Genomic DNA, 288,358 nt, shown 5'->3' with positions numbered 1-288,358 from the left:
TAGTGAAACAAAATGAAATCAACATTGCTTTCAAAGGACACATTCTCCAATGTCTTGATCAGCAGTGCCCAGTTTAGGTTGCAGCAAGTCCATTCAACTGCAGACCTCTTGGTCCAAACCTGCACTAAAGAATTAAATGTCAGAGATAAGTAAGAATGACTGCCCATGACATCACAAATGCATTGAGCTATGTATGGTACCAGGGAGCCCTGGGAAAAGTGAAGTTAATGCACATCAAGTGGAATACACTCTAATGGTTGGAGTCATACATAAACAAAGGAAGATGGAGATGGTTGTTGGAGATGCCAGCCCAAGACAATACTGCAATAGTTCCCAAGGTCAGTGTCATAGAATCATACAGTGTGGAAACAGGCTCTTCAGCCCAACTGGTCCATGCCAGCCAAGATTCCCAGCTAGGTTAGTCCCATTTTCCTGCATTTGGCCCATATCCTTCTAAATCTTTCCTATCCATGTACCTGTCCAAGTACCTTTTAAATATTGGTAATGTATCTGCGTCAACCACTACCTCTGGCAGTTCATTCCATATACGGACCACCCTCTAGGTGAAGAAGTTGCCCCTCAGGTTCCTATTAAATTGCTCCCCTCTCATTTTAAATCTATGCCCTCTAGTTCTTAATACCCAACCCTGGGAAAAAGACTGAGTGTATTCAACCTGTCTATGCCCCTCATAGTTTTATACATCTCTATAAGATCACCCTTCGTTCTCCAATGCTCCAACGGAAAAAGTCCCAACCTGCTCAACCTCTCTCCATAACCCAGTCCCTTGAGTCCCAGCAACGTCCTTGTAAATATCCTCTGCACTCTTTCCAGCTTAATGGCATCTTTCCTATAGCAGAGGTACCAACACTGAACACAGTAATCCAAATGTGGCCTGACCAATATCTTGTACAACTGCAACATAACATCCCTACTTCTATGCTCAGTGTCCTGGGTCTAACCATCTTCAGTTATTTCATCAATGACTTCCTTCCATCATGAGGTAAGAAGTAAGGTAAGAAGTGGAAACATTCACTCACATTCTACCATTTTCCATATTTTGGGATAAAACTCTAAAGGTGGCCCACAGGACAAACTGGTAGAAAAGGACAGATGTTGAACCACATTGAAGGCTACAAAGTAGTGAAGGAAGTGAAAGAGAAATAAGGAGCTTTGGTTACATCATTAGGGATAATTTTGACCAGGGTAATCTTGGCACTTTAACACAGCTGGAATCCAGAATGATGGTGAAGTTAGGGCATAGTTGAGCAGCAATCTACATTCAAAGACCTTAGGGATTGGAAGAGTTGACTTAACAGTCAGAGAGGCCAGAGAGATTACGGGTATTTTTTTTTGAGGAAATAATCATGCAGGGATGGTGATAGCAAGAGTTTTGACTGGAACTAGCATAGTGCTTCTGCATAGGCACAACTTCAATGGGACACAACTTTTCCCAGGCCCACTCCTAAACCACATGACCTTGGAAGGGGCTGACTCTATTTCTAACCTTCACAATATCAGTGATAACAAAAGAGAAAATGTTTCCAGCATTGTGATTTTACACATCTACAGTCCTCCAAACAAGCCCTACATAGCATGGTGCTGGTAAATTTCTTTAGCCAGATCTCCAATGGGCATTATAGTGCACAAAGAATACTTTCTTTAAATTCTAAAAGCAGCCTGCAGATTTTCTGTTGGGACTCTTAATAGTTCCCCTTTGTGGACTATGGTGACTAGGCTCCTTCCACAGCCCTCAGTTACGGTACAATTTACCTCATTATGTGTGCCTGTGGTAAAACAGGTGCTGGGATTGCACCCTTAAAGGCTAAAACTTTTTATGGATGCCTACATTCATCCTTGAAGTTCTGCCAGGTCAATGCTGGTGATTCCAGATGGGGGCAAACCTGTTGTAATTGCTAAATTTCAGGCCCATGTGTTCCTGGGGCACTGCTATTATTTTCTTAACACTTGAATTGCATACACTGGTTAATAAACAATTGGCAGGTTACACGTTTTTTAAATATAGGGTTGGCAAAAGTCAAACTTTTGGATATTTTTATACCATGGCAGATTTTGTTTGGAGTTTGTAGTGCATAAAGATCAGCTGACCTCTTACATAAAAGTGAAGATGGAAAACTGCAAAACAACTTACACAAACGGGGGCTAGGCAGATATCTCTAAATATGTATAGAGTCTAATGTAAAATCTAAGGGGAAGGTGATGCCAGGAATTCAGACTGGAAAGCGAATAGTGCCATATGTAGGTAGCCATTATAGTCTCTAGAGGCTCTTTAATGTTGCTGCTTGCAAAGGCAAATAACACAAGGTATTCTTTACTAAAGTCAGCAACTCCCAGCTAACAATGATGTCAGATACAACAATGCATCAAAAATCTTATCGTTTGGTGTGCTCAGATGCACTCACACTTATTTATATGGCAGTACTTCCCCTTTAAAAAACAGAAATAACCCCATACAAACCATTACTATTTTCATACAATTATATAATCAGTTAGCTATTTTACAACAATATACAGTTGTAAATTCAGCTAACTATAAATCCACTTGATCACTGATTCCCTACTTACTGAACTCTTCATGATGAGCTGTACTTTACGTCTCTGAAATATCCGTGCCAGACCCAGGCACTGATAATTCCACTCCGTCACTTCTCCAACTAGGCAACACAAACAGTTGGTCTCACGTTCTGTCTTGCATTTCTTGTTTCAACATAACTGTCGTTATAACGGTGCACACATTGGGTTACATAATTTTGTGGGCCATCTCAGTCACAACAATTTCTACTTGAATTGCTTCTTAAGGCTCCCTATTTTTGTGCCTGTATTTTCATTCCAACTTGTATCCTGACTCCAACTCTGAGTACCTGCAGCCACCAGGCCTTTTCTCTTTCCTGCCATCTCCTTTGAAGTCACAAAGTCATTTCCTTTGACTCTTCCTTTCTGGGTCATCTTCAAGGTTTTCAACTCTGCCATGACTGTTTTCAATCTATCTTACAACAGTCTGTTGGACTGACCTGTAAGGTCATACCTGCTGTGGAATCTACATCAAATGCAATCTTACCATAAAGCAACTGACTCAAGTCTGCACTTGATTCCGGCCATTTAACAATTCTGTGAACATCAAGAATCTTTAGACACTTCTCCAGAATGTGTGCAGTCTCAGCTTTCCTTACATTATTGTCTGTGGCAAACTCAGTCAATATCATTTTGAGCCTATTGCTCCTCACCTTTTTAGTAACCACTTGTATTGTCATTGTCCATTGTCCTGAAATTCCCATCAACTGGCCCATTCCACACTATAATTGATTCCTTCCACATTGTTTTGTGGTGCTGTTGTGGTGCATTTCCTGCTTGAATTGTTGGCCAATGGTGAGGGAGACATATGCCCAGCCCTTACGAGCAGATACCTGAACATTCAACACAGCAAATCCATGACTCTTGGAGCACACTCTCTTTCTGCCTCTGATGGAACTTTGATATTTCCCACTCCAGCATAAACCCAGTTATACAGCTATTACCTTCCCATTCACTGCCATGCTGCTTCACCACAGTCCTTGGCTTATGGCTCAATATTCCATGGCCAAACTACTGGCAGTCTTATCTTCTGCCAGGAAGGTCTTGGATTCAACTGCTCAGACCAAGGTTCACATTCATAGTTGAATGGGTTGTTGTCAAATCAGTACTTGTTTGTTGATGGGTAGGCACGGTAGTGTAGCGGTTAGCATAATGCAATTGCAGTGCCAGTGACGCGGGTTCAATTCCGGCCACTGTCTATAAGGAGTTTGTACATTCTCCCCGTGTCTGCGTGGGTTTCCTCCGGATGCTCCGGTTTCCTCCCACATTCCAAAGACGTACAGGTTAGGAAGTTGTGGGCATGCTATGTTGGCGCCGGAAGTGTGGCGATACTTGCGGGCTGCCCTTAGAACACTCTACACAAAAGATGCATTTCACTGTGTGTTTCGATGTACATGTGACTAATAAAGATGTCTTATCTTATCACACTTGCTCTTGTGGAGACAACTATTTACATTTGAGTTGTCTTCTCTCAATATCTAGCTAGTTGTATTGAAGCCATTCAACTGTTTCCTATAACTATTTCCTTGGAAATGCAGCTTGTAATACTGGTCTACTTGTTTCTGCCAACTGGATGCCTCTTGGTGATTCTCAAGCCCACTTGACCAGCTGTCGTTTTGGGCACAGCGGGACTACCACAAAGCACGAAAGGGTCCTGGAACTCTGCCCGGTGCTCTGATTCTTTCAAAACACAGCCGCTCAATCCAAGTGAATCGACCCAATCCATGTCCATGATCATTACTGGACGTGACACCCATAACTGTAATAATTAACTGAGCTCATCTGTATCCACTCAAACCAATAGTTCAGCTTTCCTCCCCACCCCAAAAATCAGAGGGCTCATCCTGCATATGTCCCCAAAACCACGTTTCTCTGTCTCAATGGAAAGGATATCGCGATATTTCCAATACATGTCTTTGTCCCACTTCCTGCAGCATCAAAAAACATACTTTGGTTTGATTCATCAATCAGTAAGGTGGTCTTAAATGTATTGTCCACTTTGCAATAGACACCATTCAGCATAGCATTCTGCTTCTTGATTGTCCAACTCTGCCATGTGTACGGCATTTCTTCTACACTTTGTTCACCTGCATCTGAGGTAAAAAGAGACCATTGTATTTATAGGCAGGGAGTTGGACACCTTGAAAATGCCCTACTTTGTAAAACATATTGCATCAGGCCTTTTTGAGTAGGGATTCTGGGTGGCTTCCATAATATCCATGTCAACCACACTCATTTCACAACCACATGGCTTGTAGCCTTTCCTCCTTTAGCTCTCATGTGAGCTTCCAGTTTCCAGCTAAACCTTCTTGTAGCATCCACGTGACTCAGCCATGAAGAAGACCATGTCACCATTATCATTTCTATGGCTTTTGCCCTGCTTGCACCTAAGAACTGTGCCCTGAACCAGAGTCTCACAATTTTAAACACTATTACCGTACAGGTGGCTAGTCCACATGCCTCCTCATTCAAGTCCAGCACATCAAATGGTTTGACCTGAATCCTCTCATTTGCCAGCTTGTAAACTGAGCCATCTTGCGAAAGCAAACCTAAAAAAGTCTGAAAATTTCACCTTTTTGCCAATGTCTTCAGCCAGATCTCATTTCACCAACTGTTTTCTTGATTGAATGAGCAAAACCTATAGCTCCTGAAAATACCTACTGGCATTAGAGTAACATGAAGGGCTTCACTGTGGCCTCATCTGTTCCTCATGGCAGAAGTAAACTTACCAATGCCTCATATGTCTCTGGCTGTATCATCACCAACAAAATTAACATCCTCGCCTTATGTATGGCTGTGTCTTACCATTCCAAGTCCTTCCTGGGTCTTGACAATATGATTCACACTCAGGAACATTCCTTTCTTCACTCATTCCTTCTCCAGTTCAGCTCTTCGTCACTCCCATCTCAGTTCAGCTGCGTGATGTTCCTTTCCCAGCTCTTCCCCTTATCACTGTCTTCTCAGGTTAGCCCCTAGTTACTCCTTTCACAGCTCAGTCCTTCTCACTTCAGCCTCTTGTCTCTTCCTTCCAGGCGCAACATCTTGTCAGTACCTTTTCGGCTCAGCCCCAAGACTTTCCCTTCCTGCACAGTTGCTGAACATTCATAGAACATAGAACATAGAACACTATAGCACAGTACAGGCCCTTCGGCCCACAATGTTGTGCTGACATTTTGTCCTGCTATAAGGTCTATGTAACCCTTCCCTCCCACATCGCCCCCCATTTCTCTATCATTCATATATCTATCTAAGAGTCTCTTAAATGTCCCTAATGTATCTGCCCCCACAACCTCTGCTGGCAGTGCGTTCCATGCACCCACCGCTCTCTGTGTAAAAAAACTTACTTCTGACATCCCCCTTATACCTTCCTCCAATCACCTTAAAATTATGTACCCTCATGTTAGCCATTGTCGCCCTGGGAAAAAGCCTTTGACTGTCCACTCGATCTATGCCTCTTATCATCTTGTACACCTCTATCAAGTCATCTCTCATCCTCCTTCTCTCCAAAGAGAAAAAAACCCTAGCTCACTCAACCTGTCCTCACAAGACATGCTCTCCAATCCAGGCAACATCCTGGTAAATCTCTTCTGCACCCTCTCTAAAGCTTCCACATCCTTCCTACAGGAAGGTGACCAGAACTGAACACAATACTCCAAGTGTGGTCTAACCAGAGTTCTATAGAGCTGCAACATCATCTTGTGGCTCTTGAACCCCAACTAATGAAGGCCAGCCCTCCATACGCCTTCTTAACAACCCTATCGACCTGTGCAGCAACCTTGAGGGATCTATGGACGGATCCCTCCTATTGAGGGATCACTTCCCAGTTCAGCTCATTGACATTCCTTTCTACACTCAGCCCTGTCATTCCTTTCCCAGACCAGGTGCCTGCAACTCCCTTCCCACTCAGCCCCTTTACAGCCATTGTCTGGTGGAGTTCCTTCTCATTCCCCTCCCCTCTTGATATTCCCATCTCAGCTGAGTCCTTTTTCTCTGTCTTCCAGGTCCAGCATGTTGGCCTTTCCATCATGGCTCATCCCGTTGACATTCCCATCCCAGCTCAGCCCCCTGACAGTCCCATCCCAGCTCAGCCCCTTGACAGTCCCTTCCTGATTCATTCCCTTGACATTCAGAATCAGAATCAGAATCAGAATCAGGTTTATTATCACTGACTTACATGAAGTGAAATTTGTTGTTTTGCGGCAACAGTACAGTGCAAAAACATAATTTACTATAAATTACAAAATTAAATAATTAATGCAGGAAAAAGAAGTAACGAAGTAGTGTTCATAGGTTTCGTGGACTGTTCAGAAATCTGATAGTGGAGGGGAAGAAGCTGTTTCTGAATCATCGAGTCTAGGTCTTCAGGCTCCTATACCTCCTCCCTGATGGTAGCAATGAGAAGAGGCCATGTCCTGGATGGTGAGGGTCCTTAGTGATGGATGCCACCTTCTTAAGGCACCACTTCTTGGAGATGTCCTTGATTCTGGGGAGAGCTGTGCCCGTGATGGAGTTGGCTGAGTCTACAACCACCCTCTGCAACCTCTTGCAATCCTGTTCATTGGAGCCTCCACACCAGGCTGTGATGCATCCAGTCAGACTGCTCTCCACTGTACATCTATAGAAATTTGTAAGAGTCTTTGGTGACATACTGAATCTCCTCAAATACCTAACGAAGTAGAGCCACTGGTGTGCCTTCTTCATGATCGCATCAATGTGTTGGGCCCAGGATACATCCTCTGAGATGTTGATGCCCGGGAACTTGAGGCTGCTCACCCTTTGCACCGCTGACTCCTCAATGAGGACTGGTGTGTGTTCTCCTGACTTCCCCTTCCTGAGGTCCCTGAAGTGCCAACATTCCCTTCAAGGCTCAGTTCTTGATGTTCACATCTTGGTTCAGCCCTCTATCTCTCTCTGTACCTGGCTTGGCTCCTGACATTCCGTTCTTACTCAGCCCATCGACATTCCCAACCCAGGACATCCCACTGATATTCCCTTCCTACCTCGCTATGTTGACATTCCCGTCCCAGGACATCCCACGGACATTCTCTTCCCAAAGTCACCTGACATTCTCTACTGACCTGAGCCCCTTGTCAGACCCTCCCTGCTCATCCCCTTGAGAGTCTCTTCCCTGCTCAATCCCTCAACATTTCCTTCTTGCCTTAGCCTGTTAGCATTCCCTTCCTGGGACATCCCCACCATAATCCTGTCCTGGCCCATCACCTGGTCAGTCCCATTCCTGCGCACCTTCTTGTCATTCTCTTCCCAACTCAGCTCCTAGACAATTCCTTCCAGGCCGAACCTCCTGATATTCCCTTCTCAGCTTAATCCCTTGCCAGCCGCTTTTCAGCTCTGACCCTTGATATTCCCTTCTTGCTTCTGCCTGTTGTTGCTCCCTTCCCAGTTCAGCCCTGTGACATTCCTTGTCCAACAAGGTGTCTTGTCTCTTCCCAGCTCAGTTCCCAGACACTTCCTTCCATCTTAGCCCCTTGCTACTCCTTTGCTGTCTCAGACCCTCACTCCTTTTACTCCTCAGTACCTTCCTCATCGTCAGTCCCTTCCTGGTTTTATCATCCTTCATGTTATGCATTATTGTAAAACAACCAGGAAATATTTTTACACCAAAGATGTTATATAAATGCAGGCTGTCACTGAGCCAGTTGAATGTTCAATATTCAGGATGATATATTAACTAGGAGTAGGTGATCATTCCACAGTATTGTGGCTGGACTTTGAGAAACAGCTGGCATGTGGTGATGGGATGGATTGAGTTTTTTTTTTCTGTTCTGGTGGAAACATCTCATTCCATATAGGAAGAAATGAGTTAATGCACAAGGTAAGCACTTATGCTACCGACTGGAAAAACAGAAGCTAAACATTTTATGTATTCTTTGTAGTGGCATTTTTGATTTTACTAAAACTATTGAGGGAAGAAAACTTTCCTCCAAAACCATGGAATACATCTGTCGTTTAACGTATTTGGAGGAAGGATGGCTAAATGTGATTGCCTCACACTGAGAGAAACCAAAATAAGCCCCTTTATTTCTATCGTTGTTTTTTCAAATGGTCTGTAACAATAATTATATTTGTCATGCAGAAATGTGTGGGGTCTTTGCCTGTGGACCTTTACAAAATTTGGTGTCAATAAGTGGAATCCTCCACACATATGAAATTTAAAGTTGCTAATGGGTTCCAGAACAATTGTTATAATTTAGCAGTATATTTTCTCTTTATTTTTCCATGACTTTGGTGTCTAGTGCTGTAGTCAGCTGTTAGTATGGCACACAGTTTGTGCAAGTGGAATATAAGTGCTGCATCGGTAATTGAGTTATGATCTGGAAAAACAATGAATTTAGTAAAAGTCTGCTTCAGCTTCACATTCCCTTTCTCTTTTTCACAGTCAGCTAGTTTGACATCATTAAAACAACTCTGCTGCAGATGTGTTCCAAAATACTGGACTATTATATATGAGACCTCACTTTTTACGTGCCAAGAACCCTTACTTTTTTTTTCAAGCCTATATAGTTTGCTTCTCTGTTAATGACACAAGCCCTAGTCAACTGTGGAGAATGATAAGATTTGTATGTTGGTGGCAATTTTGAATTTCTGCCTCTTATCTCATTTCCTGATTGATGGGAACTAACTGTACAGAACTTGTCAGACTTCCAGACCTCACAAACTCATTACTGCCACTGGCAGCATGAATCATTTGACCTAACAAATGAGACAGGTCCTTTGGTTCTATTTAATTAATGTCCAGTTATTTGTATTTCAGCACAGTAGTGGAGACCTTTCATTAAGAATCATTTGAATTGTTCCAGTTTGCTTTGGATTCATTTATATTATGTTTACTAGACTGAACCAAAATCCAGACTGCAGCTGGCTTAATATGCTGTATGTGCTGTATGTAAAGTGGGCAATGTATACAATTTTATGAAGAGTTGAATCTATTATACAACTGCAATACTATAAAATAAAATTCTATTCACTCATTGTGGAAATTAAAAGGCAAAATTCCAGTGGTTTTACTCAACCAGTTCTCCGGGGTTTTTTTTGTTTTCCTTTTTCCTGTATTCTGATAGAAATGACAGGAGGCGGCTGTGTATGTGGCTTGCCTGCAAACTTCTTGTGTGGTCTGGAAACTTTATGATTTATTCAACTAATGGGAGAAGAGCACAACCCCCTACGACCACAGAAAGAAAACTGCACGTGGGTTTAATGCTTTCACCACAAAAATGTCTGCTATGGCCAAGCCGTGGCCGAAAACATTGCTTGTGTGAGGAGTAAATAGGAACCCAGGGATTATTTACTAGAGATCAGTCCCTAAGATGTTTCAGATTGCACTTCACATAATGATAGGCATCGCCAGAACAAGACTATCATCACTCAATACTCAACACTGTCATTAAAAATGAAACAAATTTGAGAGACCATACTTCTGAGTTGATATGTTGATATATTCATTTTTTTAAAGCTTTGTTGAAGACATGAATGGAGGTATTCAGTTTTAGCTTGCAGGAACAATCAGTAGCAGGTACTGGCCAAAGGTAACGGTCGGGATTCAAAATGTGCACTGTGCTTGAATTTCTCCCATATTAGTACTGAATTAACCCATTACTTTTTAGGCAGTTCCTGTACAAGCTATCTGTTTACTGGGGTAGTCTTAAAGATGCATAGAGTCATGGAATTGTGCAATCATTACCACACAAGAAGGAGGCCAGTTGGCCCATTGAGTCTGGGGTAGCTCTTTGTGGAACAGTACACCCTGTCCTATTCCTTGTGGATCCATAATATTTTCTCCATGGTTACCGAACCTTGATGCCTTTTTGGGCAAAAGTTAAGTCGGACTTATTACTTTTGAAAGCTATTTGATGTAAATATATACTGTTTTATTTTTTTCTGCCCTGAAAATTGATAGCATTTCAATAAGATTAATACTTTCTGATCAATAAGGAACATGTCTCTCATTTGCTCTGTTCTTTGGTCCTAAAGGAAAAATTCTTTAAAAATTCTCCAGTGTACCTGGCTTGATTTAACACCGTTGGTCTTATATAAGAAACAATCCCAGGTGAATGATGAGGAAAAGTTAGTAGAGTAACTAATCTGAGAAAGATTAATCAATGTTCAGATGTGCAAAGTGTGAATTAATAATGTAACTGAACTTACAAGACTGTATCTGAGTTGGCTTAATTTTGGCAACTAATAAACATTGACGAGCATTCAAAATTGTGCAGCAATTTTTACCTTTCTCAGTGGCAGCATTGCATAATTTGAACAATAAATATGAAAAATTAAAATTTTTCACAAAGTTTTAATGCTTAGGAATAATGGGACTGAAAGTCTGCAAATGCAACAAATGATAATCAGAAGTAGCCCTTTTAGCACTTGGGATGCCACAGCTGGATCCAAAGTTACTGGAGGAAAATATTACCATCTGAGGATGATACTGCATACAATTTTGGACCCCATGAATGACCTGGAGACAGTGCAACAAATGTTTGCTAGTTTTATTTCAGGCATTTGAGACCTTTTCTGGGAAGAACAACTGACCGATATGGACCTGTATTCTGTGCTTAGAAGGACAGGATCTAATTGAAACACATAACATTCTGAGAGGACCTTAACGAAGGCAGGAGCTGAGAGGTTGTTTCCCTAGTCTAGAGAATGTAGAACCCTCAGGCATAGTCTCGAGATCAGTCGTTTATGCCTGAGGTTGAAGGAATTTTACTCAAAGGACAGGGAATCTTTGGAATTATCCACCCAGCTATAGTAGATGCTAAGCTATTGAGTATTTTCAAGGCTGAGATCAATAGATACCCAGAAACTAAGGGAATCGATAGACGTGGGAATCAGAGGGAAAAGTGGATTTCATATAGAAGATCAACCATGAATTGTCAAATGGCAGTGCAGTGATGGATTTTAGGACCATGTGGCCTTCCCTTGTTTCTTGAATAACCCTTGCTGGAATGAGAATTAGTTATGCTCACATTGACCATTCTTCAGAGGCAACAAACTATCCTTCATGTTTAGATATTTAATTATTTAAAATGTATGTGTACAATGTGTACATTTATGCACATTACTCATGAGTTATTGTACAGTTGACTGAAAAAAAATCAATCTTCAGAGTTTATTCTCTAACTCAGATGGTCTTTCCAATGCAACTAGATTATTTGTTAATGCAGCTTCAGAAATAACATGAGGAAATGTAGCTTTAGAGAAAATTAAACAGCAGACGTATTAAAGTAGGCGCTCCTGGCTCTCAAAAATCATTAATATAATTATTAAAGAATGCCAAAATGGGGAAGAAGAGATAAAGAGCTTAAAAGAAGGTACAAGTTGATGTAAAGTGGCTCTGGGTTTTATATTTAAGATATTTTATGATTTATTTAAATATGAAGATTTATTACCATAATGTTTGCATCAAGAAACTTTTGAATTCTGCATATGACTTTATATTTAAGGGTTAATAGGGATGTTTTTCTTGTTAGCCTTTATTCTGCTGTGGTTTATGGAATGAAGTGTTCTGTGTTATATTTATTCTTTAAACAAAATGTGATGGGTCTTGTTTTTATTAGTCCTATCAGCCTTAAATAATATCTGCAATTAGATTAGTCAAGTTGGGTAAATTTTGGAGAGATGATAAAGAGTAAAAGAACAAAATGCAATTGCTTGTCTTTTCTCTCAATGTATACTGAATTACCAAATGCGAATTTCTGTCATTTATGATTTTTTATTTTTGCCTGGTAGCATTGTTTTCTTTTCATTCATTATTCCTGCATTCATTTGCCTCACTCTCTCCCCTCAGACTAACACAAAATTGTGCCTTGCATTGTAACATCACGTTTACTCCTTTGTGGCATCTTCTCTTCCCCATATCTTATCTACTGTTGGAACCCTTGTGCAGGACTTTGACATCTTTTGAATATACTATTGCAAGAGATTCCTACCTTGCTTTGAAATTTTCCTTCTCCATAAATGAACATGGAAAACTCAGCCTTCTACATGCTCACTTGCATCGTCTTGTTCATCTAGCTCCCCTGTCCTTGTTAGCTCCTAGTAAAGCTATGTCTTAATATTAAATTTGCCTTTGAGTTGCCCTCAATCTTTGTGATCCTCTTTAACCCTGCAACCCTCTGAGATCTCTGTACTCCTCCAGTTTTGTCCTTCGGCATCCTTGATTTTAATGAATCCACCATTGCTGGCTGTGCCTTCTGCTGGTGGAAATCCTGAACTTACACACTGCCAATTGCAAGTAGTTTCCCAATTGTTTTCCACCGCTAGACTTTTCTACTGGGAGATCACCTCACAAAGTTCTCCTACACAAAATATTTGTTCAAAGTTTACATAATCAAACTTGGTGCTCTCACTGAAGGTCTTCTCAGGTGAATCTTACATGTGCTTCCTTCGTGCCATGGTCAGTATCTAGTGAAACGCCCATGCTTATTGCAATATCTGGTGCTTTAATGTCTGAACTCCACATTAAACTCTGTAAATGTTGACTATTTCTATTTTTCCAGTAATGCAGTAGTGGAAAGTATAAACTAAGGAAAGTGCATCCATAATATAACCCTATCCCTAGATTATTATGTGGTCAGTGAAATTTATGAACAATGGATAAAATTTATATGGTTTGAAATGAAACAGAGATTCACTTGCACCTCCCTTAATAGGTGCATTTGGTCCCCCAAGTGTAGCCTCCTCTACACTGGTGAGACCAAATGGAGACTAGGTGACCATTTCACAGAAGACCTGCGCTCTGTCCGTAACTGCAATCTGCATCTCCTCCTTGCCAGTCACTTCAATTCCCCATCCCACACTATCACTGATATGTTAGTCCTCGGCTTCCTCCACTGCCAGGAGAATTCCAAGCGCAAACTGGAGGAACAGCACCTCATTTTCCATCTTGGAACCTTGCAGCCTAATGACATGAACATTGAATTCTCCCACTTTAAGTAATCCCCACCCCCTCCCCCACAATCCCCCCCCACCATGCTTCTTCTCTCCTTCCCTCTCCTAGCCTCTTTTTTTTCCTTTCTCTTCTTACCTTTGACCCATCCCCCAGTGGATCTGCTCTCCCCTCCTCCTCCACACCTGCCTATCACTATCTCTTACCTGCATCTACCTATCACCTCCCTGTGCCCACCCCGCCTCCCCTATCACTGCCCTACTTTTCCCTCCTATGTATTGTGCTTCCCCTTTTCCTATCTTCAGTCCTGAAGAAGGGTCCTGACCCAAAACGTTGACTGCCTGCTTTTCTCCATGGATGCTGCCTGGCCAGCTGAGTTCCTCCAGCATCATTGTGTTTTTCATCTAGATTCTAGCATCTGCAATCCTTTGTTTCTCCCTATATTTATACCTGCATTGAAAGGATCCCCCAAAAAACCCTCCCAATTGTATCAATTTCCGGTTCTCTTTTCTGTATGGCTGCACAGAAAGACGATTTGGTTCCACCTTATTCACAGGGATGTACCCCCTAGTGTCTGGGTACTTGCTAGTCCTCCAGCCATCTCTGATCCACTTCATCAGATTCTGAAACTTACAACTTTTTGTTGGTATGAAATCACATGGCATACCTCATGCCTCACTTTCCCAATCTTTGTGAAGCTTCAATCCTACATGGACTTTGGATAGTTGGCTGTAACAGAAGTTTCCTGGTTAGAGATTGGACATAAATTTCATCCATTGGGTGGACATAAATTTCATTCCATTGGGTGGAATTGCTATATAAAAAAGGACAAGGAATTTCTTTGGGATTTTCTTGCTGAGCAAAGTTTTACCCAGGGAAATTTACCTCCGTTTTAAACACTGTATAACTTGTAGGGATATGTTAGCCTTCCATGTAGGACTCCATGAATTAATATGATGTATGATTTGTTTAATTGGACATAACTGATGTGCATAATTGCATATGACCATGAGCAGACATTGTGTATGATTTCTATCTTCCCTGAATGCTAAGAAGATTGCATAGACTAACTGAAAAGTAAATAAAATATTACTTCATCCTTTCAGCTTGAATTACACCAAACAGAGTTTATTTCCATAGTTTTAGGATGAACAAAAATCATACAGTAAAATAATTGACCACTCTGATAACAACCATGGTATCTATATAATAATTAGGAATGTCACAGCATCATCTTTTACATTGCATTGATGAAATCATTACTTAGTAGAAATCTAAAATTATTCTCCATGAGGAATAATCTTATATGGATTGTACCAATAGTTGGACATAGATCTCATCAAGTTGAATAATGACTCCCATCTTCAGATGCAAAGGCCTAGAAACTGGAAGGTGCCTGTTTCGGGATGTTAAACACCTTGTTTTGTGTGCAACTGTAAACAAACCTTTCACCAGGAAAGTCCTTTCATTCAAGTCCTCATCATCAGTTATGTCCAAGGCTCAGGTCAAGGGATTGAGGGGAAGGGTCAGGTGTCATAAGGGTAGGAGTTGTCAATTATCAAGCATAGAGGTCAAGGCAAGGGTTGGCTGTGGGTTATCAGTGGGGCTGGAGATCCATAATAAAAAGGGGTTTGGTGGGCAAGGGTTGGGTTGTGTACTTGACAACGACAGTCAGAAGTTGAAAAGGGGTATTTGTAGTCTGGTGGGGAACAGTTGTAGGGAGTAACTGGCAACTGTTGAGGGTTAGGGATTGGCACTTTGGGGGTGTCAATAGTTGAGGGAATCATTCAGATGGTTCTTGTCTGCAGATCAATGGCCAGCAAGGGTTGTGAGCTGGAGTGGGGGAGGGGGTGAGGCTCACTTCCATGGGAGTAGGAGATGTGTTGTGTGGTGAGCTGGATAAGTATGTTACTTCATGAGGACCTACCTGTGGTGGGTTCCCACTACCAGGTTATCCCTTTAAAGTCACACTGATCTGGGGATTACATGTGCCAATGAAGATTCTGCTGATGACATCCAGTCATGTTTTGTACGTCATTTGATCCCATTGGGTACATCTGGGCACCTCTGTGTGTTGAAGGTCCAGAAGACCAAGAGGGAAAATTGATAATTACCAATGCACACCACTAATCCCTAATCTTTCATTACATTTTATTTTTCATTGAAATTGAATTGGGTAGCACGCAAAAATGTGTTTTTACAATCCATTTTATTGGCAACTGAGTTTTAAGATACTGTTGCAATTGAATTAAGCCACCAAATCAGGAGTAGCTTTAGTAAAAGCAAAATTCTGTAGATGGTTTCCAGCTGAAATAAAAGCACAGAATTTTGGAAATATTTAACAGGTCAGGCAGCATCTATGAAGGGAGGAATAGAGTAAGTGTATCAAGGTAATTGAAAATTGTTTAACACTGATGAACAGAGATTATAAATCTGAAATGTCCAACATTCTTATTGGCCTGGTGATAGAAAATTGTGGCACAGAAAATTCTGTGAGACCATTGTGTGGTGAAATTGCAATTACTTATGTTGGTTGAATAGTCCAATTAACAGAGAAGCAGCTTTTCATGTGGAAATGTCTTCATTAATCCTGAAAATGTCAAAAACCATGTGCTATCATTATAAAAAATGTCAAACATCCTAAAGATCCCAGAATGGTTCATTATTTAATAGGAGGATAGCTCAACAGTCTGACCTCTAAAGTAACTACATTACGTCATCACCACAGAGCTCCCCATCAACTCATTCTGGTGATATAAATAATGTCTGGTGCCTGCTTAATTTAGGAATAAATTATATCAGCACAGTAATGTCAACAAAACCTTCTCTAATGTGCATGCCAAAATACTTAGTAAAGTTTTGTAATTCCTCAAATAAGACAGCCAGTATAATTGTTTGCAGTGTCTGAAGTAAATTAATTAATAAATCTCTCTTTGTTTTCCCACATTCTTTTTGTAAAAGCATTTATGTGTCTGGATGGTTCATAAACCAATATCAAGCACTCATGATGAAGAGCAGCATGATGTGCATAGCCCATTGATAGAGGTACCCACTGAAGGAATGGAGACAGAGGACCAGGCTTGCTAATATAAGAGAATTTGGACTGAATTTGTGACCCTTAGCTTATGGAGTACTTTGGTATTTAGTGAGGTTGTGACTCCGTGATCTTTTTATGCGTGTGGACTAATGGTTAATTAGATAATGTATTTTCATGGCTAAATTAATATGCAAACTGCACAAACTTTTGCTCCAGTTGGTTCAAAGCACTTGTTTATAAAAAAAGCACATTTCTCCAAATCTATATCATGCCTTTGTTACCCAAAACCCTTGTGTTCAACCTGGGATACACATCCGTTGCTCTTCTGGGACTGAATACATTGTTTTCATCTTTGTGATCCCTCTGAATCTGTTTTACTGCCTCCATTCTGGACCACATCAGATTCCATGACACAATGCAAAGAAAGTCTATGGTTTCCGGATACTCTGACCACGTGCCTTTCTTTACAACAGTACAAAAGACTAAGTGGTCATTTTCACTGTTGTTTGAGGGAACATCCTGTGTTCAAAACAGCTGTAATGCCCATCTTTCTGAGAATTGCTGCAGTATAAAAACAAATTTATTGGTTGAAATATTTCTTAGGTGCATACTGTAGGATATGCAATATTGATTGTGAACAATAAAGGCTTGTCTACCCGTGTAAAGGTTGCATTATGGAACTAACTGCTCTCAGGGCTGGAATAATGCGTACAGGAATTTCCAGAGGTGATCTGCGAGCAGTTCTTGATTAAGCTACACATGCCTTGTTTGAGTTCCTTGAATCTCAAGTCATTGAATTTATAGTGGACTTACTCAGGGTTTAGGAACTCACTGACTTACACGTGCTTTATACTGGCAATGAGGATGTGATGGTAAAGAATCACAGCCAGTAAAAGTGCTAAAGTCATTGAGGACATGAGTGACTACATGACTTCATCAGTATGGTGAGTCTGCGAGGCTCACAATTAATCATGGCAATTGTGAGGTGCAGACTTGAATCCAAGCATGAAAACAACTCTGCAAAATTTGTGTGAATAAAAAGGGGAAGTCTGGTAACTGTGCAAAATGGCTGTCATAGACTGGTTATGGTGCAAGTCTCATTAGGTACCACAAAGAATGGGAGCCCTTTTATTCACACATCAAATGGATGGAGATGTCATTTGGGGCAATACATGGTTGAAGTAGAATGATTCATAAAGGAATGAAAAGGAGTTATCCTGTCCATAGCAATAGAGTCTAATACTTATGCTGAGTTGGTGACCCTACTTGTGCATCGTAGGGCAACTGATATACCATTTAACAATGTAATAAAGAGGCTGCAGACCCACTTCAATCCACTTCAACCATCCCCATTGGAGACTGTAGAAAGTTATAAATTTGGAACCCAGTCAGAGGTCAGGAGGGATAATTAGCAATTACATAGGGATTCTAAAAAATCTATTGCAGCATTGCAACTAGGGTGTGTTCTTGGATTTTGTGCTACCAGATAAGTTTGGACTAACTGTTGAGTACATCTGGCCTAGGTTATTAATCACACTGGATCTAACTTCTAAATGGCCAAGCAAATATGGAAATGGCCTCTAAAAATGCAATGGATTATCAGTAGACATTGAATGTTAGTGGAAATGTGGTATGTGGACCAATGGTGGGATCTCCAATATCAGGTCCAGTTCATGTGAGCTGGAGTAGTGCAAATCAAAAGTGGATCTGTCGATAATCCATGCCACCTTTGCAATGGGAACCGTTCATTTCAGATGAGTCAGTTCAGAGCAGCAAATGTACAAAGTATGGTCATATAGCCTCTGCAAGCTGGGCTAAGCACAGTAGTAGCAGCAAATCAAAGTAATGGCAGTCAAGTGGTATCCAAATGGAAGGGAAACAGTTGCAGCAGAAAACCACACAACATTGAGGAGGATGAACAATACAAAGAGCACATTTTAAATAGCATGCACATCACGAATAGTGAAAAATAGAAAGAGCAATTTCAAAATTAAAGATTAATAATCAAGACATTATTATGAATATTGACACCACCCGCCATGACTGTTCCATCAAGATCAGAAGTTTAGTATGATGCCATTGGCAAGAAGAGGATTAAAGCGGAGAAAATATTCTGTCAGCCCAAAGGAATTTGTGTATAAATGAAATATCAAATTCTCTATAATGGACAAAACACAAGGCCATCAATTAAAGAGGTGATAATGTGAACAAAATCAACTCTGCTAGGGAGGGATTGGGTGGAAAATTTTGAAAATGGACTGAAAAAACGTAACATGAATACATCAAGACCATAATTAAAGAAGCATCTGGAATGATACAAGTAATATGAAGGTATGTTTAAGAGTTCGTATGGACTTTATATGATACCAAGACCATATAGTGTACATACCAAAATCAAATGCCAACCCGATCTATTGTAAACCCAGGCCTGTACTATATGCACTAAAAGCTCAGGGTGAAGAGGTGCTTAACAACCAGGAATGATTCAGGGTATTTGTGGAAGTGCCATGATGTTCTGACAGTTTCTTTTTCTGCAGGTACTGATTCACCTGCTGAGTGTTTCCAGCATTTTCTGTTTTTATTATAGTTTAGATCATTGCAGTTTGAATAATTTATGAAGAGCAACGAATCACTATTTCACTGCCTAACCCTCCCCCCTCTCCAGCTTCACATAGGGAAGAGGAAAGGTCTGTTTGCATGGTAAAGGAGGCATTAAAGAAATATGCCAAGGAAGTTCAGTCAAAGAAGTCATAATGAAACATTGACTTGCTGCATTTCTTCTAATTATACAATAGCACCACACTTTACAACCAGGACACACTCCTGTGGAAATGCTAATATACAGACTCAGAGTGCGGATTAGTCTTGTTCAGCCCAATTTGGAATGCAAAGTGGAGGAAAAGCATTTAAAGCAGACTAAATATCATGACACAAGCAGCAAGGGGAAGCGGTTCATTCTGCATGGTAGTGTTTATGTGCTAAGACCTCCCAGCAGGTTGGAGATAAGGAGTTAGGATAGAAAGTTCCAGAGGCATTCTAAGAAAAATGGAAAGAGAAACCGGGGTAGGACTTTTACAGTAAATGGTAGGGCTCTGGGGAGTGTCGTAGGACAGAGGGACTTAGGAGTACAAGTACATGGCTCCCTGAAAATGGTGTCGCAGGTAGGTTGGATGGTGAAGAAGGCTTTTGGCACGCTGGCCTTCATCAGTCAGGGCACTGAGTACAGAAGTTGGGATGTAATGTTGCACTTGTACAAGAAATTTTTGAGGCTGCATTTGGAAAATTACATAGAACATAGAACACTACAGCACAGTACAGGCCCTTCGGCACACAATGTTGTGCCGACGTTTTATCCTGCTCTAGTAACTATCTAACCCTTCCCTCCTAAATGTTAACCCTTACCGCCCATTTCTCTACCATTTATATGGCTATCTAAGAGTCTCTTAAATGTCCCTAATGTATCTGCCCCCACAACCTCTGACGGCAGTGAGTTCCACGCACCCACCACTCTCTGTGTAAAAAAACTTACCTGTGACATCCCCCCTACACCTTCCTCCAATCGCCTTAAAATTATGCCCCCTTGTGTTAGCCATTTTCACCCTGGGAAAAAGTCTGTCCACTCGATCTATGCCTCTTATCATCTTGTACACCTCTATCAAGTCACCTCTCATCCTCCTTCTCTCCAAAGAGAAAAGCCCTAACTCACTCAACCTATCCTCATAAGACATGCTCTCCAACCCAGGCGGCATCCTGGTAAACCTCCTCTGCACCCTCTCTAAAACTTCCACATCCTTCCTATAATGAGGCGACCAGAATGGAACAGAATACTCCAAGTGTGGTCTAATCAGAGGTCTGCAAATCTGCAACACTACCTTGTGGCTCTTGAACTCAGTACCCCAACTAATGAAGGTCAACACACCATATGCCTTCTTAACAACCCTATCTACCTGCATGGCAACTTTGAAGGATCTATGGACGTGGACCCCAAGATCCGTCTGTTCCTCCACATTGCTAAGAATCAGGCCATTAACCTTGTATTCTGCCTTCAAATTCGATCTTCCAAAGTGTATCACTTTTCCGGGTTGAACTCCATCTGCAATTGTATTTGGTTTTGGTCATCCTCTTGGAGGAAAGATGCCATTAAGCTGGAAAGAGTGCAGAGGAGACTTATAAGGATGTTGCTGGGACTTGAGGGACTGAGTTATGGAGGAAGGTTGAGCAGGTTGGGACTTTTTGCATTGGAGCATAGGAGAATGAGGGGTGATCTTATAGAGATGTATAAAATTACGAGGGGCATGGATAGGGTGAATGCACACAGTCTTTTTCCAAAGGTTGGGGAATCAAGAACTAGAAAGTAAAGGTTTAAGGTGAGAGGGGAGAGATGTAATAAGATAAGTTATCTTTATTAGTCACATGTACATCGAAACACTCAGTGAAATGCATCTTTTGCGTAGAATATTCTGGGGGCAGCCCGCAAGTGTCGCCACGCTTCTGGCGCCAACATAGCATGCCCACAACTTCCCAACCTGTATGTCTTTGGAATCTGGGAGGAAACCGGAGTGCCTGGAGGAAACCCACGCAGACATGGGGAGAATGTACAAACTCTTTACAGACAGCAGCCGGAATTGAACCCAGGTCACTGGTGCTGTAATAGCGTTATGCTAACCGCTACACTACCGTGCCTGAGGGGCAACTTTTTCACCCGGAAGGTGGTCCACACATGGAATAAGCTGCCTGATGTAGTGGTTGAGGCAGGTACATTAACAACATTTAAAAGACAATTGGACAGGTACATGGATCGGAAAGCTTTAGAGGGATATGGGCCATCTGCAGGCAAATGGGACTAGCTTACATAGGAATCTTGATCGGCAAGGACAAGTTGGGTTGAGGGGCCTGCTTCTGTGCTGTATGATGAATTTATGACTCAGATAAATTGCAGGTACCTTGTTTGAGCTCCATTTCCCATGTGCATCCATCTGCACACTCAATAACAGGCTTCATTAGAAATTAGGAACTCACGAAACATACTTATTTTACATTTATGTTATTTCTTCTTTGATTTTTGCTATCAAAATCTGCTGATCTAATCCTTGCCCTAATTATCTCTCCTCTCTCCCAATGCCGCAGGGTTCAATCTTATTTCGGTAAGATATGTAGTATTGTGTATTCCATTGTTTGCTCTATTGGACCCATTGCTACATGTCTACACATAGCAACCCCAACAGTCATATTGACATTCTGACTTTGGTTAAAACCTGGCACACATTAGAGCAAACACTTTGCTACTTTCCAAGCTTGCCTAATTAATTGAACTTTCTTCTCTGAACCCTGGCACTTATCACGAAGCAACAGCTTTGCCTCTCTCCTTGTTCCTCGAGCACCTTTGTCTCCCTCTGAACCTTGTTCTGCACTCATGTTTCTCTTTATAATCTTCATTACCTACCAGTATCAATAATCCTCCATATTTCTCCCAGAGCTATTTTCTTCCTTTCCTCCCCCAGCTGCTGCACTGAACCATCCTTCAATCTCCATCTCATCTTATCCAGCTAAAGCTCTCCCATCGTATAAACTCTCCTATCTACCTCTCTGCCTTGCCACCAACCAAGCTACATAATTTCCATGGCCTTGTTCACTTACAGGAGCATACCTGACCATTTCCTCCATTTCCTTGACTACTGCAGTCACCTTATGCACTTTAAACTCCAGTTTTTTACATGGCAACTGGAAAAAAACCCTTACCCAAGTCACTTAAAACAACATTTTCAAACTCATAATTGCCTAGCCTTTATTTTCAAAAATCCTTCTGCGGCTTATGATATGTTCATCCGTTACTCAGTATCTGTCTTTGAATCCCCTGTCCCCCAACACAATTGTTACTCTCAGGTATTATAGTTTTCCTTCACCTGTAAGGTTTTCTTTCTCACTCCCTCAAGTCCAATGGCTGCACACTGATGTACAATTAATTTGGCCATCCACCATCAAATCCAGCTGGACCATGTCTAATGACCTCAGGATCTTCTGCCAAAATCATTCATTACTATAGGATTTTCAGCAGGATTGGAAAGATAAGTACTCAACTCCTACCTTAAATTCCCTTCTCCTGCCCATTCCAATAACATGAGGAGCATCTGGACAGAGATTGAGACTTTCCAATCAGCTATCTCTACTGCTTGTGCCTATTCTTCTTCATCATCAGATAACCACTCTTAGGGTCCTCTCCTCTCCCCACCTCCCAACCTTGGGCTGGAACCTGTGTCTTGCTCTGGTTTCTTTCTCATTTTTCCTCATGCCCTCTCAAAGTTTTCTCTTCCATGGGATACACCTTCTGCTCCTATGGCCCCCATTTGCACTAATCTGCTTAGAGCTATATTAATCCAGTGATCTGCTGGGAGAAAATGTGTGTGAGGGTTGTGGGGGGGGGGGGGGTGGGGGCAGTAGGGCATTTTTTTTTCACGAGCCTCCTGCACGTCCAAAAGCCATGTGTGCAATAAATTGGGCCTTGCACAACTGAAGATGCCAAATGCTAGCTCCACTTCCACTGCTGTGGGAGGTTTAATGACATCATTAGGTCAGTGTCCAGTAGTGGGAGACACAAAGAAGACCCAGAACAAGAAGGATTGGGAGCAGTTAGTTAATAAAAAATAATTGGAGGACCCACAAACTCAATTCAATAGTCACAAACTTGCTCACGCTGCTGTCCTTTATGTTGTGCTGAAGCAGGCCTCATCTGTCCTGTGAAAGCCTGCTTCTGAATGAATGGCTCACATGATTCATGGGCCATGCATGTGCAAGTATATTTTAAATAAGTGATATTAATACATGTATTGAATGGCACTTGACACTGCAATGCATTTCCATATGTAAGGATGCTATGCACAAAGACGTCCCAAGAACTAATTAAGAGTTCCAGGAGAACACTGTGTAGCGAGTACCTGGTTGCATTTACCAATCACATTTTAAATTCCTTTGCTCTGCTCATTAAAAACAAATTGAACTGCATGTAAGAATTTCTAGCCCTTGATTTCCTCACCTTTGTTGACAGTGTAAGTGCTTTCCTTTCCTGAACTATTCTTCTCCTTATTAAAGCTGCTACCATGCTTGATCCTTCTTACGACCAGTATCCCAGCTTCAACTTCTCCAATATCCTTGAATCTATCAATTCCTGAATCAGTGCTATTTCCCACAGTTTCTTGTTGAGCGCATTTGAGCTTCCATCCCACCACATCACAGGAATAGTTTTAACCAAAGTTACAAATTATATCCCCAGCACCTTCGCTCCATCCACCGCAACAGCCAGGGCCTCCCGGTGGCCACACACTCCAATTCCCCACCCCACTCCCATACTGACCTGTCTATCCATGGCCTCCTCTACTGCCACGTTGAGGCCAGATGCAGTTTGGAGGAATAACACCTCATACTCCACCTTGGGAGTCTCCAACCTGACGGCGTCAACACTGATGTCTCTAACTTTGGGTAACCCCACCCCTTCTTTTTCTTCCCCCTACTTCTTTGTCTTTACTTATTCCTGTGGCTTCCTTTCCCCACCTTGATGACCTGCCCATCTCCTCTCCTCCCTTCCTCCATCCTTTATTCCATTATCTACTGTCCTCTCCTACAGTATTCTTTCTTCTTCAGCCCTTTGCATCTTCTACCTGTCACCTCTCAGCTTATTACATCTTCTCCCCCTCCCCCACCCACCTACCTTCCCCCCCTCACCTGGACTCGCCTATCACCTGAACTCACCTTTCCCCTGTCTGTATGTACTCCTCCTCCTCCCCCCACCTTATTTTGGCTTCTGCCCTCTTCCTTTCCAGTCCTGATGAAGGGTCTCGGCCCGAAATGTCGACTGTCTATTTCCCTCCATGTATGCTGCCTGACCTGCTGAGTTCCTCCAGCACTTTTTGTGCATTGCTCCACAGTGACCAGAAATGTTTGGATTATCATACTCTTTCGAATGTCGCTGAAACAGTTCTTCCTAGAAATTCATCCCTAGTCTGTAGCACTAAACTAACTCAAAGCATTGTACTCTGCCTCTGACATCAATTAAATGAATTTTGGAAGCAAAGTACAAGCTTTTGTGACAATAGGCCAACCACACATTACTGATGGGATGAATCTGCAGGTAAGAACTTTCTCACTGCTATTTGAGCAACCTTGCTATGCACAAGCTGATTTTTTGTGTTTCCTTCACTGTAACAGTGATTATTTCAAAACTACTTCATTGGCTGTAATGTACTTTAAGGATGTCATAAGACTGTGAAGATGCAACATAAATGGAAAAAATTCTCTCTGTATGTCATTGTTGAGGGAGCCCAGCTCAACTTCCAGAGAATTCGCACTGTAAGACTGATTTCCTAACATTCAGTTTTGGATGAAAATCGACTCTGCCATTTAGATATTAAAAAAAAGTACATCTTGCACTTTTTTACTTCAAGACAAACCTCTAATCCGATGACCAATTTATCATAGAAAGCTTCTGCTTCCAGCTTCCAAATTTTAACCAGTTTTGCTTTTATCTCTGATAATTTTCTGGTCATCAGACATGATTATACCAGACGTTATATTCTTGTATCTTCTTCTCATCCTACTATTTCCATAAGCTCTGACTCATCTAAAACTCTAGAGCCTACATCTCACAAGTCCTTTATCAAATATTCCTTGTTGACCTGCATTCCACTATATCTTTATCACCCTCTCTCACCTGGCACCACCAGGCGTCATTCATTCTTTCCTGTTGCCACTTTACTACAGATCTTCCCTTTTGTTCACTTTCTCTTCAACTTGAAACTTGTTGCATTTTAAACCTTATCCAGTTCTGATGAAAGATCATCAACTTCAAATGTTAGGCCAGTTTATCTCTTCACAGATGCTGGCTGATGTATTGAGTATTTCCAGCATTTTGTGTTTTTATTTTATATTGCTAGTTGTTTCAAGTTTGCTAGCTTCCATGTTTATGGAACCACCTCATTCTCTGATGCAGCATTTCTACTCCTCTGATTCTGAGCTCATGCATATCCCCTCCCTCTTCCAGTTTCAATTGGGCCACATGTTCTGCAGTTCTTCCTAAACCCCTCCATCCTCTCAAACTTAGCCTTCTCCTTCAACACTCTCCTGGAAACCCACCTATTAAAACAAGTTTTTAATTTCTACTTTCAATATCTATATGGTCTCCTTTGCATCCATTTTGCCACTGACATCTTTGTGAAACATCTTAGAATGTTTTATCACCTTAAAAGAGATCTACAAATGCATGTAGCCCTTGATTTTCTAATCCTTCAGAAATCCAGTGCTGTGCACCTGATACTTGGTGATGTCCAAACAGAGTTGCTCAAAGGGCTCCACTGAGACTGTCAAACTACACTCTCGCCCTTCTGAAATTCCAAGCAGCAGAAGTTTCATTAGCTGAATTCTAATGAGATTGATACTATTTTAGACCACATAACAGGAATAACCAATAATTTGGCAGAGCATTAATTACATGCTGTAGTTGAAGTATGGATTTGCTAGAGATGTTTCAATGAACACACTGGCATATCCCTGAAATCAGATATTTACAAATGACCTGCTACATCACTGAAGCTTTTTGACAGAGTTTTAATTACCATGTCTCCTCCGTCCTGGTCTGTGAGACTGGGTCATGTGTTTTAATCCTTATATGTGATAATCATTTGTTGAATCTTTTCAAGGCTGAGAGAGTTTCATAGTTTGAACTGTTTAAAAACCAACTTAACTCCCTTGTGACCTTAGCTTTTCTCACAAGTAGTTCCTGTACTTATTAAAAAATTGTTTTTGGACTCTCTCAGAATACACATTGGACTCCTGCATGTGACTTTGGGTAAAATAAGACAGGTGGTTTGTTCTTTAAGTAAAGCATTTAAACTTAAGAAAGATTGATAAATCTGAAATTAAATATTATCTAGCATTGTGTATATCCTTTGAATGTGGAGTTTAAATGAGAATATGTGAAAAACATTTGATATCTTTTAAGGTCTATATATAGCTATAGTCTTGCAAGCTTATGACATTTTTCACAAATTTAGAATTTACTTTATTTGCTGGACATTATTAATTTGTGAATAATAAATCTTCATATGAAGATAAATAAATCTAGAGAAAGAGAAGAACTCAATGAAAGTAATATCCGGTAGAAAGCTTTCAATGGATGTTCCAACAGATTTGCAACATGAAAAATTACCAAATAATCTCTTTAAAAGAGATGCTGTGGATTCTTTGAGGAGAGATTTGCTGCTTTCAAAAATCCACATGTGCCCTCAAAGAGCAGTTTTCTGTTTAAACATTCTTGTGGTTGCAACTTTATCTTCTGCAAAATTGTATTCTTATAATCTGGAGAAGGAAACTCACTGCCTTACAATGGGGCCTGCCTACTTGAGCTGAGGTAGTTCCTGGTCTCTAAGTTTGCTGTATCTGAATACCATGCTTGGTTACTTCTCATATTCAGTGCCATGAAAAATGATTAATTTACCTTTGTCTTGAAATAAATGAACATATTGATTTTTATTATTTTACATATGTTTTTAATGGGATCTCTGCTGCTCCAGTCTATTTTTGTAAGTAATAGCAGTCCATAAGCAGGGCTGGTTTGGCATCCCTGCCAGTTCCTAACCATCAACTGCCCTGACTTATACTCGCAATGACCCAGAACCCCACCAGAATAACCTGCTCCAACTACTGATCACCCCCCATCTGACTACTGGTTCCTCTGACCACAGATCCCCTCCTGATTATTGATCCCACCTCCCACCTGATCACTCTTCCCACCAGTATCCAGTACCTCATCTCCCCTATCCATTATACTTCTTGCATCTGAGTTATTATTGTCAAGGCCAACCAGACACCTTTTTGAGCATGTTTCGTTTTATTTGTTCAGCCTTCTGAATTCTGTCTCTCATATGTACCATCGTTTAAAAAAAGTGGAAAGGATAAACCAAGTCATTACTAGCTGGTTAGCGTAACTTCAGTGATGGGCAAATTATTCAAATCGATTCTGAAGGACAGTATAAATTACAAAAAGACACAGATAATCAAAGACAGCTTGAAGTTGTTTGGGGAATCTTGTGTCTGATTAATGATTGAATTTTGTGAGGGGGTAAAAAGAGGATTGATGAGGATTGTATGTTTGATGTAGTCTACATGAGTTTTAGAAGGCTTTTGACTGGTGTATGGTCAAACAAATAAAACCCTGTGGTATCCCAAGGAGAGTGGAAAATTGGATCCAAAATTGGCACAGTGGCAGGAAGTATAGGGTAATTGTGAATGGATGATTTTGTGGCTGGAAGGCTGTTTCCAAAGAGATCTAACAGGGATCAGTACTCAGTATTGTTCTTTTTAAATTACTTATTAATGCATTGGAATTTAGTGTGAGGATCATGATAACAAGATTATTGGATGTTACCAAAATTGACAATGAGGAGAAAAGCTTTAGTCTGCAGGAAAATACAGATGATGCAGATTGATGAGCTGATTGGCAAATGGAATTCAATTGAGGGAGTTAATGCAAAGTGAGAATTGCAATGTATTATGTTTTGTGGGATGTATGAGGAAGAGGCAATATAAACTGGAGGGTACAACTGTAAAAGAGAAATCTGGTATATATGTGTATAGCTTGTTGAAAGTGGCAGGGCAGTTGAGAAAGTGGTTCATAAGGTCTTGGGATCCAGAATTGTATTTATAGAGGCATAGAGTATCAGAGCAAAGAACTCATGATGAACATATACAAAACACTTGTTTGGGCATAGCTGGTGTACTGTGTCCAATTCTACATGGTAGACATTAGGATATATACTGTATAAAGACTGTAGAGAGGGTGCGGAAGAGATTTTCCAGAATGATTCCAGAGATGAAGTACTTTAGTTATGTGGACAGAATGGAGAAGCTGGTGTTGTTCTCTTTAGAGTAGAGCAGGATTTGAGAGGATGTGATAAAGGTACTTACAACTATGAAGGATATAGACATAGAGAGAAACTGTTTCCAGTGGTGGAGGGTTTGGGAACCGGGGATATAGAATGAGGATGATTGGCAAAAGAATCAGAAGTGACATGAGCATATTTTTTGCATTGTTTGTATTTAAGGTCTGGAATACACAGCCAAGGGTATTAGTGGAGGCAGTTTCAAGAGTAGTGTTCAAAGTGAGCTGTACTTTTAAGTATTTCCTTTGGTTTGCCAGCCCTACTACCTTTATATTTTGTATCACTTCTATAAAGTGCTCCTCCCACTAACCCATTCTACCCTCTCTGTGGCTGCAGCCGAGCTGGTGAAGGTTGCTTTCTTTCAGTTGTACCTGTGATGGATAACCATGGGCATGGAGGGGCTGGGCAGCCAACGCAGGGTCTTGTACTGAGGACTGCAGGCTGGAGAAGCTGTCGGTTGGACATATGTGTGTGAGCTGTGGCAGCGAACCGCTGGCGAGGGCAGAGGAACGTTGACAACACAAGAAAGGGTAAGCTTTCAAGCTCCACAACATCAATGGAAAATTCCTGGGCTTTGGCAATACAGTGAGCTGGCTATCTGCTCTGAGCTGACACTGAGATGCCTGGATATGTGCTTCTTACTCTGCATTAAGTTCTGCATGAGATTGGAGATGAACTCTTGTATGCTCCTTAATATTTCCTGTACAATGTCAGGCAGAACAGATAATATGCCAAGTACTATACATCCACATTTGTCATTGCATATATACTTCCTATCGTCATCCCCATATGAGTCAGTCAGAGTATGTCTGATATCAGCCAATACCTGAGCTGGTGTTTTGTGGTGCTGGGTGCAATGCAATGCATTCGTCCTTCATCACCTCCTTCTATTCCTCACCTTCCTCATCCTGCTTCTCTGGTGTGGGTGGTGATGCGATAGGTGGGTTGCTGCTTGGCGGTAAATCCTGAGATTGTACACTGGTATGGCAATTGTGAGTTCTTGGCACTGATGGGTAGTGTGCCCAGCATACATGCATCTATGCAAAGGAGGAATCTTTTTAACTGTGAGGGAAGAGGCATGTTAAAGCTCCTGTAGAGACTGACACACCTTATACGACAGTCACATCCTTGGCTCCAGCAAAGTTTGTGAACTGTGTGCCTATAAGGAGGAGGACTTGGGGCTGAAAGTGTCCTTTCCTGTACTTTGGGACTGGCACCAGTTGCTGACAATCTTTTCCTGCAAGAATAAGGGGAAGGTGCCAAAGCGCTGTTGGGATATAATTATCATAGCTCAACTGTTGTGACAGGTTTTGATGTAAGCATGACGTGTGTGAGTTGCCAAGAAGGGCCAAGGCTTGCGGGAGTGTATTTGTGTGTGTGTGTGCGTGTGCGTGTGTGTGTGTGTGTATTTCTGGGTGTGTGCGTATGTGTACATTTCTGTATGTGTATGTGTGTGTGTGTAATTCTGTGTGTGTGTGTTTGTGTGTCTGTCTATTAACGCAAATGTATTTCTGAGTGTGTATGGGTGTGTGTGAGTGAATTGACGTGTGAGATGTATGGGTATATGCTGCGTACGTTCAAGGCAGCACTTGTAAGGTACAGTTCTTAGTGTAAGAGCACTAACCTTGACTTACCTCCTGAGGTCATGGAGTTTCTTCCAGCACTGTTCCCAGGTGTGGGCTGGATCACTGCAGGCAGAAATCTCTGTGGCCATTTCTTGCCATCTCTGTGGCATTTCAGCTTTGAGGACTTTCCTTGACCCCTGCTGCAGAGGATATGTCTCCTCCACTCTAGCACAAGCAACAAGGATATGTGTCTATATAGCAGGGTCATGCTCCCTCCAGTGCATACCCTCCCTTATAGACATTTCAGCATACTTTCCAGTGGCTAAGTGAAGAGTCTGTTACAAAAGTTGAAGTCTTCGCTTCAGTTATCGCTGGAACATGTTGGCAGGTGTGTGGTATTGAATCACTAATAGCTGCGAACTGTGTATTAATAACAAATAGGCTGTGCAGCATACTCAAAATTGGCACAGATGTTATTTTGGGGATTGCAATGAAAAGCTGCTTCAACCTGTACCGGCTTGAACATGTTGAGGTCTAGTATGCAAAAAAGGTTAGGGAGCGATCTGAAAGATTTTTTAACGCACTTCCCAATAATAGAAGGCACTGTGGAAACAAACTGCAGAGTGGATCTGAAGAATCTCCCCACAGGGAGAATGGGAGAATTCAGAGAGAATCATCATGAGCCTTTTCTAAGTGTCTTAGTTACAAAATGAGGAATGGTATTGACAAAAACATTGCCTTCTCTCAGTTAAGGAATGGAATGCATTGACTGGAAGACCTGTTTTGAAGAAAATACTTCATTGTTAGTGAATTGGGAGAAAGAAACTTTTCCTATACCTCACAAGTTGACTTTAAGCTAATTGTTTATTTGTACTTCTTTCCTTTTTAATTGGCATGACTTTCCAAATGGTAAGGTTTTGCTCTGAATCAATTGACAGATGCATACGCTGGCACGTCATCACAAACAATGACGCCAGTCTTTCAACCACTGCATGCTCAGGATAAACAAATAATACAATCACACAAATCTGTTTCTCATCACCATAGCAACACAAAGCCAGAAACAACGAAAATATCACAGCCCTGTTGCAATGCAAACAGAGAATGGGTCAATCTCCTGTGATTAGTAAACTAACAATGCAATATGGTGTTTCCACAGGCTTATCTACAGGCAAGGTGTATAATGGGATTCGGCCGGAACAGCATTATTTCACAATTGATCTTTTTAAACACATTCCAATTTGAGGGAAATTGGTGGCTGTGTGTTGCCTGTTCAAGGCCCTTCATGGTCTCCTAAACATTGAAAATAGAGTCCAAAATTCACCTACACATTTTGCAGCATGTTCTAGATGGAATCATGGTTAAGGGGTTTGGAGAATGGCTAATGGCTTCCAGCACCTTGCCATGCAGACACATCATGACATAAATCAGTCCTGATTGCTGACTTGACACTAGTCCTACCATTCTGTACTTCAGCCAACCCCTCAGCACAAGCATGTTAAATGAAATGAAAGCCAACTCGGCCCCAGTCCCCACAGCAGTGCATTGTGACTCCTTGCAAGTTCTTTGCTAGGTTATTATTTCTGCCTGTCGTGCAGTTGTATGTGTTTTGGAGCTTTCTTATATTTGGCTAAAACTTGCATAGTCTAGCATGGCCAATGACTATGGCCTCAGTGATGGAGCTTCCCATTGTAGCCGCAACCATCCATGGAGTTAAATCTCACATTTTCCCGGCTCCCATTCACTCTTGTTGCCTCCTTCTCCCTTCTCCCACAAGTTTGTATAACATGTAACAGTGAGAATCCCATGAGCTGAGCTGATTGGGGTGACATTGCCACTTTGGTGAAATTATTAATTTTCTCTGTGTGTGTGTGTGTGTGTGCGCGTGAGTGAGTGAGAGAAAGAGAGAGAGAGAAAGCTTCAATATGGGGGTTGTAGTGCTTAGAGTGTGAGGGTAAGGTGAAACATATGAGCTGGCTTGAAGCCTAGTTGATAGACTTTAAATTTTGTTTGTAATGCAGGGAGTAGAGCTGAGGATAAGGCTAACAATGAGGCAGGTAGGATATGGCATTTTGAGATAAACTCATTTAGCTTGACAAATCAATTCAGATGGTTAAACTTCTGCAAAAGCAGCAACAGCAACTGACTTTTAGTGGAGTTAAATATCCAAAGTAGTTCACAGGAAAGTTATCAAACAAAATCTCGCACATAATTACATTAGGACTATGAGCACAGTTGAACCATCGTGAAGGTGAAGAAGAGTCAGAGAACCAGAGAGGTTTGGGGAGGGAATTCTGAAGTTTAGTGCCATGGAAGTTGAAAGCATAGTCACCAGTGGTGGAACGATTACATTCAGGGATGATTAAAAGACCATGACTGGATGAGCCTAGAGGCTCTGTAGGTCTGGAGCTCCATAGATCTAGAGATTATAGAGTGAGTGAAGGGTAAGAATGGAAGGATTTCAAAGAAATTAGAATTTTAAAACCAGGACTTTGCTTGAAGCCAATTGAGGTCAGCACTCCCAGTGGAGGTCAGCAAGCCCAGTGGACGTCAGCAGGCCAAATGAATGTTAGCAAGTCCAAACAGAAGTTAGGATGTGCACAGCAGAGCTTTGAATGACTCAAGTCCATGTATAATAGACCAAGAAAGGCTGGTCAGGAGAGCACTGGAATAGTCAAATTCAGAGGTGTGAAAGGTATGGCTGAGGACTTCAGGAGCCCATCCACTGTAGCAGTGATGGAGAGAGTCAATATTCCCATGGTTAAAACTGCACAGTCTTACAGATGAAGTGAATATGTGGTCAGAGCTCACCTTGGGCTTAGAATTAACACCAAGGTTGTAGAGAGTTAGGAGAGTATATAGGAGCAGGAGTAGGCCATTCAGTTCCTCGAGTCTGTCCTGCATTCAATATGATGATGGTGATCTGTCCCAGGCCTGCTCTCCTTTTCTGTGCCATTTCCCAATGGACTGCAATTCCATGATCTTTCAAAAATTTGTTCACTTCCTTTTTAAATACCTCCAATGATCTCACCTTCACACTGCTCTGGGGCAGAGAATTCCAGAGATTCATCGCCCTCTGTGAGAAGGGGTTCCTGCACAGCTAAGCTTTAAATGATTGCTCCCTTATCTTGTAACTATGTCCCTTCCTTTAAGATTCACCCACCAGTAGAAACTCCTCAACATCTACTCTGCCCTGACCCCCAAGGATCTTTTTCATTTCAATACCATCACTCATCATTCCTCTAAATTCCAAAGAACATAAAGAAGTTTGGATTTCATGGCTAGGGAACTGGTTTCATTGTGAGGACTGAAGATGATGTTTCATTGTGAGGAGAGAAGATGATGACTTTGGTCCTCCCAACATTTAGTAAGAGGGAATTTCTGTCTGTAACGTACTGAATATTAGACACATAGTCTTGAAAATTTATTGGAATGGAGGTGCCAAAAGAGATGGTGGTGTGGTAGAGCTGACTGTTGTCATTGTATAGTTGGAAATGTATACGGTGCATGGATTAGGGCAGGCACGGTAGTGTAGCGGTTAGTGTAATGCTTTACAGCACCAGTGACCCGGGTTCAAATCTAGCCACTGTCTGTAAGGAGTTTGTACGTTCTGCATGGGTTTCCTCCGGGTGCTCCGGTTTCCTCCCCTGCTGACCTCCACTAGGCTTGCTGACTTCAAAGACGTACAGGTTAGGAAGTTGTGGGCATGCTATGTTGGCACTGGAAGTGTGGCGACACTTGTGGGCTGCCCCCAGAACATTCTACGCAAAAGATGTATTTCACTGTGTGTTTCGATGTACATGTGACTAATAAAGATATCTCTCTTATCTTTCTTATATTGCTGAGGGCAGTATATAGGCAAGAAATAGTGACATAGATCCTTATAATGGCATCACACAGGAAGCAAAGGATTGGAAATAATTCTCCAGATATAATGTCTTGCTGAACTGAACTCCTTTTTCTGGCACAACCTGCCTCCTGAGTACCTTTCTGGAGAGCCTCCCTCCAGTGCAGAACATCTCTCCTTTGTGCTCATTCACATAAGGCTTTTAGTCTCTGAAAAGCTTAACATTTACTCTTTGGTATGTCTGAACATTTTTCAGCGTCACAATGCAGACCGGCTTTAGTTAAGTAGAGCATTACCATTTCTTGCAGCCATAATGTACCTCCCTTTTAAGAAATACAGGTTGACTATAGGTAGTGCTTGCGTTTCCTGTTGATGTATGCAACTCACAAACAGCACAGGTTGTTTTGGCTACACTCAGCAAGCACGTGACACAGCAGGCGACAACTATTTAATGTGTTGCATGCAGCAAAATGGCTAGGCATGGATTAATAACGGACCACAATCCCTGCTTCCCTCTTTAGGGAGTTGCCCATTAGTTGGGTGTTTAGAGATTGGGTCTCATGCATTTCTCTGATGCCTACTCAGACTCACAGGCATGGTTTTTCCTCTGGTTTTAATCTCTTATTGTTCTGCTTTCACTCCTCAGTCTCTTTCATTTGCTGTCTTGGTTTCTCACCTTTTGTTCTTGTGCGTCCTCAGTTTCTCAAACTTGTGCTTTCTTCTAACTACTCACCTGCAGTTTCTAATCCTAGTCTATTCTTTGCTGGTTTGCTTCTCCAGATTTGAATTCAGATCAGTTTATCTGCCTGCAATTTAGTACTATGTTAAATTTTGATTGATAATTATTTCTGCGAAGTGTGTTGGTATGTTTTACTACTGTCAAAGTGCTTTATAAATGCAAGTTCTATTGATAATTTTTTTTAAAGAAAACTGCCTATATTTTAGTCCATGAAGCTTCTGCTTGAGATTTTTGTCCAATTTCACAATTTCTTTGGGAGGTAAATTCGGTGTTGGCACTATACGCAGCACTTGATTAGTATGTTAAAAGAAGGTGAAATTCAATTTCCAGGAAGTTATATTTTGCAGCTGACAAAGCTCCGCCCCCAACTTTGCTGGCTGTCAAAGCCTTTCAGGGTGTTTTTGGGGCAGGGACTCCTCATTGTACCACCAGAGACTATTGCCATTCAGACCATAGTGGTGGACTGCATGATATGGAAGACCAGCCAGTTAAGTCTTCTGCACCCTGACAGGTAGGTACAGGTGTATGAAAATTCCTGAAGTGAAACTGAGCAGGCAAGATCTGGCCCATCTCTGGTAAAGGTGAATGTGTTAGTCAGGAATACAGGAATATGCTCCTTAGCTTCCTCAAATGTGGGTGGGTGTAATGTGATTCTCAGGGCCAGTGGCAGTCTGCTCCTCCTGTGCTGAAGGGTCACCCTGAAGGGTCATCCTCAAACTCACTGTGGGACAGATGTATCAGTGCTGATGCTTGAATAACGGGGGCTTGCTGCTAACTGTTTGATTACTTGTTATTTGCCCTTGTTTCTGTTTCTTCTGTTACTAAAACAGAAAGTGAAACAGTATTACCAACACCTCTACGATACAAGTTGATAACCACTGCTTTTTGCCAACCGTAATAGAATGAACCCATTTTCTGTGCATGCTGTGGTTTTAGCAAGTGTTTCACAGAATACAATAGAGAGCAGCACAAAAAGGATGTGTGTAGTACAAGTTCTGAGCAAGGCCTGGGACTTCCCTATATTTTCTTTAATATCTGAAATGTCTTCTCTGCAAAAAAGGGAGGATACAATCTGTCTGATGTTCATCCACTCTTGTCCTTTCCTTCTTGTTAAGCGCATTTTACCTGACAGAATCAAAGACAAATATGGAGCAGATACCACTAGTGGCATGAAATGAACTAAAATCCACAAATCCATGGATAGTGCAAAGACAGACCCTCAGGTGCCAAACATGGAGAGTGGTTGTATAGCTCGGTAGGTGGTGTTGGACAAAAGAGGAACATGAAGGGTAGCTGTGGAAATGTAAAAATAAACCAAGGAAGGTTACAATTTACCATTGTCCTGTTGGTGATGATGGTGACCATTATTGATGCCAATGACTTTTCACAGCACTTCCCAAAGCTCTAAGTTCTACCAAGAGAGCAGTTGCAAAGACATGATTTCCAATTTCCTTTCCCTGTGAGTCACAAACCTGTTGCAAACTTTTTCATTGCTATGTCAAATTCCTGGAATTTTACACCTAGCAACACTGTGGAAGTATTCTTCCTGCTTCTGAATCCAGACAGAAAATGACTCCAATAATTCCAGCTCAGGTTGGGAGCAATGATACCTGTGGAGAATTTATTCCACCAAGTGAAAAAGCAATCAACGTAACAATCTATAGCCCTCAATTGACATAATTGACAATGGCTGAAGTTTAGATTTTAAAGAACTAAAATAACTACGAAATGTTAAGATTAATGTGTTAATATTTCACAAGACACAATTCAGCCTAGTAATAAAAGCATCATCTTAAACTCTCAGTGTTGCTTCCTGGGTTACTATCTCATTTAATGAAAAGCTCGATTGGCAGAATCACAGAAAATTTATGATATATCATGTCCATGCGAGTTGCAAAAGAGCCTAATTCCATCTTCCAGTAATTGATCCATAGTTTTGCAGGTCACAGCTTTTCAAGTATGCATCCAGGCACTTTTTAAATGTGGTGAGAGCTCCTGCCTCTACCAACCTTTCTGGCAGTGAATTCCAGACTCCTATCATCTCTGGGTGAAAAAAAAATCTTTCCTTCTCTTCACTCTAATCCGTTTATCAATTACTTTAATTTTGTGCCTCCAGTTTTTGAACTGTCAACAATGGGAAATAGTTTCTTTCCAATTATTCTGTTTAAGCCCTTCATTGTATAATGCTTCAGAAAATACAAAGCACACAGTAGAAGCAGCAGAATCCAATGTAGATAAAATTAAAGAAAATGTACAAAAAATGTTGTATGAAAATGAGAAAAAAAAGCAGACCAAAATATCATAAATTGTAAGATAACAATCAAACAGCACCTTCAGGATTATAAAAAAAGTCAACAAGCAAAACTAAGAAGAAAAAACACACAAGAAATCATGGAAGGGAAATAAATTATCCCCTTAGAAACAGGGAATTAAGACACATACATATGTAAACATAATGTGAGGTAGCATGCCACAACAAAATGTTTACAAGGTTTGTTGTTAAGTAATCCAGATCAATTGATGAAATAGTAGATATAATTAAGCAAAATAATTAAATAACCAGAGGAGAATTTCATCTTTAGATAATGCAGCTAAATGCATATGAGAGTAACTACCACCGGTAGGTGCATTTGGTGCATTGGAGCTGAATCTACAGAGGTGAATACAATTGGCTGCCAGAATATAAATGACACCAGCAAACAAAGATGAATTTTCCAGCCTGTGTGTTGGTAAGTGAAAATAACATATACCAAAGCGACTTCAGTGGACACAGTTATTCCAGATGTAAGTGATCCAGAGAAAGCATTTTGGTAGATTTAGCTGGCAATTTCTGTAATCTGTGATTTCTGTGAAATCTGCAAAGTATTCTGCTGTGAAGACTGGAATTTGTTGGTGATTTCTGCACGGAAAAATGGAATTATCTGATGATTTCTTTAACTAAGACTGTGATTTATTGGGGGATTCTGTGGTGAAGACTGTAATCGATTGACAATGCTGAAATTAGCTGATTAATTCAGCAATGAAGACTAAAATCCATTGATGATTCCTGAGCTGAAGACTGGAAGCTATTGGTGATTTCAGTGGTGAAGACTGATGACATGTTAGGTGAAGACTGGAATTAGCCAGTGAAGAGTGGAATTTGCAGGTGATTTCTACATATGGACAAACATGTAAATTAGGATTATTTGACTCCTCAAGCCTGCTCTGCCTTTTAATAAGATCATGGCTGATCTCATTATAACTTGAACTCCATATCCCTGTCTATCCCCTGCAACCTTTCTCGCCCTGGCTTATCAAGTATCTATCTACCTCTATCTTAGACTCAAAGACTCCGCTTCCATTACTCTTTGCGGAAGAGAGTTCCAAAGACTCACGCACTTACTTTTGTCTCTTTTGTGTCTAAAATGGGTAATTCCTTATTATTATATTGCAACCCCTAGTTCTAGATTCTCGCAATAAACCTGGTGCAGTTGACAGAGGCTGGGAAGCTTTCAATCAGGAGCTTATAGATGGTCTTGTCACTCAGGCAGAAAAGTGCCAAATGGAATTTAATCAGAAAGAAATGAGATAGTGCATTTTTTGAGTTGCAGGAGGGGAATCTGCAAAATTTGGGGGGATATTGAGAAGTGTGGAGAAATAGCAGAGCCTTGGAATGTACGTCCACAGATCTTTAAAGGTAGCAAGGCAGGTGGATAAAGTGATAAAGTGGCATGCTAGCCAACCTAGAAAATATAAGAACAGGGAGGTTACAATGGTTGTTTGACTACAGCTTGATTTACTCTGAGTTTTGTCACGACTTTACAGGAAAGGTGGAGGAGGTGCAATGAGATTTACAAAGATGATGCCAGGTCTGGCGTATTGCAGCCAATAGGAAAGATTGGATAGTCTAGGGATGTTTTCTTCGTAATAGATGAAGCTGAGAGGACACTTAATTGGGTAAGAATTATGAGGGGCCCTGAAGGAGTAAGTAGTATTGCCCTTAACAACAGGGTAAAAAAAAAGGGCGAAAAAGTTAGTAGTAAAAAAATTTTAAAGGAAATAAAGTAAGAAAAAAATCAGCAGGGCTGCTGGAACTCAGTACCTAAATGGATGTAGAGTCAGCAACCTTCAGTGTATTTAACAAGTGGCAGGACGTGTACTTGAAGGGTCATGACCTATGAGACTATGGAACAACGTACTGGAAGGAGGAGTTAGGCTGGGTAGTCTTAATTGACTAGTATGAATACGATGGGCCAATGTCTTCCTTCTGTGTCATAGGTTCTCCATGATTTTATGAAGTCAATCCTGCAATAAGCCAGATCTAGCATCATCTTTGTAAATCACCTCTGCAGCTTTTGATCTTGATCACCTCAGGCTCAGGTCTGCAAGAAACCAGCATGAATGACTGTTGCACAACTTATTTGTTTCTGTATTTTTGATATCTGGTTGATAAACTTGCATTTGGACAACACACTCAAGTGAACTGCAGGGGGTCATTGACTTAGGTTTAAAGAGGATTCCTTACATGTTGTCCCATTATATCACTGTTAGAACTCTTAAGATCGAACATCCTTTCCAGTATTCAGTACAGCAAAGATGTAGCAATTGTGATCATGTCACGCCTCTCCTTTCAGGAACCGCATAAGTCCTGTTTTAACACATCAATGTTTGTGTAAACCTCCATTACTATTTTTTCAACAGATTTTTGGCCAATTTCATGAATTTTTTTCAGGGAATCTGATGGGATGTCAGTAGTGTGCTAGAAAAAAGGTGAGATCCATTTTCTAGGCAAATTTATTTTTTGGCAGCATGTGGCTTGTATTTTGAAAACAAAAATGATTTAATCCACCGATTTGAACCTTGAAGTGTTAATAAGAAATAAAGTTCAGGTAGCAATGAGGTAGAACAAGTAGGAAATAACTTTTGCGGTTATCTTGTCAAATCTGTCACCATCAATATTCTGGAGTTACCATTGACTAGAAACTTAACTGGACCAGCCACATATAAACCATGGCTACAAGGGCAGCTTAAGTGCTGGATATTCTGGTGAATGACTCACTTCCTGATCCTCATAAGCCTTTCCGCTCTATCCAAAGGACAAGGAAGGAAAATGATAGAACACGCACCAGTCTACATTGAGGGGTCAGCAGCAGAAAGGGTGAGCAGCTTCAAGTTCCTCAGCGTCAACATCTCAGAGGATTTATCCTGGGCCCAACACATTGAAGCAATCACAAAGAAGGCATACCAGCGGCTCTACTTCGTTAGGAGTTTGAGGAGATTTGGTATGTCACCAAAGACCCTTGCAAATTTCTACATTTGTACAGTGGAGAACATTCTGACTGGTTGCATCACCACCTGGTATGGAGGCTCCAATTCACAGGATTGCAAGAAGCTGCAGAGGGTTGTAGACTCAGCAGAACCTTCCCCACCATTGAGGACATCTTCAAGAGGTGTTGCCTCAAGAAGGGGGCATCCATTAGTAAGGACCCTCACCACCTGGGACATGCCCTATTCTCGTCATTACCATCAGGGAAGAGGTACAGGAGTCTGAAGTCCCAGATCCAATGATTTAGGAACAGCTTCTTCCCCTCCACTATCAGATTTCTGAATGGTCCATGAACCCATGAACACTACCTCATTATTCCTTTTTTTGCACTATTTATTTATTTTGTAATTCATAGTAATTTTATGCCTTTGCACTGTACTGCTGCAGCAACACAATAAATTTCACATAAGATAGAGATAATAAACCTTATTCTGATTCCATTCTGCCTGAATGAGTCAATTTCTGATTGGTAAACATACAGGACTCAGGATCCTTGTGAGAAGGGTGCCATGAAGATTATCTATTAGCTGCAGGGGTATTTAAAATGCTCACATTGCTTCAGATAAGTATTTCAGCCCATTTCTGGGATGATTTTTATACTTGGGTTTTGACCAGCCATTTATCTTTAGTAGTATTAATAGTCTTGTAAAAATACCATCAGAATGGACTTTCTTGTTGGAGCTGGATGGGTTATAGAGAGATGGCAGGCTAGTGTAAAAGTTTATGGGGAGTTCCATGCCCTCTTGCCAGTGCTGTGCTTGATCAACTTTTCCCGTGTGTTTTAGCCCACATGCTCCTGTGATGTGCAATCTGTGTAGCACTGAGCATGATCAACATTTCCCAGCATTTTAGATCATATGCTCTGCTACCTCCTCTGAGAGTGCAGCTGACACTGTGCACAATCAACATTTCTGAACATATTAGATAACATTCTCTGCCATACCAGTTCAGAGTGCCTGGGTGATATTGCACGTGGTCAACATCTCCTGGGTGGTTTAAGCTAAGTATTTGGCTATCTCCAGTGATAAATTCCAAGTGGGATAGCTCAGGAACAATATTTACATTGCAGATTGGGTGACTGTTTCGCAGAACAAGTCTGCTCAGTCTGCAAGGGTTTCTAGTTGCCTTTAATTTGCCATCGCATCTCACTCTGACTTTTCTTTCTTTGGCCTCCAACTCTGTTCCACATAAGCTAAACATAACCTCAAGGAACTGCACCCCATCTTCTGACTTGCGTGTTACAGCCTTCAAGACTCAACATTTGAATTCAGCAATTTCAGATATCGGTTGTTCTAAACTTGTGTTTCATATTTCCAGTATTCTCTGTGCTGTTTCAGAGTCCATTCCTCTCTTCCTAGTTGCATCTTCTGCAGGCCTATCATTACCAGCCTCTTCCAGCTGGCACCACCATGCCATCTTCTGTCCCATTCAACATCTCTACCCTGTCACAGATAGTCTTTTTGCTCCTGGACCCTGCTGGGCCCAATATAGGTGACGTGAAATTCAACATCCATTGATTGAATCTGGCAGAATTTTGAAACAGAAGCAATTATTCTAGATCGTGAGGAAACAACATTAATCAGAGCAGATCGGGTCTGCAGTTAAATTTAATGGGAATTTATAATCTGCAAAAATATTGGAAAGTTGACAGTACCCACAGTTTTAAGAATGAGCACATGATGTGTCAGGGTAGCATTTCCCAAGCTCTTTGCACCAGTTGTTCTGCTCCCTACTGTGCCGGAGTCTAGGTAGCACTGCATCTGATCAACTTTTCCTCAACATTTTATACAATGTGTTCCACGATCCCCTTTGGTAGGATCCAGCTGGTACTGTGCATGATCAATGTTTCCCATAAATGCACCACAACCACAAATGAATCCAGTAGGAAATCAAGAGAAACCACTTCACCCAAAGAGTGGTCAGAAAGGCAAAGTTCCTGCAGGAATAACATTGGTGCACTTAAAGGGAAGGGAAAGTATATGAGGGAAAACTGAAGAGGATAAGTAAGCAGTTTTGAGCGTACCTCCTGTGATAGAGTGCAAGCAGCACTGTGCATCATCAATCATTTGTGTCGGGCTGTGAACCTAGGTCATGTGGTGTGGCGCTTGCAGGGTCTGGTGTGCGTAGCCCCAGGGAGAGTTCAAATCCTGTGGCCCAAATGCAAACAACAACAATCCCCTTACACATCAAATCCCTATGCATCCTGAGCAGCTGTAATCTAGTAAAGCAAGCCTTTTTAAAAATGTCTCGTATTGCGATGGTTCATGGCATTATGTTGCTCCACTGTTGAGCGATGGATTTCACCTCCCATTCCCAAGTCTACGTTATTGTAATCAGTATGGTCAGTCTTAAAACCGGGGTACTGTTAGCTTTCCAATATTTTTGCAGATTATAGATTCCTGTTAAGTTTAACTGCAAACCTGATCTGAATTGATTTATTTCTTCGTTGTTGCCTCGTAATGTAGGATAACAGTTTCTATTTCAAAGGTGGTTTATACTGTTGTTTATGATCTAAGTTTAAAGTGTTTGAGAAGAAGAAGAAGAAGAAGAAGAAGAAGGAGAGAGAGAGAAGGGAGAGAGACACCAGCCTGCTTGTTTTCTCTATCGATGGATGAGAAACAATAACTGTGTTTGCCACTGAAATCCATGTATGGAAGTTGGAAGTAATCCGGTGGAGTTCACTTTGTTGCTGACCTGTAGAAGGAAACAGGTATTTGTATGTGGACGACCACGGTTCGGATGCTTTTCGGGGTGAGCAAGTCACTACTTTGTTCCTGAATGGTTCTTAAAGTTCAGTTCCGCAAGCCATAAGGTGAAACATGAGCAAGGGCTTCTTCAACAACCACCGTTGTCTGAAGATAAGTGTAGATGTAGAAAAACATAGAGAGAGTACATACGAAATCCAAATGTTGGATCCAAATGGAGGTCCTGTCTGACCAACCTATTGGAGTTTTTTGAAGAAATCACAGGTAGGGTGGATAAGGGAGAGGCGGTAGATGTTGTGTATTTAGACTTTCAAAAGGCCTTTGATAAGGTGCCTCACAAGAGACTGATTAATAAGATGAGAGGTCATGGAATTATGGGCAGGGTAGCAAAATGGGTGGAGAATTGGCTGGTTGGCAGGAAGCAAAGGGTGGAAATAAAAGGATCTCGTTCTGGTTGGTTACCGGTTACTAGTGGTGTGCCGCAAGGGTCGGTGTTGGGGCCTCTCCTTTTTACCTTGTACATCAATGATTTGGATGATGGAATAAATGGTTGTGTGGCTAAGTTTGCGGATGACACCAAGATAAGTGGAGGAGTAGGGAGCATAGAGGAAATAGAAAGAATGCAGAGGGACCTAGACAGTTTAGGAGAATGGGCAAGAAAATGGCAGATGAGATTCAATGTTGAGAAATGTGCAGTTGTACACTTTGGAAGTAGAAATAAGCGGGTAGATTATTATCTAGAAGGAGAGAAGATTGATAGTGCGGTAGTACAAAGGGACTTGGGGGTACTTATACAAGATACCTTAAAAGTTAACCACCAGGTTGGATCGGTGGTTAAGAAAGCGAATGCTATGTTGGCATTCATCTCGAGAGGTATAGTGTATAAAAGTAAGGAAGTGTTGATGAGGCTCTACGGGGCGCTAGTGAGGCCTCATTTGGAATACTGTGCGCAGTTTTGGGCCCCGCATCTTAGGAAGGATGTGCTGACGTTGGAGAGGGTTCAGAGGAGATTTACGAGAATGATTCCAGGAATGAAAGGGCTTAAGTACGATGAGCGTTTGTCGGCTCTTGGACTGTACTCGCTGGAGTACAGAAGGATGAGAGGGGACCTCGTAGCGACATTTAAAATGTTGACAGGTAAGGATAGAGTAGATGTGGCTAGGCTGTTTCCCTTGGTGGGCGTGTCCAGGACCAGAGGGCACAATCTTAGAATTAGAGGGTACAGTTTCAAGACAGAGATGAGGAGAAGTTTCTTTACCCAGAGGGTGGTGAAATTGTGGAACTCCTTGCCACGCACAGCAGTGGAGGCCAGATCAGTGGGGGTGTTCAAGGAGGAGATAGACAGATATCTAAATAGTCAGGGTATCAAGGGATATGGGGATAAGGCTGGCAAATGGGATTAGAATAGTTTTTTTTTTCTCTCTTTTTTCCCACCCCATTTCTTTTTCCCTTTTCCTTGGAGCAGACTCGATGGGCCGAATGGCCTGCTTCTGCTCCCTTATCTTGTGATCTTGTGATCTTGTGATCTTGTAAATAGGAGTTCAATGAAACTCTGACAATCTAGCATCCGACATTTGCTCAGAACAAATCCTCATTTGTTCTGAGCAACTCCGTGTAGTAAATTTTTCCCTCTAAACACTCCTCAGGTACACTCCTGAACTTCCTAGTTGTTTTATTGTTGACTGTCTTTATTAACGGCCCATGGTTTTGGTTTTCTTCGCAAAGGCAAACATGCCCTTTAGAACTACCCTAAGGAATCATTTTGTAACTTTTAAGTGCTCTCACTAGTTGCCGCTCAGTTTATTTCACAGAAGGAAGGTCAAGCCTTTCCACATAAGCATATCCCCACAATATCATGCTTCTGAATGCTGCCCTCTGGCTCTTTTTATACTCTGGAGCTTATTAGTTTGGATGTGTTCCACCTTTGAGGTTCTGGGGTTTGAGTGACAAGACAAAGTGCTCTTAATATTGAACTTTAAGCTTCATTTCCTTGAAGATTGTATCATAAGGGTGCTAATGGGTGACTATTGAGTGACAGCAAAGATCTTCAGGCAGTGAGCAACTGAGTCAGCTGTGAATTGTTAGGTATTTTGTTGAGAGTGGTGGGTATGGTTCAGTCAGGTCGTGAGGACATACTGAGATTGGATGGTTCCCATAGCAGCTGTGGCCAGGCCTCCCACCTCTTCTACCCATGTGACCCACAGCCTCTTGCCTATGTCACTCATGTGACCTACTGGATTTCTGCCAAACTCACTTCAAAGGTCCACATGACCAGCCTTGATTGGGAAGACTGCACCGCCAATACCCTCTTTATGGGTCTACTTGCACCTGAGAATCATGCTCCATAAAAACCTGTCTCACATTCTCAAGTGCTGCCTCCTACCACTGCAAATACTGCAATGGGGCTCTCAATATTAAATTGCTCAGCTGGAATTCTTTCTGACAGTATTGGATTGAATTGTCCCTTTGAGGTCTGCACTATATCCTCTTGTGATGCCTCAGCAGTAATTTGTGGTTTCAATAGACTCACCAACTTTTCTTATGTCTCCAACCCAACTGTGAGTAGCAGTATCACTTACCTTTTATTATTTATCATCCATTCCACATCCTTTCCTAGGATCTCAAAAATGCCACACTTTCCAAATATAAAGTGAATGGCTGAGTCCACTTGTACATATCAAGTACCTCAATGTATCTGAGCTCTCCCCTGTCTTTAATCTTCACTGCTCTGTGATTGCTTGGAGAAACCTATTAGAATCCTAGAGTCTTGCAACATAGAATCAGGCCCTTCTGCCCATTGAGTCCATGCCAACCATCGAGCACCCAGTTACACTAATCCTACACTGATCCCATTTTTTTCTCCTCACATTCTCATTAACTTCCCCCAGGTTCAACCACTCACCAATTGCCCTACCAAGCTGCACGTCTTTGGGATGTGGGAGTAAACTAGAGGAAACCCACTCGACTATGGGGAGAAAGTGCAAGTTTCACATGGACAGATGCAGAGGTCAGGATTGAACCTCGGTCGCTGGAACTGTGAGGCGGCAGCTCTATCATCTGTGCCATTGTGCCGTCTGTTCTCTATTTTCCTTACAATAGGTCACTGTCCTTCTACTCAATCAGCAACATTTCAAATTCCATGTTGAGGTTGTGTCTGTGGGTTTCTTTTTGCTTTTACCATGTTTTTCCAAGGTTTAAATGAGAAAAAAATTTGATGTCTTACCTCAATAGTTGCTGAAAATGAGATTCATTGTAAAATGCTGTAGACTTAAACTGATTGCTGGTATCTTACTACCAAGCAGGGCAATGGTTTTTCGATCTTACAAATGCTCTGTAATGGATGGTTAGAATGGAAGGTTGCTGTGACTTGTTCACATATGATGAATTTATTTTGGAAAGGCAAAGTGAACACGTCAAGTGTTTCCCACAGTAAGGAAGATCACAGGGGTAAGTTACCCCAGGATACTCCTGTGCAGCCTCCAGTAGCTGCCTACAGAATGGGATTGGCAGAGGCCAAGGGAGAGGCCTCCTGCTGTGGAGAGCGCCAGCGTGGTAAGAATTTGAAGCAGAAAGAGAGAGAAAATAAAACAAAAGCTTGCATGGTCCAAATGTTTGTCCCTGGGATGTTCTCGCTTGCAAGCAATAGATTCCTAGTAACCCCAAGGCTTTAAATTCTGGTCCCAAAGGACTCTCTTTGCCATTATCTTAGATTTTCTTAAGATGTCAGCAACATGTGAAATATGGTATGTGTTAGTATGCTCACTTTTGGATTATTTTAGTGTGTATTGCAGAGTAAATCTGTGTATTTTTCTTCTTCCCCGTGGATCATTTCCTAGCCATGTGAATAAACAGTATAATGAAGTAACACTCAACAGCCTTAACCCTCGGAGAGCAGTAGTTTGATGGAAGCCTTAGCATTGTACTTGTAAAAGATTGAATAATATTAATTTAAAAATGGCTACATGAAATTTTAATTTTGAAATTTCAGGCAATCATTTGAGAAGTGAACAAGTACAATATTCCATTTAGGAAACAAAACACTTTTTATATTTGCTTCCATAAATTATTTTTGTCAGAATATTATTTTTGTCGGAATGGTTAACTGCTAGTAGCCAGTTTTCCCCTTTGAAATTGCAATATGTTTGTATTGTTTATGTTTATGAGATCAATCTAAAGGAAAAATGTTTGAGGGTGTATCAGTAAATGCAATTGGTTTTGATAATGGGATCGTACCTCTCTCACTCATTCACAAATTTTTTTTTTGGCATTTTTAGTTCATTTTATGTTAAGTCTTTTACATCATTGTGTCATCTGCCAGAAAGGAAAAGTATGGTGTGTTAATTTCACATGCTTAATCGGAAAGGGATACTTTAATATTATGACATTCAGTTATCAAGCTTTATAATAATAGATACTTGCTTATACAGGGAATGCATACTTAATACTTGCAGACTGCTAATGAGCTGCCTTCCTGCAGAACAGACAATAAATTAAACACAAATTGACCCTCTTGTTTATGAGTCAACTGCTTTATTCCTTCCAGCCTTCTCTTTATTTTGTTGGCCTCCTTACTTAAATACTAATGATCACAGTCAATCTTGTGGTTGTCTCTATATCCCTCTAAGAGTTTTTTACAACAATTTTTCCATCTATAAGACCCAACTGTTTTCCTCGCGTTTGTGCCACTCTCTATATATGGATCTCACAAACTCACACATTAGTTTAAGGTTCTGAGTCTGATTCTCTTTGTAATTCCTTCTGCATTCCTCTCCATGTACAACTTCTTTTTCTCTACCCATGACTTGTATGTACTAACATTGTGAAGTGCCTGTGATTCTGCTTCATACTTTCTCCTTTTCCCTGGAAGAATCTCCTTTTTTTTCCCTACTGAGGTCCCAGGATGTGCATCAAGCATCCAGACTGACATTTATTGTTCATCACTATTTGCCCAATTATTTTGCTACAACTGAGTAGGTTTCACTAGAATAATTTAGCCTATGGTTATAAGTCTATTTCATCATAACACTCTGTTCACTCTGTTCTACTCTTGTGCACCCCATTTGTCTACTTCTTCTGTGACGCCACCTGCCCAGTATTCCCCATGCACTACAGAGGGGCTGCATTCCTAGAAAACCATCCGTATCACAATATTCCATAGTGCGAAACCCTATTTCCCTTTGAAACCCATTTAATAAGTGAAGATGTATCTCCACAGGATGCTTTTCTCTCAACGGTAATGATAACAGTACCAACAGTAACTGCTGGTTCACGGCAGGGGACACTTAAGAAATTGCCTTGTCAGTTTCCAAAATAAATCTCTTAAGTAGCTAGCGGCTGCATTTGTAGACACAAACAACTATAGATGCTCATCACCTTGCAGCCTTCACTTTTCATGGAGACGTATACTCCTAAATGCTTATCAAATATATAGGTTAGATAGTTTAGTGATATAACTAACAATAAATAACTGGTCATTTATATTTACAACACACTTAAATTTGCTGGCCCTGTTTCAGACTTCTTAGAAGTAAATAATATGGAAAACTCTTGAAAAAAAACACTGCTGGACAGCAATATGAACCTAACACGCTAAAAACCTACCACAGTATCTGTGTATGCAACAAGAAATGACTGAAAAAATAAAAATAGACAAGATTTGTTGTTTCTTTTGCATTTTGTATTTAATTATTTATATTTTCTCTACATAAATTCCACAAGAGCAAATTTTATTCTGTGTCTCAGATTTTTGAGTCATTTGTGAATTCCATAAGGGTGAATATTTGTAACTCTAATGGCTATAATGCAGGGGACTCACCTGTATTTCATATTTACAGTCACTCTTAGATAACTTATTTATTTCACCTTTATACTCCATCAGTCAGGCAATTATTTCTCTCTTAGATAATAGTTTATTCTTAATGTTCTTCGCAGTTAAAGAATGGTTAATTCCGCATTTCCAGTTCATCAGCTGAGTGACTCATTCTTCCACAGCTACAGGCCATTGTAAATTTGTAGCTCTATTTTGCATTCATCTGAGGGTTGGGTTTTCCATGCATTCAAGTGGCCTTCTAATCCCTACTATGCAGTAGACAGGTTAGCATATATTACAATTTGAATGAAAATGGAGACCCTGACTCACTCAATTGAACTAAATTTTAGTAAAGATGAATTTCAGATCTTGGAGAGAGTCAGTGCTGGAGGGACATGGAATTCAGGCCTGGTGTAAGACCCAGAGTCACTCGTACATGGAGTAACCAGCTTGGCGGAAGGAAGACCCAAAGCACCTGAAGCAACAGCCACAGAGTTCAGGACTTCAGTCACTTCACAGGGAGGATTGCGAGGGTTTAAGAAGCATGGGTGTTGACTGTTCATGTGGTTACAATGGGCTAACAAGATACAAAGTGAGCATTCAAGGTCAGCAGAACACACAAGACAGGCAACTCAGCTTTCCTCTCCACTGCTCAGCTATTTTACAGAGCCAAAGTAAAACCATATCTGAATAATATAGTCTTTGTTTGCAAAGTGTCACAGTGACACTCATGTTGGAGCACAAACACACAGTGTTGGAGCGTAAATAACGACTGAATTGGTCTTTGTGCTGCACTCCCAATCTCAGCCACCCTCGGCTTGGAAAGGCGAAGTAGAGGTCTGGCATCTTACAGCGAAAGGGCAGAAAAATTGGAAACTACTTCTGGTGGAGTGGTCGTGCATGGCTTGTGGTGGCTAAGAGTGGCTTTGTCAATAGCTGAAGAACAAGTTATTTTTCTTTGCTTGCTATTGGAGACATGGCAAAAAAAGGGAGGCAGCTGCATGAGATGGAAACCAATCTAAAAGTTGGTGTGTGGCCTCATAAGAAGGCAGCAAGGCCTCATTGACTTTGAAGCCAGGGATGACTGTGTGAAATTTGTAAAATCACTGTTTTAATGGGAAGAATAAGACAAATGTATTCTTGCTGCAATAAGATGGTAGAGAAAACAATATATCAAAAGTCACTAAATGTCCATGTGCTAATGACACCAGGCAATTTATAGGTTTATATGTGCAGTGGCTTATATTACGTTCACCTTTCCAGTTGAAATAAACAAATACAAAATGTCAGGGGTAATTGATACATTTTGGAGAGTGAGATATATTACGTAATGAAAATACCTCGTTTGTAGTGACAGTAACAAAATCTGTTATTCTTTTATCTACAAGCACTGTATGCTTCTTTCCTCAGCACAGGCTACTGTATACTTAACCATATGTGTGTCAAAGACACAGCGTCCAAAATAATCAGCAGCATCAGATGTTTGGAAGCAGTTGGAAAAAGGACCCAGAGGGCAAAAAACAACCAAGCAGAAAGGACTTGGTCTACCGCAGTGGAGTAAATATGGTATGTAATCACTTAGCTGCCAACCTCAGCTAATCACAGTCAGGCTCACTAGCAAGCAACAACATAAACAGCTTTAATGCCTATCCCATACATACAAAATTGACAACATTTGGTGTTTTATTTGATGCATGAAACTACTTTGTGAGTTTCAGGATCATATAAACCTATTACAAGCACCCTGTGACAGTGACACACAAAACTATGATTTGGCTGTACCCTTTCTTTCCCCCACCAAAACCACCAGCATTTCTACCTCCATGGTGCCTTTGGTTTTCAGCCTGTAACTAGATAATGCTATAGCTGACAACATAAAAAGCGCAGTTCCATACATCATCAAACTTTAAGCCTCAACCTCTAATTGTATAGCTTGAAACCTTACTCTAGATAATAACATTGCCACATGGCTTGGATGGAGAATCTGGTTTTATGAATCCTAGGCGCAGAGATTGGACTTACGCCGTTTTTTGGTGTGGTAAACTTGTACTGCGTATACACCAATGCTGATTCAGATCTCCCACACAAGAGCCCAAACTTGGCCAAAAAGGTATTAGGGATAGCATTATGGTGATATATATGCAGAATTGTGAGCTAAAACAGGGCTTGCACCATTCCCAAGGGGACCAAGCTTAATTGAATGTAAGTTCTGACAATTTCCTGCATTTCTATCTGAGAAGGGCATTAGCCCTTCGAGGCACACCCACCATGGAAGTCAGACATGTTAAAGCTGCTATGAGAAGAGAGCAGCTTCTCATAGAGGATGAGGGAAAGAGCCCATAGATTTAGTACCTTATTGCCCATGCTGTTACTGTTGAACTTCTCCACTTTTCTGGTAAATGAAGCTGGCAGTGTCCTGTCAGGGCTTTTCCCAGTAGCCTTCCTCGTCCTGCTCCTCTATTCATCAGCCTCATGTCCTTCACTCTCCAGAGTGCATAGTCTCCTTCCTCTGGCACCAGCTTACTCAGTTATGCAGAATGCAACACACAATGGTGAAGCCTCTGCAGCTGTTGGAACCTACTGCAGGGTGCCCTCAGAATGATGAGTTCGATTTTCACTGAACTAGCGGCATTTTCAATGACAATTCCAATAGCTGCATAAGTCATTTTATCTGCACTCAGCAGCTGTGCTAGCTGTGTGATTTGGTTGAGCAGTAGGGGAGTTAAGAGTTGGCCCTTGCCCCTCAGGATCAATCCCTCCAAGCTGTGCTGGCCACAGAAAATGTCTGGTAGTTTGGTATCCCCGTGAATCAACATGCCATGTGTACTTATAGTGTGATCAATAAAATCTACCGACAATCCACAACCACCTGATCACTGAGGGAGTAGAAACTTTTCCTGCTGAGGAAAAGATATGGGTTATTAATAGGAATCATTAGGAGCACATACATGCTATCAATTACTTGCACCATTTGTAGGAAACCTACTATGCTGGCAAATGTCAGTACCTATTTGGTTTTTACTGAAATCAAAGTATTTGAACTCATCTCTGCCTGAGTATAATCTCCAGGTGACCACTCCAATGCAGCAGTGAGCAAAAAATTGTGAAACATAACAAAGGTCTGTTCTCCCCACTTGGAAAGATTCTGTGAGGATGTTGAGAGTCAGTGTGATTTTGACTTCCATAGAAACAGCAGTTGACGCATGATACTGGGATGAAGGTCTTCCTGCAACACTTTAGATATCTGAACTTTGGAAAACCTGAGCCTGCAAATACATTGTTCATCAGAGAGGTCTCCCAATGCCAGCAGCATTTTCCTTTTAAACAATGTAGTGTGATGTACCCTCAGTTGTAAGGATGATCCAACAATGGTTGTACGTTGCACCCAAACATTCCAATTAATGTTGCTAAGGGAGGAATCATGGAGAGTGTGACTACTGATGTCAGTTAGTGCGTGACTGACACCAGATAAACATCAAATGCACTAACACAATTTGTGCATAAAAACTAACACTAATTGATCCAAGTTCTAGGCCTTACTTTCTTGTTCAGCATCCATTTGCTGCAATTCATATTTCAATAGCACTGGAAAGAAATTTGTGAAATTTGTCAATAATCATGAAAAATGAGTGATAATAAATAATTAGGCTTCTTTATATCTGCTAAAGATTCTATTCCATTTCAGTCTACAGTAAATGAAGGGCCAGATCTTACAAAACAATACCTGCCCGCCACTCACAGACTAGTTGTGTCTGCAATGTTCACTGCTCAGTGATGATTGATAAACCTGCTGAGCTCCAGAGTGAGTTTGGCTGGATAACCCCACAGTGAGCTCTGCAGCACTTGCTGATCATTGGCCCACGGTGGAAGTCATGTGACTGGCCCTCACGTGTGCTGATACTGTCAGCATGGAAATTGTGGTCCACCCATCTCCACACTCCTGACACCAAAATTTCGACTTCATAGATAAGAGCTGTTACCTGAATTCTCATTATAAAGATAATTGGGAATAAAAATTTGTCAGAGTTAGTCAAGAATTTATTTAAGTTGAATGGATAGTACAAAGGACATCTCTGCAATTTATACTTCTAAATAGAGCAACATTGATTCCAAGTTTTGCTTTTATGTTTAAGTTCCTCAGATGCATCTAATTATTCCATAATATTTGAAACATTCTCACAGACTTTGGCAATACTAGGAGTTGCTACAGAATGAAGTGGAAATACAGAGCTCTTGCCATTAGCACTGTAAAACTGATCAGGAATTGTACAAAGCTAAATTCCTATTTGTTCTTTTTACCAAGAAGACAGAAATAAGAATATTATGTTAACTGCTTGGCTGCTGTTCAGTCTGATGGCAGAGATTTTTGCCGATATTTATCCTGGTGATTTCCAAATGCCAAACTCCCATGATAAGCAGTAAGATTAAGATAGAAGTGGTCAGATAATATGAAGGCACCATGGGGAGATGAGCACATCCCTCTTAACTGACAGGAGGAAAGATCCAACTAAACAATTATTTTAAGTCATAGCACCTGAATTAGTATAATCTTATTAAATTGTCCAGCCATCAGTGCAGAAGGGAAAAGCTGCATATTGGCCTTCATGACAAGAGGATTTGAGTACAAGAGTAGCAATATTTTACTTCAATTATTTTGGGCCCTGGTGAGATCTCGCTTAGATATACTTGCTGATAGAGGGAATGCAATGAAGGTTCACCAGTTTGATCCCTGGAATGGGCTTTAAGCAGAGATTAAGCAGGCTGGGTTGATGGAGTTTTGCAGAATGAGGTGATCTCATTGAAACAGACAAAATTCTTCCAGGTCTTGACAGTTTAGATGCGGAGATGTTTCTCCTGACTGGCTTACCTAAAACCTTGGAGCGTCAGTTTCAAAATAAGCGGCTGGCCATGTGGGACTGAGGTGAGATTACTCCACGTACAGGGTGTGAATCTCCACCAATGCCAGCTGTGGAGGTTCAGTTATTGAGTCTATTCAAGGAAGAACTCAATAGAGTTTTAGTTATTAAGAAAATCGAGGGATATAAGGTTAGTTCAGGAAAGTGGTGCTATGGTAAATGATCACTCATCATCTTGTTGATTGGCACAGCACATCCAAAGGGCTGAATGGCCTATTTCAACTTCTATTTTTTATGTCCTTATATAGTGCTGGGCAGGATTTGTAAATAATTTACAGTGTAGGGCATGTATCGGTGATAAGAGCTGAAATAATCTATAACAGTATGAATTGAATTAGAAGTTTCAATCAAGATGGAATGGACAGAATATAGAGTGGTCATTAACAGTACAGAGAATATGGTCTAGATAAATTAATAAAATAAAAGTATTGTAGTTGAAAAATAATTTATCTACAAAAACATTTAACTGCAATAAACCAATGATATGCAGATTTTTATGAAGGATTTCACAAGGATTATTAAAAGAAGGATGGGCTGGTTTGTGTTATCTCACCCACAAGTGAAACCATCAAACCTGCAAGATAAGACAGTTATATCGGTCCTTGTGGTATAGATTGGCAGCTCCCACCCACACCCTACCCAACCGCCCCCTTTTCTGCTCCATACACAAAATGGCCGAGGTGGTTTTCAAATGCTAACAAAAGGTAACAATATTTTGTGATATTTGGACAAACAGTATCAATCCCAGTGTGTTAAAGACCTATTGCTCAGGCCACTTTTATAAAGTTGGTGTGATTTCACTATCCTTTTCAAATGTCATTAAAAGTAATCTTTTTGCTCAACTTCACTCTGTCCCCATCATCCTCCACTTACCCCACCCCCCGCCCCACCACCGCCACCCAAGCACTGCCAAAGGTTTTCCTCCAGGTCACGTTCAGTCTGGAATCTCGTGCCACTCAGCAGTTTAAGTGCCCCAAAAATTCTTGGAGAAACTTAGATTGGTGATATAGAGGGCTGCCCATCCATGCAAGGACTGAGAAACAGTACCTGCAGCATGGTGAGGAATGAGTGAGGTACCAGCTTCAGTGATGAGCAGAAGGTCAACAGTTCCATGATCATTGGGATTCCACCTATCTACCCACCTTCCAACTAGGAACAGTGCTATGTAAAAGCAGTCAAGGCATACTAGACAAAAGACTATAGGAAAAAGGAACAGAAGTCAATTCTGCTATTCAATGAGATCATGGCTGTTCCAATTTTCCTCATGCCTACTTTCCCACCCTCCTCCATAACCCTTGATTCCTTTACTGATTAAAATCTATTCAAGCATTCAGCATCCACAGATTTCTGGGGCGAGGAATTCCAAAGATTCACAATCATTTAAGAGAAGAAATTCTTCATCATCTCAGTGTTAAGTGGGCTCAGTCCTTATTTTGAGACCATATAGTTTGGTCCTGGACACTAATGAAATGAATCAACCTCTCAGCATTTATCCTGTCTAGCTCCTTAAGAATCTTACATATTTCATTAAGATTGCTCTTCATTCTTCTAAACTCCAATGAATACAGACCCAGCTGTTCAACCTCTCCTCATAAGACAATCCCTCCATACCTAGAAACATCCTTGTGATCCTTTTCTGATCTGTCTCTGATATCTTTCCTTAAATATTGGAACCAAAACGGTATGCAGTACTCTCGATGTGCTCTCGCCAGTGCCTTATACAGTTGCAGTAAGACTTCACTATTTTTATGTAGTATCATAGTTAGCACAGATATCATGAGCTGAAGGACATGTTCCTGTACTATGTTCTATGTTAAAAGCCATTTACCTTTCCAACTACCTGCTAAATCTGTGTGCTTGCTTTACTTATTTAAAGTTGGAGGCACTCAAATCCCCTTTAAATAATAATCTGTTTCATCAGTCTTTCCAAAGTGAACAACTTTACATTTTCCCCTATTATCCTCCATTTGCCAACTTACTTAGATTATCAATATCTCTCTGTAAACTGTGTCTTTGCAGCTGGCCTTTCCTCAATATTTGTATCATCTGCAAATTTAATCACAATACTTTTGTTCCTTTCTCTGCATCATTAATATATACTGACAACATCTTTTGTCTCAAAACTGATTCCTACAGCACCTCCCTCGTTACAGGTTGCCAACCTGAAAATTAAATTGGTAAATTGGTTTATTATTGTCACATGTACTGAGGTACAGTGAAAAACTTTGTTTTGCATGCCATCCATACAGATCTTTTCATCACATTAGAAATCGAGGTAGTACAAGGGAAAAGCAATAACAGAATATAGAATAAGGTGTTACAGTTACAGAGAAAATGCAGTGCAGGCAAACAATAAGGTTCAAGGCCATGACAAGGTAAATTGTGAGGTCAAGAGTCTGTCTTACATCTTTACCTGCGCTCACTGCTTCTTGCTTGTTATCCAGTCCTCTATTCATGCTGATATATTACCTCCAACTCTGTGAGCTCTTACCTTGTGAAATAACATTTTGTGTGGTACCTTGTCAAACATCTCTTGAAAATTCAAGTACATTACTTCTACTGGCCCCTCTCTATCCACGCTGGCAGATACTTCAAAGAACTTGCATACCTTTGTGAGATGTGACTTTCCTCATCATGAAACCATACTGACTCTGTATGATCAGATTATGACTTCCCAAATGTTCTGCTATTATATCCTTAATAATTGATTTTTAACATTTTTTCCAATATAAGGTATTAGCCTAACTGACCTATAGATACCTGCATTTTGCCTCTCACTTTTTTTGAATAGGGGTATCATATTGGCATTGATATCCTCCAGAATCTAATAATTTTTGAAATATTGCAATTAATGCATGCACTCCATGTCTAAGAATTCACTATCTCTGTAGCCAGCTCTTTTTGGGTCCTAGGATGCAAACTATCAGGTCCAGGGGTCTTATCCAGTCATAAGCCACATTAACATAGAATGAACATAGAAGAGAGAAAAATACAGCACAATACAGGCCCTTCAGCCCACCATGTTGTGCTGACCTTCAAACCACACTTAAGACTACCTAACCCCTTCCTCCCACATATCCCACTATTTTAAATTCCTCCATATGCTTATCTAACAATTTCTTGAACTTGACCAACGTATCAGCCTCCACCACCACCCCAGGCAGCGCATTCCATGCACCAACCACTCTCTGGGTGAAAAACCTCCCTCTGATATCTCCCTTGAACTTCCCACCCATTACCTTAAAGCCATGCCCTCTTGTATTGAGCATTGGTGCCCTGGGAAAGAGGCGCTGGCTGTCCACTCTGTCTATTCCTCTTAATATTTTGTATACCTCTATCATGTCTCCCCTCATCCTCCTTCTCTCTACTGAGTAAAGCCCTAGCTCCTTTAGTCTCTCCTCATAATCCATATTCTCTAATCCAGGCAGCATCCTGGTAAATTTCCTCTGAACCCTTTCCATCACCTCCACATCCTTCCTATAACGAGGCAACCAGAATTGGACACAATACTCCAGGTGTGGTCTAACCCGAGTTTTGTAAAGCTGCATCATTACTTCACAGCTCTTAAGCTTGATCCCACAACTTACGAAAGCTAACATCCCATAAGCTTTCTTAACTACCCTATGCACCTGTGAGGCAACTTTCAGTGATCTGTGGATAGGAACCCCCAGATCCGTCTGCTCCTCTACACTACCCAGAATCTTGCCATTAACCTTGTACTCTGCCTTGGAGTTTGTCCTTCCAAAGTGTACCACCTCACACTTCTCTGGATTGCACTCCATCTGCCACTTGTTAGCCCAGCTCTGCATCCTATCAATATCCCTCTGTAAGCTTCGACAGCCCTCCACACTATCCACACCACCACCGATCTTTGGGTCGTCTGCAAACTTGCTAACCCACCCTTCCACCCCCTCATCTACATCATTAATAAATATCCCAAAAAGTAGAGGTCCCAGAACCGATCCCTGTGGGACACCACTAGTCACAACCCTCCAATCCGAATGCACTCCTTCCACCACAACCCTCGGCTTTCTATAGGCAAGCCAATTCTGAATCCACACGGCCAAGCATCCCTGGATCCCTTGCCCTCTGACCTTCTGAAGAAGCCTACCATGTGGAACCTTGTCAAACACCTTACTAAAATCCATGTAGACCACATCTACTACACTACCCTCATCAATCTTCCTGGTCACCTCCTCAAAGAACCCTATCAGGCTTGTGAGGCAAGATCTACCCTTCACAAAGCCATGCTGGCTGTCCCTAATTAGACCATGATTCTCTAAATGCTCATAGATCCTATCTCTAAGAGTCCTTTTCTAACAGCTTGCCCACCACAGACGTAAGGCTCACTGGTCTGTAATTCCCTGGACTATCCCTACTACTTTTTTTGAATAAGGGGACAACATTTGCCACCCTCCAATCCTCCAGTACCATTCCCATGGGCAACGAGGACTCAAAGATCCTAACCAACGGTTCAGCAATCTCCTCCCTCACCCCCTTGGAGCAGCCTGGGGAATATTCTGTCAGGCCCCGGGGACTTATCTGTTCTAATATTTTCTAACAGCTCCAACACATCCTCTCTCTTGATATCTACATGTTCTAGAACATTAACCTTACCAACACTGTCCTCAGTATCATCAAGACCCCTCTCCTTGGTGAATACTGAAGAGAAGTATTCATTGAGAACCTCACCCACTTCCACAGCTTCCAGACACATCTTCCCACCTTTGTCTCTATTCCGACCTACCTTTACTCTCGTCATCCTTCTGCTCTTCACGTACAAGAAAAAAGCCTTGGGATTCTCCTTAACCCTACTTGCCAAATCCTTTTCATGTCCCCTTCTCGCTCTCCTCAGCCCTTTCTTAAGTTCCTTCCTTGCTACTCTATATTCCTCACAAGCCCTATCTGATTCTTGCTGCTTACACCTTATGTATGCTGCCGCCTTCTTCCTAATTAGTTGTTCCACCTCTCTTGTCACCCATGGTTCCTTCACCTTGCCATTCTTTCTCTGCCTCACTGGGACAAATTTATCCCCAACATCCTGCAAGAAATCCCTGAACATCAACCACATCTCCATAGTACATTTCCTTTCAAAAATGTCATCCCAATTTACACTCTCAAGTTCTAGCCTTAAAGCCTCATAATTCGCCTTTCCCCAATCAAATATCTTCCCGTCCTCTTTGCTCCTATCCTTGTCCATGACAATGCTAAAGGTTATGGAGCAGTGGTCACTGTCCCCCAAATGCTCACCCACCGAGAGATCTGTCACTTGACCCGGTTCATTGCCTAAAACTAGATCTAATATGGCATTCCCTCTAGTCGGCCTGTCAACATACTGTGACGGGAATCTGTCCTGGACACACTTAATAAACTCTGCCCTGTCTAAACCTTTGGCACTGAGCAGGTGCCAATCAATATTTGGGAAGTTGAAGTCTCCCATTATAATAACCCTGTTATTTTTACATCTTTCCAAAATTTGCCTCCCAGTCTGTTCCTCAGTATCCCTGCTGCTACCGGGGGGCCTATAGAATACTCCCAGTAGAGTGATTGCTCCTTTCTTGTTCCTAACTTCCACCCATACTGACTCTAGAGAGGATCCTTCTACATTATCCACCCTTTCTGCAGCTGTAATAGTATCCCTGACCAGTATCGCCACCCCTCCTCCTCTTCTCCCCTCCCATCCCTTTTAAAACTCTGAAAACCAGGAATATTCAATATCCATTCCTGCCCTGGTGTCAGCCAAGTCTCCGTAAGAGCCACAATATCGTAGTCCCATGTACTAATCCAAGTTCTCAGTTCATCACCCTTATTCCTGATACTTCTTGCATTTAAGTAAATGCACTTTAGTATATCCACCTTTCTACTTTTATAGCCTGTACTCTGCTTCTCCTTCCTCAAAGCCTCTCTGCCTTTTAGATTTGACTTTTCCCCATCCCCTTCTTCCTCTGACCTACCACTCTGGTTCCCATCCCCCTTAATACTAATTTGCTTAATACTAATTCTCTAATGATGTTGATGTCATTTGATTCCTCTCTGTATTTTTTAGTATTAATAGGATGTTCATAGTATCTTCTGCGGAGGAGACTGACGCAAAATATTTGTTTAATACCTCTGCCATTTCCTCGCTCCACACAAATATTTGCCCAGATTCATTTAGCACAGGGCGTATGTTCACTTTGACTGCTCTTATCCATTCTATGTTCTTCATGTACTATTTAATGCCAATTCACTATTGTACATTTTTTGCCTACACCAGTGTCAAATTTCAGCCCGCAACTTTGATGGATCAACCATGTTTCTGCACCTGGAAGAAATGTTCTTCAATGAGTGGGTTTACATGCTGGTTTAGGTAAAGAAATGCTAAGAGAATGTCGTCAAGCTATTTGAGCCCTTAGGGAGTCTTTAATTTGTGGTAAATTATAAAATAATGCCATATTTCTAATCACCAGCTCGCTGCTAAATTTCCAAAAAAAGCCAATACAGCATAGTGAGAAATCTTTCCACCATGTACTTCCTTAAACTGCCAGGAAAGAATGAAAGAAAGAATTGTATTTATAAAGTGCCTTTCATGGCCTCAGGAGTGCTCTCAAGTGTGTTTCCAGTCAATGAGGTACTCTGGCTGTGTAGTCAATATTGCAATGCATTGCAAGGGAACAGCCAAATTGCTTACAATAAGGTTCTACAAACAGTGATGTGATAAAGACCAGATGATCTGTTTCAGTGATGCCAGGAGAGGGGTTAAGACTGGCGAGAACATTGGGGGAGACTTCTATGCTCCTTTTCAAAATCAAACTATGGGATTTCTTACATTATTCTGAGAAGTCAGCCTGAAATTTTGGCACCATTTCATCCAGGCTGGGACAGAGAGAAGTTTGCAACACTTTTTTGTTATATAAGGGAAATTGTACTCATTCAGTATTCTAAGAGAGATGAATTCATTTCATCCTCTTTATTAGAAAACAATCAATGAAGTGAGCAAGAGGCCTTGCAAGGACTGCAGGCATCCCAATGGGGCAGCATGCCATTGACTGCACACAATACATTGAGAGTGTCACATGCCAGTTCAGAGATGTCTCTAATCTGAAGGGATACCTCTCCTTCAGTGTCCACTTGGTCACTCAGCATGCTAACCACCACCCAAGATGCTGGCAGCAGTCATAATACCTTCTTTCTGCAGGGCCATTACTTATTCATTACTTGTGCTTTCCTATCAAATAACATAGTGCCTACTGGGCAATGAGCATGTACCAAATGTCATGCTACCACTCCTGATGGACTTCCATTCACCTGAATGGCTCTGGAGGAGGACTGCAGTACTCAGGACTTATGGAGGTCTGCTGTATACTTCACAGTCTCTTAATCATGAGGGCTCGGCCTTTGTGGTCAGTTAAGTGGTGACTGGCCACATTTCTGGACAAGAACAAGGATTGTAGAAGGCGACAAACAATCTGCTGGAGGAACTCAGCAGCTCGAGCAGCATCTGTGAGAGGAAAGGAATTGTTGACATTTTGGTGCAAAACCCTGCATCAGTCCCAGTGCAGGGTTTCGACCCGAAATGTCAACAATTCCTTTCCTCCCACGATGCTGCTCGACCCGCTGAGTTCCTCCAGCAGATTGTTGCTCCAGATTCAAGCATCTGCAGTCTCTTGTGTCTCCAGTGGAGGAGACAACTTTGACTGCCCATCTGTGGTCTTGGTGTCACTGACCAACTCATCAGACCATCATCCTATTAATTTCTCATTCATTTCCATTTCACCTTCTCTTTATTATCTATCACAGCAAAAGATCAACAATACTGGCAAAATGAAAAGCAAAAAAAAAAGATAAAAGATCCAAGCCACATTTATATATCATATTATGGTAAATACCAATTAACTGTTAATTCATTGTCCCCAACAATGCAAAACTCTTACTGCGCTGACTTCCAGTTAGTCCACATTATGTGCTAAACTCTCATTGGATTGAAAATTCTGCTGGTGTACTAGTCCATCCATAAAACTAAATGTCTCATAAGAAGAACTGATTCTTAACAACTGCCATTCCTTTTGCCATCTTCAGATACACTTGTTAGCATCAGATTAAATAAACTGTTTCATGATAAAATGGGTTGATTTAAACCAGAAAAAGTGAGGTAAGTTTCCCTTGAAAGATAGAATTATTAGACATCTACCTTTAAAGATATCTGTGGCATCAAATAAATGTGTAGAGCCAGCACTACAAAGCTAAAGGGCTAAACTTCCACTGGGATTCTCTTGCTTGCCTGCTGTTAACTCAGCAGGGGCCTTGGAGAAATAGCATCAACACTGCTAATGCCATTAAAGTACAGAGACGAGCTCTGGTGCCTGCTGTTATCTTTAATTGTTGAAGCCAGTTAACTTCCAAGCAGTAAGTATTAACTTTGTTGAGGTGGGATGCCAGGAAGCTGTGCTCTGTGAGTGCATGTGGAATTATGTTGACATGGCTTAGACCTCCAAAAACATACAATGGAAATCTTGCTCACTGATTTTATGATGGAAATAAAACCAATACTGCTTCCTACAGGATAATAATGGCATTAATATGTCCCTTTTTCTTATTTCTTTATTCCTCTTCTCCCTTCTCTCTTCATTATTTTTGTTCTCTCTTTTTCTTCAGTGATATTCTACCTATGTTTACTCATACAGATATTTCCTACCTGGTCCATAAAGAGAAAGTACCAAACTTGCAGAGGAAAATGAATCTAAATTGCAAAACATGAACGAAAGGGATCTGCTGTTGTATTAAGCAATGACCTCAAGGAAACTCAAAGCTTGAAACTAGATGTACCACAATGAAGAAATCCACATGAATTTGACAGCTACATTTTAGTATTCTTGACATTGAGGTTTAATTATAATAAATACAGTTGATTAAGATGTCTGGGGCATTGCCTTTCTTTTGGTAAATCTGCTGTTATGTTCTCCAATTAGGAAGCATTTATAGTCAGCTTGTTAGTAAATGTTGCTGTGGCTCCAGGAATAGGTCTTGCTAATACTGCCCTATTAGTTGTGCCCTTAAGGTTATGGGAAATTCCCATCAATAGATGGGAAACAAAATTCTCCAAATCTCCATACACTGAGCATTGCTACATCTCACATGGTTTCAGGCTTTTGTAAATCATCCACTCACTTACTTCCCTAAGAGTTCTTACAGACTTTTCAACACCAGCAACTAGACACGAGGATTAACATTAGAAACTCACACAGATCCAATCATCTAAATTTATCCCCAAAGGCAAAGACATTTTGAAGAGGAATGTACCTAAATCTCGTAACTTCTCTTATTGAGGGTAGAATTTTGTTACACAACATTTTGCCCATTCTTGGGCAAACTATCTTCTGTTTATCATCTGTGTATGTTAAGACTGTTGGATGGGTCTACTTGCAACTTCAAAGATGACAATATGTGATAACTTTAGCCACAACATTGTTGAAAGAGTTGACGTAACACCACTTCCTATATTAAATCTTTATCCTGTATGTTTTCATTTTGCTGCTCGTTTTCTTGCTAATTCCTATTTTCTTTTCCAAATTCAGTTAACGATTTTCTGTACAACTGAAAATTGCACAATCACATCTTTCAGGCCTTCAGAAACTGGAAAAGGCCACTCAGTCCCTCGAGACTTTTCTACTGTCCAAGTAGATCATGGCTGATTTGAATGTAATTTCAATTTCACATTTCCGCCTACACCAAGTAACTTTCAGCCCTTTTTCTTCTCAAGCATCTATCTAATGCTGGCTAAAATTATTCAAAGACTCTGCTTCCACTGCATTCTGTTGGCCTGAATCCTCCTGTTCATCCCTCCCTCTCCCAGGGGCAGCTGTGGGCTAGCTTGGCTTTGAGACCAGGCAGAACTTCCCAAGTCCTGAGCATAAAGCTGCACTGGGTCATCTGTTTGGTGTCTGCAGCTTACTAGTTTTACAGACATGAGGACACCAGACCAATTTCCAGACAGTCTCAGGTCAAAGTCACCAGACATGTGATTCAGGCATAATTTCATGGCAGCTATCAATAAGGCAAAAAGAGAGAAACTTGGGTGAAAATAATAGAACCGTTGCCAACGAATTTCATCAGCTGCAAGAACAGGCAACTGCCAAAACTGCCCACAGGAACATCTGGTTTCCACAGGCACATTGATAAAATGGCTTAATCCTTGGGTTAGAACATAAAACATAGAAGAATACAGCACAGGAACAGGCCTTTCAGCCCACAACGTCTGTGCCAACCATGATGCCAATTTAGACCAATCCCATCTGCCTGCACAAGGTCTATATCCCTTCATTCCCTGCCTGTAAATTTGCCTGTCTAAATGCCTTTTAAATGTTGCTATCGTATCTGCTTCCATCACCTCCTTGACAGAACGTTCCAGGCACCTACCACCTATTGTGTATAAAAACTTGCCTTGTAAATCTCATTAATATTTCCCCCCCTCACCTAAATTCTATACCCTTTAGTATTTGACATGGGAAAAAGACACTGATTATCTACCCTAGCTATGCCTCTCATACTATTATATACTTCTACCAGGTCACCCTTCAGCCTCCACTGCCTCAGACAAAACATTCCAAGTCTGTCCAAAGTCCCTTCCTTATACCTAATACTCTCTAATCCAGAAAACACCTTGGTGAACCTCTTCTGCACTCGTTCCAATGCCTCCACATCCTTCCTGTAATGCAGCGGCAAGGAACACACACAATACTCCAAATGTGGAGGCTGAAACATGACTTCCCAACTTTCATACTTAATGCCCCAACCGATGAAGACAAGTGTGCCATATACCTTCTTTACCAGCCTATCTACATGTGTTGGCACTTCCTGGGAGCTATGAACTTGCACCCCATGATTCCTCTGTATCTCAAAGCTCCTAACAGCCCTGCCATTTATTGTATACTTTCCTCTTGAATTTGACCTACAAAAGTGCAACACCTCACACTTGTTTAGATTAAACACCATCAGCCATTTCTCTGCCCGCATTTTCAACTGATCTATATCCTGCTGTGTCCTTCGACAACCTTCCTCACTATCAACAACTCTGCCAATTTTTGTGTCATCTGCAAACTTACTGATAAACTCACCTATATTTTCATACAAATCATTTACATATATCATAAACAAATTGTTTAAATGAAAGGAAGTTCTTTGTTTCCGTTGCAGTCAGTAAGGTTCTGTTTCTACACAAAAGAAGCATCTCACTGCAGCCCAGATTGACCTTATCACCACCTGTTTTCATAAACTCCAATCATTTGATTCAGCACTGGATCGACAGAAATATCCTCCCACTAAATATTAGGAAGACCTCCGAGATTGTCTGTTGTTCCTATTACAGACTTTGTTTCCTGATTAATGATTCTCTCCTTCACTCCAGACTGAAACCCTGAGATGACCTTTGAGTCACATATCCAAGTCATGATTGAAACTATCTATTTCCATCTCACTAACATTGGCTGATCCTACCCTGCTTCAACTCACCTGCTGCTGAAACCCCCATTGCCTTTTGTTTTAATCTCTCAATTTGCTTTTCCTGATGCACTCCAGGCTAATCTCTATTGTTTATTCTGTTGTCAAGTTAAGATCGTCCAAGATCTGCTGCCACGTTGTAACACATCCTGTTTGCCTGTCCCCCCATGTAGAATGAACTAATGATTAAGAAATGCCTGGAATTTAAAATTCTCACAGAATTTACCCTTGACTCTATCGGCTTTTCTTCTCCATTCAAATGAGTGGGCTCACAATTCCTGTGCTAGGTCTAACCTGGTGCAGGATCAGCAAGTAGATTCCCCAGCATAAATAAGGGGGGGAGATGCAGCAAGTTACTGCTTTGCTGCCAACTCAGAGTGCAGGCAAGTAATCACAGGCAGAGCTTATACAGCAAGTCTGCAGCTTGCATAGAAGTCCCAAGCCTACCGTTGTTATTGGGAGTAGCAGGTGAGGAAGTAATACTCGCAGTTCCATTCAGAATTGCTGACATTGTCAAGCAAGTTCCAATCCATTGTTTTTCATTGTTCCTTAATAAATTTCGCCTCTTGATATGAAAATGTTGCATCATTCACTCAATTTCTTCCTTCCTTATCATGGTGTTTTAGCATTATCCAGTTCTGTGTATTAGGTATCAAGATTCATCCAAAAACTCCTGGTCCTGTCAGTATATTCCCTAGCAAGCTTTAAGGATTTTGATAGTCAGAATGAAATATGGAACCAGTCAAAAACTGAGAGCTGAATGCCCTGATAGATAAAGATATCTAGATATACTGGGCAGAGGACCTTGCATACATATTTATATAAACACAGAATTGTGCAGAGCAGACAGAAGCCATCTAGCCCATTCTGTCTGCATCAGCTCTCTTGAAAAGCAACCCAGTTAGTTCCACTTCCCCCTACCTCACCCTTCCTTATATCTGCAACTCTTTTCTTCTTCCAAGTATTTATCCTGTCCTTTTAAAGCTAATATTACATTCAGACCAATATCCAAATCAGCAAGTTCATTCCCAAATTCTAGCCAAAGCAAACTGAAGATTTTTTTTCCCTAATCATCCATCTGTGCCTTTTGATCATCAAACTTTCAGCTACCAGGAAGTGTTTCTCCTGATTTACTATATCTGGACTCTTCACAACTTTAGACATTTTTATCAAATCGCTCAACTTTCTCTGCTCCAAGGAGAACAACCCCAACTTCTCCAGATAATTCATTCCACTATAATCCATCATCCTTGGAGCCATCTGGTAAATCCTTTCTGAGTCCTCTCCAATTTCTTCACCTTTCCTAAAAGTGTGGTTGTTTTCCAGAACTGGATTCAATAACCAGCTTTAAAATTTCAGGTGAAGTTTCAATAATTTCAGTCTCATTCCAATAGAGTTCCTCTTTGGATGACCCACTTCCTGCTAAGTAATTCATCAGTAAACTGATGCCATGAACATGCTGTGTTACAGGTGGTTTTGTGACAAACCTATCACATCCTGCAGACTGAACAATATTTCTGGTTAAGCAGCACCTCAAATCTGCCTGCAATCTTGCAGCTCCTTTCTGCTCTAGTGCTAAAATTCTAATTTTTGGACGATCCCTAATTTTAACCATTCTGCCATTGGCAACAGTTGCCATGACTCAGAGCTGCAGAATTCTCTTCCTAAATCTTTCCATCTCTACCTTTTTAAACATGTTTAAGACACTCCATCCACTTTGACCAAACATTGGTATCTATCCTCACGTCTCCTAATTTGGTTCTGTATCACTCTGTGAAATGGCTCAATTTTATTAAAGGTAAAACATTGCTGATGTTGTTTGGGCAACTTTTACAAACGGAGATATTGAGAACATCAATGCTCATTCAGTTCCATGGGAAGAGGAGGGAAGTCTTCCCATGGAAATCACCATAAATTGAGGAGGGGTAGTGCAGGGGAAGAAATGATAAGCATAAATCAGCAAATTAACTCCTCAGTATTCAGTACCTTATTGAGTCAATGTACACACCACATGGCTTCTGAACACAATCCTTCATACATAGCTTGCATCTTGGTAAACAAAGTGTCCTTGCCTCCTTAAGCTTCTTAGGAAGAATATTTTTCAAGTGCTCTGTGCAGCCCAGCTGTTTTCTGCTGTCTTTGCAAGTTTTTCACAAATTCAAATCATTACAGATTTATGAGTGCCTTGATTCATTTATAATTTGAAGATTCAAGTGTTACCAAATGTGCTCATCTGTTAAATTGCTATTGAGAGCAGCTTGACCCTTTCCAGCTTATGTTATATCTCATCAAACTTATTTATTTTTTCATTCTGTAAGAAATTGACAATTGGTTCTGAGCAGTCATTCAAAGTTTTCCAAAGCTCATTCCTGGCAATTGACGTAGTTCTGTCGTTACCTTTCTCTAAGCCTTTTCTAAAATATGAAGTTCTAATTGAAAGTTTCTTTTATCATACAGTTCTTAGGATCCGGGCTTTAATCCAGCATTTATTGCCCGTCCCTATTTTCCACTGAGAAGGTGGTGGTGAGTCACCTTCTTGAACTGCTGCAGTCCTTCTATTTAAGTTACTCCCAGTAAAGAAATTCTAGACCTTACACCAAGTGAAAATGAAGGAAGAGTGATATATTTCCAAGTCAGGATGGTGGGCAACTTGCAGTAGAACATGAAGTTGGTGGTGTTCCCACACACCTGAAGTCCTTATCCTTCTTGGTAGTAGTGATCACGGGCTTGGGAGGGGCTGTCAAAATAGTCCAGGTTAGTAAGAGCAACGTATCATAGAGGAGACAAGAGGCGACAGGGGAGAGGGAGAGACTTCGTAGATTTAATGAAACCTGACCCGACCATGAAAACTGACCTTTTTCATTCTGATCTGGATGGTTGAAGTGTAACTTCCTGAGATCAAAGCAAATTTACAATTTTCTGATGTTCCTTGTGACAACATTCTGAACCATTTTGATGCTTGATCTGTTTTCTTTATGGTTTTTAAATCACCCGTCTCTTTTGAGAATCTATACGAACTATAAACCTCTTTTGATAGTTGCAGAAGATCTCACATTTTTTCTTTAATTCCTTATTAATTAACCCTCATAATCTATCCTCCCTCCTTATCAACTTTTTGATCATTTATTGCTCACTAAAACTTCCATTCTTCAGGATTACTGCTCATTTTGGCAAAATCAATCCTGTCTGAAATTGCATGAAACAGCAGATGCTGGAAATCTGAAATATAACCTCTAGAAAGGAAAATGTTTTAGGTCAGAAGCCCTTTTTCAACAGAGATTTGAAATGCAAATTCTGTTTCACTTTGCACATATGCATCCTGACCTGTTGTAAAATGAAACAGAAAATGCTGGAAATATTCCAAAATTCAGGCCACATCTGTGGGAAGAGAAATAGAGTCAATGTTCCAAGTTGAAGATCCTTCATCAGATGGGTTTGACGAAGGTCCTCGACTTGAAATGTTAGCTCTGATTTCTCTTTCCACAGATGTGGCCTGACTTTTGGAACATTTCCAGCATTTTCTGTTTTATTTCAGATTTCCAGCATCTGTAGTTTTTTTTTTCTTTTCCACTATCCTGGCCTGCTTACGATATTTTCTGCTTCTTATTCCAACCTGAAACTTATTAGAGAGAGAGAGAGATACATCATGGATACAGGCCCTTTGGCCCACCGAGCCCATACCAACCATCAACCACTCATTTACACTAATCATACACTAATTCCAGTTTATTCTCCCCACATTCTCATCAACTCCCCCCAGATTCTACCACTCACCTACATACTAGAGGGAATTTACAGCGACCAACATGTCTTTGGGATGTGGGAGGAAACCAGAGCACCCTAGGGAAACACAAGCAGCCATAGGGAGAACGTACAACCTCCACACAGATGGCAGCTGAGGTCAGGATTGAACCCGTGTGTCTGGAGCTTTGAGACAGCAGCTCTACCAGCTGTGTCACTGTGCAGTCGGGTTAAGGGTTGTGTCGCTTCATTAGCTGTGGGTGGATCACTTCCCTTATTAGAATGTATATGTTAAGAATTTTGAAATATTTCTCAAAATGCTTGCCATTGTTTATCTATCGGCAAATCTTTTCAGCTGATTTCCAAACTATTTTACTTTTTGATATGATCTAATACAACCTATTCCCTAGATGGTTCCTGGATGTATTTTTCGAGGAAACTGTCATTAATTCATCCTCCGATTTGACTTGCCCGGTATTAGAAAAATTAAAGTCCCACATACAAGCCTTCCTTGTTTCTTGTTTAATCTCTCTCTAATTGTGTTGTTGCAGATGGGTGTAACTACTCCTTGTTATCCTTTATCTCCACCAATACAGATATTACTCCTGATTATTCTTCATATCTGCCCTTACATCATCCTTGATTAATACCCCATTACTCCCATCCAATTACTTGCCATTTTTCCGTACTTTCTAAACATTGAGTACGTTGATAATTAATTCCTAACATGGGCCACCATGAAACCATGTTTCTCTAATACCTATTCAGCAAAACACATTTTTCTGTTTGTGCTATGAGTCAGTGTATTTTGTTATGATTTGCCAGGATACTGATCTCAGCTAGGTTTAAATATGGCCTGTCCAAATCTATTAGCTATCTCTTTCCTCTGGTATCAGCTTAACATGTACTGAACATTCTTAGTTCCACACCATTCCTACATTTATCTCTTCAATCTGTTCAAAATTATGTAAGCAATGGTTTGTGAGTCGGACAGGTATGGGGACCCAGGATGTAGTGATGCAGAATCCTCAGCCTTTGAATTTGTCCAACAGGTATGAGTTACTTGCGGTCTGTAAGAAGGTGAACAATGGCTGTAGGGACAACAGGAGATTTGACCATGGCACTGCAGAACAGAGGATTATTCAAATCGGAGAAATAAAAAGAAATACACCAATGGTAGGGGACATCGTGGGGTACATCTTCATGGGCGGTGGGGTCTGGGGAGTTGGGGGCAGGCAAAATTATCCAACTTGTGCTTGACTCAAGTAACAATGCCAAGATGATTATCCTTGAGGTCTTGCATTTTAATGAGATTCTAGCTTGCCTCTGTAGAATCTTGTTCATAGTTGAACACATGTTGTTGGTTCTTGTGTAGACCACAAGTACTGGATCCTTCCCATTCCCACTCCTAGTTCCTCCCCGATCCCGAGGAATAATCCATAATTCTTGCACTGGGTCGGATACAGCTTTTGGAACACCCAGTCAGAGTTGCAGAAAAAGGTGGTTGTCGACTGTGGCTATGCAAATCCCACTTTTGTTGGATTCCTTTTCATTTCTTTGACTTGAACGTCCTCTGAACCACAGTGCCACACTCAGGGCACCCCATCCTCCTTACAGCCATTGTTCACTACAAGTAACTCATACTTGTTGGACAAGTTCAAAGGCTGAGGATTCTGCAACATTACATCTTGGATCCCCATAGCTGTGCCATTGTGTTCTCTCTCCCTGTTCTGTTCTGCAGGTTCCTCACCATAACCTCCTCACAGACACATCATCCTGTCCCAAACCACTGTCTAAATCTAGGAAGTGTCTGAGCCATGGGTCATGACTGCTCCTTGTATCAAATTTTCCAGGTAACTCTCTCCCTGCTCATGCTCTTTAACATCTGCAACTCAGACTACAGCTCAACAACCCTGTACCGAAGATATGGAATGGGTCAAGTTTAGATGGCTGACAGCTGAAGGCATTGACTGTGGTGGTGTGGGCAATGCACAAGGTCAGAGTCAGACACAGGGCAGTTGGATTGCTGTAGATGGAGGAGGTTACAAAGTTACGGAGATCTCAGAGGAAGAGAGCGATAATGCCATGGAGGGATCTGATCTCAAGTACGAGAATTTTAAAACTGATTTGTTGGTGGACTGGGCACCAACATTCATTGATAAGCATGGAGCTAAACAGAACTTACTGCAATACTGATATGAGAAGCAGAATTTTGGGTCAGTGAATTTATGGCAGATGGAAAATGAAAACTGGCCTGGAGAGCTATTGAAAACCAGGAGTCTGAAGTACCAAAAGCGCAGGTGAAGATTTCAGCAGTGGTTGGGGTAAAGTAGAGCTGAGAAATGAATTAGGCAGTCATGGTGATAGAGAGAATAGGGAGCTGGAAAATCATTTTGACACAGATTGTTAAGTTTGGGGCCAGTCTGGTTCATGCAGAGACAGTGGTCAGAAAGGGCCACAGTACTGGAACCTACAGGAGCTAAACATACAAGGTTGTTCTCTCATAAATGAGTTGGTGTTAGGGATCACTTTGAATGACTTGCTATTGATTGCTATAAAACATTTTCTGAGCATAGAATTATAATATCAGAAATTAAGGCACAGGAAAGGGCTGTCTGACTGATTATGTCCACGTCAGCTAAAAATTGAGCTATGTAGGTAACTCCCACTTCTTATTGTTGACCCCTTCCATGTCATTTACAGCTTTTCAAGTGCTCATCCAGGTGCCTTTCAAATGTGATGAAGATATCTGCCTCCACTACCCTTTCACGGAGTGAGTTCCAGATCCCCATTACCCTTTGGGTGAGGACAATTCTTGACTCCCTTATGACCCTTCCAGCAATTAACTTTAAACTATGCCCCTTAGTTTCAGCCTCTCTGCCAAGGGAAGTTGGTCCTTCTCATTCACCCTGCCTCTCACAATTTTTGTACATCTCAATTAGATTTTTATTTTGGCTCCTTTGTTTCAAAGGAAAGAACCCCAGCTAATCTTTATATAATTCTATTTTTTATATATTTTTTATAAATAATTTATATTTATAGATATAATTCTTCAGTCCTGGCCACATCCTCATAAATCTTCTCTATACTCTCTCTCGAATGCTATCATATCCTTCCTGTAGGGTGGTGACCAGAGCTATACATAGTACTTGATCTAGCTGTGGTGTAGCATACAGTTTAGCATGACGTCTTTGTTCACATTTCAAATGCCTCGGCTGATAAAATGAGTGTCCTCATTGCCTTCTTAACCATCTCCTCTAAAGACTCTTTTAAAGACCTCATCTGAGTCCTCTGCAGCAGAATTTGTGAGCAACTCTACCTTCAGGAGAGCTGTGCCGTCTGTGTCCTCTCGCCCAGTTCTGTTCTGCAGGCTTTTCTTGCTCGGTTCCTCACCACTTGTATACCCACCCTTTACTGTGTCCTTTCAATCAAATGCTGTGTCAGCATCGGAGTGAGTTGCTGTTGAAAAATCAAGGGCACTATGCCTTTTTTCTCATTGTCTACTTATTTCTCCAATGATTAGTCATAATTTTTGGATATTTGAAAGGAAAGAAACAGAGCCAATGGTAAGGTTTGCTGAGAAGGGAGGTGAAAGTAAGAAATATTTGCTTATCCTCTGTTAGATCAGATTGAAGTTGAGAAAGAAGTGGGTTAATAAAGGAAAATTATGATGACACCCTCATCTTTAGTGGCTTCATCCCCACCAATCACTATGGCTTGAGCATGATCCTATCCAGTTGGTGTTATCTGCCTTCAGTTGTTAGCTCCTGTTGCATTCAGTTGCAAATCATCTCCTGCATGGGACAGGAAGCATGTTATTGAGTGGTGTGTAATCACCTTGGGTGATTTGGCTGTGTGTTTGAGATCTACAATAGTATCCTGAAACTGTGAATCAGAATCAGTGGTAAATTTCTAAGGATGAAGTCAAGCTGAAGGGCCTCAACTTGAAGCATCAACTGTCCATTTCCCTCCACAGATACTGCCTGACCCTCTGAGTTCCTCTAGCCATTTGTTTGTTACTCCAGATTCCAGCATTTGCAGTCTCTTGTGTCTTTCAAGAATAAGATTTGAGCCCTGATAGTGAACACTGGTAGGTGAGCAATAAGATGACTGTAAACTGAACAGTGTCTGAGGCTAATGGTGAAGTTAGAAGCAAATGACGTTTCAAAATGCATGGTGTAATTTTAACCAGTGTGGAGAACATGAAACATTTTAGAAACATAGAAACATAGAAAACCTACAGCACAATTCAGGCCCTTCGGCCCACAAAGCTGTGCCGAACATGTCCCTACCTTAGAAATTACTAGGCTTACCCATAGCCCTCTATTTTTCTCAGCTCCATGTAACTATCCAAAAGTCTCTTAAAAGACCCTATCATATCCGCTTCCACCACCGTTGCTGGCAGCCCATTCCACGCACTCACCACTCTCTGAGTAAAAAACCTACCCCTGACATCTCCCCTATACCTGCTCCCCAGCACCTTAAGCCTATGTCCTCTTGTGGCCACCATTTCAGCCCTGGGGAAAAGCCTCTGACTATCTACCCAATCAATGCCTCTCATCATCTTATATACCTCTATCAGGTCCCCCCTCATCCTCCGTCACTCCAAGGAGAAAAGGCTGAGTTCCCTCAACTTGCTTTCATAAGGCATGCTCCGCATTCCAGGCAGCATTCTTGTAACTCTCCTCTGCACCCTTTCTATGGCTTCCACATCCTTCCTGTAGTGAGGTGACCAGAACTGAGCACAGTACTCCAAGTGGCGTCTGACCAGGGTCCTATATAGCTGCAACAATACCTCTCAGCTCCTAAATTCAGTTCCACGATTGATGAAGGACAATACACCATATGCCTTCTTAACCACAGAGTCAACCTGTGCAGCCGCTTTAAGCGTCCTATGGACTCAGACCCCAAGATCCCTCTGATCCTCCACACTGCCAAGAGTCCTACCATTAATACTATATTCTGCCATCATATTTGACCTACCAAAATGAACCACTTCACACTTATCTGGGTTGAACTGCATCTGCCACTTCTCAGCCTAACTTTGCATCCTATATATGTCCCGCTGTAACCTCTGACAGCCCTCTATACTATCCACAGCACCTCCAACCTTTGTGTCATCCGCAAACTTACTAACCCATCCCTCCACTTCCTCATCCAGGTCGTTTATAAAATCACAAAGAGTAAGGGTCCCAGAACAGATCCCTGAGGTACACCACTGGTCACCGACCTCCATGCAGAATACCCTTCAACAACCACTCTTTGCCTTCTGTGGGCCAGCCAGTTCTGGATCCACATTGCAATGTCCCCTTGGATCCCATGCCTCCTTACTTTCTCAATAAGCCTTGCATGGGGTACCTTATCAAATGCCTTGCTGAAATCCATATACACTACATCTACTGCTCTCCCTTCATCGATGTGTTTAGTCACATCCTCAAAAAATTCAATCAGGCTCGTAAAGCAGGACCTGCCCTTGACAAAGCCATGCTGACAGTTCCTAATCATATTATACCTCTCCATAATGAATACTGATGTAAAGTACTCATTAAGGACCTCTGCTATTTCTTCCGGATCCATACACACTTTCCCACTGCTGCACCTGATAGGTCCTATTCTTTCGCATCTTATCCTCTTGTTCTTCACATACTTGTAGAATGCCTTGGGGTTTTCCTTAATCCTGCCCACCAAGGCCTTCTCATGTCCCCTTCTGGCTCTCCTAATTTCCTTCTTAAGCTCCTTCCTGTGAGCCTTATACTCTTCCAGATCTCTAACATTACCTAGCTCTCTGTACCTTTTGTAAGCTTTTCTTTTCCTTTTGACTGTATTTATTATAGCCTTTGTACATCACAGTTCCTGTATCCTCTCATACTCCCCTGTCTCATTGGAACATGCCTATGCAGAACTCCACACAAAGATCCCCTGAATATTTGCCACATTTCTTCCGTACTTTTCTCTGAGAACATCTGTTCCCAATTTAAGCGTCCAATTTCCTGCCTGAGAGCCTCATAGTTCCCTTTACTCCAACTAAACGCCTTTCTAGTCTGTCTGTTCCTATCTCTCTCCAATGCTATTGTAAAGGAGATAGAATAATGACAGTGATCTCCAAAATGCTCTCCCACTGAGAGATTTGACACCTGACCAGGTTCATTTCCCAATACCAAATCAAGCACAGCCTCTCCTCTTGTAGACTTATCTACATATTGTGTCAAGAATCCTTCCTGAACACACTTAACAAATTCCACCCCATCTAAACCCCTCACTGTATGAAGATGCCAATCGATGTTTGGGAAATTAAAATCCCCCATCACAACAACTCTGTTATTATCACACCTTTCTAGGATCTGCTTCCCTATCTGCTCCTCAATATCCCTGTTACTATTGGGCGGCCTATAAAAAAACACCCAGTAAAGTTATTGAGCCCTTCCTGTTCTTAACCTCCACCCACAGAGACTCCGTAGACAGTCCCTCCACGACGTCCACCTTTTCTGCAGCCGTGACACTATCTCTGATCAACAGTGCCACTCCCCCACTTCTTTTGCCTCCCTCCATGTCCTTTCTGAAACATCTAAAACCCGGCACTTGAAGCAACCATTCCAGTCCCTGAGCCATCCAAGTCTCTGTAACGGCCACTACATCGTAGCTCCAAGTACAATTTTACAATGAATTCATGTTATTCTAACTATACACCTGAGACTAGTCTCCTCTGCCATCACCTGCCAACACCAATCACATCTCTTTCCTCGGCCGTTCCTCATGCAACCACAGAAGGAGCTCTTTTATCTTGCCCCTTCCCACCATCCAGGCACCTGAATGCTCCTTCAGGGTGAAACAGTAATTCAAGCTTTTCCAATCTAGTGTGTTGCATTTGGTGCTCATGATGTGGTCTTCTCTATATCAGAGAAACCAAACACAGATTGGGTGACTGCTTTGAAACGCACGTACATTCAGTCCATAGGGCAACCCTGAGTTTCCAGTTGCATATCACTTTAATTTTCCATTTCAGTCCCACTCTGACCAATTCTCTGACCGCTAAAAGCTCCTTGGCACTTCATAAAGGAAAGGAGCACTCTGGCTGCTGAAGATGGATTACAGATGTTATCCATCTGTAATATTAACTCAATTCTTTTCTCTCCACAGAATGTGCCTAAAGAACCTTGTGTCCCCATGGGGGTAGGGGACATCATTTCTGCTTTGCCAATAAGTTTTCCAATGCAACCACAAAACGATTTTGAAGCAGATCATTTCCCTTAGTTAGCCATCGTTGTTCACCCACAGAACTCTCCCCACAATGAGTTCAGCATCTTCAAGGAGCTTCTTCTGTGGTTGCATGAAGAACGGCCAAGAAAAGAGGTGTGATTGGTGGAGAAGGAAGAGCAGCCCAGGGAGCGACAAAATGAATGGTCCCTTTGAGAATGCTGAAAGTGGAGGGAAAGTGGGCTGGGGAGGCAGTGAAGGGTTGATGTGTCTGGTGATGGAATCTCATTGAAGGTGACAAGAACTGGGAAGGCTGATCCATTGGATATGGAAGCTGCTGAGGTGGGAAGTCAGGACGAGGTGAACCCCAGGAGTCACTCCCACTCTTATATAGCTGTCTGTGTCCTCTTGCTTTGTTCCAAAAAGTATAACTGAAGCCTGGGGAATGGCACCTCATCTTCCATCTGAGCACATTGCAGCCTTCAAGACTCAAAATCAAGTTCAACAATTTCAGATAATGGGCTTTCTCTATTTGTATCAGAACTGGCCAATTCCCCTGCAACATTATCCATCTGTAATATTAACTTAGTTCTTTTCTCTCCACATACACTTTAATTCTCCATCTCAGTCCCACTCTGACCAATTCTCTGACCGCTTAAAGCTCCCTGGCACTTCATAAAGGAAAGGAGCACTCTGGCTGCTGAAGATCAGCAGGGCAATTCCAACATTCACCTTTTTGGTTTCAGTTCTCTGCAGCAGCTCTGACCTGCATTTCACAGCTTTTACATGTCCCTTTGTTAGCTTTCTCTTTAACCTCCCTCAATAATCTATCACCCAGACTGCTTTGGAAACAGCATATCACTACGGCAACACTGGGCTCGCTCAATTTGTCCTACTCTCTTCATCCTATCCAAACTTCCTCCACCCATTCTGCAAGTTAAAACTAACTTGCTTCCTCACTTTTCCAGTCCTGATGAAAGTTCTTTGACCTAAAATATTAACTCTCTTATTCCACAGATGCTGCCTAACCTACCAAGAGTTTTCAGCAACTTTTTTTTAAATTTCAGACTTCCAGCATCTGCCATTTTATTTTGATTTTCAGTTAACACCAATTCATCCTCCCAGACACCAGCATCATGTATTACCACTTCAAGGACACCCTCACCACATCCTAACTCAACCATGTTAACGGCGGGTATCAGCAGCTCCCCACCTCCACGGCATCAGCATTATGGTTCCCTCCAGAACCATCATCCATCTGCCCGTTGTTGCATCGTCCCACAACTTTTTCTGCCTTGCTGTCATTTCCTGCTGTCGCGAGCGGTGAATACAGCGATTTCTGAGATGGTGAGGACACCAGGAAGAAGCTGAGATGCTGCCTCCACTTGGGGCTGTCGGCTGATGTTGGCGGCAAATGATCCAGCCTAGCCTTAGGCAATTACTGCTGGAATCTGCCATCATTGAGAATATGAACGTATTTGTATCTTCCACCTCGCTTTAGCTGCTGATCCATTGATTGTAGGATCACTTACTGCGTGCAGGTTTTGCTGCTTAGCATGCTTGTAGTCCTGTGCTGCAGTTGTACCAAGTGGCCACTCCTTTATATGCATTATGGTAATTTTCCAGCTATACCTATCTCCATTCCATTGGACCATTTTTGGATACCTGGCCTGACTGTCAGGAGTCATGAAGTCATAAGAGTTATACAGCATGGAAACAGGCCCTTCAGCCCAACTAGTCCATACTGACCAAGGTGCCTTCCTGAGCTATTCCCAATTGTTTGCATTTGGCCCATATCCCTCTAAACTTTTACTGTCCATGTACCTGTCCAAATGTCTTTCAAACATTGTAGTTGTACCTGCCTCTACTACTTCCTCCTGCAGCTCGTTCCATATACCTACCACGCTATGTATGAACAACTTGTGCCTCAGGTCCCTCTAAATCTTTCCTCTCTCACCTTAAACCTATGCCCTTTAGTTTTAGACTCCTGACCCTGGGAAAAAGATTGTGACCACCTATCTTGTCTTTGCCTATCTGTTTTATAAACCTCTACAAGATCACCCCTCAACCTCCTTCACTCCAAACTATCCAATTTCTCTTTATAACTCAAGCCCTCCAGTCCTGGCAACATCCTCATGAATCTTTTCTGCAGCCTCTCCAGCTTAAGCATGTCCTTCCTATCGGATCAAGGTTGAGTGAGGGATATGTCAGAACATGTGGTTACTCAATGTGGCAGTGTGTGACTCTCCTGCTGCTGATGGCCCTCATGGATGTCCAGTTTTGACCTGCTAGATGTGTTCTTTATTGATGCCATTCAGCACAATGATAGTGCCTTGCAATAGGTGATTTCGGTGTAAGAATATGACTTGGACTTGAGAAAGGTTGTACAGTAGACCCTTCTACCAATATTATCGTTGACAGAGGCATCTGCAACATTCAGAGTGTGGAATTACAATGGATGGCAACTACTCCTTCTACATACCTGGGTGGGACTGAAGTCCATTTTTGACACAACTTTGTCCATACATTGATTATGTCCAAATGGGTGTAAAGTATGTGGTTTCAGTGACTTCTCAACTTCTAATGCAGTCAATTACAAAGTCTACAAACTGATACTTGTGAGATATGAGGACTTTGAACAAGGGGTCAGCAGTTTAATCAAGGACTTCTCACGGACTCCTTCTAGAACTTGCTATGCACATTGTTGCAGCCCAGACAACACCTATGACACAATCTTTTAAAGGGGTGATAGCCTTCAAGCAATTATTATCACACACAATCAATATTACATTCACTGGTACTTTGCTTAGTGCTCAGGGGTGTGATCCTTGGAACAAAAGCGTGAATGGAACCAGCAAAAGATTACCACAGCTTCCAACAGAGTTAATAACTAAAAATGATGTGAGAAGAAGCTTACCTGTGAGTGTTCACACTGGAAGACAAGAACATTATAACAAATCAGTGCTCTGTGGAGTAGGGCTATGTTGGGAACCACAGTATTCTAAAATGAACTTCTACTAAATTTAGCTAGTAAATCAAAAAAGTCTTAAAATAAGCCAAGGTCAGTAATTTCTAATTGTAAAATTGGGTTGAGTTTAGTTGATATGCATGAGTTGCCATAAGCACCTCATTCACTTTAAATAGATAAATATCTGTCCCATAACATCACCAACAGTCCTAAGGCATGTTCCAGAATCAGGCCCGGAGGAGCTGATTACCAATGCATTGGAATTGGGCAATGGGTTGGGGAGTAGGGGAGGACGTTGATGCAAGGAGTACACCTGCACCTCCTGGCTGCACAAGCAACTTTGTTCTGGGAAAAAGAACATTGCAAAGCAAAATAAACTTATATTGGTGGTTGGAGCATTCTCTAAAAAAATCCTGAGCAGAATAGAACTAGTTATCTGGTCCATTCACCAAGTCTTGTAATGTAAGATGCCTAACAAATGTCATTGGTAGGCTGAGAGATGGTTCAACTCAGTATCAAATAATTGTCTGGGAATTTAGCCCTTGAGTCCATTTCAAAAGATGTATAAAGATCTTCATTTTCTACCTATGGATGTTTCCTGATATTCAAGCCTTGGATCCGTACACCCTATCCTGCAGCTATCCATCATGCTCCTAGATACAGCTGTCACCTACTCTCATTCTCACTGAAATGACAAACACAAACATAAATCTGTAGATGTTAAATCAACCTGTGTTCCTTGAAGTCAACGACATTTGTACATGTTTATCTCTTTGTAGTGTCTTGGTGAGACCACACCTGGAGTGTTGTGTGTAGTTCTGATACTCGCCATAGAATGAGTGAAAATGATTCCTGATTTGGTAGGGCTATCATATGAGGGAATTCATTCACTAGAGTTTAAAAGAATGAAAGGGGATTTTATTGAAATATCTAAATTCTGACCGGGCTAGACATACTGGATGTGAGGTGGATGCTTCCCCTGACTGGATGGTTTAGGGTCACAGACTCTTGCAAATTTCTATAGATGTATGGTGGAGAGCATTCTTACTGGTTGCATCACAGCCTGGTATCGAGGCTCCAATGCACAGGATTGCAAGAGGTTGCAGACGGACATAAACTCAGCCAGCTCCATCATGGGCACAACCCTCTCCACCATCAAGGACATCTTCAAGAGGAGGTACCTCAAGAAGGTGGCATCTATCACTGAGGACCCACATCATCCGGGACATGCCCTCTTCTCATTACTACCATCAGGAAGGAGGTACAGGAGCCTGAAGACCCACACGCAATGATTTAGGAACAACTTCTTCCCCTCCGCCATCAGATTTCTGAACGGTCCATGAATCCATGAACACTGCTTTGTTATTCCTTTTTTTGCATTATTTATTTATTTTGTAATTTATGGTAATTTTTATGTCTTTGCACTTTACTGCTGCCACAAAACAACAAATTTCACGACATACAAGTCAGTGATAATAAACTGATTCTGATTCTGATTCACAGTTTCAGGATACTGGGTAAAATATTTGGGACTGAGATAGGAGAAGGATGGTGAACCTGGGGATGTATCTCCACAAAAGATGGTGGAGGCCAAGTCACTGAACATATTTAAGAAAGAGACAGATAGATTTCTACACAAAAAAGGCATCGAGAGAGTGGTTTTGAGATAGATGATGAGGCATGATCATACCGAATGATAGAGCAAGCTCAAAGGACCGAATAACTACTCCTACTATTTTCTATCTTATTTTTCTATGTTCAAATAATAGTGAATAACAGTGTTACACAGCAGGTCAAAGATGTTGCTTACTGTAGTGCATTTGAATTAACATTAAACAACTGCTGGAATTTTCAGTTAAAAGCATTGTATTTTATTTTATTGGTCTAGTGTTGAGCCATACCAGCTTTGTGCCTGTGACATTTGGATTAATCATTTCAGGCAGATATGTATTTACTTTTTCTTTCCTTCATTACAAGTGAGGGAGAGCTTGCTGCATAGATAACCTCAGGTACAAATTCCAAGCAATGGCTTCTTTTCTCATTATTTTTAGTTACGAACTTTGTTGGCAGCTGTGATCATCTCTTGCTAGCTATTTAAGTTGGCTTATATTCTTGTTTAACTCATAATACAGCAGAACATTATTTATGCATTGATTTCCCCAGATTCTACATTATTGAAAATAATTATTTTATTTAGATTTGCAATGAAGTGACCGCTTTTGCATATTTAACACCATGTGAGTTCCCCACTCTGTGGTTCAGGTCTCATTCTTCCCATTTATACTAGTTTCTGATCACCTGTAAACAAGAATTTGTCTTTTGTATCAACTCTCCTTCACAAATTACCATGTAAGGGGAAAGGTAAGATCTGCATGATATGGCCTATCATAAAATGATATCAGAGTATCATTGTTACAATGCTGGAAACTGAAAAAAGCATCTGGTTTTGCTAATAACATTCTAACAGGGTTTGATTTAGTTCAAAGACCAAAGACAGTGTTCTGTAAATTGTGTTTATAAATTGCATTTTGTTTAAACATTGAACTTTCAGATTTAAGAAAGATATAAACACAAAAATAAATCTGTTTCAGTTAAATCAATGTTTGTTACTTGCAGTTATCAATATTTATAATGGATTCGCTCTTTACTGTAAATAATTATGTTGCAAAACAGATCTAAAATATTGTTTTGCTGTAACTGCATGCTCATTAACATTAAAAAAGTTTGAATATTCAATTAAAACTATTTAATTTTATTAAACTAATGCCAAGTCATTTCAATCTTTTTAAGAGCTTACTAAGTAAAGTTGTAACAATAACGCATTTTATGTTGACAAAGTCAAATGATCAAACCTTAATGTGGCACATAAATTTGTAAACTAACAGTAAGCTGAATTTGAGATTTTTAATATATTCATTGAACTCCATTGATTATAATTTGTTGAGCAGCGGAGGACCAGACATCTTTCCACTTCATATCCAGAAACAATCCTTACCCAAACATGAAGTGGCTCCAGTAAAGCTAAACATAATGATTTATTTAACGGCAACTAACTCATCACAAATATATTCCTTTTGATTGAGTAAGTTTGTGTTTATGTTGTCAGAGAAATTATATGTAGTAAATTAAATGTGCTTTGTATTTGTATCTTTTTCCCCAGATTGCTTGGAAATTCTTAATTTTTATTTTAAAATTAAAAGCAGAAGTAGAAACGTGAATGTTGCATTTTATGGCTGAACATCTGAGGTTAAGTTAAATTTTCATTCTTTTAAATCATGCTTGACAGATATCAATTTAAGGGTGCATAAGATTTTCATTCAGTACTTATATTGAACAAAAATAGACACCTGTAAGCAGTAGAGTAAGGCCAAAATAAAAACAGTAGCTTGAACAGGAATGGAAAAGGCCAATGGAATCCAAGGGAAAGCAGCGCGCTGATTTTAAAAATTGGCTCAGCAAGTGCAAGCAAAGGGTAATGTTTTAGGGACTCTCGTCCTATTGAAGTACAATGGGACTTCCCAGGGCTCAGTACTAGTTTCTTTTCTTTTTGTGATATACCATTAGGATTGGAACTAAATGCAAGAGCATTGATTTTGTTGATGATACCAATGTTGGTAGAGTAGTTGGTGATGGGAAAGAAAGTTAAAAGCTGCAGGAAGGCATGAATGGACTGGTCAAGTAGGCACAGAAGTGACAAATGGAAAGTAACTGAGAATTAAACACAATGGGAAGAGAGGCCCCTTGACTGTAACCACTGTGGGAACAGAGGCCCTGTGAGTGTAAACACAATGGGAACAGAGGCCCCTTGAGTGTAAACACACCAGAAACAGAGGCCTTGGGAATTTAAGTACAATGGGAATAGAGACCCCAAGAGTATAAACACAGTGACCTTGAGAGTGGAAGTACAGTGGGAACAGAGGTCTTGTGAGTGTAAACAGAGGGGAACCAAAGCTCTGAGAGTGTAAATCCAGGGGGACAGAAGCCTTGATGGTGTAAACACCGTGGAAATGGAGACACGGAGTGTCTGAACCTGGCAGGAACACAGGCCCTTGGTTTCTTTTAGTGGCCCGGGAAGAAAGGCCGAGGATCAGAGTTCCCGCAAGGGAGCAAACCCACCTTGGAGGTAGAGTTGGTGCTGATGTTGTGATTCAGAAAGAGTTTTCTGGTGAGGAAGGCAATTTTTTGTTAAGTGGAAACGTGTGCATTCCCATTACTTTTAAAGTGTACTCGATAATTCAAAGTAAAACTAAGGTCCTTTGTTCATGTCAAGAATGTTGATCATATTAGCTCAGATGACATGGAATCTGTTTGGGCAGAGCTAAGGAATTCCAAGGAGTAGAAAACGTTAGTGACAGTTATATACAGTCTCTCAAACAGTAATGGTTGTGATAGGGATGGCATTAAACAGGAAAATGAAGGCCATGCAATAAAGTCATAACAGTAATTGTTGATGGCTTTAATCTTTAAGTTAACCAAATTATAGCAATATTGTGGAAGAGGAATTCTGGGAGTGTGTACAGGATAGTTTTCTGGATCAATACATTGAGGAATCAGCTAGAGAGCAAGTCATCCTAGACTGTGTATTGTCTAATGAGAAAGAATTAATTAACAGGTTTGTTGTACGAGGCCCCTTGGGGAGGAAAGACCAGAATATGGAGGAATTCTTCATTGAGATGGAGAACGACATATTTGATTCCGAGACTAGGGTCATGAATGTAAATAAAGGAAATTATGAAGGCAGGAGGACAACATTGGCTCAGATAGATTGGCTAAGATAAAATGTGGCTGATAGTGTATTGGCAATGGCAAAGATTTAAGAAGTGCATGGAGGAACTACAAGGATTGTTCATTCCTGTCTAAGAGAAAAATAAAATGGAAAGGATGACTAACAAGGGAAATTAGGGAGTATTTTAGACTCAAAGAGCAAATATATAAATTGTACCTGAGGATCGGGGACAGTTTTGAACTCAGAAAAGGAGGACCTGAGGATTAATTAAAAGGAGAAAAATGGAATATGAAAGTAAATTTGCAGGGAACATAAAAAAAACTGAAGTAAAAGCTTCTCTAGATCAGTGAAGACAAACATAGGGACAAACACAGTCAGAAACAATGGAATTCATAATGAGGAGCAAAGAAGTAGCAGACCAATTGAACAAAAACATTGATTCCGCCTTCACAAAGGAAGACACAAATAATCTCCCAGAAGTGCCAGAAAACCTAAGGTTTAGTGTGGAGGAACTGATCAGTATTAGTAGGGAAATAGTGTTAGGGTGATTGATGGGTTTGAAGACCAATAAGTCCCCAGGGGCCCTGTAGTCTTCAACCTTGAGTACTGAAGGAAGTGGCCTTAGGAATGGTGGATACATTGGTAGTCATTTTTCAACATTCTATGGGCCCTGGATCAGCTCCAGTGGATTGGAGAGTTGCTTATTTGACCAGACTAGTTAAAAAAGCAGAGAGTGAGAAAACAAAATTATTGACTGGTTAGCTTGACATCATTGGTGGAAAAATGCTAGACTTCATTATTAAAGAGTTAGTAGCAAAGGCATATTGAATAACGGGCAGATTCAGGAGGCAGGTGACCTACAGCTTCTAGTTTCACGTATTCTTGTGTTCAATATGAGATTTAGATAAGCAGAGATTCAATGAGACCCAGGTGTCCTTTCACACCAGTTGATGAAAGTAAGCATTCAGGTGCAGCAGGCAGATATGAAGGCAAATGGTATGTCAACCTTCATAATGAGAGGTTTTGAGTAGGGATGCCTTATTGCAATGATAGGACTTCAGTGAGACCCACCTTGAGTACTGTGTGCAGCTTTGGTCTTCTTATCTGAGGAAGGCTATTATGGAAGGAGTGTAACAAAGATTCATCAGATTCATTCCTGGGATGCACGATTGATGTATGAAGAGAGACTGGGATGACTGAGCCTACATTTGCTAGAGTTTAGAAGAATGAATAGGGACCTTATTCAAAATCCCAATGGGACTGGACAGACTTGATGTGGGAAGGATGTCTCCCACATTGGAGAAGTTCAGAATCAGGGGTTATAGCCTAAGGATAAGGAGTAAGCCATTTAGGACTGAGATGAAGAGAAGCTTCTTCACCCCAAGAGTGGTGAACTTCTGGAATTCTCTGCCACAGAGGGCAGCTGAGGGTCAAACATTAAATGTATTCATGAAGGAGTTAGATGTTATTCTTATGGTTAAAGGGATCAAGGGATATGGGAAGATAGGAGGAACAGGGTACTGAATTTGGATGATCAGCCATGATCATACTGGGTTGAGTAGGCTCGAAGGGCCAAATAGCCTGTTCCTACTCCTATTTTTTATGCTTCTCAGAGGGAGGGTAGCAGATAATATTAATGGGTACATGAAAACCTTTACAAAAATATAATTAGTAAGAAAAAAAAATCAGAGGAATGATTGGGCTGATAAAGAATCCAAAAGGAAATCTTTTTGTGGAGACACAGAAAGCTAAGGTACTGAATGCTTTATATCTCTCTTCACCAATGCACTGCTACCAACAGTAAAGGGGATAGAAAAGTAAAGAGAAATTGGATAGATTATAAGTAGATAAATAGGAGATGATTAAGGCAGACAGTGTTTAGATTAGAAAAGTCATGCACGCGAGTGCTGGGAAACTGAGTTAAGAACTTACAGAAATTCTGGTCATCATTTTCCAATCCTTTTAAGTAGGAGGAATGCCAGAAAAATGTTGCAAATATTACAACTTCTATTCAGAAAAGAAGAGAGCAATATACCTGGGAAAACCAGTCAGTCAGGTTGCTGGTCATGAAACATTAAGCGACAATTCTCCAGGATAAAATTAACGGAGACTTGAAAAAAATATGGCTTAATAAATAAACACCTGCACTGATTTCTGAAAGGCTAACCATGTTTGACTGACTTGATTGATTTTTTGATGAAAAGATTTGATGAAGCTGGCACAGTGTCTGTTGCGTGTGTAGATGTTTAAAAGCTGTTTAAGTACTGCATAATATATTATTTTGCAAAATTGAAGTCTATACAGTTAAAGGGTCAGTGACTGCATGGATATAAAATCAGCAGAGAAAGCAGAGTTATGGTGAATGTTTTTTTTCTGATTGGAAGGAAGTGTACAGTAGTGTCTTCCAAGGGTTGAAGTTGAGACCACTGCTCTTATTGATGGCCTGAATGATTATTCAGGGTACCATTTCAAAAGTCTTCAACTGTCTTAGAAATATAGCAAACTTTGATCAGGATATAATTGAGTTCAGGAGGACGTGGGCAGATATAAGAAACAAGCATAAGACAATCGGAGCAAGAACCAGAAGGGTCATTAGATTTTATTTATGCAGTAACTTACTATGACATGGATTATACTGCCTGCAAGAGCATTGAAATAGGTTCAATGATAATTTTGCAGAGGGAATTGGATATAGAAGGAGAAAATGCCGGTTGAAACCGACATAAGAAATAGGAACAGCTGTGGTGATATAAAATGTATTCACAGCTAATCCTGTACCTTGAGTCTACTTTCTCACTAGATCCTCATACCTCATGATTTCCATAATGTACTCAAATTTATTGAGGTTATATAGAATGAAAGGGAATTCATAATTATCTGGTGCAGAGAATTCCAAAGGTTTTCAGTACTCTGCTTAAAGAAATTTAAGAGGGGCACATACAGTATTTAGAATTTCATTCCGAAATAATTGACCCCTTTAAACTTATGATATTCTGACAATTTCTAGGTTTTCTAGCAACCTTTCACATCTACACCATCAATTCCTCTCAGTGTCTAATATTTCTCAATGAGATTGCTTCTTATCCTTCAAAGCTCCATGCCATGCTTACTTATTTGTTTCTTACAGGACAGCCCACTCAGCTTGGGATTAGCAACTAAGTCTATGCTGCACTGCCACCAAGGTAAACACACTCAGTGTGGAGAACAAAACTGCACACAATGCTCTTGGTGTTGTCTCACCAAAGCCCTGTGTACTTGCAGCAAAATTTCCTAACTTCCAGTCATCTTGCAATAAGGTCAACATGCCAATTGCCTTCTTAATTGTGCCGTATCCACATGTCTACCTTTAAGGAACAGCACATCAAGATCCCCTCCCCTTCTTCCCCTCCACAGCACAACTACATTTACCAACTTGTCAGTGTTACTTTTTAATTCTCTTTTTGATTTTTTTGTCTTCAACTGCATAACCTCATATTTTCCCACTTTATCCTCCACCTTAACCTCCTGCTTATATCCTTTGCAAACTCTTTACATCCTCCACATAGCTCTTTCCCACTAGGTTTTATATCATCAATACACTTGTGCATGTTCCACTCTGTCCTTTACATTTAAGTCATTGTAGTAAATTATAAATAAATGAGCATTCAAAACTGATCCCTGTGGCACTCAACATAATATCCTGGCAGCCTGAAAAGACTGGTTTATTCCTATTCTCGGCGAACAGTCTTTCCATCATTTTCTCTCCTCTATCTACTCCTCTATCCATCAGGAAGAAACAGAGGAGATTACCTTTCAAAGCCCTTACAAAGCATTAGTACAGCAATGATGGATGAAATAACCTCCTTCTGTGCTGTATGTTTTTATGAATGTGTAATACATGATGCAGCTTTTGTTTACCTCCATGACCAAACACTGTTAAACTTGGTACTCCAATATCTTAGAATAGTGTAGCAGCTGGAATAACTTTCAAACTGGACAGGAAAATGAATCTTTCTTTTCCTACCTAGAGACCTTCAGATGTCCAACTATGGAAGATGACTAAGTTATATAATCTGTTCCTTTCTATATTATGGCCTGGATTTTGTTTAATTTATAACAATGAGGTGATCATTGTTATATGAAGTTACTCTAAGAGCAACTTCTGGTATTTGTGTATATATAATTAAATGTGATTACCCATAAAATACATTTGGACGTACCCTCAATTCTGACAAATCAATGCAATGATGTGAAGTTGAGGTCCTTACCTACTGGTTACGCTCTAAATGTGCAAGGCTGCTGCTTCCCGGAGTGACTGAATCTTTAACTACTGATAACTGATAAATATGAGAAGACAACATCACTGGTTCTGAAAATGTAATTTTACACACACAAAGTCTCATTCCTTCAGAATTTAATCAGGGTTGGAAATTTACAAAAAAGTACTTCTTTGTTTCATTTCTGTCTGTTTTATCTCTATAATCCATTTTCATTTTAGAGCCATATTTTGCTTATTGTCTTGCTTTATACTTTCTGCATCAGAATCAGCGGGGTTAAACATTTATCTTTGTCTAGCAATTCATGCATTCACAGGTATTGGCCACTGGTATGTTCACCTTCTGCACATCTGGAATTAAATATGTGGTGGTGAGTACACTGACAGGAAATATTTGTGCACGTGTTAGCTTCAGTGACCAAAGACAAATTTCTCCTGTGTTTCTGTCAGGATTGTTCAATCTCAGTTAAAGAATCTGGGAGTATCTTGGCACAGGTGCTACAAATGCCCTGTAGAGGGCACAGTGCTGGATCAGACCACCATGTACAGCCAAGTATCTTCAAAGAGGCTGACAAAAACTCTCCAGGAAGCTGTCAACAAGATAAGCAGCAAGTGACAAAACAGTCTCATACATCTGTTGGCTTGTGGATATACTGTTTATGAAATTTTGGAAATTCCCTCAAAAGCCCACCAGAAAACACAGCAGCACATTTAGGAATTCAAACTTCAGATTCCTGGTTCAAACTTATTGTGGCATAATCATTGTACTTTGTTCATTCTCTCACATTATATGGGGATCCTTGACAAAGATATGTCCAAGTCAGGAAGAAGTACAACTTGGTGGGATATTTGTAGCAGCTGGCAGCCCCACATGTCTCTGGCCCTTCTCTTTTGAGGTGGCAAGTGCTATCAAAGAAGCCTTACCAATTTGCTGCAGTGCATTTTGTAGCTGGCACAGCCTACAGCTATGTTACATTGGTGATGGAGGAAATGAACATATAAGACTTCAGGTGGGTTGCTAATGAAGCATCCTACTTATCTAGGATGCTACTTCATCCTAGATAGTGACACATTTCAAGTGTTGGAGCTGTAGTTAACTTGGGAAGTCAAGATTGTTCCATCATGCTCCCTAAATGTATTGGAGATAGTCGAAGCTCTTTGGGAAATAGGATGGTGCATCACTTGCTACAAAATACTCAGCCTTTGAACTTCTCTTTTAGTTATATTATTTATCTGGCTGATCCTGTTATGTTTTTGATCAGTGGTGAATTCCAGAGTACACCACTCTCCCTGTGATGATGGTAGATATGGTGTTAAATGTCAGAGGAAGCTGGTTGGGCTTTCCATGACATTTAAATATATATTTACCTCAACCTTATCAAAGTTACACTAAGTTTGTAAATCAATATAAAATACGATTCCAGTTGCAATAACCAAGTAACAGCACAAGAAAAGACACTAAGTCTACTGGAAATAAATGTAACATCCTGCAGAGTTTAAATAGTTATTGAAAGCTGGCAGGAAGATCTCAGTTCTATCTGAAGTATTGAACAATAATTCATTGACTGAAATGTTTACTTTATATTCCAAGGTAGCAATTTGAGCTTCCTCTTTTTCGACTTCAAGTGACAAAATACAGCAGATACTGGAAATCTGAAATACAGCAGGTAATACCTGAAATACTCAGCAGGTTAGGCAGCATGGGTGCAGAGAGAAGGAGAGTTAATATTCTGGGTAGATGACTTTTCAGAGGGAGCTCTTGCAACCAAAATGTTGAGACTGGCATTGTACCATACCATACCCAGTTATCATAAAAGTGTGCTTATGTGCTATTTTAAGAACCAAAGATTAGTCTACAAAGATAAATATCCCCATGTGATTAAGTGATTAAGATCTTTATTAGTCACATGTACATCGAAACACACAGTGAAATGTATCTTTTGCGTAGTGTTCTGGGGGGCAGCCCACAAGTGTCACCACGCTTCCAGCGCCAACATAGCATGCCCACAACTTCTTAACCTGTACATCTTTGGAATGTGGGAGGAAACCGGAGCACCTGGAAGAAACCCACGCAGACACGGAGAGAACGTACAAACTCCTTACAGACAGCGGCGGGAATTGAACCCAGGTCACTGGCACTGTAAAGCGTTACGCTAACCGCTACACTACCATGCCTGTTAGTGCACCTCAGGGCACAAGGCAGAAAGTAGATTCTTGTGGGATGGTTCCTTGAATTTTCTAAACTTTTGAGGGGAACACTAATGTGAAAAGAAGTGAGTTTAGTGTTGCATGTAGAAGATGGAGGATTTGAAGAAAAGCTGATGAAAGAAATTCATGTGGAATTTTAATCTAAGAATTTTTAAGGTGGTCATACATTAACAGTATTGTAATATACAAATTGGAATATATGAGTTAATAAAATGTGGGTAAGTTGCATAATGTCAGGGCTCTGTTAAAAAATATTTCAGTGCTTATTTTCAGATTGTTTTGAAAAAATCCTCTCCATGAAAGACAAGTTGTCTCTTGTGTTGCCTGATTTGGTAGCAAGCAGGATATACAGATGAGAAAGACAACAGTGCTATGGAAGCAATTTCTTTGGTATTTTGGGCTATATTGAATTTCAAAGCTGCAGAGAATCTGTTTCAGTTTGAATCTTATCTCATCATTGATGGTTAATTCATTTGGCACACCGAAGTATGGGTTCAGTGATCAGTTTGATCCATTTACAACATATGAGGGCTGTAAGCCTCTAAAAACTTGGATAAAGCATTCATTGCAATAAATAAACCTTATTTATTATGATATGTCGTACGTTTAGTGGAAAAGCGTGTTAGGGTTTGTTTGTCAGCCAATCAGTCACTGGATACTGCTTCATGAACTCTACTCATGCTGAAGTGAAACCCTACTGTTTCACACACACGACGGTTTGTGGTTATGGCACAACTCAAACTAGTTTTCAATGGAAAGCCACACACATGGTGGTCCACAGAGTCATCAGTGGTGCTAGATTTCAATGTGTATGCCACTTTGTGGCTTGGTGATTTATAGTGCTGTTGACATAGAGTTACGTGTTTTTATTTTAACCCTTTCACCAACTGATTCAAGAATCTGCTATAGTGGTGATGTCTGTACTACATTGGCAGAGCTGTATTTTACATGACTGCCTATTTAGTTCAAAACTTATATTACATAGGTGTTACATAGTCTTCCTCTTCGGCTCACCTTGCAAAGTGCAAACCAAGTTGTAATAATCTAGCAGTTAAATAGTTCAAATTTAGAAAACACCTACAACCTCATTAAGTTGAATTTAATACATTTATTTCAAAATATATATCATGCAAAAGGTATCTTCAATTATTCTTCATTGGATGTGGGCATCACTGGCAAGGTGAGCACTTATTTGCTATGCCGATAATCCCTAAGCGAATGGTTTGCCAGACAGTCCAGAGAACATCTAAAAGTCAGCTACGTGTACAATAAAAGTTGTGAACAGAATTGAATCATCGATTGATTACAGCATTGAAAAAGGCCATTTGGCCCAACATATCCGTGTTGGCTCTCTACCCATACCAACTCTCTAGTTATGCCTATTGTCCCTTTCTCAATAGCCTTACACATCTTTTCTTATTATTCATAAATCTTGAAGTTCAAACGGAATCTGACTGACTACATCTGCAAGTAACATGCACTGCTTCTCTTATTTCAGAATCCATCCCTTGGTGAAGACAGACATTAATGATGAACTTCACCACCACCTTTAGTGTGCCAGAACAGCCTTCAGCTAATTGAGGAAAAGGGTATTTGAAGATCAAGACCTCAGACTTGGCACAAAACTCATAGTCCACTGGATGGCATGATCTCTAGCCTCCTATTTGTTTCTGAGACTTGATCACCAACAGTAGGCATCTCAAGATACTGGAAAAATTCCACCAGTGCTGTCTCTTCAAAATCCTCAAAAATCACTGGGACGATCAGTAAATCAACATCAGATTCTTTGCCCAGGCCTAAATCTCCATCACTGAGGCCCCAGTTACACTCAGTCAGCTGTGTTGGGCAGGTCATGTCGTTCACATGCCAAACACTAGATTCCCAAAACATGGGAGTTCTATTCTACTCCGAGCTCTGTCATGGGAAGAGATTATCAAGCAGACAGACAGCGTCCAAAGCTTCCTTGAAGAAGTGTAATTGCTTGACTAACTCCTGTGAAACTCAGGCATGTGACCACTGAAAGGGGCGTGGGAGCATTCTGGATGGTGTTATGAGCTTTGAGGTATTGGTACTTCACAGAAGCTCTGCACAGACAATGGAAGGGGTGTACCACCTCACAAACTACCTACACCCTATTCCACCCAGTCAACCCATCTGCAGAAGAGTCTGAGATTCCTACCTTGATGTCATATACCACCTCAGAACCCACAAAACACTGTGTAAGCAAATCATCCTCAATCCTAAGGATTACCTAAGAAGAGAAACAATATTTGACTGAATATAACATCAAGGAGCCCTGGTAAAACTGAAAAAAGCGTCTATCAAGGGAAAAGCATTCTAATGATTTGAGTCATATTTCACTCAAAGGAAAGTGGTTCTGACAGTTTAAGGTCAATCATCCCAATCTCAGACATCACTGCAGGAGTGCCTCAGGGCAGTGTCCTGGGCTTAACCATCTTCATCTGTTTCATTAATGACCTTCCCTCTCTCATAATGTCAGAAGTGAGAACATTGAATTCCATTCGCAACTCCTCAGTAAATGAGGGTGCCCTTACTTGCATGCAGCAAGACCTAGACAACATTGAGGCATGGGCTGCTAAGTGGTAAGTAAGATTCACACCACACAACAAAAGTGCTATTTCCAGCAACAGAATCTCACCACCTGCCCTTAATATACAGTAATGTTATCATCAAAGAGTGTGCCACCAATATACTGGGGGTCAACATTGACCAGAAATTCATCTGGACCAGCCAAAGAAAGACAGTAGTTGCAAGCACAGGTCAGAGGCTCATCTCTTGAAACCTCAAAGCCCATCCATCATCTACAAGACAGAAGTCAGCCATGATAAGATACTCCTCATCTACCTGGATGAGCTAACAACTCTCAAGAACCTCGCTCCCCATCTACGCACCTTAAGCATTCACAGTGACTGGAGTGCTTATCATCTACAAAATGCACTGTATTTAGTTTGCTCACTCAAGCCCTCGGACAGTCCATGCCAAACCTGTGACCTCTACCATTAAAAAGGACAAGGGCTTCAGTCGCATGGGAACACCACTACCTGCAGATTCCTCTACAAGTCACACACCATCCTAGCTTAGATATATATTGTTTCTCGCCTTCACTGGATCTAAATCAAGGATCCCCCTCTCCAAAAGCACTGTGGAAGTACCTTCATCAGAAGAACTGCAGCAGTCCAAGAAGGTGGCTCACCACCAACTTCTTAAGGATAATTAAACATGGGCAATTAATCCTGGCCTTGCCATCGATGACTAGTTCCTGAAAAAGGAATGAATTACAACAAATGTTATCATGGGTCAGGAGTCACATATAGACCAGATCAGGTACGAATGATGAATATTTTTCCCTGATGGTCTCTCATCAACCAGTCGGGCTTTTATTTCAACCCTGTAGTTTAATTATTACCATTACAGATTCACTGAATTTAAAACCCTGGTTGCTGCAGTGATCATTAGTCTTGGTTTCTGAATTTCTAGACCAGTAATTTAACTGTTAAGACATTATACCTGCTATATCTTGGATTCACTTGCTTTATAAAAACTAATTTCTCCTCGTAGCACTAGAAGAACTGGATTATATAAACAGTAAGTGAGAAGGCCGCATGAACATCCTGCTGAACCTCATTGGACATAGCAATTATAATGTTAAGACATTGAGCACTTGAGTCCCTCACAGAAAGGAATCTTGTGTTCAGGTTCCATGGTTTTCCCGCACAGATGATCACTCAAGTGGATGGAGTCAATGTGAAAATAGAAGACAAAATAATTGCCAAGCAAATTATCTGCAAATAACTTTGTAGCCTGAGTGATACAAAATTGGCTTCACTTTTCATTACTTCTTTTTACACCAATAACAATTGGCACAAAGTAGTATTTACATATTTGGAAACATTTTTCATGTGAAGGTTGTGCAGATTGTTACTGGCAAACACAGTAGACGTCATGAAGCCAATTGGTCTTCTACCAGATGATTAATAGTCTCATTCATACAGCTGAAGGCTAATTGTAAGGGCAACAATGAAGCCTGGTTTTGGGTGAGTGCTGCTGTTCTTAACTGTGGAGAGGGTTCCAAGGAGATACAAACTGGCTCAAAGTTCTGACAACATGCTGACTGCTAGATTTTTAAACAGCACCATTAGTGCATATGTAATAAACAGTGATAATTCAGAGTACCTAGAGTTGGGATTTCCAACTGCTATTAAAAATTTTGGCGACTAGCAAAAATGTATCTATTGGGGAATCTTCTGCCCCCAGCTTCTAACCTGATTCCATACATGTCATGAACTGGCATACCTGGAAAAACATTTGGCCTGGTATCTCTGGTAATTTATGAAAATTATCAAGGCTTTCAAATGAACACTGAATTACAGTGGGCAGGCAAGTCCATTTAAATTTCCTCTCAATCAGAGTGCACTCCTGATGATGGGGCTGAACATACAACTATGGCCTGAATTGTCTCAGGTTCAGTTAAACTCCAAAGTTCTCAGGTACATTAATTGAATGACCTGCATTCCAGGTTTACAACAGGTGGAACATATTTAAGTATGAACATTGGTGTGCAACTCCTGTTATAGGATCTGGTTTGGAAGCAAAGCATATTCCAGTTCTACTTCCTGAAAGTTTAGAGAAAACAAACCAGAAATTATTGACTTCACTGGAATAGTAAACTGGACTGTGTTTAAGGGGCAGTTAAAATGCTACACAACCTGTTCTTCACCCACTCCAGAAGTGATAATCTCCCCTGAGGTGTGAAAACAAAATCTAAATTTAAATCTAAGCAGAGATAGTGTCTGCAGAGTGACGTTCACTGTCGCATTTTAGTATCTCCAGGACAGATCTATACGCGACACACAGGGTATAGGATGGACAAATACATTCAATATGCAATGCAGTTCTTTCTGAACCAGTTATTTTTCAACACTTACAGACTGTAGAAATCATTTCATATCGGTTAACTCGATAACCTTTGAATATCATTTTAAAAATCTAGTTTTCTAAAATGACAAAAAGAAAGATAAATGGACAACACTCTGTCCAAATGACATTTATATGGATCTATCTGAGCTTCTATAATGCTTCAAGAAGGCACATGTGCCTATCAATTGGATTGTGTAACATCACATTATTAAATGGTATACAAATCAACTTTTATGAAAAATGTTTAAAAAATGAATACTCTGGGCTTACCACTGTTTGCAAAGTCGATGATTCCATCTGTGACTTCCATATCTGTGATGTGGCTTTCCACAAAGCAACCTGGATATGCACAGTGAGAGTCCAACATCATGCACTCCCACTTCTGTAATTTTCATTGACACGTGCGTGGTCCATGCCAACAGAGGGCCAATGATGCGGAAGCAGATCTTCAGAGTATCTGTGAAGCCCACTTCAGTGTTACATAAGGGTACCTGCATGAGTAGATCCTAGTCCATTAAAAGGAACCCATCTTAGCTCAGCCCTCTGCAGGTAATTTAATCATTCACCTATGCCTTCCCACCCTACCCCCACTGTCATGATAGAGACTCCCAGTCTCCCACCAAGCCTTGACCCAAGACCACTGATCTCCTAAGCCATGTTCTCCACCATCTACCAGTCTGTTCACCTGATCTAACCTCCTGAACACTGATCCCTCTCCAACCACCAACCAAAGCCATATCATTTACTTATTACAATTACAACGCAGAAGGAGGCCTTTCGTCTCAGCAGGCCCATGCTAGCTCTGAGAAGAGTATTCCCATCAGTCTCTAACCCTGCAATTACTTGCTCATCATCCCCCTTTTTGATTCTTTTGCCACATATCTGCACTGGAGATAATTTTTGAGATGTAGGAGGAAATTGGACCACCCAGGGAAACTCACGCAGTCAAAGGGAAAACACCCAAGCTCCACACAGACAGATTCTGTGGTCAGGATGGAATCCGAGTCGCTGGCACAGATAATCCCCCCACTGCTAACTACTGATCACTTGTGCTGACTACTCACAGGATCCTCCCTTTGACCTTAGCATCCAACACACATCCTCAACCACCCCCCCACCAACCATCTTATCAATGCCTCAACCCTGCTGCTTATGAGAATCTACTCCTATCCTGTCCATCAGCGAGTCTCCTTCTACTCAAACACAATTCCCATGAAGCCCACACACTGCCCAGCCCTGAACTTACTGAAATCTATTGGGTGCTGTGCAATGATGGAATGCACAAAGCAAGATTGACTGAGAAATCTATAAAGGCTGAAGCCTTCTGCATTACAGAATTTCTCTGTAATGCCATGCCTCTGCAATGGAGGCCAGTACATAAAAAATCCAAACCACGAAGACAGACGAAACCAAATAATAGACAAGCTAAGTAAAGCAGTTACGACTTAATGTGGAAAAGTTTACTAATACATGAGAAACCCCTCTTTAATGGAAATTTTATATATTTTCCCTCCACCTTCCCTTTTCATCATCTGGTAGCTTTATGGAGGAAAGGAAGGTGGTCTGACTGGAGAATGTTGTTAAGTGCATTTTGATATGTTAGCAGTAGACATTGTAGAAGCTCATGAGCTACAGTTCAGGTCCGACTTAAAACTGGAGATGCAAAAGTACTCTGCTCTTTTTGACAATTATTTGTGGAAAATATCCAGATGCCGTAAGGCCACTGACAATAATTGAAATCAAATAGAGGGATCATTAAAATGGACTGGAACTTGTTGGGAATTGTGCGCAGTTCCACATCGACCTACCAGCATTAACTTCTCCATGAGCGTCAGGAAGTTCAGAACTCCTGTAGGAATGCAGAAGTCCAGAACTTGCTGGCTGAGCTTCACCAGAAATGTCATGATTGTGCTCTGAAATTGGACTCCCCATGGAATATAGCAGCAGGGGAGGGGAACTGCAATCTTCTAGTTAATCTAGGGACTCTGCCCACAGAGCCCCTCTCCCCTTAGATCTGGTGCAGCAACAGTGAGTTTATTTATTTGAATGGAAAGGAATGGATCTAATGCAGAGGGTTTTTTGTTGAATTAATTAAGCTGTTTTTCTGCATTAGATTGTACATGTGACTTAAAGTGATTTAATTTTTTGATGTAAAATAATTATTTTCAATGTTTAAATGATTCTTTAATTGTTTTTGAATGTTTCTGAATATCTGGGGCATTAATGTACATTCCTTGGCAACTTTGTGAGCCAACAAAACCTGGAGCATTGATTAGCTGGATGTTAATGGGTCTCTCAGATTTTTCAGTGCAGACCTCATTCTGCCACCATTATTCCATTTCCCCCATCCTAATTGTGATGGTATCATGTTGAGCAAGGTCTACCACCGAGCTCTATCTCCCCATTTTGAATAATACATCAGCTGTGAGCTAGGCTTGCCTAGTCCGGTGGGATTTTTACTGCAATATAAAGCAGATTTTAGCTTTCTAACACACAATGAAAGTTTTACTAACACATTTAAGCTTGTGCTCTTCAGCTGTGTAGCAATTGTCCTCAATACAAATCAAGGATTGACTGCAATTAGTAGCATACAGTACCTTCAGCATAAATCTGGTAGAGTGTGCAGACGTGAGGTCCATCCATATACAAGGCTGAACTGCTGGCTACCCTGTGAAAGTGAATCATATTAATATTATTCATGCTCTGTGCTGAAGGTGCATTAAAAAAAAAGCATGTTTAAGCGGTTGGAACTTGCCCTGCATTTGTGCTATTTCAAAGGATCATCATTTAGCACAAGGCTCACTTAGAAGTCATGTCAAAAGTCTTAGTGAGCACTGAGCTCAAGTTTCCCTTATATAAATGTTTTAGTAATTGTCCCAGTTATTATGTGGAACAGGAAGAGAAAGTCTAATGGCAAGGTTAACTTGCCTGAAGCTATCAAAGGAGGAGAGGGAAAAGGGCCTTGGGCAGGAGAGCATATACCCCCAGATTCTTCAAATGTCTGAGGAGATCATATCAAATGGACAAGGCTTCCTGAGGTAATCTTGGCACAGATTTGTCAGCCTCCACAGGAAAATCTCCAGGCATGCATCCATCTTGAGAGAGGGGAAAAGAGGAGGAAAGGGGAAAGGAAAGAGGGGAAATGGGGGGAGGTGAAACAAGGGCGAAGAGAGATTTAGAGAGAGTGAAGGATTGGAAAGAGGGTGAGGGACAGTGATGAAGGGAATGGTGATGGATGAGAAAGGCCAGGGGCTAGGGTGCATGAGGAGGGTGGAGAGTGAGGAGACAGTTCAAAATAAGAGATACTTATGGTTAGATGGAGTATAGGAAAGTGGAGAGAGAGGAGGGGAGAGGGATTGAGAATGAGAATGTACTGGAGAGTTAAATGAGGGCGAATAGGAGAACATAGAGGGAGGGAGAGCTGGATAGACAGATAGCTAGCTAGCTGGCTAGGTAGGTAGATAGATCGATAGAATGATAGATAGATAGATAGATAGATAGATAGATAGATAGATAGATAGATAGATAGATAGATAGATAGATAGATAGATAGATAGATAGATAGATAGATAGATAGATAGATAGATAGATAGATAGAGAAAGAGATAGATAGAGAAAGAGATAGATAGAGAAAGAGATAGACAGAGGAGGCTTAGATGTAGCAAAGAGTTGACCTTTCCTGAGTATGGAGCTTGGATCAGGTGCCTGAACTGGTCTTTTGATTAAAAGCCAGGATTCACTTTGATTTGTGTGACACTCTCTGGGGGCAGCAGTTGGCTTGGCACCAGGATTAGTGGAAACCACTCTGGGCCAGCAGCTCTAGATCCAGATCCAGGTTAAAATCCAGGTGCAGATCCAGTTGCAATCCCCACCAATCCAGTTCTGATCCAATGCTGAATCATGTCCTGTGAAACTGACTCCAGTTCACCCAAACTCAGCTTGGTCACCAGCACCTAGGACACGTGAACCAGACCCATAGCCACCTACCTAGGCTCCATGCTCTTCTCCCGATGGTCCTCACTTCCCTCCAATGGCTTTGAGTTTCAGAACCCTTTCTCCTACAATATTTCATCTAAAGTACCTCTTCTTAGTATGTAGGCCGAGCAGTAAATGTAACCAAGCCACGCACAACATTCAGGATGTGCTGAAATTGGAAGAAAGCATAGAGTCATAGAGAGATACATCAGAGAACCAGACCCTTTGGACCACTGTGTCCACTCCGACTATCAACCATCCATTGACACTAATCCCATTTTTTTTCTCCCCACATTCTCATCAATTCCCTCCAGATTCTACATGAGGGGCAATTGTCCTTCCTACCTGCATGTCTTTGAGATCTGGGGAGGAAACCAGAACACTCAAAGGAAACCAGCATGAACGCAAAGAGAATGTGCAAACCCCATTCAGGTAGCATTTGAGGTCAGGATTGAACCGAGGTCAAAGTTTCAAAGAAGAGTTTATTGTCATATAAGGTAAGATATGCACAAGTACACGTATGCACAGGCGTAATGAAAAACTTAGTTGCAACAGCATCACAGGCACAAAGCATCAGACACAACATTCACAAGAAAAACATGTTAAACATCAGTTATACAAAATTATACAAGAAAGAACACAATTAAAACTAAAAAAAAGTCTATTGTAGTGCAAAGTGGCCAAAGTGGTCATAGTGTTGCTATACTGAGGTAGCGCTGAAAGGCAATGACTCTATTAGCTGCACCACTGTGCTACCCATCTGGGGTCTGAGATTTGTAGGATTGGAGGAGGTACAAGGTCACAAAGGAATTTCAACAAGATGAGAATTCTAAATTATATCACAGTGAAAAATGGCAGCATTTTCCACTGGTTCATCCACAAATATTGGATTTCTATTGTATTTTTTAACCCATGATTAAAACTGTGACTGATAATGAGCTACCCTTTCCTCTTGACCAGGCTGCAGTCCACCCATCAGCACATGCAGATCCCACTCAGATGGGAGTGATAGACATGGTACAGGTCCTCCCTGGGTTACGGATGCCTGCCTTATGGACACCCCATACATATGAATGAGCATTTGGAAGAAAGGCAGGATGGATGGGGATGGATTTGCCAGATGCTGTGGGGCTGCAGGCATCTTCTGCTGGGTGGGAATGGGCCATTTCAGTGTGTCTTCTCTCCCCACACCTCAAGCTGCAACAATTGAGTGCTGGGTTGAGCCAAGCAGATCTGAGAGCACTGAGCAGTCTCACTCACTCACTCACTGGCGGCTGCTTTTCCCACGCCTGCTCACTCTCCCATTGCAGCTGTTTCTGTGACCCTCTCTCGCACACTGTTTTTGTTCTTTTCTGAATTATGAACAGTTCAGGTCACGAACAGTTCCCAGGAACAGAACCTTGTCATAACCTGGTGACTGCCTGTAATAGTATTCATCTTCTTGCACCTCTGCAAATCTGGTACTTATGTCCACGGAGAGAGAAGCAATGATAATATTTCAGGTTGATGACTTAAGTCACCTCTTCCAATGAGATTTTGAGGTCTGCATCAATGAATCTGCTCCTGTGCCTGTGTTGCTTTAGCTGCTCCGAGTGCTCCCATAGCTGCATAATGCTCCGGTTAGATTGGCTGCCCCCACCTCCATTCTTTAAGAGATGTACTGTATGTATGGCATCATTCATTGCTAGTTACTTTCAGCAGGCAGTGTGTCACTCATGTTATTCTAATGCCCATTATGCACTAATGGAGAAAACATTTCAATTCACACTTCCAAAAGGCACTATCACTTGTACAAGGAGCTTGCACAAAAATTATGCATGACCTAACTGGCATGACACCATTTAGTGCATGCTCTTATGGGCATACAAATTTCAAGTCCTGTGTCTTCAAGCACACATCTTTTCATTAGAATTGCGTTGGAATGTTGGCCTAGATTTTGTTCTCAAATCTCCAGTGTGGGACATAAACCCACTGCCTTACTGTCTGGCGGGAGAGATTGCCATCGGCACATTAAGTATAAGAAACTTAAGGTCACATGAGTTCAAATGCTTCATTGGTTTATGTAAAAGTATTTCAAATTTTAGGGAGGAGTGAATGATGCTATTTTTACCAAAGACAGGTAATAAGCAGTGATTTCATTAGCTGTTAGCAGCAAAGCCACAATTGTAGAAAATATATTTGCTACAAACTTGCACTGTTTTGCGTTAAGATTTTGCTTTTCCAGTCGATAGATGTATCTGTTCTAGATTCAGTCATTTAATTATTCCTGTCAATGTTTCTGGGTACAGGAAACATTGACACCACTGGTTGTTGTCAGCTGCACTCCAGCTCTGCTAATATTTTTCTGTCATTCAAAAACACATCTGAATGAAGTTCAGACTGTTGAAAGGGTTTTAAGCTATTTTCTAGGGCTTGGGGTGCGTTGAGGTAAGTGAAAACTTAGGAAATAAAATAGAAAGGACAAGGTGATAGCTCCTTGTAGTGATATGGCTATTGATAAATGGATCGAGACTGGAAGAGACACTAGCACATAGGGTTAAAGTAGGGAAAATAGTAAAAAAGTAAGGGCTCTTTATCTGAATGCATGACACATTTATAACAAAATAGATTAGTCAATCGAACAATTAGCAATAAGTAGGTATTATCTAATAGCCATTACAGCTGTGGTAAGCAACAATATAGCCAGTGGATCACATCTTACCTGAGGGAAGGATTCCTCCAGCTCACCTGCACTCACCAGACTCACCACCCTGAGGTCTGGTTCCATCCCATCTGCCTGCTTGCTCATGTTCGCCATATTAGCTGCCCTGGCAAACTGGTGAGGTTTGCTTAACTTCACTGAGATTTGCTGTTGTCCTAGTCCCACTTGGGTCCTGTGGCCAGTGGTAGAAACTCCTGACCCTGACTTGTTGATGAGTGGATTGTCATTTGAACAGTCTAATCAGGAGACAGCTCCAGTGCACGGTACAGTGCCTTTAGACAAGGAACAAGGATAACGCAACCAACTGAACATGTTTTATTGAAGGTTGTCAACATTCAGCTAACAGCAGTGGCTGGTAAAACTCCATATCACAAAGCATAGTACGCATAGTTTTTATAGGTTCACTCACCCTCATATATAGAACAAGCAGCACATGACCTGCCTTTAGGGGCTTCATGGTGTCCAAGTGATGGTTAATTTTAACGTGATTTTGGTACTAGTTTATTGTCACATGCACTGACATACAGTGAAAAGCTTTTCTTTGTGTGCCATCCAGGCAGATCATGCCATACATAAGTATATCGAGATAGGAAGATGAAAAACAGAATGCAGAATATAGTGTTGCAGTTATTGAGAAAGTGTAGTGCAGGTAAAAAAAAATGAAGTGCAAAGGCCATGATGAGGTAGATTCGGAGATCATCTTTAGAATAAGAGAAACTTGTTCAGTCAAATTAAAACCCTTTTCTCCTCACAATCAGAGGGAAGCACAAGTGGTTTTAGAAGGAGCAAGGGAGATGTTGAGCTCACAGGCAAGATGGAGCTTTGGAGATGAGCAGAGTGTGACAGCAAGGAGGCAGTGAAGGGGTGGTGGGTAAATCAGTGAGGAAGCAGTACAAAAAGGAGTAACAATAACTATGGAGTATTTATGTCATTGAACATGAGAAAAGGCATCAGTTTCTGGTCATGTATTGTGAATATTTCTGCAAGAAGAATGTGGCTAACTGTACTTACATTAACAGTGTTGAATGGCAAAGACAACTGTAACCTATCTTTCCAGAAATTGGCCAGAACATAATGTCCCAACGTGGCACAAGAAAACCAAGAAGGCTCTGCGGTGGACAAGCTCTGAGATGAAAGAAACACAAGAAAGCTGACATGTATTTGCTGAAGTTTATCTTTTCCTCTGTGTCCCTGTGGCTTTGACTATTCTCTAAAGTTCACAACACAGTAACAACCTCCACTCCAAAAGACCTGGAATTATCCTCAAATTCTTTTAGAATGCTAATAGTCAGTTGCTGAGATAAAACCTATTAATTAGTTGAGATGAACCCAGAGCTAGTTCAATCAAAACACCATTTGCAACATAAGAATCAGTTTGTTTATGGAATGACATTTCATCACTAACAGTAGAATAGTAAACTCAGACTATTACAGCAATCAAATAAAATAAAGACTGTGCATTCAAAAAAGCGAAAGGTGTTAGAGTGCAGAGCTGGCTATATGGAAATTGTATTTTTCTGCTTGTGAGTGTAACTCAATTACAACCATGTAATGTATTGAGATTACATATTCCTAATTGAAATATAACTCAATTTGTGAGTATTTAATGTATTGAATTTGGATCACAGGCACTGCAGGCCTGAACCAAGATATCAAGGCAGACAAAAGATGTGGTTCAGGTAGATAAAGTTGAATTTCTATATGCTCATGCCAAGGGAGGGAGTACTTTGAACAGTGAAAGATTAAAGGGGAAACTCCAATTACAGCTGATAATAACTAATGAGATTTTATCTTAGAAGTAAGACCTCTCAGACACATGGAACTGTAGTCAGGGAAAAGTGGCCTTGTTAGTCACCAACAAATGCTGGCGGCTCAATCACCATGACAGAGATTGCAGCCAGGATGTGCAACCTGATCAGTCAAGGGAAGTTGTACCTCAATGGATTGTCAGTAGACTGACCAAAGAGGCAGTTGCGAGGTTAGGGTATTCAATCTCTAACATAGAGCAGAGAGAAGGTCAACTTCTATATTAAGTACAGATGCATCACTATTGTTGTTTATTAAATCCCTGCGTCAGACCATTGAACAACTGACGGTAGTTCACTTTGATCTTTTGTTAACTTGGGTAGGCAAGGGAAAAACCATACAATGCTTAAAATAATGGAGATAAAATAAAATGTTTTTCTTGTGAGGGGCCCTTAGAGTGACTTGAATTGTAATTTTGGCCCTCACTGAGAAAACATGGTGTACCACTGCATTAGAGTGTTGTGACTACCAAAGACCTAAGTAGGAAACTGAACTTTTCAGGTTACTTGACATTTTAGAAGAATAGACAGTATGGAAAAGGAGGTAGAGCAGCTCTGATAATAAACGATAACGTTAGTGCAGCAGTGAGAAATGATCTTGGTTCAGAAAATTAAAGAATATAATCAGATTGGATGGATACAAGAAATAACAAAGAAATTATTGGTGCAAGTAGTACATAGGCCCCCCTAACAGTGGCTATATTATTGTATAGATATGGACAAAATTAAGAACTATAAAAAGCTTGTAACAATGGTCAAGTTATTATTGTGGGTAATTTTAATCTTCACACAGATTTAGCAAACTAATTGTAAAAGGTAGCCTTGAGGATGAGTTCATGAAACGCATTTGAAATACTTTCTCAGAACAGTACATGTGGACCCCACCAAGAAACAAGATACTTTTGATCTAATTGTGTGTTAAGGAAAGAGTTAATTAGAAATCTCATAATAAAATAGCCTTTGGGAAGATGGAATGACATAATTCATTTGAAAGTGACAAATGTAGATCCAAAATTAGAGTTGTCAACTTAAGTAAGTAAAATTACAACTTTTGAAGGAGAATTGGTTAAAATGGATTAAGATCTTAGATTAAAAATCATGACAGTAGGTAGTTAGTAGCCAATATTTAAAGAAATGTTTTGCTATTCTCAACAATGATATACACCATTGAGGAATAAAGACTCCAATGTGGAAGGATCCATTTGTGCCTAACTAAAGGAGTTAATGATGGTATCAAACTGAAAGAAAAAGATGATAATTCTGACTAGGACTGTTGTAGGCCTGAGGATTGGGAGAACATTAGAAACTAGTAATGGAATTAACAAAAATGTCAAGACACAAAAATTGTCAATTGTTACTAAATGGATTGCATGGTTATAAGTGTTAATGCCATGAATACCAGCATCCGGTTTAGTACCTGCACTGCCAGCGCTCATAATTCACTGTATAAACATGAAATGTTTGAAATAAAATAATTAAAATTCCATTTTGTTGTGGAACTTTTGTTTGGGGCCTCTGCGATCAACAAGGCATTTACCTGATTTTTGGGATGATTAGAACCTAAATTATTTGACCTATAGAGCATGAGGTAAAGGAATACTCACAATGGCAATAGGAAATAGGTGGGGCAAGTATCTATATGCCGGTAACTCTAAGCATGACTTGTGTATGGCATAAGGTATTTACAAAATCTTGTTTGATAGCAGAGAGCACCACAGCCAGTTTTTGATCTGGAGACACAAGATACTGCATATGCTGTAATCTGGAGCAACAAACAATCTGCTGAAGGATATCAGCAGGTTCAGCAAGCATCTGTGGGGAGAAGGAATTGTTGGCATTTCGGGTTGAAATCCTGCAACAGGACTAAGAGTGGAGAAGGAAGATAGCCAGTCTAAAGAGGAGAGGGGGAGTGCTGAGAGAGGGGCCAGTAGGTGGTTGGTGGATCGAGGAGGAGTCAAGGATGATGGGCAGATCGAGCCAGGTAAGTGAGAGAGAGGGGTAGAGTTGGGAGGCAGAGGCAGGTGGACAATAGATGAAGGCAGACATGAAAAAGGTAGCTGGAGCTAGGTGGGGGAATGGGAGGGTGAAGGTGGAGACAGCTAGGAGAGCGATAAGCAGGAATACTAAGACTACCAGTGCTATGGTTCCCATTATCATCTTCCTTACTTAACAGATTCCAGCAATGGCAGCCTTTGTGTTCCTGTTTATCACTCTATCTCACAGCTCTACCCTTCCCCCTCCCCAGCCCTGACCTGGCTTGATCTGCCCATCATCCTTCATCCCTCCTTGGTCCACCAATCAACTACTGACCCCTACTCACCTACTCACCACTCCCCCTCTCCTCATTTTACTGGCTATCTTCCCTCTCCACTCTTAGTCCTGATGCAGAGTTTGGACCTGAAATGTTGACAATTCCTTTTCTCTCACGGATGCTGCTCGACCTGTTGAGTTCCATCAGCAGATTGTTTATTGCTCCAGTTTTTGGTCTATTAGATAAGGTTTCATACCAAGAGTCTTAGCTTGCAGAAGCCACCTTATAATGTTATATTTGGAAGTTTGAGAGTAATGTTGGGAATTAATGTCAAGTTTCGTATTAGTTTCCTAAGTCTATGCTCTAAGGAGACGTCTGTGCTCCAGTGGGGTGAGAATCAGGCCTGATGTCTTTGTGCCCTTTCTCCAGACTCTGTTCTTTATATATTTTGGAACAGTGGCTTGGTTACTCTGGGCTGGACCATGCTGAATGAGGTCTAAGCATCCCCCCCAGTCGCAGTTTTCCTGTGCCTGCATTTACCTTTTGTTGTTCCCAGGAATTGAACTGGCTTGAAGATCTGAATACTGTAGACATCCTATGAGGCTGAGTGATTCTGAACAACAACTAGGTCTCAGATGATGGAATCTGAGGCCCTGCCCCAAGACATTGGCCTGTTGGCAGCATGCCAGTTTCAAAGGCCTTTTAACAGTCATTAAATGTCTTTACTGGTAAAAGTCATGTAAAAACAGGTCAAATAGAGTTAAATAATTGGAAAACAATAAAAATAAATACCTTAGGTTACCAAAAACAAATTAAAAATATAAAAAAAAGGTAAAATAAAAGCATAAATAATCCACTTACTTCCATTTATCTTTTTCATCAAGGTTGGTGACCCCATTCAAATGAATACAACCATGACTGGCATGAAGCTGAGGGGTTGGATGTGAATTGCATCCTGCCCCTCAGCTTAGCACATCAGTGCTCACTGATGGACTCACTGTGGTGAGTCCAGTGCTGGAGTGGAAGGTCGGATGCACCTACAGCTGATCTCTGATGTTTATGTTTCAATGGGCAGGTGTTTAAGTCAGTGATGAGCTGAACCATCAGGAAGAGATAGTTGGCAGTTCCCTGTGGAACACTTGGCCAGTTTTAAGTACAATTCAGCTCATTATCTTGTAACTAGAGTAGGAACATTACTTTCATTGACTGTAGTTCTCCAAAGTAATTGGCTCAATTTATAATTTTTAGACCATCGACAGTAAATGCTCACAGCTGGGTTAACCTAATGATGGAAAATGTGACTTGCCCTTAACTCATCAAAGTGAAGATTAACGGGAAGTCTTTTTTTTCTTCAATTACTATTAAGATGGGGTAAAACCTGGAAACTATTTCACCATATCCTCCCAACATATTTGAAAACTGAAAACTGTTTGGGTGAAAAATGCTTTCAATCTCAATTTGGGAAAAAAATGACAATTTTGAGGCTGAGTCTGTAAGTTTTTGTGCCAGTAGTCAGGTTTGGAAGGCAATGAATTATTTGATCAGCACATCGTTCAATCAGTTAACTGAAGAACATTTTTGATCATGTTGTGATGGTAGTCTGATGGCAAACCAGATTTCATCTCCTCTTTATAAATAGTTAAGTATCAGAAAATCTGATTTACAATCTGAATGTGCACTGGAAGCACACACCAAAAAATCATGCACTTCCCGTCATTAAGTTAAAAGATGGGAAATTATGGGTTTTGCATTTAATATTAAGAGAAACAAAGTGGAAATTTTGCCCTTAAGAAATTAACAGGTGTATGGAGATTTGTTTCTGTGCTTTGCTCGCAGAATATATTGATAGAGGAGTTTAATTTTTAATTTGCTTGGAGCCACAAATGGTCATCTTCCCCAGTAATTATAAAAGACAAAGCAAAAATATAAAAGCTACCATAGACTGAAGGAATCTTCAATATGGAGTACATATGGAATTCTGTTAGTGTGAATTTATGCTGAAAAATTGGCAGACTTAATCTCATAGAATTTCCTTGCGCCATCCCAACTGTTAAGTTTCCAAGAAAATTCCTACCTAAAATTGTCATGATTGCTTACTTCGCACTTGCCGTATCTTAGACCACATTGATGTCAAAAACGTTTACTCATTCAGGTCACAAGTAGATGTAATTTAATCATGATTCCATAATGGTCCCAGATTGTTCCCTGAAAGTTGCAGCAACATGCTCAGATTCTTTGCTAAATGATGTTGAATTTATAACATTTCAACACAAAAATATTGATTATTTTTAGAAACAGAGTAATGTTATGAATCATATCCTGAGATCCAGCCAGCACATACCATTGGAACCCAATACGTTAGAATTAAACTTGCTGTGAAAATAGTAGTAAGACTAGCAGTCCCATTAATGTGGGGCAATCTTTAGGTTAACCTGTGGTTAAAAGTGGAAATCTGGAAGATGCTTTTCAAAATGTAAGGCTCCTCCATGAGGTTTCTATAAGTGATGTATGTCCATCTGCTTCACCACTGAAGTGTATATAGCTGTATGAATTTCTTTTACTTCCTTTGTAGATACAAACCATAATGCAATAAAAAAAAGTCAGGCTGAAAAGGGAAATGAAAGACCGTAGGTGATGTTGCATGTGAGCAGATCACTCCTACATAAGCAGATATATGGCACATGGGGCCTCAGCTCTCAACTGCAGGCAAGACAACATCTCCCAATGCATATACTTTTTCACCTTAAACAGAGTCGTACTCAGATTGTGATCCCATGGAGAAAAGTTAAAGCAGTAGGGATCAGCCATTTGTGATTCTGGATTCTTCATCTGTCTCACTTTCAGGACTGGAAGTTAAAGCAGTGGTGGAAAGGTCAGAGTGCCAGCAGATCATAGAATCCTTGTCTACTCAGTGTCCTGAGAAGTTGCCTGACATTCAGGTTCAGATTGCCGATTCCCTCCTCATAAGAGCACCAAGCCACCTCCCACCACACCCCCTCAGGCAGATGTTGGACTTCCCCTATATTTGGCCGCAACTTTGTTGCCTAAATTGGCCCTGGGCAATAGTCTGAAGCCAGCGTATCTAAGGGAAGAGATCCTTGTGGATCATCAACATCTGTGTGGACTCAAATTGAAAGGGAGCAGCCTTCCAGCAGTTAAAGTGCAACCACACAGGGGACACTGCAATGCAGCAGTATACTATTGTAAGCCAAATGTAAGTTAATGAAATGTGTGTGTAATTTTTCTGAAAAAATGTTATGATTTACTACTTCAATATTATTTAATGTTTTTCTTGTTATAAATGATTCTGAACACAATAGCACTGTTGAAATGGGTTCCTATTTAAGAAAAATAATATCCTTCATTATGCAGAGAAGGTTGACACTGGTGTTGCTGCAGACTTTGCAATACCCCAGCTAGGAAAGGTTGCTGATGAAGTGCTGCCACCATTGTAGCTACTGATTCACCGGTGGATCAAGTAGGTCGGCAGCTAAGTGTTAAAGAAAATCTCTCCTTGTTAGAGCATGCACTGTAAGCTTTGAAAGGTGTTGGAGGAGCAGGCAATGCGTTCTAAAGCAGCTCTGTCAGGTCTCTCAGTGTCTGAAGCATTCCCTTAAATAGATACAAAAGCAACAATCAATGTGTGACCAGTTCTTTTACAGGAGTTATACAAAGGCTGTAGGTTACACCCAAATGATCCATTTTTCTGCCATCGATGGAGGAAACACATGTTGCATGACAAATGATGTCATTAAGTGTACATGATAGGAAAGCATCACCAGGTCAATTTCCTGTTGAACATGACTTCACCTGGAAGTGATCAATAAAGCAACCTAACCTGCTTAAAATTGCTTTTATGTGTGAATTGCACATAAAAATGTGTACATGTAGATTTAAGTTCTACCTTTCCATGCTTGTATTGCTTTAAATATCATTATGACACTGCAAAGCTAAATTAATGGATCTTGGAATCTTTAACATGAAATAATAAAGTTTTAATTATTTTTGCCAGATTCACGAGAAACACAACATTCACCAGATGCATTCTTTTCCCAGTGACCTTGAATAAGGCTATGTCTGACAAGATTTTGGATTCCACCCTGGAACACAGAAGGATCTGCTTAATCTGCAGAACAATCTGAGTGGACAGGACATCACTGTAGGGGAGGCATTTAATTTCAAGCAGACAAGTAGATTTTGAAGAGTCCTTTTAAAGATGTGCAGGCAAATCATCTTTCTGTTATCAATCATAATAATAATACAAGTTCAATTTGACAATATGGGCCTTGTCAACATCAAGGAGGACTTGAGCAGTCAACTCACATCAATAGCATTTTTTTGACTCACATGCATCATAGTGCAACAATGTTAGGTACTTCTGACCAAGAACAGAGGGATATTACTTGGTGCCAGGAATCCTGCCTGGATCCTGGCTTGCATAAGGAATTGACCCCGACCCTGGAACTCCTGCCCCATCATGATCCTGCTCAAAAGCAAGAACTTAGCCCAGGAGGTTACAGTCATACTCCATATTATTTTCAGTACATACGTCAAAGATAAGTAATTTCATTATTGCCCTATGACCTGTGCGTCATGTGTACAGATGTTTTGTTTTACATGCAGTGCATGCTAGCCTGTGGATGTGGACCTTTGTTTTGGACTCAAGAAAATTCTCCAGAGTGCCATCAAGCTATAACTGACATGCAAAATGTTATCATATGTTCATCTAGACAGAAAGGTTTTGAGGTCAAAAAGCTTAAGTCAAATGTAGACGCCACACTTACAAGAGTGCCAGAACTGAGAAATTCAAAAGATTTGACTTTTTTTATTGGGAGCGTGCTAGTCGCTGAAACACAAACCAGTCCTTTGATGTCAACGCACATCAAGTTTTAATTTGCAAATATCGACCATTTTGCTTAAATAAATAAACCAATATCAGTTTAGTACAAGTATTTGGGGTAGAAATATGTATGCTGTTAGTCATGCAACACAGTAACATATGCATGTTGAACTCCGATTCTGAAATCAACATAATGGAATTTCAGATGGTGAATTCAATGCCCATTATCACTAGCAGCAGAGGATGAATTTCTACCTCCTGCCTTTAACTTCACGCAAACAGTAACCTGCTATATCCCCAGAGTCCTGGAAGTTGGCTGCAATTTAAATCTGAATATTAAGTGAAGATTCAGGTTCAGTTGTTTACCGATCCGGGTTATTATTGGTATTGGTATTGGTTGATTATTGACACTTATACCAAGGTACAGTGAAAAACTTGTCTTGCATACCATTCATACAGATCAATTCATTACACAGTGCAGATACATTGAGTTAGTACAGAGTGCAGGGTAAAAACAATAACAGAATACAGAGTAAAGTGTCACAGCTACAGGGAAGTGCAGTGCAGGTCGGAAGATCGCCAGCCCTGTAAGAAGATTTAAAAGAACATTATTAGTAATAGTAAGTGACATAGGATTTAAATTTCAAAGTGTAGAACGATTATAGTAAGAGTAATGAGTAGATCTGCAGAGAGCAGCTTGCAATGAGTCGCCATGTTCCTGCGCCATCTTGCAATATTTGATACTTGTTACAATTTTTGGAGAATTACAATGAGGCCTGAAACAATGATGCCCTTTTACTTCAGAGACTAGCTTATGAAAATTAAATTATTGTTAAATTTAAGTTTCAAGCATTTAAGATGATTGTATAACATTGTAAAATTATTAAATATATAATTTAAATTAATTAGTTAATGAAGATACAAAATGAAGTTGATCGTTGGTGATAAAAATTGAAAATTTTGGAAATATCCAATAAGTCAGGCAGCATCTATGGAGAGAAAAATAATGTTAATATTTCAGGTCAACAACCTTTCATCAGGGAAGTTCTGATATCAGGTCACTGACCTCAAACATTAACTCTGGTTCTTTATTTCCATGGATGTTATCTGACCTGCTGGGCTATTCTAGCACTTGCAGCATCTGCAGTTTCTTGTCTTTCGATTAGTAACGATGGACTTCATAAACAATGCATCATTTTAGAAATAAAAATCATGCAATGATAGGAGGATTAGAGATTTGAGCCTAAATGTAGCACTTCACAGACAGCACCGATATATAGAAATAACATTATGGGACAACAGGAACAGATGGAGGCAAATCAGGCCATTTTTCCTGTTCTGCATCATAACTATGTATCTTCACTTGCTTCTGTAGTGCTTAATACAATGCATAACAAAAATCTATCAATATCTAATATAAAACATTCAAATAACTGAGTTACAATAGCTTTTCAAGGAAGAATTCCTGATTCTACTTTTGTGTGAATGAAGTGTTTTTTCACACACCCTGAATGGTCATTTTTTTATGATTATGCCTCCTTGTTCTGGATTCCACCCCTACACAACATCCCCCATTCTCCCCAAACCACTAAAAGAAAATATTTTTGGAGATAAGTTGGATTGCTTCCAGAAAGGGGCACAGAGATTGCAACAGAAGATGAATCTGTGCCTAATGATTGCAGTGCACCTGACTCTCAGCTTTACGCTGGGAGCACTGACGTATAAATGTTATTCCTGTTCATCACCATTCTATGGAGAAAAAAAAATGCAGGTGAATGTCTGAGCATTTTACTCCATTTTACTTTGTATTAATATTTCAAATAATTTGTTAGTACTTATAGAGTTTAATTAACTTTATAAATTGTTTTATATGGTGCTGATCATTTAAATTGATTAGAATTATTTTTAAATATCTCAGACAGTCAGAGACATTTAAAAAAAACAATTCAATAGTGTGTACCGGTCATGCAGGTGGTAAATGTGATCTGGTGGAAGAGATGTAAAATTGGAGAGCTGTCCTCCGTCTCACTCAAAGGGTAGACAGCCCTGGATTCTGTTCAATCACCTCAAAAGAGTGGTGAAGACCAGTTAGTCCATCTTTAATTGCTACATCCCATCCATGGCCTTAGAAACTGCCCACATCACCAGCAGATCCCACCATTCATGCAGCAACATGGTGAAACAAAACGTGGTTGGGACTTCCAGGTCTGAGCTAATAGACGTCATTCTCCAAAGACATTTACAGCCCCTCTACTGCAAGTCAGCAGCCTTCCACCAGTCATACGGCAACCACTTGATTAGCTCTGCTCAGGCACATTCACACAAAGAGGCAGGGGAATTAACCACTTAGAGAATGCACAAGGATGATTTCTTTTGTCTGCAAAATGGAACAATTTTATTGATAAACCCATTTTGGGAATGTTTATTTTTTTCATGGTGGCTTTCACTTTTGCAAAGGAAGAAGGAAAAGGACTGTGGTTACTAGTATCACACTCAGCTGAATTCTTTATGCACTGCCTGAGCAAACAGGTGCTTGGGTTTCCTCCTTCCTTACTGTGCCTCATGCACCTGCTCCTCATCTTTTTTTCTGGCTTGTGGTGGGGCTGTTCTCTCAGCAATGAGAGTTTCTATAATATGCTGCAGACCAGTTGGATCTTGATACTTAATCACCTAAAGACTATAAAGCTTCTCCAGTGTGAACTAGGCAATGGGACTATTGTGTAAACACATCAGTAGCCTGGTCTGTAACATTTTGCAAGGCAGCATGCATGTAGCACATATATGCCTAGCCATGGAGTCATCTGCCATGTTGTCAGAGAGTAGCTTAATTTGCCACAACCACCCTGTAGGTTGCCAAAATGACTCAATTGTTGCTGCCAGAGTAGACTGCTACAGAATGAACGCTTCACGTCAGCTGCCAAGTCTGGACTATATAATTCATTGCACACAAATTGGGAGTTGAAGTAGTGGAATCCCTTTCAGTTTTGGAATAGAGTAGAATCGAAGTGTGGCACCAGCAGTGTGTGTGTTTAGTCTGTGGCACTGTGCTCCATGGAGAAGACCCAAGTCCTGGAAAAGCTCCATGCTCTGTCCATCTGGTCTCAGGCAATAGAGAATGAAATAATGTCAGCTCTCTTTGAATGGAGAGCCCCAGTGACCTTGCTCAAGCAACAATGAGGGGAAGGCTGGGCCAGAAGCATAAAAGATCATTTCCGTGGTCACTATAACAGCCACTGGCAATGTGTTTCTTGAACTGTCTAGGGTTGCTGTTCTTATTAGTGTATTCCAATGAGAATTGTTTTATTCTATCTTTTATTCCCATAAAAATGTTGACCATTCGGTAGTGTAGTGGTTAGCGTAATGTTATTTACAGCGCCAGCGACCCAGGTTCAATTCCGGCCGCTATCTGTAAGGAGTTTGTACGGTCTTCCCGTGTCTGCGTGGGTTTCCTCCAGGTACTCCGGTTTCCTCCCACATTCCAAAGACGTACAGGTTAGGAAGTTGTGGGCACGCTATGTTGGCGCCAAAAGCATGGCGACACTTGCAGGCTGCCCCCGGAACACTCTATGCAAAAGTTGCATTTCACTGTATGTGTCAATGCACATGTGACTAATAAAGATATCTTATCTTATCTTATCTTATCTTGCTTCCTGGACCTTGTCAAATGATATTGTCAATGATTATCATTCCTTAGTGACTGCCCCTCCTTTAAATTTGCTGTCATTATTCCTCTGCTGAAAACAAAAAGAACTTTTAACTTCATCCATCCTTTCAAATCCTGCCCTATTTGCATTATCCCTTTTCTTTCAAGCCTCTGAATTTGTTGCATTCCCCCAACCTTATGCTTAGCTAACCTAGATGTCTATGTTTAAATTTCCCCAGTCAAGTTTCCGCCAATTTCCTCAATCTAGTTCCCACAAGGTGATTGGTGGACTGAGGAGGGGTGAAAGATGATGCCCCTCCTCAGTCCACCAATCACCTCTGGCCCCTGCCTCACCACTCCCCTTCTCCTCTTTGCACTGGCTATCTCTGCTCTCCACTCTCAGTCCTGATGCAGGGTTTCAACACAAAACATCAACTATTCCTTCCCCACCAGCCCTCACTCCACCTGCTGCTTAACCCTCTGAGTTCTGCAGCAGATTATGTGTTGCTCCAGATTCTAGCATCTGCAGTCTGTTGTGTCTCCGAAACTTAAATTTTGATTCCTCTCACTTCCTACAAACCAAAGGGGGTATCTATCGCAGTCACATGGGCCCTAATTACACCTGACTTTTCGTTGGCTACATGGAGCAGTCTTTGTTCAAAACCTGCTCCCCAATCTGGCACCGCTCCCCAACTCTTTTTCCAACACATCGATGACTGCATTGATGCTGCTTCCTGCACCCATGTGGAACTCATCAACTTGATTAACTTTGCTACTAACATCCACCCCACCCTCAAATTCGCCCGGACTATTTCTGACACCTCTCTCCCCTTTCCTTTCCTCCATCTCCATCTCGGGAGACAAACTATCCACTGCCATTTATGGCAAACCCACTGACTCCCACAGCTACCTCGACAACACCTCTTCCCATCCTGTCTCTCAGTTTCTCCCTCTCTGCCTCATCTGTTCTTGAGATGAGGCCTTCCACTCCAGGACATCTGAGTTCCTCATTTTTTTCAGGAACCGTGGCTTCCCCCAACTGTGGTTGATGGAGCCCTCACCTCCATCTCCTCCATTTCCTGTACTTCTGCTCTCACTCTGCCTCCCCTTAGAACAGGGATAGAGTTCCCTTGGTCCCTACCTTTCACGCCACCAGCCTCTGCATCATTCTTCAAAAGTTCCGCCAGCCACAACGTGATCCCACCACCAGTCACATCTTCCCCTCCCCACCCCTTTCTGTTTTCTGCAGGGACCACTCTCTTCATAACTCCCTGATTCGCTTATTCCTCCCCATGAATCCTTTTCTCTTTCCAGGCACTTTTCCCTGCAACCGTAGGAGGTGTAACACCTGTCCCTACACCTCCTCCCTCACCACCATCCAGGGCCCCAAGCAGCCCTTCCAGGTCAGGCAGAGATTCACATGTACCTCCTCTAACCTGGTCTATTGCTTTCGGTGCTCTCAATGTGGCCTTCTCTATATCAGTAAGACCAAGTGCAGAATAGGCGACTGGTTCACAGAACACCTGCACTCTGTCTGCAGTAGCCATCTGGAGCTCCTATTTGCTAGCCATTTTAATTCCCCTTCCCAATCCCATACCAACCTGTCTGACCTCAGCCTCCTCTACTGCCGGGGCGAGGCCAAACACAAACCACAAGAACCTCACCTCATATTCCACCTGAGTAGTCTACAACCCAAAGGCATGAACATTGTATTCTCCATTATAAGGTAACCTATCACCCTATGATGAACTTTAAACCACATATCCAAGAACCCATGGTTCACTCCCTAATAGTTGCCCTACCTCATTTTGTTGTCTCACGGCTTTTGCAAATGCACATGAAATTCCCATAAAGTTGATGCTTTCTAGAACTGTTGTATCTGGGTTCCAAAGGAAAATCACTCCACTCATGTATCCCTGTGCTTGATGACCTCTGTTGATTAAGGAAGGCTTCAATTTGAAATTATTTGTAAATTCTTCCATGGGTCCCCCCCCCACCCACCCCCGTCCCCCACTCCCCTCCCCCTATCACTAATCCCTTCAGTTCTACACCTCTCTAAAATATCTGCACTCGTCCAATTCTGGCCTCTTAATTATTTCTGAATTTAGTGATTCCAAAATTGGTGGCCTGGCCTTCAGTTGTCAGGCTCTAACACCAGTATTTCCTTCCAAACCCCTCTATCCCTCTAGATCTCTTTTGGCTTTAAGATATTCTTTATAACCTAATTTATCTGTCCTAAATTCTCCTGAGGCGGCATCTGTTTTTTTTTTGGTTTATTACCTTAAGGATGCTATATTAATGGATGTTGTTCTTGTTGTTAAGTACTGTATGTGATCTTATTGACAGATTCTGAAACTTAGCAGCATCCAAATGAGCTGCCAGAGTAATTTATGTCTGTCTCAAAAACAGGATGCCAAAATTTGGTGTCATTCTAACTTATCATACAAGGGCTGACACCTTGAATGGATGCTCTGGGAACTCTGTAATTATTGAAATGCTCGCCAGCAGTGAAGTTCATTTAAAATCTTAGAAATCAAGGTGTAGGATATATATCTGACTGGTAGGATTTTGAGTTAAAAGCCAGTGTCGACCTAGCATTTAACATCCTGTTGTGGTTTTTCAGCATACAATAGCTCAAAATTAATGTCATCATTTTTGTCGTTGCATCATCCTAACTTACAGCAGTGCACTGGTTGGCTATTTTGAAAAAGAAGGATGTGATGTCAGCAGGAGTAAAGAGGGTTGGATGAAGTGACTTTATTTGTCTGAGGAGTCTTAAGTGTTCTTGAAAACCACAGTCTTCATTGTGTGATTTAGGTGTCTTTCTAAACCAGAAACCATTGGAGGAAATAACAATGGCGTATTTGGCTGTTTCTTTTAAACTGCTCATCATTGGTGGTAAGCTTAGATCTCTGTCTTGTAGTTTTATTTAATGTAATATTCTTTTCTTTAATGTTCTGTAAAGGATGTTGCAACTGCATTAACGTGTATTTTTGGCTATTTGCCCGTGTTCTCTTTTAACTTTAAATTTCACATTTTCTATTGCTCCATATGTAAGTGATTGCCATCACATGGCCTCCTCTAGCACAGGGGTGACTTTGACTCCCCTTTCTGGATCTGATTGTGTTATCAAACGTTATACAAGGACTGGCTGGAATCAGCTATGATTCACAGTCCTGGGCTTTTTACATGTGCGATTTCTCAGCTAGTATGTTTGGTGGAAAAATGAAAAAAATTAAAGGCATCTGAAGGATGCACCTGGACAACTCATTGAACCCATCAAAAGAACTTGAGCAGCGGCTGTATTGTAATCATTTTGTTCCACCTTAATGGCCTGTTCCTGATTTAAGGTGATAAGGACCTCGTGCGTAATTCAGTGGCATATGCAAGTCTAGAGAAAATTATACTGTGAAACAAGAACAAGAATATTTTTCTGGACTATTACATCAGAAATTATGGCAAGTTTGGCAGGCATAGGTTGTCTATCACATAAATTGAATTTGCATTGTGGTTCTCATCCTCTGAAGCAGACTATCTTCAAAAGCATGCTGGAGAGACTTAGTGGCAGACAATGATTATTGTCTCCCCCTGGATTTAAATCACTAGTTGCTAGTTTTCTCTTCAGTGATCACCAGCGGGCTTAAGGTTCTCACTGGTCAGTGAGAGGTGGGTGGGTGCCACACACTAACAATGCAATATTATGTTATATATCTGCATACCTGTGACCATTTCAGTAAATGACCAGTGATGTTTAGTTCAATAATTGATTATCATTTTGCTGAACCTGTGAAAGGAGTTGATCCTAAGGTGCAGCTAGTACTGGAGGGAAGTTGCTGAAAAGTCATAAAGACACAGGTTGCTTTTCAACTGTAAATGTGTAGAATGCTATTGTGGAAATAGATATTTAATAGGCAACGCCCTTAGTAGGTAAGGACAGGCCTTAGATGGACAAAGCTATCTACAATAAGAAAAATTCGGAAAAGCATCATTCTGACCTTGTTGCAACAAAGATGATTTTACAAAAAGGTACGTCTACTTTTTGAAACAACAAACTGGATGAAAACATTCTTAACCTTTTAGCTATAGCAACCTCCCAGACTCTCATGGGTATTAACTTGAGATTAACCGAGAAGACCTGACCAGTAACACCACTCAATAATGCTTGTCCACTTGTATATTATTAAAGCAACAATAGCCAAAATGTATAACTTAATTTCAGTTGTTTTCAAATTAAGATTAAAATAAATTAAGAACTAGAAAATCCAGTTTCAAAACCCATCTTCTTGTATTAGGCAAACTTTCCATTAAAGAAGCTTAATTATTTAAACTTTTTGAACTGGAACATAATTTAGATGTTGAAATTTTTTTCAGAATTTCTCTTGAAATGTTTCAAAAAAGATTTCCAGATATACAACATCAAATTAACATATATATGAGCAAATATTTGATCTGTAGATATAAAATGCTATTGAAATATAATTAAATGGAAATTATTTGATCTTAAAGGAAATATTTGTGTTAAAATAGCTGAGAGAAGCACCAATTAACATCACAACAACATTTATCATTAGACAAGACTGACAGGCAAATGTAGAAATGACTCTTTTGTAACATGTCGGAGTGGCGTCTGAGTAGGTTGAGGTTTCTTTTGAATTACACATCCTGTTTGATTTCTTTTTTAAAAGAAAACCCTGTTCTGATACTGGATATTTATTGTGTAGGAAAGGAAGGAGAACAATGAATTATCAAGGATTGTACTGCCAAAGAAACTCTGTGTGGAGGTTAAAGTAAAAGGGTGGGTCTCTCTTTTAGCATCCAGTGGTTGAAACTGGGCTTTCAAATGGCTTGTATTAGCTGGGATAATGAAGTTATCCATGTTGTTTCCATGGTGAGTAGAAAGTCGACAAGATTTAAGTATTGCTTTGTCAGCAGTGTTCTGCTAAAAGATGGCTGTGTTGAGGTCAGGTGCGCCAGAGTTGTATTCCCTGGAACTTAGAAATTTCAGGAATGATTTGATTGAAGCTTTACAGATATTAGGGAAACACTATTTCTGCTTCTTGAGAAATTTAATATGAGGGTCCTAAGATTAGGCAGGTCTTTTAGTGGTGAAGTTAAGGAACACTTCTGCATGTAAAGGTAAGTAAAGTAATTTTTTTCAGTCTTGTAAGGGAGGTCAATGGATTTGATTTTCTTTTTAAAGTTACAGTTTTGAAACGAGCAGATAGATGGAAAACTCCTTCCCAACTGAGCACCCAATGGCATACTTTCCCACTCATTGCACATAACTTCTGTGATCTGTACCATGGTTAGGAATGGAGATCACCTGCAATTGAGCAGAGGAGAGGACTTTTAATCCAAACAGGTGTGGTGGGCATCACCAGGGCATTGTGTGCATGGGTGCAGCATTATCAGTTCATACATACTAGTACTGATTACATCTACAGAGAAGCGTGTGGAGATATAAGGCCTTCTAGATGACTTGGGTCATAAGGTAACAAAAGACTGGAAAAATATGATAAAGTAAAACAAGCAAAAAAATCAACTTTTGCTACCAAAGAAATATACACACTGAACTTGCATTGTAATCATTGTTATAAATGATTACATGTGGTACTACATTTCCTAATATCCATGTTTTATGCTTGGTCAGCAATGGCCTTGAACTGTGAAACTGTGGAACTCGTTGCCGCAGAGGCCTGTGGAAGCCAAGTCACTGGGTACATTTAAGTCAGAGACTGATAGGTCCTTGATTGGTAAAAGGGTTAAGAGTTACGGGGAGAAGGCAGGAGAATGGGGTTGAAAAAAAATCAGCCATGATTGAATGGCAGTGCTGACACAATGTGCTTAATGGCCTAATTCTACTCCTATATTGTATGATCTTAACACTAATCTTGAACTATAAATTTATCTTAAACATAAATTGTGTAGATTTGTTTCATGTGTGATCCTCTACTGGAGATACTGTATTGGAAGCAATGCTTGGATTACTGACTTAGGACCTGTAATGATACTGTACCATAAATACTACATCCACATCTATCTTCCAATTTTAAAGGAAGACAATTCATTTATGGAAATCTTTCAAAATTTATCCCTAAAGTCAGAAGTCTAAATATAAAAAAGGAATAGTCACATCTGAAATCAGGAAAAGTGAGGCACTAAATTAGCATACAAAATTATGCTAATCAACAACGTAAAAAGGAAAAACGAGGGATAATACTAACATTGTAGGATTTCAAGGGATGACACAAAGGTTCAATAATAGAAGGACAGTTGGCCTGATATTTTTATGTTCTTAATGCAAATTATCATTAGCAAATGGATTGGATTCCTGAGGAAGACAATAGTACAAAGTCCCAGAATTGTTTTAGAATGATTCTGGGACTTTGTGGAGATAAACTTTTTATCCTACGCTCTCATTCATCTGTGTACATCAGCCACTAGAAAGTCTACACAAATCATCTACGCAATTCCTGCCTCCCGCAATCTCACCAGCTCACAAACTCTTATCAAATCGCATAGTGCCCACCCTTCCTCACCCTATGTCTCTCCAAGCTTCCCGTGTCCCAACAAGACACTCATCGCTGCTTTCAAGACTGTCTTTGATCTTTTCCATCCTCCAGAGTGATCACTTTCTGTCTCTGATCCACTTAAATGGGGCTAATATTTGCATTCAGGTCTCTCTGTTTTGCTATGTTTTCTCTTTAGTATAAGGCACTTTCAGAACTCCCTTACTCATTCTGCAAGTGAAGCAATGCAAACTATTATTATTACTGTGTGAAATGCTTCAGGGATTTTAGGGTCTTTATGGATGGATGAGCTAAACTGGGATGAATATCCTTCATTTGTTCTTTATGATGTGAGATCTGATCTTTCTATTCATTCATCCATTCATGGGATGTAGCATCACTGGCAAGATCAGCATTTAATGGACATCCTTCATGGATCCTGAGAAAAAAGTATGGTTTATGTGGTGAAACTATTCTCACAATTCTGTCGGATAAGTTCTAGAACAATGAAGGAACCGCTATATATTTCCTAAATTAAAACTGATAGAGATCTGAGAAAACATGGTAAACATCGGTAAGGCAGCAGGAAATGGGTGAAGAATCCAACAAACCTGCAGGTGCTGAAAACCTGAAACAAAAACCGAAAATGCTAGAAAACTCAGCAGGTCAGGCAGCATCTGTGGAATGAGAAACAGAGATAAGGTTTCAGGGTGGAGACCCTCCATCAGCACTGGGAAAGAGAAATAATAAAAAAGTAATTTTAAGTTGTATAGAAGTTGGTGGGAGGGATGGATAAGACAAAGGGAAATCCGGATTTGGTGAGACTAAGTAAAAACAGTTGGTGGGGCAGTTCGAGGGTGATTATACTTCTTTGTTGATATTATGTGAAGCTGTGGGACATGCACAGCATGTTAGGTCATACTAATGGAGAGAGAAGAACTGAGCTGATATCACACTTGGAGAATTCGATATTAAACCTGGAAGGCTGCCGTGTGCCCAGACAGAAGATGAGGTGTTGGTCCTCAAGCTTGCATTGGGCCTCATTGTAACAGTGCAAGAGGTGACAGGCAGATAGGGCAGAGTGGGAGTGGGATGGTGAGCATCAAGTTCACTTCTGCAGACTGAACGCAGATGCTCTGCAAAGTGATCACCAAGTTGCATTTGGTTTCTCCAATATAGAAGCGACCACATTGTGTACACTAAATGCAGGACACTGGAAAGACTATTTGGAACATGGATGGTGGGAAGAGAAGGTGTTACAACTTCTGTGGTTGCATGGGAAAGTATCATAAGATGGGATGTAGAGAAGCAGACCAGAGTGTTGCCAAGGGAATGGTCCATTTGAACTGTTGAAAAGAGATGGGAATATGAGTCTGGTGGGAGAACCTTGTTGGAGCCAGTGAAAGTTAGGGAGGATGACCTGTTGGATGTGAAAGCTGGTGGGACAGGATGTGAAGATCAAGAGAATTCTGTTGTTGCTCAATCCAGGAAGAACGGTGGTGAGTAGATAGCAGAGGGGAATAGATGAGAAGCAATCAAGGCTCTGCCTACAATGATAGAGAGGAAACCACGGCTCAGGAAGAAGGAAGACATTTCAGAGGCACATGTGTTACTGGGCTGGGTGTTGATTTGGCGTGACTGGTGCCTGGGTTCATACTGCATAATCCATTCATTTTTATTCTTAATACACAAGAGGCAAATGTCTCATCATCAGAGCAAATGTGATAGAGACGGGTGAACTGGGAGAATGGAATGGAGTCCTTACAAGGGGCATGGCTGGGGGAAATACAGTCAAGATAGCAGTGGGAGTCTGTGGGCTTGTAATAGATGTTTGTGGCTAACGTATCTGCTGAGATGGAGAGAGATTCAGAAAGGGAAGGAAAGAGTTAGAAATGGTCTGTGTCAAGGTGACAGCAGGGTGGAAATTGGCAGCATATGTAGTGACATTTTTGAATCCTTTATGAGTGCAGGAAGCAGCACAAATGCAGTCATCAATCTTGCAGAAAAATAGTTCAAAGTGTGGGCCTGGGTAGGACTGAAACAAAGATTGTTTCACATATCCCACAAATAGACAGGTCTAGTTTGGGCCCAAGTGAGTGCCCATAGCTACACTATTGGTCTGGAGGAAGTTGAAGGAGAAAGTTGTTTTATGTGAGGATGAGTTCAGCCAGGCAAATGAACGTGTTGGTGGGGGTGAGCTGATTGGGTCTCTGTTCAAGAGAGAGGAGTGGACCCTCCTGATGTGGGATGGAGGTGCAGCGGGATTGGATAACCCTGGTAAAGATGAACTGATTGCAACCAAGAAATTGGAAACTGTTGAAGTGGCGAATGTTGTCTGAAATGTCACAGATGGAAATGACAAAAGACTGGAACAAGGGAGAAAGTTAAGGTGGAAGAACTAAGTTCAACAAGGCAAGAGTCAGCTGAAACAATCAGCTAGACAGTCCTGCATGTGAATCTTGGGCAGAGGGCTGAAATGGATCAGGACACAAACTTTCAGCCCTACAGTGGCTACACGATCATGGCCAACAGCCCTCCTGTACCTAGTCCTCTCAGCTCTTACTTCATCCAGAGTGAATCCTATTGACAGGATTTTTTTTATTGTGATTGTGGGACCTCAGTGAAAGGCCAAAATAGATTACCCACTCAGTACTTCTGGGTGAAAGTGGTTGAAGACGCTTCAACCTTGTCTTTTGCACTCACATGTTGTGGTTTGCCATCTTTGAAGGTGGGTGTTTTTGCAGTTTCCTCCTTCTATGACTGAGTTTGGCAGGACTGCAGCGCACTGACCTGATTGGTTAGTTGTGGAATCGATTAGCTCTGACTATAGCGTCCTGGTTCCACTATTTAGAGTGCATGTAGTCCTGCACTGTGTCTTCACCGGATGGGCCTCTTAGCTTTAGGCATTCCTTACAGCATCCACATTGACATTCCTTACTATACCCCAGGTTTGGTAGTTATGGTAGAGTGAGGCTATAAAGTTACATCTTAGGATGAAACACAATGTTTCTGCAGCGAATGGCTCACAGCATCTCAGGGATGCCCAGCTTTCAGTTGTCTTTCAGATGGATAGACGTATAGGTGGATAGATAGATAGATAGATAGATAGATAGATAGATAGATAGATAGATAGATAGATAGATAGATAGATAGATAGATAGATAGATAAATAGATAGATAGATAGATAGACAGACAGACAGACAGACAGACAGACAGACAGACATAGACAGGCAGGTAGACAGACAGGTAGACAAACAGATAGATAGATAGACAGACAGACAGATAGATAGATAGATAGATAGATAGATAGATAGATAGATAGATAGATAGATAGATAGATAGATAGATAGATAGATAGATAGATAGATAGATAGATAGATAGATAGATACCAGGTAGATTGGTGAGGATGAAGTTATAGACTTTTCCCTCACATTGGTCCTCCAGCTTTATTTCTTCACTGCTAGGTCAGTGGTTTGGAATTCTGTACACAAGATGGTTGTGGAAGTTCAGATGCTGACAATGTTCAATACAGTGATCAACAGATTTTAGATATTAGGGAATTAGATGACGTAGGATTAGTGCAGGAACACTGCACTAAGAAGAAAGGTCAATCAGGATCTTATTAATAGTGGAGCAGGCACACTAAATGGCTTACTCCCACTTTCTTTATCTATGTCCAAGTGCAGCAGATCTGTTACTGCCATACCAGTCTTGATGATGGACATAGGTTTCCCACCTAACATGGATTTTGCATTATTTCTACCTCCATATTACTTCTCAGAGATTTTCAACAGTATGACTGCATGTGGTGAGAGAGAACAGTGAGTTGGAAATCAAGAAAAATCTCCTTATTTATGTTTTGTCTGATGTCATGAGACTTCATGGTTTCCAAAGGCCAGTACTCTTGGACCCCTCCTTCCCACCTTGAGCCATTGCACCACCAGCTGTAACAGGTCTGGCTTGCCATGAATTTGGGACATACTCAAGCAAGGTAAAGGGGAATCTGAGGGTGAAATATGGGTGAGACTATATCACCTTGTGGCTTGACCAGGCTCTGGGGACACCTGCCCCAACTTTGACTCACATGGCCAAACATTTGCTTAGAGAACTTTTCTGGATCACTGGATGGGTGTTGATTTGGCATCTCTGGTGCCTAGTTTCGTACTGCATAATCCATTCTTGAATGGATTGGAAGAATGGTTGGGAGAATGGGCAAAGAAGTGGCAGACGGAATACAGCATAGAGAAGTGTATGGTCATGCACTTTGATTGAAGGAATAAAGGCATAGACTATTTTCTAAATGGGGAGCAAATTTAGAAATCAGAGGTGCAAAGGGACTTGGGAGTCCTAGTGCAGGATTCCCTAAAGGTTAACTTACAGGTTGAGTCGGTAGTAAGGAAGGCAAATACAATGTTAGCATTCATTTCGAGAGGACTAGAATATAAAAGCAAGGATGAGGCTTTATAAGGCGTTGGTCAGACCACAATTGAAGTATTGTGAGCAGTTTTGTGCCCCATATCTAATGAAATATGTGATGGCATTGGAGAGGGTCCAAAGGAGGTTTATAAGAATGATCCCAGGAATCAAAGGGTTAACGTATGAGAAGTATTTGGTGACTCTGAGCCTGTACTTGCTGGAGTTTAGAAGGATGAGGGGGGATCTCATTGAAACCTATTGAATATTGAAAGGCCTGGTAGCGTGGATGTGGAGAGGATGTTTCCAGTAGTGGGAGAGTCCAGAACCAGAGGGCACAGCATCAGAATAGAAGGATGTCCCTTTAGACTGGAGATGAAGAGGAATTTCTTTAGCCAGAGGGTGGTGAATCTGTGGAATTCATTGCCACAGATGGCTATGGAGGGCAAGTCATTGGGTATATTTAAAGCAGAGGTTGATAGGTTCTTGATTAGTAAGGACATCAAAGGCTACGGGGAGAAGGCAGGAGAATGGAGTTGAGAGGAAAAAATAAATTAACCATGATCTAATGGCAGAGCAGACTCAAAGGGCCAAATGGCCTAATTCTGTTCCTATGTCTTATGGTCTTATGGTCCATTCATTTTTATCCTTAATATTGTTTTTCACCTCAGTTTGATCCAATAAAATGGTTTGTCCAGAAATTTTAGTCACTAGTATGTAATAAATCCAAATAGAAGGCTATTATTTCTGTGACACTGAAGCCACATGTAGGTTAGACTGTATAAGGGTAGCCAGTTTCCTTCCCTTATGCAGATTATTGAGTGATTGAGTGTCAGACATGGAACTTACGCACTTCTACTATAGTAACACTGAGATAGTTAATAGTAACATCATCTTTCAGCTTATGAATCGATACTGTTCCATTAATTTGGATTTCCATAGAGACTTGGAAGGATACATGCAAAATCCTATTCTATGCTCGGAAGACATAAATGAATCCAATATTTCAGTGCAGATCTGAGGGAGTACTACTTTATCAGAAGTCCTGTCTTTCAAATGAGACATGCAAGAAAGAATAGTGTCTTTCCCAGTGTCCTGTCCAAACATTCATACCACAAACTCCCGCTCACAAAAAACAACCACCTTTCCATTGACTCTGTCGATACTTCCTGCTGCCTCGGGAAAGCAGCCAACATAATCAAGGACCCCTCCCACCCTAGTCATTCTCCCTTCTCCCCCCTCCCACCAGGCAAAATATACAAAAGCTTGAGAACACGTACCACCAGGTTCAAGGATGGCTTCTATCCCGCTGTTATGAGACTCTTGAATGGATCTCTTGTACAATAAAGATGAACTCTTGGTCTCTCAATTTACCTCGTCATGGCCCTTGTACTTTATTTGTCTACATGCACTGCACGTTCTCTGTAACTGTAACACTATATTCTGCATTCTGTTTCTTTTTTTTCCTTTTGTACTACCTTGATGCACTTACGTATGGAATGATCAGTCTGGATGGATGCAAAAGCTCTTCTCAGTACATGTGACAATAATAAACCAATTACCAATTATTGGTCTTTCATTGACTAGTTTTTTTGCGGAGCTTGTTATTTGTAAATTAAATGCTGCATATAACTAATGTTTGATAGAGATTGTGCTTCAAGGTAATCCATTAATAGTAAAGTCTGTTGGAATGTCCTGATGACATTGTAAGGCACTGAAAAATGTCATCTTTTGCTTTCCGTCTTGCTACTTACTACATGCTATTCAATAAACTTCTATTTGCATTTCTTATTTACTGAATAATGGATCAGTAACTTAGTTTTAATATGCAGTCTACATCTGCTGATTACAGTGAGATCTGGCACACACCTGTTCAGGGCTATGATTGTACGTTTGATTTCCCATGGTTGCTGACATGTGAACTAGAATGTAAGTAATGTGTTTTATCAATGATCAGTTGTGTTGGCTAACTCACCAGTGTGCAGCTGCACTGTGTGATAAAGTACTGAACTATTGCATAAATGAATGTTGAAGATCTAATGCCCGAGGGAGCAGACAAAAACTGCAATTAATTGCTGTGCTTCTGGACTAAGAAAGGGAAACAAATTAGCAAATATTACTACTCCTTCAATCTCTCCAGTGCTTCCTGATGGGGAAGGTAGGATCAAGCTGAGCTGTGGGTCCAGTCTCTGCCGGAATGATGTTCACTATTACGTGTGAAGATTAGCTAGATGGACAAGTTACTGAGAAATTGGTGAATGGATAAAATTGCAACAAAATGACACCTTCAGGTGCAGAGGGGAAGGAAGGAGAGTCAAAAGGGAAGGTAATCTATTACATTCTATAGGCCATGCATGCAGTATAACGAAAAGAAACTGTAGCATCTTTAACATCAAACCATCTCAAGGCACTTCACAGGAATATTATCAAGTGTAGTTGACACTAGGACATGGAAGATGTTTGGACAAGTTAAAGAGACGCAACAAACATTCTGCCGGAGGAAGTTAAAGAGGTAGCTTTTAAGGAAGAGAGGGTAGAGAGGATAAAGTTGAAATTCCACAGTTTGGTCCCTGAGCAGCTGAAGATATAGCCATCAGCGGTGAAGTGATTAAGGATGCACAAGAGTTGAGAACTGGAAGATTGCAAATACTTTGGAAGATTGTCAAGATGTATTAGGTTACAGAGATAGGAAGGGGTGAGACTGGAGAAAAATTTGAAAACATGGCTGAGATTTTTAAAATCAAACCCAGAAAAAATATGTGCTTAATTGTACAGCAATCTTTTTTATACAAATATCTCTCTGGACAAAGAAGTATTTATCTGAAAATAACACTAGCACCACTGTAGTGCAGCTAGTACAGCCACTACCTCATAGTGCCAGTGATGAAGGTTCAGTCCTGATCTTGGGAGCTCTCTGCGTGGAGTTTGCATGTTCTCCCTGTGATTATGTGGCTTTCCTCCAGGTACTCTAGTTTCCTCTCATATCCCAGAGACATGTGGTCTGGTAGGTTGATTGGCCACAGTAAATTGCCCTTAGTATGTAGGTGAATGGTAGAATCTGGGGGCAGTTGATAAGAATGTGGGGAGACAAGAAATGGGATTAATGTGGGATTAGTGGTGGCAGATGGTTGGTGTGGACTCAATGGGTCAAAGGGCCTGTTTTGTGCTGTACTTCTCTATGACATTGACTTTCTGAAAAAACTAGAAGAAATCAGAGCAAATGATACAGGTCATTTGTTTGTTTCTCCCAAAGTGGTCATTCTTCTATGAAATGTGAGAGTGAATGTTGGCAAGCTGTTCCACCACAGAAGGCATCTTAAACTAATGCAGTCAGTCCTTACCCAGTGTCAATGTACATATGTATTCTGCTACAAATCACTCAGCCTTCAGGTCATCCTGATATTTCCTCTTCCTCATCCAAGACCAATTCTGGTTACCCAATTCAGGTCCTAACAGAAAGCTGCTTTTGCAGTATGGACTAGAAAGAGAAACTGGGCTGTGTGGTTTAGTATCATAGTCCCAAGGTAAAGGCAAGCACTGAGTAAGTGAGGCAACTCACTGTCGAAAATGATTTGTTTGGAATTCTAGATATGAAGCGTAATCTCAATAGATGGCATGCTAATCACTTTTCTTTTTATTATAGGTACCTTGGCAGTGGTGACTGACAGTGAAACTACACTTACTTATCAAGTAAGTAACACAAGTAACATAGAGCAATCTACTTCAATGCCAGTTCTTGAGAATACATTCAATTCCACTGCAACTCATGAGGAGAATCTATCTCCAACAATGGATGGTGAAACTGCCACCAGTTCCCAATCACCTGATAACTACAGTTCTGAAACCACAGATACATATAGCAATGTCAGTACTGGTCTAAGTGACAATTCAAGTTTTAGCCATATTCAGAGAGAGTATGGCATTCCAGATAATACCTCCAGCTCCAACACCACGGATGAAACTATCTCCACTGAGCTACAAGTACTGACAAATCAGACATCAGACCCACAAGAATCTTCAGCTGCCACTACCACTTCAGTGAGTTTTGCTGGGACTTCAAGTTCTAAAGTGAGCAGCACTCAGGAATTTCTCACCGTTTCAACTCCTAACAGCTCACCAGTTCTTCATCATGTGGAAAAATATTCAGGTAAGGCATTCTTACGCTGGATCTCATTAAAAATCTTGTCTTACTCATAGAATACCTGAGAATAATAATAAAAAAATGAAACTAAACCATAACTAATGCGTCCATGAAAGGAATTTTGCATTGTGATTTGAGGGAAATTGTTATATTTGGCTGTCAGCTGGATAGAACTGAATGTTGTTCAGCCAAATATGCCTAAAACTTCGATTGTGTAGTGGCGTTTGTTCAGGGATGTGCAATTGTAACAGGATATTTCCTGAGTAAAACCAATAATAGCCATTTCCAAGTCATTTTGAGCCACTGCAGATATTCAATAGTGCAGTACTCAGCTGATATACCTGAAGTGGTTTCTGTGTCAGATGTCAGTCCCAGCTGGAGAATTGGAGGGGAAATATTACCACATTATTCTGAGGAGTGACCATCATTGCTCACTCTTGGGATGACTAGGTTTTAATATTGCTCGGTTGGACTGGGACCCATCTAAAGTAAGTACTAATATCTACCTTCTAACCTTGGGATCACCAACCAAATGTTTCCCCACAAGGAGCCAATTTCCATCTGGCTGAAATCTCTGCTCTGACCAATTTTAATTCCGCACCCCAGATTCCAATTTTCCTTTACCAGATATGAACTGTGCTATCTCTAGATTGATCCTCTAACAGCCTCACCACTCCAGTCCCCTTACTCTCATCCACTTCTAAGCCCATAGTCTGATGCTTGAAACCCAACTCTGTCCCATCCTAGACAGTGAGAAAAGCAAACAAGTGTGTGCATTGCAAGTCCAACATTGTACAATATATCGGTGGCACACACTTAATTAGTCATCTGCATAGGACCAATGTAACAGGGATTACACATGTTCTGTCCAATAAAACATTGCTGAACATAACCAGACCCAATGTGTTTCAATGGGATCTCAGGAGGAAGCTGAACAATCTAGCTTGGTGGAACCTGTTAAACTGAATCCCAACCATCAAAACAGTTTAGCTGTTTCTGGTAATACTGGGTGGCAGCTTTTCAGCTTTTCTGCTTGCAGCTTGCCTCATGTATGACTCCAATCAAACTCACATCCTGTCAGAGAGCCATTTGTCTGGCCAATCTTTCAAGCATTGCATGCTGTAATTGCCATCACGTTCAAACTCTTCTGCCTGCGTGTTGCCACCAAGACAATCCTACGGCAAGTTTCTTATGCACTGGCAATCGATTCAATCACCCTCTTGGGCTGCAAGAAAATATCTTAGAACAATTTTACATTATTTTAAGTGGTAACAGGCTGTCATTGTCTGGACAGCACAGTGGCATAGCTAAAGGAGATGTTTCCTCACAGCTCCAATGACCCAAGTTCAATCCTGGCTTCCAGTGGAGTTTGTATGTTCTCCCTGTGACTGTGTGGGCTCCAGTTTCTTCCCATGTTCTAAAGACATGCAGGTTGGTTGATTAATTTGACAGTGTAAATTTCTCCAATGTGTAGGTGAGTGCTGGAATCTAGGAGCTGATGAGAGTCTGGGGAAAATAAAATAGGATTAATGTAGGACATAGTGCTTGATGGTTGGTACAGTCTCAATGGGCTGATGGGCCTGTTCTCAGGCTGTATGACTCTATGATTATAATTGTTTGCTGGGCACATAGAACATTACAGCACAATACAGGCCCTCGGCCCATGATGTTGTGCCGACGTTTTATCCTGCTCTAAGATCTATCTAACCCTTCCCTCCCACAGAGCCCTCCATTTTTCTATCATTCATATGCCGATCTAAGAGTCTCTTAAATGTCCCTGATGTATTTGCCTCCTCCACCTATGCCGGCAGTGCGTTCCACGCACCCACCACCCTCTGTGTTAAAAAACTTACCTCTGACATCCCCCCCATACCTTCTTCCAATCACCTTAAAATTATGCCCCCTCGTGTTAGCCATTTTCACCCGAGGAAAAAGTCTCTGACTGTCCACTCGATCTATGCCTCTTATCACCGTGCACAAGCAATGCATGATGTCACAGTTGTTCAGTTAATTTGGTGGCAGTGCAGGAAGATCTTCTGCAAAACACTGGCACTCAATATAAGTATAGTACTACTTCATTCAGAAAATATATACTGACATTGTTTCATTACTCGACCAATAATCCATAGGTTTATACTAATGATTTGAAGATATGTACTTAAATACCATTGTGGCAGCTGAGGAATTTACATTCAAATAATTTAAAGAAACTGGTTTTAAAAGAAAGATAGTATCGATGTCAGTGACTGTGAAGAACTAGATTACTGTAAAAACTAATATCCTTTAGGGAAGGAATTTGCAGTTCTAACCTGGTCTGGCCCATATGTGAATCCAGAATCTAATCAATGTGGTTAACTGTCTGCTGAAATAATGAAATAAGCGTTGAGTTCAAGGACAATCAGGGACAGGCAATGAATGCAGCGACATCCCATAATTAATTTTTAAAAATTCTTGCTGCTGGCAAAGAATTCCCAGGAAAACAAAGAACTGTTTTAGAAACAAATTTCAGATGACTGAACAGAGGTGTTTTTACTATCAACTCATCAACTTTTCCAAGTTTCCTCACAGCACAAGGTGTAAACCAATATTGTCTGTGGAGACTGAGTACACATGTATGGTGCTCTGCTTTCTCTCACTCAGCACCCATGCAACAATGATTTCCCACTCAAACTTTTATTAAAAATTGCAATTGGTCAAGAGTGTTTAGGAAATCAGAACTTAATAAATAAGTATAAATTGGAGCTGTTTCTCTTACCATTTTAGGAACAAATCCAGTTTTGTTTTTATTGTTTTAAAGTACTGGACACAATATGCAACCTAATCTACTGGATACAGTCTTGCAGTGTGATTAAATACATACATTAATACTCTCATTATAGTAGCAGGGAAAGGATTTTCATATGAATACATCAATATGTTTGTATTATGCAGTATGATTCATAATCACATCTTATTCTGTGTAAATTGATGAGTGTTTAGGGACTTAAACCCAGAAGAACAAAATAAAGTACAAAGAAAATGACAAACACAAAATAAATACAGTAGAGTGCAACCTCAAATTTATTGAGTTAAATTTTGAACAAGAATGCAAAGAGAAATATGATTTAAATGAAAAGAATGCCCATGCTGTGTATTGAATATTTTACTTCATGTTTATTTTGATTTAGTATCCAGTACCTCATCAGTTACACATCATCAGTGGGATGACATCCAGATTGGCAGAAATTTCTCACACTCATTCTAATTGACTCCAGTTCCAGCCAGCATTAAAATGTACTATACTACCTGCAGTATGATATACACATGCTTGAATACTGATCTCACACTCAGTTGCCCAGACTGCTGCCCAGTATGATCTCATCTCCTTTCTGACTATAGGTCTGCTTCTTTCTGGAAACCTGGGCTTTGCATTCTTTCTGTTGTGATCTCATTAACCACAGAGCATAATGTGGTTCAGCGGAGGCATCAGAGTGTCGTGCCATGACTCATATCTTTAATTGTGCTTGTCAAAATGTGCACAAACCATCTTCTGCCACTATCTCTGCCTAGTTTTTTTTTGCTTCCTTTGCGAAATTGAAGTACAAGCCTCTCTACTGCATCTGATGGTGGAAATGTTCCAGATGCTGGTAAAATTAAAGGCAAAATAAACAAAATAGAAAAGTCATGATTAATGTCTACCAATTTGTGTTTGCATTAATACATTTTTCCACAGACTAGACCTATATAATGAATGCGTTGAGGGAGCAATCATTCTACTCGGCTGCTGAATTATATACTTTATGAATAAATATATTCAAGTATATTTAAGCATTACCCAATCTTAACATTGAGTTAAAAATAGTTTCTATATATTCTCCATAGCATATAGGAGATAGTGACAATATTTATTCTTTAAAGAATGGATTGAATTACATAGAATGGCAGGCAGTACCTATGAGCAGGGAAGCAGAGACAATATGTTAGACCAGTGGACTGTCATTAATTGGATTGTAGATCATTGACCATATAACTGTTTTTGTACACATAGATGCCAACTGACCTCCTAAATATTTTCAGCATTTTCTCTTATTATTTCACTCAATAAGTCATTTTAAGCATGGTTTATTAAAATGGCTTGATCCTGTGGATTAATCCAAAAGAAACAGAAGTTGACATTATTGATTGAACTTTGTGCTGAACTACACTGAGTCATAGCCAATTTTTTCTTTACAGTAAAAATCAAAATGATTGCAGATGCCGGAAGCCTGAAACAAAAACAGAAAATGCTAGAAACACTCAGCAGGTCAGGCACCATCTGTGGATAGAGAATCAAAGTTAACATTTCATGTTCAAGAATCTTTGTTAGAACAGTAGGACGAGATAAGTTCAAAGAGGCAAGCGCAGATTGAAACAATAGGTCTGCCCAGAGAGTCCTGCTTGTGGATCTTGGGCAGGAGATAGAAATGGGAGTGCAGTGTTGGGGTGCTACAAAGGTGAAAGCTGTGGAGGAAGATATCTTGAATAAATTAGGTCTTTGACTGTGTTGGAGACAATGGCTTGATGTCCAGAGGGAGGTCTGAGGATGTGTATGAAAGTTGGTGTTTGGCCTTTGCAAGATAGTGGTGAGAGTGACATAAAAACAGCGCCACTTTTTTCCGTTGATTTGATGACAAGATCTTGACTGATTCATTGTAAACAGAGCACTGCAAACTCAGACGGGGATAGGGTAAAGTGAGTGCAGGCAATGGAAACATCAAGGCAATCAATGTCCCTTCTGTAGTTAGCAATAAACAGATCCAGAGAGGATAAAAGGTCAGAGGGAGAGGTCCAGGTGAACTGAAAATTCCAGAAAGGGTCTGCAATCTGGTAAAGATTCCTGGACAAAGAAATGGGCAGAGACGTGGAAGAAGAGTTCAATGTCATTTCAGGTGCAGAATTCATTGAGACGAGGATGTAGGGGGATGAAGACAAGGCTTCTGCTGAAGACTGATAGTTTGGAATCAGAAATGGGAAGATTGGAAAGGATTGTGGAAACACGGCAGAGGGTGGAATTGGGGGGAGAGGAAAGTGAAGGGAGAGAAGGGTCAGGAGGAGTACTGGAGTTCAAGTTTGTGATCTTTGACATCAGAAAGGAAAGGAAGAAGTTACCTTTTGCAGAACCAAACAAGGCAAAGGATAAAGTGGAAACATGATAGCTTTCAGATCTTGTAATCCGGTGTTCTGCAGAGAAAGGTCCAGAGCATGCATGAGTCATGCATGACATTGAGCATGGATTTCAAGATGCGATGAGAACACTGGCTGGTTTGAACACATCTGTGATGCTGGGAGGGTTCCACCCCTCCCAACCCTCCAGATCCATAGAATATAGAACAGTACAGCACTGGACAGGCCATTTGGCCCATGATGTGTGCCAATCTTGAAGCCAATTTACACTAACTGTCCTCTTCCTGTGTATCATCCATATCCCTTCATTCCCTTCACATTCATATGTCTATCTAAAAGCTTCTTAAACTCCACCAAACTGCCTGCTTCAACTACTACCCCTGGTAACCCATTCCAGGCACGTACCGCTCTCTGCGTAAAAAACTTGCCCCTCACGTCACTTTTAAACTTCCCCCCTTAAAAGCATGTCCTCTGGTGTTTGACATTTCTACCCTGGGGAACAGATTCTGATTTCCACCCTATCTATGCCTCTCATAATTTTAAAAACTTCTGTCAGGTCTCCCCTCAGCCTCTGATGCTCTAGGAGAACAACCCAAGTTTGTTCAACCTTTCCTGATAGTTCAAGCCCTCTCATCCAGGCAGCATCCTGGTGAACCTCTTCTGTACTCTCTCCACGGTCTCCATATCCTTCCCATAATGGGACAAACAGAACTGCACGCAATACTCCAAGTGCAGTCTGACTAAAGTTTTATATAGCTGCAACATGACTTCCTTACTCTTATACTCAACATCCCTACCAATGAACAATGCCATACACCTTCGTTAGCACCTTATCCACTTGCATAGTCACTTTCAGTGAACTATAGACCTGGACCCCAAGATCCCTATGTACCTCAATGCTATTAAGGGGCTGACCATTAACTGTATACTTTCTCCTTTCATTTGATTTCCCAAAGTGAAATACCTCACACTTGCCCAGATTAAATTCCATCTGCCACTTCTCTGCCCATATCTCTAACTGATCTAAATCCCGCTGTATTCTTTGATAGTCCTTTACACTGTCCACAATTCCACCAATTTTGGTGTCATCCACAAACTTGCTAATCCGCCCATCTACATTTTCATCCAAGTCATTGATATATATCACAAACAACAGAGGTCCCAGCACTGATCCCTGTGGAACACTACTGGTCATGGACCTTCAGCCAAAATAACAACCTTCCACCCCTACTCTCTGTCTTTTATGGGCAAGCCAGTTCCGAATCCAAGCTTACAATTCACCCTGGATCGCATGCGTCTTTATCTCCTGAATCAACCTACCATGAGGAACCTTATCAAATGCCTTACTAAAATCCACGTAGATAATGTCCACTGCCTTACCCTCATCAAGCTCCTTTGTCACCTCCTCAAAAAACTCGATCAAGTGTATTAGACATGGCTTGCCTGCACTAAGCCATGCTGACTGTCCCTAAGTGGGCCATGCCTTTCCAAGTGCACATAAATCCTATCCTTCAGTATCCTCTCCAATAGCTTCCCTACCACTGATGTGAGGCTCACTGGCTGATAATTATATGGATTATCCCTATTTCCCTTCTTGAACAAAGGCACAACATTTGGTACTCTCCAGTCCAGGACCTCACCTGATGCTAGTAAGGACACAAAGATCTTTGTCAAAGCCCCAGCAATCTCCTCACTTGCTTAATTCAATATTCTGGGATATATGCCATCAGGCCCTGGGGACTTATCCACCTTAATGCTTTTCAGAAGACCCAGCACCACTTCCTCCTTAATCTCAAAATCTCTCAGCACATTAGCATGCCCCACTCTGCCTTCACTATCCTCCAAATCCTTCTTCTCAGTAAATACCAACACAAAATAGTCATTTAGTACCTCACCCACACACTCTGACTCCAAGCACAAATTCCCTCCCTTATCCTTGAGTGGACCTATCTTCTCCTTATTTATCCTCTTCTTCTTAATATAAGTATCAAATGCCTTGGGATGCTCCTTGACCCTGCTCACCAAGGACATTTTGTGGCCCCTTTTGGCCTTCCTAATTACCTGCTTGAGCACTTTCCTGCTGCCCAGTAGGAAGCTAAAATCAAAAGGCCCAGTTTGATTTTAGCTTCCTAAACCTTGCGTATGCTTTCTTTTTCTTTCTGACTAAATTTAGGACCTCTCAGGTCATTCAAGGTTCCCTTACCTTACCATCCTTGTCCTTACTCCTCACCGGAACATGCCGATCCTGAACTCTGATCAGCTGGCCTTTAAGTAACTCCCACATGTCAGATGTGAACTTGCCCAACAGCAACCGATCCCAATCAGTGCCCCTTAGCTCCTGTCTTATCCTGTCGTAATTTGCCATCCCCCAATTTAGTACCTTCTCGCAAGGTCCAATTTTATCTTTACTCATAACTATCTTAAAACATAATGAGTTGTGGTCACTATTCCCAAAATGTTCACCCACTATTAGGTCTGTCACCTCTCCTGGCTCATTTCCCAAAACCAGGTCCAATATGTTTTCTCCTTTAGTTGGACTCTCCACATACTGATTCAAGAACCCCTCTTAGATGCACTGAAGAAATCCTGCCCTATCTAAGCTTTTTGTATTAAGGAAGTTCCAATCAATACTGGGGAAGTTAAAGTCCCCCACTATGACAACCTATTGTTTCCGCACCTTTCCATAATCTGTCTGCATATCTGTTTCTCCATCTCTCAGTGGCCATTGGGGGGCCTATAGTATATAATCCCATCAGCATAATTGCATCTTTCTTATTTTGGAGCTCCACCCAAATTGCATCTGTGGATGAGCCCTCCAGTGTGTCCTCTCTGATTACTGCTGTGACATTCTCCCTTATCAGTGGTTCATCCCCCCCACCTCTTTTACACCCCTCCCCCCATCATGTCCAAAACAACAAAACCCAGGAACATTGAGTTTCAAGTCCTGTCCCTCATGCAACCAGGTCTCTATAATGGCAACAACATCGTAATTCCATATACTGATCCAGGCTCTAACTTCATCCTCCTTACCCATAATACTCCTAGCGTTGAAATAAGCACATTCCAGCCCATCAGTCCCAACATGTTTTTTAGCCTGTCCCTTGCTGCCTTCTTTTCAGTCTTACTTTTCATACCATCTTTCTTGCCCTCAACCCTACCACCTGTTGCTGTGGTTCCCATACCCTTGCCACTTTAGTTTATACCCTCCTGAGTAGCACTAGCAAACCTCCCAGCGAGGATATTGGTTCCCCTCTAATTTATTGGTTCCCATCCTTCTGCATGACACTCCAACCAACAGCCCAGAGCCCATACATTGATTCTTATTGGGTCAGAGACCTACTTCTGCCAATGACTGTTCTTCACAGATCAGACAAAGCAGCAGGTAAATTGAACTTTCGGAACAATCTCACCTCTAACTCATTTTAACAGGTGGACACTCTCCAAATGTTGCCACTGACTAGAAACTGTCTTTATCCATCATTGGAGACAGAAGAGATTGAAGATGCTGGAGTCTGGAGCAACAAACAACAGCAGTACCAGATGAAGGGTCTTGACCCAAAATGTCAACTGCCCATTTCTGCCCATAGATGCTGCCTGACCCGCTGAGTTCCTCCAGCCCTTTGTGTGTTTATCCATCATTGGCCCTGGGTTCCAAAGGCTGCCACAGTTAGTTGATTCAGAACAGATCAGAGATTGAAGTTGAAACGTTCCCTTATGTACAGTAGGTTTAACTGCTAAAAAGCACTAATTACTCACTGAATTCGTTGTTTTAAATCATCACATTTAATTCTCTTGAATCTCTCAGAGGGGAGAAAGAATAATCAACGTATCTTGGGCGGCACAGTAGTGTAGCGGTTAGCGTAATGCCATTACAGCACCAGCGACCCAGGTTCAATTCCGGCCACTGTCTGTAAGGAGTTTGTACATTCTCCCCGTATCTGCGTGGGTTTCCTCTGGGTGCTACAGTTTCCTCCCACATTCCAAAAGATGTACAGGTTAGGAAGTTGTGGGCATGCTATTTTGGCACCGGAAGAGTGGCGACACTTGCGGGCTGCCCGCAGCACATTCTCAGTAACGCAAAAAGATTCATTTCTCTGTGTGTTTCTTAAATCTTAAATATCTTATTATAATCAAGGGTTGCTCTTTCAAACTTCAGAACACTGGGATACAGTGGGTCGCTTAATTTCACAAAGTAGAGAGGAAGATTCTGATGTCAAAATACACAAGATTCTCATGATAGAATTTGCAGATTTAAATGCATTCAAAGTTATAGTGGCTCTCTCCATCTAAGCTGCTTGAAGGATTCCCATCTAATGCCTCAGTAAAGGAAAGCGTCCCCAGATTTGCTTAAATGGCAGACCAGAAGAAAGTTGTAGAGAAAATGTATGCACTGTTCTAGAGAGTCAGCAAGAAAGAACTAGCAAAAGCCAGCAAATGTCACTCTCAGACAAAGAAGCTTTAAAGAAGAAAACATTTTCAGTGGAACACCATGACTGTAAAAGGAAAGGAAATAGAAAAGGAATACTGTAGGCAGGAGCAGAGGCTGAATTTTAGCCCACGGAGTGGGAATGTGGTCATCTGAGGACAGCTTGTTGAGAAAATATAGGAAGGCTGACATTATGAGTGGCAGCTCTTGAAAGTAGTTATTTGAAAGACAACTTCTAGGATCAATGTTCTGAGACATTGCATCAGGGCTGTTCTTCAAGAAGATATTAAGAAGGGCTGTTATAATCAGCTAGGCTTTGTAAGTTATTATAGCAAAACCAGTGTTCAGAGAGACAACATATTGCCTCCTCATTTTTAACCTTAGTAGGTTGTTATAAGAGTTGGACTTAAAACTAGCACTGATGATTTTTGTGTTTTTATTTAAAGAAATAAGATGGTACCTGATTTGGCTTGTGCCTGCTGGCTATGAATGAAATACTTTTGACATTACATCATTACTGCTGCATTTCCTTTGGGATAGTCTCTCGCCTCTTGCTCATTTTTCAGATGTTGTGTGAGTTATTTAAGATATGCCTGCGTGTAAACATAAATCTTAGTGATGAGGCCACATTTATTCTCCGTAATGGATTTTTATTTGACATTGATAATGGTCATGAAGATGATGGTATTCTCTTGTTACAACGATAATTGCACACTCTGTGATTCACAGTTGTGAACTTGACAGGCCATAGACTGTGACATGATTGCCTGCACAGCTCACTCTCAAGTGAAAATAATGGCCATAGTCAGACACTGCTATATTTATTCAAACTGTTGACATACAGATCTGCCACCAATAAACCACAGTCTGATCTGACTCACAGAGAAAACAAAACTTGTTTGTGGATTTATATCTGTTAAGGGGATGATACTGCAGTCCAGTGGACCTCTGCCTAAAATAAGATGTACAGTAATAAAAATGAGAAAAAAAAGGAAAAAAAAAATTTACCACCTTGAGAATCTACTTAGATTGAGGGAAAAAAGGTCCTGCACCAATGATCGGATTTCTGTAACTTCCAAACTACAGAATAGTTTCCCTATATTTTTCCTTCAATAAATATTATTCTTTTACTTTCAAATTTAGACACACTAAGCTCTTCAAGTTATCACACACAGCTGTTACAAATAATAAAAAAATCTTATCACTTTATTTGTCCCTGGAGATTAGATTCTTACCCCAGGACAAATAAAACTGAACAGTTGCATCACAATCTTCTTGCTATGTGTTTATCATTCCAGTTACAGATAGAAATCTTCTGTCCTACTGTTCATTGCTCAATAACAACATGACCATTTTGAAAAATGTAGCGCAATATTCTTATGCATTAAGTCACAGGACATCATCAGAAACCCAGTCATACTCCTGTGTCCTCTTAACCTCCTCAGTGATAGACCTTACACTCCTCCTTCCTCCACTCTATAAAGTGCTTCTATACCTCCATCCACCTCAGGATGGTCTGAAGGTCTTGCACTGCCTTGAACAGAGGCCCAACCAGATTTCCTCCATCAACATTCATTTGGCTGAACTTGTCCTCACACCAAGCAACTTCTTGAGTTCCACTCACTTTCTCCACATCTAAGGAGTAACTACGGGCACTCACATGAGCCCAAGCTACACCTGTCTTTTTGTGGGATCAGTGGGACAGTCTTTGTTACAGTCCTACGCAGGTCCCCTAACTCGGATTTTTTTCTGGTACATGAATAACTGTATTGGTGCTGCTTCCAGCATTCATATGGAGCTCAAAAATCCCATTACTTCTGCTGCCAATTTCTAACCTGCTCTCACTTTTATATGGTCCAGTTCTGACTCACCCCTTTCTTTTCTGGATCTCTTTGTCTCCATCTCAGGGCATAGGCTACCGACAAACAACCATAACAAGCCTACAGACTCCCATAATTATCTTGACCATACTTCCACCCACTGTAAAAGGTTCCTGTATTTGCTCCAGTAATGAGACTTTCCACGTAGGTGCCTATGAAATATCTCCCTTATTTCTGAACCGTGGCTTCCCCTATGCCATAGTGGACAGAGTCCTTGACTGTATCTCATTTATTACCCACAGCTCTGCTCTCCACTTCTCTTCCCCTGGATAGAGCAAGGACAGAGTTCCCCTGGTCCTTGGATGGTGCTGGAGGAACTCTCCTGGCCTGCTGATGCTGGAATCTAGATAAAAAACACTGTGATGCTGGAGGAACTCAGCAGGCCAGGAGAGTTCCTCCAGCATCATAGTGTTTTTCATCAGAGTTCCCTGATCCTCACCAGCCTCCACATTCAATAGATCATACTTTGCAATTTCTGCCAGCTCCAATGCAGTTCCACCACCAAACACATCTTCCTCTTCCTTTCAGCATTTTGAAGGAATCATTCCCTCTACAACTCCTCAGTTTGGCTCCTCCACCTCCTTCAACCATCCCCCATCATAAAACACTTTCTCATGCAACAGCAGGAGATGCAGCATCTTCTCTCCCCACCATCCAAGGACGAAAACACTCTTTCCAGGTGAAGCAGTGATTCACTTGCACTTCTTCCCATCCAGTGTAGTGTTTCACAATGTGATCTCTACATTTCAGAAATCAAACACGGATTGGGTAATCGCTTTACAGAGAATCTGTATTCAGTTTGTAGGGCAACACTGACCTTCCATTTCCCTGCCACTTTTAATTCCCCATCCCACTCCCAGTCTGACCTGTTTCTCCATGACCCTGTTATAACAAGGGTCAACACAAGCCTGAGGAACAGCACATCATGTTCCATCTGGGCACGCTGAAGCCACACGGACTCAATATCAAATTCTCCAATTATAGGTACCTCACTTTCTCTGTCTGTATCAGATCTGGCTACTTCTGCTGTAAGTCAGTGATATGGGGTCAGAAGTTTTATCCCTCTCCGTTAGTACACCCTATTTGCCACACTTCTTTGTCACTCTCTTACTCCTCTATCAACTACCCATCCTCACAGCAACGCTGCTCCCAACCTGTCACAAATTCTGTTTGTCCTATCCATCCCTAAACCCACCTTCTCTGTAACTTAAAACTAATTTGTTTTCTCTCTTTCCCAGTTCTGAAGAAAGGTTTTCAGTCTGAAACCTTTACTCTGCTTCTCTTTCCACCACTGCTGCCTAACCTGTGAGGGTTTTTTGTTTTGTTTCAGATCTCCAGCATCTGCAGATTTGTTTGATTTTCCGTCCACTTCTTGCTGATTTCCTGATGTACTCCATGTTTTCCCCGATCTCTGTCTGTGCTCCTACTCATTGTCCATCTGCCCCAACACTCTTACCTGCCCCCTACAACCTTCTCCCTGTTACTCCTGATCTTCCTTTAACTATTTGATATCTGTCCATATCACCACGCACCACCCCCCCCTCCCCCCCCCCCCCCCCCCCCCCATGCATTCTGACCTCCTCCTGGCCTATACAATCTTATTCCAGTTTGTCTAATCTATTCCCCATCCCTCCCACTTTCTCACCACAGACTCGGAATCTTCTCCATGTTTATATCTCCCTTCTGTCCCCTCCTTGCCTCTTGACCTTCCAAACGATCATAGCCCCGGCCTTAAACATCTCCTTTTGATCTTCTCCCCTCAACAACTTGAATGCATTTGTGGAAGAGCCAGGCAACTCAGATATCCGCTTTCTGCACCCTTTATTTAACTGTATGCTGTTGCTGAATGCTGATATCTGATTTCCACCACAATGAAAATCTTGTTTTTTCCTCCACAGGATCTTGCCTGTTATATTTTTAAGCTTTCAATCTGATGTTGTCTTCATACATTGAGCCAAAGGCCACTCCTGCCTTTGAGCTCCAACTCCCCTGGAGTCAATGTATGACTTCACAAGTACTGTGATGTTTGAACAGCACACCCAGTGATTGAGCAGAGATCTCTGTCTCTATTTTGAGTTCAAGAGAGATGTCATAAACCATTCTATGATTTCCTAGATCTTGGAAGATAATAAGCACTAAGTTCGCAGAGTAAGCTATAAACTGTGGAATAGATTAATTAACAATTACAGATAAGCAACAGCAAAGACAATTCTGCAGCTTCTAATCTTTTACAGATCTTTTAATGTGCTCATTCCTTGGATACAGAAAAAATAATGCTAAATACTGAATTACAGATTTCAGACTTGGAGGTATCTCTGAGTGCAGGCCATCCCCAGGTTACAAATGGATCTGTTTTTATAGATGTTCATAAGTTGATTTTGTCCATAAGTCAGAAAATACACAGAAGAAGTCACTCAGTATGGTAACCATACAGTATTGTAATGAATGACATCAAATGCACATAATACTGATAAGTGGAGAGAGAGAGGAAACTAGTTCTGCCATTCATAGTAATGAATGTATGTACATACATTGGAATTTTCAACTTAATGATATTATGGGAGCTTGTTCATATGTAGGGGTGTCCATAAGTCGGGCGTACGTAACCCAGGTATGGCCTGGTAATTCTGTATGTGAAGGTTTGTGAGCCAGTTAGTCTTATTTTTCCTAGATGTAATTGCAATCTTCATCAGGGCTAGTCTCAGGAATGAGTAGAATGGCCTTGGTGCATTTTAAGTTCCCCATCTTAAAGAAAATGTGCATTTATTTCACGGAAGTTGAAGACACACATGCAAAGGTATGTAATCATTCAATTATAAGGAATTGGATAGTTCTGTAGAATTACAGTTTTTAATATAAATTCAATAACCACAAACTGGATGCAAAATTATACCAGTATTATTAGTGAAATCATAGTCCATATTTCCACAGAATGATTGTATCATCAGAAAGTGTGTGTGTGTGTGTGTGTGTGTGTTAGGTGGTGTGGAGTTTAAGGCAATTCTGAGGAAGCTAGGCTGTTAAAATGAAATGAAGTCTGGAAGTCTGAGTCCTGATGACACAAGATTCATTGAAGATTGTTCCTGACATGGTTTTCATAATGGGCCATTCTTTGCCCTTTATTCCCCAAAAAGCATTTCTAGAACTATCTTATACAAAACCTTCATGTCAAGGCCTTTTTGAATAGTAAAGATAAAGTAAGATTCATGCATGTGAGTTGTTCTCTAGGGCTATTGCAGAATCCCTATCTGATATATCAAGGGCATGGAATCATTCTTCTAAGGGTTCCACAAGTCTCTTAATAACAACACTGCAAGAGGTATGTACACTGATCAGCAGCTATTGTTGCTACTCTTACTGGAATCCTGGCAGTAAACGGCACACCATCACCCACAAGCCTTCTGCTTGCTTAACTAACTTTCAGTAGAAATTCTGGGAGGTCAGAATTCCTAAGTACATCATGGCAACTTTCAGTAAATCTGGTATCCCTGTGAAAGACTTCAAACATTTGATCACCAGTAATCTGGATTTTTAGGAAGTCGGAGATCATTCTATGGATTAATAATGTCCTGTGATAGGTTTTAGATTGAGAGTTTGCAATTTATTTGATGTATATTATAGTTCTGACAAAGTTAAGCTGTTAAACACTGACGGTGGATACAGAAGTTTTATATTCATTGCTGCCTGCATTTTGGTACTATTAATGACCTTATCATATTGCTGCCTTGTTGCCCTGGGAAGTGAGACGCTTTCCCCAACTTTTAAAAATATGTCAGCAACCTGATGAATGAATGCCCAAATAACACACTGGGTGCTTTTATACAAATCTCAGTAGCACTGAAAAAGCCACAGGCAGAGCCGTCTGCATGACAGCACGTCAGGCAGTTGGCACAGCTCCCTTATTACCCATTTGATGGAGTACAATCTTCACATGTATAACGTGTTACTGCATTCTTCATTCGTTTTGCATCACTTGTAAATTCTTTGGAGGGAGAGTAATACCTTGGAAACCTCATCCAAAAACTACCTTTCCTCAATATCACTTTTTCCCTTCTATTAAAATTACAGTCAGGTTAACACCCAATGCGAACATGCTCCCCTGTGTAAAAAATCTTAATATGGTGGTCGTTAAAAACGAAAGTGATGATATTAAAGGCCTTCAGGACATCAGTGCCATGCACAGTTTTAATGAAGTGAAAAGCATTTTGACCTAGAACTTCCTTTGATTACAAGATAAGATTTTTTATTAGTTATGAAGTTATTCCCCCTTCTTCATCAGAGGGGCTCTGTCAGATTTCAAACGTAACACTTAAGATTGATGACATTTTACCAGCAAAGTTAAAAAAAATCATGTTTTAAGTAGCAGTGAAAGAGAGGGATGGAGAAAACCAAGGAAACAACCGTGATAGGGTGAGAGATTGAATGTCACAAGGCATGCGGTGCCAGCTGAGAGAGGGTGGTGAAGGCTCATTAAAAGGTGCTGGGACTCTGAAGGTACAAGCTGGAGAAACAAACCCGCAGATGCTGAAAATCTGAAATCTGAAACAGGAGTGCTGGAAATACTCGACTCGTCAGGCAGCACCTGGAGAGGGAGAAAAGAGAGTTTACCTTTCAAGTTGAGAGGTAACAGTGTAAGAAGCCTGTCAGACCACCGTTGGAGTCTTCTATGTATTTAAAGATAATAATGGGTATTTAAATGTGTTTAAAAACAACAGACAGAAAAAAACCTTCAATATTTCTACAGTTCTGAAATGCAGACAAGATGAGGACAACAGAATATTGTTCCAGCAATATATAAATATGAAACATTTACGTTGTTATTACATGACTTCTGGACATGCCAAAGTTAGTTGACACTGTATTACTTTTGAAGTGTAGTTATTGTGGAAATGTAGGAAAAAGCAGCAATCATCTTACACACGGCTATATCCCATAAACAGCACAAGATACATTTCCAGACAATCTGCTGGAGTGTTCTGGATTGAAGGATAAATATTGACCAAGATACGATTTACAAATAAGATGTTTGATCTGAAAACCTTACAGGTTTGAGAAATTGGAGATTGTCAGAGTCACAGATGCATGATAAATTGAATCCAATAAATGGAATGCATATCTGGAAAGAACAGAATCAGGAGCAAATGTGCAAGTAAATATAAACCCAGTATTCAAGTTAAAGTGGGAGAGGATATAAAAGATAAAGGACAGAGATGCAAACAGTTTGAGCCAAATCAATTAGTGCATCTGAAAACAAGAAGGATTTGCTTTCATATAGTATATTTTACTGCTTCAGATCATTCCAAGGCACTTATCACCAATAAAGTACTTTGGAGAGTAGGCACCATTATAATGTAGGGAACACAGCTACAATTTTGTGCGCAGTAAGCTCCCATGCACAAGCGTGCAATAATTACCACATAATCTACTTTATGATATTGATTAAGGGATACTGTAAATATTGGCCAGCATACCATGGAAAACTTCTTATCAACCCAATGGCTTGGAACTACAAAAGAAGATAGAGTGTATACAAAATGCCAGAAATACTCAGCAGGTGTCTTATTCAAGGAACAACACTTCTGATCATAGAACATTCTGGCAGTTCTGCATAAGTATAGAACATAGGTTTCTGTGCTCAAGTTATTGGAGCGGGACCCAGAGCCTTGAGCCAGAGGTGAGAGTGATATTAACTGAACCACATAGCTGCAGTGTAAGCTAATACTGGAGGAATTCTATCCAGCACTAAGCCAAAGTAAAAGACTTCATTTGGAACTGTGGGCAGGATAAGGATGGTGACTGGTTAGGAATCAACCTTAATACTGGAAATTTCATGTTACCAGAAAGTGACTGGAGAGTAACATCTCTGCTGGAAAGCCAGGAGGGATTTCTCGTTAATGGAAAACTGTTTTATGACTCAGTTTTTAATAGAATCAACAAGCAGAAAGACATTCAGTGTTTGAATATGAGTAATAGGGATGATCAAATCACCAACATAGAGTTAGGTAAGGCTATATGCATCAGTGATCATTGTTCAGTCACTCCTTGTGGTATGCCTGTGGCTCAGCAGTTACATTTATTCCCTGGAGGATTTGTCCAGGAACAATAAATCTGTGTTGTCTTTCTCAGTGCAGAGCCACACAATATTGAAGGAGTTGGTACTGCCATCTTCACGTGAGATACCAAACCAATGACATTTCAGCTGAGGAGATAATATGGTGCAGTATCATTTTGAAAAAGAACAGGGAGATCTCTGCTGGATCCTGGACAACATTTACTACATTGCTAACACCATTAGAAGTACATTATTTAGCTGTTAACTCAATTCTGTTTGTGGGATCTTACCTTCAGCAACATGGCTGCCTGTTTTTTTGCATTACAAGAAATATTTAGTGAAAGCAGAGGCTGGGTAAATGTACGTATGTATTTTCATTATTGTTGATATACAAAGAAATTCAGAAAATTGCCAAATTGGGGCAGCACGGTAGCATAGCGGTTACCGCAACACTATTACAGCGCCAGCGATCAGGGTTCAATTCCCATCGCTGTCTGTAAGGAGCTTGTACGTTCTCCCCATGTCTGTGTGGGTTTCCTGAAGGTGCTCTAGTTTCCTCCCACATTCCAAAGATGCACAGATAGGTTAACATGTGTTTAAATGGGCGACACAGACTCGTTGGGCTGGAAGGGCCTGTTATCATGCTGTAAATAAAGTTTTATAGTTTAAGTTTTAAAATTGAGAAATCCCTGTACAGAAGCCACAAAGTAACTATGGAAATGACTCTAAATCCAATGGAACAGTGTGGGCCAATGCAGAGGAAAGGTACCAAATTTAAAGGTATTCTAGCTGGATTGAATGGGATTACCAAGCATCTCAAAAAAGGGAGAAAAATGTATTTGCAGCCTCAAAGGATAAAGGCATAGAATTAATATGGAAGTTGTATCAAAATCTAGGTCTCCAGTGTAAGAGAAGCATTGAAATTCATTGCAGTTACAGTATGCCAAAGTTACTGTAATTGTTTTTTCTTGAGCACACAAGTCCTTGCGGAGATGTGTGTTTGAAAATCTTTTGTGTAGTATTTGTTGATAAACCTGAATGCAAGTGAGCGGTGGCAAGCCCTTAGTGCATTGAGACATGTATTACCTTCCTATTTGTGTTAATGGATGGAATTCTCTTCTCAACCTCAGGAGAATGAGGTACATCCTGATGGTGCATCCTCCTCCTTCTCTGCCCCGTCTTCTCCATTCTGCTGCTGCACAGGCAACAGCCTCCTGTACATTAGTCCTGCTGGATTGATCACACAATCAAAATCTCAGCCCATGTCTCCTAGGTAGTGGCACTTACCCTCTCCAATCCAATCTCACTGGTTGGCTGAATCCAAGAACCGAATTACCTAGTCTCAATGCAATAAGGCTTTCAGCAGTGCAGAGAAGACTCCGCCTGCAATATACCCTTGATAGCCTTTGACATCAGGCTTAGCTGGGGCAAGGATTTGCCAGCCATAAAAGTTTTAAGTGATTTTATCAGCTTTAAAATCTCTGATGTTTAAAAATGATAAACATTGATAAATACTACAAAAATAAGATTATTAAAAATGTAAAAAAGTAGTTCACTAAAACCATTGAAAAGACATAAATAAATTTAAAAATAAAGCTGCACAATTAATATAAGTAACTTTACCTTTGCCTCATATTCTTTGTCCCTCAATCCCATAGTGACCTATGGGGTCTCAGATCCAAGTATGATCTTGCACAGGATCCGTAAGTCAGTTCCCAAATCCATGTTCAGTCTAATGACAGAGCAAAATGATGGATTTGGTCTTCTGAATCTGTCAGTAAGGTTTGGATTTCTGCAATTGGAGCCACTGGCTCCTTGAATTAAATATAGCAAGAGAAGTAAAATTTATTTTTTCAAAGTGGAAAAAGATAAATGAGTTGGAATGGTACCACTGAAAGAAGAATTGTAAGAGAGCATGACAGCCGATGTTTAGCAGGCCGTGAAATTGCTCCGTAAGTTTATTGCCTCAGTTTTTAATCAAAGAAAAGACAGGTAACTTATGTGAGTTTAAAAGGGAACTAGTGGGTGTTGCAGAGATATGTTATGACACTATTCGCATTTAGACCAGCATGGTTGTTGAACAGCTGTGCAAACTTAAGGTGAATTAACCTCAAGGGCCGGATAAAATCTATCCAAGAATTCGTAAAAAATAAGGAAGGAAACTGCACAAAAACACTGACATAAATCTTGCAGAGAGCACTGACAGCTGGAGAGATGCCTGGAGACTGGGAAAGGCAGATGTTACTCCTGTTTTTAAAGAGACACCATGAAGACCCAACATGCCAATGGGTTTGGCATCCATTCTTTAAAGTGATGGAATCCTTTTATTAACAACAACAAAAGTTTACATTGTGGCTTTAACGTAATAAAACATCTTGGCCTAGAAATCCTACTGCACCTCCAAAGGTGATGTGTGGTAGGCCAAGCATATTTTCTGCTAAGGCCACATTAGTAAATTTTCTGCTGTACACAGGGCCCAAGACACATGTATAAAGGGGCAGCCATTGCACAGGTTCTGTGCAGAAAGGCCTTTCCCCTGCTAGCTTTATAATGGCAGAGCTGGTGGAAGAATCTGGATGGGTATCGGATTGGGAATGGCTAGGGTGAATTTCCAGGGCCAAGAAGGTGGTGGTGGGGGAGTTACTTTTCTCTATAAAGGGACTCTTTGATCAGGGTATTGAAGAGGGTTGAGGTTTGTGATCACCAGTCCCTGAGGCTCCCATTGATTATGGAGACCTGTTTCTGGATGAGTAACCTGTGCCATTTCCTATTCTCACATGCACCACTCTGTTTCGAAAATGTGCCATCCAAACTAGTACATTATGCTTTTCACTGCCCATCTCCAGGCACCGTTGTGCATTGGCCAACCATTCTCATGAAGGATCCAGAATCTATTAGCTGTCATTCGGGAACTGTACAGTAAGTACTCATTCACTTTTAAGGATAGGTTTCCTGATAAAATTGTCTTGCATATTGCACATAAACATCCCACATGATTGCATTTCTCAGCCTTGAAGGCTTTACACAAGAGCATTAAAAACTAAATTCCTCCATACCAATTCATGTCTCCACTAGTTAGCTGTTTAATTGGATGGATCTGGCTAGACTGAAGAGCTTTGATTATATCTAGTTAGGTACCTATTTCTTTGATAACTCTGATGTTTGTTCATGTTCTTCTCCATTCTCTTTGAGCCAGAATTCATTACTTAGCCTATCATATCTTCATTCCATCATTTCCAATCAGACATAAGATTATAGACCATAGTAGAACACAATTCTTTTGTTGCAGGCAACTAACAGTATCACAGAGACCAGTTCTAAATCAATCAACAGGTTCATTTCTAGACCATTCTCATTTAGCACAGATGTGATTCCACACAGCATGATGGAGGGGCTCCTCAGTGTGAAGACAGGACTTTGTCTCCACTCAGACTATGTCATAGTCATTCCTATCAACAAATCCAGAAAGTGACTGTTACATCAAAAGGAAACAACCTACATGTAGAAAAAGAGATCTGAGGATCCCGATTGACAACAAAACAAAGCTTTGCTCAGTGGTTATGAGTGAAATAAATCAGACACAGAGATGTGTTGAACAATCAAGATTAAGTCAAAATAGTGAATTCAACCTGCACACTGTACAAAATACTACTATAGCTGTTGCATGAATGCTGAAGAGAACAACCAGAATGATTGAGAAGATGAAGGGTTTGGATTATGACAAAGGATTATGTGATTTGCCATGTCTTACTGGAATGAAGGCTGAGGTGTATTATGATTGTTTTTTTTGGACTTCCAAAGGCACTAGATAAATTAGATAAGTTATTTCATAACGTCCAGACCAGCAGAACCAGAGAACACAGGCTGTACCAGAAGGGGGAAAATTCAAAACAAAACCGTAGTAAATGTGGGCAATAAGTAAGTGCTGGGTTTGTGATATAAAGGCAGGAATTCTAGGAATGGCCATCAGGTCAGAGAAACAGAATGTTTCATGTGGCTGGCCCTCAGGGTTAGGGTCAACAGTCTGAAAAGTTCACTGTTTCTCTCTCACAGATGCTGCCTGACCTGTTGAGGATTCCCAGCCTCGTGTTTTTATCTCAGATTTCTAGCATCTGCAGTGTTCTTGCTTTTTGACAGGGCTAATAATGTCTTATTAATCTGTGTTTGTTGACTACAATGAAAGCAACAGGCAAACTTTGTGTTGCCTTCTAATTTAAATTAATATAATGCGTATTCAGCGTTAACCATGCTAATAAGCAGTTCAAGCCTCATTGGGGTCCCCTGTATCATTGAGTGGTTAGCATCACTCAATCTGTTAACATTATTAATAGAAAGATGCATCTTGGATGTAGGAGCTGGGAGAAGAAAATGTAGAGGTGAATTCTGACACAAGAGACTCCTCAATTCTCAGACTTCCCACTTTCCATGAGACATTTCATATCTGCATGATATTTAGAAGCCCTCCAAACAACAGTCTAAATGTAGTTGGTGCAGACTCCTGACAGACCAGAACAAGGACCACTGACCCAAAGACTGGATACTATGCTTATTGCACTACTAGGCTGAAACACAAAGATATAAAATTTTGCCAAGAGGCTGAAGATGAGAAAGAAAGTTGCACACAACAGGAGGATATCAATGAACTGGTCAGCTGAGCTGAAAAGTTCAATTTAGAGAAGTGCAAAGTAATGCACTTGGAAGGTCAAGCAAAGCAAGAAGATGCACAGTAAATTGTAGGATCCTGACGAGTCTAGAGATATAGAGGAATCTTGGTCTGCATCGTGTCAGGAGAACACACACCAGTCTTCATTGAGGGGTCAGTGGTGGAAAGGGTGAGCAGCTTCAAGTTCCTCAGTGTCAACATCTCAGAGGATCTATCTTGGGCCCAACACATTGATGCAATCACAACGAAGTCATGCTAGCAGTTTTACTTCATTAGGAGTTTGAGGCGATTTGGTATCTCACCAAAGACTCTCGCAAATTTCCAGGGCCAGATGTATGGTGGAGAGCATTCTGACTGGTTGCACCACCACCTGGTACGGAGGCTGCAATGTGCAGGATCGAAAGAGGCTGCAGAGGATTACAGACTCAGACAGCTCCATCACAGGCACAACACTCCCCACCATCGAGGACACCTTCAAGAGGTGGTGCCTCAAGAAGGTGGCATCCATCATAAGGGCCCTCACCACACAGGACATGCCCTCTTCATGTTACTACCATCAGGGAGGAGGTATGGGAGCCTGAAGACCTACACTCAATGATTCAGGAACAGCTTCTTCCCTTCCATCATCAGATTTCTGAATGGTCCATGAATCCCTGAACACTACCTCATTATACCTCTTTCACATTATTTATTTATTTTTGTAATTTACAGTAGTTTTTATGTCTTTATGTCTTGCACTGTACTGCTGCAGCAAAGCAACAAATTTCACGGCATATGTCAGTGATAATAAACCTGAGTCTGATTCTGATTCTCCATGCCCACAAGTTCCTGAAGCTAATACAACAGGGTAAATAAAATAGTTCAGATGGCGCAAAGGGTACTTTCCTTCATAATCCAAGATATCGAATATAAGAGCAAGAAGATTATTCTTGAACTGTTTAAAACACTAACTAGGCAGAGTAAGGTGACAACACTAGACAGCTTATGGAGACTTACATAGAGTCACAGAATCATAGAGTCATACAACCACAGAAACAGGTCCTTCAGCCCAACTGGTCCATGCCGACCAAGATTCCCATCCAGGCTAGTCCTATTTGCCTGTGCTTGGCCCTGACATAGTTGAGAATGGAGAATTTTACCAGTGATGAAATTTTTTTCTTTGGAACAATGGTGGCTGAGGGAAGATTTAACTGAGGTGCATAAAATTATGGGAGGCCTAGAAAGAGGAGAAAGGAAGGAACTCTCCCAGTAGAAAGGTCAATAATCCATGGGTATGAATTTACAGTAATTGGTAGAAGGATTAGAGAGGAGTTAAGGAAGAAAAAAATCATTGGAAGTGATAAGAGGATGGGAGATGGAGGTGGGGGAGGCAGAAAACCAATACACTTGCATGCACACTTGAAGTGTTGTAGCTTTGAAGGTTTCAATTTACAAGTGAGTTTAGGCTGGACAGCTTCTTATTGGTTGATTGAGACACAGTGAGTCGAATGACAACCTTTTGTGTCGTAAACTGTCTGATTCTACACTGTTCCATGCAGTGGATGTCCACCCCTCACTGGCCATGAATATCCACCACGTATCTTCCATATTCTTCATCTCGCCCTCAGCCGCCAGCATTTCTACAAACCTCACGGTCACATCTCACAGCCTAAACACACCACCTGGTGTTCACATGATTTTCATTACCACACCTCAGGACAAGGTAATACATAACTAGTGGTAGCAGAAGCCCAAGATCCACATCCATCACATTACTCTGATGGTGGGAGTGGTGCTCAGAATCATGACAATGCAATGACTGTTTACTGAGTTCATGGCTGGTGGGACTGACATAAAAAAAGATGATGGTATCCTCAAATTAATGCATCTTTTCAAATCTGACATCCCCCTCCTCTTGTGCTTTCTCTTCTAATTTATAAGCTGCATGCTGCAAGAGTACCCATCTCTTCGTCTCTCTCAATGCAGTCTTATCGCATGCCTTTTTCCTTTCAGACTGCCAAGACTTGGCCTAAGATGGTGACAGTGATGAGGAAGGAAACAGTCTCCCACTCACTGCTGCCAACTCAAATTTAGAGGATAGCTTAGATGCAGAATCGAAACCTGATGGGACATCAAACGTAAATGTCTCGCATCCAGGGCAGAGGGAAAGAGTAGAGAAGATGCCAGTCTTTCAATGGGCAGATCATTCACAGGCTCCTGCAGAGGATTTACACGAGGACTTTAATGTGGCAGTCTTTGTACAATAGCAGGCCTGTCATACGTAATGTGTATTCTAAATGGTGAGAGATTCAGAGCACTGAGATGCAAAGGGAATCAGGTGCCCTCATGTACGATTCGCAAAAGGCTGGTACGCAGATATAGTGAGTAATAAGGAAAGTCATCACAATGTTATTTTTGCCATGTGAATTGAATACAGAAGTGTTTCAGGTATGTAGGGCATTGGTGAGACCACATCTGGAGTACTCTGTACAATAGCGGTCTCCTTATTTAAGAATTCTAATTTATTGGAAGGAGCGCAGACTAGACTTATTAGACTATTGTGTGAATGTGTGGATGGTCCTATGAGGAAAGGTTGGACATGCTAAACTAGAGTTTTGAAGAGTGTGAGGGGTTTGACTGAAACATCTAATATCCTGAGGAACATTGATGGAGTGGGTATGGAGAAGATATTTCACCTTGTGTGAGAACCTAGCATTATGATATATAATTACGCTCTTTGAAAATAAGGTGTCTCTCATTTAAGGGAGAGATGAGGTAAAAAAAATCTCTCAGCTGGTCATGAGTCCTTTGAACTCCCTTCCACAAATACCAGTGGACACGGAGTCTTTCAATATTTTTAAGGCAGAGGTAGACAGATTCTTGAAAAGCAAGGGGGTGAAAAGTGGCCATTGATAGAAGCAAATGCAAAGTTGAGGTTATATTCAGATCAGCTATTATTAAATATCTCCAATCTCTCAACCATGGGGTATTTCCACGTCTGGGTCCGTTGTAAACAAATGGAAAGGAAGTGATTAAGAATGTTTGTCAAGACTGCCATTCATCATTGTACCACGCAACATTCAAGAAGATAGAAGGTGAACAAATGGAAATAAGAATACATAATACCTACTGTGCGAAGAGAGCTTGTAAAGCTCCTGTGCTCGTAACCTAGAACCACACAATGCACATGGATCTATGTTCCTGTGGACAGAAGTATTGGAGTTTAGGACGTAATTCAGTTCTACTGAGCTGGTCACCATGTATGAACTGTTTCCTGGACAGACACCCACAGGAATTCCATTTACCTCCCTTTGGTAATATTTTCCAACCAGCTGGGGAAATCAATCATGCAAACCCTTGATTAACTCCTGTTAACAGCTATACTCAGGAAATTTAGCAGCAGAGTTGTTATTTATGTCTATACAGTGGGCAGAGGTAAGATGAATTGATCTTAATATCGTGAATAGACAAGCTTGTGGTTTTTTAATTTTTTTACCAACCATCAGAAACAGGAAATCCAGCATGTTCAGTGTTCATACTAGCCTGCTCTTCATTGCAAATTTTTAAACAAGTAAAACACAAAGGCACATCTAATATCAAACTAAAAAAATGAAAAAACATTTGTGAAATGCTTTCATTATTAAGTGACAAAGCACATAAAAAAAAAGCCCTTTTAAAAAGTATTTCATTTTGTCCTCATTTTGTGTTTATTTAACCTCCCTCTTGAGGTTTTCCTGCTTAACATTTCACCTGGGGGTGTGAAAGCTGCTTCAGACTTCTTCCTGAACTCAGCCATTTGCAAGAGACCTGTTGGCAGGAGGAGGATTCTCTTCCGCTCTCCCCAGTGGGAATGTCCTTGTTTTAACTGAGTTGCTGATAATGATGGAAGAATATCATTTTGGAAATTGTTTAACGGCATTTGCTTGTCCAGAATTCTGTGACATTACACAACGGAGCACAAAAATATTGCAGATTGATAACAGCAACAATGATGTAATGGGGTAAAACCCATGTTGTACTTCAGCAGTAGTAATACTGTAAAATTAGCACTGGAGCTAGAAATGAGAGCAGTGGCAGATGAGAACAGTTGTCCATCCATTGACATTTGACCACATGTGGGTGATTCACAGTCTTGCTGAAACTGAGAAAAATATACTCCAAAGGAAATATGGATGTTCAATAGATTATCTAGACCATAAATATCTACAAAAGTACCTCAAATTATTTCTTACACATCCAAATCCCCACCCTTCTGCAGAGACTCCTCTGCCAACCTATTTGTCAGTACATTTCTCCCCCTCTCCCTTAATAAATGTTCCACCTTCAATACAGTCCGGCACTATCCCACTGTTCATGTTGAAACTCAGTTCAACCCGTCACTATCCTGCCCTCCAGTCCAGTTCATCCTCTCCTTCCCCCACCATCCCCCCTTCAAAACGGTATTATTTTCTCTCACAATGGTTGACTGACTCACCCACTGCTTTCGTTAATACTGAGAATCTCCTCCCCCATCTATTTCAGTCGAAAGTATCCAAAAACCTATGTGGGGTGAAAAATATACCATATTGAATCTCTGATGAGAAATGAAAATCAGGTAGAGTGTAAAATCATTTACTTCCCAACCCACTTTCAGTTCCCTGGTTTTTCCAGCTGCTCCCACAACTGATTCCATGTTATGAATCGCCTTACTATAAAATGTTACAAGACTCATCATCAGAAATTTCAAACAGATCCAGGATACGTCTGCAGGAGTTCCTCAGGGTGGTATCTTAGGCCCAACCATCTTCAGCTGCTTCACCAATGACCATGTTTCCAGCATAAGGTCAGAAGAGGGGACAGTCACTGAAGGATGTACAATATTCCATTCCATTTGCAGCTCCTCAGATATTGAAGGAGCCCACATCTCTATGCAGCGAGACACAGGCAACATCCTGGCATGAGCTCAGGAGTAACTAGTATCTTCTGTGTCACACAGTTGCTTGACAATGACCATTTCTAACTAGAGACAATCTGACCACATACCTTTGACATTCATTAACAGAACCATTGCCGAGCCCAATGCTAACAACCAGAACTTCAGTCGGATCAACCACGTAAATACTGTGGCTAACTCAGTAGGTAAGATTGTGGGCACTCTGCGACTCACCTCCCAACATCCCAAAGTTTTTCCATCTTCAGTAAAACACAGATCAAGATCATGGTGGAAAACTCCCCACTTGCCTGGATGAGTACAAATCCAATAACATTCAAGAATCTATACACCAACAAGGATTTTGAGTGATGTTAGGGATAAGTGGGGTAATAGGACTGATGGGATTGCTCTGTGAACTGGCATTGGACCAAATGGACTCCTCTTATATCATAAGAAAACATGAGAAATATGAGGTTTCAGTAGCCTACTTGACCAGCTCGCAATCCGCCGACCTACTCATTCATTCCCTCAAGCGTTGCTGCACAGTAACTGAAAACACAACAACATGTGCTGAGTTACTAGCCAAATCTTCTTTGACAGGATCTCCCAAGCCTGTAAACTCAACCTTCTAGAGGGCTAAGGATAGACGATATAATGCCAGCAGCTACAGGTTCCTCTCCAAGTTGCACATCATCCAGAACTGTACTGTTCTTCCTTCATTGTTGCCAAGTCTAAATTCTGGATCCCTCTACCCACCAGCATTGTGGGAATACCTTCATCAGCAGAGGTTTAAGAAGGCGGGTTATCATCACCCTCTCAAAGGCAGTTAGAAAGAGCAATAAAGGCTGACCTTGCCATAGACACCAAGTCCAAAAAACAAGCATAAATTAAACCCTTTAAAAACTGGCACCTGGGCTCTGAGTGGAGACAGATGTTGCCTATGCAGCAGAAGCCAGGAAGTTAGTCTTCCTCTCCACTGGCAGAGGTTGGAGGGCCTTCTCACCAGCTCGTCATCCACCCACATGATTCCGATTAATAATGATCTTTCCTCCTCTCTGGCATTACTGCTGTAGTAAAATTTCCAGCTCCCACCAATATATCAGAAGAATTTTGCTTGGAATGATGCTAAGCTGATGAGAAATCCACCACAAATAGGGAAAATTCTTGTTTATGTGGAAACTCTGAATAGTTATTCATACCCTGCCATCTTACTGCTTCAAGTGAAAAAAGAGTCAAGTTGATGCTTGAGACCATCAATGGATTGAATCTTCCAAGGCTGAGTTCCGAGTCTGTTTTGTGGATTTTTTAAAAAATTCTCATTATATCTGGAGAATGAAATTTAGGCAAAAGACAGACAGTCCTTCAGTGAGGGAACAGGCACCCAACCCTGCACTCTACCACCAGAGGGCACTCATGGTCTGATGGGAGTGAAAGACGGGTGAAATAATTTCAGGAGTTGCTTCAGTTGTGCAAGATCTACACCTATTTTATGAAGGGATGATAAAGTGGAAGTGAACATATGGTATACATCCTCAAGAAATGCTGGCTATAAGTCTCCTACATTAGAACAAAGAACTACTTTTTAACAAGAAGTACTTCCTTGGTTGTAATTGAAATTCTCGAATTACCTTGATGGGATTTGAATCCACATTAATTTGGATTTTGGTTTGGACTTCCAGATTCCTGGTCCATTACACTGGGTGTAGTAAGCAGGCATTTAATAAAGTTGTACAATGTTCCATTCTCCACAAATTTAACACAGAACTTACACAAGGTGTTTTAAACAGACAAGCTTTTTTTTCCCTTGAAAGTGTGGAGAAGGGAAACTGCTAAAACAGGTTGGTCCACACCCATTGCCTGGAATTACTATCAAGGACTTATCCCCTCTCCAATACTGTACCTCTCATCCAGCAGGTCCAAAGCAGCCCAGATCGTAGTGGCATGATCTGGGTCTCCAAAACCCAAGGCCCTGATTACATGAAAAGCTGGGAGTAGTGTTCTTCTAGTGTCAAAGTTCTGATTGCTGTTTAAGAGTTTTTACACTGTTTTTCAGCAATACTTAATACCTATTAGAATTGAAGTTAACAATTAAAACAAATTAACTTTTTAAGTACCAAACTAAAGTTAACTGAAATGCCTGAAAGCGTTAATGATTGAATATTAATCTAAAGTGAAATAATGAAAAGAAAAGAAACTTATTTTACATTTCACTTCCAAATCTGCAACCTCCATTGAAATCAAAGTTCAGGTCATACACCAGGTTCTCCTTGGCACAGGATGTGAGTGGCAGCTCCCCAGTGTAAAGCTGGGAAATCTCAGCAAGACTGGGCTCCTTGCTAATTAACAGCTTTGGCACTCCAAATTTGTCAATAGGTCCAGCCCTTCCACATTTGACAGCACTTGTGTGGAAGTTTCAAACTTACTGCTGTTTAAATGGCTGAATGCCTCAGACGCTAGTAAAATCCAGCCTGTCGTGTGGATATTCAAGTTCCCACCAGGGATATTAAACTGGCATTTGAGATTGGCTGTCAGATTACCATTTCTGATTAGACCATATGCAGGAGGTTTGATCACATGATGCATGATCAGGAAGTGCTGGATCGTTGTAGCTGAACATCTTTTGCTGGCAGTTTCTTCCTTATTCAATATGTATTTAATTAGGCTTCTACAACTTTAGAGACCTCCCCAAACTAACCTTCCTTGGAATGCAAGGATGTCCAAGCCAACCTAGATGGGAATGGACCAAAATCAGTGGAAATGTTCAGAAGAAAGATCCCAGGAATGTCAGAATCTTTCTCCCAGGGTAGAAATGTCAAGTACTAGAGGATGTGCATTTAAGGTGAGAGGGGGAAAGGTTAAAGGAGATGTGTAGGGCACTGAGAGTGGTAGGTGCCTGGAATGGGCTGCCAGGGACAGTGGTGGGAACAGATAGGAGAGTGGCATTTAAAGAGGCTGTTAGGTAATCACATGAATATGCAGGGAATGGAGGGATATTGATCATGTACACACAGAAGAGATTTAGTTTAATTCAGCACAGTGTTCAGCACAGACGTTGTGGGCCAAAGGGCCTGTTCCTGTGCTGTACTGTTCCATATTCTATGAGTGGTTAAAGAGAAAGGTTTTGAAGTTGGGAGCCGAGAGCCATACTGAGGCGCTTGAGGAGGAATTATATTTAAAAAAATATTCAAAACATTTTAAAAGTTACTAGAACTCACAGTATTTGTCATACTCTATGCTGCTAACCTACCTAGAGGATAATTTATAAACTCATTAAGCCCAAGCTAACTGGCAAGACTTTCTGTTTATCTGATGTTCTATCTGGATAACATCAGATAATAATCATTCACTGAGTAAAAAGCTGCTCTGTCCTTTAACCTAAGCTGTCATATCTGAGGAGTGGGTGGGCAGGAAGAATGCCCAGGAATTCAGTTATCATCATGACATCAACTACAGCAGGTAATAAACAGGCTGATGGAATGAACAGACAAAAGGCAGAGAAATTTTAATGCAGAGGAACATGAGGTGATCTATTTTGGTTGGAAGAATGAGGAGAGACAATATAGAATAAGGGATATTTTTTAAAATAGGGGCACAGGAGCAGAGCAATCTGGAGATATGTGCACACAAATCACAGGTTGAGAAAGGCATACATAACCCTTGGCTTTATCAGTGGAAGCATGGAATATAACTGCATGTCATTATGCTGAATCTTTATAAAACAAGGTCTGACCTCAGCTGGATTATTGTGCACAATTCTGCTCTCTAAATCGAGGATAAAACTGAAATCATCAGAGGGCCCAGAGTAGATTTATGAGAATTTTTCCTCATATAAGAAACTACAGTTCTTATATTCTTAAAGACTTCAGAACTATCTGGCAGGGTGGAAAATCTTTTTGGCCAATGTTAATTTCCATTAAAGTCAAAGAAAATTATGCGGTTTTGATGTCAGAGGCTAATCCAGTGCTAGTTTTATTGTCAAGCTGTAAAGTGAATAGGTTATAAGTAGTAATTACTGAGGTTCAGACAGCATGTATCATTAGTATCAAAGAAAAATAAATTGATTACATGTTAGAATTTTAATCATCATCATTAAAACATGGCATTCATGTTGTCTTGAGGTTTTGTGATTTACTCTCTTGTTCTTTGGTGTATTCTTTGAGTCAAACATATATTAAAAAAACAGCTTTACACACTACATACATTATCCGGTATTCTCCAATGTGCTGCTGGAATTGGCTGGCATTATCCTGAGAAGTGGTGGAAGTATTTTACTGATCAAGAGCTAGAGAAAAGTCCATCAGGATTCTTAGTCTGAATTTCTATCCAATAATTCCCACAGGGCAACATAATGTGTAGATATTAGCTGTGGGTAGGGTTGAGGTTTGTTAGGATGGCTTCAACTTTGGAGTGGCCCATCCTGGTATCAGCAGAAAGTGTGTCTTCACACCACTGGGAAGTGGCAAAGCAATACAAGTTTTACTTTTACCAGACCCATTTCTGGCAGCAATTTTGAGAAACGTTTAGAAGTGTGATATCCAAAGTTCAGGAGCAGCAATTTCCTGTTAGGGTGAGGGGCAAGGCTGGCAAGTTTAGGAAACCTTGGGTGATGAGAGATCTTGAGGCTCTGGTCAGGAAAAAGGAGGTATACATCAGGTTTAGGCAGTCGGTATCAAGTGAATCCCTTAATGGGTTTCAGATGTGTAGGAGTACACTTAAGAGGGAAATCGGTAAGGCAAAGAGTGGGCAAAGAGCGGGCATGAGCTGGATCTGGCAGGCAAGGTTAAGGAAAATCACAAGAGATTATACAGGTATATTAAGAGTAAAAAGGTGGCTAGGGAGGGAATAGGTCCCCTTAAAGATCAGCATGATGTGTGAAACCAGAGAAGATAGATGAGATTTTTAATGAGTATTTCTCATCAGTTTTTAGTTTGGAGGAGAGCATAGAAGCTAAGGAATTGAGGCAAATGAGTTATGATATTTTTGACCATATATGGATTACAAAAGAGGAAGTATTGGTGGCCTTAAATCACATAAGAGTGGATAAATCCCCAGGGCCTGACCAATTGCATCCTCAGTCATAAAGTCATAGAATCATAGAGTCATAGAGCAATACAGCACGGATACAGGGCTTTCGGCCCAACCAGTCCATGCCGAACATGGTGCCCACCCAGCTAGTCCCAATTTCCTGCGTTTGGCCTGTATCCCACTCCTCCATGTACCTATCCAAGTGCTTCTTAAATGATACTATTGTACCTGCCTCAGCCACTTCCTCTGGTAGCTCATTCCATATACTCACCACCCTCTGCGTGAAAAAGTAACCCCAGGTCCTTTTTAAATCTTTTCCCTCTCACCCTAATCCTATGCCCCCTAGATTTGGAATCCCCTACCCTGGGGAAAAGACTGTTACCATCCACCTTATCTATGCCTCTCATTTTAAACACTTCTATAAGGTCACCCTCATTCTCCTACATTCTAATTGGTCCTTGTGGGAAACTAGTGAAGAGATTGCAGAGGCCTTTGCAAAGATATTTACATCAACTTTAACCACAGGTGAAGTTCCAGAAGACTGGACAGTGGTTGATGTTGTACTGTTATTTAAGAAGAGCAGACAAGGCAAGCCAGGGAACTACAGGCTGGTGAGCCTGACATCAGTGGTGGGTAAGTTACTGGAGGCGCAGGATCTACCAGCATTTGGAAAGACAAGGACCGATTATGGATAGACAGCACAGCTTTGTGTGTGGGAAATCATGTTTCATAAGTCTGTTAGTATATTTTGGAAGAGGTAGCCAATAGGATTAATGAAGGCAGGTGCATTGACATTGTCTATATAGACTTTAGCAAAGCCTTTGACAAAGTCCTGCATGGAAGGCTATTCTGGAAGGTTAGGTTGCATAGTATCCAGCGAGCGATAGCTAACAGGATACATAATTCGCTTAATGGTAGGAAGCAGAGAGTGAGGGTGGAAGGTTGTTTTTCGGACTGGAGTCCTGTGACTAGTGGTGAGCCACAGAGGTCAGTGCTGGGCCCAATGCTGTTCATCATATATATAAATGATTTACATAAGAACGTACAAGGCATGGTTATTAAGTTTGCAGATAACACTAAAATAGGTGGTACCATAGACAGTGAAAAAGGTTATTAAAAATTGCAAGGGGATCTTGATCAGCTAGATAGGTGGGCTGAGGAATGGCAAATGGTATTCAACCCAGATAAGTGCAAGCTATTGCATTTTGGGAAGACAAATGAGGGTAGGACTTTCACAGTGAATGGGAGGGCCCTGGGGAGCATTGTAAAACAGAGGCACCAGAGGCACCATGATTCCCTGAAAACGGGTTCACAGGCAGACAGGGTAGTGAAGAAGGTGTTTCGCACATCGACCTTCATCAGTCAGGGCATTGAGAAAAGGAGTTGGGACATTATGCTGCAGTTGTACAAGATGTTGGTGAGGCTGCACGTGGAATATTGTGCACAGTTTTGGTTACCCTGTTAAAGGAAAGACGTCATTAAGTTGGAAAGAGTGCAAAGGAGATTTACGAGAATGTTGCCAGGACTCGATGGACTGAGTTATAAGGAGAGGTTGGGCAGGCTAGGACTTTATTCCTTGGAATGTTAGAGACTGAGTGGTGACCTTATAGGGGTGTATAAAATCATCAAGGGCATAGATAGGGTGAACGCACTCAGTCTTTTTCTCAGGGAAAGGGAACCAAAAACTAGAGGTCATAGGTTTAAGGTAAGAGGGGAAAGATTTAAAAGGGACCTGAGGGGCAACTTCTTCACATGGAAGGTAGTGGGTATATAGAACGACCTGCCAGAGGACGTGGTTGAGGCAGGTACAATAGTAAAATTTAAGACATTTGTGTTCAGGTACATGGATAGGAAATGTTTAGAGGGATATGGACCAAAGCAGGCAAATGGGACTAGCTTAGATAGGTATCTTGGTCGGCATGGACCAGTTGGGCCAAAGGACCTGTGTCCCTGCTGCAGAACTTTTTGACTCTAATCATCATGAAAGCAGATAGTGCCAAACTGAACCCTGAGCAATTGAACTCCAGAACATGACTTTTCCACGTCTCTGCACTGCTGGACTTGTTTTCTATTTCTTTTTCCCCAGTGTGCAATCCCTTTAATGCTACTTAGCCTGCTTCTCATTTTTCAAATACTTATTTTGATTTTTGTCCTTTTATTGTTGCTGTGTTTGTGGTGCCAGGGAACATCTCAATCACCTTCACTGTGCTGCTAACCTGAGTTGTGTTTGATGCTGTAAACAAGATAAAACCTTCTTGTGATTTACTCCAACAACCTACACAATGTTCAGTCTCAGATACACAACCTTTCCTGCTGCAATGTCCTAAATGTCACATCAGCCATCCTTTTTTTTTCTGAATAAGATTGTTGCTCTGTACTGAATGAGGTCAATTCTAATTTCAGGGCTGTGTCCATTATTTCTGATTTATCATTAATCTCTTTGCTTTTCTTTTGTTTTAGTGACTGCCATAATAATTGCAGTGATCGTCATACTGATACTGATTATTTCGTGTTGCCTGCTGAGTTTTTTCCTATACAGAAGGAAACACGTAAGTGAATTTGCTATTCAAATTATAAATCATTGTGTGTTGAAAGACCTTGTTCAATAAATCATTGTAAAATGCTCATAACTATTGTTAGCATGTCATAAGATTAACTGTACTACATTTGTTATTTGGTTTGTGTCAGGTGAGAATAATGGATGATAACAAGGTAAATATATAACAAGATGTCCTCTATCACCTTGTCCCAGTGCATTGTTTCATGCCCATGACTTGACAATGAATGTCAGTTGGCTGGTTAGCTACTAGGAAGCTAAGCTGAGGTCAGTTGAGTCCTCACCCAGTGTCCACACTTACACTTTCAGCAAAGGTAGTTGTCAATGGGCAGAAGAGTAGAAGCTTCTATGAAAATCCCACTCCAAACACCAGGCATTGATAATTCTGCTCATGTGAGATTAACCATGTTAGCACAGACTAGGGAATCAAAACCACCATGTGTCTAATTCTTTCTCACCAGTGGATGTGAGAATAGCTTTATTATTGTAACTATAGTGCAGTTCCTTCAGAACTCTGGAAGATGAGCTGTAGCTCAAAGAAATGGTGGAAATGATGGAAAGTTCACCCACATGGATATCTATTCTCTGCACGTGCACTACACAATACAAGCAGCTGTAGGAAGAAGGGGACTTCTCTCATAACGCTAGCCATTTTCAAATGAAAGCAACCATGGCGGTAGTAAGCTATCAGTGAGGTGAGAAAAGATGGCCTGAATTTTGTGGTTGTAATGACAGAAAAAACTGCCAGTGGTTGCTGTCATTACACCTCGAAGCAGACAGCAACATCTGGAAGGCAGACACATGGCATTACATGAAGAAATCTGGAAGCCACTGTCAGGGGCTCCCTGCCCCTCCACAGAGTAGGTCGCTGTTTGCAGCCATCTATGGCATAATCTTCAGCAATCAGTGGTTCCTAGCAACCTCAGGAATTTACGAACTATTTAAAGAAATATAGAAACTGAAGGATACTCTTTTAGCCCACAGAATCTACACTGGCATTTTGTAAGAGCAATTGAGTCAGTCCCATTCCCCAACTCTTCCTTTATACCACTGCAATTTTATTTTCCTTCAAGTACTTCCCCATGATGGAATCTCCATCTATTATGCTTTCTGGCAGTACATTCATGACAACTCATAGAAACATATAGAAGAAGACTAACCACTGTATGTGGCTTTTATTGACCTCAAAACCTATTGTCTCTCTCAACAACAAAAAAAACTATGGAGAGTCCTTCTCAAGTTTGGGTGGCCCCTGAAATTGCTAACCATTTTACATCTGCTAAATAATGACATTCTTTCCATGATCCCAACCAATGGGTGAACTGCAATGCTAGGTCGTCACATCAACTTGCTTCTCAACCTTCCTTGCTTCAATGTTGCACCTAACCTCCAATGAGCTTGCCACTGATCGGAGTTAATCCACAGATTGAAAAGGAAAGTATTCAACCTTCTTCATTCCACCCTAGAACCAAGATCATTCCAATCTCAGTTATCAATTTAGAGAACTGAGATGAAGTTAAGTTATGTGAATATTCAGAGGCTGAACTCCAAGACATCAATGATGTGAGAGGTTGGGCCTCACACTAAGCATCTGGAAAACAAATGTCCTCCACTAACCTTCTGTCATTACACAACACTGCACCCTGACAACCAAGATCCACCATGAGACTCTAGAAAACTTTGATCATTTTCCATATCTTGGTAGCCACTTCATGGTGAAGGCATACTTCAAGTCAAGTCACTTATTGTCATGTGCACAAATACAGTGAGGTACAGGCAAAATGAAACTTGCTTGCAGCAGCATCACAGGCACGTAGTTTCAGACAACATCAATGACAACATTAACCGTTTCCTCCAGCAGCCAGCGCAGCCTTTAACCGACTACAGGAAAGTGCATTCATAGACCAAGCCTGTAAACCTGATACCTGGCTTTGAACCACCAAGCAATGGTGACCCTGCACGCTTTAGAGACATACACATCCTAGAGTAGGCACCTGAAAGCATTGCTGAAACAACGTTGGCAGTATTTCTCCAAAGTCTTCCAAATCCAAGGGTAGGATAGAGACGACAATGTCAGTATCTTCTTTCAGGGCCACAACTGCAAAATGGAGGCTATGAGCACACTCAACCACTGCTGGTGGTTGGGCCAGATTGTCCTCACACCTGACACCAGATTGGAATTGGAATTGGTTTATTATTGTCACATATACCAAGGTACATTGAAAAACTTACCTAGCATACCGTTCATACAGATCATTTCATTACACAGTGCATTGGGGTAGTACAGGGTAAAGCAATAACAGAATGTAGAATAAAATGTAACAGCTACAGAGAAAGTGCAGTGCAGGTACACAATAAGGTGCAAGGTCATAATGAGGTAAATTGTGAGGTCAAGAGTCCATCTTATCATACTAGTAAGCATTCAATAGTCTTATAGTGGGATAGAAGATGTCCTTGAGCCTGGTGGTAAGTGCATTCAAGCTTTTGTATCTTCAACCCGATGGGAAAGGGGAGAAGAAAGAATGTCCAGGATGGGTGGGCATTCTGCCCTGAATACTGTTGGTTGAGATTTCCAGGAGGACATAGAAAAAGCTTCAAAGATGTTCTCATATGTTCCCTTTGACACTCACCAACTTTTATTGATGCACCATAGAAAGCATCCTATCTGGATGCATCACGGCTTGGTTTGGCAACTGCTCTGCCCAGGGCCACAAGAAACTGCAGGGAGTTATGGACACAGCCCAGCGCATCACAGACACCAGCCTCCCCTCCTTGGACTCTGTCTTTACCTCTCGCTGCCTTGGTGAAGCAACCAGCATAATCAAAGACCCAACCCACCTGGGTCATTCTCTCTTCTCTCCTCTTCCATCAGGTAGAAGATACAGGAGCCTGAGGGCACGTACCAATAGGCTTAAGGACAGCTTCTATCCCACTGTGATAAGACTATTGAATGGTTCCCTTATACGATGAGATGGACTCTGACCTCATGATCTACCTTGTTGTGACCTTGCACCTTATTGTCTACCTGCAATGCACTTCCTCTTTAGCTGTGACACTTTACTCTGTACTGTTATTGTTTTACCATGTACTACCTCAATGCACTCTGTACTAACTCAATATAACTGCACTGTGTAATGAATTGACCTGTATGAACGGTATGCAAGACAAGTTTTTCACTGTACCTCGGTACAAGTGACAATAATAAACCAATACCAATACCAATAATGTCTCTGAAAACATGAAACATCTGCGGTTACTCATGGGAATCTCTGGCCTGGGAAGACTGAAAAGGGAGAAGCAACATTTGGGACGCTATTGGGAACTTCAAATCCATTTGTTTGGAGCACACAGAAGCCCGGTGTAAATGGTGGAATGAGCATACCATCTACCAGACCCTGCTGAGTCATTAAGCGACATCTGGGAGAGTCTGAGGATCCACATTGACTTCATCAGCCACCTCAGGACCTGCAAAACTGGAGAGGAAGCAAGTGATCCTCAACCCTTAGAGAATGCCTTTTAAAAAAATTATTCCAGATTGTAACCACTTGCTTTGCAAAATATAGAATTCTTCATTTTTAATTTAATGCTTTATCAATCACTTTAATGCTGGTTCTGTCTATGCAAAATGGTTCAATTCTAGACACTGTCTAGAACCTTGTTGACTCTGAACACTCCTATCAAATCTCTCTTCAATTTGCTTTACACTAAGATAAAAAGAAACAGTTTCTCATATCTATCCATGTAACCGAAGTCCCTTTTCCCTGGAACAATGTGAATAAATCTTTCCTGCCCCTGACTAAGGCATACTTCCCAAAGTGCAGAGCTCAGAATCAGACTCAACCTTCCAGCATTAGTTCAGCCACCCTCTGAGGTCTCTGAGAATACTTCAATGTGATTGGCCACTCACCCTGCAGGGCACCAGGGATCCCTTAGAATTGATGCAAGAGAAAGGGAAGCCCATGTTTCAGAGATCGGTGAATCATTGAAGGCACATCATTAAAATCCAGACAAAAATTACTACATGCTTTTTAAAAAAGACAAAATCATCAAAATTGGAATGTGAAGTGTGAACCATTGAGCTTTTATGAAATCTATTGTGCGAATACTCTCAAGGTTTAGACTGTAGAGAGGTATGAATGGGTTACCTAATATCATGATAAACTGTGCTTTGGCCTCATCAAAAACACTGTGAAATGAATAGTTTCCTAAATATTTGCTCATTCACAACATTTATAATTGGGATGATAACACATGGCCCAGCCACCAACATCCAGAACAGGATGACTTCCTTTTAAAGAGGCAAGTCATGTCAATTGAAGATATTCCAGGCCTCTGTCCCTGCTGCAGATCTGGTTCAAGACAATGGCTGGCACAAGGTCAGGAGCAGACCTGTCCACCTTCATTCCCTCTCAACAGGGGCTTGCTGTGGTGCCAGAGCAGCTGAAAGAGAAGGATGCTGTTGAAAGTTATATTCTGAAGTGGATGAGTTGAAGAGGTTCCTGGTGCAGATCTCTTTGTAGAATCATTTTTACAGAATTCAGAGACCAGGGCACTTGCCACGGAAAATCAGACAAAGTGCAAATCAGACTTGCTGACCAGGGTAGCACTTTTCCGAATTTATCTGTCTGTTAGGCCAAGAGAGGGAAACCTTAGAACAGTTCAATGTCTGCGCGTTTCCCCCAGTTCAGTTCAGATCTCAGGTGACACCTTGTGGCCACAGAAGATAACTGCAGTTTGGGCAATCCGACAAGATGGTAAGTTTGCACAAACCATGCACAAACAATGGTTCGTGGGCAGTTTGCTCCCCACAACATAATGCCAATCTTCCCCCCTTCCTTTGCACACAAAATAATGTCAATCCTCCCCCCACCACCACACTGTAATATCATTCCTGACCATGACACCAACCCTCCTCATAATTGCTGCCTTCAATCCAAAGCTTTTTTCTAAAATTCTATTGTAATGCATGTCTGCTGCTTTCTCAAACCCCTCCTTGGAGAACAGTACCAGACAGTACATTTTAGGACCCACCGTTAAGCCCATCTACTGTAACCATTTGATATCACTGGAAATTTTAGGTAATTCTCCTTTAAACATTTTGTCTGATTGTGATTAGAATTCCTGGAAGAACATGGGTATTCCTGGTCTTTTGGAGTCTGAGAGAATTGATGGAGCACTGGCTTAATATTTTATCTGAAAGACAACAACTACAGCAATGTACTTGAGACTAGAGTGCAACCAGTGAGCCAAATCTGACATTTATTTTATGCATACAATCACACACATGACTTGCCATGTATAATGTTCCCCCAAAGTCACCACTAACAAATGCAAATATAGTCGAAGCAAGGATGGGGCCGCTTAGCAACCAAAAAAAAGATTTTGTTGTGGAGGCATGGCTGAGGTACTAAATGAAAACTTGTAAGGACATTCACCAAAGAAGAGGTGATGAAGTTCTTAAAAGTATTCATCGCCTTTAAGTACTTTCACCCATGTTTCCAACTTTTCAGTAAAACAGGAAGAGGAGGGGTGAAGAGGAGAGAACAAGATGGGGCTTTAAAAGCATGGCTTTGCTAAACTGATTTGCATTTGACCAACTTGATTGAGTTCTTTGACAAATTAAAAAGATGTTTGATGAGAGTGGAACAAATTGGTGATGCTGCTGTGAACATTTGGAGAGAGTTTGACAAAGTACTATTTACAAACGTTGGTAAATTTGGAGCTTATGGGTCGACAGGCCAGTGGTTGCATGCATAAAACTTGTCCATGGGACAGAGTGCAGAGAGTAGTGGTAGAAGTATGCTTTGCTGATTGAAATGAAGATTGTAGTACAGTTCCTTAAAGGTCCATGCTGAACACATTGCTCTTGAATTGTATGTACTGACAACACTTTCAAAACTTGGAGCTTTGTGGCAAATAGTGGAATGAATAGCAACAGGCTTCAGGTAGACATAAGCAGATTGTTACAATTGACAAGTGTATGGCAAATAGAAATTGGAAACAGAGGTATCTGAGGGTTATGTGCATGCTTTTAATGGTGACAGGACAAGTTGAGAAGGCTATCAAAAGGCATATGGAATCCTTGGTTATATTAATGTTAACAGAGTCAAAATATAAGGAAATTATTCTTAGCATTAATAGAATATTGGACCTCCAAGTGCGATACTGCAGTCAATTCTGCTCATTACACCTTAGGAAGACTGTCAAGGCCTTAGAGAAGTGACTTAAATGTAGAATTATATGCAGTGTCAAGGCGCCAAAAAGGATGAATTCATGTAGGAGAGATTTATAAAGTTGGTGCAGGGATTTAACGGCTTTGGTTAGTTGAGACAACTGGAGAAATTGGGGGTGTAGAGAAGTTTAAGGAGAGGTTTGATAGAGGTGTTCAAAATCATGATGGATTTTCCTAGAAGAAGTAAGGAGAATTGTCTACAATGATGGGAAAGTTGGTAACCGGAGGTGTCAGGCAAAAAAAAAACATTCCTTACATAAAAATATCATGGAACATATTGCCTAAAATTGGTTTGGCTTCTCATGCAATATTAACTCTCAGAACAGAGACAGATAAATACTTGCAAGAATATTTCCTGAGGAAGTGTACTATTGGATAGCTCTTTAAAAGCACTAGCATAGATAGGAGGATAAACACTAGCTGGTGAATTATCATTGTACTCAGGTAAACACACCATTCCTAAACATAACACACAGTCCAATTACAGATCTGAAATACCTGAATTTCCAAGGTGGTTCTGAACTGTGAATGATACATGGATATGGTATGACTTTGCTTGGCTCATGACAGATAGGATAAAGCAAATTGTAACAATTACATTTGTATTACATTTGTTATACTTTGACCGGAATATTCTGTGGTTGCGAAAATAATATCAGTTGGACATTATGAATATAACTGTGAGCATTTATTCAGATATCCTAAGTTTTCTGAAACTTCAGTGGCTTGTCTTATTCCAGCTGGTGGTGAGCTGGATAACAATAACATCATGAGTAATGATTGTGTGCTCTTTTGCACTTTTTCAGAGATACTCCTTTGATCTCTCCCACAAAACTGCTGAAGACGCTAACATCCCCTTGAGTAGTCCAATTCTACCAGGAGGCTTCGAACTAACGCCAGGTATAATCTCTGTAATTACATAAACTTATTGTCTCTTTTTTCTAGCATATCAGACATCACATCAGATAGTTACAAAATTATGCAAAATGTTAATAATTTCCTGGTAGATTTTATGATAAACCTGACTTCTCCAGAAGCATTGAAGGTGAAGATTTGAAGGAAACCACCAACCTACCGAAACTTGTCTGGAGTAATTATTTATTTCTGACCATGTCTGTTTACACATATTCAACACAAGGAGAACCTGGAGCAGGAATCAGAAAGGATTTGGTTAGATATTCATAGTTCCATCTCATCAGCTCACTGTTACCACAACCTCGACATACGAGTTGATAAAAATGTTTGGTGACAGCTGTGTCCCACCTCAGTGCAACAGTACAAGTTGAACAGTCAGCATCAGCACCCAGGTAAAACTGCTGCAGACTTTGAGTACAGTAAATGTTTAAAGGACATGAGGCAGAATCATAAATATGTAGTGAAAGGAGACTGCTCAGTGAGAAAGCATTGCATCTCCAGCAGGCATTTGTTATTAGAGTCACAGAGGTACGGCACAGAAACAAGCAAATGAGACAGCATTCAAGCACTACCTCCCAGCAAAGTGTCACCAAGCTCTCTATCATCTTCAAGATATAGGGAAGATATGATTGCTGTTGTAAATGTAGAATTACGGGAACATTAGGCTATTGAGCAAGTTAGTTTGCCCTTATTGCAGCATCAAGGGACATTCACAAACAGTTGGTATGAAAGTAGAACAAGACCGTGGCAAAATTAGGCAAGCAAACTGTGTGAAGCCCATTGGGAAGGATTGTAAAGAGCACTGTACTTGTGAACATGATGGATTGCACAGATTATTCATGTCGAATCAGAATTCTGATGAACCTCTCTCTTCATCAGTAAGGAGAGAATGTGAGTGGAATCTGACACCGGTATTGCAGTATCAGTAGTGTATGAGCAGAAATTAGTGAGGTTGGCCAGGTGATATGTTGAAACTGAAGTCATTCATTCCTGCACTAGGTGACAGGGAGAATCAAGGTGATGGGGATGTGTGTAGTTAGAGTTGGAAGTCATGAACGTGAAGCACTGCTCTCTCTTCTGATTGTTCAAATCAAGGACCAAACTTCATAGGCTGGGTGTTGATGCTGACTGTTAAACTTGCACTGTTGCACTGGGGTGGGGCATTTCTGCCATCATTTTTATCAACTTGTATGTCTCAGCACCAGGTAAGTCAAAGAAGGATTTATTCTACACTCCTGCAATGTCATTTGCAGTGAAAAATGTTCCATTCTTCCCCTATGTTCAGGGCATGATTTGACTGAACCCATGAAAGGATCCAAAGTACCATTTGCAGTCATCTTGTGCTCATCACAACTGATGCCAGAACAAAAGCTGCATCAGCAAAGTCCATCGCAGCCTCAGTAAATGATACAGCTCCACAGCTCTTGGGAAAATAATACTCAAAATCTCACGACAGGCAAGCAATACTTAACCCTGTAAACACCCTGAATAATCTTCTTTCATACTCATCACTGATCATTAAATGGCACTGTTCAAAGTATCAAGTGAAACCAAGATGTGAATGTGAGTGTGAGTGTACACACAAATACAAACCTCTTTCATTTTGCATATTGTGTCATAATTCGACATCAGAGCAAGGGCAAGTTATAGGATAACTCTTGCTGTCATCTTTAAGGTATTACACTATTTAAGTTGGCACTCAAACCATGCAAACTCTTGTAATGATCCATGCAGGTGGCCTTTTTTGCTCCCATGTGCAAAGACATTATTACAAAGGTCGACAACATTGTGTCATTCATGCTTGTGATGAAGCCTTCTGGCCTCTCAGTGCAACCCAGCTGGGATGCCTGCCAGGACCTCAAGCAATTTTTTTGCTGCCTCTCTGAAAGTAATTTGTGTACTGACAGTCTCCAAGATGCGGCATCTGCATCCATCTGAGCAAAGCTGGAGCTTCATGTCGTCTGGCACAGACTTTCCACAGATGACTCCATCTTCATCAGCTTCTGCTGTGATATTTGGTCAAAAGCCAAACACCTTACTGGTCCCTCTGAAGCGTGAACTTTTGAACCAGTGCAAGGTCTCCATGTATCAGTGAACATGCTCTCTCAGGATAAAAGACTCCTCCGAGGAGATTAGTCATCCTCCTAGCCCACCTCTTGCAGGACACTTGAAGACCACATCGAAGATTAAGATATGAATTAAAACTAACTAAGTACAAAGGTCTTAGTGGCTGTTATGCATGTAGTTATATTTTATTCACTCCTGACATCTGGTAAACGTGAATGATTTATGTATGCCATGTGTTTGATTCTGTCAGTGGATTCCGTCATGATAGCCAAGTACAGCAAAATTCTGCTGGCGTTCAGCATCTATTTCCTCCACTGCAGTTGTTAGCTGAGAGATTGGCTGAAAGACCATCTTTGGTTCTTTGCCTCTCCCTCGTATTCTCTGTCCTCCTCTCCTGCAAGTTGATAGTGGTGTCTGGCCAGTGGGGATGGATGGAAATGTGAGGGAAGAAAAGGATGTGAGATGAGGCAATGTGAGCTGTGAGGGTTAAAGTAGGTTTGGGAAGACAGAATAAGGGTATTGATCTGATACACAGAGCAGAATATAGGTGACTCTGCTACTGTGCTCTGTCCTGTAATACGAGTTTGAGTGTACCTTGAAGAATTGAGTGTATCATATGGTATGGCTTAATGCATTGTTACATTAGATACTTGTTTAGTTTGAGATTGCTTGCTTTCAATAAAGGATGCTATGTTGTTAGTTTTGTCTACCCTTAGGTGATAATATATTTAGAAACATTAAAGTAATGTGCATAAACTTACACCCTTCAGGGTTATTACGTAATGAATCTGCAATATGGCAAATATATGAGTACAGCAGCTCCCAGAACATTAGACTTTTTCCCTGCTGGCCCAAACAACCCTAAACATCTTATCAGGGAGGCATCATCATAACAAAGCACAGGTTTTAACCACCTCAAATCAGTTCCATGGAACATCTTCACTGACCGCACTTTGGATTATTCTACCCAGCACAGAAAATTACAACTAATAAGTCTATTGAAAAGTAGTCAAAATGTTCATGATTTGGGATGATTAGATAAATGTGACCTCCAAGCATACTCTGCATGTATAAATATTTTACTTTATAGTTGTGTTACGTATACTTATGTGTGACAATGTTGGAATTAAACTAAGGCGGGTTCCCGGAAGATCAGCAAGATTGGGCAAATGCTTTATTTTCCCTGCACTTAAGGTATCATAAGCTAACTAAAATAATGACCAAAATCTTTATTTCTCAAGATATTTGGACTCTTCATGCACTTGATTAACTGAGACCAAATTCAACCATTCTTGGACATTAATACCAAGCCCCAAAAGGGTTGCTTTGATTCGATGGCCTTGAATTCTTCCCATTTCTCATACATCAGTGCTAATTTGTCAACATAATGGCAGGATTTTTGTTTGATTAATCAGTTTCAAAGCAGTATTTTAGGTGTGTTAAAAATGTAGTGAATGCTACTTATTTTATTGTCAAGTTGAATTTGTATGGAAGTTCCTTGTTCTCTATTCCTTCACTATACAAGCTTAGGAGAAATGGGGCAACCAATCATGTATGCTGTTTCTCTAAGATTTCCTCTTTTCCTCCACCAGTGTGACACTGGATAATAGAACTAATTTGTCCTTTATTGTTCCACTTTCAACTCATATCAAGAGAAACACAATGTTTGTATTGTGTGAGTGCAGTATTGAGTGAGTGAAATGGGACTGAAACATGTATCAATACAAAAAAAGATCAATTGATAAGAAATTCTCTCATTAAACATGATCCAGAAACAATTACAGTTGTCTAATTTTGTTTAATCTATCCTCAGCTTTCATTCCCAACCAGTTTCCACTGTAGTAGAACTACTGCGGTTTTACCAGCAAATGGTTCCCACAAGTTTCCAGGCTACATCCTTCTTCAGTACATTGACTACGGCTCTTTGCTGCTGCATAGGCCCTTTTTGTTGGCAAGAAGCATCAAACTAGAGAGCACAGGAACCAAAACATCAGGTCCTTACCTCTGTTTCTTTTCAAACCTATGGTTACAGACAAAGAAAACAAGAAAGAAGGTGGGATGGTGAACGAAGACAAGACCAACCATGAAAAAACATCATCACCCGCTCTCAATGTCCCTGAGGAAAGTAATGAGAAGCAGAACAACTGTGAGACTGAGATAAACCACCCTCCAGGTATGCATCATGAAATAAGAGACAAGAGGAGAATGTGTTGAATTTTTGTTGTGCTGTTTGTAATTCATTTTTTTTTGTTTAAAGCATTGCCTGTCACTAGGTCTGTATGCAGTAATAATTATTCCCTCCTGGTCACATCCTGCACTTTTCCCACCAATTTACTACACCCGAAGTAAAAGATAATCAAAAGAATCTCCATGGAAATGTTAGTCTAATGTCTATTTAAAAGTCATTTATCTACTTGGATCCAGAGCAAAATACATTGAAGAGATAAGGGGATGGAATAGTACTCTGTTGTGAATTAGAATTCACAAGCATAAGATCTTGCCACAGAGCTGCCCTGCCACAAGTCTTTACCAATATGGTGACATTTAGAATATAGATGCCACCCATTTCATTCCAAAGCTGAAGATTTTTAACCTTACTTTTCACTGCAGTGAGGATAAATTTCATGTGATTATCCTTCTTCTAAAAAAAACATTGGTTTACATTGGTGCTTAATCACTAATTATAAAACTCAGCCCACAAGGACAATGTGAGGGATGAAATTCATAAATGATAAATATACAGTCTTTGGTCAATTGCAATGCATTTATGATCTGGTGACTTGGATTATTTTAGCTACTAAAGCAGTGACTGCAAACATAAACACCAGATTTCCAACTTTGGTGGATTATACCAATGATTGAAGGCTCCAGAGCAGACTTCCCTGTTTTTGTCCTTGGTCCTCAGTTTGTCTGAGTTTGGAGACATCACAAGCTCAGGCACATGCTCCTCTACATTTCCATCTACTCATTTTAATAGAGAGAAATGTGCCAGCAGCTTGTGCCTACATTTCTGGGAAGAGCTGTTGCATTATCTAGCACTTGTACATGGGTATTTTCCTCAACATGCTTTGGATATAACAAAAAGTCAACCACTTTAAGTGTGCACATACAAGTATATCTGTGATAAGCTGAGACCCAGGCATAGAGTGAATCATTTTGAAGGATGTAGAACTAGTAGTTGTCAATTACATACAGCTGTAAAATAATATGGGCAAGTTTAAAGAAGCAATGCAGTTTGTGGTTGAATAATGTGCTGCTCCTGGAAACTTTATACTTGGACTGCAGAAGGATGGATTTATCTTACTTAAGAGCTTGACAGCAGCTGGAAGCAGCATCATTTTAACAGATACTTCAGAAAGCACTTTTCCTACATAAACATACACAGACTGGCAGCTTAAGTGGCACAGTGACACCAGTCTGAAGCAGGTTGATTTTAGAGAAAGAAAACTTCAAACACTGGAACTCTGAATTTAACTCAGAAAACACCAGATATTTGCACTAATGATCCGAGGGAACTAGAATGGCTACAGTTTGGGATATTTTATTTTGTGTCAGAATGTTTCTGATGGGCAAGGAGTAGCATTTTCACTGACACATTGCACTGACATTACCAGTACTCAGTTTCTCAATACCTTCTTTGTTGAAAGCTGGAATGTGTTTTGCGTGCAGGTTGTGACTGTTCTTTTATATTGAGTAAATTATAAAGTCTGGCTAAATTCATGTTTCAATTGTTGTTAGATTGAAAGTTCAACATGAAGGAATGTCTTTGAACCAATGGCTCTTCATCCTATTCCAATCAACCACCTACCTAATTTATTCTTAAAAGCCAGATGAATTTCAGTTTCATAAATTAATACTAGTAATGCCTTCCACAACTCTGAAACCTTTTATGTAAAAAAGTTACTCCTGCTGTGTGATTTTTCAATGTCATCAATAAGATATTTTGGAGTTGATGTATAACTATTCGACCCTGGAACTGCATTTGCAATATATATTAAAATGTTACTCACAAGAGCAGGACTTTTTTTAAATAGCGAAAATCCTTGCAAACTCTCATCTATTCAAAGAAGTCAGGTACAAGAATCTGAATACTGGCTAAAAAATAAAATTGTCTGTTGCTTGCAAAAGACTAGTTGGTTTTGTTTGCAAGTCCAATGACTCTTTACATTGCTGAAATCAATTACATAATCATAAAGGGAAATTTAGGGACACAGAGAGGGACACAGTTCTTAAAATGACCATTTGTCTACTCCAGTCAGAAAACCTCCTAAGCTGAAAATTGTGCCACATACAGATGTGAGTCAATCCAGCAGTGGAACATGCAAACAACCAAAGTTTGTCAGTTTGTCTTTTTGTGCAGACAGATAAATCTACAACAAAACTTAAACTAGAAGTGCTTGAAACACACTTTTTTTCTTGTCCCCTTGGGATTTTACTGTTGCTCTTTCCAAGTGCCTTCCAAAACAATATTTTTAAAGAGATTGAAGCAACCATATACTTGTATGGTGACATAGCTACTTTGTAAAGATGTCAGTGGATGTTTTGGAATTGAATATTCTTTAGTATTGTCAATCTTTTAGCAAATATGCTTTTCATTGTTTAGTGTGAAAACAATTTTGCACACTACAAAGAAAATAACAACATATAGAAAAATACTTTTGAAAACATTCTTATTTTAGTTTTGGTAGAACTGTGATTTTTACCACGAGAATTATAAAGTATAACAGAGAGCGAGCAACTTTATCAAACACCTTCTGGATGTCCATGTACGTAACATCCATAGACATCCCTTTACCCTCTACTTCATTTATTTCTTCATAAAGATGGATCAGACCATTATTGACCACACTCATGTGGCAACAGGAGCACCCTACAATCAACCAGGAGTATTCATTGGCTCCAAGGGTTTCCTCTCCATCAATGTGCAGCTGGCATACAACTCAAAAAGATCCTGTTGTGGATTCCATGTGCAAGATTTCCAAGGAGCTGCCACAATGCCTGCATTCTTCAGTCATCCCAGCTCATTCCAAAGCTACATGCTTGAAAGTCTGAGGGCTTCCTGCAAGGCTGTAAATGGCACCCATTGCTCATGACATCTGTCAGAAAGCCAATCACTGAAGTCCAAAAGCACCACCACAAATGCCATAAACACTCACCAAACATCTGTCTGAACAGGCCATCAGTAATCTAAAGATGTGCTTCAGATGGCTGGACAGATCTGGATGTGTCCTTCATTACACAAGAGCAAAGGTCTCCACTTTGGTTATGGTGTACTGTTCTCTGTCAAACTTGGCAGCAAAGCTTGGTCCTGCAGAGGATCAAACTGATGATTTAGAGCAAGGGGAAGAAGAGGGAAATGCAGCATCCTCTGCTCATGTTGCTGTCTAGGATGCAGAAGAAGCCAAAGAGTTGTAATGTGCTGGAGCAGCATGTCTAGATGTACAGCTAGATCTGAGTTCAAGTCAACAATACTACAACTGGGATGTTTTCTTGGCCTGTACTGTTACTGTATGTAATGTGCACAGCCATTTCTGGATATCATGTGTGGGGAATTAAATTGGCTAAAGGCTTAGGAGGAAGCCAAGGTGAATCATCCACTCAACACTTCTAGCTAAAAATGGTTGTAACTGCTACAAATGTCTCAGTGAACCCCATTGTCATTGAGAATGGGGATGTTCTTGGTGCCTTCTCTTGAATTGTTTAATTGTCCACCACCATTTACTATGGGGTACAGCAGAACTACTGAGCTTTGATTCGATCCATGGTTTGTGGGTTAACCATCTATTTATTATGTGCTCTGTTTGTTGTTTAGCATGCACATTGCCCTGTGCTGTTGCTTCAGCAGGGTGGCATTGCACTTTTAGGCACCTGTGCTGTTTCTGGCACCCCTTCTGCACTCCTCATTGAAACAGGGTTAGTTCCCTGGCTCAATCATAATGGTAGAATGGAGGATATGCCAGGCCCTAAGGTTGCAGGTTGAGCTGGAATACGTATTTCTCATGATCTACAGAGCCTCATTGATGTCAGGTTTGAGCTGCAGACTCATTTATTTGGCTCACAGTTAATGTCACAAAACATAATGCAGGGGGTTTTTGGGGTTAAGAATGGACTTTGTCTCCACAAGGATGATGCAGTGCTCACTCACACCATCACTGCCATGGACAAATGCAGCTGTCACAGTAGAATGGCAAGGATGCAGTCAAATAAATTAATCCCTTACTCACGATCTGTTGCAGACCCAGTCTGGCACCTATGTCTTTTAATCTGTGGTGATTCTACTCAACCACACTTGGTAATGGATATTGAAGACCCTCACCCCACTCTTTCTACTTCCAGTGCCTCTTTGAAACAGTGTTCAATTCAGAGGGACACTGATTGATTCATCAGCTGAGATTGGACAGTAGGTCATTATCAGGAGGAGGCTTCCTCGTTATTTGATCTGATCCCATGTGACTTCATGAGGCAGAGAGTCGAGGACTCCTAGGATTACTCCCTCCTGCCAATTTACCACTTTGCTACCTCCTGTAGTGGACCTATCCTGCCAGTAGGGCAGGATGCATCCAGAGATTATGATGGAGAAGTCTGACACATTATCTGTAAGTGTGACTTTTAATGACATCTGCGTCAGACTTTTGCATGATTCATCAGTGGGACAGTTCTCCCAATGTTGACACCCATCCCAGTTATTCATTAGCACCTGGTAACCAAATTCCTTGCTCCCTGGATTGGCATGGCATTCATTGTCATGCTTATTTTGGGCATCCTGTAGCATAGAAATACCAAGTAGAAACCAAGGCTTCACTTTGGTAAGATATGATAGTGGGGAATTTGTGTATGAGACACTGAGGCTGCCAGATTGCAGTTCAAACAGTTGGGTGAGGCAGAGACCAGGTTGTAAGCCTGTTACCTTAGGCAGGAATATATAATGGCTCAAGCTAAAAGAGAGAATATAAATAATAGGGCAAAAATAGTTTTTAAAAAATGGCAGAATAGGAATAGAAAAATCATGATTCAGTGGTCACTGCCTTAATAATTACTGTCTGATTTTACAATTTCAAACAACTGGTAATTCAAACTCCGGAAAACAATTGCCTTTAGAGTTTTGTGAAGTTACTCTTTCCAAAGCCAGCCAAGTGGAGATCAAAGCAGAGGCCCAGCCCTGTTATTACTGATGATAGGATCCTCATGCAAGGCCGATACAGGGTTGCATTAAGACATCAGAAAATTGTACGGCAGGGTTGAAAGAATCTGTAAATGACAGGTTTTATGAAATGTCAGTTGTCTTCAGGGAAAAAAAACCCTCCCTTGTCTGCTCCTTGCATGTCCGTGACATGACTCTGCTGTGGTCTAAAAGATGATAAAAGCACAATGCTTGGGCCAGTTTGGGAAAATGCTGGGCTCTGCTTGAGCTGGTACACTTTTCTTTAGTATGAGATTTCTTCCATTTAATGGACATTATTACCTGTGTAGGACAGGTTTTAGGCTAATTTGGACAAGAGGCGAGCAGTGTTTCCATCTTATCTTCTTTCATCACTCTGAGGGAATAGACGACATTCAGGTACCAGGTACAGTCTCACAGCAAATGATCAATCACTGGTTTCTTTGTCCAAGCTTTTAGTCCTTATATCCATCTATAATTAAAATGCTCAAGTGTTTTCTTATTAACTTTTCTGTGGAAATTTTAGAAACTAAATAAAAACTACAAGTCACACTCCAGGATATTATTCTGAAGTCAGCTAAATGGAATATGGCATTTCCAGTTCTAGCACATATATGTACAGCTGAATGCTTGTAGAGTCAACTCCATCCTCCCATTTAAGAGACTGTTGGAAAATCAGAATTCTGTGTTTATTGACCATAACTCCTGCCCCCAGACTGTTCTGAAACTGTGGCCCAATAAACATTGTAGCCATATTGACTATACTTCATATTTCACATGTTGTAATGGTTGAAAATTAAACTAGTTTTAATGCAAGCCATAAAACTAATCTATTCTATAGAGCTGCCCCAATACCAAGATGCAATATTTGTCAAAAATGAGGAGATAGTATACCTTGATTGCATACAAAGAGAGCTGGATCAGTATCCAAGAAAGGATTAATAGTACCACGGTAAGAGAGCAGGAGAAATGGACAATTTAGATTGGTGTTACATTAAGCTGCTGTGGACGATGGACTGAATGGCCTCCATCTGTGCTATAACTAATTTGCAATTTACCTCATTTGCTTCTTATGGGATCTTGCAATATGCAAGTTGGCTACTGCCTCTCTCTACGTAATGAAACTTCCCTGTTGCCCTTATTTGAAGTGATGGGAACCAGTTAAATAATGGTTTTGTACTTAGTCACAATTAATGGGAATACACAAACTGGAGACCATAGAGTCTGAAGTGACAGTCCTTGTTATGTTTAAGACTCAATTGTCAATGCTTTATAAAACTTTTTTCATTAATACATCCAGGAATTAAAGCAAATTGTATGTATTGTTGCGGAATTTACTCCTGTGCACCATTTTAGAAGGCTGCATTTCAAGTTTTGAAAGCAACTTCAAAGGGAGACAAAGCTATTGAAGGAGCCAAATTCCAAAGATGCAAGGGCAATTGTCCTTGATACCATTAGATCAAGTGTAGCATCAACAAGCCCTGAGGTCAGAGGGCATCTAGGGGAAAATATTCTATGGTTGGTCATAGCTTACACAAAAACATTCTTCTTGTTGTTGGAGGTCAACCATCCTATCCCCACTCCAGAGGCTTCTCAGGACAGTGTCCAAGACCCAGCCATCTTCAGTGTTTTCATCAAGGTGCATCTATCCTCCATAAGAACAAAAGTTGGTATGTTTGTTGAAGGTCGCACAATATTTAGTTCTATTCACAATTCCTCAGAAAATGAAGTAGTCCATGTCCATATGCAGTAAGACCTGGACAACATTTTGTCATGGGCAGGTAAATGGCAAGTAACATAGGCTCCACTCAAGCATCAGGCAATGGCCATTTCCAACAAGAGAGTGTAACCACCTAGTCTCATTCAATTATGTTATCTTCATTGAATCCCCAAGCATCAACATTCTGCAACACCACTGGTGCATGCATGCAATTGGCTTGTCAATTTTATTTTAAATAAAGCACTAAATTGGACTAACCCAAAGAGGTCTCATGAAACAAGCAAATTAGAAGTTACTTGCTTTTGTTAAGTCAGCCCCTATTGAACAGATGTATTCAATAATATATTCTCTGACTTGAATGGGTAAAATACATTACATAGCAATGTAACAAAGTCTGAATTTTTGCCAACTTTTCTATTGTCCTTTCTGATTTATTGCAATTGTGCTGCATATTAATTCAAGCACTTACAATAAAAGTTCCCAATTAGAAGTTAATCTGTTAAAATGAAACAAATACAACTGCCTGTTTTAACATTCCTCAGACCCAAAGGCAATGGAGCGGGTGGTCAAGCTCAACATCGTTACTGAACAACATACTAATGACCAGCACTGCTGCTGACAAACTTTGCTGAGTTGTATATAAATACAATGGAACCTATTATTTTCTTGTAGAGTTTTTTCAACCCTAAACCTTCTCATCTATTGATGATATGCTATATGTTTTGTGTGGAATTTGGGTACTTCGCTTATATTACTTTCTGACTTGGGCAATGTTGCACTTGACTGTGTCTTGCAGCACAATATGTCATTTCAGGCAGAGGTCAAATACAACATTCCTAGCTGTTGGATCACAGACCATGGGGATAAATAATTACATTCCTATATTAAGGGAAGTATAGCTGGAAAGTTCCAGACCTCCATCAATCTTCTTGATATTTCAATGGGTGAATTGATGTCAGCAAGTTTTATTCTTTATAAAATTATCAGAATATATCAAAGCAATACTAATAAAGATACTGCTCAATAAAGTACCTTGTACAAGCAGCATAGCCCTCAGTCATGGTCAAAGGCCCCATATTTTTTGAAAAATTATTTGTTTCAGTACCAAGAAAGTGACCTTAATGAGTTTATCATCAGAAAGAACGCCGACAGCATTAATTGCAACTTATTTTCTTAGCTGGTAAATGCAAATGCCATCTTGTACCTGCTACTATTACAATACAGTAATACTACAGTTTTAGCGTGCAAGTGCAGGCTGGTAGGGATTGAAGGGACATTTTGATGACAGGCTAAAGATAACCATTAGATGGGTGCAATATTTTAAGAAAATCCTGTTTGGTAATAACCTGCAATTTTGGCCCCAATTGCAGTTAACCACAATTGGAACTTGCCAGTCAGCCATGCCTGTGGGTTTAGTACTGATAAGACACAAGGTTTATGGAGCAATATAGATTGGCTCCATTTAGCCACTTCCGATGATTAAGTGCATTGACACACTGAGGCTGAACTGGGAGGGCACAAGATTCCTGGATGAAAAACTAGGCATCCTGCTGGAAGTGGCCAGACAAGGAAGGGCATTCCACAATGGAGAATAGATTGATCCCCACCTTTCTGTTGCCTTCTCCTGCAACTGATGTTGTTCTACCTGACTTGGTTTCCCTCTGCAAATCAGAAGGAAATTTTAGCAAAGTGGTAGACCCTCAAGCCTTTGATATAAACACATCTTGAGCCCACCCCACCTGAAACTTCTCCTACCCCCACAATGAGTTCCTAAGGGATCAATCGAATGCAGACCCAAGTCTCCCCAAAGGTGATGATGAAAACCCCTCCAGGGGCCAACCCAACCCAAAAGGTCCCACTCCTCACTAGACTTAGGTCAAAGCAATCACATTATTTAAGGAGACATTAGATATAGTGATGGTGCTTGAGAATTCACATCTCTTCCCATTCATTGCACAAACATCTGATAGGACTATAGTGAGCATATCTCACCAGTTTCCATGGGGCCTTTATTTGGTGCAATCCATCACTGGAGAGGTCGTACCTTGGAGGGAGTTACAGGACAAATTTATTTTGTCCGCCTCTATATCTAAAAGCTGGCAGCACACTTCTCTGTTGGGCTCAACTCCATTACCTGCACTCTGATTTTTGGTGTATTGAAGAGAAAATACATTAAAGGATCCAAAGAAAGAGAAGAAAATTGTGTTTAGAGCAGACAGCTCTGACATTGAACTAGCACAGGCAAGGCCTTGGGGGTGCATTATCTCCTTTCAAGCGGAAATCTGCAATTATAAGTGTTGAATGTCTGAATGTGCGAGTGGTCCATCAGTTTAAGGGAAAAAGAATAGAGTGTCTGTCCATTTACTGTATGGCTGACAGTGTTTACGTGCATGTCTGGGCAATCCAACGGTCCATCAGTCTCTGATATTGTTTTCTTCAGAGGTAATTTACAATTAATTGTACATTAGTCAAGTCAGACTATACTTACCACATGGTTCACATATGCAGTTCTCAATAAACGTTTGCGGTGTCAATGTAAAATGAAAAAATGCAGTACATTACAAAGGTCAGGGAGGGAAATAGATTAGGCACAAACTTCAGCATTCCCCAAGTTGTACATATCATTGTGAAAGGTACCCCAGTGATTACTGCTCACAAACATTTCAGTGGCAGCTTTCTAATAACAGGAGAAATGTACTTGTTTCCAAATGCGAAAAAAAGGAGAATCACGTTTTCATTGTGCTTATTTTCTGTTTCTTTCCAATGCCATGTAGAGCAAATCATTGCATTGGTGATTTAATTGAGCGATCAAGACACTGAACTTCAAGTTCTTTGATCTTCACTCCTTTCTGCTTCATAAGTATGAAAACTTGTAAATCCACATTCTTTGGGACATGCTTTAGTAACAGATTAATTCCACATACTACAACAATAATCCAAAATACCCCAAGCTCTTTTTCAGAAGTGTTGTCAATTTTTGTTTTGAAATTGAACTTCATAGAGAGATATTAGGGCAGATGACTAAAGGTTGGTCATAGAGGTAGGTTATAAAGAGTATCTTAGAGGAATCAGAAATAGAGAGGTAGAAAGATTCGGGGAGAGAATTTTAGAGCAATGGACAAGGAAGTTGACAGCTTGTTAAACAGGGCTGAGAATTTTAAAACTGAGGTGGTTTAGCTGGAAGTAAACCAGGTCAACAACCACAAGGGTGATGTACAAACAGGAAGGTGCAAGTAGGACACAAGCAACAGAGTTTTAGATGATCTCAGGTTCAAAGGGTAGAGGAGGGAGGCTGATCATGGGTGCATTACAATAGTCAGTTCTAGACATAGCAAAGCCAATATTCAGCTGTAGGCAGCAAGTCAGAATGGAGTCAGATAATGTTTTAAAGGTAGCAGTCCTGGTGGTGGTTTGGCTATTGCCCATGGGACCACAGTTGATGCTAAGGACAGTGACAGAGTGGGTGTTTGTGATGGGGTTTACTTGGAAGGCCTATGTTAGGTAGAACACACATTCCTACTCAGTTAAGTGTCTGAATGAAAGTAGAAGCCTGGACGGTTCCTTACTCTCCATGGATATCTGTGTGTGACTACTGAGCAATTCCAGCTTTTACAATCTGTCAAGTGAATTTTTGCAAAGGAGAGAGACCAATTAGTAATGGCAAGCATGTCACTTACAATACTTGGACACTTGTAATGTTGCTGTGCAGTTTGTCAGTGGAGCCATGAGCTCCTTTATTGGTGGGGACTGCTGGTACTTATGCTGACTGTGATTCAAAAGACAGTGTTCTTAAACCATCAGAGGACAGCAAATATATTCTCTCCTACACAATTCAAATAAAAACAGACTTATTCCCCAAATAGAAGCTGCACAAATTCAACATGATCAACACCAGGGATCTTCAACCTGAAACGTTAACTCTGATGCTCTATCCACAGATGCTGCCTGTCCTGCTGAATAGTTCCAGCATTTTCTGTCTTTATTTCAACATAATCTTTCATTTTACTTTCTTAATATAGCCATTTTGGGGATGCAAATCAGTCACATGCACAAACCTATGGACATCCTTGCCTTTTTTAGTGCAAGTCAAGCACAAAACCCATTTTGTGCACGTTTTAATTCCACCATTTCCTCCCATCAGGAAATTGGGTAAGCAGCATGCACCTTAGTGTGTGGATCATCTCCCTGGTATTATTTGCATAGATGATGACACAGATGTGCATTATACTTATTTTGGTCTTATTGGCAAAAATTGGACCAACAAAGTGGAACCAATGACCTACATTTATAACACAAAAAAAGCAAGGCGCACCAAGTTGCCAGCCACATGCAAATTGAAGCATTCTCATTAAAATATCAATGGTTCACTCTGATTGTGTATGGCTGACTGTTCACCGTAGAGTGTATGGAACTAAACACGGATTACACAGTTTGGAGAACTGTGAAGCCCCTCTTTGACTCTCTGATTCACCGGTGGGAAGCAACCAAGGAAACATCAAGAGGTTCTTCATCCTCAAAGGTGTTCATAAAGCAAGATAGAGCCAGAGGGTATTGTGCCAACTCCAGACAAGACTTGCAGCAACTTCTCCTTCTGCAATCGAGGGGGGGTGGATGTGAGAGAGAAGTTCTGAGAGGTGAAAAGCTGCCAGGCTGCGCTCCTTGCCTCTGAATTCTCCAAGATTATCTTCAGATCCAGACTCCAATTTGTGGAGCAGGATGACATGTGCTCATGCTTCTTCTTCCAAATGGTTCACTGGGGGAGCTCTGTGATCCACAGCCTTAAGGAAGAGAATGACTCAGTAACATCCACACAGACAGACATATTGAGAATCTGCAGATCCTTCTATGCTGGTCTGTATGACAGAAAGACCACAAACAGCACAGCCTCCCAAAACCTCCTGTCCTCTATCATGGTGGTGTTAGACAATAGCAAGCAAACTCGGCTCCGTGGGATTGGATGGGCCCGGACCTGCTGGGAGCATATAACACAATGCTTCTGGCTGGCAGCATATCCAAATCCGTGAGGAAGGGCATCATCACCTTCATCAACAAGCAGAAGGGGGAGAGGGAGGACATCAGGAATTGGAGACCTATTTCACTGTTGAATGTGGATTACAAGACCCTGTCCAAGGCCATCGCCAATAGGGTCAAGTCTGCTCTGGGATAGGTGATCCACCCAGACCAAACCTGCGCTATACCAGGCAGGAAAATCTTTGACAGCCTTGCGTTACTCAGGGATACCATTGTCTACATGCAGGACAGAGAGGTGGACACCTGCCCAATCAGCTTGCTCCAAGAGAAGGCCTCCGACAGGATATCCCACATGTACATGTTGGACGTGCTCTCCAAAATGGGTTTTGGGGAGGGAATCAGAAATTGGACCCAACTACTCTACACTGATATCCGTAGTGCAGTCCAAATCAATGGGTGGAGACAGATAGCTTTCCCATCAAGTCTGGAGTCGGGCAGGGTTGGCCGCTCTCCCCTGTCTTGTTTGTGTGCTGCATGGAACCTTTTGCCAAATCCATCAGGAAGGATGAGAGCATAAGAGGGGTGATGTTGCCAGGCAGTGGAGGCACACAAGTCAAAACCTGTCTGTACATGGACGCCGTCACTGTCTTCTGCTCGGACCCAAGGTCAGTTAACAGATTGATCAGCATCTGTGACCAGTTCAAGTTGGCATCGGGGGCCAGAGTCAACAGCAGCAAGAGCAAGGCCATGCTCATCAGCAACTGACCCGACCGATCCAACGTCCCCTTCACTGTCAGGTCCAACTACCTAAAGGTGCTGAGGATCTGGTTCAGAGGGGCTTATGCATATAACAAGAATTAGCTGGAGCAAAATGGGAAGGTCAAACAGAAATTGGGTCTGTGGAGACGGCGTTCTCTGTCAATAACTGGGAAGAACTTGGTCATCAGGTGCGATGTGCTCTCAGGGCTGCTGTACTTGATGCAGGAGTGGCCTGTTCCTCACTCCTCATCCTTGGTAATCACATGGGACGTCTTCCAGTTTATCTGGGGGTCCAAGATGGAGCAAGTCTGACAGGTCACGATGCACAAGTTCCCAGAGAATGGGGGCAAAAGTGTACCCAACGTTGCCCTTATCCTGATGACCACCTTCATGTGTGGCCATATCAGGTGGTGTATGGATCCAAAGTACGTGGACACCAAGTGTCACTATGTACTGAGGATCTACCTACATGTCCCTGGTGTTGTGGAGGATAGGCCTGGACCCGTTAACGTGCAATGTCCCAGTCAGCTGGACATTGCCACATTACCTGTCCTTTGTGGAAAAGTTCTTCGAAGTAACCACATTTGACCACAAGCCCATCAGGCAACAGTCAATGAGGAACGTCCTGCAGACACTGCTGGTCAGGGACTCTATGGAGACCATGGGGTGGTTCCCTGAGTAAACTGTCCAAACCATCTAGCAGCACACTTTATCGCCAGAGCTCACCAACAAGCACCAAGACCTCACTTGTTTGGTGGTAATAGGGGCCCTCACAAACAGATCATTCCTGTACAGGCGTCGTATCATCCCCAATGCATGCTTCCCCCAGATGGCTATGGTGGGGAAGAAGTGGTCACCCACTTCTTTTTAGACTGTGGATTTGCTCAGAGGGTGTGGAGAAGAATGCAAGAGTCCGTGTCCCAGTTCATTCCCAGCAGCAGCGTAACAGAGGACTCTGATCTACGGGCTGTTCCCAGGGACACACAGACATCAACTGTTGCTGGAAGGTCATCAACTCGGTGAAATGCGTCCTTTGGTCTGCCTGAAACTTGTTGGTCTTCCAGCACAGTGAGATGTCCATAAAGGAATGCTGCTGACTGGCACAGTCCAGGCTGCAGGAGTACATGCTGAGGGATGCACTGAAGCTTGGTGCAGCCAATGCTTAAGGTCTGTGGGGAAGCTCCTTCCGCTACCGCATACAGAGGGGCTGAGTTAGGTGGGGAAGCCCCTCAAGCAATGAAAGGGGGCCACATGAGTGGCAATGGTGCTAAAAAAGTTAACACTACTGAATGTATCAACCATGAATGTAAAAGTCTGGCACTGTTTCTTCCTTTGTATATATTCGTTATTATGAATAAAGTCTATTTTTGAAATAAGAAAAGTAATTTCCATTTCTCCAACCCTGCCCCCACCTCCTCACCCCAGAATGAATGGGGAGATAGATGCTGAGATTACTGGGGTAAATATATCCAATATAACCACCATCCTAACTTGGGTATATGCCTTCATTCATTTATCATGGATACATCAAAGTACTGGAACCTACCAGTATAGCAAATATTGAGCCCATGGGCCCACACAAAACACAAGACAACCCTGGGGCACAATTGCAGAGGGGAGGGGGAAGACATGCTGTAGACACAGGTTAATTGCTTCCCCCAGCCCCATTTGCACTCATCTCCATGCTGCTATAGAAAATGTACTTTAAAGCTTCTCAAATCCATGCAGGAACAATGCAGCTGCAAGTTGTTGTCATCCGGAAATGCCAAGGCAGTTTCTTAATGAAGGGAAAAAAGGTGAAAGCCAACCTAATAATGTTTTAAACATTTTACTTAGTGATTGTTTTTGCACATCCCCATATTAGAGCCAAATGCCCTGAATGGACCAAAAATGGGTGAAGTACAATCTCAAGGCAGCTGTTCCTTTCCATGGGAAGAAAGTTGAGTTGTGGATTTGATAGGTGGAATGGAGTGTGCGTCACAGGACTGTGCTAGGACCCCTGCAGTCTAAATCAACTATATACATTGCAATTTCATCAAGATTGTAAGTGAATTTAACGTACCGAGTCAACTCACAGTGACTATACAAAGAATTATAACAGGATCTGGTTAAAATAATTGGCTGAATAAGAAAATAAACTCAAAAAGTAATTTAACTTCCCATCTGAAGGGTAGCTCCTTGTGCAGTGCAGCACTCCTTCAGTCCTGGAAAACAAGCAGAAAGTCAAAGCTGATGACCCCAGAGTGGCACATGAACTCAAAACATCCTAGCTCAATGTTACCCCCTGAGTCATGGTTGGCACCTGAACATTGTGTAGGTATGATAGGTCACCTCTGAGAACTGACAATGTAGCACAATAAGAGTGCGTTTTAGATGTCGTAATGGAAGGACAGTTGTCTGCTGGCTTTCCTCACCTCCACTTCCCTTTGTAACTTTAGTGATTGTAGCCTTGTTTATTTTCTTCTCACCCCTAGAATCACATGTATCATAATATCCAATCTGTAATTTTCTATTTGAATGTGTGGTATAGTGAGTTAACTCTGTGATAATAACTTATTACCATTTATCTCCAAGGTCTAATAGGTTAAGAAATATGTTTTGCTGCCATGACCTAAGGCAGCTCAGAAAATAGAAGGTTTTCATCACCTTTGATATTAAGTGCCAGATTACTTTTGTCAGGGAAAGTGAATGCTCGATGGAGTGATTTTAACATCACATACAGGTCAAATTCAGGCAAGTGCATAACTGAAATCAAAGTGGGCACTGGCTTTCCCCACTTTATTTTGGTTAATTGAACAAGTGATGGGGAAACACAGCCAGATGCTGACACAGTCAACACTTGCATTCAGTGAGGCCTGATCAGCATTCAGGCTTGGGCTGAGCAGTGAAGAATAATGTTCATACCATGCAAGTCCTAGGAAAGAGCCCCTCAAACAAAATAAAGACTAAACTCTGTCCCTTATCATTCAGTGCCTTTACTGCCACTGGCTCTATCACCATCAAGACTGTGGTAGCCACGACTGAGCAGAAGTTCATGTTGGTCATTCACACAAGAACCAGAGCAAATAGAGAAAGTTGGAGGTTCTTTATTCTTTGGCTATAGGCTGGTCTTCCAACTCCCCAAATCTCATCTCCAGCTTCCACATATAAATCAGTAATCCAACTGATGCCTGAAACTTGACACCATTCAGACAAGGCACTCCACTTGATTAGCTCCCTATGCACTTCCGTAAATATACACTTCCACATATCAAGGCTGTGATATGGACTATCTGCATTCATTTTCTAAGACTTGAAAAACACTACGAATACTGGAGGAACTCAGCAGGCCAGGCAGCATCCATGGAGAAAAGCAGGCGGTCAATGTTTCGCGTCAGGAACATCTTCAACACTTAGAAAGGCAAGGTTGACTGCTGCATGGGAACACCTACCTTTCCTCCAGGGTTAAATAGCATCCTAACTTAGGTATATACTTTCAGTCATTCATCATTGATTCATCAAAGTACTGGAACAACCAACCTACCAGCATAGTAGAGTTCTCATCACATGGACTTCAGTGGTTCAAGGTAACAAGTACCAGCAATGCTACACTTTGCCAACAATGCCTGGATTCTGGGGATGGAAAAGCAACTAAATCTATACAGTGCAGGCCCTAATGATGTTTGAACCCCATATCAATTTTACCCAGACAACCTGAAATGGAAGTATCTTTGAACACCACACCAGACTGACTAGTAGGATCAGAGCCAGAAAGTTACTTTACTTTGGGGACAAGGATACCCATTGCATTCCTCCAAGTTTAACCGATACAGTTGGACCTCATTCCACGGATTGGTACACTCAGCAACAATGAAAGGATCCCATTAAGACAATTCAGAGAAGTGTCCCTGGCATTTATCTCTTGTTGGTGGTTTCCATGTGTTCCACCTTCCTGCATATTACTTGTTCAAAATGGGTAGGAAGTTAATGAGTGAGACTTAAAGGTAGATTGGTAGTCCAGGTACACCAGACTTCACTTCTGGAGCTTTGAGTGAATTTCTAACTCACGCTACTAATGACCAACCCACTATTAAAATCAGAACCTGGATACTCTGTGATCACAATTTACTTGCCTCATGACTGCTTGTTCAATTGTATTAAATTCCAGTGAATGATATGATATAAAACCAGAATAATTCACCAGAAATGTTAAAAATATGTTGCTTATCTTTGAAATGTCAGCTATCATAATGCATCCATAAAAGGAAACTTTGTGGTCAACTGTTTAACTACTCATCATAAAACATGCCAGGAATCAATCTTGTCTCTTGTGGCAACTAAACGTTTGGTGGAATGTTCTTAAAAAACTGATTACTTCTCAGGGTTAACTTGTTTGGAGCAATGACAGCACTTCTGTATTTTTGCTTGGTGAGTTCAGGGTAGGAAAATCACTTAGGGTGCCGACTGCTGTCCAGTGACACCTTACTTGAAATATATGGATGTGGACATTCACTGCACACAGAATGGAGCTTGGGGATGATGGTACTTTTAGTTGACCACCTCCCACCTTTCAGGAGACACAAGAAATTGCAGATGCTGGAATCTGGAACAACAAACAATCTGCTGGAAGAATTCAGCGGGTCAAGCAGCGGGTCAGGAGTTCTGATGCAGGGTTTTTGACCCGGCATTTCAACAATTCCTTTCCTCTCACAGAAGCTCCTCGATCTGCTGAGTTCTTTCAGCAGATTGTTTATTGCTCCCATCTCTTAGTATTTAGGGTCATGAACGTGTATGAGCCTAAATAATCATGAGGTTCTGAAAGGTGTCCAGTGAAGGAAGAAAATTTAGTTGCAAAGGGAAGGGGAAAAAAACTCTTTCAATAATTGACATTGCTGACTTCATCACTGATGGCAAAATAATCCTGCTTATTATTATTTAAACTTAAATTAGTTTAATGATTTTCATAATACATGAAATAACAAATAAAGAACATTTTTCCTTGACGATTTCTCCATTCGTAATACATTGTGAATACTACACAACTCATTTAATTTCCCTGGGAAATTTCTGCTCAAAGGACCTGTTTTAATAACTCCTGACTCTGCTGCTTAGGATGTCCTAAAGCACTCACATTTTGAGTTGGTTTGAAGTGAAGTTACCGTAGTAATTGAGAAGAAAATAGTTGCCAATTTGCACACAAGATCTCACAACCAGTCATGGCCAGTTTATGGATTTTTGACAGTGTTGGTTGATGGAAAGTGTGTGTGCCCCATGGAAGAACTCACCGTCCTCTTTTGGTAAATAATTAGAGGCTTGGCTTAACATCGTCCACCTTATCATACACCAAAATGCCATCAGCAAAGATCACCAGTCCACAGTTGTTGCCCTTTCTCCACTATTTGGTTTTCTCTTTGCGTCTCAGCAGCACTGAAAAATCATGGCACACAAAATAATTGGTTGTCTCTTTGTGTTGTCCAATTAAGTCTCCAATCATTTACCTGACTTCTTTTCAAAGTAATTAATTGCATTGGTGTCCATTTCCCACATTCACTATGCTGTTCTGGAAATTCCCATTCATTCATGTTCATCGTGAATACTCTGTTTCTGCCCCAGTATTGTAAGGTTGCTAGCATGATAATATCTGTCTCAAAAGATCTTGCAATATTAGAAAAGGAAGGATATAGAAAGACCGTGGGGACGAGTAATATGGAGACACAAGAGACTGCAGATGCTGTAATCTGGAACAGATCTGTAATGCTGGAGGAACTCAGTGGGTCTGTGGAGGCAAAGGGATAGTCAACATTCTGGGTCAAGACCCTATATCAGGACTGAAGTGTAGAGGGGAGATAGCCAGTATAAAGAGGTGAAAGGGAGGGGAGAGGAAGGAGTTGGTAGGTGATGGGTGGAACTGGGTGAAGAGGAGGATGATGGATAGATGGAACCAGATGGGAGAGAGGGAGGGGTGGAGTTGGGAGACAATGGCTGATGGGTGATAGGGGAAGGTAGAGACAGAGGCTGGGAAGTGATGTGGAAACATAAAAGACTGCAGATGCTAGAATCTGATAAGGAAGGTAATAAGTGAAACCAGATAAGGGAGTGATGATAGGCAGATGGAACCATTTGGGAAAGGGGATAGGAGACCCAGCAGGTAAAAAAATGTTGGTTGAACAACATCTGTGGGAGGAAAGGAATTGTCAACATTTTGGGTTAAAACCTTCCATCTGGGTCTTCATGAGTCCAGATGCAGTGTTTTAACCCGAGATTTTGACAATTCCTTTCCTCCCACAGATGCTGCTCAACCCACTGAGCTCTTCCACTGGATTGTTTGTTGCTCCACGTTCCAACATTGGCAGTCTCTTGTGTCTCAACAGTGTGTTGGTGATGGGCAGATGGAACCCAGTGGGGGAGGGAAACAAAACTGGATAATGAGGACTTGGAAAAACCTGGGTGGATCAGGGGAGAGGGGCACAGGGAAAGCAGGGTACCTGTAATATGCTTGCCTTTTGAACACTTAAATCTGACAGTGACTTAACAGGAAGATATACTGTCTGAGGAAGCTGAATGGACTTCCAATTATTAATGGGCTTCTGGCGGTGCGGCTGAGGTCAGTGAGTAGGTTTTGTTGCTGACTTTATTTCAATTAAACAAGAGCACCTTTGATACACCACTTGATTCCTGCACAGTTTTATCTCACTACAGTTGTACTTAACGGCTTTCTATTAGTGCTGTCAATTCAGTTATAATCTACGTGGAGGTGTATCATAAAATCTGTAAACTTCAGGAATATTAGACACAATTTTTTCATGCTGTACGATTTACATTTTACAATTTGCCATTCACAGACAAAAAAGGAATTTTGAGGTGACTGTGCATTTATCCAAATCTTTTCCTAATTTACTTGACAAGCTCAGCAAGAGTGAAAGAGTTTGAATAAAATGTACCATTATTAACACTAATTTAGTTAATCCTCCAGCAATTTAAGTTCATTAGAAAACAGCTTATTTGAATTGGATCCAAATTTTTGTTTATTGGTGACCAGTTGAGGGCTGCAAAAATCGAATAGTGATTTTACTAAACACATGTTTCAGAGTGTGGTAGAACTTCCTTTTGAAAGATATACATGAATCTAAAATATTATTTATTCAAATTAATATCCATAGGAACACTGAGCATATCATGTTTCTCTGAAAGTCAGTCTTCTTTCCCAGAGAGGAAGTGAACTTAGGCTGGATTTGATTTTAGGAGGCATGTTACCAAAGGATACAAAAAGAAATTCATTTACCATTGATTATCTGCCATTAGATTCAAGTAGATGTTTTATGACTAACAACTTACACAATTTTTACAATACACATTGGAAAACCTATCATGTTAAATAGCTGTTCATGAGCTCTGTCTGAATTCCCCTGCTCAATACTTTTAGAGTCTGTGCCAAACATATCAAGGTGGAACTAAAATAGAAATTATGATAGAATGTAACTTTACTCAATATGCATTAGACTTATGATTCATTTAAATTTTATTAAAGAGTTCAGTGCAAATGCAGTTCCATCTTAATGTATCTCAGCTGAGCTACACAATATCTATACCCACTTAGGGTAAAAAAATTCTGATTCTCATGCCCAACAACACCTTAAATATATTCAAAATATTGTCTCAGTTATGCTATAAATGGATCTCAGCTGGACTTTTCCTATTGTATTTTAGTCTCAGTTCAGTGTATAATCTTTAATTATGCTTTCTTATTGTAAAGTGTAGCTGCCTCCAAATTCATTCCTTTTGTATTCCCTACTCTAAATCAATAACTTGCTTCCTTCTGAACTCAATTTACTTGAACTACTGTAAACTCCAAAATAATGGGAGTCCTGGTTCCACATTTAACAGGAACATGCACCAACTCTCCATGTCATTGTAACTATTAAGGCACTTCAGACACATCATAAGATATTCAATTTGATGGCTTGCTAGCTGTTGTCTGAGGCATAATACTAGAATGTAAAACTCTTATCAATACACATTTTGAATCTCCCATTTGTAAACAGGTGACAAGGATAGATAGGAGTCTTTTTTCAGATAGGCATGTATGGGGCAAGCACAAAGCGTAAAATTCATGCTAGTTTTTTGGTGTCATACGTACTGACAAATATGGACTAACAGCAGTCTGGAAGCATGGGATTGGAATACTTTGAGTCTAAAAATTACCAGCCAGTTCTAAAGAAAGGTGGTTAAGAGACAAGGAGTAAATTTCAGGATAAGAAAGAATGGGTGAATACTCCTGCACTTCCCATAAAGGATCTTTTTATATTTGTTTTGGAGAGCCTCTTGTTTCTACAGATCCAGTGGCTTTCTAGCTCAGACCCTAATAAAATGTACTGGGTCTAAATGATATATCAGGATTCCAATTTGCAGAAATAATTAAGAGCTGTCTGTTTTAGATTGGGTTTTCATTCACCTCCAAAACACTGCATGTTAAAATGGAATTGAAAATACTTCATTGGGCTACCTATTCATGATATTCTCTCTATTCACTTTAATGGACAGTAAACTGTTGAGGTGAATGGTAGAGAAAAATTATTAACCTTATGCCCAAGTATATATTAACATACAAACTATGAAGATCTCATTCTCAGTGTTCAGTTCTCTGACTAGTGAACATCAGTGTTATGCAGTGCTTGTAATGCAAAATGTTACCTTTCTATGACAAAGTTAAAAGGATGGCCTGGGACCATTTATTAGATGTTTATCCTTCCACATCCGTTTCCATGTTAACTGAGAAGGAAACATTTTTGAATTTGATTTTTTACAATATATGTTTTTACAATATATTTTTACAATATGTGTTTCATGATATATCTTGAGCTTGCAGCTATGTCCAAACAACAGCTATTGCCTGAGAGAATCCAATGATTGTTTATGAATGCCATCTGGTCATTACCTTACCTGGTCTGTTTGATGCCTCAGATTCTCAGACCCTCCAAATAGGAAATCGTAAACAAAGCCCTGATGATAGTAATGATTTGAAGCAAGCATTTTAATATAGACATGTTAAGAGAAGAAGGAAGGTCATTTAGTTTATCAATTCTTATCCCTCCAGTACTTCTCCTATCAATGCATTTCAATGTATTTTCAATTTGCTTTGTACCTGTTACCCTGCCAATTTTAATTCACGTCACTATAGGACTGAAGAAGAGTGGAGGTGGTGTTATCAACAACACCTATTGAATTCTTGAAAACTGCAGTAAATGTTACAGATTACAGGCAGTTATAACATCAGGCATCAGGGAAAAGCAAGTCTTGAACTCCAGGTTGAAAAGCCATGTCCCTTCCGCAAGCTGTTTATTTTCATTGCTCATAATTCAGACAAAATGAATGCTTGGCTGAGTTGCAGAACAGCCTCCAGATTCTCACAATCCAAACACATGATTTACTCAGAAATGGACCACCAACCCTTACTATGTTTGCTTTACAATAGGGTATAAGTTCCAGAATTAAACTTCTTGGCCTCCACCATTTAGACACATGATTCAAATTCAAGTTTATTGTCATAAGCATTTATACGCAAGGTACAAATGCCATGAAAATTAACTTTTTGCAGCAGCAGCACAGTACATTACAAACGTGACAAACATTCGTTAACATAAGCTTAAATTAGTATAATTATACATAACTTACATGACAAAATAAACATAACAATACTAGTGCAAGTTGAGAGAGAAAGAAATATAGTCTGAGGTAGTGTTAGGGTTCTTAAGGTTGATTTAAGAACCTGATGGCAGTGGGGAAGAAGCTGTTGTTGAACCTTCAGGCTCCTGTACATCCTACTGATGGCAACATGGAGAAGAGGGCATGGCCTGCATGGTGGATGTCGCCTTCTTGAGACATCACCTGTTATAGATGTTCTCAATGGTGCGGTGAGTTGTACCCGTGATAGAACAGGCTGAGACCACCACTGTCTGTAGCCTCTTGCATTCCTGCGCCTTGGAGTTTCCATACCAGACCGTGATGCAACCAGTCAGAATGCTTTCCACTGTACACCTGTAGAAGTTTGTCAGACTCTACAATGACATGCCAAATCTCCTTAAACTTCTAAAAAAGTAGAGACCCTGTTAATACTCTAGGCATATGTACTTATGAATGTATGTCCCATATTGTCAATGAAATACAAGATTTTGTTACAACTGAGGAGATTTTGACTTTGGGAGCTTTGTTGTTTAATTTTGTTTGTGAGGTTGTTTTAGATCTATACGTTAGGAGTTTTAATTTGAACGCAGCTCCTAGGAAGAGGATAGTGTAGTTAAGTAACAGACCAGAAATTAAACAAAATAATTTTAAAATTTGGATTCCATCTTGCTTTCCTTGATTCTTACACCCGTCTTTACTACAATCAGCACCCATGCACTCCATCCCGAATACAATCTCCAGGCACAGCTCTCCCAACCACCCCTCCCATCACCCTCACAATCGATCTCTCACAGACTGTGTCCCCAACCTTTAGCTCACCCTGACACAATGTTCTTCCCGTAAAATCTCCAACAGCGCCCCCAACACCCACCTTACTCACACCATCCCCCCAAAGCATCTCTGAGGTCTACATATTAATGTTAATGTTAGTTGGCATCCAATTAGAAGTACCTTGAGAGAAACAGATCTCGTCATGTTCAGACATCTTCTATTAATCTTATTCTAGTTGTTAAAACTGTAAAATAACTTTATTCAATTTAGATGAAGGTAGTTGAAGAGGGAAGAGGGAGAAAGGAGGATTGCATGGAGCATAAATTCTGGCATAAACCCTAATTCTGCACAGTAACTTCCATGTAATTTAATATTCAACATAACTTAGCAACACCTAAAAGTACATCTGTTGACAACCAGTTAGAATTATTTCTCTAAATGTGATAGCAATGTCCACGAAACCCAGCATCTCTCAAGTGATGATACAATTTATAACTACATTCCTTTTAAGCTTAACCTTCTTCCCATTTAGAATTACCAGAGTCAGTGCAAAAAGCAGCTGCACAGCGCTTCTGACCTCTGCAATGACGTTTAGTTTAAAGTGGTTTATTACACTTTGTGAATTGTGGTCAATAATTCCTTCATACATTAGGAGTTTTCGGAATTGTCTGTACTTGTAGCAATCTGAAGCTGCTCTGAGGTAACAGTTTGTTCCGAGCACCTACAGAGATCATAATTGAAAACCATGGAAGAGGGGAGGGTTAAAAAGAATTCTTTCATCTAAACTTGTGACTTAACCTTTAGTCCAATTACTGCCAGAGGCTTCAATGTAAGTGCAACGTAGGCACCAACTATTTTCCTTTCAACTAATCCATGTTTCTCCTATTGTACTGTATTTTAACAATTAATCTGGTGTGAAAAAGACTGATTGCTTCATTAACGCTAATGGTAGTTTAGATAGACAGCATGGAGTTCTCAGTTATAAAGCAAAAATGATTGAATGAGTGTAATTGAGGGTTCTGACAGACTCTGACAGCTGATTCAAAGCCTGCAGCTGGACAGGTACATCTGACCTGACTTCAGAAACATGTCTCTAATGTAAGGTGCCCTTCATCCATTAACTTCTGAGCTTTAATAGCTAGGTCCCTTGATTTCACACATTGAACACCTGTTTCAGGGTTGCCAAATACTCTCCAGGTCACACAGTCACTTTGTAAATGCAGCACAGATTTTTTGATTACCATTTACAATAGGAAACATGACAGCATTTAGATATTTGGATTCAGTGCTGCAGTGCTTCAGGTTATCTTTTTCCACGCGATATGTCGCTCCGAAAATATATTCTTCTTACCTGCAAACAAGTAAAGGCTTAAAATGGTCAAATTGGTGGCCTAAAGAGTTTGACACCTGACAGTGTTCACTCAGAGTTGTAGTCTTCTAAAGTGGACGTCATGAGGACTTGAATATGAAGGAAAGCATGATTGGAGGAATTGGGCAGTGCTGACCTGTGGTGTTGTGCTATTTGTTGGAAGTGCAGATCAATGCTGTACCCACCAAGCATTTCACGGCAGATTCAAACGTAGTGTTCAAAAGGGACTGGTTCTGTATTTGAAAGGAAAGAATTAACTGGGCTATAGGGTGTGTCTTGCTATATTGCTCTTACTTAGAGCCATTACAGGCTTGTTGGGCTGAATGACTTCCTTCTGCACTGTAACTATTCTGTGATTCTGTGAAGATCCGAGATTACTCCGAGGATATGACACATGTGTTGTGAAAGATGTGTAACAATCTTAAAGCTTTCTACTTGAGCATACAAGTAGGGGAAAAAAACTCACTATCAAGCATTAGAAAGTATTTCTTTAAATTGTTAAACAAAGGTAGCTTTCCTCTTTTGGGACACTATCTTTCAGACATGTGCCAATGATAGCCTTTTCTTTACAGTTTTCTGTCCTTCTCTGAAAGGTTAGGATTTATATGGCATTCACATCCTCAACCAACTTTAAAATGCTTTACAGTCAATTATAATTTTTTTTAATATAGTTTCTATTGCAATGTTGCAAACATGATAGTCAATTTACACACAGTGAGCTCCCTCAAGCGGCTAGAGATACAAAGGACTGCAGATGTTGGAATCTAGAAGAAAAACACTATGATGCCGAAGGAACTCGGCAGGCCAGGCAGCATCCGTGCAGATGGATTTCTCCACGGATGCTGCCTGGCCTGCTGAGTTCCTCCAGCATCATAGTGTTTTTCCCTCAAGCAGCTATGGGACATATGATTGGATAATGATTGGTAGATTTATTAATATTGTCCAGGATATCAGGAAGAAATTTTCCCATCCTCTTGTAAAGTGTACCTTCTGCAATGAGAAAGCAAACAAGATCTTAGTTTAACATCTCATCTGAAAGATGTCATCTCCAAAAGCATGGTAGTAATGTGCTCAGATTTCTGGGGCAACATTTTAGATCATAACCTTCTAATGCTTCAACAGTGCTACTAACTAAACAATGGCCCCACTCAGTTACAACCTATACTTAAAGAATGAATAAAAATTAAATAACTATTAGATCGTTAGCTGGACTATTAACCTCATAGCATGTTGCTTTTCATGTCTCTGATTGATAAGGCCTTGAAGAATACATTTATAATTTAACAATTTTTGTTCAGGATTTCAAATTGACCACAAAGGCAAAGTTTGCTTTCACTCAATTGAGAAACTAAGTGCTGAGCAAGTCATGCTGCCTCAGACTTGCTGATAGATGATTATATATGTCCTTAGCCTGTTCCAGCATGCAACTTACTGATTTATTGGCCTTTAGTTGCAACAGATGAGAACAACTCAATCTCATATCATTTAGGACTTGTCCCAGAATATTACTCAAGCAAACAAAGAGGGGAAAGGAGGGATCAAACCATTGATCAATGCACAATTAATAGTCTAACGTCCTCCTTTATGCTTTGATATAATGAAAAATGTTTATTGCTAGTCCACCAAAAACATCTATTCATCCAATTAATTGGATCCAACCCAAATACATTGGATAAGTCTGCCACAATCCACTATTTGAAATTCTTTCCCCAACTGTTGGATCGAAATCCAATTGTTTAATCTTGCTTTTTATTTATGATACTGCATCAAGTAAATTGAATGTTTAAAGCTTGTTGATGGATTATGATGCACCATGAATTAACACTACTGTGGTCCAGACAGGGGGATAAAAGTTGTCAGTGCAAAGGACAGTCTCACGTAATTAACTGCTATCTACTGAATGGTAACTTAGCCCAGGCATACTCACACATGACGTGGCCAGGTAAAATAACAGAAAGTGGAGCAAGTTGACGAAAATAGGTGCTTTATATGTATTACGTGATGGAGTATATTGTTTACCATATTACAAGAGCATACCATGAATTTGGTGACCACCATCTGATGGTTATATTTCAGATAACATTTCACATCATAATTAATTGTTGATTCAAGTTCTTTTTCTTATTTATATACATTTTGGATGTGGGCCCTACTGGCAGTGTTGACATTTCTTATCCATCCTTGAATTGCCCTGGAGAAGGCTGTGGTAAACCACTTTCTTAAGCCACTTCAGTGCTATGAGATAAGAAGGTCCAACAATGAGAAATAAACAACAATGATTTTAAGTCAGGCTGATTCATGACTTGGAGGAGAACATGCAGGCAGCACTGTTCTGATGCACCTTCTACTCTTGCCCTTCTTCATGATCAAGGTTGTAAGTGTGGGAGGTGCTGTTAAATTAGCTTGGGTGTAACTGCAGTGTATTTTGTAGATGGCATCTGTAGAGGAGATGGTGGCTGAGGTATCAAGCCAATAATGTAGTTTCCTTTGATCTGGATGATGTTGAGCATCTTGATAGTTGTTGGAGCAGCACTCATCCAGCCAAGTGGACTTGTGCCCCATAGATGAGGGAAAGGTTTTGAAGTGCCAGTTGGTGAGTTACATAGCACAAGATGCCGAGTCTCTGACTTGTTCTTGTATCTACATTGTAGCATTCCTGCTAGAGCAACGCACAAAGCGCTGGAGGAACTCAACGAGTCAGGCAGCATCTACGCAGGGAAATGGATAGTGGGTGTTTCGGGTTGAGACCCTTCATTTGGACTGAAAGAAAGAGTGGAGATAGCCAGTATAAAAAGGTGGTTATCTCCATTTCCCTGTATAGATGCTGCCTGACCCGCTCAGTTCCTCCAGCGTTTTGTGTGTTGCTCCAGATTCCAGCATCTGCAGTCTCTTGTGTCTCCAACCCCGCTAAAGTGTTTATTATGAAGGTCTAGTTATCTCCATGAACCATGTGCAGCTAAAACCCATTCATTTGCTACGTTGATCCAGCATAAATCAATAACATACTAATAGCTTCTGTTCTCTCAATGGTCAGGCAAACGAAAAAGCATAGTTATTACCAATGCTCAATTTCATTACAGGATAGCATTTCCTCCACAGAAATTGTTGAAAAGTTGAAGTACGTTTGAAATATGGGAGCCACTATCCTGCTCTTGCTAACTCCTTGTTGATGTTAAAAATTAACATGACAGTCACCTGCTAGGACACATTCATATCAGCTTCACATGAATAGAGCAGAGCTGAGGCTACTTTTGCTCCAAGCAACCTAATTTTTCAGAAGGTTCCAAAGCAGGCTTCGGTATCTTTTTGGTATCTCTTTATTACACCATACATTCTTTATCGATGCACCATAGAAAGCATCCTATCTGGATGCATCATGGCTTGGTATGGCAAATGTTCTGCCCAGGACCGCAAGAAACTGCAGAGAGTTATGGACACAGACCAGCACGTCACAGAAACCAGCCTCCCCTCCATGGACCCTGTCTATACCTCCCACTGCCTTGGTGAAGCAGCCAGCATAATCAAAGACCCCACCCACCCCGGGTCATTCTCCCTTCTCTCCTCTTCCATCAGGCAGAAGATACAGGAGCCTGAGGTCACATGCCACCAGTGTCAAGGACAGCTTCTATCCCACTGTGATAAGACTATTGAATGGTTCCCTTATACGATGAGATGGGCTCTTGACCTCACAATCTACCTTGTTATGACCTTGCACCTTATTGTCTACCTGCAATGCACTTCCCTGTAGCTGTGACACTTTATACTCTGTTATTGTTTTTACCTGTACTACCTCAATGCACTCTGTGCTAACTCAATGTATCTGCACTGTGTAATGAATTGATCTGTACGAACAGTATGCAAGACTATACCTCGGTACAAGTGACAATAATAAACCAATACCAATACCAATACATAGAAAGGACCTAATGCTTAGGCTGAGCAGTATGCTGTTAAATGTTTTTTCCAGTGTCTTGGACTCCAGAGCTTAAACCTAAAAACATGGTCACTTTTGCACTAATTTCTTTTTGGAAAATGATGACAGTTGGAGTTGATTTCTACATTGTGGTTTTTTTTGGATCTAATTCCAGCGGTTATTCCCAAACCCAAGAACCTTTCTGCTTTGTGTTGATATGCATCTAAAAAATAAAACAACTAAGCATGAAGGGAATGATTCTCCAAGATCTCAAGATACAGTATCATCAAAGCACATCATTTGGACATAGTGCACAACATTGAGATCAACATGTTGCCACCACGTATTATTCAAAGAGAGTTGAGGAAGTTATTTGTATTCGAGCCAATCACCTCAGCCAACATTTTAAAGGCATGTTGAATATGCAAAACCTGCTAAGGTTTTCTTTTCAGTCCAAAAAAACTCAGGTTTTACCAGAAAGTCTGTGCTGTTTTGCAGTTTGCTTGTAATATTTAGAGAGTCTGGTAATTCATTTAAGAGAATAGTACTGTCAGTCTATCCAGAGAAAAGATGGAACTGAATCTGTCCATATCACACACTAAATGGGGAAATCAGGTATTTTTAATGGAACACGAACCAACTGGCAACTGTGTCACTTGTGAAGGCCAAGAATTTATCCTGAAAACAAATGATTAATAGTTAGGAAGTCCAAAAGCAGACTGCTCAGAATCACACTTTCCCAGTCTAAAAGCAATGCAGTAATTTATTGAATGTGAAGCATTTTGAGAAGCAACCAAAAATTACAACTTGAAAAGCATAGATGCTGGGAATAAAGCAGAAAATGTTAAAAAAAAATACCCAGTTTGTCAGGCAGCAACTAAGGAAAGAAGCAACAGAATTAACACTTCAGGTCAATGACCATTCAGCAGTTGTGCAATTGTAACACTTTATTACTTTAAAATAACTCTTTGAATCTTCTGAAGTTTTCTAGAGTGAAAGGAAAAACTTTTCTGGTTTTGCTTATTCCGCATACCTTAAAAAGTATAACTGCAAATTTATCATAACCCAGGCGGTTACCTCCTTTCTCCCTGTAAGGAGGCAATGAATTGGCTGTGTGAAATATAACTGACCTTAGTAAGTAGGCAAAATAACATCTGTGTAAACTTTGGGTGAGGAGAAGCTGGTCACTGCTGTGATTCTCCTATTGTCAAATTGCTTGCTGACATCAATTTATGGACATGCACATGGAAAAAGGCCATCTTCTCACAACTACCATTGGGCAGGAGGTACAGAAGCCTAAAGTCCCACACCACCAGGCTGAAGAACAGCCATTTCCCTGCAACCATTCAGTTATTGAACCAACCAACACAACACTAATCACTACCTCCATATGGCAACACTTTGACTACTTTTCACTACAATGGACTTTGGTTTTTTTTGTTCTAATCGTGTCTTTCTTGAAAAAATTGCACATGTAGTGACTCACCGTCCGAGCAAGCAAACCGGCTCGGCGATTGGGTCGCGCGTCGTCGGAGCGGCGAGGCCCAAGGTGGCAGTAGGCCTTCGTCTTCCCTGAGTGACAGGGAGAACCCGCGCGCGGGAAAGATTTGATGACGTAGCGTATACGTCATTGCTGTTTTGAGTAGGCGGGAACAGGCTCTCTTAAAAGGCCCGCCAAGGCGGGAAAATAAACCAATTCTTGTTCTGAAACCCTTCGACTAGTGTCTTGTTTTTCACATCGCGGTAGCAGCCGCTACATTGGTGACCCCGACGGTCCAAACAGATCTTGGACCTGCACAATGGACGACAACGCAGCAGCCAACGCAGTGGCACTCAAGCTGCCCACGTTTTGGACACTTCGTCCCAGCGTCTGGTTCAACCAGGCCGAAGCACAATTCCACCTTCGGCAGATCACCTCCGACTCCACAAAGTACTACCATGTGGTCAGCTCTCTGGACCAGGAGACAGCCACCCAGGTCGGAGATTTCATCCAGTCTCCTCCGGAGGAAGATAAGTACCCAGCTTTCAAAGACCTTCTGATTTGGACCTTCGGCCTCTCCCGTCGTGAGCGCGCCGCACGCCTGCTTCATCTCAATGGCCTGGGGGACAGATCCCCATCCGCCCTAATGAATGAGATGCTGGCATTGGCTGAGGGACGCAAGCCCTGCCTAATGTTTGAACAGGCCTTCCTTGAACAACTACCCGATGACATTCACCTGCTGTTAGCCGATGCCGACTTCAGCAACCCACGTGAGGTAGCTGCCCGGGCAGATGTCCTGTGGAAGGCCAAACGTGAGAGCAGTTCATCCGTTGGCCAAATCGCCAGGCCACGAGCCCAACGCCCGCCTCAACCAGTCCCAGCAACCAAGCGACCACACCCCAGAAACACAGACAACGTCACTGGCGACCAGCTGTGTTTCTACCATCAGAGGTGGGGTGCAGAGGCCCGTCGATGCCACCCACCCTGCAATTTTCAGGGAAATGCCAGGGCCAGCCGCCGCTGACAGTTACAGCGGCTGGTCGCCGACAAAGCCTCCTATTCGTTCTGGACAAGCAGTCTGGGCAGCGTTTCCTCGTCGATACTGGAGCAGAGGTCAGTATTTTGCCCCCGACTGGCTGCGACACTCGTAACAGGCAACAAGGTCCTGTACTCAATGCCGCAAACGGCACAACAATACGGACTTTCAGTACTCGTACACCAATTACAATTCGGCAGCAGCCATTTTACCTGGACCTTTACCCTTGCCACCGTCGCCTGACCACTCCTAGGAGCCAATTTCCTTTGGGCCCACAACCTGTTAGTCGACCTGCGAGGGAAGCGGTTAGTTCACTCCAGAACGTTCCAGACCTACCCCCTGGGAGAAACCAGCCTACCAGCCCAGCGCCTGGACTCCACTTCCCTGTCTGGCAACGAGTTCACCAAGCTCCTAGCCGAATTCCCATCAGTTTTGGCACCTCAGTTTACAAATTCTAAGCCCAAACACGGGGTGCGACACCACATCATTACCACAGGGCCACCCCTTCATGCCTGAGCATGACGACTACCCCCAGACAAGCTCCGCCTGGCAAAGGAAGAGTTCCATCGCATGGAGGAACTGGGGGTTGTTCACAGGTCAGACAGCCCACCGGCGGGTGGAGGCCCTGCGGCGACTACCACAGGCTGAATGATGCCACCACCCCGGACCGCTACCCCATCCCTCACATCCAGGACTTCGCAGTGAACCTACATGGGGCCCGCATCTTCTCCAAAGTGGACCTCATTCGGGGATACCACCAAATCCCGGTCCATCCGGATGACGTCCCCAAAACTGCGATTATCACCCCATTCGGCCTTTTCGAATTCCTTCGAATGCCGTTCGGCCTTAAGAATGCCACACAGACTTTCCAGCAGCTGATGGACATGGTAGGCCGAGATCTGGACTTCGTGTTCATTTACTTAGACGACATACTAATCGCCAGCCATGACCACCAAGAACACCTTTCCCACCTCCGCCAACTGTATTCCCGTCTCCGTGATTTTGGCCTCACGATCAACCCGTCCATGTGCCAATTCAGACTTGACTCTATCGATTTCCTCGGCCACAAAATCACCAGTGACGGGGCAACACACCTACCTGCCAAGGTAGACGCTATCCGCCATTTTGCCCGCCCCAACACAGTCAAAAGCCTACAGGAACTCCTTGGGATGGTCAACTTTTACCATTGGTTCATCCCTGCAGCACCCCGTATCATGTGCCCTTTGTTCTCGCTGATGGCTGGTAAGGGCAAGGACATCGCCTGGAACGACAAGGCTGTGGCTGCCTTCGTTAAGGCCAAGGATGCCCTGGCAGGCACCACAATGCTTGTACACCCTAGGACAGACGTCCCAACCTCCCTCACGGTGGACACATCCAACACCGCAGTTAGTGGGGTATTGGAACAATTAATCAAAGGCCGTTGGCAACCCTTGGCATTTTTCAGCAAGCACCTTAGACCACCCGAACTGAAATACAGTGCTTTTGATAGGGAACTTCTAGCGCTGTAACTGGTGGTCCAGCATTTCCGGTACTTTCTAGAAGGCAGGCCTTTCACCGCTTTCACTGACCATAAGCCTTTGTCCTTCGCCTTCTCCAAAGTCTCCGATCCCTGGTCAGCTCGTCAACAGAGATATTTGTCCTACATTTCCGAATTCACAATGGATGTCCAACATGTCTCCGGAAAGGACGATGTCATTGCTGACGCACTTTCCAGACCGACCACCCACAACCTGTCCCTGGGTGTCAACTACACGGCCCTGGCTGACGCACAGCAAGCTGACGACGAGCTGCCCAGCTACAGAACCGCAGTCTTGGGCCTGCAGCTCCAAGATTTCTTGGTTGGTCCAGGTCAGCAGACCCTCCTTTGTGACATCGCAACAGGTCAATCCCGCCCTATAGTTCCTGCAACCTGGCGGAAACGCGTTTTCAACTCGATACATGGGTTGGCGCACCCGTCCATCAGATCAACTGTCCGACTGGTCGCCAGCAAGTTTGTCTGGCATGGCCTGCGCAAACAGGTCAGTGAGTGGGCCAGGACTTGTCCGCACTGCCAGACATCGAAAATCCAACGACACACCAAAGTCCCGCCACAGCAGTTCGAGCCTACCCATAGGAGGTTCGACCACATACACGTCAACCTCGTTGGCCCTCTGCCAGTTTCAAGAGGAGCCCGGTACCTCCTTACCATCGTGGACCGGTTCACGAGGTGGCCAGAGGCAACCCCTCTATCTGACATCATGACTGATTCCTGCGCCCGGGTGCTGCTCACAACTTGGATCTCACATTTTGGTGTTCCGGCCCACATCACTTCAGACAGAGGCACCCAATTTACCTCCAGCCTCTGGTCTGCATTAGCGAACATGCTGGGGACACAGCTGCACATCACCACGGCCTACCACCCTCAATCAAACGGGTTAGTGGAACGTTTTCACTGCCATCTGAAATCAGCCTTGATGGCCCGCCTGAAGGGTCCTAACTGAGTCGACGAACTGCCTTGGGTCCTACTTGGCATACACACTACCCCCAAGGAAGACCTCCACGTTTCGTCAGCTGAACTCGTATATGGGGCGCCCCTGGTCGTCCCAGGGGATTTCATACCCACCCTTCGGGACCAAGGGGAACAACCCACGGCAGTCCTGGAAAGACTGCGCGAGAGGCTCGGCAACTTGGCCCCGATTCCCACTTCGCGGCACGGTCAAGCCCCGTCCTGTAAGCCAAAAGAACTACGAGACTGTAAGTTTGTTTTCGTTCGCAGGGGCACACCTCGGGCACTGTTGTAACGACCATATGAGGGGCCATTCCGAGTTATCATAATGGATCCACCTTTATTTTGGACATTGGGGGCAAGGAACAGGTCTTCACGACGGACCGCCTCAAACCGGCCCATTTAGATCTACAACAACCGGTCGAGGTTCCAGCACCGTGACGCAGAGGCCGACCTCCTAAGCAACGGCTAACACAACCTGAGGACCTTGGGGACCGTATCGCCGGTTCTGGGGGGTGTATGTGTAGAGACTCACCATTCGAGCAAGCAAACTGGCTCGGCGGTCGGGTCACGCGTCATCGGAGCAGCGAGGCCCAAGATGGAGGTGGGCCTTCGTCTTCCCTGAGCGACAGGGAGAACCCGCGCACGGGAAAGATTTGATGACATAGCATATACGTCATTGCCGTTTTGAGTGGGCGGGAACAGGCTCTCTTAAAAGGCCCGTGCAAGGCGGGAAAATAAACCAGTTCTTGTCCTGAAACCCTTCGACTAGTGTCTTGTTTTTCACATCGCGGTAGCAGCCGCTACACATATAATTTATGTTTAATTTATGTTTTTCTTATGAATCCTGCTTATACAATGCTATGTGCATGTGATGCTGCTCCAAGTAAGCTTTTCATTTCACCTGTCCATATTATGTACTGTGCATATGACAATAAACTTGTCTTTGACTTATGCAAGTTACTAAAAAGCCGTGAGCATCATGGGAACTGCACACAGCAGGAAACACAATGGAATTTTACATTGTGACAACCTTTGGGAAAGGACAACATTTATTGGCACGCTTCACCAATAATCCTGCAAAATGCTCTTGTCTTAAATGATAAATGATGTGCTAATGCTACTCGGTTGACAGATAAAAAGAGATTATGAGCTAGACGTCTGTTCACAGAACTCTGAAGAAAAACACACAGTGCTATTGATGCAGAGTAGAACAATATTTCTACGATAAGTATGATTCTGAGTGTTTTAGCTCCCAACAGTAAATTCATCTCCTTAATTTAGCTGGAAAGTTTGTGCTGACTGGCATCTTTTGATGAGATTTGGGTTGAGACTCCCCCAAGTTACATTAACAGTCTACCACATGGTATGACTTTTGATACCTTGTATTGGCCACTGCTATTAATTGAGACCTACTGCCTTCAATAAAAGATATACTGTGACGGGTATAACTCTGTCATTTGCCTTTGGCAGCAGCCTATTTGAATAAGAAATTTACAGCTATTTGTTATAAGTGTTTGTCCTGCATACAAGGCATAGTACAACAAACCACAGAGTGAAGACGTTGGAAAAAAATATGGAAAGGGAGAGACAGCCAGAAGGATAGCCAGGGAGAGGCACACAGTGAAAGAGAAAGAGAGTGGAAAGGGGGAAAGGCATATGGAGAGCAGTGAGACAAGAGAGAGAGGCACAGAGAGCAGTGGGGACTGGGAAAGGGGAAAAAATGAACAGAGGAGGAGTCATTACAAAGGGAAAATGGCAAATAAGGAGCAGCAGAGAGGAAAAGGGTAAGATAGAAGGAGGAAAGAGGAGAGGAGAGATAAAATGGGAGAAAGGGAGAGAGACAGAAGGGGAGAGAGAGAGGATGCAAAGGAGGCAGAAGCAGACCATGTATGTGAGTCAGAGAGTGAAAGTAAAGACTGTAGATATAATGAAGTAGTCAGTACTGAGGAGTCAGCTTGACAAATGTTATGAGACCATGATACTTCCTGTGATACTGGTCTGCACTGTGGAGATACTGTGCTTAACAGACAACTCCCTGGCAACCTCTTCCTGGTATCATCCAGCAGGTAGCCCTCAAGAGTTTGTGTGGCCCCTAACATGAAATACTTCCTTTGTGGGTAATTTTCCACCAGGCTTTCCAGGTCCCTCTCACTGATTCTGATAGCATATTTAGGAAGAACTGTTTCACCCAAAGATGTAATCAGGTAAATTCAAATGGAAGAGTGCTGATAATGTTGTGTCTGTGCCTTTAAAGTTTGGCTGATAAGTTCTCAGCTGCATGGCTAAGTGTTGGAAGCTGCAGGAGTTTAAACGGAGCTTCACTTAATATTATTGAAACTATAATAGTGTGTTGCTACCCAAGGGAGCCAACAAGACTGTTTTTAAAAAGTGTCGTAAAATATCACAATTTTTTTAGAACTTTTGAAAACAGCATTGGGCAGACACAATGCTCTTTTAATGTAGGAAAAAACCGGTATGGAGGAATTTCTAAACTGACAGCAATGTTCCTAATCTGGTTCCATTTCAAATGGGAGTTAGGATTCTAGGAATGGAGCTCCCTGTTTATGGTCACGGAGTGTGAGAGCAGATGATGTCAGGCAAGTCTGAGAAGCACCTCTTGCACCAAGGTAATGAAGTTTGTTTGAAATTTACTGACAATTGGTGCATGTGGAAAGCAGGTAAAAGTAGTCACTTTGTACTTTAGTGACAAGCATCGCGTGCCCCTGTGATGAATATGATATCGGAGACTTCGTTACAAATGTTTGCATGTTTTGAGTGAAATTGTGTTGCATTCTCTTGGCTTGCTGAAAGATGTTACATTGTTTTGTCTGATACCTGCATAGGTATTTCAGGTATGTAGGATCCCTGATCTGAGTGTTAAGCTCTGGGATTTTGTCATATCTGCACCTTGGGTGTGGAGAACCACAGCAAGCTTTGCAATTGATTTTCCTTTTATATGCTCTAATAAGGCCAATCTGGACACGCTGGCAGGGTGGGATGGGTGCGGGGGGTTAAGGGGGTGTTGAGAAAGGGCTCAGTAATTGTATGATGCAACCGTGGGGGCGGAAGAGGTGGAAAGGGTGGCAAAGCATTGGAATCTCTTTGGCAGGGTGATTGGACAAGGTGGTGGTGGGGAAATCAGAGCGTGTTCTGTGGTTGTGGTAGGGGGCAAGGAACCGGAGTCTGTTCTGTGATGGAGTGTGGGTGATGGTAAGGGAAGGCTTCAGAGTCAGTACTGGGATGGGGGGAAAGGGTGGTGAGGGAATGAATCAGAACCAGGACTATAATGAGGGCAAGGGGACGGTGGGGAGGGAAGATATAAGAACCTGCATTACAAGATAAGATAAGATATCTTTATTAGTCACATGTACATAGAAACACAGAGTGAAATGCATCTTTTGCGTAGAATGTTCTGGGGCAGCCCTCAAGAGTCGCCACGCTTCTAGCACAACATAGCAGCCCACAACTTCCTAACCTGTACGTCTTTGGAAACGTGGAGGAAACTGGAGCACCCAGAAAAACCACACAGATACAGGGGGAATGTACAAACTCCTTATAGACAGTGGCGGGAATTGAACTCAGGTCACTGGCGCTGTAATAGCGTTATGCTAACCGTTACACTACTGTGCCTGCCCTGGTGGGAGGAGCCGGGGGAAGGTGATAAGGGAATGCATTAGAGGCTGTATTATGGTGAGGGGAGGGCAGAAGAGTGCTGAGGGGAGGCACAGGAGCCTGTACACTCACTGTTATTGTGGCTGGGAAAGGAAGGACATATATGGGATCCCTGGGCTACACTACATTCATGATAATGTGTGAGTGAGTCGGGGGAGGTGAGGGGTACAGAGGCTTCAAGGGTGTGTACCTTGTCAGAAGGTGGGGGAAGAGGGATTGCACTAAGGACTGGGCAGGTGGTGAGAAATGAGGTCGGGAGTTGGGAGGAAAGCAAGGACTCCTCTGGGGATCTCAGGACTCAGGAAACTGGGGTTTTCAAGCTGGTTTGGGATATCAAAGCCTTATGGATCAGGATCATGATCATGGGGAAAAGTGGTCGGGGATGGGGCAGCACCCCCGATAGCAGTCCATGCTGGGAGGATCAGATTCTCTTGGGCTTGCCCAATAATCATCACAATGTGATCCAAGTAGCCTGCAGTTTTCTTTAACATTCATCTTCACTGGCTTCGTATCTAATGTGTCCAGGTACGCAGTTGCAGATGGCTGTATAACAGAGTTGTCAACATTACTCAGGGTCCAGCAAGATTACAAAACTCCAGATGTAGTGAACACAATTAGCTATAAGGAGAGTTTGGAAAAACTTGGGATGCTTTCTCTGAAGCATTAGAAGCTGAGGCAATCTGATAGAGGTATATAAAATAAAGAGAGGGATAGGCCTGTGGCCTCTACATCAGTGAGACCAAACGCAGGCTAAGTAACCGTTTCACAGAGCACCTGCACTCTGTCCACAACCGCAACCTGCATCTCCCCGTTGCCAGTCACTTCAACTCCCCCTCCCACACTATCACTGATATAACAGTCCTCGGCGTCCTCCACTGCCAGGAGAATTCCAAGCGCAAACTGGAGGAACAGCACCTCATTTTCCATCTTGGAACCTTGCAGCCTAACGGCATGAACATTGAATTCTCCCACATTAGATAATCCTACCCCCCTTCCCCACAACCACCACCACCCCCCACCCTCCACCCCCTACCGTGCTTCTTCCCTTTCCTAGTCTCCTTTTTTCTACCTTTTTTTTCCTCCCTCTCCTTACCTTTGACCCATCCCTCAGTGGATCTGCTCTCCCCTCCTCCCTCGCACCTGCCTATCACCACCTTGTGCTCACCCCACCTCCCCTCTTCTGTCCACCTATCACTGCTCTGCTTTTCCCTCCTATATATTGGGATTCCCCCTTTTCCTGAAGAAGGGTCCTGAACCCGAAACGTTGACCTGCCTGCTTTCCTCCACAGATGCTGCCTGGGCCTGCTGAGTTCCTCCAGCATCATCGTGTTTTTCATATGAGAGGTATAGACAAGGTAGATAGTTGGACTCTTTTTCCCAGGGTGGCAATGTCAAATACTAGAGGGCATAGGTTTAAGGTGAGAGGGGGAAAGTTTGAAGAGATTTGCTAGGCAAGATTTTTACACAGAGAGTGGTAGATGCCTGGAAAGTGCTGCCAGGGGAAGTGGTGGAAGCAGATACAATAGCAACATAAGAAGAATTTAGACAGGTACATGAACAGGCATGGAATGGAGGCATATAGACCATTGGTATTGGTATTGGTTTACTCTTGTCACTTGTACTGAGGTACAGTGAAAAACATGTCTTGCATTCCTATCATACAGGTCAATTCATTACACAGTGCAGTTACATTGAGTACAGAGTGCATTGAGGTAGTACAGATAAAAACAATGACAGTGCAAGTGTCACATGTGCAGCCAGATGGGATTAGTTTAAATAGGCGTCATGGTCGACATAGACATCAAGAGCCAAAGTGCCTGTTCCTATGCTGTACTCTTCTTCATGTACAGTGTGTAGTTGTCAAATATTTGAAGCAACTTAAGGCAATAAGCTTTGATGTAAAACGCATCAAACAAATCAAGAGATGTTCTGGTGGAACCTGCACAAAGACCAAACTGAAATGTCCAGCACTCCTGCAAGTCAATGATTAGGTCTTGAACTGCACTTGGGATAAACAGGTACACCAGGATGCTGTGGTCCGGCAGTTAGATACCTCCTTTCTACCCAAAATGTGAGGGGCAGACTTCTCCTTCCTCCAACCTCCATCACAGAACTACCTCATATCGTTAACTCGATAGTAAAAGGAACAGAAGCCTATGACAAACTGGATATTTCTCTTTATGCAGTTTTGTTTCAAAGTATTTGTTGTTTTGCAGATATCCCTGAGCAGGAAAATACGGACACACTTGATGACTGGAATTTCAAGTCTGCCGCTTCTTCATTCACTGACATTAACCTGATGGACTGCGCCACTGCTAAGTGACTTGAATGCTTCTGTTCAGAATTCTGCTCGGATGGGTGAGCTCTTGTTCCTTTCTTGTGGTCTCTTCTAGGGACCGATAAGAATCACCCTTTTACTCTCTTGCTGGTTTCTTGTTTTTTTTTGCTGTGGACATATATTGCATTTAAGATAGAAGATTCAACACATAATTAATTATGTTGTCTCAAGGTATAACATAATAAAATATATAATAGAGTATAAAAATAATCAGATAAAGGATGTCCTACATTGGAAGATATCATCTATCAGGAAATTAAGATTTTCAAAGGGAATATTTGCCAAAATCCTCAGGTGCTATGTGAGAGCTGATTTTCCATTTTCTGTGCATGAGTGAATTGGACCGCTAATGAGCAATATGTAGAGGAAACATTGTGTGAAGAGTTTTCCTACCTCAATGGAGAACTCACTCAGTTTTAAGTGGTTTTATTTTACAATCAGTATTATTTTAATCAGTTACTTTTATCCAGACTAGCGTAGCTATAGTTTCTATAGGATTCGCATGCGTTCTCTTCACCCTAATCTCTATTCATATAATCTGCTGCCCCATATCAGTTCCAAATCTAGAACAGGTACGTTTATCTTTGTCCTTGATCCCCTAAGTCTGGTCTAGTCAGTAGTGTTTGGTAAGCACCCTTTTGCCTAGTGCTGATGATTGAAAAGCTCTGAATTTCTCTACTACCTTTGGCAAACTTTGGTCAGGTGTGCAATTAGATGTGTTCTGTTTATACCAGTCCCAATCAAACAAAGGATCTCTAATCTAAAAAAAAGCAGAAAGAAAAGCTGCAGCTGCTGGAATGCTGAAATAAAAACAGAAATGCTGGAGATACTCAGCAAGTCAGGCAGCATCTGTAGAGAGAGAGAGAGAAAGAGAGTGAATGTTTCTGAAAAAGGGTCATTGGCTTGAAACATTAACTCTGTTTCTCTTCCCACATATACACTCATTTACACCAGTCCTATTTTATTCTCCCCATATTCCCATCATCTTCCCTCAGACTCTACTGGTCAACTACATGCGAGGGGCAATTTACAGTGTGCCAGTTAACCTACCAACCTGTATATTTTTGGGATGTGGGAAGAAACTGGAGCATCCAGAAGAATCCCATGTAAAGGAAGAGCAGTTGAGCAAAATTGACAATGATATTTTTCCCTAATGAGATAAAGCCCCACTGTGGCAAATCAGCCTTCGCAGTGAACAAATATTCATTTGTATGGAAAAAAAAGTGTTTTTATTTAAATGATGACTAACATTGTTAGAATATAGCACAGAATATTCATCAGGATATATTAGATTTACAGTGATAATGGAAATGTCAGATAATGAGTATTACTGCTGTTTTCTATTGCTACATTGAGCACAAAAATATTTTGATTATTAAACTCATGGATTTTCATGCTTCTTCAACAATCTGTTCTTCCACTTTAATAAAATAAAATGCTGTCAAAATTTTATAACCATTTTTACTTGATAATTGCTTTATTTATTAAAATGTCTACCAATGACCATTGCACCAGATACCATAAAGATTGAAAGAAAACAAAATATAAATCAGGGAATAACAGTAAATAGTGTCTGGACTGGCTTTCACAAGCTGAAGGGAAGACTTGGGTGAGGAGGAGGTGCTTGGGAAAAAATCATTCTGATTTGGATGTAATGTGGGTAATTTTAATATTGAAGGAAAGTGTAAAATGAATATCAGCTCACCTCTGTGTTAAACACAATCCTGATAGTTTTATTCTTCATTTGAAGTCAATTGGAATAAGAAGTGGGAGAGGCATTGAATGGATCACCATTGATAAAATTGTTAGATAGCCAAGTTGTTAGTCCATACTTTATAATACCATTTAATGTAAAAAAAAGGCACTCAGCATGACTTGTTTATAACTTTGGAGAAGATGCATGTAGGGTGGTGGATCTAGATATCAAAATGAAAAAGAGAAAAGTTGAGAAGAGTACTTTTAACAGGAGTATCAGCAAAAGTGTCAATAGAATGCTCGATGTAGGAAGCAAAGAGTGACAAGTTTGACATAACCTGCAATTATGTAGCCTCTTTAACATGGAAAAGCAACCAATGTTTCACGGAGGTTTAATCAAACAAAAGTGGACAGAAATGGCCATAACTTGCTACTCTAATTAAAATAAGGCCCAATGGTCAATTTTGATTGGATTTCAAGTATATATATTCTGAGGAAGAGATTATTCAATGTGCTAGTTTGTACAACCAAGCAAGATCTAAACAACAACCTCACCAGAAATAACAGAAACTTTTGAATTTACATAACCTTTGGAGCATAACATCAAGTATTAAGAATGACAACAAGCATGAATGGAATTAACAATTTAAAGGGCAAAATTTCATCAGCCTTTCGTTCATGCTGTTCCACTCTGCAGCACTTTTACTGAATCACAATCTACATATACCGCAGAATTATCAGTGTCCCTATAAAGAAAAGAAAGTTAAGGTGATTTAAAGCAGTTAGGATTGACATGGCCTTGTCTGGATTCTGATTTCAAACAGCACAAATATAACCTAAATGTCAGACTTGGCACGAACCAGAGTCAGCTACTGTCATTGAAGTCAACAAGTCAAGTTGGTTTGTGCGTTCACTGGCAGCTCAGATACATTCTTGACAGAAATGTTTTGTAGACTTTCCCATTTGACCTCTCCTAAAATAGAAGTCCAATGTATCCCCGTTCCTCCAAACTATCATTTCTAATTTTGCTTCTAGCAATAAGATACACATGCACCAATGTCCTGCCCCACCAGAGTGCAACAGAAGGTAAACCATCAGTCAGACACAAAGGGACAGGCTGGATATTTCATAGAGTGGCATTTTTACCCTTTGAGTAATAAAAGTGCACCTTCTGCTTTTCTGTTTGTCAAGTAGAAAGCTATTGAGGGTAACAGAAAGAAATCCAAAGGAGGCTATGGGAAATGTCTATCATTCCAGAGTGATTGCTAGGTCATGTTACAGGTCTCAGCTTCATGCATCATGATTCTGTGCAATCTGTCCAACTCTATATATGCAGAAAGCCATAAAACTATAGTGATAATGATGAGAAGACAGCTATGATAATATTCCAGTCAGTATTCTGAAAAAATTGCTCCTCAAAATATAGCTTGTTTTGTCTATCCATCAACACCCCTTTCAGATTGGGGTCCTGACTTGCTCCAATGAATGGCACTGATAAGTTTTTCAACATGTCCAGACAAAAGTTCTGTTTGTATTAGGCCAGCAGCATGGAAGTTCCAGGGATTTGGGGCAAATTTACTGTCTCATGCATGGCATTAATGGATAAAATCTTAGTTATTAATTTGTTTGGATAGTATGAAAGCAACTGGGAAACGTACTGTACCAGCAATGTGTGGTGAGTCAATGTACAAGTTTGCTTGAGCTGCCCTCTGCAAAATTCTATCGCATGTGAAGCCGCAGGCAGGGGCAAGACGGGGTGAGGTAGATGAGTTGGAGTTGGTGAGCAGAGCATTGGGACTTTAAGGGTCAGGTCAAGCCATGGAGTTGGGTTTGGGGAGAGAGGTTTGCTGTGAGGCAGTGGGGTCAGAATCAATAATGGGCTGGGTCAAGTGGTGGTGGGCTAGAAGAAAGGGATTGAACTCTTGCCCTATAATAACTAAATGATACTTCTTTAGGCATCAACATGGCTCAGTAGCAAAGTCTTCATTGGGCTATCACTGTGCTCTCCTTGTCAGTCTGCTCACCCGTCCTGTCTCAGACACAGAAGTGCTCCATGTCCTGGTGGAAAGAAGCGAATAGCAAGCAGTGTACACAGTGTCGGAGACAGGATAGGTGAGCAGACTGGCAAAGAGAGCACAGTAAAAGACCAGTGAAGACTTTGCAACTGAATTTTCCTTTCCTATAGCAGAAACTTGTATAACTTTTTCCCTTGACCAATGAAGTTGCCTGCCTCCAAAAGACTCTTGATGAGTGAGATAGTGTGCTGTCAGAAAAATAAACTAGAACCTCTTTAGGGCTGGGGGAGATTTAGATAAAGGATTACCTTTGCATTATAGGAGATCATGAGGTAATTTACTTACAGGAGCTCAAAATAACAACATCCAAGTAAGCTCCTAATTAAATCAAAAGCAATATCCACATGTACCATTGGGTGGACAGCATGAATAATTTTCAGATGTAAGCAAAAGAGGGTATGGTGATATGTAAATCAAGGAAAGCTATACATGACACTGAGTCACATATGGAGATGCCTGGGCAGATTCATTCATCATTGCCAGTATTGATGTGGACATATATACTATAGATTTTGTTTCTATCTTCCTAATAATATAAATGTAGGAAGCTAGTCTGGGCGAAGGTAAAAATATTAAGGTCATTTGTGGACAAGCGTAGGTGAGAGGAAATAGGACATAAACAAATTACAACTCATTTCATTACTGGTGTTACAGTGCTGGAGTTACTATATGTTTAAGGATTGTAGCAGCCTATGTTAGTTTAATAAATTTAGCTGAATTTCCTATTAGAACACTTTTTTTCCATTGTATCCTGTCACACAATGCAGAGCTATAATGTAAAATCTAATGTGGCTTCAAACAAATCCCTCTGTGTAGACTGCGCACATGCACACAAACGATTTCATTAGACCAAGTCCAGTTTAGTGACTTTCTAATTTCTAGGAATTTGTTTAAACAATACTATTTACAACGTGATATGGGGCCACAGTTGAATGCTTCGTCTTCTCCTGTGACCCTCAACAGACTTTGTAGCTCTGTGTTTCTCTGGGCTTCGGGTTGTGTATTTTGGGTTTTTGACTGAAATGATATTCAACATTGCTCATCTTCCATAAAAGAAGTCTCTTGAATAGTGGCGGAAGGCAGGACAGGTTTAAATTCCATACATCAACAGAACCAGCTCAGGAAAAATAAAACTACTGATCCTACAAGTTTCTTCCTCTGTGAAAAGTTTGAGTTCCATTTGTAATTTCCTGTCGGATCTTAATTAGTGGGGATTAACAGGAACATTTTCATCATTCAGGAAACCTTAATGATTTACCTGAACTATTAGGACTCAGAGTCTGCACATCTGCAGAGAAGTAACTAAACTGATGGACATCATTTGATGGCGAGCAGAGGAGTTCTTTGAACTGCCCAGGCCTATGGATATCTCTAAACCAAAAGCATGAAAACAGCCATTTAAGTTATTTCCCCTCGAGTGGAAACTTAATATCTAATCATCTATTAATCTCTGCCTTGAATATATTCTTAGCGACTAAGCTTTCACATCCATCTTGGGTAGAGAAATCCAAGCATTCCTTACCCCCTGAGTGATGAAATCTCTTCTCATCTTAGTCTTGAATTGCCAACCACTTATTCTGGGACTCTGACTCTAGTTTTAGACACTCCAGGCAAGGAAACATCTTAACATCATCCCTGAATATACTCCATCAAACCCAATAAGACTTCTGTATATTTTAATGAGATCATATCTCATTCTTCTCAATTCAAGAGAACATAGGCCTAGTCTGTTTAATATCTCCTCATATGGTAAACACAACATCCTCCTACTAATGTGATGACAGGTGCTCTTTAGTTCCATTTTCTCTCTTCTTTTTAAATAGGGGGGTACATTTTCTACCTCTTGGTCTATGGGAAGTGATCACCCCACAGTTCTTGTGAAGGCAAAGTCCTGTCTTTACACCAAAGTCACCTTCCTTCATGTTATGGGAACTGTTCCAGAATCTATGGAAGTTTGGAAGATGACAACCAGTCCACTTATTAAATGTTCCAATATCAAGCTGCACTATCCTGATACCAATTGTATAGTGATGGTACAGGAGTTAAATTACTGGACTAATAATCCAGTTTAAATCCAAACATGTCCAGGGTGAAACTTAAATTCAGTTAATTATTTGAAGTAATAACTCTAGTCTTATTAATGATGACCACAAAAGCTGCTGAGCTATTCTCAAACCCCATCTGGCTCATTAATGCACTTCACAGGTGGAAATTTACCATCCTTTCTCAGTATGGCCTATAGGTGATTCCAGTCCAAGCCCAGGTGGTTGTCTCTGAAGTAGCCCAGCAAGCCATTCAGTTGAATGAAAAAATAAAATAGGACACACCATCTGGCATCAACCTCAGCAATAAATTTAAATGCAACAAAATTGCTCCCAGCCCAGCTGATGTTGCGAAGTGCTTCTCACAAACATTTGGAAACTGCTGCCTAAATTGTGAGACCAGTCCTACAGACTAGTCAAGTAGTAGCCTGTGCTCACAGAATCATACTCAACAGAACATCCATCATAATCTGTGGGTACTGTGCCAACCCATCTGATAGTTCAGTCCTGCTGGGTACATCCCACCAGCAGGACTGACCTATCAGAATGGTTTGGCACAGTGGTACACTGGCAAGAGGAAATAACCCTAGAGATCCCCAAAATGGACAACAGACTGCATGAAGTCTCATGGCATCAGATCAAATACTGGCAAGGAAACCTGCACTGGACTACCACATGCCCTCCCTTGGCTGTTCATGTTGAACAACACTTGGACAAAGCACTGAAAGGGCACAAAACATACTTTGAGTGGGGAACCTCAGTGTTCCTCACAAGAGTGGCTTGCTAGCACCAGCTCTGACGGAGTTGTCCATGCCTTGGAGGGCATAGCTGATAGACTGGGTCTGTAGCTGGTGGTGAATGAACCAACGTGAGGGATAAATCTCCTTGACTTTGCCTTACCGATCTACCTGTGGCAGAATGCATCTATCCATGATAGTGTCGGCAGAAGTAACAACCCTACAGTTCTTGTGAAGGCAAAGTCCTGTCTTTACACCAAAGTCACCCTCCACCATGTTAGAATGGTGCTAACTGGGATAGACACTGAATAGATCCAGCAGGTCAAAACCGAGCATCTATGAGGAACTCTAAATCGTCAAGGGCAGAATCGTATACCACTACAATCTGTAACCTCGTGGTCTGACATACCCCTTTCTCTAGAATTACTATCAAGCCAGAAAATTAACCCTGGTTCAATGAGTGCCGGAAGTCCTGCCAGGAGCATGTCTAAAAATAATGAGGTTTCAGCAAAGCAGGACCACATACACACTAAGAAGCAATATACAGTGGATCAGGTCAAAGCTCTGCAGTCTTCACATCTCATTGTGATGGACAACAAATCAGCAAATGGGAGGAAAAGGCAGTAAGCCCTTTCCTATTCTCAGTAATAACAGGGCCTACCGTATGAGTGCTAAAGGCCAAGCTGAAGCACTTGCAATCATGTTTAGTCAGAGGAGCTCTTTAAATAATTCATCTCAGCTTCCTCCTGAGGTCCCCACCATCTTCCATAAGATAAGATAAGATATCTTTATTGGTCATATGTACATTGAAACACATAGTGAAATGTATTCTTTTTGCATAGTGTTCTGGGGGCAGCCCGCAAGTGTCGCCACGCTTCCGGCACCAACATAGCATGCCCACAACTTCCTAACTTGTACGTCTTTGGAATGTGGGAGGAAACCGGAGCACCTGGAGGAAACCCACGCAGACACGGGGAGCACGTACAAACTCCTTACAGACAGTGGCTAGATTTGAACCCGGGTCACTGGCTCTGTAAAGTGTTATGCTAACTGCTACACTACCATGCAAGAAACGGCTGAGAGCACTGGATGTAGCAAAGGCTACAGAACCAAACAACATCCAGCTGCAGCACTGATAACTTGCACTCCAGAAAGAGCTGCACCTCTATCTCATTGTTCCGGTACAGAAACAGCACCGGTATTTGACTGTGTGTGGCATCAATGAGCCCTGTAAAACTGCTGTAAGGCTGTGGGGCATGTGTGGGGGTAGGGAGCTGGTGACCCTTGGACTGTTTGAAAACTATATTGTGAATCTTAATACCTTCAGTCCTTCCTGATCTATTCCAGGTCATATCCTCAACAAAAGGCCAAGGAAGCTTTGCAGACTCAGAATAAAACAGAAATTGGTGGATAAAGATGAAAGGTCATTGACCTGAAATGTTAACTCTGCTTCTCTCTCCACAGATGCCTGGCCTGATGGAGAATTCTTGCATTTTCTATTTTATTTTGATTTCCAGTGTCTGCAGTAGTTTGGATCTTTGCTAGCCTGTTGCAAACCTGCACTTGGAGCACCAGCCAGCTAATCGATCTGGCCAGATTCATTCAGGAGCCAGTCAGAATGAGATGCTGCTTTTAAAATTGCCTTGGTCTCCTGAGTTTGCCACCCACCTCAGGGCTCATGTACCTCGTACTGTCATCCTTCCTCAGCCTTTGAAACAGGGGCCAAAGTAACCAAGCATGATTAAGAATTAATGTGCAACCTTTGGCGTAGCTTGTCTGGCTTAGTACTGCTCAAGCATTTACCCATATTTACTAATCATTCAGTTTAAAGTTAGATTTTTAATTATGCTGTATCTTTAATAAGCAGCTGTTTTGATTTAGTTTGCCACTCTCCTCACTCCACAAGTAACACTGTATTGTGTGTCTACTGCAAAGGAGATAAAAGGTTTGAATTCTTTAAAGACGTGCATTAATTAGAGCTGTCAGTGCCTAATGTGTGTGAAATGCTGCTGCAAAGAAGCCATTTACTGAAATAAAAATAAATCTCTTATGCCAACTGAGCCCTTTTTCTCTGCCAACCAACCATTCAAGCATGCTCTTTTTAAGAAGGCCAATTTGAGATGAGACGACAACATTTTTCTGTGGCTGCATCATTAGCTTCTAAACTTATCTTTCCGCAGTAGCAAACTGACCATCTCTTTAATGTAACAACAGCACTTTACAGCACAGGAGACTTTCGTCAATTTAAAAGTACCAGTTCAAATATTTCCTTTCATAATAATATTGACAGGTCTCTGGCCCTGCTCAAGTAACAGATTCATATATGTTAACATTTTTAAGTAGTTTGTCAGCCCCTCTTTATTTTACGCAATGAAATGAAACAGCTTCCTTCCCCCAATTTTTGTTTTGGTTTTTGTTACATTTCAAAAAAGTGCACCACTTTAAAATCTATTCTGAGCCATGGGCAGTGCACAAGAATTATCCAGTGTTTGATGAGTAAATTAAGAGAGCAGTGATTCTCGGTGGCCAGCCGACATCTATTGTCAGGGCAGTAGAAGCAAGATCCACTGAGAAGTAAAATCTTCAGAAAATCCAATATGCCCTGCTTTACCTCATATTGCCAAGGCTGGTATCAACTGGCTTTGTCTGAAAATTTAATATATCATGTGTAAGTGCAGGTCTTGCAAATGTTTAACCGGATTTTTTTGGGCTGAAGGGGGATATGATTTGTGTACAGCTGGAACTGGTATCCACTTTCGTCTGGCAAACCGTGTTTTGTCTTCCATTAAAACCATTAGAGTAATCCTTCTATTGTCAGAGCGCCTAGAATGTACAGCCCACAAGTACATAATACATCTAGTTTTTCCTGAGCAATTTGCACTGTTTATCCCCAAGCATGTACTCAGTAGTTAGAATTGCATGTAATAATGCTTGGAATTTCTGTGTAATTGTTTAAACTTCTATTTGGCGTACATTCGTGTGTTTGACTTTCATGCTAAAGCATCCTGTGCAATCTACTGCACCTTTTTTAAAATTCCTTTCCCTCTTAGTTCCCCTACACTCCACATATCCTTCCCCAGTGTAAGGCTCAAAGGAAGGGGAGCATATTTCAGCACTCTTCCACACCCAGCCTGTTTGTTTGTTCTTTTCAGGAGACAAAACTAGACGTCTCAGGAGAACCCTCCTTCTAACCTTTCCCTTTCTCCTTATGGCAAAACCTTTCTTTACTATTTGTAGATATTCTGCATAAAATTCCCATCCTGAGAATGAGTACAGAATAAATTTCTAGCGTTAGTACTTAAGGTTGAAACCATACAAGAATTCAAGATTAGATTGGATTGTTGGATAAAGTAAGAGGATTTGGAATGACATGGAAATAGAGTGGGTAAATCTGATTAGAACTAATTGTACGTGGTGGGTAAATGGACAGTATGGACTGAATGGCCTCTTTCCCCATTGTAACTTCTTGAGCACAAGCCAGCTGTGAACTTCACTGTTTCTCTGAAGCTTGGAGAAAGGACATTAATATCTAATAATTGCAAAAGGATTCCTACAATTGGCATTAATTAACACTTTGACTCCCTGAGCAGCCTTCTACAAAAGCAAACCTCCATGATGCTTGTCGATTTAGAAGCACACCTAATGATTGCATCAGGTGAATTATGGGTGAACAGAAAGAGGGCAACATCCCACCTTCAGATTTTGAACTGCCTGTATACCATGTTATAAACAAGAATTGAGTGGCATCCACTTAACCATTCTACTGCAATTTGATTCTGCCAGAATTAGAATCAGAGAAAGCTCTTGAGTTTTGACTTCCCACTCTGAAGAATAATAAGATTTGCTTTAGAATGAGTACTACAATCATGACTCTGGCTATCTTTTACCTAAATAATGAATAATGGAGAGCAAAACCAAAGTATTCGTTTGGGATCTATTGGTCATTGGTGTGTTACAGTATTCACAATGAGGAAATCTCTAGAAGATTCAGCATCTTGTGCTTGTTCTCTATTGAGTTCAGATGAGGGAAATTTGATATTAAAACATACTAACTTCCTCATGGGTATAATAGGATAAGTATAAAGTTGAAGTCTCCCCTGGCTAGGCTGTCTAGACCTTGGAGACACAGTCTCAAAACAAGAGGTCAACCATTCAGGACAGAATGGGTAGTGAATCTGAGAAGACCAAGGAGGTTCCATCCTGAATGGTTTTAAGGCAGAAATTCTTAGATATTAAGGGAATCAAGGGATATGGGGTTAGTGCAGGAAGATGGTGCTGAAGTAAAAGTTCAGTCATGATCGTATTGAATAGTTAAGCTGGTACAAGCAGGCAAATAGCCTACTCCAGTTTCTATTTCTTGAATTCCTGTATTCTTAAGTAAAGGTTAATTAACCACAGTTTTGCTTCACTTGTCGGGTATTTGAATTTACTATTTTTATTTTGTGTTTTGGATTCCTTAAATCATGCTGTTGTTTTGGAAATGCTGCATCATTATAATTATAATTAGCTGGTCAGGGGTTAGATATGGAGATTGAAACGATGCTTGTCAGAGAATCACACTGCGATGTTATATCAGGATTCTGCCATTAGGTGGAGCTGGCAGGAGAATAGCCACATTAAAAAAAATCAAAGCTTCATCTGACTACGCCACATATGCAGTCTCTTGAATACTGCTTTATAACCAGCAATTCCTCCCTGAACTTACTCCAGCCCAATCTCACTATTTTCCAGTAGCTAGTATGAGTTCCATGTGGATTAAAATTAGGACTTCATTTTGATAATTTTATCCAAATACTATTGTAATAGATTAGAGAGGATTTTGCTCCGTATCTGTAACTAATGAAGAGAGTGGTATCCATTGAGAAAGGAACTTGTCAAGTTTAACAATAATGCTCCTGTTTAATGTTACATGCGATGGGCTTTGGTGCCATAAAAAGTCTTTAATCCACTACCTAGTTAACTAGGAATGCAATAATGTGGGCCCAAGCAATCTGTGGCTGCCAGTCAAATGCCCGAGAGTTTTGAGGCTGAAGTAAAACCAGATTACTCCATGCCAATCTGTGCTTCTGGGAGTTGCAATAAACAAAGTGAAAGGCAATTCTCTACTGCACGTGAAGAATGAGAGCTGGTAGCTGAGTCCCCCAGGGCAGCTCATTCACACTCAGTCATCTACTGATGAGAGGTTTAGGAGACTAACTCTTGTTCTTTCAGCAAGAGTTTGGATAATAAAAGAGAGTAGCAAATATCTTTCAGTCATTCTATTCTTTACATGATGCATATAGAAACTCAACAATTAAGTAGGGGGAGGCATCAGAGTGCCTAAAGATTGTGTTGGGGAACGAGGATGGTAAAATTTGTTCTTGTTTGCCAATGATGTACAAGAGCTTTAGCCAACTATTGTACTCAGCCCTGCACAATCACACAAATGGAACTGAACATATGGATGAGTGGAACCTGCAACATTTACTCCCACACTTAACCAAAAATGAAGTTCAAATCCCAACCTTCTTAAATGCATATATAAGATAGAGCAATACTGAACGTTATACTGTCACCATATCACAGCATAATACCCTGATACTTGTTGCATTGTCGAAACTTTCTGTGGTGCCATTCCTGAGCTTGTCTCTGGCTTTAAGCAAAGTCTTAAGATTGTCACAAACCAGCAACAAAAGAAACGCACTGAGCATGATTCAGTGTTAAAAACTATTTTATTAATCACTACTTATGATAATACGTAAAATAAAAGTTAAAAATGTTAGTATGTTAGAATTCAAGAATGTTAAACCTCGAACGTTAACCCCAAACCTAAACTCTTCGTGTGTGTGTGTGACAAAGTCCAAAACTCCCAGTTCCGGAATGGTTCTTAAAGTTCAGTTCCGCAAGCCATAAGGTGAAACATGAGCAAGGGCTTCTTCAACAACCACCGTTGTCTGAAGATAAGACGTAGATGTAGAAAAACATAGAGAGAGTACATACGAAATCCAAATGTTCCACGATGGAACCCAAAAGACACTTCAGTGTTTACTCGGTAGTGACTTCCTCACCCCGAAAAGCATCCAAACCGTGGTCGTCCACACACACAAATACCTGTTTCCTTCTACAGGTCAGCAACAAAGTGAACTCCACCGGATTACTTCCAACTTCCATACATGGATTTCAGTGGCAAACACAGTTATTGTTTCTCATCCATCGATAGAGAAAACAAGCAGGCTGGTGTCTCTCTCCCTTCTCTCTCTCTCTTCTTCTTCTTCTTCTTCTTCTTCTTCAACAACGTCATTACGTCCTTTATCTTCTATTGACGTAAGCACGCCCCACACACACATACACACACACTCTCTATCTTAAAGGGACTTTCACTGAGTCCATAACAAGATAATTTGCCAATTAAGAATGCTACAGTCATATTGAATCATTTTCAGCCAACTGTTCTTCTGTTAAAATGGATCAAAACCAGACAACAAATCCATTATTCATTTAGGCTCCTGAATCCAGCTGGACAAAAGAAAATCCGAGGATTTTAAAGGAGAATGTGATCCAGAGATATGGCAGGCACAGTAGTGTGGCAGGCACGGTAGTGTAGCGCCAGCGCCAGCAACCCGGGTTCAATTCTGGCCACTGTCTGTAAGGAGTTTGTACATTCTCCCCGTGTATGCATGGGTTTCCTCCGGGTGCTCCGGTTTCCTCCCACATTCCAAAGACGTACGGGTTAGGAAGTTGTGGGCCTGCTACATTGGTGCCGGAAGCATGGCGACACTTGTGGGCTGCCCACAGAACACTCTACACAAAAGATGTATTTCACTGTGCGTTTCGATGTGCATGTGACTAATAAAGAAATCTATCTTATCTTAGTTTAAAAAAATCTTTTCTAATAATGTGATTTGAATTATTATTCTGCAGAGCAAAACTGACCATGTTTACTTAATGTGCAAATAAAGGTAACATCTCAGATATGTGCATTTGACAGGGGTATTTGTTGTCAGTATTTGGTAAATCTGCGCCCACTTGAGACTAGACAATGATGTTTTTCCCAGTGAGGGGTTAACTGAAACCCCATCAACCCTCTCTGCCTTTTCATAGTTTAAAATCTGAAACAGCAAACCTCCAGCGACATTTTGTAGCCCACAGAATATTTCTAACACATCTTGTTTTATTAGAAAGGCATTTAATTCAACAAATGTTGCTCTGAGGCAATCTGTGGTTGTGAAAGGTAATACATAAATGCTGAATTAAGTCTTTCTTTTAGGCAATATCGATTGATCCAAACTTTAATAAGTTTCATAAAAAGCTAACTTCTGCGTACAATTGCTCATGAAGAGGTTTCCAATCTTTCACTGGGACCAAGCATTGACAATGCACAACTGAATATCTACACCATAGTAAACCCCCTTCACCCAGTACTTGAAATGGAAGTGAACATATCCATAGTGTGGCATGCCCATTAAATCTCTGCTGACTCTCTTGCTACCCACCTACACTGCAGTAGTTGATTAACCTCACAACTAGTACTCTAGGGAAATAGGAAGAAATTGAGCATTCTGGGCAAGCCCACAAGGAGAATATGTAAAATCGCCTCAGAGGTCAGAATTGAACCCTGGTCACTGGAGCTGTGAGACAGTTGCACTACTGGCAGTGCCACTCAACCTCCCTCCATGGATTGGATTCCAATTTCCAACTGGTAGCGAGGCTGTCCTTTGGAGTGGGTTAAACACCCTTTTGAATGGGCTGACAAGCAATTCAATCATGTCCATTAGAAGGCAGCTCACCACCACATTGCATGGAAACTGGAGATTGACAATAATTGATAGTCAGGCCAGTGGTTCTCACACAGTGAATTAATTAAGAAAAACAAGCCAGCTCCTTCCTTTGCCAAAGGGTCACTCCTTTCTGAATTATATTTTTCAGACAATTACATGTGATTCTACTCTCTGCTCCTTTAGTATAAGCACTTGTCCTTCAGCCCCATTGAACATGCTGCTGACCATGGAATTGGTTGAGAATACCATCAGAAGGGTCAAAGGCTTTGATCAAGTTCATCAACTCCAAGAAAAACATACCGAAAAACCACACAAAAATATGCAATCCCAGCCCAATTTCTATTAATGTTGGTATTAAAGCATAATTTAATACTCCATATAAGAAATATTGTGTATTTGCAACCTAGTAAAGGCAAATAATGTTTATTTTAAATAAGGAATTGTATCATTCCATATTATTCCTTGAATAAAGAATGATTCTATTTCCATAATGGAATTTCTCTTTAATGAAGTCCCTGTTCTCCACATCAGTTAAACAGTGGTTTTAAAACTAATCACAAGGGCTGTAAGGAAACTAATTTAGAAGATGCAGGAATGCTGCATTGATTTTATCCTCAGGCATTCTTAACCGGCCTTCCTCAAATCCAAGATAATCAAAGCAAACACAGAATGCCTGTTAGGAAGCCAATTTATTTGGCATTTGTTACAGGTGACAAAAGCATCATCTCCAAATGACCTTTTCTGAAATTGAGCAAAAACAATTGCCTTTAAGAAGAAAATGCTTGGGAGCAGAAGCAGAGCGAATTATGAAAACCACCAAACAGTAGCATTTTTAAAAAGCAGCCTTAATTAACTTCCCCTTCCCTCTCATGTTTTCTTTTCAACAGTCAAACTGACATCTCTACTCGACCCATTCAACAGGCATTAGCTTGTGATGTGGCATGATTCAGTGGTATTGCATTGTAAAATTGGTTCAAGCCCCTGTCCAAAATCCGATTTTACAAAGTACTGATGGAACATAACAAAATGTTGGTTCAAATTAGAACAAAAATAAAGTCATTTCCTGCCAATTGAAAACAATCCAATTTTAGGTTAAAGAGAGTTCTTTGACTGCCCTGGTTGACACATATCCAAGAGACAACACCACTGAAAAGGAATTAATTGGCCATTCAGAAGAATTTGGAATTTTTCTGCTACAGTGAGTACACTTCAATGTAATTAATTGGCTGGTAATTTGGACTGTTATAAAGAAACAGAAGGTGCTTTTATAAGTGCAATTTTACTTTCTCAAGTTGACATGCCTGCTACTACAAGCCTTCATCCTCTTCCTAATCCCACAGTTTTTGATTGGTAAAATTGAATTTAAGAGTTATTTTTCAACGTTATTCTTTGCAAGCATTTGTAACCATGTAACTGTTACATATGTTTCCAATTAGGGCATCACTCAAACATCTTTCTTACCACCCACAAAGGGATGCCAACACCCCCCCCCCCCCCACCAATTACAGTGATCCAATTCATCTTTGCCCTATTCCTTTTACACATGCCATGCCAAGAGTGTTCTTCACGATGTGGAGTTTGCACACATATTAGCCAATCCAGGGTGCAAAATCAACCTTATAAGTAATTGCCATATAAAACCACTGCCTGTCGCCTCCCTCAGTTCAGATATCCATGTGGCTGAAGAATAATGCACACTCCATGTGTCTCATAATTTTCCCTGCTGCTGAAATGGTGCTAAAACAAAGCTGTATGCTTTTACATCCATTGGATACACCTTCATGCATGCACACTTGAGAAAGGAGAAGAAAATAATAAAACTAACAGAGATGAGGAGCTATTAAAAAAATTATTGAATCATAATGTTAGACAGGGTGATAAAATGACAGATTTTTAATAGAATGTGGGCTAGTCTAAGATAAGACAAGATAAGATATCTTTATTAGTTACATGTACATCGAAACACACAGTGAAATGCACCTTCTGCGTAGAGTGTTCTGGGGGCAGCCCGCAAGTGTCCCCATGCTTCCGGTGCCAACATAGCATGCCCACAACTTCCTAACTCATATGTCTTTGGAATTGGAAGAAGGGATGGTGGGGGAGGGAGGTTGGGTAGGATTGGATTGGTATTGGTATCGGTTTATTATTGTCACTTGTACTGAGGTACAGTGAAAAATGTGTCTTGCATACCGTTCGTACAGATCAATTCATTGCACAGTGCATTGAGGATAGTAAAAGTAATGAGTAGATCTGCAGAGAGCAGACTGCAACGAGTCACCACGCTCCAGCGCCATCTTGCTACCAATCGCTGCTTAGCTTGATGGTATGGAGGAGATTGTAAAGCTTCATGGCAGTGAGGAAGATAAAAGGGTGATGAACATCATAGACGACATTTGAAAGTGAAAACATTTAACTTCAGTTTTTAATTTGTTTTTGAAAGTGAATGAAAAATAGCACTTTCAGCATGCTTCAGTGAAGTGCAGTTGGAGATCTAAGTGTACTCAGAAGAATCCAGACCTCATTCTTCATAGCTCTGAAATATGAGAGTTTTTGAGAATTTGGGCTAATAGAAAACTTTAGATTGCAAGGTGATCGGCTTATCACTGTTTATCACTGAAGATGATTAAAGCATAGCATAGCATAATGAGCTATGCTTTTGCTATGGTTATATTTCCAGAAGATAAAGACAAAGATTGTGATATAAATTGCAAGCAAATAAAAGGTTCACCATCAAGAATATTTTAACTGTGGCCTTTTCAATAATGATCTGTAATGAACCACTTTTTTTGTCACTGATGACCTTTTGCACAATAGATGTTCATTATCACTGCTCTGAAATTATTTGATTTTAACAAGCAAAATCTATAAATCCAGAAATATGATATTTTGAGGCAACTGACACACAACGTTTAGAATGAAAGAGGCCTATGTCACCAGAGACCAAGCAAAGTAGAAAGAAATAAAATAATACTTAATAAAAAGAACAGTTATATTTTGAGAAAATTTGAAATATTGAAATAGACTGGAGTGAGGAGGATGTGGTGGGTGTAAAGCTTTAACATGTTCTTCAATAAATGATAATTTACTAGATTCCATGAGAAGTCATCCTCTCATTACCAGATTCTTCCTATTGGCTTAAGAACATAGAAAATAGCTTAAGTTGACACTGAAATGGAAATACTTAATCACTGTTGCATGTTAATTTTAAGTAAACAAGTTTATTTATTTAAAAACAGAAAATACTGGAAATACTCAGCAGGTCAGGCCACATCTGTGGTAAGAGAAACAGAGTTAGTGTTTCAGGTCAAAGACCCTTCATCAACTCTGTTTCTCTTCCCACAAATGCAGCCTGATGTACTGAGTATTTCAAGCGTCCACAGTTTTATTGATTTTCAAATGTATTTATTTATTTCAGATTCTCATTTGTGCTTAAATCATTTGTATATAATAGCCTAGAAAGTGGATCAGGGGAAATCCAGTTGTGTTGTTTTTTTCTGTGTAAATAGCACAATACACTTGATTTTGGACCTGTTCTGCAGTGGTTACACAAGTTTCCTGGTGAGACAGCTGTTGGGAAATGAACCCAGCACTTCCTCTCTCAATTCCACCGAATGCCAATGTTAATTCCCATAGTCATTCACACATGTAACGAAGTCGCACTTTAAATCTGAATACTCAAACCTAACATGGAATGAGTAAGGATTCTTGCCCAGGAGAGGTAAGATGACAGAGGTCACATCTCTAGGAGTCTTTAGAATCTGCAGTACAAAAATTAAAGAGCCTAATCATTTCATTTCAGCACCTTGGTGTTGCATTTATTGCAAGTAAAATGTATTTCACTGGTAGTTCATTTATCTTTTCTTTTCATGCTTTTAGTTTACTTTGCTTACCTATCCATGCATATGGCTATGTGGTATCTATGCTTTTATCCACTAAGAAAAATAAGAAGTGTTAAGGTCTCTCAGTTTGAGTTTAATGTGCAGTGGAACATCTATCATCCCCCACTGATATGTTTGTACATGTTCATAGCTTCTTCATTTCACTCTATTGTTTCAAGCAAGGACTTTGACCCATGGAAAGGTAACTTGATATTGATTACTATGGCATTGGGTTATATTTCATTACCTAATGGTTAAATATGACCAACTGCCTTTTAATGGATGACGAAGAGGGAGCCATGTTAACATTCTTCAGAGGCATGTGTTAAGTGTTCACCCAGGTCATTTCTTCCACATCCCATCTGCTCAGTTGAAATATATTCAATGACACTTCTTCAGTCAGTGTCTAGTTTTTAGCCCGTGTTAGTGTCATAACAAACCATTACCCACTTCCCTGCCCCATTATAAATACAGTTACCTGCTATCTGCATTTATTGAAGATGCCAAGCATGCTTCATGAAGTTTTGTGACCTCGCATTGTAACTATAGCCTGGATTCAAATCAAACATGTTTCTTTTGCCAGACACAAGAGATTCTGAAGATGCTGGAAATCTGGAGCAACTCACACAAAATGCTGGAGGAACTCAGCAGGTCAGGCAGCATCTATGGAGGGAAGTGGACAGTCGACATTTTGGGTCAAGACCCTTCCTCAGGAAGGGGTCCTGAGGAAGCGTCTCAATCGGAAATGTCGACTGTCCATTTACCTCCAATGGATGCTGCTTGAACCGGTAAGTTCCTCCAGCATTTTGTGTGTTGTTCCTTTTGCCAACATTCAACCACATTGCAGTTGACCATGATGGCCTCTACTGAACATGATCACTCACAGAGGCAAGTACAGCATATCACGCTGATACTGCGCACCAAGACTTAGTTCAGTGAAAATTACATCAGCTCCCTGACACTGCAGAGTTCTGCAATTGCCAGCTGTGGTCCATTTTTGCTTTTGAATCAGAAGGAACATTCTAGCAATTTGAGAACATAATCTATGCTGAACTGCAATGCAATATTGAGGGAGTTGACCCTGCTTGGAGGAGCTTATCTAGAAATTTATTCCTGATGGATAGTGCTAAACATGCTAGCTACGTTGTGCCATCAGCATGCTGCGTTCTTCTGAAATACATCCCATTCAATAGAGTAAATTTTTCCTCCCAGGTGGATGTGAAAGATCGTTTGACATTATTCAAAGGAGAGTAGGAGTGCTCTAATTTTTATTCTGGCTGATCATTACCCATCAAACCTCACCAACATAGATTACCTGGAATTGTGTTATTGGCTGTTTGTGGAGCTGATTGCACACAAATACCTCAAAAAGCTTCAGAAGTATTTAATTAGGTGCAATTGGTCTGAGGTTGTGAGAGGTATATTTATTCAAGCCCTTTTTATATTTCATATCCTGAATAATAATAACACTCAATAAATCAGTCCAGCCCACATCATTACTTCGGTGAGATTGTGGCTGCAGTTTTGTAAAACATTCTCTAATTTAATTCCTATCTTGGAGTGCAGGGTTGTGATGTTAATTAACATTATTGAAATTAAATGAATGAAGCATGTGATCATAGGCAGACAGCAGAATATCAATCCCCAAATGCCGTAGATGAATTAACTTCTCTAAAAGATTTTTATTTTAATCTTGCTGTTTGTGGCAACCTCTGAAGTCTATTAGGTTACAGTCTTGAAGAGTGATAGAAATGGCAACCCAGAATAAAACTACCCGAATCTGCACCAGTATTACCCTTCATCAAAAGAGTTTCATGATTTCCAGTCCATTTTGAATGATGGCTACACATATTAAGTTTAGACAAAGAGTTTAATGCTCCTGGTCAATGATTGACACATTCAATTTTATCTTGTAACCATCTTGTCTATCCCTGTATTTTAATCACACTGAGGGAAACAACATCTGAGTACCAAAGGAAGATTCTACAGATACTGGAAATCCAAAATAAAATAGAATTGGCATCATTTCTATTGCAATGATCACATCTTTAATATTGTCACTTGCCCACTTTTTCCATACATCAACACACAGGACTAACTTTATTAATTACAAAGCAGCAACTTTGTCTTCCAGACACTTTTATGGAAAAAAAAACCTTAGAACAGACCATTGAAGGTGACCAAGATTGGACACAGGAAGTCTACCTGTCTGGAGCTTGGCACCTTCATTACTGTTACTTGACTACTACTGAAGACTACTACATATTTCCCTGAAATTAATGCTTGCTCATACTTCAAACTTTGTTACTTGTGATTCCCCTTCAAATGCAGTGCTTATCTATTAATCATAAGACTAAGATATAGGAGCAGAATTAGGCCAGTTGGCCCATCGAGTCTGCTCCACCATTTAATCATGGCTGATTTTTTTTCAACCCATTCTCCCACCTTCTCCCCGTAACCCTTAACCCCTTTACCAATCAAGAACCTATCAATCTCTGCCTTAAATACACCCAATGCCTTGGCCCCCATAGCCCTCCGTGGCAATGAATTCCACAGATTAATCACCCCTTAGCTGAAGAAATTCCTCCTCATCTCAGTTTTAAAGGGACATCCCTTTATTCTGAGTCTGTGCCCTGGGATCCCAGACTCTCTTACTAATGGAAATATCCTCTCTAAGTCCACTCTACCTAGACCTTTCAGTATCCATTATATTGTACTTTGGAAAAGACATTGACAATATACTATCACCAGGAATATTTCTTTGTATTACATAAAGTAGATCATCACTTAAGTCCATCAGTTTGGAGCTACTTCAGGACTCATTCTTCTTCATATTCTGTGGTCTTTGAAGAATCACAGGTGAAGATGAGTTTTAAGCTTGAATCTTTTAACATATCTTTGAGGTCATTACTTGATCAAGTGTATTGTGATCATGAATTGTATATTAATTCAGTTTTGCTTATGTTTACTACAGTAAAGAGAGTAAAGTGCACATGATGTTCAGTTCCATCAACATTTCAATATGATTTATTACCTTGTGGCTCTTTACTCAAATGAGTGATCCAGCTAAAACAACAGGGAGACATTGGTGTACTGATTTATGCTTTTTCATTAAATAATGCAGTTATACCTGCAAATGAGTGATTTTAATCCAAAGGGCCATGGTCTTGTAAAATTGCTGAGAAATTGGTGTAAAACAGAAGTTCAAGAAGTTCAAGAATAACCAAAATGAGGAAAATTTTAGAATTAACTTGTGCAATTAATCAATTTTCAATGTTTCATGATATTGTTAGATCTCTTGTAACAAGAAAAAAAACAGAATCTTTAAGGAATATTAACTTAAAAGCTGTAAAATGCAGCAGTTTTACAAAAGCCTATAGAGACCTAACAGGATAATTCCTGCAGGAGTGCATTTGACCAACCAGAAATTTGATGGAATATCTTTTGGTAAGATTTTTACCCTTCATCAGGATTTCTATGGGCTTTGTTGGGGGTGGAACCGCCATCAGTCCCCTATAAGAGCAGCAGCATTATCTGAAGCAGATTTAGGTGTGGTGTTTCAGAGTAAGCATGGACTGTGAGCTAAATGGAATGGGAAAGGAGAGCAGTTGAGCTGAATGGCCTGTTTCTGGGCTTTTATGTTCTTTGCCCTTCTATGTTTCATTCGTTAAGTGCACATTGCAGGGAGAAAGAACACCTAAATTGCTGTGTACAATGGAGAGGAATAATTAGTTGCTGCAATTCCCTGTGAATTAGAGAGGGAATTACTTGCCAATATAGAAGACTTATAAAGAAGAAAGAGAGACAGAATGTAATTAAATGTAAGGACCACTAAAACAGGAGGAAATGTGTATGGTCTGGAGAAATAAATAAAGGAAATAAAAGCTATATATAGTGAATAACAGGGAGACACGCACGTTTACCCCTTCAGGCCTCATTATACCATGTGACACATTCAGTTTGTGCTCAACCTAAATTATAAACCAGATTAGTGCTGTTTGTGGAGATGACCACAATCTTATTAGGTTTTGAAACAAAACTGTGGGAATCAAGATAACATAACGTACTATGTCCCAAGGGAATTTCTACCCTAGCAGATATTCTCTGATGTGAAGTTTTCCCTCCTTGTTTCCCAAATGTCTCTGTTAATCTTCTTGTGGTCAGTTGCCCTCAGCTGCAAATTACAACTTGACCCAAGTGCCAACATCAAGCATGATGCTTAAGTTTCAGGATCTCACTTGTAATGTGATTTGTTACAGTAACATTATAGTATCATCTTTTTTTACCATCTTGTCTAACGGGCAAGTCATTTCTACCTCTGCAGACTTGAAATTCCTTTGTGTATTTTTATATGATTCTTCGCATTGCTCTTTGACTGTGGGTTATTTAATTTCATTGCTAAAACAGGAACGGCTAAGCACCGATCGAACACAGTCAGTGGTTTGCTCTATGTCCCACACAGAATGGAATCCAAACGGGGGCATCATCTGTCAGTGTGAACCTTTAGAAATATATTTACTTTAGTTATATGGATGTTGTATAATCTGAAAAGTTAAAGCATTGTCAGCCAACAAGACAGCTTCAAATCAATTTATACCTTTGAACCCCAAGGATATACTTGCTATTCCTTAATCCTTAAAAGAACACCTTTTTAAAAAAATTGTACCCAGAATTGAACAACATAATTCACCCTTTTACTAACTTTATGGATTATTACTCAAGATCCTTTCCTTCAAGATCTGAGAACTTGACCCAGAGGCACTTTAATTCAACAGCTTTTCTTTTTGGGAGTTATGATCAGTTTTTGTCTCTTCAATGTTATATAAAGAAATCTGACAAAGGTTTGGAAATACTGTGCAATATTACTGTATAAGCATTTAATGTGCTGGTGGAACATGCTTTGTTTGATGTTATATTATTTGAAAGAGAAAAATGACTGGCAAATGGAATATAATGTGAAAATGTAAAATTGTCTATTTTGGCAGAAAAATAAATAAGTATATTATGTAAATGGTGAGAAACTGCAGGGCTCTGAGATTTAGAGGGGTCAGAGTATCCTACTGTGTGATTTGCAAAGAGTTGGTGTGTAGGTACAGCATGTAGTTAGAAGGCTAGCTGAATGTTATTGTTTATTGCTAGAAGAATTGAATACTAAAATAAGAAGGTTGTGCTTCAGTTATATGGGGTATTGGTGAGGTTCATCTGGAGTACTGTGCACTGTAGTCTCTTTATTGAAGGAAGTTTGCACAAGAATAATACCTGGAATGACCTGATTGCCTTGTGAGGAAAGGTTGGACGAGCTGGGCATGTAGAACCTGCTAGCCAACAGTAACTTTACATTGCTGAGTCATGATATTCTCTTGATTTGTAAATGACAGAGGGGTTTGGAGAACAGGATCTCCTCTGGTGTCCTCACGGGATCATTGAGTTGGATGGCTGACAGGCTGTCAAGAAGAGAGATGGAGGATCAAAAAGTACTGGGCTGGGTCCTGAACCTAAGGGGTCAGGAGTGAGATTAGTGGGTCCAGATTTGGGGCAGTCAATGGTGGTGGAGAGGAGGGTGTGTTTGTGGGGGTGTGGAGCTGGTGGTCGGTGAGAGGATGAAGGTCAGGACAAGAAGGAGCCTACCTTATGGGAGCCCCTCCAAGAAAGACCTAGTTATTCAGGGAGTTTCTCGGTATTGCAATGTAGGCGAGCAGGTTGCACCACAGGCACTCCTGTGACAATTTGCATCAGGGGCACAAGGGTGATTTAACAAAATTACGCAATCTTAATGGCTTTTAGAATTCGGAGCCTAACAGTGCCAACTGTTTAATGGAGCCAGGTTAGAACTTATGTTCAGTAATATCCAAAAATATCATGGTTTTAAATCAGTTGTGAACTTGATTACTTTGGTCAGTACCGCAGAAAGCAATCTTAGGAAAACAAATAGATATTGGAGATTACTTTGAGCCCTTTTCCTAAATGTTGCCTAGAGTCCAAATAACTAGAGACAAAGTGCAAAGTCGTGAAAATCTATTTCCATTCCTCAGAATACCTTTGCTGAGCAACTCACAGTCCATAGCTCATTACAAGAAAAAATAACAAGCAAAATACATGTTTCTTTTTGAAAAAGAAAGAGTTGTTCAGGTCTTTGTTTCCCCTTTAGGCTGTGCGCCTGGTAAGAATCTTGGTTTGGCTTACTTTTGGAATGATCCACCCTATCTTTGGTGAAATATTTAACAAGGCGAGCCTTATGCTGGTGCCGAGATAAATCTACAGCTTCATCTGCCAAAGAGAGGCCTTTGATTGAATCTAGACTTTAAATTGGATCTAGATTTGGATACTTTGAAATTCAGTTTCTCACTATTCAAAACTGGAACCCATGCTGGTTTTATGATGAAGTACACATTAAAATATTAATAACGGCTTACAAAATAGTACTTTGTCTAATTTACCATATAGAATTTGGGAAAGACTTAACCTTCTTCAACATTATTATTACCTTTCTCATTTTACAGCCACAAAACATTGTGAGTGAAAGAGCATATTATTTACTTTTATGGTTGCCTGGAATTTTTATGCCCTGTTTAAAGAAGGTTCTCCTTTGCTTGATATTAAACACAAACAAATGAAAGCTTGGATGGATTGTATTGGTTGTATGGGGCAGCACCTTCCGACCACTGATTGAGATGTGGTTTCACTTCACCCCCCAGCCTACACTGCTGAAAGGAGAAATTATTTGTGCCCCTTGCTGTTATGATCAATTGGACCTAAACTGAAGCAGAATTAAAAGTTGTCTTGGCTGTTAGGGCCTTCAGTAATTTGAGTTTTGTGAGCGTCAGTTAACGGGAAGGGTCAAGTATTTAAATGCCTGTGAAAAGGAAGCTGAGCAGGTGCATGCCTCTAAATGCTGCCTTTCTTTCCACTTTTTATTTGGTATCCTGGGTTCCTTACTAGACACCTTTAAGCAAGGATAGAGCTGGAACTGCTTCAGCTTTTCAAAGGACCCAGCACCTATCAACTAGGTTTTGAGTCAAATGGTTCCCCCTACACCACAGAAACCCCTCCCTTCAACTTTCTATAGCCTCATCTAAACCCCATGCCAGGTCTCACCTGAAGACAGCTGCAGATATATTTCCACCTGGTTGCACCAAGTAGGATTAGATGAGTTTGAATAGATGATCCTCCACAAGTTCACTCCTGGCTTTCTGCCAAAACTTTTGAAGGGCTGCTGAAAGGAGAATGGAAAATTCAACAACAAAAGAATGCACTCAGATTGTTTTCTTCATCAGCAGTTTTAGACTGGCCTTGGCAGCAGCAAGCTCAGATTTCCTCAGTGAAGCAAACTGCATGGAATAGGGTGGAACCACAAAAGAAGAGAGAGGAAGGATACACCAATAAGAAAACATTCAAAAAGGAAACAGAAACTCTGGAAAAAAACTGATTCTGAACATTAGGAAACCACAGAGCTTGAGGTGCAGCACTTTTAAAAGTACCTGTAAAAAAAATTCTTGGCATATGTCACTGTAGGCACTACTGACTCTATATTGTCATCACTTGTGTATTTTTTTAGGGTCTGAAAGAAGAATAAGAATGAACATGAATAGGCTGACATTTGAAACAACTAAGTGCAGAAAAATAAATTTTCAGAAGTAACATTAAGAGAGAACCTTTATGAGCCAAATAAGGCTCATTGAATGTACATAAAACCATCTCCTTTTCTCCCTCCAATTGTTATTAAAATTAATGAAACTTGCAATGCAAATGAAACTTGATATTTTGCCAAAAAATTCTAAAGCACCATGGCTGTGCTGGGGGAAGCAGTAGGGCCAGTGACCTTTCAGTTCTGAGCCTGCAGACAAGCACATCCATTGCACATTTGAAGCACGCTGGCATTTTGGATAAGGATTGAAGGAGAGAGAGTGAGCAGGAGTTTGGTCAGCACAGAATTTTGGATATTGGTGGGGGGCATGGATCAGGGTAAACATTTTCAAAGTTGGTATGGGGCATGGGATTGGGATCATCAGAATTAGTGGGGAGGATCAAAGATTGGCAGAACTAACGCAAGGGATCAAGGATCTGATGAATCAATGGGTGGTGGAATCAGCACTGAGCAAGATCATGGATCTTCAGAGTCAGGGACATAGAATATGGTTAGGGGTTTGGGTTCTCATGGGGTCTGGGTGGCGACTGTGCAGGTATAGCCCAAAGGATGAAGCTTTGTAATTCGCTAACCTGGCAGGGGCCTAGATCTCTACTGGATCGGGAAATCCAGATTATTTCAGAGGTGCCAAGTTATGGGGGCTCCCGGAATGTAGTCCATGTTCTCCTGCAATGTTCTAAAGGGAATTTTGCGGAGGGAATAACATTATTCCAAGTGCCCTCAATACAGAATTCATCCAGGGTGCCAATGTAAGCCATGCTAGGAAGTGCCCAGTTAGATATCTGGGGTAAAGCAAAATTACTTGGAACTTGTTATTTCACTCCAGGAGAAAATGATTTTTCATTGCATAACACTGATAAAACAGTATTGAGTTTTGTAGGCACATGCCTGTGATGTATACTGTATTCAATATATTTTACATTATCAAAATCTCATAAGCATTCCATGGCAAAAGAAGAAATGTGGGGAGGGGGTTTGAAGGCAGTAAGAAAATGATTGCAGTGTCCAAGTTTGTTGCTTTATTTCATTCAAAGGCAGAACTGCTCCAACACATGCTAATCGATTTGTCAAAAAATTGAATAATAATTAATGTCTTGACCAAGAAAAGGATTACTGGCATGGGAATCATCCAGAAGTGCCTGTTTGTTGTTCGTTTCTTGTAACCTTATTCGATACAAGATCAAATAATCCACTTGTGTGCCTGAAGCAAACTTTGTAGTCCTGCCTAATATAAATTCAAGCTTGTTTCAAACTGAAAGCATGCAACTGGCAGTGATCAATCTCTGCATTCGCCCAGATCAATTATGAATCAGATGGCTGTGGGCATAATATTACAGTTTTATTATCCTTGAGTCATTGTATACTAGCTGCTAACTTTTACATTTCTTTGAAACATTATTTGACCTCCATTGTTTCCATACTGGAATTGTTCATGAATAAAGGGTATCATCTGATCTGTCAGCTCCTTGTGACACATTTTTTACAACGCAGAATGGAAGTATGTAGCTGACAACTAACAGGACATAACAAGGAAAGAATGACCCCCAGGGCTGAAGCAAAGAGCTACAGTAATTACCTTTCACCACAAGTCCTTTGTTGCTGTAAGAGTCTTTCCACAGGCTGTTTATGTTACTGTCACATCACATCTTGGCCAAAACAAAGGTTAACATAACCCAGATCAGAAAATGAACATAGTGTGAAAATCAAACTCAGCGGAACCCAGTTGGAAGATTACTGCAACTTCACAAGAAAACAATATTAATCGAGGTACAGCATGCTTTTAGTCAGGTATTAAACAATAGGAGTTTAAAGAAGCTTAGATAGTTTCAGAGGTATTTACTGTTTTCCTACATGTAACAACTTGGTCCAGTGATATGTCAGGCTGAAATGCCAACTTGCAACTTAGCTGCGACACTGTAATTGGAGGTACATTCCTTCACTTTCTAAAAGCATGTATCAATGTTGAAAGTGGGATGATCTTCATTTTTATTGCACTCAAGTAATCAAACAGCACTTCAGTTTCAGGTGTTCAGTAGAAAATACATTTTTTTCTGTGTTTTTAAAGCACTCTGATTTTATAGAAGCAAAAAATTTTCTATAATGAAAGTAATCATCATCAAAAGAATCTCTCGTTAACCCAGTTATGCAGTCATAGTAAAACTCAGTGAAGTTGGTCTTTTTATCCCCTAGGCCAGTGACAAGCCTCCTTACCATCTGATCTTGCCTGAAAGGTTATCAGTCATGATTTTAATTGCTAGGGTGTAAGAAGCATTTCCAAAATTTAAGGCATTGCAGCTGGATACCATACTATACCATATACCATGATATTGACCTCTTACTGGAGAATATCCCATTAATGGCTCTGTTTCTTCTCTGTCATCTATTACTTTTTGTCATCTGATTGCTGGATTATCAACACAATTGTCCTCTGTACATAACTAACTTATCCAGCCCGATCGTCCTTGACCTGGCTCTTGCTGCATGATCACTTCCTGCAGGATGTCCACAGTCAACTTTTACAGTCATACAGCTCCAATCATCTCAACATCTGGGATGTTCTACTAGCAGTGAATAGGCCTCAGACAGTGCAAACTGAGGATGTACACCTGCAAGCCTTGAAAGCCTCCTGACATCTAGAAATCATGAAAATATACTAAAATAATTGAAAAAATTAAAAAGAAATAAACAAGTAAATTAATTGAAAACATTACTATGAATTAAAATTAAGATAAAAAATGTAGCTCCATGTACCTTTTTAAAGAGATCAGCAACATCATCAAAACAAATGGGGTCACCACATAGCTGGTGAAAAGCTGAGGGCCCAGATACCAAGTATATGAGCCCCTAAGATCAATAAGATTTGGAACTGCTACTGAATTCTGCTGGATCAGATGCGCCTGTATATGACCTCTAACATGTGCTGCAGTTTCTCACGCACACGTGAGATATAATCCAAGAACTGGGAAATGTCCAGTTGGCCACTGCAGGCACTCTGTCTATTTCTCAAACAAACCTGCTACCAAATAATAACCAGCTCCCTGAAGACCAACATAATTCTCTCCCAGCACAGAGGAGAAAATGGACCACTTCCAAAATTTCCTTCCAACTTAGGTGAAGTGCATTCTCGCCCCACTCAACAGGGTTGGAAATGTTTCACCAGTGCTTGCAGTTCTCCCAGCAGATGGAAGAAAAATCATCTTCTCCTCATTGCCGATGCCCTCTTCTCATATATCTCTCTTTCCTTATGTCCATTTTCCCCAGTGTCCTCTACACTCTTTGTCCCTTCTCTCTCATTCTCTTCTGTATTCATTTTCTCAATCAAACATCCTTCCTCAACTGTCTATATCCCCATCTCTTCCCTCTTCCCTACTTTAAGCATTCCTCTCCTCTCCTCTGACCACTCCTTCCAGCACCCCTTCCCACTCTTCAAAACTTTCTCTCTTTCTCTCTCTCTCTCTCTTCCTCTCTCTCTCCACACCCCCCTCTTCTTTTAAACCATACTCTCTAAGCCCTTCCAATGCATTTTCCCCTGCATCTTTTATCTGTGACCTCTCCTCCATTGGCTCAGTTGTGCTTGCAAAGTCTAGCCTGGTTTGACATAAAACATATCCTTTGTTATGACCTGTCATCTTTTTCACAACGCTTCAAGGAGTTAAAGAGTGAGGGAGAAGTTTGCATTCATGTAGCCACACTGTTCTACCCTTTTATCCCATGCAGCCCTATTTCACTCTCAGATAACTACGTTACTTAAACTCTTGTCGCTTTGCATTCCCTCTCCCCCAAATGTTGGTTCTGCCTTCAGCTGTGTAGGCTCCATGTTTTGGAATTCCTTCCCAAACTCTCTCCAACCCCTCAGGTTATCCAAATCTTTATTCCATTATATAAAAAACAGATTAAAAACTTTATGTTATTTCTGGATTTTTCTATGTGGGTATTCTTCAATGTGATAGGCTGCTTAGGAAGGTTGATGACATCACAGTTGTGGAGTGCCAGTGACCCCCCATTGTTGATGATCATAAATGATGATATCCACCATATAGCAAATGCTAGATTTTCATGGGGAGCTTCCAGGGGTCAGAAAAAGCACCACCGCTTCACTCAGATCATTTCTGTTCTATAACAGCACTGTAGCTGGTGTACCTTAACAGCAATACTCCTTGTTGAAAGTCAAGTTTTGGTCAGGAGTTTTGCAGATAGTTAAATTAAAATCCAGCATCTCCTTGCTTTCAGTTCAATGAAACTATCTGCTACCTCACACAGGAGTAACAGCAATGGCTATTGTAAAGTTAGAGATGACTGAGCTAACTCCATTCCTTTCCCCAAAGGAAAATGGAAATGGGTTGAAGAGGTATTTAAACCAAGTAATTGTAGCCTACTTGTAACTTTAGTATCCTGTCCATGTTTGTGTTTATCTACCATTCCCAAAGTTTGTCTTCACCAATTATGTTTGTAAGGTTTAACCATATCCTGCTGGCATACACTGGTTAGTCAGTTTAAAGAGGCTGGAGACTTACTGTTTTCCCATTTTTCTATTTTAGCCTTATCTTGAGCTTACAAACATAAAGTAGGTCCTTGGTGCATTCAGAACTCGTCATTCTCTAGCTCTGAGGCCTCACTATTGAGTAGGTGTATTGCAATCAGCAATCAGGTGTCAATAGCCAATTTTAATTTTAGTGCAAAGACAGAAGAGCTGAAGCCCTATGTTAGTATTTAAATGCAATATAAAGAAAACATACAATTGGATTTTTGTCCCCCTGTATATAAAAATTGTTGGCTTATTCAAAAAGCATCGGTCCTGCATACCATCAATTCAGAGGAGCTCTGCTGTTAAGGATTACATTTTTGCAATCTTTGAATTTGATTTTTATACTTAAATTGTAATCTTATTCTATTTCATAACTCAGACCCAACTTGTTTTAATTTCTGGGTCATTAGAAATCATTATTTTACATTCACCCCAAGCATTCTTAACAAATCTATAACTAACTGGTTCATGTCTGTGACATTATTTTGCAAAACAGCCCATGGGGTTTTTCAATGGCAATAAGAGGCTGACAAGCCAGACAGCTTTAAATATAGGAATGCAAGTGAGGTGCAGTTTGTATTGATCTTATTGTCTCTGCCGTTGGGCAAAATGCTTTGATCAACAGATATTGTAGAACCATAGACCCTTGACACCAGATGCCAGACAATATGAACAGAAACAATTGTTCAAAAATTATGAGGTAGATTTATTACACAATAAAAATAGTGTTATTTTTAACAAGCTCCGGATATAGGCTTGCTTGTGTGTGTGTGTGTGTGTGTGTGTGTGTGTGTGTGTGTGTGTGTGTGTGTGTGTGTGTGTGTGTGTGTGTGTGTGTGTGTGTGTGAGGTGATGAGGCTTCCGAGCTCAAAACTGTCCCAATGAATGAAAGTGCAATAATGCAGTGGCAATCTTACTGAACCAGTAATCCAGCAAATGTATGTAATGGTAACATTATTGGACAAGAAATCTAGCAAATACATGTTCACTATCTATTACGACAATTTGAAAAATTTAAAACAAAGGTAAATATCAGTGATTATGTCCAACTGTCCTGAAAGCTATTTATTTCAATAATGTCTCGCACATGATAAATGTTCTCCATTTCTCCAAAAGCAAAATAGGGGAAATTTGAAACTAAACCTGAAAATGTTAGAAATAACTAGCTGGTGAGAAAAGAGAAATTGAGTTAAGATTTCAGATCACTGGTTTAAGTCAGTTCTGAAATGTTATTGAGTTTAACTAGTCGTTTTCCCTTTCCCCAGATGCTGCCTGATCTATTAAGCATTTCCAGTTTTTGCTGCTTTGATTCCCCATTCCTCCACCTCTTAGCAGTTTTCTGTTGTTTGGCACGGAATTTTCTGCAATGTGTATGCAGAAATTTATCCCCAATATTCCCTGCATCTTGATAATATATGCTGGAATGTGAAATAAATGTGAGCATACGGCAAATGAAGGAACTAAACAAATTTCTTCTTTAGGGCCAGCTTTTTAAAAATTAAAGTTTGAAACTATCAATCATTTAAGCATATTAAGCACAGCTTGCTTAATGAAAGTTAATTTATTTTAGTTTTTAACATAGTTCTTTCAGATGGCATAAAATATGTTTTGTGCAGTGAACACTGAGGATCAAGTTACAAAAGTGATTGAATTAAGTGCTAACGTTTACAGTCAAAGTCAATTGGAATCCTTTTTTTAATACTTAATTTCTTGTCAGTGCTTGGGACTAACTTCTGTTCTGTGATCCATTCGTGAACAGTCTTGACTCTGTTTAATTCATGCAATGGAAAACATTCATCTTTTAATGTCCCTTAGCAAATTCTATTTAAAATTGTGTTAAATATCACTTTAAATTCATATACTTCAATTCCCAAATACGTAAACTAATCCTAACAGGAGAAAATTATCATTGTTATCGTCAGGAATTCTAACTTAACTGTGGTTCCAACCGGTCCGATTGGGTAGCATCTATTTGACTCTGCCTCCCCGAGAGCTTGGTTGAAGTTGAGCATAGATCCTCATGAGGACTGCTGGTGTATTGGAGACAGATTGAATGACAGTAAGTCTCTAACATGTACCGTCCATAACCAATGGTTCAAAGTTACTCATTTCTGGGCACATCTCCTGAATTTTCTGTCCTTCATTAAAGAGACCTTTTCATTTTTCACTCCAGCTGTTGGTGCTTCTTGTAGATCCTTTAAGGAAAAGACAAGAAGCAGGTCCACATCTACCAGAATATAATGTATGATGTAGGTGTCATTAATTGGCTGACATCATATTGGATTGTGTGTGATTTAGAGACTACAACTGATCATATATTACCAGCAGGTCCCCACAATGTCTTTTTACTTTCATAATAAGGAGACGGAATAGCATATTGAGTCACAACTTCTTGAAACAATTGAAAGCAATTCATCTATTAGAGTCATAGAGCAACACAGCATGGATACAGGCACTTCAGTCCGAGTCCATGCAGACCATGGTGCCCACCCAGCTGGTTCCAATTTCCTGTGTTTGGCCCATATCCCTCTAAATTCTGCCCCTGCCTGTATTTAAGCTTCTTAAATGATACTATTGTACCTGCCTCAACCACTTCCTCTGGCAGCTCATTCCATATACTCACCACCCTTGGCGTGAGAAAGTTGCCCCTCAGGTTCCTTTTAAATTTTTCCCCTTTCACCCTAAACCAATGCCCCCTAGTGTTGGACTCCCCTACCCTGGGGAAAAGACTGTTGCCATCCACCTTATCTAAGCCTCTCATAATCTTAAATACTTCTATAAGGTTGCCCCTCATTTTCCTATGTTCCAAGGAATAAAGATCCAGCATAGCCAAGCCTCCAAGTCCTGACAACATCCGCGTAAATCTTCTTTGCATGCTTTCCAGTTTAACCATGTCTTTTCTATAATAAGGTGACCAAAACTGTACACAGTACGCCAAGTGTGGCCTCATCAACGACTTAAACGACTGCAACATAATGTCCCAACTCCCATACTCTGTGCCCTGACTGATGAAGGCCAGCGCGCTAAATGCCTTTTTCACCACCCTGTCCATCTGTGACACTGCTTTCAACAAACTATGCACTTGTATTCCTGGGTCCCTCTATTCCATTACAATCCCTAGTGCCCTACCATTAATAGTACAAGTCCTATGCTGGTTTTACTTTCCAATTTATTGACTTTCCAATTATTATTTTATTTTGGAGCCAAACATTAATCTACCTTATTTGAGACTGAACAGCCTTTAGCTTAAGTAAATAGCCACTCAGTGCTTTACCAGTGCAGTAATAGCTGTTTAGTGTAGACTGACAATGATATCAGCCAAGTAGCTGCACATGGCTAAATTAAATAATACAGCTTACATATGTTTACAAATTTGCTTAGGTTGCATGTAGGCTTGTTTTTCTGAAAATTACAGCACCTTTGTTAAGGCTGAATTTCCCTTTCACTGTTTGTTTAGCAATGATGATATCTGATGCAATAGACATTTATATTAAAATAAACAATAAGCTCGAATAGCCCTGGAAAATATATTCATGTTAGACAAAAGAATCAGTCATGCAAATTTAGTGTGGTGCACACGGACAGGAATTGACACTCACTTATTTTTGTGGCTTTTGCTTCCAATTTGCTGGACTTGAGGCTATAAGGTGTGCAAAGTATTGCATTCTGCACCCTAGTTTCCTCAACAACTACAAGACTAATGCATCCTAAGAAGCTTGCCTGCAGGTTACATGTCTTGATTTCTGTGACCATTAAACATATTGCTTCAGACAGTTTTTAAAATAGTAAATAGGGAAGGGAGGCTCCAGATATTCTATCCTATGGAAATATTGTGCTATTGCAGCACACATCTCAGATGGCTCGAGCACAAGTGGGTTTAATTCCCTTTTACAACATGAAGAAGTTGGCAAATTCCTTTTAAAAATATATGCCTAGAAATGTACACAGTGTCTCTCTTTCTCTCTCTTGCTTTCACTCTCGCTCTCTCTCATTATCAATGTACCCAATCACATTCTTACAGCATTTTGAAAATAACTTTCTTCTTTGTCTCCCAGGCTAGAGTTGCCTGCACAAAGTATCTGGAGCACCAAACTGGAGGGGAATGCCTCTGCTCACAAAGGCTCACCAATGCTGGAGCAGCAGTGGTTCTTCCTTTTCTAGTATTGAAGTAACTTGTGCCTTCTGCTGTAATCCATCTTGCAGCTGAGGACGAGATGCATAAACCAAGCATGCAAATATCTTCCATACCATTATCATGGCTCCTTCCCTAATGGCAATGAATGTTCTGGCTATAGGTACCTGTATCTGTACTGGCAATTCTGCTCAAAAGCTCCATTATCAAGAAATACCATCTACCTGTCACGCCAACCCTACACCTTTCATTTATAAAAGGATTAGTCCTATTTTTAAAAATTTATCTCCTAGTTTTAAAGTTCCCAATTGAAAGAAATATTTTCTCTCTATTCCAACCTCTTAGTGTCCATTAATATCTTGAGGGCATTGTTCCAAGCCTTCTAAATTCCAAGGGTGAAAGCCTAGTGATGTTTCCTCATAATTTAATCAAAGTCCAGGTATCATCTGGGTAAATCTTCACTGGATTCTTTTAACTCATTTTTTTCTGAGGTATAGCATCCACTCGGTGTGATCTAACCATGCCTTTCCATAACTGCAAATGTTAGTTTTAGCTGTATTCTAATCCTTCAGTTCCAAAAATTAACATTTCACCAGCCTTTTTGATTATTTTCTGTGTTAGTCCCTTACATTTAAAGGACATACATGCACAGATGCCCGCTTTATTTCCAGATTTTTACCATTTACAATGAGCTGTGTTCTATTCTTCATAGGTCCAAATCTGATGACCTCACATTTTCTCACAATTAATTCCTTTTGCCACACTAATTCCATTACTGGACCAATTAAGATCTCTGTACTTTTACTTGTTTCCACTGCAGTTCTATGGGATCTGATATGGCTGGAGGGTATTGAGCAGGGTGTGTGGAGTCTGCCATAGGGGAGGGGGGTGGGGGGCATGGCTGATGGAGTGGGGGAGCGTGTTGGGGGGCATGGCTGGTGGGGTGGGGGCAGGGGGGCAGATTGTACTTGTCAGGGCAGCTGATTGGGTTGCTGTTCAGATGCTGTGTGCTCCTTGTCCTCTCCTTCCATATGCTCTGTTGTAGATTGTCAGGATGCCCGGTACCTTCCTGGATGCTCCTTCTCCATTTTGAGTGGGAATGTGCCAGGGATTCCCATAAGTTGTTTAAGATGTTACATTTTTGAAGGAGACCTTCAGAGCACCCTCGAGGTATTTTCTCTGTCCTCCTGGAAATGTTTGCCTTGATATAACTTGGAGGAGAATCCATGTTTCGAAAGTTCGGTATTAGGCACATAGACATTGGGGCCTACCCATGAGAGTTGATTGAAAGTAATCAGAGCATTAACTCTGGACATTATTGTCTTGGGACAGGACACCGACATTGGTTGCTCTACCCTGCCAATGGATTTGGAGGATTTTGCAAAGGCAGCATTATTGGTACTTCTCCGGTACTTGAGGTGCTAACTGTAGGTTGTCCAAAGCATACAAAAGGCAGGGATCTCTGCTGCTTGGTAGATCAGGAGCTTGTTGATGTGTTTGAGGTCTTGGTCTTCAAACATTCTGATGCTATGAGATTTCTCTGGTTCTAGAGTCAGTGTTGAGGACCTCCAGGCTTCTTCCTCTCATCATAAATCATTGCACCACCACCTCTGGTGGGTCTATCCTGCTTGTAGGATGGGACGTCACAAGAAGTTTTGATGGCGGAGTCTGCTATGTTGGCTATATATATGATTCTGTCAGAAGGATGATATCCTGCTATTGCCTGACTAGTCTGTGGAACAGTTCTCCTAGCTTAGCCACCAATCCTCAACTGTTTGTGAGGAAGACGTTGTAAGGTCAACTGGGCTGAGAGCACCTTTACTATATCCAAATTCAGTGCCTTGATTAACGCCAGGTAGTCTGTTTGTTTTTACCTTTTTTCTGTTTTAATATGATTGTATGACATTTCGGGGGGGGGGGGGGTTGGTTAACGGTAATTGCATTACCATGGATCTGGAGTCACTAATATGACAGGCCAGGTAAGGATGGCAGATTTCCTTCCAAGAACGAAGTTAGACAACTGAGACACAAGAGATTCTACAGATGCTGGAATCTGGAGCGACACACACAGAATGCTGGAGGAAATCAGCAGGTTAGGGAGCATCTGTGGAGGGAAATAAACAGTCGAGGTTTCGGTTCAAGGCCTAATATTTCCCTTCATAGATGCTGCCTGACCTGCTGAGTTCCTCCAGCATTTTGTGTGTGTTGAATTAGACAACTGGATGGGTTTTCACAAAAGTTTGGTAGTATTATGGTCAGCATTACTTAGATAATTTTTTTTAATGATTCCAGATCAATTTAAGTTAAATCCTACACACGTATGGGAGATTTGAACTCATGCCCCTGGATTGTTAGTCCAGGCTTCTGGTTCATTGGACTCATAAGCAAGTAAAATGTTTAAACCCAGGGTATAACCTGATCCAACATCTATTTCTTCCAGATTACATTTAGCCTCCTTGTCCATTTGGAGATCTGCTACAGCAGGATACCATAGTCAGTTCTCTGGCTGCATTCCCAGTGGACCTTCTCCACATCCGCACAAATATCAAGTGGATTGTCAGGATCAGACCCTATGGATCCTCATAATATGCCTTGTTTTCTTTTTTAACTACATCTCACATCATCAGTCACATTTGGTGGCACAATAGCACAGCTAGTAGAGTCACAACCTCACAGCACCAGAGACTCGAGTTCAATCCTGACCTCAGGTGCTGTCTGTGTGGAGTTTGCATGTTCCTCCTGTGACCATGCAGGTTTCCTCTGGGTGTTCTGGTTTCCTCCCAAATCCCAAAGACATGAGAGTTAATGGGGTAATTGGTTCCTGTAGATTGCCCTGAGTGTGAGGGTGAGTGGATGAAATAGGGGGAGAATGTGGGCAGAATAAAAATTGGGATTAACATATGATGAGTGTAAGTGGGTGGTTGATGGTCAGTGTCGAGCTGGTGAGCCAAAGGGTCTGTTCTTATGTATCTCCCTCTCTCTCATTCTATGACATCAACCCAGCTCTGATCCTGCACCTCCCTACAAGATGTGGTCAAGATCTGGAGCTATCTTCTCCTTCATCTTCATGTTTTAAACTTCTGTTGACTCGTATTCCATGCATCAAAAATACTTCTGTTTACGTTACTGAAAACAATATTAGCATTCTCCTTTTTGTTTAAGCAGACCCCATTCCAGAGGCATCACTGGTATAGCACTAAATCAAACACATCAGATGATTATACTTATGTTAGAACTTGGATCAGTGTTAAAATAACATTGTCCTATTTTCAGTAGGACAGTTTCTATAAGAGTTAAGCAATCCTATCCACCAAATCATGGGACACTCAATGAGGGCATAAAATAGCCCGAAAAGAATTGCTGATAACTTCATTCTCACAATCTACTGTTGAAGGCTTGCAGAAAATCCTAGAGAAAAACTTCAAACAACTGATTATCTCATTTCTCAATGGGTTCTTCCAATCTTGCACCAAATTTACATTGGCAGTGCTGGAAAAGCCCCACCCAGACATCAGTGTCCAGTTTGAGCAATGGCAATTGGTCATTTGATCCAACTATTGAATAATTACCAGAAATGTAGAACAATAAACTCACACACTGTGTTGCACACCAGCTGTTGAACTACACTCCAACCCATGTAACTGTGTATCAGCCCAAAGAAAATTATACCTGTCCAGGGAACTACACGTGAGGCTATTGAACTGTGCACTGAATGGTGTAGCAATCTATTGAACTATAAGCCAGCCCATTGAACAGTTCACCTGCCCTTTGTACTTTGATTATAGATGATGGTAAACATTTGTGGGTGGCACAGCTGGTAGAGCTGATACCTCACAGCTCTCAAGACCCGGGTTCAATCCTGACTTCGGGTGCTAGTTGTGTCGAGTTTGCATGTTCTCCATGTAACGTCATGTGTTTCCTCCTGATGCTCTGGTTTCCTCCCACATCCCAAAGACATGCAGGTTGGTAGATTAATTGGCCATTGTAAAGTGCCCCTACTGTGTAGGTCAGTGGTAAAATCTGGGGGGGGGGGGGGGGGGTGGGGGCAGTTGATGAAAATGTGGACAGAATAAAAACAATGGTATTAATGTTGGATTAGTGTAAAATGGGTGGTGCAGACTTCCTGTACTGTGTGACTCCATGACTACAACACACTGCTATTGTACGGAATAACATTGCAATTCAGATAATATAAATATTGTCGAAAAATAATTTTTTTTCATGGTACATTTTTTGCATTTTCAATCGGAGTTGAAATAGGTTTGAAATGAGAAACCCAGAATGCTTGAGAAATATGTGTTTTGGATTGATGATTTCGAGGACAATAGAACATCAATCCATCGGAGAATTTGCTCCACCTTTCTCTTTGACTACCAATTGGCAGGATGAAATCAAACTATGTTACCCACTATTGGCCTTTTGTATCTTCCTCTGAAATTTGAGGCCTCTGTGTCTTTGATTATTGTTGGAAATCAAATCTCTTGACTCTTACCCACTCTGGTCTTTGGTACAATGTTGGTACTATGATCTTCTATTACAATAAAAAGCTAACTGAATTATACATAGCCCCAATCCTGAAAAGATGATATTATCCAGTACAGCAGACTTGGTAAATCCTGAGAGATGTATGTAAAGTTATCTTGTGCTGAGAAAGTTGCATGTTACTGAGGTCAAATAAAGATTGATCAAGAGCAGGTAGGTCATGCTTTGAGAGTGAATTTCTGTACATATGTTTGTATAATTCAGTGATCTTATCTTGGAGATATTGTGGTTATGTATAATGCTGGAGATCAAAACTGGCCAGCCCATTTATTCTCATGACTCACAGTTGACTACAGAAAAAAAAAAGCTGCTGCATTTTTGCACCAGTTTGTGTTTGTGTTTGTTTGTGTTAACCCTTTGCATAACATGATTCATGTGCATTTACCCACCCAGCCATTTCTTCCAAACCGTCCTCTCAAAGTTAGTTTTTACAAAGGTCAGAGTTCATGTGGTGAGAGCTCGGGGACAATCTGGTTATTATGCCAGCAGGACCTACTTGATTGTTTTGCTCATTAACAGTAAAGGTCCCCAAAAAGACCTAAGGAACATAAAATTCATGATATAAATGGAAGATCCCATAACTGCTTATAATGTGCACAGGGGCTTTGAAAGACATTTTCCAATGTTTACCCATCCATGTTTTATATTCTCACATTTTACAGTTCAAATGAAAAGCTGTAAATATCAATTAGTGCAATCCCATTCAATGGGCCTGACTTAAGTTCACTACTTCGCTCACAGTGTTGCCCTGTACATTTCAACTAATCTCTTACTGAAACTGTTCTCTTGTTGATTTAAGAAGGTCTTAATTTTTTTTCTCTCTCTTATAAATGTAATCTGCTTACAAAATCTTCACACTTGATCCTGGGCAAGTTATTTGACCATGAGGTCAGGGGTGGGGACGCACAGTCAAACCTCAGGCCGATCCTGTTCTCATTTAATGTTCACATCAAGGGAAACTCCGGCCCTGTGTTTTCTTTTCCTATCCTTCCCTAGCCTGGGGATAATTAAAACCATTGGTTGCGTCACTGGCATCTTCAGTCCTCAATATAACAGAGAACTGGTTTGCACAATGGCATATAAGAATGGCTGCTGTTAAGCATGTTTATACATTTAGTGCAACACACTGAGTTCGGTATTTTCTTCGTCCAACTCGGTTTTGCACTAACCCTGCACTAATTTTGTATTCTGTATATACCGTTTTTTGCATTATCTGCACTAGCACAATTCTTTTGTCTGCGTTTATTGTATGTCCTCTGTTCTATGTATGTCCTCTGTTGTGTGAGTCTAGGGGTAACGACATTTCATTCCTCCATGTGTTTTTATAGCATATGGGTGAATGACAATAAAGTATAACTTGAACTTGAACATTGTTTGAATCCACAATCTGCCTGGTATGCATGGGCTAGTGGACCACTATTGTTTTTGATATCCTGGAGGAGGGTGAAGCTGATGGAGGTATTTTACATACCAAGATCTGATCAATTAAAAATGTAATCTTTTTTTTACTCAAATGTAGCATGTGAAGTTCTGTACTAGATGATTGTCTGAAGCCCAGTTTGTGCATTTGAAATTGTACCACTTTATGTAAAGTAGTGTAACTTATTTTCACTCTTATTCAGTGGGCATGAAATTTGGATTTAAAGCTAGCCTTAAATGTTTGTTTTCTGTCTGGCTTTTGGATACAGGATTGTGAAACTAGTTGTATTATGCAGTACATAGATAAATGAGGTTTGCAAGACTGTAATTTTGATGGAAGAAGGTTAGTGTATTCCTCTAGCATCCCTCTATGTACTGACCTGCTTATTTTAAGTTGCTTCACTTCCCCGCTGAGTTAGGAGGCAAGGAATGGCACCCACAATTAGTGTTTTAATATTGCCAGCATTAATTTCTAATGAAAGAAGGCTGTGTGTTATGATGCAGTTATATAGCCCAATAAAGGAAGTAAGAGTAGACACAATACTGTTTGGCCCCTGTTACTGCTTTTTCATTACACTATAATGTGCATCATTAAAAAAAACCTTTTCAATGTATTTGTAGTCATTCTCTAAAGTTCCTCTTACTGGAGCTCCAGAAGTAATAGGGTGAGATTGCCAGGATGTCGGACAGACATTGCTAACTGCGTCACTCAACACTCTCCAATTCTATTCCAGAGATGACAGTCTCTGATCCTAGCAGGACTGGGGCTGAATTATTCCATGGAGAACACAATGATCGATATCTCTGGCTCTCCTTAAGCACTTCAAATTCTTTCATACACAGACATTCTTTCACCTCCTTTATGAAGAAGTTAATCAATAGAGCATTAGCCTTAGTTGCATTTGATAGGTGCCTCTAACTCATATCCATGACATTGAATGGAAAGCATGTTTATTTTAATCTTCAATTTCACTTAACACTAGCTAATTTAGTGCCTTAGTCTTCTGATATTGTGATCTTGTGATCGAAAGAAAAGCCACAAATCAGCAATAATAGAACTTTATACCTGTTCAGAGTTGCTTTCATATTTTGAGAGTCCCCAAGAAGTTTGTTTTTTGGGTGGCTTTCCCAATATCTCACTTTCCTGTCTGAAGTTCAGCCTTGTATTATCACACCAACACTCAATCATACCCAGCATTGTTAAACAGGTAAACTTTCCAAAAATTTTACATGTAATTAATTTAGGACACACTTACTGGTATTTGAGATGACAACATATTTCTGATTAGCTACATGTGTTAATTTGTTGCAATCTTTACAGAACCACAACATGTATTAAAATGCTTTGGGATGTCTTTAGGTCATGACAAGCATAATATAAATACAAGTTGTCCTTTCTTTTAATCTAATCAGAATACTAGAGACCAGCATTTTCTAGCTGGTCTGTAGGGGGATGCAAAAGCATTGTGACTCAGGATGAGGTCAGGCTATTTCATGAAAAAGAATTTTTTTCTTGCAGTTGGTCACTTCAATGGAAACCAGTTCACTGGGACTTTCGGTCTAATGCTTTCTCCCAGTTCTGTTACAAAATTAACCAGATCGTACTGATTAAAACCACTGCCATTAAGTTGATAAAGCTGAAGTGAGTCCCAGACATGGACCATTGAATGCAAAATCCGAGACTTAGTGACAGATCAGGAAGACCAAGTCTGTCAGTTTGCCTTGCTGCTGGAGTCCACTCGGAATCCAGCGATGGAGTCCAGGCTGTCACTCAGGCAGGACAGTGCAAAGACACTTGTTTTGTATATTCTATCTGTATGATGTAATTAATGAAACAAGAACAGATAAAAGGTAAATATTGCTGTTAGTTTTCTCTAGATGCAGGTGCAAAACTCGATGCACATGACAAAATGTGAAACACTCGATGAAGATTCATCTTAATGAAAGTACAAGGTTACATTATGTTCATCTGGTGAATAGCTGGAGCAGATCTCAGTGACAATCTTATGAAAGTCATCATGCTCAGACAGCAAACCAAAGTGCCACTTTTACCTTTAATTCAAATATAACAAACAAGATCACAAGCAAAATAATGCAGGTGTTGGAAATCTGAAAAAAAACAGGAATTGTTTTAAATATTCAGGAGGTCAGGCAGCATCTGAGGAGGAAATAAAACCACTGACTAACCTGAATTCAGTTTTATTTTAATGAGCTAACACCAAATTGAAACAACTGACAATCCCTGAGCACCAAGATTCTGAACAGGTGGAAGTATTATCACAGAGTAATCACTCTGGAAAATATTGTCCTGTGAAAATATTGTAAGATTAAAATGATAGTCTGCCAGTGTGAAACTTGCATAAAAATTCAGGTGAACTTAATGGCAAATCAATCAGAAATTTCTTAGATTGACTACCAAGAACAAATGAAGCATGCACTTCAAAAAGTGATGGTTGGTAGGAATGAATTAGCATTGTACTGTGAATGGCAGACTAACATTCTTTGATCCCTTCAGGTGGTCGATAGAAGAGAAATGATAGATGATGTACACTTAGATTTGCAAATTTGTTTTATTTATAGAATTGGAGATATCATGGATAGAAAATAGGTGGATGGATAGAAGGCAAAAAGTTGGGATGAAAGATGCATGTGTGAACTGATGGGCAGTGATCAATTTTTACTTTGTAAGTATAAATGCAAAAAGAAGACCACAATCTATCAGGACCGCAGATTGTGATTTAAATTATGTGTTTTGCACAACATTCCATCCAATGCAGTGGCATGTGGAACACCCTCAGGAGGTGATAAGGGGCTATAAAATTGCAAGTTCTTTCTTTCCAATAGGCAGTATTATCCTCCTTATATCGTAGCTGGGTCAGAATGCTAGATATTGGCATTAGATTTCAGAAGTGAAAATTCTTCACCATCTATTGATGAGCACAGCATTCATCAGCATTGGTGTTATTTCACAATGAAACTACTTTTACAATGTTGATAAAAAAAATTATAGTCATTATGACCCAAAATTACTTTATAGAATAACAAAGTTTGTCTAAACATCCCTTCACTATTTATTGGACACTTTAGTAAAATAATAATATTATTACAGACATAGCATAATTTTTTACTTCAATCACTTTATTACTAACACATTGTTAACCCACAAGTGCGAGGAACTGATTTATGATGAAACCATAAGTTAAAAGGCTGCGGCAACAAAGAAGAATTGGCACCATGAAACAATTTTTAATACTATTGTGTGAATGCAGCTATAATGTTCTAAGTTTTGACTAAAGTGTTAAATAATGTTTATCTTTGAGTCATAACCATTAATATTAAGGGTTCAAATGTACTGAAGCATGTAAGGAGACATTCCAACCCATGGAAATTCATTCAAAAGTGAAACAACAAGGTGCTGGTTTACCTGAATTGAGGTAATCCACAATAACACTAATCTGAAATGAAATGATTTGCTGAACTTCACTTCAAAAAAGCAATATTGCAGATCTGGAAACAGCTATCAGTCACGGAGATTATCAGGAAATAACCCAGCTAGGCAACTGAGTGCTAATACCCATCAAAACTTAAATGTTATTCTGTCAACAACTGTGATTGAATAACAGAAGCAAAACTTGTTTTCAGATACACTACTCATTAAAAGAGTCCCTTAGAATGATGAAAAAAAAATATAATTAACTTCAGGATTCCTTATTTTGCTCCAAAGTGGCAGACACAGACACCACATTTATCTCCCCATGGAGGAAAAAAAAAGCTCCAGTAAAATAGCCTGCGATAGACTCAATTTTGGATGCAACTGAGAAATTTCACCCAAAATGTGCTTCAAGCTACACAGTTTGGCTCATGTTTTGAATGTTTGTTAAAAGTTATTTGCATAATAACAAACAGAAATTCTTCCACAAACCAGCACCATCTGATTTCTACCAGGAAGTATTCCTCTGACGTATTTAAGTGGTAAGCTGAGTACAACTGAAATGGCTTTACCAACAAAATCAACACGTTTAATGTGTCCAATACTCCATCTGTGAATAAGCTGAGTTAGAATGATGGAAGATATTTTTTTTAAAGAACTGTTTAACTCAGTAATTTTATTGGTGTACACTAATTAGCTTTTGAGTAAAGTAAATGTGTTTGGATATGAAAAATATTTAAAATATGCCTACTGCCGCTTGTGCGCCCATGAAAATGAATGTACTTTGCAGAATTGTTCTGAACTCATGCAATTCATGGAACCTCTGAATTTTTGCAGAGGTCTGGCCAGTATTGGGTTCAGAATGTGATTTGGGTAAATGGAATTGAATCACAGAAACTATATATGGGTGATTTTAAATTCCTCAGCTAGGCCCATCAGTTGCTCCCAAGTTGCATGAGAATTTAAACTCAAACCTAACATAAACAAAGAGAAGGTTCTCTCTTCTTTATTACCTACCCCTCATATCCCTTTCCCCAGAAATAAAAGTATGCAATCTTACCTCATCAGGACCTGCACATGCTAAACCTTTCTACAAAAACAGAACAAAATGACGAAAACTGCTTTGTATAATTTGCATGTGATGTCATCAAGCTGAAAATACACAATAGATTTGGAACTCTGATACCAGAGATGTGTCCTATCTCATCATGGAGCAGCGCTAATAGCAAATGTCGAGAAAACTCTTGCTAAGGACAGTACATTCTTCCAGCTGAGGGAGTGAGAATTGGGTGCAGCAAAGATACCCAGGCTACCCAGCCTTTGGCATGCTCTTGAGCCACAGATTTTATGTGGCTGGTGTTTATTTGGCTGGTAGCACTTTTCCTGAAGTATCTCTTGTCTTTGAACAGTAAAGGAACGACTGCTCACTTCTGCCAAGTATGAAGAAGCAAATCTGATTGAACTTGTAACCTGTCATGGTAATAAGGGTAATCTAACAGTTCATCTGTCATGGGACATGGCTACAGACCATTAGTGCATGTTCTCCAATGTCCATTCTTTCCCCTTTTTTATCTTCTTCATTCAATGACATCTCTATGGCTTTGAATTAATGATGGAGTCGGTGTGGTAACTTTACACATACTAAACATTAATATTAAACACTCAGATTTACTCATACCATCAAGTTTGTTCCATATCAACCAAACTCTAGAGTGTGTTGGTGCTCTATATTATGATTTTATTCTCCATCTTGATTTCTAGAAAACTGTATTTCATCACAGGATGTTTATGATTTATTAAAATGTTATTGAGGATAATGAAATGCTTAACTTTGAAGGTCCTGAGGCATAGATATCACAGTGCATCAAGTTTCTTTTGATACATTTGTTTTGGCATGCCCCTATTTTACATGCAAAAATTGTTTCCTTTGTTTCAGTTTGGAATGACTATTTTTTTAAGTTTAGAGAGCCACTCACATTTTGTCTTTTAAGAAGCAACGATTTTTTAAAAAGATCGTTCTCATTCATCAAGTGCTGTGCAAACTCAGAACATTTGCTAACATTCACAACAAAATGCCTTTCACAAAATACTTAATCCAAGGTATTGCAACAAATTTGAAAACAAAAATGATTTTAATGAAGGAGGAGGAATGGGAGGAACAGCTGGTCGGATATAGAAGGATGCAGATTTATATGATATCACAGAAGTTGGAAATTTGATTTTATTGTTGTTGCCTCATTGACTTTTCTGTTTGTTTAGGGTCATTTGATTAATCTTTGCAGCAAAGGGATCACTTTATGAATTTACTTGCCCAGCTAGATACCTATGCTTTGTACTCCTAAGGGAGCAGAACCTTAAAATTAGAGCAAAAAATAAATAACGTGGTGGAAACTCAATCCTGACAGTTTGTTGTGTATCACACTTCATTTTCACTGGTGTCAATGGAGCTGAGTTTTGGAAGCAGGCTGCCGAAACCAGCCGCCATTGCTATGTGCTGTTTTAGTCCCTGCTCCCCAGGCACAAATATCTACCCTAGTGTCTCTCCGGTCAATTCCTTTAATCCTCAATTAGTTCTCCCATTAATCTAAACTGATTTTTATTAAGAAGTGTGACTGTATATTTATCTCCAAAAACAAACTGCTTGAGAAACTCGGCAGGTCAACTGGCATCTGTGGAGGCAAAGGGATAGCCGACATTTATTTAATTCCTTCCATCAATGGTTGCTTTGCGTTGGTTGATCGTTATTTCATACACTGTGTGGCTGCTGCATTGCTGACTCCTGGTGCACACTCATGTGGCAGCAGTGTCACTTCACTCAACACCAAAAATGGAGGATGATTTGCTGGCAGCAAAGATTGTCTACTATTTGGCTTCTATAAGCGCAGGAAATGGAAATCAGCCCCATGCTATTCATGCACTACACTGCCCAAACACTAACCAACAAATGTTTCCTCTTTTATTCTGAATACCATCAACTTATACCAAAAAGTCTCTTGCGAAGAGAACAAATGGTTTTCCCCCAGGTACTTCAGTTTCCTCCCACATCCCACAGGTGTGCTAGGCAGGTTGATTGGCTATTATGTTACTCTTTAATGTAAGTTTTAATAGAAGAAGAACCAAAGGGAAGTTGCTGAGCATGTGAGGGAGAATAAACAGCTGGGGTACAGGGAAATAAGGAGGTAGAAATGGGACTCATAAGGTTGTTCTGCTGGCTGCCATGGACTCAAAGGGCAGAATGGCCTTGTTCTGTGTTGTACTAAGTAAGAATAGTATTCATGTGAGGCTTCTGCATTGAATGGGATTTTCAGGAGAGATTTATTGTTCTTACTGGGTTACTTCAGGACTTTTTACATTTTAGAAGTTTATCAGACTTGTTTGAAAACACTTGTGCAAGGCAATTTGCAATATTATACCAAGCAAATGACTGTATTCTTGACTCTCCCCTGTAATGGCTTCAGTGTGTGTTGGGAGGTCAACCAGAATAGTGGATTAGAGTCGACCTCCGAAGATTGTGGGTTGCAGTGTGGAAGGACTGGAGTGTGGATTGTTGCACTTGCAGTTAGTCATGATACAGTATTTGATCCAGTGCCAGATCAAAACATTGACATTCGGATTCCAAATGTACTATTGAGCATGATTGTCATCCAGCTCTTCTCAGCATTCTGCATTATGAATTGGCATGGATCTCCAAAACTGGACCTGACTGTGGAGCTATAAGTTCCAAAGAAAGATGTACATTTATAAAGTATATTTCATGCTTCAAGACTTCCAGTTCTGAAGTCTGTTGATTGTTGTAAAATAGGAAGGCAAACACCAGTGAAATAGATAACCAGATCGCCTGTCACTGCTGTCGTCAAGGCCACCAGGAACAACTCCCTGCTCTTCTTCACATAATGAAGTGGAGTCTTTTACATCCCCTTTGAGAGGGCAATACCAGGTTCAGTTTAACATTCCATTCAAAAGCTTACGTTTCTAATAATCTTGACTTTGGTTTCTGGATGGAATTTGCCACCAAAGCCTTCTAATTCAGCAGTGAGGGTGTGAAAGTTAAGATATAGCTGATACGTATGAATGAATCTCTGCGTGCTCGCACTCATCTCAGCTCAACCACGTGTGTCAGCTTAGTTCAGTATTGCACTGTGTTCTTTGATTTCCTAATTACAAATATTCAAATACTGAGTCGGCTGTTTTGTCACAAGCTGAGAGCTTTCACTTCTTTGACTCCTAAAATGTTTCAGATAAACAAGCATGTGACTGCTTCAGCACTATGATAAGCCTGGAACTACTGACATTTCTCAGATTAAGTGCCAGAATGTTTTTTAGAACTTATGCATGAACAGAGAAGTCTTGAATAAGACCTTGAACTCTGCCAGAGCTATCCCAGCTGTAATCTTCCACCAGGTTCCCCATTGGGGTCCAATGGTACATCATGAGCTGCTGGGATTCCCCAGTACTTATTCTGGGGATTCAGCTCTTATATCCTGCACCAGGTTAGATCTCACAAGATCACAAGACAAGGGAGCAGAAGCAGGCCATTCGGCCCATCGAGTCTGCTCCAAGGAAAAGGGAAAAAGAAATGGGGTGGGAAAAAAAGAAAAAAGAAAAGAGAAAAAAAACTATTCTAATCCCATTTTCCAGCCTTATCCCCATATCCCTTGATACCCTGACTACTTAGATATCTGTCTATCTCCTCCTTGAACACCCCCACTGATCTGGCCTCCACTGCTGTGCGTGGCAAGGAGTTCCACAATTTCACCACCCTCTGGGTAAAGAAATTTCTCCTCATCTCTGTCTTGAAACTGTACCCTCTAATTCTAAGATTGTGCCCTCTGGTCCTGGACTCGCCCACCAAGGGAAACAGCCTAGCCACATCTACTCTATCCTTACCTGTCAACATTTTAAATGTCGCTACGAGGTCCCCTCTCATCCTTCTGTACTCCAGTGAGTACAGTCCAAGAGCCGACAAACGCTCATCATACTTAAGCCCTTTCATTCCCGGAATCATTCTCGTAAATCTCCTCTGAACCCTCTCCAACGTCAGCACATCCTTCCTAAGATGTGGGGCCCAAAACTGCGCACAGTATTCCAAATGAGGCCTCACTAGTGCCCCGTAGAGCCTCATCAACACTTCCTTACTTTTATACACTATACCTCTCGAGATGAATGCCAACATAGCATTCGCTTTCTTAACCACCGATCCAACCTGGTGTAGGATCTGTAAGCCCACCCATTAAAATGGGGATTGTGAGGCTGCAGAGAAGATAAGTAAAAGTAAGGGAAGTTACATTTTTAATTATTTGTGTTTTATGTTTTACTTGAAAGTGTTTCCATGTATTTTTGGTTAATTTTCTTTTATTTATTTTTTAATCAGTACCTTCTAAAATATTTCCAAATATTTATTTCATTTTAGTAGTTTTTAAATGTATCTGAATGTCAGAGACATTCAGAAGTATCATAAAATTTTGGCAGCTAGCAAAGCTGGGGGTGGGCTTTTGCCTTTAGTCAAAGTGGTACAGAGGAGTTTGTGATTGGGGCTTATTATGGTCAGTCCTCCTTATTCCATTATGTTGCTTAATCCAAATCATTATTCTGTTGAACAAAGAACAAAGAACAAAGAAGGCATATTAAACTAACAGACAGGTACATGTTTGTGGAGATTTAATGCTTTGATTTAATTACTATTTATTATTTAAGATATTTAAGATATTTATTTATAAGTCACATGTACATTGAAACACACAGTGAAATGCGTCTTTTTGCATTACTGAAAATGTGCTGGAGTCATCCCGCAAGCGTTGCCACTCTTCCGGTGCCAACATAGCTAAATAATATTTCATTTTCAGACAAGTCACTACTTTTTTTACAGCCTATTTGAAAGTTTTAACTACTGTTCCTTAAAGGCTCAGAGAGTATAGCTCAAATATAGTTTCTGCTAACCCAATCATTGTCACTAATTACTTTTTTCCCTTCTTCATACGCAGGAAGCCAGCTGATTGAGACCTAAAGAAGACTGTCCTTAAGCCTCATAATGTTATATGAAGTTGGATCTTGCTGGTTGGATCAACAGGAAAATGATTTAATCACAGTCGAGGCCAATTCATGTAGCCTTCTGAAAAGCTTGGATTAGTTGTATCTTTTTTCGTAGATCTTGTCTGAATAACTCAAGATTGTTATCTTAGACCTTGCATTCAGTGAAATTAATCTTGAATAACAGAGGCTTCTTTTCAAATGAGAAAAAATTGTTTAAGATTGGAATTACTTTTTTAAACTTTTACCAGAAAATTAAAACCATTAATATATCACAACTTTGTAAAGATTTCAGACAAGTTTATCATGCGACCGAGTACAGAAAGCCAACAACAGATCAATACGTCCTAAGTTTGGATAATTTTTGCATTTTTTTTATATCCTGTCATTCTCTATCCTATTATTTGTGTAGTTATCATGGCATCTGGGATGTTGTTTCAGTTCAAAGAAACATTCATGCATGCTTGTAGAAACCTGGCTTCAGCAAAAACTACTGAAATAAAAGGGTAGCCTTTCTCTAATTTTTTTTTGCTTATGCTGAAGCTGGCATTTATGAAATGCTTATTACAGAGTGTACACTTTTTATGATTTGTACATAATTCCTTATTCTTTCTATTTGGAACATTGTAAAACATTTATGTCAAAAGCAAATTTACAATAAACATGTAAGTGACTATTTGTCTGTGTTAACTTTATTTTTGCCCTTATGCAATTAAAGTTCAACTACCTGATATGTCCATTCAAACAATGGTCCAGACGTGGTTTCTATCAATATACTTCAGTGTTTAATTTACTCTCTTGCCTTTCAGCTCACATATATTTTCCCCTCTAGGTTGCTGTAGTTGTAAATTGGAGAATTCACAATTTAACAACAGGATAAAACTTATTTTGTGCACAAAAAAATTGCAGAGAACAAATTCAACAGGCTGTCAAACTTCCAAGAATAGACAAAACTTGTTAAAAAGGAAAAGGAATCTCCAAACATTTGGTGGAAAAACATTGAAACAAAACCTTCTTGTTTGGTGAAGAAGAAATTGAGATGCCACAGATGAGTTAAATGTTTACTTGTTTGCTTCCCCAAGCAGGTAATGGAAACTTCTTGGCAAGAGATTGTGACCACACAAAATACATTGCCCATGAATCCTTGAAATAAAACAACATTTCTGACATTAATGAAGCTATCATGATATAGCTCCTCAATAATAACATATAATCACATCAATGGCCCAAAAATGAACGCTATTAAGTAATGATTTTCAAGCATTTGTATATTACCTGTTTGCCAATGCCAAACTTTTGGAGAACCCATTTGACTGCTAAGCATGGACGCTCATATTCCAGGACAGGTATTCAGATGCAACTTACAAGACACTTGTTGAAATCTGACGTTTTTGAAAAGTGTTAAATGGGAACTGATTGTAACACATTTCAGTTAAATGTTGCATGAACACTTCTGGCACACAGTTTGAGTATAATGGGAGCACATGACTGTTACTATAACATCAGAGCCACATTCCCTATCACTAACAAGTCATTTTGCAGAACAACCTAGAAGTGTCACTAAAACAAGTTTTGGGGATTCAGAATAACAATACACATATTATCATGTATTTGGCATGAGATATCTTAATGGTGTATTTCCATATTTTCCGGGATTTTTTTCTGATGGTTTTGCATTTTACCAGATCCCATGATAGGCATCCATGAAAGTTGTGTTAATGAGGCAGAAGTTATTAAGCCAATTTGACATTAGCTACTATGCACATTTGCAGAACACAATTTCTGTATTTTTCTTAAGTAACTCAACAGTGAGGGTATTATGACCAGCTGCAAGCACTGGGCATTTGCATTCCCTTGCTGTTGATTACTGACCTCCAGAGTGTTAATGGAAGTCTGGTACTCCAGTGGCCATAGGGGCATATTCAATAAAGCTTTAGGGATCTCTGTGAGTAAACAGTTGAAAGGCATTTTCTTTCTGTGAAAAACAATTAATGTGTTTGCCACAGGAAAAAAAAATATCCGTGATCTCTCGATATATCAGTGCGCTGGAAATACACTGAGGCTACCAACATCATAAAAATATAAGAAACAGAAGTAGTGGAGGGTCATTCAGTCCCTTCAACTTGCTCTGACATTGCTCTGTCATTCAATGAGAGTATATCTGGTCTTTCACCTCCATACCACCATTCAGCACTATCCACATATTCTTCAATTCCCTTAATATCCAAGAGTCTATTGATTTCTGTCTTGAATATACTCAAGAACTGGGCCTCCACGGCCTTCTAGGATAGAGACTGATCTCCCTTCTGAATGGCTGCTCCTTATTTTGAGAATTTGACTCCTGGTTCTGGACTCCCCAACCAGAGGAAACGTCAATCAGACATCAACTCTGTCAAGTTCCATAAGAATTTTATATGTTTTAATGAAATCCCTTCTCATTCCTCCCAAACCCAAGACAACACAGACCCAGTCTGCTTTAATCTCCCTTTGACAAATCCACCATCCCAGGAATCAAGCTGGTGAACCCTACTGTAAGTATACACAATATTCCAGATGCAGTTTCACTGGGGTTTTATATAATTGGAGTAAGAAGTCCCCTGAGGTCATTTGGAGATGAATCTAACATTTCAAGGCTACAGGAAAGACAAGGTATTCTTGTCTGTTGTCAGAATGTCGAGTGAGGCATTGTCCCATTACTTCTTCCCTGATGAAGTGGAGTCTGCAAAAGCAATTGCCCTTGGCATTATTATTGAGATTTTACATGGACTGTGGGATTAATAGAGGATGTGACCAGTGCCCTTCTCATATAAATGAACCTGCCTTATCCTTCCTTTCATCCTCTTCTAATGCTTCCAAAACTACAAACAGAAATAATCCTGTTCCCTTTTCTCACTGTAGGAAAGGGAAATACGGTAAAATATAAAATCAAACAATCAGCAGCCAAAGAAATCAGTACAAAATCTACAAATTAAGCTTTAACATTCTCAACATCTGGTTTGTTTCAGACTTTTATTGCTAATTCTACAGCGAAAGCTGAATATTCACTTGATTTCCCATTAGGTGGAGGGAGTAGTGGGGGGAGTGGAAGTGGAGGAGGTTGATGGTACAAAGTCCAATTTGAAAGCAATTTACAGGGTCTTCTATTTTATATATATTGGACTCACACGGAATATGCATAAGTATTAGAAGTTTCTCTAAAATGCTGCCAGGAACATTAGAGGAAGCACAAGTCAGGTAGAGATCTAGCAACATGGAAGAGCTATTGTCCTTCCTATCCTGCAGTTAGCAGGTTCATGGCTGATGCATTCAGATGTCCAACAGTTTCTGTATGTTAGATGAAATGTAGCAAAATGTGTTTGAATATATCGATTAGAAAGTTCAGCTCAGCAGATGAAATGGATCTGAAGAGTAATGGATTATAGAACCACAAGTATTTTTTATTCTAATGATGTAAAAAAGCACTGAAAATTCCTGTTTTATCAAATAGAATGAGAGATTGCTTCTTTGTGACTTACTAACAAAAATACAGGCTTTCAATGGTAAAATTTCTGAGAAGTTAACCATAAAATATACATAAATCTATACCTTATGTTAACTAGAAAATTTCAGTTTCATCTGCAGTCTAAACAATGCACTCTCCAATTTTTGCTGCATCACTGATTATTAACAGGGCATTCAGATGTGCCCTTAGGCCAGTAAGTATTGAATAAAAGAGATGAACCGGGGGCTGGATTGTAATTATTACAGAAGATTAAGTATGTAGATATACTGTAGATGCTAGTTTAGAATCTAATAGTTTACTTTAAATAGTGGGATATAAGACAAAGAAAGTTTATTTATTTTATGCAGCATGAGAAATAAGATAATGATTGTGGTGTTTAATCTTTCTGTTCTTGAACTGATTATATTTTAATTCCTTATGCTCTCCTTTATCACAGAGAAAAATCATTTGATTTGTCATTGTTATAAATATCAGCTGGGTTTTTAGCTGTGCCTTTGCTTATTTCACAGTACTGAAATTCAGATTGTAGGATTAACTTTCCAAAGACCTGTATGCCTGAAGGTCTGGGATCAGGCCAGCGGTCAGTTAACCACAGGGTACTTCAAAATTGGTCATGGGTCATTTGAGCTCTACTGGTTAATTCAGCTTCCTCACAATGGTGAGCTCAATAACTCTTCCCAGTCAGAAACTTGGTAACATCCACATTAAGTGTTCAAACAGAACTATGTTGGAATAAGAGCTAAAAGAAATGGAAATATAAATGGAATCTTTATAAGTCTTAAAGTATGAACTAGGATAAACTGAGATGTTATAAATGCCACCACCAATTAAAGTGTTAATTTTATTTTTTTCCCCACATGGAATAACACTTTTGGTACTCTTCCAGAATCAATATTTAAAACATGAAAGGACATAAGGGGCTAATTGGATTAAAACTTGTAAAGCATGTAAAAATGTTAATTAAATGTTAATGTTCCTTTTTTCTTAAATTTATATTTAATATCAGTTGTGAACAATAGCTATTGCTTTAAAAACATTACTTCTTTAAAGATTGTGTCCTGTGACTATATTCTCTTGGCTGCCACAATGAAAGTCTCAGAGAAACAGTCTACGAGGAGCCTTAAACAGAACACACCTTATTTTGAACTCTTGTGTCTCACGTTCATTTATCTGCAAATGGACTTCATTGGATGTGAAGAATCCACGGAGGACACAGATCCCACACTGGTGATGAGGATAAAATGGCAAAGAATCCACAGAGAACACAGATCCAAGTTGAGTTAATAAGAGCCAGTAAGAAGAAAAAAATCCCATCTTCACTCTTTAGCAGAAAAAGGTTAGTGAAGGTAAGTGTGTCAGCAATGGAAGAATTCAAAATGGGAAACAGAGAAATGGCAGAGAGCAATTAGAGTAATACTTTGGCTCTTGTCGTCACCGAATAGGACACAAGTAATTTTCCAGAAATGTTCATGAACCAATCTCATGAAGGCCAGGAACTAAAATAAGTTAGTATTAGTAAGAAACTAGTGCTGGAGAAACTGATGCCACTAAAGCTGTTAAATCCCCAAAGCCTGATAATTTACATCCCAGAGTACCAGAGGAGGTATCTGTGGAAGTAGTAGATGCATTGGATATCATCTTCCAAAATTCTATGGATTATGGACTAGTTCTTGCAGACTGGAGAGTGGAAATGTAACCCCACAATCTAAAAAAGGAGGGAGTGAGAAAACAGGAAATTACAAACTGGCCAGTCTAACATCAGTAATGGGGAAAAATATTAGAGGCTATTATAAGGGATGAGATAACAGGAAATTGGAAAATGTCAAAAAGTTCAGACAAGGTTAATATGGACTTATCAAAGGGAAACTGTATTTGACAAACCTACAGGAGTCTTTTGAGGATGTAATTGGTATAAATGATGGGTGTGGTATACTTTGATTGTCAGAGAACATTTGATAAAGTACCACATAAAATGTTAATGTGTAAAATTAAAGCATGCAGTATTGGGCCTAATGTATTGGCATGGAGTGAAAATTAATTAACAAACAGGAAGTGGAGTAGGAATACATAGGTCATTACCAGGGTGGCACGCAATAACTAGTTGGGTACTGCATGTGTCGATGCTTGGGGGCCTCAACTATTCATAATATATATCAATGATCTGCATGGGAGAACAGTATCTAATATTTCAAAGTTTTGCGTGTTCTGAGGTGGGTGCAAATAGGCTTCAAAGCAACTTAGACAGGTTGAGCAACTGGGCAAATACATGGCAGATTCAGTATAACATGGCATAATCTGATGTTATCCACTTCAGTAGGGAAAAAAAGGAAGGCAACATATTATTTAAATGGACTTAGATTGGGAAGTGTTAGGGATGTACATGTAAGTGTATCAAGCAGTTAATCAGGCAAATGGCATATTGCCCATCATAGCAAGAGGATTTGCATGCAAGAGCAAGGATGTCTTGCTACAATTATACAACGGAGTATCATGTACAGCTTTAGTCTCCTTATCTGTTCAGTATATTTGTCATGGTGGAAATGTAACAAATGTTTACCAGACTAGTTGTTATGATATCAGGTTTACTAGGTTTGTTTATGGTGGTATTTACATGTGTGCATATACTAGCTGACTAGATGTGGGTAAGATGTTTCCCCTGGCTAGGGTGTCTAGAATGAGGGGTCACAATCTCAGGTTATTAGGCAAGAGATTTAGGAATGAGATAAGAAATTTCTTCATTTAGAGGGTGGTGAAGCTTTGGAATTTGCTACCACAGAGGACTATAAAACCAAGTTGCTCAATATATTTAAGAAGGAAAAGATACATTTCTACATAAAAAAGGTATCAGGGATATGGGGAGAGTGTAGGAATGTGGGATTGACATGGAGAATTGGCTATGACAATGCATGGCATAGCAGGCTGGAAGGATGAATGGCCTATTCCTGCTCTTATTTTCTGTTTCAATGGAGTACATCCACAGAGCTGGAGTTCATTCAGGTCTTTTTGAATGCTACTTAGATCTAGCCACATCAGTTAGGTGAATACCAAGGACTAATAACCAGTTTAATCTTTAAAATGGCCAGTAGCAATGGCAGTCAATAAGTAACCTAAGTGTTATTACTTCCATTATTCTTTAATATATTCTCCCCTTATCTGTACTAGATTTTGAAAAGAAGCAATTCCATTTCTTGACATGTTTTCAATCATATCCAACAATTAACATTTGGTAAATAAAAAGACTAAAGGATCATAATATCCCTGAACAATTTGCAGTGCTGTTTTCAGATTTCATGGGAGTCCCACAGTCATGGTCCCACAACAAGCCACATTGATCTTAAATAAGCTCCCACAAACATGAACTTAAAAGATATAACCTTTGAGAGGTGCTCAGCAGGGAATAAACTCCAGCTCTAATATTCTCAGAGTTTTAGTTCCTTCTTGGCATATTTACAATGTAATACAAACAGACTTCAAAATCAGTGACAGTGACCAAAATGGTTTATTTTTACACCTGTTGCCACATATTCATCCAGAATACACGAGCTCATTAATCTTCTGATTTCATGGCTCACTTACTGCAGTTTCTCTAAAATCTAATTTATTGCCTAAACTTTGCAAAAAAAAGGATGGTGTTTGGTGATTTACTGATTATTTGGACTCAAACTGTCAGCTTCAATAGAGGGAGAGTGTCTGTAACTAGCCAGTATCCACACTGATAAGATGAGAGCATGATACCAATATTGCAATGTGGGTGGAGGGTGGGGGGTGTGGGGTGCTGCTGCATATTTTTTGTTAAAGTCCTGCAAAGCTAATGCATCACTAAATATATTCAAGGCTGAGATAACTGGGGTTAAAGAGGAGTCAAGAGTTATAGGGACTGGGCAGTTAAGTGAAGTTGAAGCCAAAATCAGATCAGAGATAAGGTTAGAGGGGCCGTTTAGCTAACTCATATTCCTATTTCTTTTGTTCTTATATCCTTATGACTTTTTTCAACAAGTGTTGATGTACTTTACTCAATAATATAGTAATAATTGCTGGAATACAAGGGTCAGAGAAAACGGATTTAAAGTAATTGGCAAGGTAATCAAAGGAGCGATGAAGGGAGGTTTCTGTGCATAACAAATTGTAACTATCTGGAATTCACTGCCTAAAGGCTGATTCAATAATATCCTTCAAAGGGAATCACATCAAGAACTGAAGAGGAAAATTGAAGGATGTGGAATTACTTGGATACTTCTTTCATATAGTCAGCATAGTCACAATAGCCAACTGTCTTCCTTCTGTGCTGATAAATCTATATTCTATGATTCTAAGTGTTAAACCTTAACTTTGTTAACACTATTTCCATATTCTGCCAACCATGCCTTGGAATAATATTCTAATTTACCAGTCAGCTGAACACTGACACCCAGACAATGGCATAAATATGAATCTACAACAGAGTGAAAGAAAATACATCTTATTTGTAAAACTGTGATCAATGGTGAAAAATGCATTTAAATCACCTTTACAAATGTAATTCTATGAGGCATGTGGAACGTTAGGCTATGGACTTCGAAACAAAAGCAGTGTTTGCTTTCTGAATTAAGGTCTCAGTCAAATTGGCTTTAGTCTTTCCAGACCATCAATGAGTTCTCTCTTTTGCTTCATGTGCTGTTAAACAAGTATACCAACAAAGCTTCCTCCAACTGCACCTGTTCTTCAACCATATAACTTTTATATCCTGACAGCTGATATAATAGTCTAAGGAACAAGGAGCACTTTGGCATGAGAACTTAAGTTATAGAATGACTCTATGATTAATGTCCCAACATCTTAATTCACTAACAATACAAATGAATAGAATCACGCTCCTTGTGATAAACTTACTGTTTATTTGAAATGAATAACTGAGAACTTTTCCTCTTGGAAAAAGTGCATGCTATTTGTCTGGAATTCTACATTTGACACTTCCAGCTCCACTGATCAAAAGCAGAAGGAACTTCGGGACATTTGGCTGCCGGGTAAGATTCTGAATTCACTTCAACTGATACACCTCCAATTAATCTGTGCTGCAGGAGCAGGACCTTGCTGAAGCCAATTTGGAGTGATGCTTCCTCCTCCCTCTTCATCACATGTCATGTCAGGTTCAAACTAGAGCTCAAATGAGAATAAATCAGAAAGTGCTGAAAATACTTAGCAGGCTAGGAAGCATCTGTAAAAAGATAAACAGAATTAATGTTTTAGGTTAAAAACCTTCATCTGAACTAGAAAAGAGAGAAGACAAGCTAGCATTAAGTTGTAGAGTGGGTGGGGAAGGTATGGATAGAACAAAGGCAACATATTTTTAGAGTCAGGCCATGATTATAAGATGTTGATGAAGATTAATGAGGCCAGTTAGAGAGAGAAGCAAACCAAAGGACATGTAAAAAAAAATGAAATGCAGGTCAGAGCTGCAGCAAATGCCCAGCAAATCAGGAAAGAGCAAAGTTGTGTTAATATTACAGATGGACAATCTACAGAAGAACTGACCAATTCTGATAGAAACAGAAAATGAGCTAACTGAAATTGTTGAATTTGATTTTAGTCTAGAAGGCTTCAACATGCCCAGACAGAAGATAAGGTGCTATTTCTTAAGTATACATTGGGCCTCATTGGAACAGTGTAGGAAACAGATAGGTTAGGGCTGAGTGGATAGAGAATTATAGTGACTGGGTCACACCGGCAGACTGAACAAAAGTGCCCCATAAAGTGGTCATCCATTCTGCATTTGGTTTCTCAGTGTAGAGGAGACCGCATTGCGAGTACTGAATGCAATGCACCCTTGTTTCTGACTGTGCCATGTACACAACAAATAAAAATCAATCATCTATTTATGTTATATTCAAAAAGTAAAATCCATATTTAGATATGTCACAAAATGTCCATTAGGAAATGAAACCCCACTGAAAACTAGGTGTATTTTTTTCTTTCTACTGGATAGGACAGTCAAATAGGGTGTACAATTAACCTCCTATTTGTACTTCTATGTAACATCAACATGTGGGTCACCACATTATATATAATACTGACTATGGTATGGATTTTCCAAATAAAATTATTTGCTAACATTGGATAAGTTATATTAGACCATAGTCACTTAAAGAAAAGCTTAAATTCAGCCTTCCAGTTGTTTCATGCTCTGGTGACACTAAGGAGCAGTAGAAGCCTTTTCTCTATTCTGAATTGCCTGTCAATAATCTCCTGCATTTCAGTGTCAGTTTATTGTTTTTTTTAAAGGGGTATCTGGAAAAGTCCTTGAGTAAGAAAGGAATAAAGGGATGTGTTAATGGAATAACATAATGTAAATAGAGTGGGAAGAAGCTAGTATAGAGCACAAGTACAGAGTTGGGCTGAATGGTCTGGATCTGTGCTCTAAACATGTTGAAATTAACTTTTGGCTTTATCATTCGGTTTTTTTGATTATTCCTTTCCTGCCCCAACTGGTTCACATTTCACCTTGAATTTAATTTCCATTGAACCACTATGGATCTTTCTGCAGTGATGCCTTTGGCGCTGTACCAGCCTCAAGGAAACCCTCCTCAGTTCCACCATCTCCTGCCTCACCTCGGTTTCCTCTGTATTCACAATTGTTTCTTGTCTTCAAGGTATCTGCTCACCAGCAAATGGCAGCCCTTGGCCGAAACCACTGTCCACCCATTTTTCTGTCATGTACTGGGTATGCTTCTTCTCCCATTTTCAATTGTTGCACTCCCTTTTCACAGGAAGTTATCTTTACCATCAAAATATTTGCCGTTAGGGAAGAAGTCTGTTCTCCCTTACAGTCTACAGGAGGCAATGGCTATCAAGCAGAAAACATTTTGTCAGAAGTATCATGATTTTATTCTTGATTGTCATTTCTGTTAGAGTCATAGTTATACAGCACGGAAACAAGACCTTCAGCCCAACCCGTCCATGCCATCTAAGGTGTCTTCCTAAGCGAGACCGATATCTCTTGAAACCTTTCCTCTCCGTGTACCTGTCCAAGTGTCATTTAAACATTGGAATTTTACCCACCTCTACCACTTCCTCTGGCAGCTCGCTCCATATACCCACCACCATCCATGAAAAACTTGCCCTGCAGGTCCCCTTTAAATCCTTCCACTGTCACTTTAAGACTATACCCTCTAGTTTTAGATTCCCCTACCCTGGAAAAAGATTGTGACCATCCACCTTATCTATGTCCCTCATGATTTTATAAACCTCTACAAGGTCAACCCCCACCTCCGTTGCTCCAGGGAAAGCAGTCCAAACTTATCCAGTTCTCACCTTATAAATCAAAGACCTTGTTAAAGGCCTTGCTAAAGTCCATGTAGACAATACTCTCATCAATCATCTGTTCAAAAAACTCAATTAAAATTGGGTTTTAAATTAAAAACAGAATTTTCCACACACAAAGCCATGCTGACAATCCCTAATCAGTCTTTGCCTTTCTAAATGCAGACAGATCCTGTCTCTAGGAAGTACCTCCAGTAACTTTCCCACCACTGATAGAACATAGAACACAGTACATTACAGCACAGTACAAGCCCTTCGGCCCACGATGTTGTGCAACATTTTATCCTGCTCTAATATCTATCTAACCCTTCCACATTGCCCACATTTCTCTATCATTCAAGTGTCTATCTAAGAGTCTCTTAAATGTCCCCAATGTATCTGCTCCCACAACCTCTGCCGGCAGTGCATTCCACGTACCCGCCACTCTCTGTGTAAAAAAAACGCACCCCTGACATGCCCCTTATACCTTCCTCCAATCACCTTAAAATTATGTCCCCTCGTGTTAGCCATTGTTGCCCTGGGAAAAAGTCCCTGACTGTCCACTTGATCTATGCCTCTTATCATCTTGTGCACCTCTATTAAGTCACCTCTCATCCCCCTTCTCTCCAAAGAGAAAAGCCCTAGCTCACTCAACCTATGTTAGGCTCACCAGTCTGTAGTTCATTGGCTTGTCTTTGTAGTCCTTCCAATACAGAGGCACAACATTAGGCACGCTCCAATCTTATTGTACCTCACCTATGCCTAATGAAGATACAAAAATCTCTGCAAGGGCATCAGCAATTTCTTCCCTTGCTTCTCACAACATCCTAGGATACAATTGGTCAAGCCCCAAAGATTTATCCACCTTTATGTGCCTTAAGACTGGCAACACCTCCTCTTTTATAATGTCTATATGTTTCAGGACATCACTGTTCTCTTTCCTGAACTCCCTTGTTTCCATTTAAGTATAGAGGAGAATCATTAATTTGAGAATTTGCCATCTCCTGTGATGACCACAATGATCCTTCAGAGGACCTATCTTCTCTGCAGTTTACCCTTTTTCTCTTAAAATACTTATAGAATCCCTTAGGATTCTACTTTACCTTATCTGTTAATGATATCTCATGTCTTCTTTATTCCCTCCTGATTTCCTCAAGTGTGCTCCTACATCCCTTGTACTCCTCAAAGGATCTGCTTGATTCCAGCTGCGTATATCTGACATATGCCTCCTTCTTTTTCCTGACCAGAGCCTCAATATCCCTCGTCAACCTGGGTTCCCTAATCCTGCCAGCTTTGCATTTCACTCTAACAGGAACATGTCAGCCCTGAACTCTTCTTATCTCACTTTTAGGAGCATTCCACTTGCCAAACATCTCTTTACCTGCAAACAATCTGCAAAGGAGGTGGGGATGCAGAGAGAGAGAGAGAGAGAGAGAGAGAGAGAGAGCAAGAGCGAGAAGAATTCCAAAGCTATGCATGATATAAATTATCTAATATCAGCGTGGCTATAAGTAGTAATCATGTGATGTGGTAATGAGCAATAGTGGTGGAGCATTGACTATGTGCTGTGGTGCTGACGTAGAGATGGCCCATCTGAGATGGCATAAAGTCATACAGTGTAGTTCTTAGCAATGTGAAGTAGTCCTGAGCCATGCAGTGTGATAATGAGCCAAGCGCTTTGATATTGAAGCTAGTGATGTTGTACTGAGCCATACAATGCATCACTGAGTCACATGGACGTACTGAGAAATGCAGTGTGATTCTGACCCATGCAGTATTGGTAATCAGCCAAATGGTCTGGTACTAACACATATGGTGCCGGGTGATGGGGCAGGATTCTGGCACTCAGTTGCAGGTGGACACCCATTGGGTTTTTCCATTATTTTCTGCTGCATGTAAATGCAAAGGTGGATTCTCAAGTGTCTTCACAGTTGGCATAGAGTCCTGGACCAGCTTGGTATGGTAGCATAGTATTTGGTGTACCCTTTCTGGCAATGGAACTTCTGGTATCTGGGAAGGACTGTGGCATCTTTCAACCTGCTGTTTGTCTTGTTGTTTGTGGTGGGAGGTTGATGTCAAGTGTTGAAGTGGAATCCATTTAACACTTGCTGATGAGGGTCAATTTTTTTGCTTGTAATCATGATGTTTTTCGTTTTGCTCTGGGGGCAGTGAGAAGGGAAGGTTCAGTTAACTCTTGACAACTAGTTTTCATGTATTAATTTTGAAGAACAGGTTTATGTCAGTGGAGGTTTCACACTCAGCGATATTGTGGACAAAGCTGCCAGTGCTTCGAGCTTGAGAACTACTAGTCTAAGCTATTGAAGGCTGCGAAAGAGCCTCACACCTAACACAATCCTGAGAAATCGCACTGATGATCAGTTCCCACATAAAACTTTCACCTTCTGGGACAATAAGTCATATTATCATGATATTTCTGGCTGCGAGTCCTCACCCATCCACTTCATTTCTATAAACATTTTCCTTTGTAGCCAACTTCTTAAACACCCTTATGCAGCTATTAACAAAGGCTTTTTTTTCAAAACCTATGTCCATAATGTTAATCTAACATCAACTCACCTTAGGATCTTCAAAAAGTTTGACAACCTTGGAAAGTTGTGAGTTTCTTGCTCATAAATCACACTGAGATCCCGGCATTTATCTCTGTCATGGTGGTCTTGCAAAACATCTCAAATGACCACATCTAGCAATTTGCCTGCAACCAATGTCAGTGCTTACTGGTCTTCTGATTCATAGCATCTGTCACCTATCTGTGACCCTATTCTGTAGTGTTCTTTTCCCAGCAAAAGGATTATTTTTAGGCCTGAGACAGATTACTCCATTTGTACCATTTCTAAAATTATATTGTTTTAAATCACAGGGAAGTGAGATTGTTTGTGAAAACTTTAATAAAAACATTAATAAAAAAGAATGCTCAAACTTTAATGATAAGTTCCTGTCAATTAAGACATCAAACTTTCAACAGAACTTGACTTTGTCTGCAAATAGAGTGAGTTTCATAGTAAAACCATCAAAATGATTTGTGTCTTAATGTGATCTTAACCACAGGCAATTGATTTTACTAGACCTTCATATTCCACCTTGAAATCCAACATGATGGTAACTAAAATGACAGTTTCCTACTTGTGCTATAATTGGTTTATGGAAGCAGGGGTTAGGATGGACTGGGGTAGTGGTGGTGGTGTGTTGACACAAGAGAGCGCAGATGCTGGAACTTGGAGCAACAAACAACCTGCTGAAGGGACTCAGCAGGTTGAGCAGCATCTGTGGGCTAAAGGAATTGTCGACATTTCGCATCAAAACCCTGCATCAGATGGTGGTGTGTGTGTTTGTGCATATGTATATGTGTGTTGTTGTCTTGCAGACAGAAGTATCAGTATACTATGTTCATAAAAACTGCTTATCAAAAAATTTGCATCATATTATCTGATCAGGACTAAGAACTTCACTATGTACTGAGAGTTAAGGACTTTCACTAGCCCTTTAGAATTTTATGCACACAAAGTTATGATTTACCCCAGTAGCACTTTCTGATTTCAAATTTATATTGCAAGAAACCATTTAGTGACTTTAACATAAAATAATTGCAAATGCTGGAACACTGACATGAACTAAGAAAGTATTGAAAATACTTAATAGGTGAAATATGATGACAGGATTACACTTGAGGGGTGAACAATGTTTCTTGCCAGTGTTTAATATTTTTGTTCAATGGTTTTATTTTAAATAAGAATATTTATGAAATGATCTAGATTAAAATATCAGTTCACCCTCCCTTAATCTGCATCCCAGTAAAAGTTATGGGGCTAGAAAAGTTAAGTGGCTGGAGTTTAATCCGGGCAAGCGTGAGGTGATGGAGGTCAAATGAAAGGAGAAAGTATACAGTTAAAGGTAGGTTCCTTAACAGCATTGAGGTACAGAGGGATCTTGGGGTCCAGGTCCATAGTGCACTGAAAGTGGCTACGCAAGTGGATAAGGTGGTAAAGAAAGTGTATGGCATGCTTGCCTTCGTTGGTAGGGGTGTTGAGTATAAGAGAAAGGAAGTCATGCTGCAGCTATATAAAACTTTAGTCAGTCCACACTTGGAGTATTGTGTGCAGCTCTGGTCGCCCCATTATAGGAAGGATGTGGAGATTGTGGAAAAGTTGCAAGAGGTCTACCAGGATGCTGCCTGGATTAAAGGGTATGAGCTATAAAGAAAGGTTGGACAAACTTGGGTTGTTCTCCTTAGAGCGTCGGAGGCTGAGGGGAGACCTGATAGTAGTTTTTAAAATTATGAGGGGCATAGATAGGGTAGAAATCAGAATCTTCCCCAGGCTAGAAATGTCAAACACCAGAGGACCTGCTTTAAAGGTTAAGGGGGCAAGTCTAAAGGTGACATGAGGGGCAAGTTTTTTTATGCAGAGGGTGGTAGGTGCCTGGGATGGGTTACCAGGGGTAGTGGTGGAATCAGGCAGTTTTGGTGGAGTTTAAGAGGCTTTTAGATAGACACATGAATATGAAAGGAATGGGGGGATATGGATGATAAACAGGAGGAGGACATTTAGTATAAATCGGCATCAAGATCGGCACAACATCGTGGGCCAAATAGCCTGTCCAGTGCTGTACTGTTCTACGTTCTATGATGAAGCAAATATCTCTGCAAGGGCATCTGCAATTTCTTCTCTAGCCTCCCACGAAGTCTGAGGACACACTTGGTCAGGCCCTGGGGATTTATCCACCTTTATACGCCTTAAGGCTGCAAATACCTCCTCCCTGGTAATATGAATTTCTTCTAAAACATCTCCACTAGTTTCCTTTATCTCTTGAGCAACCATGATTTTCTCCTCAGTAAACACTGAGGGGAAATGGTTGTTAAAAATCCCACCCATCTCCTGCAGCTCAAGACACAGGCGGCCCTGCTGATCTCCAAGGGGATGTAGTCACTCTTTTACTCTTTATATAGCTATAGAACCTCTTGGGATTTTCCCTAACCTTACCTGCCAGATCCATCTCATACCCTCTCTTTGCCCTCCTGATTTCTCTCTTAAGGGTATTCTTAATCTTTTTATAGTCATTAAGGGATTCACTTGTCCCCAACCTCCTAAACCAAATGCATGCTTCCTTCTTTTTCTTGACCAAAGCCTCAATATCCCTTGTCAGTCAAGGTTCCCTCAACTTAACAGATTTATCCTTCACCCTAACAGGAACATGCTGCTCCTGGACTCTTGTTATCACACTCTTAAAGCCTCCCACTTGCTATTCATTCTTTTCCCTTCAAACAGGCTCACCCGATTGACCTCTGCTAGATCCTGCCTAATTCCTCCAAAATTAGCCCTGCTCCAGTTTAGGACCCTAACCTGTGGACCTGTCCAATCCTTTTCCATCACTATCTTTAAAACTAATAGAATTATCGTCACTAGAGTCAAAGTGCTCCCTGACTACCACTTCCATTACTTGCCCTGCCTTGTTCCCTAAGAGGACATCCAGTATTGCACCCTCTCGAGTGGGATCCTCTGTATATTGACTCAGGAAACTTTCCTGGACACATTTCACAAACTCTACCCTGTCCAGGCCCTTAACACTCTGGGTAGTCCAGTCAAAACTGGGGAAATTAAAATTTCCCACTGATACAACCATGTTATTCTTACAACAATGAGCAATTTCTCTCCACACCTGCTCAAGTTCCCGCTGACTATTGGAGGTCTATAATAAAACTCCACTAGAGCCCCACTCCTCTTCTTGTTTCTCTTTTTGAACCTTATGGCCTCGCTGGACGATCCCCCAAGAATGTCATCTAAGCACGGCTGTTATGTTCTCCCTTATCAAAAAGGCAACACCCCCTCCTTGCTTACCTGTATCTCTGTCACACCTGTAGCATCTGCATTCTAGAATATTGAGCTGCCAGTTCTGCCCTTCTCTCAGCCACGTTTCTGTTATGGCTATAAGATCCCAGTCGTCAGAGCCAATCCATGCTCTGAGTTCATCTGCCTTACCTGTTAAACCTCGTGCACTGAAATAAATGCAGTTTAACTGGGTATTCCTTTCCCTGCCTTTACTGTGCCCCTGGCTATCCTGATTACTAAACTTGCTCTCGCTGGCTACTGCTTTATCCCATGACTTGCTCCTGCACAGATTCCCATTTGCCTGCCAATCTAGTTTCAACCCTCCCATGTAGCATTAGCAAATTTCCCTGCAAGGATATTGGTTCCTCTCTGGTTCAAGTACAATTCATCCCTCTTGTACAGGTCACCTCTACCCCAGAAGAGATCCCAATGGTCCAAGAACCTGAATCCCTGCCCCCTGCACCAGTTCCTCAGCCACAAATTCATCTGGCCTATCCTATTTCTGAGCTTGCTAGCATGTGGCACCGGGAGTAATCCAGCGATCACCACCTTCGAGGTCCTGCTTCTTAAATTCTTTCTTAACTCCCTGTACTTATTATGCAGGACCTCATCCCTTGTTCTACCCATGTTGTTTGTATCAACATGTACAACAACCTCCGGCTGTTCACCCTCCCCCACAAGTATTTTCTGCACCTGTTCAGAGATATCCTTGACCTTGGCACCCAGGAGGCAACACACCATCCTGACATCTCTTCTGCAGCCACAACATCTCCTGTCTGCACCCCCCCCCCCCCCCACTATCGAGTCTCCTATCACTATTGCCCTGTCTGACTGCACCCTTTCCCTCCAAGCCTCAGAGCCGGTCACAGTGCCAGAGATCTGACTACTGCTGCTAGCCCCTGAAAGAACATCCCCCTCAACAGTATCCAAAGAGGTATAACTGTTTGTGAGGGGAATGGCCACAGGGAAACCCTGCACTGACTGCCTACTCCCTTTACATTTCCTGGTGGGCACCCATCTATCTGAAACCTGTACCTTCAGTGTGAGCTTCTCCATAAAGGTCTCATCTATGATGTTCTCAGAATCTCAAATGATCCTGAGTACATCCAACTCTAGCTCAAGTTCCTTGACCCGGTCTGTCAGGAGCTGCAGCTGGGTGCACTTCCCACAGAGACCGTGAGGTTCCCTGACTTCCACATCTTGCAGGAGGAGCATTCCACTGCCCTGACCACCATCCTGCCTGCAATGAATCAAGTACTAAGTATCAACAACAAAACAAAACCTTACCTGTTCCTCCCCAACAAAGGCTTTTAAAGATCCACTCTCACTCCCAACACCTGGGCCACTCACTCAGCCTCTTCACACCTAAGCCCCTTGAGCCACAGCCTCCCCAATCGTACACTGGCCCACTTTCACAATAGCTGCTCCAAATGGCCACTCCGCTTGACCCGACCTAAGTATTATTGGTGGCTGTTAATTAATTAATTAGCCAATCAACTGTTTACTAACCATTTGCAAACTTGCCTCTTTTAGAGTCCTGTAAAGTGAAACTCACAAGCAAGCCTCGAGACCTACCTCTTTTAAACTCTCCCACTCTCGCTCCAAGTCTCGACTCCTGTAAATTGAAACTCATGGATGATACGATTGACACAAGTGATACAGGAGGATATAGATCAGTTGCAGATATGAGCAGAGAAATGGCAGGTGGAGTTTAATCTGGTCAAGTGTGAAGTGTTGCACTTTGGGAGATCAAATGTAAAGGGACAGTACACAGTAAACGGCAAGACCTTTAACAGAGTTGATTTACAGAGATATCTTGGGGTCCAAGCCCATAGCACCCTGAATGTGGCTGCACAGGTTGATAGGGTGATAAAGAAGGCATATGGCATGCTTGCCTTTAATAGTCGAGGCAACTGAGTTCAAGAGTCAGGAAGTTATGCTGCAGATTTATAAAACTCTGTCTGGGGACTCTGGAGTATTGCATTCAATTCTGGTCGTCCCATTATAGGAAGGATGTGGAGGATTTGGAGAGGGTACAGAAAAGGTTTACCAGGATGCTGCCTGGATTAGAGGGCATGTACTATAAGGAGAGGTTGGACAAACTTGGGCTGTTTTCTCTGGAGTGGCGGAGGCTGAGGGGAGATCTGATAGAGGCTTTTAAGATTATGAGATGCATAGATAAAGTAGACAGCTGGTATTTTTTTTTTCCCAGGGTCGAAATGTCTAATACTAGAGGGCAGGCATTTAAGGTGAGGGGGGTAAGTTCAAAGGAGATGTGTGGGGCAGGTTTTTTCATACAGAGAGTGGTGAGTGCCTGGAATGCACTGCCAGAGAGGTGAATATGACAGAGGCGTTTAAAAAGCTTATAGGCATATGAATGTGCAGGGAATGGAGGGATATGAACATTGTGTAGGCAGAAGGAACTAGCTTATTTTGGCATTTAATTAGTTTGGCACAACATCATAGGCCGAAGGGCCTGTTCCTGTGGTGTACTGTTCTATGTTCTAGAAGTTTGTTCCTACAGCTCCAAAAATAACGGTTTTTGATATTGAAAATGGTTTTAACCTGGATTAGCACAGCTTTGTACCAATTTCTCCACACCTTAGCAACTGTCCAGAAATTCATGCTCACATTTTGGCAGGATCTCTGTAGTACACTTTTTTGTGTGTAAAACTCCCTCGAATGATGTGCCACGGGCAAAATTCATCTGCAGTGAGATTTTCATCCTCATTGGTCTAAAAGCAACAGTTTCTATTTACTCACAGTATACCTAGGTTTTACCAACCCTGTTTCCCCTGAAAGCATGCTGTTTAAAAGACCAGCTCTCAAACTGTATTCTTTTTTCTCAGTGAACTCCTCTGACATCAAATGCAATCTTACATGTGCCTTAATTACCTTGCGTTGGAGGTCAGTCTCAGCTTCCTAACCTCAGGTTCACACCACATCTTGCAGTCTGGTGCTCACTACTGCATTAGGGAGCTCAGCAAGACTCAGTACTTGAGGAAAGAAACTTCATGTACTTTCAACCCACAGGGGGGTCAGAGTAAGCATGACATTTGCCTGCATTGCAGGTTTCCCCAAAGGCTAGTTAGTCAGAGCAACCTCCCTGGCAACCTTCTGCCAGTAGCATCTGGTTGCAGCTCTGGAGGATGCGTTAGGCCTCTTTGCACAAAGAACATACTTCCTTCTGGCATATTTCTTCACCAGCCAGTCTAGCTCCCACTAACCCCTTGGAAGCATTCTCCCATCCCTCTTTCATCATTGCAGTATCTATTCATTCAGTAGCAATACCTCTCCATACCTGGAAGAGTAGTGCTGGTATTATGGGTTATCACTTTATAAGCTGTCTATAAAGATTGCAGAGAATGCCACCTTGAAGCCATCCATGTCGGCTTAACACAAGAAACCCAATAATGTTGTTCTGTGAACCTGACAAGTGAAGATCTTGTTCTCTTTGTGAATTTTATAGAGTTAGGGTGACCCAGAGCATTGTTTTAATGTTAAAAAATAACATGGAGCAAATACTAGGCTTTGCACTAACAAATATTCTTGAACAGTCTATATAAACTATTGGACAGACTCCTTCCCACAAACAATTCCTTTTAGTTATAGAAAACAAGGTGGAGAATCACCTCTAACTGTTTAGTAGCAATGACTTTGCAGGTTTATCCTTTAGGCTAATTTAAAACAGCTGGAGCTCCCTGGCTAAATTGAAAGGAGTCAGATTAGTAAAGGGAAGTCAATTTCCCATCTGCAGATTTTAACACATTTAACAAAAAATAAGTGGCATTAATATATTCTATGATTGATCTTGGAAACTGCTTTAGGTAAGTTCTACATACATTAAAAGTTACATAACACAGGAGCTTTGAGTAAAGGTCTTTATTTCAAACTCTGACATCAAGGAACTGACCACATGCATGTGATGATATCACTAAATCCTTTGACCACATGACTTATTTACATAACTATATAGATCAAACTATGTTCGCTCTTTGCAGTTAGTTACAGTCATTGCAGATTTAATCTGTTGACTGGCTTTCTTACTTGGTTTGACATCCTTAACTGTGTATTTGTCTTTGGTGTTGTACTTAATCTGTAAAAGTGAGAAACATGAAACCTCTTGACTTGATTCGATACTCTTCTGTGAGTCTTGATCCCTAAATCAACATTAGGAAAAATTCTTCAGTGTGTTCAGATGTATCTCCTGCTCTGATTATTTGATTTTTATGGACATTTTTGACACGATTTTAGATACAAACTAAGTACCTATTCGGACCACAGACTTAGGCTGTTTCATTATGGTCAACATAAGAACAAAACAAACAAAAGTAGGATGGGCCAATTGTCTTCTCTGCCTTTCAATTAGATCATGGCTGATCCAATCTAGGCCGTGTTGCTGACTTGCTGGTGAGTCCTACACTTTCACTCAATTGAAATTACTTTTCCTCTAGACATTGCCCTCTGTTTCCATTGCTGCCTGCTTATTCTCCCCTCTAGGTTAGGCTGTACAAAGCTCAATTGCACGTGAAGACACTGCATTGATACTTCTGTCAAAACAAAACCAACAGGAAAGTGTAGAGTTGTATGGTATTTATAAAAGATACCCAATGGATGATTCTTTCTCCACCACAGAACAAACTCCCAGCCTCCATTCCCATTCACCCCTGCATACAACAATCTCCTAGCCTCTGATACTAGCAGCCATTCCCCCACCTCCTGAAAGCAATGAATCATTCAGCCACACAAAGTCCCAGTACAATTCTTCTTCTGTACTAAATTGTCTGGAGAGAACCAGAAAGATATATTTTTAAAAGCATTATCTGAAGAACATTTACGAATTCATGTATTTGAATTTTTTTCCTAAACCTTTTGGTAACTGCAAATGGTTAAACAGGGCCTCTGGGATAATAAAGTGGGTACAGAAATTGAACTCAAATGTCCCAGTGTAAACCGTCCACATGGTTGCATTTGGGCATTGGGAGTTTGTGTTCAGTTTTAAAGCCTTCAGCAGTCAAAACACTGGGTTATTATTGGTTGGACGTTCAGCTGCTTTGTGGGTATATCAGGAAATCATAGGTGCACACTACCCAAGGTTTCCCTTTATTAAACTCAAGCGAGGGTCCTCATGCACTTAATTTTAATTCCTTCGTCTCAACTAAAAGATAAAGACCAGCTGCTGAGATGAGGTACTAGATCATCACTGATACCAGGTCACCTTCAGAAGATGAAATGGGAACACTGGAAATATTAAGAAAGTACTTTTACTTAAGTACAAAATCCTTTAGCATTAATCTAGTAAAATGGGATTTTCTCTGCTCAGGCACTTCAAAATTAAATGCAGCACAGTACTTAATCTGCAAAATAACAGTGTTTCATTGCTGATGATTCATGAATGAGCTACAGGGATTAGCTCATAAGAAAGTAATTGAAATACAAGGCTTGACTGACACCAGGTACAGAACCAGCCAATCTTGTGACTTCTCAGACCAATAGTTATAAATCATACACATCTGCTGTTGTGTTGTTTGTGAATTCATTCCATGGGTTGTAGCAGTGAGAAAAGCGTTCCAGCTCACTGGATTTTCTTATGCACCATACACCGATGTTCATAGTAAATTGCTTTGAATTGACATGGGTGGACCATTTTCTAAACCTTAAATGGGGTCACGAACAGTGGGCTTTAATCCTATTAGTGTAAACCCTTCAGTTATAGTGGCATATACTCAACAACCATATGGTGGAGGACAAAACAGAGGGCAAATGAATCAAGGTTTTACCAACTGCAGTTATGTGCTAACCCTGTCATTCAGCACTTCACAAAAGAAAGAGAAAGAATTCTAATGAGTGGAAGAGAATTATAAGTATGCTGGTGAAAGTGAGAACTAGCTATTTCCGTTCTACATTAGTTTGTTTGCATCCCTTGATCCAGAAAGGCAAAGTCTGTGGAGCTGCAAAGCAGTTTGTTTTAAATTAGAGTTCACACTGATTGTGTCATTATAAAATCACAGTCCTACCAGAATTAATGCACTCTCATGGCTATCAAACTGGGAAACCAAATGATCATGATATTTACAGAAAATGAGACAATATATAGTGATAGACTCAAGGATTCCTTTTGTTTTAAAATTAAACACTGGGTGATAGATATGATAGATGTATCAAAATAGCAAGGCTCATGTATGCAAGATCAGACACCGTTGAATAAGGGGACATGATTTTAAGCTAACAGATAGTAGATTTAGATGAGATGCTAAAAATAATATAGTTACATTCATAGTAACCAGAGTACATCCTAAAGCCCTCAGAGGTAACATAATGATTTGAAATTATGTTCTCTGTGGTGGTGAAGAGAAATTAGTGGCCAATTTATTTGTTACAAGCACTCACAAAAATCACACTGGTAAAAGACCAGGTTATCAGGTTAGCATATCTTCTTGTTTGGTTGACTGATAGATATTAAAAAAGCCATAAACAAAGAGCATTGAGAGAGAGTTGTTTCTTTGGAGGGGCTCAACAACGTGGTATATTCAAACAGTCCAATGTTAATAGTTGTGCAGTTGAGAAAGCATCTTGCACCTGCAATACTCTGACCAGTTGTATCTTGGGATTGCCATTTTTGAACTTTAAGCATGAAGAGAACTTAGAAAAACAATGGGAAAGGTATATTATCTGTATATCACCTTATACAGTTGTAGGCAAATAGCTTTATTTATATGCATCACCCATAATCACAGAAGAACCAAAACATCAGCAGCCAATGAAATCCATCTGAATTGCAGTAATGCATCCACTTGCCGACTGTGTCAGGTACAATCTTACACCAGCTGGACATTAAGTGGAATCACTTTTGGTTGTGGAACATCTCAGGAATAAGATGTGGCAAACACTAAATGACACATGTACAGTCAATGAGCTCTTACACTGTAAGGAAGCTTGCAATCCCTGCCAGGATATAAACTCTATCTGCCTACCCTTCTCTGGCAAGAGAATGAAATATAGTTAGCTCTCTTTGAGTAGCCTCTCGCTAACATCTCTTCTCCCTCTTCTTGCCCCTTTTCTTGCAGCTCTACATGCACTTATTCTCCCAATAACACTGTATTCTGAGGAGAATGCCTCTGTAGACACTTGGGAGCAACAGGTTTGTGCCTTGTCAAGCCAAAATCATCCAGTGCTCACCACAACACTTGCTGTAGATTTGTGTAACTTCACAGAGCGACAGAAAGCACCTGGGTGATTTTGGCTTGATGGGGCACAAACCTGTTGCTCCCAAGTGTCTACAGAGGCATTTTCCTCAGAATACAGTGTGAGTGGAAGAATAAGTATGTGCAGAGCTGCAAGAAAAGGGGGGAGGAGAGGGAGAAGGGATGTCAGCAGGAGACTACTCAAAGAGAGCTAACTATATTTCACCAAACATTTGTAAAATTGTAGCATCAACCAGGTGAAATCACTCAGCAAGTAATAGTTGATCACGGTAAATAGTGCTGCTGGTGGGGAGGGGCCTCCATACTGCTGCTC

General features: G+C 40.7%; 1 protein-coding gene across 2 annotated transcripts; it reads left to right on the top strand.

The window, feature by feature from the left end:
* Positions 1 to 116,822: 116,822 nt before the first annotated feature.
* LOC127585962 (uncharacterized) lies at positions 116,823 to 264,896 on the top strand. Of its 2 annotated transcripts, none has more exons than XM_052043721.1 (7): positions 116,823 to 116,963; positions 128,633 to 129,136; positions 163,670 to 163,758; positions 170,805 to 170,898; positions 175,013 to 175,153; positions 214,195 to 214,336; positions 264,175 to 264,896. In XM_052043721.1, the coding sequence occupies exons 1-6, from the start codon at positions 116,921 to 116,923 to the stop codon at positions 214,299 to 214,301; spliced, it is 978 nt and encodes a 325-aa protein (XP_051899681.1). In that variant the 5' UTR covers positions 116,823 to 116,920; the 3' UTR covers positions 214,302 to 214,336; positions 264,175 to 264,896. The 2 variants fall into 2 exon arrangements, with proteins under 2 accessions (XP_051899681.1, XP_051899689.1); XM_052043729.1 differs by lacking the exon at positions 264,175 to 264,896 and adding an exon at positions 222,330 to 222,792.
* Positions 264,897 to 288,358: the final 23,462 nt, after the last annotated feature.

This window comes from Pristis pectinata, chromosome 2, assembly GCF_009764475.1.
Source record: "Pristis pectinata isolate sPriPec2 chromosome 2, sPriPec2.1.pri, whole genome shotgun sequence".
Taxonomy (NCBI): Eukaryota; Metazoa; Chordata; class Chondrichthyes; order Rhinopristiformes; family Pristidae; genus Pristis; species Pristis pectinata.
This window is presented reverse-complemented; position numbering and strand designations above follow the sequence as displayed.

What these genes read in the sequence shown, in the direction of transcription:
- LOC127585962 (XM_052043721.1), top strand. Translation starts at nt 116,921, where the DNA reads ATGGCGTATTTGGCTGTTTCTTTTAAACTGCTCATCATTGGTG. An exon ending in TCATGTGGAAAAATATTCAG is followed by an intron (nt 129,137 to 163,669) that starts GTAAGGCATTCT and finishes CTTTTGTTTTAG; the next exon opens with TGACTGCCATAATAATTGCA. An exon ending in AGGCTTCGAACTAACGCCAG is followed by an intron (nt 170,899 to 175,012) that starts GTATAATCTCTG and finishes CTATGGTTACAG; the next exon opens with ACAAAGAAAACAAGAAAGAA.